Source organism: Macrosteles quadrilineatus, unplaced genomic scaffold (assembly GCF_028750875.1).
Source record: "Macrosteles quadrilineatus isolate MER2022 unplaced genomic scaffold, UCM_ALF_1.0 Scaffold_19__1_contigs__length_3004403, whole genome shotgun sequence".
Lineage (NCBI taxonomy): Eukaryota > Metazoa > Arthropoda > Insecta > Hemiptera > Cicadellidae > Macrosteles > Macrosteles quadrilineatus.
In genome coordinates this window covers 1,854,595-2,110,938 of record NW_026542612.1, presented here as the reverse complement: position 1 = coordinate 2,110,938, position 256,344 = coordinate 1,854,595, and the positions used below count along the sequence as shown (strand labels likewise).

Here is a 256,344-nt window from a genome sequence, read left to right as displayed (position 1 = left end):
TAATATTAGTAAGATTTAAGTTCTTTTAAATGTGAATACTCATACGGTTAACATGGAAACTGAAACTCCAGAACCACTGGGGTGGAGCCCGAATGGAAGTTTGAGATAGGAATAGGCATGTTTGTTAATCGGGAATGTAAGCTACAATCATGCAAAAAATCAGCCCAATCCGACCAGTAGTAAATGCGTAATTTAGCCCCAAACAAACAAACTTACAAATATACAAACATTCACATTCATAATACTATATATTAGTATGATGCGTAGTATGACAATCAATTGTCTCTATCTATATTAACAAAACAGAATTGAAAGTTAAGTTATTCCCATTTCCTTGACTCAAATCATTTCAGAAGTATTGGCGGAAACCATTCCACGTTGGGCTGTACCCGAAGACATCAATGGTTGTTTAGATTTGTTTAGATCATTTTGTTTAGACATCAAATTTGTTTAGATGTAAAAACTGTGAACAGAGATCCAGCCACAAAACAACCTATACTGTAATCAAAGAGTATCTTTTGAATTATTGGCTTTAAAAAAACAATACACTTTTAAGTCGGTATATACAAACTTCAATTGTGTCTTCTGGTTTTGTCTGACAATGTGCCAGTGCCCAAGTTGACTATGACAGGTGCGTGGGAGTAGACGTGACTCACGACTAAGTCACATCATCCTAGAATATATAAACGCCGCCTCGGTCCTAAACAATCACTTGCTCAACACGTATTCTTTCCCATTATTTGATGACAGACTCCTTCTAAGACAGACAACACAACTAAGAATCAACGATCATAATAAAACAACTCGTACAAAAAAGTATTTAAAAACGTGTAAAACATAAAAGGCTACTCTATGTTGGTCAAACTTATACAATCTAAAGAGATTGAGGGTTGGAAAGGCAATGATTTCTTCTTCTTATTATTATTATTTCTTATGATTTCGTCTTGGAGGGAAATGATTTCTTAGATATGTAAAGATACAAACAGTTCGTAACACATATTCAGCTACCTTTGTTTCAGGATTTTGAATACACATAGAAACAAACTTACATTACATAATGCATAGCGTTGAGCTTAACAGTTTAATTGAAGTTTACTAAAAATAAAAAAATACCACCTCTTGGAATAAATTGGTGGATTTACCTTTCCCCACTAGCCAAAACGTATAAAAAATGCTACTCAATAAACACCTATAGGGCCTAAGATTATATATCACAATAAATAATACAGAAATAACATTTGGTACAGTATATGATACATAAGACCCTTTGAGGTCGAATGGCGAGTATAGGTCGCCGCCCGCCATTTTCCCGACTGCTAAAAATGGCTACCTATACTCAACTAAAAAAACCGCAGTTTCAGTGTTTAGTATTCTGCAAATATACGGGGTGAACAACTTAAATGTGCCACCATTGCTATCTCAGAAACTATTCAATTTAGAGAAAACATTATATGGGGAACTTCAATTATTATCTTATGACAAACAAAACTATTAATTCCACTTTTATTTTATGTAAAATCATTACAAAATACAAGTTGTCTAATCTATATATTTAATACACAGTTGTAACAGTGTTTTCTCAGTAATTACTGGACCGATCCACAAGATCTATGTGTCAAATTAAAGGGGATAATGCATAGATTTGCCGAACTTCATTAGAATTCACGTTTTTTCTAAGGGTTAAGACCTACAGCCCTTCAAAGGTCGAGTCAATACAATTATTATTGAAGAATATCATACACAGTTAATAAATTATTCGTCAGCTGTTTAATGTTTGTCAGACATATATTTGTTATTATTTTCATAACCTCACTTTCAGTATGTCATTATTAATCTAGGAGTTCCTGTTTATAAACACACGATTTTGATCAAGGAAAAGTGTATGTGTTAACTTTTAATACCACAATGTATTATTTATAAATGTATTTGAACATTATTTGTATGTTTTGGTGTAAATTTTGTATTTTTTCAATGTTTTAGTTTTCCTGCGAAGTGATCTGAAGGAAAGTGGTAATTGAGTTAAAGTTTGAGTATGGAATGTGAAACCCATAGTAGGGGACGGAAACTTATTGTTTTGATCAATATAATTTATTCTCTATAGCCACCAGAACAATCATAGGGAAATCCGCTTGCAATTTGTACAGATATAATTGCTAATGAGTGGGAAACATACAAACATTTTATCTTAAGTGATTGATCTTACTCAAGATCAATGTTTGACGTTCAGCAGTACCAAACTTTACCTTTTTGAGATGGGGAGTACGCTGGGATACGTGGAACTACAATTTATCAGTGAACTATAGCCTAAATATTTTTTTTCGAGTACACAGGGAAGTTGCTTGAGAAACTGTGACACTTACGATTTCGGTTCTGGCGAAGAAGTATGTGACTTGATGTTAATGGCAATGTTGACTCGGGTCATTACAGCGTTATAAAACTTTATCATTAACCCCAGGGTGTGAAATGTACAAAAAGAAAAAGAAAAGGTTATGGACATATAGAACGAAAAAAACACGTAGAGAACCATCGAACTAAAAAAGTAAAGAGCAGTGATGTTGTTTGTTATTTAATAAGTCCCTAAAAAAAACACCAACTCTTTTGAATTGGGGTCGTTAAATTGGATTTGTCACTACTGCAAATCTATGAATTTTGAGTCAGAACAGACTAACATGGACACAAATATATTCTCCTTATGTTGTCACAAGGGGAAGGTAAAATGAGCTCCTTATCAACATTTTGAGTTTATGGAAAATCTTATCAACGGGGCTACAGTGACTTTAAATAAAGTATTAGGGATCAAAAGAAACAAAAAAACCTCATACAACTCTGCATTTGAAATGGCGAGTTCTAAGTCTCACTTGCATCAACATCTTTCTGGTAGAGGTAGTCTATATAATCTTAAGATCCGGGACTCCTTTTACCATCGGATTGGAACGTCAATACCCTCTAATATTGAACCAAAGTATGTCCAACTTTAAATATACGACGTAAAAACAGATCTTTTACTCACAGAATGAATCAAAGATTCGTGAAATGCGACCAACTGCTGATGCGTGATTTACATGTAGCCTAAGTGACTATCTTTATTCCATACAACAAATGTAATGAACAAAAAAACAACGAATATAGGAATCTACATGAATAAATTATCTCCATAGTATAAGTTGCTGCTTATTAAGGTTCCGGTCCAAGTTCTTGCAGTGGCTAATACTTCAAAGGAAGGAAGGTGAGAAGATTTTCTTACTGCTGATAGCCTTTTTCGAATTCAGCGTGAAAAATACTGTATTTTCTATAGTTTTGGCCGTTTATGAGGAACCAAACAAATTGTTAAAAACTCTACTAGGCTATCTCATCATTTCAGTAAACTATGATATCATTATTTTAATAGAAGTTAAATTGATGTAATGAAACAATTGACCGCAAATTAATATTTTTGGGATAGATTTACATTGACCAAAGAATACTCTCAAAGTATAGTGTAGTGATAAGGTTTCCCGAGCAAAGCTCGGTCCCCAGGTACTAAAACATTTATTTGGTTAAACTAATATATCGTCGGTTTGATTAACATAAAATAGTTTATACAGGCCAACTACCAGTTCTGTTTCATGTAAAAATTTAAGCAGCCCCTAAATAAAATACAAAAATAAACAGTATTTGTTAATTATTTTGTCTTTTATTGCTGACAATATTCCCGTGGCGGAGCACGGGCGGTTAACTAGTAAGAAATAAAGTTAACCTCCATATTGGAAAATAGTGGCTATCTTTGAAAAAGAGGAATTCATATTTTTGTATGTCACAAGAAAATAGAAGTTCCCCATTTAATGTTTTCACTAAATCTAATAGTGTCTGAGATAGCAATGGTGGCACAATTATGTTGTTCACCCTGTTATTCACCTAATATTTATTTACTTAGCTACACCATTTATCGCGTGAAAAAATGCAATCGTTAAAGAACGAAAATGTAAAGCTTCCACAATAAAGAGGAAAAAGGGGGTTTTTACCTCAATAAATGTGTGACAATTTACTTGTGCTGTTAAACGGTTAATCGTTAATTAATGTCAGTAGCGTCGGCGTCAAATTAGTTGAGCGGAGTAGGCGAAGATGGATGTTTTATGGGCAATCAAAAATTTGGAACAATTGGTCTCCAATTGAGGACGAATTGGGGTCCCTTAAGGTGATCTCAAGTAATCATTTTTTCGATAACTTACAATAATTTTGAATCCTATAAATGCAGTTACATTGGTAACATAATTAGTGTTTTGGTATTATCAATAGGACAGTATTATCAAACGTATCAATTATTGTGAAAGTATAGGTAGCCTACTTCTTTTAAATGCACAAACGACAATCATAACACTAAAAATAAATTTATTGGTATTAATATAAAGGTTGATTTTTACTAATTACTTTTAAAAATCTTGATCAGCAGGCACCTAATTTAACATAATTATTCAAAAGCATTATATTAGTAAAATAGAGAAAATTAGTAAAAATTAAAATGAATTTTTCAATTGATAGGCCTACCACAAGTTTGGGTCCAACGAAACACTAAATTTATCCTGTATTGAGAGTAAAGTCTTAATATGTTTGACCACCCAGGGCACAACAAAAAAGTCATATTTATCGATGCTCAGAAGTTTGAGCACAAACCTCACATGATGAAATATGAATCTGTATCAACTCCCTTGATATGGTGTCCAAATTTTAAAATGTAGTGACCTTTTCAAATCTTGACTTTCGACCCAGTAGGCCTACTCTGTCAACGAGTGTATGGCGGAAAATTAAATTCTTGGCAGATCGTGATTTAAATTTAGGCAATGGGTGTAGTGGAATAACAGTTTATTGAATAAGTCTGATTTTATTTGTTGATTAAATGAGAAACGAACATTTTTTGTACTTTTGATAGTTTTATTTTACGTTTTTATTGCAAAGGAGTTTACCAATAAATGTATTACTATTATATCAAAAGGTTCCATAAAATCACATTACGTCCGATTGTATGATTGTAATTTAAGAAAAACTTTGTAAATCTATTTAAGGGTTATTGAATGCACTTTAACAAAGTTTCCAACAGATTCCATTAACAATGCCATCATATTGATTGGATTTTTAAAATTATTTGACCGTTTACAACAATGATGTAGAAGCGGGCACCAACGAGAAAGCAAAGCAATAGGTGTAGAGTATAGACAATCAAATTGGACAGATAATAAGGCGTAGTCGAGACTTGATATTCAGAAGGCATTATCTGGGTGGGTCTGGGTGGTACTTCCTGGATATCGTCATCTTTCCTTCCCCGAAACATCTTATGTCTCGCTCTCAAGGACTTATGTTTCTCTCAAACTAAAATTCAACACTTTGGTTGACAAAAAAATGTATAAGCCTACTTTCCAACATATTTTTGCTACATGATCAGGAAAAATTATTCATACTGTTTCAAAATGATGGTTCTATGAATAGCTCAACCAGGTTTAGATACCTATTTTAGTACGAAATTTTAAAAGATCCGCGATTTTGATACATAGCCTACCGTATATTCTTTACAATACTTATTTCCGGCCATTATAAGTTTGAAATTTATAACTTGAATGGAGCTTTAGTTTTTTGTTATTCAATACTAATCCATTACCATTATACTAAAAACAGACTTAATTACATTCCCTGTAGCAGTAACCTTATTACTCAATAAACCTAATTTTATTTAAAACACCACCTTCTCAGCAAAACTGCAGAAAATGTTCATTTGCCTCATTAGATTTTCACTAAAAGATTTCCTTAAACATGTCAGATGTATTCCCCATTTAAATAACATCTATATATTTAATACACAGTTGTAACAGTGTTTTCTCAGTAATTACTGGACCGATCCACAAGATCTATGTGTCAAATTAAAGGGGATAATGCATAGATTTGCCGAACTTCATTAGAATTCACGTTTTTTCTAAGGGTTAAGACCTACAGCCCTTCAAAGGTCGAGTCAATACAATTATTATTGAAGAATATCATACACAGTTAATAAATTATTCGTCAGCTGTTTAATGTTTGTCAGACATATATTTGTTATTATTTTCATAACCTCACTTTCAGTATGTCATTATTAATCTAGGAGTTCCTGTTTATAAACACACGATTTTGATCAAGGAAAAGTGTATGTGTTAACTTTTAATACCACAATGTATTATTTATAAATGTATTTGAACATTATTTGTATGTTTTGGTGTAAATTTTGTATTTTTTCAATGTTTTAGTTTTCCTGCGAAGTGATCTGAAGGAAAGTGGTAATTGAGTTAAAGTTTGAGTATGGAATGTGAAACCCATAGTAGGGGACGGAAACTTATTGTTTTGATCAATATAATTTATTCTCTATAGCCACCAGAACAATCATAGGGAAATCCGCTTGCAATTTGTACAGATATAATTGCTAATGAGTGGGAAACATACAAACATTTTATCTTAAGTGATTGATCTTACTCAAGATCAATGTTTGACGTTCAGCAGTACCAAACTTTACCTTTTTGAGATGGGGAGTACGCTGGGATACGTGGAACTACAATTTATCAGTGAACTATAGCCTAAATATTTTTTTTCGAGTACACAGGGAAGTTGCTTGAGAAACTGTGACACTTACGATTTCGGTTCTGGCGAAGAAGTATGTGACTTGATGTTAATGGCAATGTTGACTCGGGTCATTACAGCGTTATAAAACTTTATCATTAACCCCAGGGTGTGAAATGTACAAAAAGAAAAAGAAAAGGTTATGGACATATAGAACGAAAAAAACACGTAGAGAACCATCGAACTAAAAAAGTAAAGAGCAGTGATGTTGTTTGTTATTTAATAAGTCCCTAAAAAAAACACCAACTCTTTTGAATTGGGGTCGTTAAATTGGATTTGTCACTACTGCAAATCTATGAATTTTGAGTCAGAACAGACTAACATGGACACAAATATATTCTCCTTATGTTGTCACAAGGGGAAGGTAAAATGAGCTCCTTATCAACATTTTGAGTTTATGGAAAATCTTATCAACGGGGCTACAGTGACTTTAAATAAAGTATTAGGGATCAAAAGAAACAAAAAAACCTCATACAACTCTGCATTTGAAATGGCGAGTTCTAAGTCTCACTTGCATCAACATCTTTCTGGTAGAGGTAGTCTATATAATCTTAAGATCCGGGACTCCTTTTACCATCGGATTGGAACGTCAATACCCTCTAATATTGAACCAAAGTATGTCCAACTTTAAATATACGACGTAAAAACAGATCTTTTACTCACAGAATGAATCAAAGATTCGTGAAATGCGACCAACTGCTGATGCGTGATTTACATGTAGCCTAAGTGACTATCTTTATTCCATACAACAAATGTAATGAACAAAAAAACAACGAATATAGGAATCTACGTGAATAAATTATCTCCATAGTATAAGTTGCTGCTTATTAAGGTTCCGGTCCAAGTTCTTGCAGTGGCTAATACTTCAAAGGAAGGAAGGTGAGAAGATTTTCTTACTGCTGATAGCCTTTTTCGAATTCAGCGTGAAAAATACTGTATTTTCTATAGTTTTGGCCGTTTATGAGGAACCAAACAAATTGTTAAAAACTCTACTAGGCTATCTCATCATTTCAGTAAACTATGATATCATTATTTTAATAGAAGTTAAATTGATGTAATGAAACAATTGACCGCAAATTAATATTTTTGGGATAGATTTACATTGACCAAAGAATACTCTCAAAGTATAGTGTAGTGATAAGGTTTCCCGAGCAAAGCTCGGTCCCCAGGTACTAAAACATTTATTTGGTTAAACTAATATATCGTCGGTTTGATTAACATAAAATAGTTTATACAGGCCAACTACCAGTTCTGTTTCATGTAAAAATTTAAGCAGCCCCTAAATAAAATACAAAAATAAACAGTATTTGTTAATTATTTTGTCTTTTATTGCTGACAATATTCCCGTGGCGGAGCACGGGCGGTTAACTAGTTAGATTTAATGAGTACTTATCAAACTTTACAGGATAAAATAAATTAATTTTCCTTATTTGATCAAAATATATCCATAAACAAGCAAACCATAACTGGTTTCTTTTTCCGCAAGAATAACATGGGAAATTGTAACATACCAGTTTTGGAATTTCTCCATAACCTTCAGTTTCAATAGGAAAAATATTTTGTTTTTAAGCTCTACACTATGGTTGTAGTGAAAATTGGGCATTATAGTGAATTTCCCATATAGGGATCAAGCTATTACCGAAGGCCAGGTCCAAATTCACCAACATTTTTGGGGTCGTTTCTAATGTCCAAATTCACCAACTTTCTACCTTTAGCAGGTACGATATTTCTCCCGGCGGGCGGGGAAGGAGTTCCCTCCAAATAGTTTGCCATCGCCTGCTCCGTCTCGTCTCGGCGAGAGTGTACTGTAACCTAACCTAACCTAACCTAAAGCTGCCTGAAACAATCACAGTACTATTAGGGCTAAGCAGTACACTCTCGCCGAGACGAGACGGAGCAGGCGAGGGCAAACAATTCGGAATTCCTTCCCCGCCCGCCGGGAGAAATATCGTACCTGCTCCAGGTAGAAAGTTGGTGAATTTGGACATTAGAAACGACCCCAAAAATGTTGGTGAATTTGGACGTAGCCTTACCGAAGGTCTCATGGCAAGACCCCGTGACCAATTTACTGATTTTGTTGAAATTTCAAACGTGTAAACCAAAATTTATTCGAACGAGTTCGTGAACCAGTATGATCGGACTATGGGAACTATCGGTTTATGAGGGGTTTTATGGGGATAAAAGTTGGAATTTCCCATTCATGACCTTGAAACCATAAAATTTTAAAATATTTTCCAAACCACTTTTTAGAGCCTAAAAAAATAATATTTGTTGTATGCCTAACGGTTAAGGAGGAAATTAAAAAAAAGTATAAATTTTAAATTCCCATGTTATTATTATGGAGTATAAATAAACTGTTGTAATTTGCTTGTTAATGGATTTATTTGGCAAACTTGTTTATTTCATACAATGCAATCTATGTTTCAATAAACACACATTTTTTCCTTTAGCAGCCAACATAAGTATACTCATTCATAATTCATCACTACTCAAACATTAATGTTATTTAAATAGGAAATAAATCTGACAAGTTTAAGGGAATATTTTAGTGGAAATCTAGCAAAATTTCCTAAAAGGGACTACGGACTACTAGTACATCTGATATGTTTAAGGAAATAAATTCCAATCAGGCAAATAGAAATTCAAGTAGTCTGCAGGTTTCAGGTAGGTTGCAGGTGGTATTTATGTTTAAAAGGTAAACCTATAGAAAATCCAAATTTTGAATACTTTAAAACCCTAGATCACCCTGTCTCCATGAACTTATCTTGCGGGTTCGCGAACTTATTTAAGTTTATGCAAAAATTGGCCCACAACTACTCGAGTTATCGTGATCACGGTGTTGACATCTAGGGACATCAAAATAAAACAAATTAAACGGTCCCGGGTCTAGGTCTTACCACGAGACCTACGGTAATGGCTCTACTACCCGATTGCAAAATTCGCTAAAAGGAATAGGCCTACATCTGAATACATTTTTAAGGAAATATTTTGGTTAAAATACAATCAGTCAAAAATGAGGTTTGCATGAATAATGAGATGCCAGCTACTGTGTGAAACAGTAATGGTGATAAATGTGGTTACACATGACACATAGCCTAATCAACAAAAACAGATGTTCTTGGCAGAGATTCATTGGTCTTGACTTAAACAGTGTGATGAGGTAGTTAAGACCTTTGGATTTTACATTAATCATTTTCACTCTTGTAAATGTTATGACATACGAAGCACGAATCGATACATATTTTCGATACATGCAATCGTTTACAATAGAAATTTACAACTGAGTTGCCAACAGCTGACTTTTACTCCATAGAGTCTAAAAACGATTTTTTCACCACACTATGATGTTTTTGGCTGTATTACATACGTTAATTGGTGGCTGAAAGTTACGTTTTGCTGGCCATGCCAGCTGTCATCGTAATTTGGGGACCGAGCAGGTTTTTACAGGCCGGGGCCGCAAGATCAGCTGTCCACTTACTTACTTAAAACATGAATGCATTTTAAATACACAATCAAGATCCATAGCATTGCATTAGAATTGTGTTGTTGTCACCGTTGCCTAGCAACTATTTATTTTTATTTTTGCTGATTCCTCAAATTATTTGTTCACATAACCTTATAGTTATAGTTGTGTTGACCATCAGTGTGCATTATTATAGTGGTGAATAGTGGTAATAAGGTATAGTGTGGTGAAAAATAGCGTTCGTACCACGGACCGAAATGGTTTTGCAGCTCTCGATCGATTTAAGTTCTCGACTTCGTCTCGAACTTAAAAACTATCTCGAGCCGGCAAAACCTCATTTTCGGCCCTAGGTACGAAATATACTATTACTCCCTAAAGAGTAAAAATGCTACTTTAGACCAGCAACGCATGCATTAAAAACGACTGTTTTTACTGCAGTATGAAAAAAAGCAATATAAAATTAACCCTTGATGACTCCGCTCAATTTTGTGGATGCCTCTGCGAACGCCATCTAGTTTAAGTAACCTAAAAACCCCTTAAAATACGTAGAGAAATTATAAAAAAAGTTTGTTTAAAAAGTGGGGTTTTGTTTTGAGTAAGCTGAGAACAAAGTAATTTTTGCTTTGTCAAAAGAATAAATTGAAAGAGTTTACTTGTTTTGGTTTCCCTATGGTACGAAACATGAAAGTAATACAGTACTGCATTTAGATTATTTTTGAAATGATGAAGCTGTTTGAGAAAATTTATGTACAACAAATTACCACCGTAGGCCTTTTAATTATTTCATGTTGACCATTTGTTCAAAAGTATCATCAGTCTATAGCCAAATGACAATTTGTTAAATGAGTCCAGAAAAGCATCCAGAGTTTTTCCCAGGATCTAACTAGCACTTCTGTGTCTAGAGCCAATCATTTTAAACACATGGATTGGCAGACGTTATTATTGGAAGGTAACTTTGAGACTGTTTTTTCATCCTACTAATAACTTTGCTACAAATTATAACCTTGCTACTGATTAAATACATGAACAAATAATAACAATATAGTGTATATACAATATATGTATATAGTGTAAAGTTTTGTTTTGTGTTTCCTGTGCCAGTTTGGACTCTTTCCCATTCAGGTAAGCCTGCTATCCTCTAAAAAAATCCTAAAAAATCTAGGCCCTTTTGCTCTATGCTACACCCTTAAATAATAACAATGTTTTACCAGCAATGGTAATGTGACGACTGAATGTTTTAACTCCAAGATGACAGGTAAAAAAAACACAGATAGGTATAGTCTAGTTGCCAAAAGGCATTTTTCACCCAAACCTGAAAGTAAGGTCCACCCGAAATTTTATGGTGTTTTCTGTTTCTTCAAGACCTACATAACTAAAATCTGCAAGGTGCCACTTTGTCACCCTTGAGCAAATTGAAATATTCAAGATGGCGGCCAAGATGGCTTAAAAACTGTATATTTGCTGTATCTTTTCCTATAGAAGAGACAGGATAATAATTTTTGTGTCTAATTTTATGTTTTAAGGGTCAGAGAATACCAATAATTGATTATCTTAGTAATAAAAAGACCCCCGCCACAGCAAACCTGCCGACTAAGCGAATTTCCAGTTGCCTGAATTGATTTTCAATTAAATGTATTTAATTAACATTAATTTTTATGAGTACTTAGGCTTGCTGCTACAGGGAGGGTAAAAAGTGTTTTTTTTTGTGTGAAATATTAATAACTTAGTATAAAATAAATAAATTTACCAAGTTTGATCAAAATATATCCATAAACAAGCAGACTACAACATTTTACAATATTCCCCATAAGAATAACATAGGAATTTTAAAATAACAATCTTTTTATACATTGCCCTATATGTATGAATGTATGATTCCAAAATATGTTTTAAATGTTCTCAAAGCAATTTTTCCCACCTCAAAGTGTATTTTAATCGAACTAGATGTAGTGGTGCAGCCCGCGTCACGACTAGCGTTCCAAGTTGAAGACTAATAACAATATATCCCATAATATATCTTCAAAGCAATATACAAACTGATATGAGGTTGATAATTGTTGAAAATTGTATTCAGATTCTTTTAAGAGCCACAAAATATGAATGTTCTTATCACCTGAGTTTATATTTGCAAACATTTAAAGGTTTTACAAAAAAAATCTTCGAAATTTGCTATTGTTTCAATTTAAAGCTGTCTATTTTAAATAAATCAATAATGAAATGGTATAAGGTTATTATTATCTTAAAGTAAACTTGAAGAGGAATCTATTAAGACGAACCGCAAATCGTTAAGACGATTAGTTGTCGAATAATTGATGTTTTACTAAAAGCTTACATAAATCCAATATGGCGGAAGTTTTTTCAAAAATGGCGGCTTTCCACCACTTGGATTTTCTTGATTTTTAGTATAATATTCTTGACACCTTTTTTGACAAAATCCCATATATTTTGGAATATATGGGGAAGAAATATATTTTATTTCTTTTACCTTAAGTTTGATGTTGGACCGTATTTTGACTAGCCTAAAGAACAGTGTTTTTTTCTTAATTCAAGAAAACTATAATTTAAAAAGCAGTTGATAAAGTCATTCACTGTTCCTGAAGAAGGATAATGCACTGTCCCCAGTACAGCACAAGCATCAATTAGGAGAACTGCTTGTAAGTTAACTGATTTGATGACTGTGTTCTGTTTGAATGTAGCACTTATCCTCAGAAACCATAGATATAATGTTTTAAGTCAAGTAAATACTTGAAAACATTGTTGATAAGGTAACTTGGCAACAAATTAATGTGGAAATTTATTAAATATTGATTTATTATTTTGGGTAATTTTCTAATTAAAACATCAAACTAGGCACAAAATGATTATCCTGTCTCTTCTATAGGGAAAGATACAGCAGATATACAGGATTAGTAAACCGAACCAGCATGATCGGACCATGGGAACGGGGTTTTACGTGGGGTTTTATGGGGTAAAAATTTGTTTTTCTAATTTTTGACCCTCTAAACGCAAAATTTTCCAATTTCTCTTCAAACCTTCTTAAAGAGCTTAAAAGAACAAATAATTTAGTATATCAAAGTGTTTTTGTACCATTATTAGTTACGGAGAAAATACAAATAATTGTTATTTTAAAATTCACATGTTATTCTTGATTATATTTTATATATTTTTTATATTAGGATATATTTTGATCAAAATTGGTAAATTTATTTATTTTATACTAAGTTATTAATATTTCACAAGAAAAAAACACTTTTTTACCCTCCCTGTAGCAGCAAGCCTAAGTACTCATAAAAATTAATGTTAATTAAATACATTTAATTGAAAATCAATTCAGGCAACTGAAAATTCGCTTAGTCGGCAGGTTTGCTGTGGCGGGGGTATTTTAATTACTAAGATAATCAATTATTGGTATTCTCTGACCCTTAAAACATAAAATTAGACACAAAAATTATTATCCTGTCTCTTCTATAGGGAAAGATACAGCAAATATACAGTTTTTAAGCCATCTTGGCCGCCATCTTGAATATTTCAATTTGCTCAAGGGTGACAAAGTGGCACCTTGCAGATTTTAGTTATGTAGGTCTTGAAGAAACAGAAAACACCATAAAACTTCGGGTGGACCTTACTTCCAGGTTTTTTGACCGGCAACCAGACTAGTAGACTATGTATAACATTTTAATGTATTTAATATTTATTCTGAAAATAATCATGAAATAATATACAGAAAGAACACATAAACTCCATAAACATATAAATAGAAGTGAGATCAAATACAATCAATAATTCATCCTATAATAAAGAATGGAGCAGTATGACAAAAAATACAGTTTATCACATGTACTGGAACGGTATTTTTGAACCTCTCTCAATTTTCGACGACCTCGGTATCGCCTCAGTTGTTGAAATAGAGCTATGTTGGAATTCCAAAGTAATCACTATTTTTAGGCCCTTTTAATTAAATATACTAATAAATAACAACAAAGCTAGGAAACTGTGAACAAATCAAGGCTAATAAAACAGATAAATTATTTTTGGCACACCCTGATAGTATTGATTATTGAAGACAAAAATAACTTTACACGTTAGCAGGGTTCAGGTGAACTGTCAATTTTCACAGGCATGGAAGAAAGAAAACACAATAGATCATTTTCACTAGTAATCGAAATTCTCTTTATCTTCCTCCTTTACAGTGACAAGCGATGTGTTGGTGTTGGTCTCCTTCAGAGACCTGTCTTGTTCAATGAGCGAAGTGTCTGGATCACTGGAGGAGGAGTTGTGTTTGGAAGTATTCACTTGCTTGGATAACGCCTCCTTGAATCTCACCACCTTCTGCTTCTGGTACTCAAGTGCCACTTCAGTAGCAGGAGGTGATATACCATCTTGATCTTCATCTTTTTTAACTGTAAAATGGAAATAAATATTCAAGATAGTTTAACAGTAGCGGTACAGTAGAACCTCGCTGATCCGTCACCTACAGGACCGGGAGTATGGTCGGAACAGCAAAAAGGTCGGGTTATCAGAGGGACGCGTTTATTGACATAAAAACACAGTAAAACTGTATTTTGAACAGACTTAGATAACTGACAACCACGGTACTGGTTAACAAACCTGACAAAAAACAGTAATTTTTTAACTCATAAACAACGCCTAATATTGTATAAATGGGCGTTAATGTGATAATTTGCATATTATATCATCAAAATACAATTACTGTAGTAGGCTATTGCGCAATTGTGATAATTCTGTTGAATAATTAACCTTAGTTCAGTAATAAAAACTGCAACGTTTAAAATCACAACATTCTTAAAATTTTACTGAAACAAATTGCCAAACATTGTACTCGTACAGCAAAATAAAGAACAGAATGGCAGAAAGTCCAGTAAGCTACTGTACCGTTTTTAAGTCATAGGCTACTGCTCAAGGCAACATTGTAATGCTACACCGTTTTGGGACAGAAGAATATCAATAAAATAAAAACGCATAAAGAAGTATAAAATAATAGTATCCCACTTATAGATGATAACAAAAGTCGTAAAATCATGTAAAATACACGGACAAAGATAAAATAACATCAAATATTGCTTATTTTTTCTCTTTGTTCTTCTAGTATTCTTTCTTTAATTTCTCTTCATCCACCCATTCAACAAATTGCCATGGTTACTAATCACCCAATCAAAGGCTAAAGTTGCCATCGTTACCAACTACCCAATCACAAAATGTTGTGACGTAGCAAGGGCACAGCAGACAGATGTGTAGGTTTAAAAGGAGCAGACGATTGTCACTGTCAGTGCAACAGATAGCTATTGAAATTGAAACTGAAGCTATCATACAACATTTCTTTATTTTGTTTGTTTTTACTTCATTTTACCTACACTCATCCTTCACTCATATGAAACAGCTGATCAGTAACAAAGCTACACGGATCATCACACTTCATTCTACATACACTCATCCTTCACTCATATGAAACAGCTGATCAGTAACAAAGCTACACGGATCATCACACTTCATTCTACATACACTCATCCGTCACTCATATGAAACAGCTGATCTAAGTCAGTAACAAAGCTAGACGGATCATCACACTTCATTCCACCTACACTCATCCTTCACTCTTATTTTAAAAATAAGATTTTAAAATAAGGTTAAAATAAGCACCTAGGTGGTGTCCCCATTTTAATTGGTAATGATGAAATGTTCGATTGGCCCAAAATAATCTCAATAACTAGCAGACTAACACAACAGAACTAGCCAAATAAACAAAGAAGATGGATTTTCGTCTCTGCAAGAATAAAAAAACAACTGACTTCAACAGTATGGCATAAAACTTTGAACAATTTAGATACATCGAGAACTTTGACTTATAAAAATGAACTTAAGAGTCATTGAGTCATGTGAAGTAGGATCTTCGAGTAATAGAGGTTTAGTATTACAGATCACAAAATGTCAAAATTTGACTCATCAGTTATCAAGTTATCAGTTAATATTTAAAACCTTAATTATAAAGGTACTTTAACATTGTGATTCAGGGTCCATCATAAGAATATAGAAATCGGTGGATAGTTGAGGCGAATAGGGATCTGGAGTAGGCTTGAGATGCTAGATGGTACAGGAGAAGATTGAGAAGCCCAGACTTTGAAATGACCGTAGCGGATGAGGATATATGAGTATGTATAGTTGTAATGTTACCTGATTTGATTGTGTCCAGTTGTAGTCTCATCTCGTCGATGTCTGATTGTAGTTTGGCTATGGTTGCCTTCAGTTTCCTGTTCTCTTTCTGAGAGGCCAGCAGCTGATGTCCTTGGGTCACGTAGTTTGAACCCCTTCTATCCAGCTCTTCTTGTAGGGACCGAGTTTCTTTTCTAGGGAACAGTTTTTAAAATTAAAGATTTAGCCTACTTTATAGAACAACTAGCTGTACCAACGGGCTTTGCCCCGTTTTACTTCATAAGTTACTTACTCATAAGTTACTTCGTTCGCATGGCTCAATTACGTCCTAGTTGAAGTTCGTTCGCTACGCTCACTCACCTTTAGGTTGGAGTTCGTTCGCTGCGCTCACTTGCCTTCAGGATAGCTCGTTCGCTACGCTAACTCGCCTCCAGGTTGAAGTTCGTTCGCTACGCTCACTCACCTTTTAGTTGCAAATTAGCTGTTGTCATAAATAAAAAAAAATGATAGTGCTGCACTCTGTTGGTAATCCTTGTAACTTTAATGGTATTGAACATCATAGAACAGAACCAACTTGTTTAATTGAAACAGCTGTTAAGATTCATAAATTCCATTTAAATATGAGTACTCATAAGGTTAACATGGGAAACTCCAGAGCCACTGGGGCGGAGCCCGAGAGTCCGATCAGAATAAAAACAACTTAGTTTACCTATTTAATGCCTAAAGAATCAGTGTACCAAATTTCAGCCTCCTAGTTAAATGGGAAGTGGGAGAATTAGTGATGAGTGAGTGAGTGAGTGAGTCAGTCAGTGAGGGCTTTGCCTTTTATATATAGTATAGATTTTAAAACAATTTAACTGGGCATATTTTTTACAAGTGCATTTCTTGGTAGAAGTTTGATTTTTCGGAGCGAAAACAGGCGTTTTTTGTCCTTGGTCGGTTACTGGTATTGTTAAGTAAAACAATGCTGTTTAGTGAATCTTTTAAATTCTAAGAACTGAAGTGAAAAGGTTAGTTTAAAAAATTGTTATAGGTACAACACTTTTTCAGGACAGGACGGGGCAGGAAATTTTCTAGGCAAAAAAGGTTTGTTCTAAAAATGTTAAGTAAACATTATTGCACATATCGATGTAAAAACAAAACCAATTTTCAGTCTTTGTGGCACTGATCTGTAAAAACCAATAATGCGTAAAAATATCCAAGTATAACATAACTTTAAAATAAAAAAAATTCATATTTGGTGCAATTTAATTGTGAAACATCAGTCTCATTATCAAATAAAATACCCCTAGCTAACCACTAACGGGTATTCGAACGGTTTATCATGCATTTTAAAAACTGTGGAAAGTTTTAAGGCCTGAAATGGTATTCACTAGAAAAGCAGTTTAGCTTTTAAAATCATAAAAATTTGTAATGTATACTTACACAATATCATCATGATTATAATTTGAGAAACGTCTACTGCTCAACTGGTTTTACTGTCTATTGCACAACCGACTGAACATTACTGACTGTTGGCCTATTAGCATGTTTTTATACTAATAAATGTTTCTTTTTAGAAGTATTTTTTTAGTTTGAATTGGTATTAAACAATTGTAATTTTTGAAAATATGAATTAATATATTTTTAATGTAAAGTTGGCGAATTGAAAAAAAGGGATGTTTCCTCAAATAAAGCGACCGATGGGTATTATCTGCATCTTCCAAATCCTATTTTTATCATGGTTTTTTGGTCAAGATTTAAATGATTCATAATACTTTTATAACAGCCATCCCATGCTATGGTACCGAAAGACAACAATGATCTTAGTGCAAATAATTGATTCCTCAACTACAATTTAAATTTTTACTGCGGATTATTGCAGGTTGAAATAGTTGGAAAATTGCCAGGAGGCAAGTCTGGTTAAAATTTCCTGCTACTAAATGCAGTGTGTGTTTTTCTTCACCATCAATGGATCAAAGTATAATAAATGGATCCATTTTGTTTTGAAATCCCTATGATTTCACAATTAAATACAGTTTGTAGTTACATCCATCCTTACCTTGCGTTCTCTACCATAGAGTTCACCCACATCCATTGGGAATTGTCAGACTCTGACATCATAATTGGTTGTGTTTCACTTTTCTTTTCTAGTTCCTTTACTCGTTCTTCCAATTCCTAGAATAAAAGACAGGGCTCAAAACAGATTCAATTAATTGCATAGAGAACATTTAATTTCTGTATTACTTTAGACTAGATAGCCTGTTGCTCGAAATCGAGCAAAACTGCAACTTTTAATAAAATAATGAAGAAAAAAATATTAACAGCAAAACCTCAATCGTAATTTCTATAACTGATTATAGAAATGTAAATAATATTATGTTTTAAAATATTATAAAAGTAATCTAGGGTACAATATTTAAATATAGATCCGTTATCATACTGCTTTGGTTATCTCGTATGTACTGTGGGCAGGTGCCCTCTATGAGAACGTAGATGTCAACCACACACTGTAAAGTGAGCTTTTCAGACCTAATGTACCAAGCTAAATCCCTCTCTTGACGCCAACCAGTACGACACTATAGCATAAAATTATTTCTACTATATGTTCTGCTTAGGTATGTTTAAATTAGGTGCCCCAACCAAAGTCTCCGGTTGGGAACATAAGAATGGATTTAACAACGTATCTAGAACGGATTCACATTTAACACTATTCGTTAAAAAAAAAATTTATTTTGCCTGGTGGGTGGTGCTCTGTTTTCAGATTTAAAATAGCTGCGACATCTACAGGTAGCATCATTGTAGCGAGGGAAGTAACTTCATTTGTCTCTTACTATGCACATAAGAATCTAACTTGATTCCTCGGAGCTCTTGTCCCTACAAATTTCTGCCACAGTTTAAAAGATTAGGCAAATGGGTTGGCATTGTGACCCTATTTCCCGCATATTTTTCCATTGATTTTTTTTTAATTGTTTTACATGCGCTGTTGGGTTCCAATGCCAAATTCCTACTTAAAGATCTGTGCGTATTCAGGATCCTGACCTTCTTGAGGGATTAGATTACCTACTCGGTGGTAAAACGGGTCATGGATCTTAAAATTGTATTTCCCCGGTGTGATCCTCTCGTAAAAATGAGCTTCAGAGCTGACGATGGCAAAGGCAGAATTGAATTGACGAATTTTATCCAGATAATTTCTGGATCCAAGCCTCACAGCCCTGTTTTCAGATTGGGAGTTTCCAATAAGTTCGTTAAAGTATGGTAAATTCCGCAAATGATGTAAACGAACCTTTCATTTATGGCAACAAAGAGTAACAATTGAACTATCTCGGCCAGTCTTTTCTTGCTTAAAATGTAAGCCACCACAATGTAAAAATTGAACGTTTATTTGTCCGAGATTGTGTATCACCACGGTGGTACGTACTGCCACTTTGTATCCGTCAAATTGGAAGGTTGATGCAAGTGGTCACGTTTGAGTTCCCTCCAGCTACTCAAAGTTCTTCGCCTTACTGGTGGCATTTAATTTTAAATTTAGGTAAAATAGGAAAGTTAAACAATCAACAGAAAACACTAAAAAAGGAATTTTGATACACATTGTAAATTACATGATAATATGGTAATGTAACGGGTAACTGCTCTGTGAATAATCACTTTCAAACATTCACTTAACCACACAAAACTGTATTCAAAACTACATGATAATTCGATAAAATACGAGGTAAGGTAAATAAATTCAACTATTACAAACAATTTGTTGTCAGGTCTTGCAAGGAAGCTTACTTTTTATTTATGAACCAGACTTAGTTAACAGATGTTTAAATAAAATATGTAAAATTCCGGTTTTGCTCTGGAAGTAATAAGTCCTGCCGTCTGTCGTTAAACTTAAAAACTATTTCAAACTACGTCCATATGTTTAATTGTAAACAAAGGGAATTGAGTTTGATGGTTTGATCTAATGTCAACAGATAGCGCCGCCGTTCCCAAACTTTAGCCCTTAACTGTACTTAAGCGATGCCCTTTCTAAATATTCTGAGACGTATTTGCACATCTACGTGAAAATACCTTTAATTTTACACCTCAAACGTTAAAATCCGATAAGCCATTATCGAGTTATGACTGTGAAAAGAAAACTGCTTGCGTTATTAATATATAGATTATGGATTTGTAGTAGTAAATTTATAGTCAAATTAACAAAAAAACTTGCAAGCTTTGAACTTTTTCAAGTCAAGTTTTTTTATAGTGAATTGACATGCGTGATTGCTTCAAAATATTTAAATATAGTTTCCTAAAAAAATTAAATACACAGGTACTTTATTTTATGTAAATTCCCTGTCGCAGCAAACCTGCAGATTAGGCTTATTTACCTGGTTTGATTTTCCCTAAAATATTCCCTTAAAACTTACAGATTTTTTAAATCAAGAACATTAACTGTAATGTGTATTTTGTTTTGCTGCTGAAGCGAAGTACAGTTGAACCTCTATACGACGAATTTTAAGGGGTACGGGAAAAATTCGTACTATAGAGGTATTCTTAATAAAGAGGGTCATTTTATCGAGGTTTAATGCTGCTGTTATTCTTCTTATAGAGGTTTCTCCTCGCTCCCCAAGGTTTCTCCAAACAATGACTGAGGAAGGAGGAGGGATGGGTGGGGGTTTCATGTTGAGACAAGCTTCTGTTTGTTTTGAAAACTACGTACGATGGAGGTTAAGATTATGATAAATTCGTCTTATAGAGGTCACGTTCGTCTTGTAGAGGTTTTGTGCTAAGAATATTCGTTGTATAGAGGTAAATCAGTCCTAGCCCATGTCACAAACAAATTTGTCTTATGGAGGTTTTTAACTTAATTACTACGTTGTATAGAGGTGTTTTTAGCATTGACCTATATGAAAGTGTCAAGGGGATTTAAAAAAATTCGTCTTATCGAGGTTCGTACAAACGAGGTTCAACTGTACTAAATTATGTTTTCATTGAAATGTTAATAGCTTAACCATACCCAAGCGGCGGCTGCAGGGCGAAGTCTTACTCACTACGCGATCAATAATTTGGTTGTGGTTAAAAAAAAAAGATTTTAAATTTTGATGTTTTTCCACTTCTATCTGAAGGTTTAAGTTGATTATAGACATATTTTTATCAAAATTTTTTTACAAGTTTTAAGACCATAGTTGTTGCGACGTATATATACGTCCAACGCTTGCTAATGAATGCATTGATCCATATAAATATAACGCTTGTAAATTTTGTTTAGGCATAACATTAATTTTTAATAATCTGTTAAAAGGGTTAACCCTTTCAGTGCTATAAAACGATATATCGTTGTTTTAAAAAATCTCTAAGGGATATAGAGAGGAAGGTTATTTTGACAAAAAATAGCAAAACGGCCATTGTTGACCTGCATGTTCATAGGATACACTATCAACCACTTAGCTAAAAGATTCGCCCAATCCGATGATTTCGAGGTGTATGTCTAAACCAAGGATTATGAACACCTCACTATGCCCCAGTGGTTGTAGTATATCGCTACAAACACACAGGTCACCAATTATTTGCCACACAGGACGGGATTCGAACCCGAGCAGACGAATGCCACTGGCCAAGTGACACACGCCCTAGCCTTCTCGGCTATCTGTGCTTGAAGACTGGGGAGTCAAAACCCGGTATTTAAGCTGTCGCCACAGATTGCGAACAGATGGCGCTGCAGATGGTTGTTCAATGCGTTACTAGGTAGCAGCACCAGTTAGTCACGGACTATTTAGATGCAATCTTTTAGTTTAAACACAACAGTGATCATAAATGTGTTCCTGAGACTTTGCTGCAAAACATTAGTTTCCCTAAAATGGCTATATTACGATAACCTCGTCCAACTAAATCAAGGTTAAATTCAATATTACATTGTAAACTATATGTCTTTTAATTTTATGAGATTTTGGTTTCAAATAATGCTATCAGAACATAAAAATGTATAGGAAAACCAGGAAAATTACAATAAAAACTACGTTTTATTTAATGTTTACTACAAATAGCGGGATTTATCTTTCTTATATATTTTCTTATTGTGTTATTATTCAAAATTAGCCTAATTAATAAAATAGTGACAACATGACAGTTAAAATTCAACAACAGGTAATGGAATTAAAAGGCAAACAAAAAAGTCTTACAAAATATGAATTATTGGCCTAGCACTGAAAGGGTTAATGAAATAAAAAATCATGATAAGAACAATATGACTTCTTTATTATTACCAAAAGACAAAACAGACTTATGTAATCATATTATAATTAAACATATTGATTCGGGAGTTCAATCTAAACGTCATTTTCAATAAAAAAAAAAAACAACACATTCTAATGCACTAAATATGTTATATTAAACTTATCTCACTAGATTTACTTCACTCAAGAACACGTAAAAAAGAAGACAAGACAAGAAAACATTTGACTGCAAGCGTGAAACAATAACATGAGAATGACTCAGCCGGCTGGTTTTTAAAACACCAGAGGTTATGAGATCAGTGATGCCAACCCACCAATCAGAAATTTACCACAAAAAATCAAAAACGTTATCGCAACAATAATATTGGTTAATGGCCTAAGGTAAATTTTCAATTGACTGCCAAGAAACAACTTTAAAATGCCTAAATGGGATTTACATGTTTTGATGTATATATGCATTGTATGCTTGTGCCGTGCCCTTCAGATTGAGTTGCGTATATACGGTAACGCTCGGGAAGGGTTAAAACAGGGGTCCCCAAACTTTTATGCTCCACGCCCCCCTTAGTCTCCTTAACTTTTCTCACGCTCCCCATCCCTCCACCCACCATATTATTAAGTTTACATTATCATAATTAACTACAGCATTCTAATACCTCAGGGCAGTTAATTTATTCATACTCTATTTTTGATAAGGTGATGTGATTAAATTTAAAGTTTTTATATGGCTACGATTCCAAAATAAATTTATACTAGTGTGATTTTGCACAAAAAAAGTTTGAGCTGTCTTCTTATGAAGCTGTTCTTATTGAGCAGTTTCTGTACTCGAATGAATCCATTCAGTTAGTAAAGTAATCAATAGGAGGTATTATGTAGGACTAATAAAAGTTAAGCTAATGACAATTTGCTAGTGGTTAACCCATTGGTGCCAACTTACAAGCGTTACTTGTCTGACCCCCTTCTTTATTTTAAATTTTTTTCTATTTTTATTTTTTTACTTTTCTTTTATGATGTTAATAAATATCTTGCTTCTTGTTTTGCATATTTAATCATTTATTTTTGGGAATAACAAATGTTGTGTTGTAATAGAACCAGATATCACCCAAAACGAGCTGTGGTAAGATAAAACAAACAATGTTTTTCTATGTTATTACTTATAAAAGTAAACAAATTGTGATTTTTCTACTTAGGGAATAAATTGAACTTTATGATAATAGTGTCATTTGGTGTCTGGATTAATCTTGGAATTTGTTAAGGTTTTCTTTCTATACCAATTAAAGAACTAACAAAATAAAGAACCATCCGGTGTCAAAGGAGATCAAGATGTATAAAAGAAGGTGTGTGCATGCGGCGTAAACTCGTCCAGTTCGCGCATCTACGTCACGTGTAAGTCTTCCTACCGTACAAACTGCTTGCTGAACTTATTTTATTTTACCAAATAATATGTTTTCTTGTAATTCTTGTATTCTAAATGCAGTGAAGGGAAAAAATAATTTGGGTACGGCATCATCTACCAAATAACGGCAATTTCTTGGTGAGTTGCCTAGCAAGTTTGCTGCTACGATTTATATTTATATTCATCTTAAAAATGGACTGAGCAAATGGTGGCTGTAAAATAGAACCAATATTTAGCCTACATAATAATGTCAGCCCTTATAACTATGGTTTTTTAATATGCTTAGAATACATGGAATACTAGTACTTGACGTAAACACAAGACCCTAAAAGCTTAATAAACATAAGAATTTTCATGATATGCCTAGTCAGTCATAGTTTAAAACTCCAATATGTATTTTAATCTTTTACTAATGGACTGTCTTTTATTTATTTATAAAAGCATACCGCTCAGCTGTAGAGCACACTACGTCACACTAAGGCAGCTTGGAGTGGGGGGATGTAAGTGCACACACCTTCTTTTTGATATTTCTTAATAGGAGACTATCTCCTTTAAGGCTCTTAGGAAACTCTTCAGGGAATTACAATTGCTGATAACAATTGTCACTAGGCTAATAACTGAAACTATAAATCAGTAAACCCCATCTAAACATGGTACTTTTTCAAGAACCTTATTGGTTATTTCGAAACAGAATTAATTTAGTGGACTCAGAATAGCCCTTTTGCAGATGTCAGTGTTATTATTGTTTAAAGTTCCCCCCCAAGTTTACCCACAACATAAACACAGAAACAGATTATTTGCAGCTGGTTGGCAGTAGGTCATTGCCAAAATTTAACGGAAAAGTAGCAAATTTCTCTTTTATACATAATATCGAAAAATTCTGTCCTGTCACCACACCGTCATGGTCATTTCCTGCAATCATGGCAACATCGTAGTTATCTCAAACGATCAGAGCAACGTCGTGGTCATGTCCCGCGATTACAGCAAAATCGTTATCATCTCTCATGATCACGGATACATCGTGGTCATTTACCGCAAAAAAACACAAATTACACGACGAGGACCTGAAAATTTACAAACGGCGATTTATAACAGATTACATTACATTTGTCATTTTTGTACAATTCCCAGCTTTTTCCCTTGTCATCGTACAAATATTGTTTGGAATAAATGAGTTTTTTTTTATTTCCTTTTGCATTTATCACGTCATACCGGCTAGTGACATTCCTTAGGTTTGAAAAGAAAACGTAAAAGGTACAGTATAATGGTATACTGATTCTCATCTTTCAAAACCAAATCCTACTTTAACAAAGTCTTCACGAATATTTACACAAGCAGCATCCATTCTACAAGCGTACGCCATTCATAGCTTAATACCCTATATGTTATGCTTAGCAAATTACTGGATTTTAATTGAAATGTAAAGAGGGTTAAACAAAACACAACTAAAAGATATTTACGATTGGCCATCGACATAATCTGTTTACTTGATGTTTTACTCGACAATTGTTACGACTTTCGTCTGGTCTCAGCTAACGATTGGTATTTATAATAAATGCCAAACCTACTACAGAGAATAAGAGGTTATTTAGTCAGCCATTGCTTATAGTTGTTAATGATTGGATAATCGACATTGACTAGTGATACAGCGATTTTAATTAGTTTTGTATTCTCCACACACTCGAGTAGCCGTCGATAGCTAATATCATTATTATTATCAAATATTATTTAATCTAGTGATTGTGCTTAAATGTTGGGATAGCTGTTTTATTGCTTGAATAGTTAGCCTGTTGATTAATTGGGATCAGCAGATCACAACATAGGCCTACACATCGTCAACATTTTCTTCCTCGTCTGATAAGAGTAACGACATTGACAATTGGATACTGAAGTAGACTTCCCATCTATATGGACCAGCTGTAGCCAATTTTTTATTAAAAAAGAATGTAGTTGTGTGAGCCAGTCACAGAATGTCCTAGTGTCTAAAATTCTATTTTATACCTTGGTAACGATGATGAGTGAATAACGGCATTTGGTTCGAATGTTTCACTGAGTTGCCCTATCATTTTTAAAAAGGTATGTGACTGTTCACGAAAAATTGAAACTAGATAGATTATTTTAAACTAACCCTTTGCGGTTGAATGGCGAGTATAGGTCGCCGCCTGCCATTTTCCCAACTGCTTGATATTGGCGACCTACACTCACAAAAATAAAGTTGACCTTTGCAGTTGAATGTATAATGTATTTGTGTATGGCCACCGCTACTGGATGTCACTATTGTCCTTGTGTACAACGGCCTTTAAACCCAGCACTGCTGAACTATCTTTGGCAATTAGATAACAAAATCGACACATACACGGAAATTCACTCCCAATGTGACATTTAATTTAATTAGATACGAAACTAAAAAAATAGGCACATAGACCCCCAAAACCGTAAAATATTACTCAACGTGGCTGGTTAGACTTTACCATCAATTCTTTCTTAAATCATATGTTTCTAATTATTAAAATGTTTTTGTTTTTACTTAAAAATGTAAATACAATATGAGTTGAGTGAGTAAATCAATGTGAAAACCAAGTCCACTTTTTCTGAGTTAATATCTATAATTTCTTTAGTGGCGAATAAAACTGTTAATTTTGTACAGTAACTATACAGTTTTACGTATAAACCAGGAGTCTCCAAACCTCCTTTTTTCAGAGAGCCATATGTCAGAGTAAAAATTGTATCCCCCCCCCCTTATAATCTTATGAGGTTGTTAACTAATTAAGAGTTTGGTGTTGGTCTTCTAAATTTTGTTATGATCAGAGCATGGGAACGGGGTTTTATGGGGTAAAAATTGGGTTTTCTTATTTTTGACTCTCAAAACACAAAATTTCCCAATTTCTCTCTAGACCTTTTTAAAGAGCTTAAAAAAACAAATAATTTAGTAGATCAAAGTGTTGTAGGGTTATTGGTAATGGAGAAAATTCCCAAAAATATACATTTAAAATTCCCATGTTTTTCTTATAGGCTAGATCATATTGTAAAATTTTGTAGTTTGCTTGTTTATTTATATATTTTGATTAAACTTGGCAAATTTATTTACTTTATACTAAGCTATTAGTACTTAACTAAAAAACCCACTTTATTAGTTTCCTTGCACCGTAGCAGCAAACCTAGGTCCTCGTTAAACCTAATGTTATTTAAATAGATAGAATAGAAAATTCAAATAAATGGAAAATCGCTTAGTCAGCAGGTTTACTGCGGCGGGGGTATTTTATTTTATAATTTGCTATATTTCTTTGTATAACTTGTTGGCTAGCTCTAGATGACATTAATCTGTTCTATGTACACTATTTTAGTCTTGACCTTGCGGTATCAAAAGTAGCAATTTGTTTGAATAAATTGCAAGAGTAAAGATTGTTCTTTGATTCTGCTACACTGTACAAATATAAAATGAATAAAATGTGTCCAGCAAACACATAAAAGTTTCACTCTTCCAAGTTTTCTTGAAAAGCTTGAGTCAAGCCGAGTACAGAAATACTCGATGAAAAAAAAACTCCATTACCGGTACTTGAGTATCGCACATCCCTACTTTAGATTATAGTAGATTTAATTTCAAATAGTACATACCCAAACTCTTTGCTTGTATGTTTCAATTAGAGTATTGTAGTCATGGTGTACACTTTTTTCATCTTCTTTTTCTTCTCTACGAATTTTAACTATTTCCATCTGAAAATAATTGATGAAAGAAATAATTATTAAAGGAAACATATTATAGTTAGTAAGTTAGTACAGTACTCCAGTGACCACGTGTCCTCCTTCCGAGATGCTGCAAAGCTCATCCCAATGGATGACATATGCAGGAGGCTCACCTGCTGCCTGGTTCACAAAGTGCTCACGCTGGGAGAGCCTCAGTACCTCAGCGAGAGGCTTAAGTACAGGGGGGAGATCTGTCTGCGTGGTACTCGTTCCGACCGCAGGCTTCACTTTCCTAAAGTGAGGCTTGAGGTTGGAAGAAAGTCATTTTGTTATTTTCGCCCGCAGTTGTATAATGGCCTCCCTCAGGACATAAAGAGCTCCAAATCATATGGCTCATTCAGGGCCGCAATGCAGAAAAACAAATGTAAATTGTAAATTGTAATTGTTTTTTCTTTGTAGTTATTTTGTATATCATATTTCTGTATATATTAGGTTAGTTTAGTTTTAGTTTGGCTTGAGTAAGTTTGAAAAACATTTATATGAAACTCGCTTGCAAATAAAGGCCTTTTTATTTATTTATTTACTCCAAATGCAGTGGCTCCTGAGCTTAAGACTAAGAAGATGTCGCAAGATCGTTACATCTTTTTTATGTCCAAAAATCATAGGCATGCGAATCGAGGCTGGACTACAGGCTCCAGAGATCAAGCACAAAGTCTGAAAATCAAGTTCGAGTCAGGCTTTTACGACTGTTTTATTTATTGTTGAAATAGTTATTATTATTTTAATATTCACTTGTATTTTTCCTCTATAACTGTTAGATAGTTTTATATTATAGTGTGTTATAGTGGGCTGAATGCAGATTTATAATGCATTGGAACAATTATTTGGTATAATTTAATAATTATATTGATCAGCTGGATTATTGGTTTAAAAATAAATGTAATGAAAAGAATATGAGTTTTATTAGTTAAATAATTTAAACTATTCATTTTGAACATTGGTGCCGAAAACCCTTAGGAATCAACTAAATGTCAAATAAAGGAATTGTTACAAGGTCCAAAGCCAAAATGTCACTTGTAAGACAACAAGATGGTGAAGATAAATTAAGTGGTAAGTCAGTTCCTAACACAGCAAAATCTCACAAAACTAGTTCGAGTCAAAGTAGAAATAGAAGTGTTACAGAAGTTGTTGATGAGCTTATAAAGATACAGGAAGAGGAGACAGCTGTAATAATCTCTTATGCACAAGCAAATGCTTTAGCTGAAAAGGCTATGGCTGAGGCTGAGGCTGAAAAGGCTATGGCTGAGGCTGAGGCTGAAAAGGCTATGGCTGAGGCTGAGGCTGACAAAAGACTGGCTCAAGTGCAAGAAGAAGCCAAGCTGAAAGAAATAGAAGTCAAGAAGAGGTTACTTGAAGGTCGTCTTTCACTTCTCAGTAAGGGATCGTCTAGAGGTAGCAGTAAGTCATCACGGCGGACGCTCGATTCACTTCTACAAGAGCCAACATCGACTAAGGAAGCTGTCGAACAGTGGATGCAGGTGAAGGAAACTGACAAATCTGATCAGAAATTTGGTTTGGAGCCTTGTGGCATGAATGAGATGAAGACTTTGAAGAAGAAAGATTTCATACAGCGACAGGACTTTCAGTCTAGTTTTTGGCCTCGAGAAGAACATTGTGCTGGTCCTCGAGATGCAAAGACTGAAACACTGGAGCTCCAAGGAAAAGATAGGAAGCATATTCTTCGAGATGTTTTGTGTTCCCCTCAAGATAAGCAACCTAAATCTCAAAGTTATCAAACTGACAATAAGTTTGAATCAAATAGAAATGCAGGAGTAAATAAAGGATATTTAACTAACAAAGAAAAGTCGGTTAGAGAGAAGATGCCTGCAAGAGTTTTGTCTACTCTTCCAAGCTTCAGCGGAGATCTTGACCAATGACCCGCTTGGATAGCTGAGTACAATCGTTCGACTGAATTGAATGATTACACGGACCTAGAGAATCTTCAAAGACTACAGAAGTCCTTGTCCGGAAAAGCAAAGGAAATGATTTCAGCCCTATTGATATATCCCGAAAACGTCAAAGAAATTATAAATTTGTTGGAAAAACGTTTCGGAAGACCAGAAATCATAATTAAGAACTTAATTGCAAGTGTGAGAAGTCGCCCATCTACAAAAGATTACAAGCCTGACACTGGTGACTTTCAGCGACATGGTGCGAAACTTAGTGGTGACAGTGAAGTCCTTGAAGCAAGATCACTATCTGTTCAACCCCCAACTGATGGAAGAATTGACTGATAAACTACCCACCAACATGAAACTTAATTGGGGAATGCACGTCACATCACCACAGTCTCAAATAAATCATCCTATCGGCCTGGACACCTTTTCAACGTGGCTTTCTTCTATGGCAGATGCAGCAACTATATGTGCTCCAAGTACATCATCTTTACCTGGGAACTACAAAAGTGCAACAAGTGGGAATTCAAACCAAAGAAACTACGTGCTTATCCAAGAAGAAAGTGACAAAAGACCTGGAAAGCGGATGTGTCTTTGCTGTAAGAAAAAAGAACATTGTTTGGAAGACTGCAAGCAGTTCTTAGAATATGATGTGAACAAGAGATGGGACACAGTCAAGAGTTGTGGTGTGTGTTTCAATTGCCTGAAAACGAAGCACCGAGCAGCAAAGTGCCGTAAAAGGGTTGCCTGTGGAGTGAACGGTTGTACCTACTCTCACCACAAACTGTTGCACTGTCTCACAAAGAAAGAAGATGAGAACACAAAAATCTGGAACCAACTGAAGTACAAACAGAGCACGTGGAAAAAAGTATGTCAGTCCCGGGTCTAGGTCTTAAACTGCTTAGAGTGCTTAGACCAATGATAATTTAATCAACAGTTAACACTAGGGGTCTGCGGTACAGAAAATTTAAGGTCGGTACGGTACAATATTTTGTACCTCGGTTCTCGGTACAAAATCGGTACGGTACGCGCGGCTACCGTTATTTTTGCGGTTTTCTTCTCAGAACTGTATTTAAACCATTATTTTTAACTTTTAATACATTGGCAATGCTATGAAAATGGATAGTATCCTACATTCATTGTTTTCTAACAACAATTACTGTACCACACATTATTAAAACAAAACCTTTTACTACTACGAGGATTGTGTCAAGAAAAATCACAGTTAAGATAAAGGCTTTACCTATTTTACTTTGAGATACTTTGAGTAGCCATGATAAAGTGGTTTAAAAATAGGATGAGAGTTTTTATGAATAAACATGTTTGAAACATTTATTGGCAAGATAATTTCACAAAACTGGTATATTATTTCCAACAAACACAATGTCTAGTTGTTTTTTAAATTTTTAAAAACATATAAAAGCATTCAGTACGAAGACAATGTAGTTTTGCCTGCTGTTCACAGCAAACGACAATGGAAAAACTGAAGGTTATGATGAAGTAATGGCAAAGAGCATCTTTTTTATCAGCTTCAAAACTAGTTATAAGATGGATACAACTTTTGCAATGTTTTTTTGTGAAACTAAAATTTGGATTATCACAGAGTGAGATTATTGTCTTTTCATTTACAAAGTTAACATCCACAATATCAATCATATCAATCATTAGTTTATCTCAGGCTCAATTCAATTTTCTTAGTATATTTTAAAGCTCTTCCAAAGAATCAAAAGACCCAGGCCTAGACCTAATTATTTAGAAGGGCCTATATATAAATTGATTAGGTTACAATGAGGGTAGCAAAATCACTATCTAGTTCATAAGATTTAGATTGCATAAAGTACCTTCAACACAATAAAAAATACAGGAAACTAAAAAAACATTTAAGCCTTAAACAGCCACATCTAACAATATAAGACAAGATACTGAACATGCAATGACATAATTTGAGACCGAGTAGGCTTGCATAACGAAAAAAAAATGCAAACAACAACAACTATGCTTGTGGTTTCGTCAATAGAAAGATAAAATATCTATAACACATATTTTTACTTATAAAATAAGATAGTAGATTAGTTACAAGTTTAATATGCAGCCATAAACAGTTGTATGGCAGTAGGCAATGGCCAGCGGCAAATTCACGAAAATACTAACTCAGTTAGAGATAACATTTAAAAGTCATCATAAATCTATTATTTTTATGATAAAACAGAATTGGGGAAAGTCGTAAAGAAATAAAAGTGATAAAACTCAACAGTTCTTGGAAGTACTGGAATACAACAATTATTGTCGTGATAAAATGTTAATGGATTGGGACTGCTAATGGGTTTTTTATTGCATCTGTTAGAGCCAGACTTAATTTAATTTAATTTAATTTCTGAAATCCCAGAGACATTTTAATTTATCCTTTTTCATTCCTGTTGCAACATCACAAACCATAACCCCCCTCATTCAGGTTTCATTTAAACATTTAAATTTCCCGCCTATCCCTACTACAAGAAGAAGAAGTAGTGAAGGAAAAATCAGCAGCAAGATGGCCATCTACAGAGAAGTCAACCCAAACATGTGAGGTATCTTAATTTTACTCATTTTCCTATTTTTCCACCTTACAATTTCTATTTCCTAGTTTACATCCACTGCTTTCATTGGTCCTTCGAACCTGATCAATTAATTTTCAAAAATCCTATCATATTTTTCTAATAATTATCAATTTTCAACATGCTCCTATTCTTTCAACATGTTCCTATCCTTTCATGTTAAGTCTGGCTAGTGTTCTAGGTTATTATTGCAAATAAAGCTTCTGAACATTTATTTAACATCAAGATCAAGTTCAATAAACTTTTTAAAGCATTTTATGGACTTTTATCAAGATTTAAAGAAGTGTTAATTTGTATTTATCAAATCAAACCGATTTTTCAAGCAAACATTTCCCTGCTACAGGCTGGAGGGATAAATCCCTCATTTATGGGATAGGAATCATCAACATTTCCCTACGGCGGGATAAATCCCTCGTTCCGGGATAAATCCCTCATTCTGGGATAAAAACTATCTTTTTATCCCTGCACCAGGTTTTTATGCCTTTTTCATTCCTCTTGTGAATAAAATAATTAAAAATGAAGCTTTCACTTAACAATAAGTGAACACCATTGATTTATTGCTATTTGTGACTTATTAGGCCTATCTATTCCAACAAGTGATCAAACAAAAATAAGGTCTAGGCCTGCTGTTCACCTAATAAACTCAATAACTTAGCCTATTACAATCAATTTGCTCTTTGGCTAAACAATATAAAGCCAAAACTGTCATTGTGGAAATATTATTGATTTTATTGGAATAATTATATATTTCATTGATATATTTTGTACCTACACACTTAGCCTAGGTTCACTATAACCATGGCTGATGCCAAAGTAAAGAAGGATATCGAAGTGCTTAAATATAAAAGGGACAATATTGTCCAAAAGATTGAATACCTTTATTCTAAAGCTAATGCTCTTACAATCAATGCAGAACCAGATGACGTGTCAGAATTTAAAGTTCGCTGTGAAAGGCTACAGGCTCATCATGACAGCTTCGAACGTTACCAAACTGACATAGCTAAATCTTATGTCCAACTGAAAGAAACTAGTGAGTTGCCAACCTTGATGGAACTTAATAAGGCCACAGATCATAAATATTTCTACATTTTATCGGTGAAAGAAAAATTGTTTTCCACCTCAGCAACCAATGAAAATCCAGCAAATGAAGCCAAACCTCTTGGTTCTGCAACAGCTAAGCTCCCAAAAATTAACCTGCCTAGCTTCGATGGCACTTTAAAAGAATGGCCACATTTTAAAGACATATATCTAGCTCTAGTCCATAACAACAGTAGCCTATCAGACATAGAAAAATTCCACTTTCTTCTAAATAGTACCAAAGGAGAGCCTAATACGTTGGTGAAAAGTTTGCCGTTGTGTTCAACCAACTATGCTCTAGTTTGGGGTCAGCTTAATGAAAGGTATGACAACAAAAGGTTACTAGCCTCACATTACATTGAGGAAATTCTAAGCATAAGCCCAATTCATGTTGAGTCTCTGAAACCTTTGCGCAACTTACTTGACACACTCAATGAAAATACTTTAGCCTTAAAAAACATGCAAATACCTGGGAATATGGGAGAGTTTATCATATTGCACATTGCTTTAAAAAGCCTTGACAAACATACTAGACAACTGTTTGAACGAAAACATTCCAACAAAGAGTACCCTTCATTCACTGATTTTATTGAGTTTCTGAAAGATCATTGCAAATCCTTAGAAGCCGCTGGGGATTCCCGCTCTAATTCCAAGTTTGGCCTACCTAAATCAACTTCAAAACCGTACGCTGTCAAATCACCAACTACTGTTGTTTCAGGCAAACGATCGTTTCATGTCAGTACGAACAATCAAGACAAGCTTCCTCCAAGCTGCCTATATTGTAATAAAGAACACAAAGTATATTCTTGTCCATCTTATTTGCAGTTGTCTCCGACCAAACGATGGGAGTTTATTAAATCTAAAGAAGCTTGCTTTAACTGTCTTACTGATTCTCATATGTTAAGTAAATGCAGATCCAATCGTACATGCTTTAAGTGTAAACGGCATCACCACACTACACTTCATGTTAATCCAGGTGAAAACAATCCTTCAGCTGCAAAGCCTGACAACACTCCATCATCTGATCGTAATGAAGATATTAAGGAAATGTCATCTCTGCCACAGCCTACTTCCGTGCTAACATGTACTAGGCCTAATATCGCTTCTAATTCCAAAAAGGATTGCTTTGATTCTACAACAGTTCTTTTAGGCACTGCAGTTATTCGCCTTCAGGATTCCACAGGCAATTTTCAATCGGCCAGAGCTCTTGTTGACGCAGGAAGCCAAAGTTCATTCATCACTGAGGCATGTGCACAGCGACTTGGACTGCCGCGACGCCGGCACATTCAACCTATTTTAGGCCTATCTGAAACTTCAGTATTGAGTAACAAAGGCATAGTTTTATGTGTTCTGAAGCCTTCACATCAAGACACCCCCATTCTTGAAGCTAATGCTATAGTATTAAATCGTATTACTTCTCAACTTCCTTCAACCACACTTCATGAGAAAGTAAGATTGTTTTACCAGGGCTGGGACTTGGCTGATCCTGAATTTTATCTACCAAGCAAGATTGACTTCCTTATAGGTGCAGATCTATTCCCACAACTCTTTGATGGTGGGCGGCTTGATTCTCCTCACGGAATCCCAACTGCATTCCATACCATTTTCGGATGGTTACTTATTGGAGAAACTTCTGTCCCAGTTTCCCAGTTTCAAACTGTCTCTGCTAACTTAGCACTCTTAGATCATGAATCACTGGAATTCAATTTAAAAAGGTTCTGGGAAGTAGAAGAACCCCCAATGACTAAGTGTCTGGTTAGTCCTGAGGATGATCAATGTGAATCGATATTTACTTCAACAACTGAACGAGACTCATCTGGTCGTTTCATTGTCAATCTGCCATTCAAAAATGATTCACCAGACCTTGGCAACTCTTATAACCGAGCAAAAAACTGCTTGTTGTCCTTAGAAGGGAAATTCAAGCGAAACCCTGAATTTCAGTCAGCCTATTCTGCATTTATAACAGAGTATGAAACTCTAGGCCATATGACTAAAGTTACAAATCCTATGAAAGAGGCCTACTACATCCCGCACCATGGCATCTTCAAGAAAAATGCATCTGCCTCCAAGTTGCGTGTTGTATTTAACGCATCAGCTCCGACTACATCGGGCAAGTCACTAAATGATGAATTACTAATAGGCCCCAAGCTACAAACTGATATTTGTAAAATCTTGTCTTTATTCCGTCTTCATTCTTATGTCTTCACTACAGACATCGAAAAAATGTATCGTCAGATCCTTGTAAATCCAGAGCACAGAACTTATCAAGCAATCTTATGGCGAGATAATCCTGAAAACGAAATCTCGACCTATCTTCTCAACACTGTAAGTTATGGAGTCTGTAGTAGTCCTTTTTTAGCGCTACGCACGCTACGTCAGCTTGCCTCTGAACGTTCTGAACAATACCCATTGGCAAGTGATGTCGTCCTGAACTCCACGTTCGTAGATGATATTCTCACTGGAGGGGACTCCCTAGAGAAAACAAAAAAGGTTAAAACTGAACTTATTAGCCTTTTAGAATCAGGCGGGTTCCAATTGCGGAAATGGTCCAGTAACTCTCAGGAACTTTTGCAGGATGTTCCATCCCATCACCAGGAACTGATTTTTCGTGATGACAAGTTGGAAAACCCCTTTATAAAGGTGTTAGGCCTAAAATGGAATCCTATTTCTGATGTGTTTTCCTACGAGGTACATGTAGAACAGTTACCCACAACGAAGCGAAGTCTGCTATCTCAAGTATCAAAAGTTTATGATCCTCTTGGTCTAATCACTCCTGTGGTATTATGGGCTAAATGTTTAATTCAGAAGATTTGGACATTAGGCCTAGATTGGGACCAGATCCTTCCAACTGATATTATTAATCAATCTGTCAAGTACTTTGAAAACCTCCCACAGCTCAGCCGACTCAATATTCCCCGACCAGTTCTGTCGCCAGGAAATAACGAAGCTCAACTCCACGGATTCTGTGATGCCTCAGAAGTAGGCTACGGCTGTGCCGTCTACCTTCGCATCGTTGACAGTAATGGCCAAGTTCATTCAAACTTGATAATGGCTAAATCTAAGGTTGCGCCTTTAAAGAAATTATCAATTCCCCGCTTAGAACTGTGCGGTGCAGCTTTATTAAGCAAAACTATGATATACTGTCACGACATATTCAACTCTAAACTTGGAATAATTCCTTCATTTGCCTGGACTGATTCAGTTGTAGTTCTTCATTGGATTCGCTCTCCTCCACATCAGTTAAAGACATTTGTAGCTAATCGTGTAGCAGAAATCCAGTCTCTCATCGTACCTGCAAAGTGGCGACATACTCCAACATCTTCAAATCCTGCGGACTACGCTTCAAGAGGACTGCTTCCTAATGAGATTTTGGACACTTCCTTATGGTGGCAAGGACCGGACTGGCTACAAGAAGACCAATCTTCATGGCCTACTCAACCGTTACCTGCATTATCTTCAGAAGAGTCTTTACTCGAGTTTCGACCTAATACGTCATCTGTATGTGTCTCTGCTAAACAACCTACAAATCATATTATTGAATTGATTGAAAATAGCTCTGATTTTAGAAAGCTACAGTCATGCTTTGGATGGGTTTTACAATTTATAAATAATTGTCAGAAGAGTAAAGAAAAAACTTTCCTAACCTATCTTTCAGCAGCAGAACGCACAGCCTCTCTTAATTCACTAGTGAAAACCACGCAGTCTCATCACTTTCAAGATCAAATCAAGAAGATTTATTCACAACAAACTAGTCCTATGTTTCAGCGGCTAGATCCATTTCTTGATTCTAATGGAATTCTAAGAGTAGGTGGTCGTTTAAAGAATGCTCAGCTAGGCTATGATGCTAAACATCCCATGCTGCTTCCGAAAAACTCACCTTTGACGCATCTCCTCATTGATTACTTTCATGTAAAGTATCTGCATATTGGTCCAAGGACTCTCCAATCCCTTCTCTCCAGACAGTTTTGGATAATTTCTGCCCGACATGTAATCAGGCATCGCATATCTAAGTGCCTTGTTTGTACTAAGTTTAAGGCTAATTCACCTCATCCGTACATAGGCAATTTGCCGGAATCACGACTCAAACCAATACGGCCTTTTCTTGATGTAGGCGTGGACTTTGGTGGGCCATTCATGACAAAAACAGATAGGCTACGCAAACCTCAAATATTGAAGAGTTACGTCTGTTTATTCGTCTGCTTCAGCACGAAAGCTATTCACCTTGAGCTGGTATCATCACTCTCCACTGAAGCCTTTTTGGCATGTCTAGATAGATTTGTGTCACGTAGAGGTCTCTGTGCAAACATCTACTCGGACCAAGGAACAAACTTCGTTGGAGCCGACAGGGAACTTCAAGATCTTTGTAACTTACTCTACAAGCCTCCCTCATCTGACGTGATTCAGTCAAAGGTTGCTAACCTTGGCATTAGTTGGCACTTTAATCCACCCGCAGCCCCTCACTTTGGTGGCTTATGGGAAAGCGGAATCAAATCCACCAAGTACCATCTTAAGAGGGTTATTGGAAATCAAATTTATACTTTCGAAGAGTTCTCAACACTTCTAACCAAAATCGAAGCGATTCTCAACTCAAGGCCACTATGCAGTCTCTCACCAGATCCAAATGAATTTCAAATCCTCACTCCAGGCCACTTTCTTATAGGCGAGCCGCTAGTTGCTCTACCACAGGCAGACTTCTCCACCACTCCTTCTAATCGGCTATCCAGATGGCAATTGATCCAACAAGCTCAAAAATCATTTTGGAATACCTGGAGTCGAGAATACTTGCACCAACTCCAGCAGAGGTACAAGTGGAATCTAAAACAACCTAACCTGAAGATTGACGATCTCGTCTTAATTAAAGACAAAAATTTGCCTCCTTTGAAATGGACCGCTGCTCGAGTCATTGCAACGCATCCTGGCAAAGACGGCATCGTCCGGGTCGTCTCCCTCAAAACTCCAACCGGACAGCTTCAGAGGCCAGTAGTTCAACTGTGTCCTCTACCGCTAGAATAACTTACGTTGTTCAAGAAGATTGAGAAGATATTTTATTTTGTGTTTTTAGAAGAAACAAACATCTTTAATTTTCAATTTTGAACTATTACTTAACTGTGTTTTTCTATTTTGAACAATTTTACGTTTTAATTTGTGAAAAAGGACTAAGGACTAGCCCTTTTTGGTGGGCGGAAATGTTAGAGCCAGACTTAATTTAATTTAATTTAATTTCTGAAATCCCAGAGACATTTTAATTTATCCTTTTTCATTCCTGTTGCAACATCACAAACCATAACCCCCCTCATTCAGGTTTCATTTAAACATTTAAATTTCCCGCCTATCCCTACTACAAGAAGAAGAAGTAGTGAAGGAAAAATCAGCAGCAAGATGGCCATCTACAGAGAAGTCAACCCAAACATGTGAGGTATCTTAATTTTACTCATTTTCCTATTTTTCCACCTTACAATTTCTATTTCCTAGTTTACATCCACTGCTTTCATTGGTCCTTCGAACCTGATCAATTAATTTTCAAAAATCCTATCATATTTTTCTAATAATAATCAATTTTCAACTTGCTCCTATTCTTTCAACATGTTCCTATCCTTTCATGTTAAGTCTGGCTAGTGTTCTAGGTTATTATTGCAAATAAAGCTTCTGAACATTTATTTAACATCAAGATCAAGTTCAATCAACTTTTTAAAGCATTTTATGGACTTTTATCAAGATTTAAAGAAGTGTTAATTTGTATTTATCAAATCAAACAGATTTTTCAAGCAAACATTTTCCTGCTACAGGCTGGAGGGATAAATCCCTCATTTATGGGATAGGAATCACCAACATTTCCCTACGGCGGGATAAATCCCTTGTTCCGGGATAAATCCCTCATTCTGGGATAAAAACAATGAGGTATCTTAATTTTACTCATTTTCCTATTTTTCCACCTTACAATTTCTATTTCCTAGTTTACATCCACTGCTTTCAGCATCTTCACCCTAGTAATAAATTATGAAGATCGTAAACAAACATCTGATAAGACTTTTATGATTACCTGATTACCTTCCTCTTCACCAAGACCAGCTTTGCCGATAGGTTGTGTCATAATAAAATACAAATAAAATACTATTTGATAAATTCTATTTACAATATATACAGAGGTGCCCATCCCCCCTAAACCCAGAGGCACAATCCCCCCCCCCAACCAAAGGAGTAGTCCCCCCAATTTATGTTGTCATCTATTTAAACCTACCCTCCCCCCACCAATTTATCTGACAATTTTCCCTTTACCTCATAAAACGAGTATTTAAAGTATTAAGTAAACTTGAGGTACAAAAAACAAACTTGCTGATTGAGAATCAAAATTAAATGTTTATTAGGAAACGTCATTTAACAATACATATCTAACTAATGGTTGAATTAGAAGTTTTTCAATTTACAAAAATCCGAATTTGTAGGCTATTGTCAGCCAACATATGTGCTCAGTATTGCTATAGACAACGTCTTTAACACGTTCAACAATATACTCGGTGAATTACTCTACTCCAACACAGTACTGTAACTGTACAATATATTAGGTGGCGTTAATGTTTAGAGGGCTTAAGAATTCAAACAGCTTTAAGTGTATTAATAATACTTTGGCAAAAAGTATCTTAATTGTTTCAAAATAATAGGCAGAGTCACGAAATAAGTCAGACTTGTTGCTCGCCACTTCCAGGCTGCCTTCTACAAAAATCGCCGGGCAAAATACCATGCCACCAGAACAAAAGGTTTTTGTGACAAAGTAATCTTATAATTCATTTTTATAGCCCCAGGATTGCCTTTTATGACTAAAATGGTAGGAACGCATCTTGTCAGACAATCCTTTGTACACAAAACACGAAACGATAACAGATAGGCCTTTCAATTCACGTGTGTATATTGCCGCGGGCAGGACTGGAAGTAAACTGAATCAGGTTATGACGGAAAGACGTGGTCTCTGGATTGTCGTCTGCTTTATCAAAAGCTGATATTGGACTAATTGTAGTGACGGAGGAAAGTATGTTGAAAATATAATGGGATTCATAATTGAGTTTTCCATTCAAAACTATTGACAATAATAACCAATTTATATGCTGGATATAAATGATGGTCTCGAAATTCTACAGTACTGCACAAAAGGAAATTTATTAAATACTTTGAGGAGTTTGAAATACATGAATACATAAAATTGGGGACAGCACAAAATGTTTGAGTGAAAACACTCAAAATTAATTATGAAACCCATTATATTTTCAATACTCTTCTCAGTCACTACAATAGTCCAATATCAGCTGTTGAAAACGTAGACGACAATCTAGAGACCACGTCAGTCCGTCTCCGTCATAACCTGAACCCGATTCAGTTTACTTCCAGTCTTGCCGACGGCAATGTACACGCGTGAATTGATAGGCCTATCTGTAATCGTTTCGTGTTTTGTGTTAAATGTTTGTAACGTATTCTGACAACACCTCCAGAAGGGGATCTTTTGTAAATCCTGACTATGGTGGAGTTAAAGAACCAACAAAACATAACATGTAAAATTCGACACTGGCATGTTAAGGATTGTCTGACAAGGTGCTTTACCATTCTTAGAAGCAAATCTTAATTACGAACGGCAAAATGTTGTTGGTGTTGATAGTGAGCTACTTGAATGATGGCTAAAAGCGGACACGGAATATTGGGGACACATCATTAAAGCGGACACTAGAGATTACCGCTACCTGACAAGGGGTTGACAGGTCTCTGCAAATTTTTCAAGGGCGGAACATTGCGGACACATGTGTCTACGATGGGGAAAAAAGTTGCGAGGGAGGGAGGCCACACTATTTGGCAGTTTAAAATCTTTACTCTGTTCTATTTATGGCTATTATGACTGGAAGTAGGCTAATATGAGTTTAAAAGAGTTTCAAATTATCAATTTTTATTTTAACTTGGATGCTGTTTAAACTCTTAACTCTTAACAAAAACCATGCCGTTGAGTATCCAGAGTGGTTATGTATAGTTTTTAATAACTTTTTTGTTTGTCTTACGTTTATACTACATTTCAATGTATTACATGAGTAGATTTATCATTGGGGATCAATGGTTTCGGATAAGAACAACTTTTACATCATACTACACAGAAACAAGTACTTTTCCATCCGTATTGATAGGCTGGAAAGTTGCCCTTTGCCGTGCCTAAACACGGGAAATCGTATAATTTTTCATCATATCATAAAACTATCATTTTGACAGTCCACAGCCTGTGTAAAGTGTGGTGGAAATCGGTCTTTATAATCTGTTAAATCAAATTGTTTAAATAGGGAATAATCTATTACCATGATGCGGCACAACAATATAGAGAGGACATAATATATCCAATATCACAAATGAAAGTTAGCTAAATATAGGCATAGGTCTCATGGCAAGACCTACTAACCGGAACAGATATTATTTTTTGTTTTAAGCTCCCCAGAGGCCAAAAACAGTTCGTTCAAATATGTATATGGAATATAGAGATATTTATACATGCGTCCATTAGCACTATAACTCAAGTAAATTTATACGATATGGGCATCATTTGGAACAAACGTGTAAATCTAAGTTTTTTTTTCAAAGGAGTTCGCGAACCAGTATGGCTGGACTAATAAAGTAAGAAAACCAATATCTCTTAGTGATGCCCCGTCTTTATTCTTTATTTAATTAACAAACATTGTCAATATGGCAAGCGATCTCTAATGAAAATATAATTATCAACAGTAAAGCTCTACAAAATATTCATAATAAATTAAATAACAACATTTGTTGAAGGTTATATTAGTTCCAGTTTTGGAAAACCTTGGAGATATTTTTAAATAGGGATGGTCAAGTCTCGAAATTTCGGGAAATTTTAAATCTCGTTACACGAGACGAGATTTCTTTTTGGCCGAGATTTTTATCGAGACGAGAATACAAAAAAAAAAAAAAAAAAATTATAAACGCCTGCAGAAAGTCAATGCAATACCCGCAATACAGGAGCGTGTTGTAGTTGCGTTTCCTTTGCGAAGGCGTTCTTATTGAATTAATTCTTCAAATGTAAATATTACTTTCATTATTTTAATAACATTTGAGAAGTTTTGTTAAGTGTTTGTTAGCAGTGTAAGGAATGTTTTATTACTATAAAAAAAGTCAAAACCAGTAACTATTTTATAAAAATTATTATTTTATTTTATGATTTATTTTATTTTATGATTTATTTTATTTTAGGATGAGTTGAACTCTATCCTAACTGATATCACCATGTTTCCTAATCGTAGGCATTTTTAATAAGTTAGGCGTGATTAATAAAAAAATGTTATGCTGATGTTTTTTAATAAAAGATTGTAAATATTCTTGCCTATTATCATTATTTTTGTATTTAAACAGTCATCTAACAATGTTACAAAATCTGGTAAAAATTCCGCACGTGCATTTCCCGTTGTGTATGAGAAGGGAAATCCCGTCTCGATCTCGTCTCAAAATTTTATGAGAAATAAAAAATCTCGTCTCGTCTCGTCTCAAACTAAAAATCCAATCTCGTCCATCCCTATTTTTAAAAACAGTGTAAGCACAAACGTAACACGTATAATAGTATAGGGATAGTCTAGCTATAAATACAAAGATAAAGATTTAAACTGCAAAATCAAAATACCCTTGGCCTCCCTCCCCCTCACCTTTTTCCCCATCGTAGACACATGTGTCCGCAATGTTCCGCCCTTGAAAAATTTGCAGAGACCTGTCAACCCCTTGTCAGGTAGCGGTAATCTCTAGTGTCCGCTTATGCCCTCTTTAATGATGTGTCCCCAATATTCCGTGTCCACTTTTGGCCGGACACCGAGCTACTTTTAGTGAGAAACACTTTTTCGGACTGCTTGTACAAAATTATACAGCCATTATGACAGCTAGCAAAAAAATAAATATCCCCCCCAAAATCCCTTAAAAAAAGTCCCCCCCCAAAAATTCCTGTGGCGCAAACGCGCCACAGTACCCCCCCTCTGGGCACCCCTGAATATTTACATACAATCACTTAATGGCAGTGGATCAACCCTATTTATTCACTGTTTCAAAGTATTCGTCAAGGCTATAAAAAGGTTTGGTTACTAGCCAGGACCTAAGGGCAGTGCTAAATTTCTTTATTTCAAGGTTTTTTATATCTTGGGGCAAGTTGTTGTAGATCCTAATTGCTATGGTCGGGAAGGCATTCTTCGTCTTAGCAAGTCTACAGAAGGGAATGTCAATTTCATGGTTTCGTCTTGTCTGGTGTTTGTGAACGGTATCTCTGGTTGGAAACTTATGGATGTTGCTTTTAACATATGTTGCACTTAGTACAATAAAGTGGCTAAAGACCGTTAATATGTTTGTTTCTACAAAAAGAAGCTGGCAGTGCATGTGCATGTGCTGCTGAGGCTGTATGTGGCATGTGTGGCAGTGGATGTGCTCGGAACCAATTGCCGTTGACTACGATAGTAAACTGAAAGTAATTTATTATTATAATAGGCTGTACCGAACCGAATTTGTACCGTGTAAAATGCTGTACCGAACCGATGACGGTAATTAAGCTTGTACCGTACCGTACCGACTTTTTCGGTGCACCGCAGACCCCTAGTTAACACTGACATCATTATAGCAATATAGACATACCTTTAGTTTGTTGTTTTCGACCTGCTTTTGGCCAACAATCTTTTTCAGATTAATATATTTCATCTTCAAAAATTCTCTTTGGGCAGCAACTTTCTGACGATTATCTTCAACTTCTGCAAAAAGAGAGTTGCCTCTAGGAGCATTGCTGTCTGAAACTTTTAAGAGTTGAATCTCACCTTGCATCAAAAACTTTTCTTCTCGCAAACTCTGGAAAAGTAGACATAGCGTACTGTTATTGTAAAGTCAATGTCAATATGTTTAAAATGCTACAGTAAAATATTATCAGGTTTTATGAAATTGAAAGAATATTTTCTAGTCTCTTACCTCAAGAGTAACATTAAGATTCCGCAGATCAGTAGTTTTTTGGTCAAGATATTCCTTTGTTTCGGAGAGTTCACTTTGCAAAGCTTGTTTTTCAGTATTAAGGAGAGTTAACTTCTGTAAAAGTGTCTCTTTCTCCTCAACAAGTTCATTCATTAAATGCTGATCACTTTCCCGTTGAGTCTAAGAACATGAAAAAAATTCAAAACATTAAATACCAAGAGTACTTCTTGCATTCATTTAGGAGCAAGGTCAATTTTTGTAACATTATACTCATTCACATTTAAGCGATTTAACTTAAATAACCATTTGAGACACAAATCATCTCAATCAATATATATCTAATCTAGCACGGATTCTTGGAGAGGGCCATTGCCAGGAATTTTGGGTTGTAGGCTACTAACCTCCCCCCACCTTTCCCAAAAGTGCTGTATTTAAGGGTACTTGCAGACAAATCAAGTCAAATCAAATAAAAAATTCTTTATTTATTTCATGCACATAGGTACATATAAATAGTGTCAAAAAATTATATTAAAAATACATCAGTCTTTGAACCTTATCTATTTTTACACAATTTGTCCTGAAATATACTTTTTAGTTCTTTTGTGAACAAAGGTGGAAAAACTCATCTAATGAATATATTGGTTTGTTTACTATGAACTCTTTGAGTTTCTTCTTAAATTTTTCAATCTTCTTTTCAGACTTTATATTTTTTTGTAAATGCATAAAGAATTTCTTTCCCAAATATGTTGGTTTTTTCTCGTAAAATTTTAATCTGTGATGATTTGGGATGATTTTATTTTTATGCCTTGTATTGTACTTGTGGCATATGGAAGATTTATAACTTACTGCCTCATTTTTAGAAATTAGTATGCAGTCATAGATGTATTGTCCATAAACTGTGGGAATTTTAATATTTACAAAGTGTTCCTCTTTGGCTGATTGATCATAATTTAGATTAGGAATTATTTGTATGGCTCTTTTTTGTTCTTTCAAGATACTGTCCAAATTTATTTTCCCTGTTGCTCCAAAAAGACATAATCCAAAACTTATGTGAGTGAATGAATGAAAAATAGATATGATGATGATGTAATGTCTCCGATCCACAGTATAATGACATTTTCCTAAGAGCATATATACCAGAGTTAACTTTTGATAACACCTTACCTACATGATCATTCCAATTTAAATTTGCATCCACTGTTAAACCAAGGAAGCATGTACTTGTCTTCTCCTCAATCATCTGTGAATCTGACATAATAATTAAATTCTCATTTTTTTTATTTTGGGCAGTTTTAAATTGCATGAAGTTAGTTTTTAGTGTATTTAGTAACAAATTATGATTTTTTAAGTAATCGTTTAAATTTTCTAGCTCTACAAAAGATTGTATTTCCATTTGTTCTATTGAGTTTGATGTTATTTTTAAATTGGAATCATCAGCATACAGATAAAGCTGACTGTTGTTCTTATAAGACAGAACCTTATTTATATCCTTGAGATATATTATGAAAAGCAAAGGTCATAATATTGATCCCTGTGGGAAACCATGTTTTACTAGTTCCAGGTCTGAAACTATATTTGTTGATTTGTTGAAATGCCAAACTAACCTAAGTTGCCCCGTCCTTTAGATGGAACTTTCCCTTTTTTAGGTGGGAAATTTTCAGAGTAATCCTGAGAATCTCCCGCGATCAAGGGGACATCATCGTTGTCACCCGCGATCGCGGGGAAATCGTGAACATCTCCCTCAATCAAGGGAACATCATCATCGTCACAAGTGATTGCGGCATTTTGTACAATCCTTATTATGATTACACTTAAATAGGCCTAAATAACATGATAACCCCTTTCCTGTAAAAAATATTGCAGAAGTCATAGTCAATTAGTTGTTTATGAAATGTACCTACATGGACTTACCAAAATATGTCACAAACAATCAATATGAATCAAAATATTTATTTGGTTGCATAAAATTAAATGAAACGAGTATTCAACATCAGTTTCCTTGATCTATTTATTAGTTTACAACAAATCATACCAAAGTCTTATACCTATACCAACCTCCAATTGTTCAATGTGCATTTCTAATCTATTGAGCAGCTCCTGGTCTGGCATTGCCATCACGTTGGAGTTGGGTTTTACAGCTTCCACTTCTCTACTCTCTTGTAAAAGCCTCTGAGATTGGAGTCGCTCCTCATCCAGTGACGATTCTAGACGTTTTATCTGAAAGGTTTGGATATTTTGTAAATGTGTGCCATGCAATAGAATACAAGTGTAGTAATCAACACTGCTACCGAACTATTCCACCAATAATATGGGGTTTAATAACTTTCATTATTCTAAATGCCTTGCATTTTTCTGAACAATAAGATTATTTGGTTGTAATATTAAAGTATGTATTGTAACATGTCTCCTCGTGTGTAGTATTCTTGTAAATATTGTATATTGTATTCATTAACTGACTATGCTAGTTTTAGCAGTTTTTCAGACATTGTCAATAATTTGTATAAATTCACAAGACAATAAACACATTTCATTTCATTTCATTTAATTTCACCTCAAGTAAGTCAGGAAGTCAGGACAGTTTGGTTGATTTTTAATATTGCTTTCATTGTGTTGTAAAATGTAATTTTTGTTCATGAAATTTGTTTGTTTGGTCGTATTTTTATTGTTTTATAATACAATTTGAATACTAAATGATTAAAAAGTTCTCAGAGGCGCACTGCACTACCGACCGACTACCGCGACCCAAGCATCAGCGCATTTCGCATTTTTCGCATTTCGTTTTGTCATAAGAGCAAGCTCCCTGACTGCAAGCCCGGTACCTGTAATTAAACATACCCAGGGCCCCATGATGTAGGCTGAAGCTAATGCACCAACCTTTGGCACATCATGGGAGGATGACTTAAGGTCATCAGGCTCACCGGCTGCCGAAGCAACCCATCGGAGAGAGGGTTTCCCCTCAATCCTAACCAGGGATACCGGCTACTTGTTTAAGCGTCACTCCCCCTGGGCTCCCCCAGGTACAAAACCCAGAAGGACCATAATGGAATGCCCTGACGCATTTAGTGCAAGCAACACTCGGGACCTATCTAATCCCTGACAGGCAGAGCCCGCCATCAAAGCCAGGAAGAAGGGGACCACCAGCAAGCTGATGGGGGGAACCCCAACCACCTATTTACACCACTACCCGATCGAGGCCTTACCCAGTTGCTGGGAAACCAGAGGTGACCAAGGCGATAGATCCCTGAACACCTCTACACTGCGGAAAGTTACGCTCCCCTAGAGTGTTCCCGTGAGCTTACGGGTACTTGCCCGATTTCACCCCCAGGAAAGGCTACTTCCAAAGTCGAGGATATGCCACACAGAATGCTGGTCGCACAGAACAAGCAGGCCGAAGCCCAAAGAACCATAGTCACAGGTAGATGGGAGATTGATGGCGCACTTCCACCTCTCCGAGAGCTAAACACCCAACCAACCTGGATGGAAGAATGTCACTGGAGGCTCCCCCTAAGGGGCTGGCGCTTACCTGACGTCCATGACTATGGCCTAGACTTGAAAAGCTGATACCAACACCGAGCAGTTACCTCCCCTTTGGGGGCTAGGTTTTTCACCTCCCAGGACGAGGCTACTTCCAGAGCCGAGGATATGCCTCGCAAAATGTCAGTCGTACACAACAGGTAGGACGAGCCTGAAGAACTCAAGTCACAACCACAGTTACAGGTAGGTGAGGAGAGGCGGAATTAAAGGCGTCACTGAGAGCTAAACACCCCACCACCCTGAATGGAGGGAATGTCACTGGAGGCTCCCCCTAAGGGGCTGGCGCTTACCAGTCGTCCATAACTGTGGCCTACCTGAAGTGCCGGTTCAAACACCGGGCAATTACCTCCCCTCTGGGAGACCAAGCATCAGCGGCCCGAACTACGTACATGGTGTCTACTAAACCTGGTTTGAAAACTTCAAGGAGTTTTCCAGGAGAATTCAAGACAAATTCCTGAATTTTAAGAGCTACTATCGGAACCCGTTCAACTAATCGCAACCCGCTAATAATAATTTATTATTACTATTAATGATTATTATTATTGAAAACAAAACTTTTCCAAAGAAAAATATTTTATACAACATAATTAAACAGTATAACCAGTAGGTAAGGCGACACCAGCTATCATCTCCTGCGATTGTGAGAATACCGGTGAGCATATCTTGCAGTCTCGTCAACACAGGCGACCGATCGCGGCAAAACAGGTTCGCATATTTTATGATTTCAACGACACCGATAATCGTCTCCCACGATCACAGCAATACCCGTGAGCATAACCTGCGGTTTCGGCGACACCGATAATCGTCTCCCGCGATCGCGGCAATACCCGTGAGCATATCCTGCGGTTTCGGCGACACCGATAATCGTCTCCCGCGATCGCGGCAATACCCGTGAGAATATCTTGCGGTTTCGGCAACACCGATAATCGTCTCCCACGATCACAGCAATACCCGTGAGCATAATCTGCGGTTTTGGCGACACCGATAATCGTCTCCCGCGATCGCGGCAATACCCGTGAGCATATCCTGCGGTTTTCGGCGACACCGATAATCGTCTCCCACGATCGTGGCAATAACCGTGAGCATATCCTGCGGTTTCGGCGACACCGATAATCGTCTCCCACGATCGCGGCAATACCCGTGAGCATATCCTGCGGTTTCGGCGACACCGATAATCGTCTCCCGCGATTTTGGCAACAAATCGGTAGTGTTTGGTTAGCCGACGATTCCGATGACCGGGCTGTGGATTCCCGGAGGTTTGGGTGGATTCCTGGAGTTTTCCAGGACATTTCAAGGTAAGATAAAATTCCCGGAGTTTTCCCGGTTTTCCCGAATTTCCCGGAGAGTAGACACCATGACGTATCAGTAACAACTATTAGAATTATATGTCCCCTCTTATATGTGTCTATTCAACAATGATTTTACTGGCCTGGCCACGGCAAGTAGTGGGTCACGTAGGTGTTGACATGACCACTGGTGGCCAGAACTTTCCTGTCAAAACGTGTACTTGCCGCCAGTAGAGCAGAGTGGCAAAGTAGAAGTGACAGTGTATTTGTTTAAAACGTCAGACAGTGACCCTGCTGAGAAGAAAAAAATCATCTAGTGGAGCTGTGATGACATCACTAAGATTTTAGAGATTTTTCATTATTACAAACTATTGTAGAACATACGTCATACTAACTATGTTGACAAACCAAAACGTGAAAGTGCAATGCGTAGATTATTTCGATGATCTTCAAAAGCAAAGGTTTGTAGTAACTGACATTCCTTTTTTCCTTTTTGCGATCTAAAACTAGTAGTACGCATATTCTGCGCGTAACGGGCTGAGTGAACATGAGTGCAACAATGCGCGAGTCCACCCGCACTTATCAGTGTCACTGGTGAACACAATGTTATTTGTATAGGCAAATCCACCAAATCTCAGTTAACAACAATTATAACTTTTCATCCATTAATTAATCAAAGTCATTGGTAAAATTTGTTGTGGACTTCCAACAATTATCGATACATGGTAAATCCATCGTTCCTGTACAAAAATTCTTTAGTAAATTAATCTCTTTAAAATTAAAGACAATAAGTTTAACCGATCAACGTTTGTTTTTAAAAATGTTTTCTTATTTGTTAGTAGGCCTATCATAAACAAAACTAAATTATTTACTTCTTAAGCCCCCCATACACGGGCGAGCATGTTCGCGAGCATGTTGGCCAACATGCTCGGCGTTGTCAACAGACGAACGAGCATGCTCGCGGACATGTTCTTGTTCGGGCTCGCCAGGTCCGACGAGCCGAGCGCCGAGCCCAACATGCTCGCCGCGACGGATCCCACACGGGCGAGCATGTTCGTCGCCAACACCGTCACGAGCATGCTCGCGAACATGCTCGCCCGTGTATGGGGGGCTTTAGCGGTATGACAAAATCTGTTGTTTATAGATATAGATTGTCATGGTAACAGTAACTCAATTTCAAAAAAAATTTGATAAAGGACGATTTGTAAATGAGCGACTCAAATATTTGTTTTTCAAGACTTTTTCAATTTCAGTAAAATTGCTTCAAAAGAAAGTGTAAAACTGCTTAGAAAGAGTAATATTATACTTTCAACTTTACACTGGGCTTAACTACACAAAGGTTATTAGGCTACTTGTTAATCCTTTTTAAAACAATAATTATGATAAAAATTATCTAGTCAAGAGGTATGCCTATATGAGACTGTGGTCGTTAAAATGTACAACACTTCAACAATTTTCTTCTGAAATGCCTGGATATACAAACTATGATTAAAAGTTACAGAATAAATCATTATAATTACCAACCTTTGTGTTAGCATTATCAAGTTCCTCTTTGATATTCAAAAACCTAGTGGTTTCTTTGGCTTGATTCTGAGTAAGATAATTCAATTCACCTTCCAATTCCATATTTACTTTTTCCAGAAGTTCAACTTTTTTCTTCAGCTCATAATTTTCCTGGTAAGTAGCCTAAAATAACATAGATCCATTATACTATCACTTTTGTTGGCAAAACAAATTCTTGATTTTACATAGACTATATTAATAAAATTAGGAACTAATGTAATTGCAAAATTAGATGTACCTCCATGGAAAACAATTCAGTAGCCTCTGTATTATAAATTTTAAATGAAAACGAGATATCCTAATCCAGCACCACACAAAACATATGTCAAAAAATTAAATTACAACATAATTTAGCTTTTTAACAGACACTAATATTGTTATAAAGATCTTATGTAGTATGATATTACATGACAAAAATATTGTGTCAGAACAATTAAAGTAAAGTAATGGAATTTCTTGTTTTTATCCTTCAAGTTTTTTCTCATGAGGCTGTAGCTCCCCACTTGTGGTTGCCTATGGTTGGGTAAACTTTGCACCAATTTTGATTTCATATTCAAATTGATAAGGCTATCTATAAATTTTACAATACTAGGCTAAATTGAAGTCTTACCTTTGCCGAGGAGATATCAAGAGCTACTGACATATCTAATTCAGATTTCCCACAGTATTTCATATTCAGATTTAAGAGTTCATTTTCTAGCTCTTTGTTAGTTCTTGCAAGCACTTCAACATTGTTTTTCAGCTCATAGTTTTCTTGAAGTAATAGCTTTAAAAAATTTGCAAGTATAAACATTTTTAATTAATTGTTATAAATTTTGAACTACAGTTCTTATCCCATCTTTAAATAAACGGTGAGCAATCTGTCACATACTTTCTCCCATCATTAATGGGTAAGCTGTGGGAGTCACTATGATATGTTATGGGGTAATCACAAAAGCTGCAATAACTTTTAAGCCGTACTTTTCACAGCAATGGGAGTTACACCATCATGTTTATAATCATAAGGACTACAATATAGTACAATACAGGGTGTCCCGGAACTCTCTACCAATATTTTAGGGCATTGTTCCTGGGTAAGAAACATATCTAAATATCATATTTAAATTGTCCGGAAGTCCTTAGTTACTCAGATAGCCGCCATTTTGTTTTTTTCACTTATTAATTTTTTTCTGAAAATTGGTTAAACATACGAAGTTGAAACTTTGCACAAACATTTATGACAACTAGACAAAGCTACAAAAGAATTATGACGATTTTTCAAATTCATTAAACGAAATGGCGGCTGTTTAAAATTTTGTTTCTTAAATTACTCGAAAACCGTTGATTTTACAAAAATCTTACAAGAATAACTTTTTTAAGGCAATTTTATAACAAATCGATCGACACCTTAATCTTTAAGATCGGACGAGTATTAACTGAGATATAGCAGTTTTAGTGATACGTGACCGGTGGATATTAGTTGCAGCGCATGCTGAAAGCGGTCACGTATCACTAAAACTGCCATATCTCAGTTAATACTCGTCCGATCTTAAAGATTAAGGTGACGATCGATTTGTTATAAAATTGCCTTAAAAAAGTTATTCTTGTAAAATTTTTGTAAAATCAACGGTTTTCGAGTAATTTAAGAAACAAAATTTTAAACAGCCGCCATTTTGTTTTATGAATTTGAAAAATCGTCATAATTTTTTTGTAGCTTTGTCTAGTTGTCATAAATGTTTGTGCAAAGTTTCAACTTCGTATGTTTAACCAATTTTCATTAAAAAAATAATAAGTAAAAAAAACAAAATGACGGCTATCTGAGTAACTAAGGACTTCCGGACAATTTAAATATGATATTTAGATATGTTTCTTACCCAGGAACAATGCCCTAAAATATTGGTAGAGAGTTCCGGGACACCCTGTATAGTAATTAAAAGAATTTTAATTAAAATCAGGGGCTGTTCAATTTAATTGTCCATTATTTTATAGGAAAATCAAAGAGTTTACAATAGCTTTGGAACCGTAATTTTGACAGGTTATGCAGTTTTTTTTGTTTTTTTTTTTTTAGAAGACTATAACCCAGTCCCGGGCGGGTAAAAAAAAGACCTGCGCCCACAGGGCACAGGTACATATTTTCCAATGAGCTTTTCAACAGATTCAAAACCCAACAATATAGTTCAAAAATGTCTGAGTAAACAGCTTAACTAGTAATTATCTCATATAAATTGTTAGTAGTTTATACAGGTTGTTCAAAAAAGGTGGGGACATATTTTACCTAGTGATTCCTAGGGTCAAAATAAAGAGAAAATCAAGAATAATTTTTTTTCCAAAATCGCTTCGTTAACCATATATCTGCCATTTGTATTTTTTACATAAACATTTTTATTTTTGAATTTTTCAACCGATCTTTATAAAACTTGGTATGTAGGTTAAGGTAGAAAAGACCAATGTTAGAAAAAAAATTCATCTTGATTCAACTTAAAATTTCAAAATGGCGGCCATTTTAATTTTTTTAGCTTAAATTACTCAAAATGGCTAATGTTATGAAAAAATGTCAAGGACACTTTTATTTAGCATTTTTAATTCCCTACTAAACGATACCAAGTTCAAAAATGAAGATAAGAAATAGCTGAAATATTAAGATTTTTAGTTGTAAAATGGGGTAGAATAAGGCAGAAGCTAATCAGGTTTGCCCCATTTTACAACTAAAAATTGTAATATTTCAGCTATTCCTTATTTGATCTTTTTGAACTTAGTATCGTTTCATAGGTAATTAAAAATGCTAAATAAAAGTGTTCTTGGCATTTTTTCATAAAACCAGTCATTTTCGAGTAATTTGAGTTTAAAAGTTTTAAATGGCCGCCATTTTGAAATTTTAAGTTGAATCAAGATTTTTATGACACTGGTCTTGTCTACCATAACATACATACAAAGTTTCATAAAGATCGGTTGAAAATATTAAAAGATAAAAATGTTTATTTAAAAAATACAAAATGGCGGATATCTGGTTAACGAAGCGATTTTGGAAAAAATGTTTTACTTAATTTTCTCTTTATTTAGACCCAAGGAATCACTAGGTAAAATATGTCCCCACCTTTTTTTAACACCCTGTATAACACTGTCGTGGACACATGACGTTTCTCAGCGCCACCGCTCAAGGTCAAATCACTGAATACCGTATCCCCTCCTTCTCCTCGGGTGCCGAATTTATAGGGCTGTCACGGGGGTTAATAAAGTGACCACCCTAGGTGCCCGAAAGCGGTGGCTTTGAGGGCGCCACAGCAAAAGTAGTGCAACAATTTAAAAAAATGTATATGTTAAATGTACATAGCAAAGACAATATTTCCGTTACCGATGGATATATTCAGGATTTTGCCGAGATTGTAAAGGAAAATAATGTCTCAGACAGCGAGACAACCCGCCTGACAACATCCCTCCCCGGGCACCAACAAACCACGCGACGGCCCTGTTTATGTAATAATGAATTTATGTAACATTTTAAAATTATATTAGAAACAAAAATGTTTTAAAGATAAATTTTTGTCTCGTTATTAACTGCAAGTAATATAAAAATCATTATTTTTAACCATAGTTTTTACAATTTAGTACAACATTATTGATGTTGAGAATTCAATGCAATAAAAATTAAAGGAAAGCATTCAGAAAAGAATGATGAAATCAAATCCTCTTTTTTGATTTGAACAACTTCTAGTGCAAGTATCAAAAACTATGAAAATTCAGCATTGAATTAACAAGAAAATCATACAATTTCCTGGTGAAAAAATGGCTCAAAGACACATTTTTCAGGCTAAATTTTTCCAAATTTTCTGGAAGAGAGCACCCAGACCCCCCTCTAATCTGGGGGGTATTCTTTACCCCCCAGATTCCCCGGAGAGCTGACACCACCTGATTTTCCCTCTCTTGAGTAAAGGGCAGCGCCCTTTTAGGGGCTATAACCTACTAAATTTTAATCAAAACCATGTGTGCTGTTTTTGTAAAAATTTGATTTTTCACTTTTTATGGGGTTTTATGGAAAAATACCCATAGAAATTAAATAATTTTAATGAACCTGGAGACCACTAATTAGTACCCTACCCATACCAAGTTTCATCAAAATCGGACAATAGGTGTGGGTTTGTAGCTCTGTACACATCCACAGACACATACAGACATCACTTTGAAACCACTTTTTTGGGTTCAGGGGGGCCCAAAACGGATATGTCCACCCAAAACTCAAACTGACAAATTTTGACGAAAAAACAGTACTTTCCCCATAAAACATATATATATGACAAAATGGTATATACAAAGCCAATATGTAGGAGGGAAGTAAAAAACAAATAACTTAGAAAGAAGGCTCACCACATGCACCATTCGCCAAACACCGAGCAGCGACTCACCGAATCAAGAGTAGTGTGGTTAGGTGTTTGTCTATTTGGGAAGCAGCAAACATTCGTGCTCGTGATTTCCCATTCATTGTCGATATTTTTGCACACATCAAAGTGAACGAATATTTACTATTCCAGAATTGAACAGTTGCTTGGAAAACAACACGTGTGTAGACGTGTACTCGTTAATCGGCAAATAGACATACAATTAGATCACCGAACGTCAAATATCAGCACGAACTTGGCGATTGGCGCATGTCTGGAGCCGCCTTTAGTGATAGGTTAGGCTGAATACAGATTCCCAGCTGTTTAAATACTACCAATTAAACATTGCTCGACTGATTTTGAGTTCGAGTTCGCTTGAAAAAGTAGTTTTTTAGAACCTACGAGTAGCCGTCAAGGTGCCACCCCAACATCCTGCCACCTAGGACTATAATTAAAAGCCCAATACTCAAGGACAGCTGGGTCCAGCTTCGAAACATCAAAAAGCTACTCACTTTTACGATAAGCACGATAACCACTCACCTACCTAGCTTATATAGGTTAATAAATATTGTTAAATACTTTATTCAAAGTTTTATCTTACCTCATGCTTGTCTCTGGGAGAGTTGAGCTCAGGTTTTGTTCTATTCACTGAAGAGCATACATTAGTCATGTCCATAGCTGATTCATCCATTATCAATGCTAACCTAAAAGCCAATTTTTCCTTTAACTTAATTTTTGAATTGTTTATAAATTAAGGAACTAGTCCCATATTTTAATACCATAAGTTAAGAAAGAAAATATACTGATAAGTTGCTGAATCAAATTTTGGTAGACGGGTCATCATGTTTACAGTTTTACTGATTCGTCTAGAAATCTAGGCTAGGCCTAGTTAGCTAAGGGTGATGGTTTACAAAACCGATGACAATTTAAAAATTATTGTAGCTAGCCAATTAAAAAAAAAATCCTAACTTAGCTAAGGGTGATGGTTTACAAAAACGATGACAATTTAAAAATTATTGTAGCTAGCCAATTAAAAAAAAATCCTAACTTAAAGTGCACTCAATTGTGGTTTCTTGATTTGTGGGCTGTTATGGATTCATTACTATGCAGCTACATGTTACTCCATTTCAAGCAATTGCAAAGTATTACAGGAGTTTTAAATTAAAATAATTTATTTTTGTAAAAAAATACAACCGACTTCAAATGCTCTAAAAAGAATGAAATAATTTCAATAAAGTAAACTTTTGTATTAGTAAAGCTCACCTATTTTAAGTCGGCGCGGCTCTATGATGATTTTTGATACAAAATTTAAAGAGGATGTCCACATTGCAGGTGACTATCTATAACTTAAGGTGATTATAATCTTATAGTGATATTAACGAGTATCTTTAAAAAGATTATAATGTATTTACATATTTCTAACTTGGAAAAGTAACGTTTTAATTTCAAACTAGCTTCTTTTCCCTATCATAATATCAAAATAAATAATTTTCCTAATCATATAGAACATTTGTGTGTGTTATTTTCACTATGTAATCATCAAAAGTAATCATAGAAAGTGCAATCATTCCAAAGTAAACATAAAATACAAGAAAATACTTCCTTTGATATATATACTAGCTGTACCCGCGGGCTTTGCCCCGTTTAACTTCATACGTGAGCTCGTTCGCATGGCTCAATCACGTCCTGGTTGAAGTTCGTTCGCTACGCTCACCCACCTTTAGGTTGGAGCTCGTTCGCTGCGCTCACACGTCCTGGTTGAAGTTCGTTCGCTACGCTCACTCACCTTTAGGTTGGAGCTCGTTCGCTACGCTACCTCGCCTCCGGGTTGAAGTTCGTTCGCTACGCTCACTCACCTTTTGGTTTCAAATTAGCTGTTGTCAAGTATTAAAAAAAATAATACTGCTGCACTCTGTTGGTAATTCTTGTAACTTTAATGCTATTGAACATCATTGAACAGAACCAACTTGTTTTATTGAAACAGCTGTTATGATTCATTAATTCCATTTAAATATGAGTACTCATTAGGTTAACATGGCAAACTCCAGAGCCACTGGGGTGGAGCCCGAGAGTCCGATCAGAATAAAAACCACTTAGTTTTCCTATTTAATGCCTAAAGAATCAGTTTACCAAATTTCAGCCTCCTAGGTAAGTGGGAAGTGGGAGAATTAGTGATGAGTGAGTGAGTCAGTCAGTCAGTCAGTCAGTCAGTGAGGGCTTTGCCTTTTATATATATAGATAAACAAAACAGTTCAGTATGTTTTTTTATATATTTATGTTTTCCAGTGATAATTTATTGATTTTAAAAATACACTCTCAATATCTTTTATTTTATTCATTGTGAGGTACCAAATTTTAAGGGGGGTAAAAAAACGTATTGTTAGTCAACAAACACCATAACTTACCGGATTTTTATCCACAACATCCTACTCCTAGGCCTATGTGTTGGCCATAGCTTGGGCTATGGGCCAAAGAACGTAGGCCTACTTTTAATAACAGTGAAGTACACAAACACACCCACAACGATATATTTATTCATAATAGCACTCCGTTTCACATAAGAAAGTTAAAACGACCGATTTTACGAATATTTAACGCCGATGACAACATCACTTAACCTCGAAATGGTGTTTGATGACCAACGACAGACGACAACTAGACCGGCTCAACAGGCGAATCCCCGATCAGCTGTTGGCTAGTTTCCGAAATCGCCACCGCAGCGCTTGAGCCGCGGCCGAGGAAATCGGGATTTGAGCCGGACAAGAATTATTCGCTGTTTGACCACCGACTAGCTCGCACGAGTCACGAATACGACAACGACATTATTACGAAGGTTAGCTACCATACTAGTTAGGCCCCTTTCGACGTTTTACGTTATTTCTGTTTCATCTTACGCATAATTAACTTATTATACCTTTTCGTTTTCTTAATATTCCGTTTCGAATTATTAATATCTTAATATCTTAACTTGAGTCTTGACCCGCCAGTTCCTGCCTGCCAGTGGACTAGCGGTGGCTATCGTTTATTTAATTTTAATTCATTAGTTTCGAAATTACGATTTCTACGTTCGCTCAACAAATAATTATCACGTCCAAATTATATCTCGTTTTCACCGTTTTAATACCCCGAGACTTGTCGTCTAAGTTCTAAACCCCGTCTTTGGCGGGTGAAAGAATCAAGTCTTGGGAGCAGGCTGATTTGAACAATCAGCTACGTAAATTAATATTAAATCTATTTTAAACAACACCACGCTAAATTCTCCGTCCAATTATATTAATTAGGCGCCGACGACTCTGTAGGAATTTTTTTTGCCTTTTATTCGATATTAGATCAATTACCAACGTCTTCAACTAATTAGTTTAAAGTTCATTACGAGTATTTAAATCACATTGGCTTAAGATTGGATACTTGTCAGCCCTACAGAGTCATACTAAAAGTTAGGCAAAATTTACCAAAACACGTTAACGAAGGCTGGGATGATATAACTCCAACTGAGCGTCTGCAGGATTTCCTGAGCGCTTCTAGAGCTCTGAGCCTTCGATTAAATTTTAAATAAATTGATCAGTCAAAGCCGTGACAACTTCGTATCGACCCCTGGATTTTTCTCGGCTCCTTCTGAGCACTCCGGGGAAGAAATTTGAGTGTGGCTGGTTCTAGGGGTAGGCCTAGCCTGACTTAGGTGAATTATTCCCCCCCTAGAATTTTGCGTCATATCTCTGGCGCCCGAACATTTGGACTCGAAAACACGGTTTTGACTTCGAAATTTAGACGAAATGACTGGAGAAACAAAATCAACGACTTCGAGTACCCCGACGACCATTGCCCGACCCGATACGCTACCGATCGGCCACGTGACGATATCCACGGTGGGAATTCAAACGTCAACGACGACCACGACCACGACGACGATCTCCCAAATACCTTCGACGATGGAGAGCATCCCGAAATCACCGTTGGACGACTCACGCGTCGGCTGGATTCATACTCTGAACAAACAGCAACTGATAGCCGAGATGAGTAAATATCATCTAGAAACTGAGGGTAGCGTTGCCGAACTTCACAAACGGTTTTGTGATTATTGGAAGAACCCGTTGGGAAACATCGGTCAGCCGATGAACCCGACGGCGATAGCGGTATCGGGGCCTACTGCCTCTACAGCCTACGATACACGATCTCAACCACAGTGGTTGGCACCTCCTTCAACGCACCAGATGGCCAGCGTTCGAGAAATACTGAGACTCCCACCAAACGCCGATTCGGAGTCCGTTCGACGAACTCTCGCGACGTTGGTGAAGCTGCCGGCTAACGTCCCGTCACCTGGTCAAGATATTACGTCACGTCACGCGCTTTTCGGACCACTGGCGGAACACGACTATCGTGCTACGTTTAATAGACCCGACGAACGGCCAACAGCTTACCCGTCGACCTACGTAACGACCCTGCCTCAACCGTACGACTTCCAGTCGCAAGCCCAGACGTCTCGTTACGATTTCGGCGACCGGACAAACCAGTGGTCACAACCCAATCAAGACCCATGGACGTCGCGATTCCAACCAGGCTTCTCAACCTCACGTCCAGGCAACCCCAACCCGTGCGGTGGGACGAGAGTGGGAGACGACACACCGTCGCTGTGCAATCGGATTCGTAAGTGGAATCTGCGATTTGACGGCAAGAAAGATCCGGTCTCGTTTCTGGAGCGGCTGGAGGAGTTGGCGGAGGCCTACTCAATCGATATCAACGAAGTGACGAAGGCTTTGCCGGAACTTCTTCACGGCCCGGCATTGCTTTGGTATCGGAACTGTCGCGGCAGCTGGCAGACGTATCAAGATTTCAAACGTCAGTTCGAAGATTAATACCTCCCTCCGTTATATCGACAAGATCTAGACGACGAGGTAAGGCGACGGACACAAGGCGAGCGCGAATCCATTCGTGACTACGTCGTAGCGCTCTCAACGCTGATCCGGAGGAGCGGTACGTTCTCGCAGCAGGGTAAACTCGACCTCATATACCGCAACATGCGCCCGGAGTACAAACTCGTCTTACGTCGTACCGATTTTTGTACTCTGGTGGAGTTGCTGGAAGGAGCTGAGGGGTACGAGGCGTATGTACGTTGCCGACAGACCTTCCGTCCGCCGCCACCACCTTCGATGTTGCTGATCCCGGAAACCGCCTACGTTCGAGATCGGAAAGTCGACCGGGTCTACAACAGCGCGGCGATTGATCGCTGGTCAGACGACCGTGCCGAGGAATCCGAGGTGACGGCCAGGTCACGACCTGGTAAACCCTTGGAGGACGGCCGCAAGAGAACGACGTTTGCGCGGTCAAACCCCCGTGACCCTTCGCCACGAGACGACTACAGGCGAAGGCGGACACCGGACTCTACGAGAACCAGATCGCCCGGTACGACGAACGAACGAGCGGCAGGCTCTCGGCAATTCGTGTGCTGGAACTGCGACGAAACCGGACATCTGTTTCGCGAGTGTTCGAAGCCCAAGGTCCTGCGTTGCTACCACTGCAAGAGGGTAGGCATCTCGACGCGTCGCTGCAACTGCGGCTCGGGAAACGGACATCGGGTTCAGTCTGCGGGAGGTCGCCTGAGCCCCGTAGAACAAAACGTCGCACGACCTCCGAGGAGTGGAATCGCTGGCTCGTCTTCATAACGGAATTCACGGGAACCGTCAGCCGCAAATGCGCCCCCAGAGATGACCGACCCTTCGTCGACGTGGTCATCTCAGGTGATACGTTCAGCGCCCTCGTCGATACCGGCTCGTCGGTCAGTCTGATTGGAGATCGCGCCGTACGTCACCTTCGGACGTGCGGCATCGTACCCGACCAGGCTGACGTCAACCTACGTATGGCCAACGGAGCGAGTTGCCGTGTCTCGGATCGGTACAGAGTGGACGGTGAAATCGTGGGCCAGACGTACTCGTGGGATGCCCTGTATGTCCCGAACCTGAGTGTGGAGGTGGTACTCGGCATTCGGTGTATTACTGACCTCGCTCTTGTCAGTGTACACACCGCTGTACAGAACCTCCGCAACGACAACGTTCCCCCGTCCTGTCCGGTCAACGCTATTCAGACATTGACCTCCGACGAAGACACGCGACTCGCGGACTTCCTGGAACGCGAACTACCACTGTTTGACGACGTTTCGGGGAAGACGGCGTTGGCTGAGCACACGATACGGCTCAAAGAAAACGCCGCTCCCGTCAAGCAACGGTATTATCCCAGGAATCCCGCGATGCAAGCTATCATCGACGAAGAGGTGGCGACGATGCTCCGCGATGGTGTGATCGAACCATCGGATAGCCCTTGGAGTTCGCCAGTCGTGCTGACGAGGAAGAGCAACGGCAAATTTCGTTTTTGCATCGATATGCGCAAAGTTAACGAGTGCTCTGTCCCCGACGCGTATCCGCTGCCCAGAATCAACGCGATTCTGGAGAAACTACGGCCGGCGAGATACATCAGTACACTGGACTTGAAGCAAGGCTATTGGCAGGTGCCGTTAGCGAAGGAAAGCCGACCGATCACCGCTTTCACCGTTCCCGGGTTAGCCCTATTCCAGTTTACGGTAATGCCCTTCGGACTCCATTCCGCCGGAGCGACCTTTCAACGCTTCCTGGACAAGGTCATCTGTCCGGAGCTTGAGCCGAAGGTGTTCGCCTACCTCGACGACCTCGTTGTGGTGTCCGCCACGTTTACTGAGCACTTGCAGATCCTCCGGGTGGTCTTCGAACGCCTTAGAAAGGCTGGCCTACGTTTAAACCCAGAGAAGTGCAACTTCTGCAAAAAGGAGCTCAGATATCTCGGACACGTCGTCAACAACGAGGGGATATCGACCGACCCAGAGAAGGTCCGCGCTATCGCCGAGTTCCCGCGACCTACGAACGGCAAAACCCTTCGGAGCTTTCTAGGTCTCGCATCTTGGTACCGTCGTTTCGTGGACAGGTTTGCCCAAGTAACCGCCCCGATGCGACAACTGTTGAAGAAGAACGCTCGGTGGCTGTGGGGCCCTGAACAGGAGGAATCGTTCGAGGAACTGAAACGACGCCTCACCTCCGCTCCTGTCCTGGCCTGTCCCGACTTCTCGGTTCCGTTTGTCCTCCAGACCGACGCGTCGACCATCGGTCTTGGAGCCGCTCTCACGCAGAACCAAGAATCCGGCGAGGTCGTAATCGCGTACGCCAGCCGCCTGCTTACGGACCAAGAGAAGAACTATACAACGACGGAGTTAGAGTGTCTTGCTTTGGTTTGGGCGACCCGGAAATTCAAGCCGTACCTCGAGGGTTACAAGTTCGTCGCCATAACCGACCACGTCGCGCTGAAATGGCTAATGAGGCTACACGAGCCTAGCGGACGTCTGGCGCGGTGGGTGATGGAACTTCAGCAGTACACCTTCGAGATCAAGTACCGGAAGGGAACCCTGAACCGCGTCGCCGACGCTTTGTCGAGGCAACCCGTGACCAACGAGGGCCAATCGGGCCTGGTCGCGGTGAGTCATCTCACATCGGAGGTGACAGACGCGCCTCGCCAGCGACGCACGACCAGACGCAGGGAATCGACGAGACCGGAAGACCAACCGAGTGACGCGACGCAATCCGACGCACGCCCCGACGAAGCCAACGACATCCCTCCGACTGATTGGTACGACCGGTTGTACGCGGCTGTGACCGCCAACCCACGACGCTATCCGCGATATCAAATCGTGGAGAACCGCCTTTACCGAACCTCCCAACGCCATGGGAGTGGTGGTAAGCTGTCCTGGAGAATGTGCGTTCCTCCAGGGCAAGTAGAGGCGATACTACGACAGAACCACGATGACGCTATGGCAGGACACCTTGGTGTCAAGAAAACACTTTGCCGTGTTGGGCCCGAATATTTTTGGCCTGGATGGCGTCGGGAGACGAAAGCCTACGTGAGATCCTGTGATGCCTGCCAAAAGTACAAGGTGGCGCAGACGAAACCGGCAGGGAAGATGTACTTCCGGGCTCCAAAAGGTCCGTGGTACACGGTGTCCGCCGACCTAGTGGGTCCGCTACCCAGATCGGGCAAGGGCCACCGATTCCTGCTGGTGATCCAGGACACGTACAGCAAGTGGGTTGAGTTATGTCCTATCGGGTCAGCAACGGCCAAGAACGTTGTCAGCAAAACTAAAGAGATGCTCCTTCGATACGGAGCACCTGAGTCCATAATCACCGACAACGGGACTCAGTTCGTTTCGAACCTCTTTAGGGACCTGGCGACGGATTGGGACATAACTTTTACGAACACAGCTCCCTACAGTCCGCAATCCAACCCGGTAGAACGAGTCAACCGCGTTGTGAAGACCATGATCTCTCAGTTCGTGAAGGAGAATCATAGGTCATGGGACGCCCATATCGCCGAGCTCCAGTTCGCCATAAACACCGCCGTCCACGATTCGACGGGTTACACGCCGGCAATGTTAACGTTAGGCCGCGAACTCAGAGTCCCGAAAGCTGTCCGAGGGAAAACGTTGGAGGCGACACCCGACGTTGACGGACAGCCGACGCTCGCCGAAGTTCACGATAGACGAACGCAAGAATTCGGACGCATCTACAAGAAGGTCCACGCCAACCTCAAGACCGCCTACGAACAGCAGGCAAGGTACTACAACCTCCGCCGGCGGGAGGTGAGGTACCGCAACGGCGAGCGCGTGCTGCGGCGGATTCACACGCTGTCTTCCGCGGCCGACGCCGTAGTCGGGAAGCTCGCGCCCAAGTTCGACGGGCCCTGCGAGGTTGAGGTGCGGCGTGGGGCCAACATGTACGTGGTGAGAGACGTGCGCACGGGGGTGTCACACGTGGTTCACGTGAAGGACCTGAAGCCCTACCACCAACGTTGAGGGCCGAAGAATCGTTCCCCTACGGATGATTCAGAAGTTTTTTTTAGTTTTATCATTCTTTTATTCGTTTTTCGATTTCACGAGAGGTGTTTTTATACCAGTTGGTTTTTATTTTCGTTCAAGAAGTCCTTTTTATTTTGTTATCAAGAAGATTTTGTTTTTTTTCGTTTCCTTTTCCCTCTTGTACACGACCTCTTCCGATTTAACGCCGTTTCTTCAGCTACCCCTTCTACGAGACCTTTGGATCATCCCCCCCTACGTTTGAAATCTTTTTTTCTCTTTTTTTTGTGAAGTTGGTAAGGGGTGTGAGGTACCAAATTTTAAGGGTGGTAAAAAAACGTATTGTTAGTCAACAAACACCATAACTTACCGGATTTTTATCCACAACATCCTACTCCTAGGCCTATGTGTTGGCCATAGCTTGGGCTATGGGCCAAAGAACGTAGGCCTACTTTTAATAACAGTGAAGTACACAAACACACCCACAACGATATATTTATTCATAATAGCACTCCGTTTCACATAAGAAAGTTAAAACGACCGATTTTACGAATATTTAACGCCGATGACAACATCACTTAACCTCGAAATGGTGTTTGTTGACCAACGACAGACGACAACTAGACCGGCTCAACAGGCGAATCCCCGATCAGCTGTTGGCTAGTTTCCGAAATCGCCACCGCAGCGCTTGAGCCGCGGCCGAGGAAATCGGGATTTGAGCCGGACAAGAATTATTCGCTGTTTGACCACCGACTAGCTCGCACGAGTCACGAATACGACAACGACATTATTACGAAGGTTAGCTACCATACTAGTTAGGCCCCTTTCGACGTTTTACGTTATTTCTGTTTCATCTTACGCATAATTAACTTATTATACCTTTTCGTTTTCTTAATATTCCGTTTCGAATTATTAATATCTTAATATCTTAACTTGAGTCTTGACCCGCCAGTTCCTGCCTGCCAGTGGACTAGCGGTGGCTATCGTTTATTTAATTTTAATTCATTAGTTTCGAAATTACGATTTCTACGTTCGCTCAACAAATAATTATCACGTCCAAATTATATCTCGTTTTCACCGTTTTAATACCCCGAGACTTGTCGTCTAAGTTCTAAACCCCGTCTTTGGCGGGTGAAAGAATCAAGTCTTGGGAGCAGGCTGATTTGAACAATCAGGCTACGTAAATTAATATTAAATCTATTTTAAACAACACCACGCTAAATTCTCCGTCCAATTATATTAATTAGGCCCCGACGACTCTGTAGGAATTTTTTTTGCCTTTTATTCGATATTAGATCAATTACCAACGTCTTCAACTAATTAGTTTAAAGTTCATTACGAGTATTTAAATCACATTGGCTTAAGATTGGATACTTGTCAGCCCTACAGAGTCATACTAAAAGTTAGGCAAAATTTACCAAAACACGTTAACGAAGGCTGGGATGATATAACTCCAACTGAGCGTCTGCAGGATTTCCTGAGCGCTTCTAGAGCTCTGAGCCTTCGATTAAATTTTAAATAAATTGATCAGTCAAAGCCGTGACAACTTCGTATCGACCCCTGGATTTTTCTCGGCTCCTTCTGAGCACTCCGGGGAAGAAATTTGAGTGTGGCTGGTTCTAGGGGTAGGCCTAGCCTGACTTAGGTGAATATTAGTTTATTCCCCCCCTAGAATTTTGCGCCATATCATATTTTTGCAGTTAGAGCCGCGACTTGAAATATGTGAGCTTGACTAATACAAAAGTTTACTTTATTGAAATTATTTCATTCTTTTTAGAGCATTTGAAGTCGGTTGTATTTTTTTTACAAAAATAAATTTTTTCATGATTTTTAGTGACTGTATAATTTGTTATATCTATATATTAATTTGAAACTGTTTTTCTTTGTCACAGCTAATTTGAGAGAACGGCTGGGCGTAGAAACTCGGTAGAGGTGTATAAAGAAAGGGCTTGGTCTGTAGATGAGCCATCAAAAGAGAAACGTGGTAAATTCCCTTGGGGCTCTGCCCCAGTGGCCTTTGAATTCCCATCCCATGTTAATCTCATGGAGGAAAAACGTGTTTTGTCACAGCTAATTTCAGAGAACGGCTGGGAGTAGACACTTGGTAGGGGTCTCTAAAGAAAGGTCTTGGTATGTAGATGAGCCATCAAAAGAGAAACGAGGTAAATTCCCTTAGGGCTCTGCCCCAGAGGCCTTTAAAGTCCCCTCAGTAGATTTGTTTACATTATGACCATATGTATAATTTTACACTACTTTTAATGAACCAGCTGTTCATTTTAAAATTGTATTTCAAAGGTCAAGTGTTATGAGTTTTAAAAGTGTATGTTATGACTGAAACTGTCAAAATTAAATGTTTACTTATTTATGACTAGCTGTGTAACCGTTCTACGCACAGGGATCTTTTAGTACTGTATTCAGTTGAAACCTTCATATATAAAAACAGCAGTTGGTTTGCATATTTTCAGATATGCTGGCCAATACATAACTTCATTTTATGTTGTTTGTTGTTGTTCCGGATCGGTATGACAATCAATAAAAGGTTAAATTACCTGTGTCCGCCGGTCGATCCTGTGATGATGATGTAAATAGTTTTAATGTATGTTTAAATAACAATGACGAGCTCACTACCAACCCTGGCAGTGTAGCAAATATATTTAACTATTACTTTGTGTCGGAAATTGTAAAATTAACAGGACCTGTTACACCGGTAGATATAGATCTTTAAAGTCAACTCGATGATGAAAATGGATGAATGAATGATGGGTTAGGGCCTACAAATGAGAAGGAGGTATTGGAAATAATGAACAAAATAAGTCTTAAGAAGAATAGTGCTGGTGTCGATGAAGTACCCTGTAGTATTTTAAAAGTTTGTTTAAAGAAGAAATAGCTTTACCCCTAACAATGATCATCAACAAATCACTTAAAGATGGCATATTTCCCAGTAAGATAAAACCATCAAAAGTAGTTCCTATACATAAAAATAATGAAAAGGACTTGTTTAAAAACTACCGACCAATTGCTGTACAGAGTGTCTTTTCAAAGATTTTTGAAATTATTTTCCTAAAGACTTATTTTGTACCTGGACAGTAAAAATCTGCTGAACAACCATCAGTATGGGTTTCATAAAAATAAATCTATTGTTGATGCAATATTCGACCTGTTGATGAATTTGTATGATAATCTGGATGAGATGGGCGAACAGTTGTGTGTATTCTACGACATGACAAAGGCATTCGATTTGCTTTCACATTCAACGCTACTCCAGAAACTTAGGTCAATGGGTATAAGTGGCAAGCCTCTTTGCTGAATAGCCACATACTTGAAAAATAGGAAACAGATAGTAAGCATACGACACTCAAGTCAGGATGGGCTAATCCGAAATTTTCGTTCTGCAACTTCGCCTCCCATCAACACAGGCGTGCCTCAGGGCTCGAACCTAGGCCCGGTCTTGTTCCTCCTTTATGTGAACGACATGCCTGAGTAATTAACCGCTGGTAATGTATGGATGTTTGCTGACGACATCAGCCACCTGTTTCACTGTGAGAATGAGGAACTACTCAAGACCAAAGCCCAAGAAGGTTTAAACCTGATGAGTGAATGGTGCGATGCAAATAAATTATTGCTAAATAAAGGGGAAACAAAAGCCGTACAACTTTACAACAGGAAAAACCAGATAGTTCCCCACTGCTTCGACTTGAAGGCGCAAGCGTCTGCATTTACAGCCATATAAAATATCTAGGCATTACCATCAGTAAAGACCTCAGATGGCAGAAACACATTGAAAGTTTGATACCAAGACTCACAGCTACATGTTATATGGCGCGACGCTTGCAAAACCTAGTTGAAAAAGACATACTCATGAAGGTCTATTTTGGTTGTTTTCATAGCATCATCAAATATGGAATAGTCTTTTGGCGCAGCAGCCCACTTGCTCAACGTATTCTCCTGCTACATAAACGAATCATTAGCCTAGAATAATATGCAACAAAAATTATAAGTAGCACACTGCCAAGAACTATTTTTAGAATCTAAAATCCTGACCCTACCAGCCCTTTTTATTCAGGAGTCAGCACTGATGGTCAACAGGAAGCCTGAAAACTTCAGCAAGAATGTAGATATACACAACTACAACACTCGCCAGAGGAATAATCTACACGTACCTCAATGTCATCTAGCCTAGCAAAAAATGGACTAAGATTCATGTGTATTAAAGTTTTCAATAAAGTTCCAATTGAACTAAGAAGTATAGAAGATGGAAAAGTCCTTAAAACCAAATTAAAAGACTTCCTTCTCAAGAGGCCTTAAATACTATTCTGTGGAAGAATTTTTCAATGACTAGGCCATCAACAAACTGACGACCACGGCACATCAGTGCTTCCAGTGGGAGACTTTAAAGTATCAAGTAAGTATCAAGTACTTACCAAAATAACTCGAATTTTTAACATAGGCTATCCCTTTCAGATTCGAGATAGACTATTTTAGGGTCCTACTCCTACTGTAATAGCTTCTTCCTTATGGAGAAAACTCACTACAATACAAACATTTAGGCCTAGGCTGACTCATAACTTTCTAAGGTGTTAGGCTTCTATTGATTTCCCTAGGCAATATGATATCAAACCAATAATAAAGTGACTTTGTGCCATATCCTTCAGCTAGGCCTAGGTTAGTTACTATCTGTATAGCAGCCAGGTCTAGACTACAGATTTTACTACGAATTATCTTAAAATATATTGTCTAATGGTATGAAATACTGTACTTACTTACCTAGGCCTAAGTTACTTGTAATCTAACGGAAAAGTCAAATTTAATGAAACGAAACACAAGATGGGCTATAACGGTAACAAAAGTTAAGTTAGATAAATAAATCTATTATATTTTACGCAGAGGATACGCGTCCGGTAACCGGACGTGGATTAGGCGTCCGGCAGTTACTGTCATAACCTAACCTAACCAACCAAACTTGCTGATAGTGAAAAAAATCAAATGAAGGTACAATTCTCTTCATAACATAAAATTATAAATGCCAAAAATTCTAACAAAAGATGTACAGTTAAGAAGAAATTACATTCAAAGCAAAATCTGTGACAAAAAGTTTAAGTTACCGATGGGTTTCGAACCGGGGACCTCTCGCATATCAGTCGAGCACTCTATCCACTACACCACGAACACTGATGGCAGAATATCGTATCATTGTGGTAATGGCGTTCCGGGACCCCCTACCGGACGCCTAATCCACGTCTGGTTACCGGACGTCTAATCCACGTCCGGTTACCGGACGCGTATCCTCTGTGTATATCTTATTAAGCCATTCCAAACTAAAAACCGTATAGTTAATTATCATCCGGTATGCAACAACTCTACACTACTACTACAATTTATATAATTTCGAAGAAAGAAAATAGAAAAGAAATACCAAACAAAATGTTTGAAATTGAAATTGAAAGATTTATTTTTTTTTCTTTCGTTGTTTCGTTCGTAAGAAAACTAAGTGAAGAGAAGCAGAAGAATGATAAGCATCTAGACTGCCAGTGCAACTCCTAGGATCGGTAGGATCGTGGATCAGATCGAAAAACCCCCCGCCACGCACGATTTTTATTTCAGCTGCAGTTTTTTAATACGGACAAAATGAGAGTTTAAAAATTAGAAATTAAAAAAAAATATTATAGGCCTAAAACTAAAAAAAAACATATAATTATTTTGTTAATTAAACTGTCATAACCTAACTAAACCAACCAAACTTGCTGATAATGACAAAATTGAATGAAGGTTTACTAATAGAAAACCTATTTCTGTTCATAAGATAAAACTATAAATGCCTCAAATTAAATTTTATATTTTTTAATTATAAAATTAAACTGTCATAACCTAACCAAACTAACCAAACTTGCTGATGATGAAAAAATTGAATGAAGGTTTACTAATCGAAAAAAATAGTTCTGTTCATAAAATAAAACTATAAATAGCTCAAATTCAATTTTATAATGTTTTAATTATAAAATTTAACTGTTATAACCTAACAAAACTAACCAAACTTGCTGATAATGCAAAAATCTTAGACAAAAAGTTTGTGCCCCCGATGAGTTTCGAACCTGGTACCATAAGATTCATAATCCAGCACGCTAACCACTGGACCACCAAGGCCGATTGCTTCGTATCGTTTCATTGCGCTAATGGTGTTCCCTCAGCCAATAGAATGCTCTCATTTTATTGTTATTAAAATAACTGCAGCTGAAATAAAAATTGTGCCCCCGCCACCGCTCAGTGCCGATGGCGTGACGTCAACCATTACCACAACGATACGGAGCTAAGCCATGAGCCTTGGTGGAGAAGTGGATAGCGTGCTGGGCTGATAATATGAAGATGCCGGGTTCGAATCCCACCGGGAGCACTAACTTTTTGTCAACAATTTTTTTCATATCAGCAAGTTTAGTTGGTTTGGTTAGGTTATGACAGTTTAATTTTATAATTAAAAGATTGTAAAATTGAATTTGAGACATTTATAATTTTATTTTTAGAACAGAACTATTTTTCGATTAGTAAACCTTCATTCGAGTTTATCATTATCAGCAAGTTTGGTTAGGTTATGATAGTTTAATTATATTTAATTCAAATTTAATCTACAAATTATACGTTTTGACAGCGACAGTGATACAGATAACAATTTTCCGCGAACAGTTAGATAAGCTATGCTGATGCGCCGGTATGATTCGGAAGCGTACGACATGGTGCGGTGGTGGGGGGTGATCTACTGATCTGATCCGGGGCTGATCCACGATCCTCCGATCCTCGGACTTGCACTGGCAGTCTAGACGCTAGTAGAAGAATGAGGTATGGTATGGTATGGTATTGGTGTTTTTTTCTAGTGGGGCCTTGTATTGGTTGGAGTTGGAGGTGTTCAGGGAGGTCAGTATTCTTCTTTCTTTCGCAGGCTGAACATAAAGCCATGAGGATGTTAGCGAATTTCCCCTATGGGGAATAAGCTATTCTATTACCGTAGTACCACGGTAGTACCATAGATTAAACATACTCTTGAGGAGTATGTTTAATCTATGGTAGTACTCATGGCAAGACCTGGACCCGAGACCGATTTAATTTTTCATTTTGAGGTCCCTAGAGGCCAAAAACACCATCCGTTCAAATTCATATATATATTGAATAAATATATCGTTCACAATTGAGGGCTACTATTATTATTAGTAATTGAAATAAATAATTAAACATTTAGTACCCTTTAACTTAATTATTAATTGATTAGAGTTATTGGTAATTGAAATAAATAATCAAACATTTAGTACCCTTTAAGTTAAAGGGTACTAAATGTTTAATTATTTATTTCAATTACTAATATATGTGTGTGTGTGTGTGTCCGTTAGTGCGATAACTTGAGCAAAAATTATCCGATTTTGATTAAATTTGGTACAAACGTGTAAACCTACGTTTACTCGAACGAGTTCGCGATCCAGCATAATCAGAAATCAGAAACATTTATTGCGGAAAACATTACAAAAATCAAAAATGTATAGGCAATCGTCAGGTACAATTTATTAAACATGAATTGCTTGTCTTAAGAAAACAACCATTATAAGAAGCAGTCTTTAAATCGTCTTTAGATTTCTATCACAGAAGTTGTTTGAAAAAAATATAAGTATATAAACAAATGTCAACAATACAGTACATAAAAATTTTTTAACAGTTAAAAAAAAGTCACAATAACAAAATGAAACTCAACAATATAGTACAAAAAAATTTTAAAATTGTTATGGGCGGTAACAGGAGATTCAACAATAAAAACATACATTTAACATTAGACAATAAAAAACAAACAGCACATCTGACATTAACAATAAAAACTAGGCCTAATTGAATTTGTTTTCAAAGAAATCTTTAATGCTGTAAAAAGGCTTTGATGTTAAAAGAGAATTCAATTTACATTTAAAACTTTTTAAGGGTAGACAAGTTAACTTATAAGGAAGGTGATTTCTACATTTTTAAACCTACAACTACATGGTTCTTTTGAGTTTTACCTAACCTAACTCTAGGAACATGGACCTTATGTTGTGCTCTGGTGTTATTGTTGTGAACATCTCTGTTGAAAGTACATTCTATTTCTTTACTATAGACACATAACATGAAAATATATAGATTTATCACAGTCATTGTCATTATTTTAAGTTCAGCAAAAAGAGGTTTACAATGAGCGTTCAATTCTAATCCTGTCATTATTCTAATAGCCTTTTTCTGCAAAATCAGTACTTCATCAATTCTTGAGCTATTACCCCATAGAATTAAACCAAAACTGATGACACTGTGAAACAAAGCATAATAGACATTGGTAACATAGGTTGAAGGAACACGAAATCTTAACACTGATAACAAAAATATAACTCTGGACAATTTTGAACATACGTGGTCTATTTGGTTACTCCAGGTTAGATTGTGATCTATTTTTAAACCTAAAAGTTTGATACATTTCTCTTCGGACTCATCTGGGGAATATTTATTCAAACTGAAAGTAACATTTTGAGTTTTGGTTTCATTAACTGTGAATTTATTCAATTTAAAATAAGTGATTATACTTTGCAATGTATCAGACATTATATCAACAGATAGCAAATCCAAAGCCTTTAGTATTAAAGGTAGTGTCATCTGCAAACATTATTGTATCAGAATTTACAATATTATGTGGAAGGTCATTAACCATTATTAAAAACAGAATCGATCCAAAAGGACCGATAGCCTTGCGGAACCCCAGCTTGCAAAACCAATTCAAGTGACATTTTACCTCTAATTTGGACAACCTGTCTACGTTCAGTATCTGATGGTGTGCCACAGGGGTCTCACTTGGGCCCAGTACTGTTTAATCTCTTCGTGAATGAAATAAAAAGTGTAATTAGCTCCAAGTTCCTGATGTTCGTCAATTATATGAAGGTGTTTGCTCGTGTGAAGTCATTGGAGGATCAGCTGAATCTTCAATATTGCCTGAATAACATCGCAGATTGGTGCGAAGCAAATGCAATGGATCTCAACATTACCAAGTGCAGTGCTATGTCATTCAAGAGAGGTCTTACTGCCGGGCTCAGCTTTGACTATGAAATTGCAGGCAGTGTTCTAGGAAGAGTCGACAAGATTAGAGACATAGGAAGTGAGGCTTTCACGGTCACAATTACTAATACAAAGTGTCTTCTGGGTACGACCGCGTCGGAAAACTAGGAGAAACACTAGTCGCTGACGTTTCGGCTTCGTTGCAGATAGCCATCTTCAGAGCTGGTGACAGGCACTAACTGGTGCAAGCTTGCGAGGACGAAGGTTATATTGGCGAGACGACTGCGTAGCATTCCTTAGGAGGGGTGGAAGGGTTGCGATGACGTCACGCTGGGCGTAGAGATAAGCGTTTCCTGTGTTCTAGAATGTACAACTAGATGTTGGTGTCCTGATTCCTTAGCGTGTGTAGGATTCCTTTCAGTACAACGGTATTTCAAATCTCTTAAGACTGGTATCCAAAAGTGTTGCTAATTTCGAAGCCAGAGTCTTTATTAAAATTGTCTCTTGTGTTGGATAGTCTATGGTAATGTGACGTCATTTGGAGCAGACGTGCGTGGTAGCGGCGCACATCTGACGTGCGAATAGCCACTGCCCACACGTCAATAGTATAGGTTGAAATAAATAAATTTGCCAAATTCGTTCAATATATATCCATAAACAAGTCAACTACAACAGTTTTAATTTTCTCCATAAGAATAACATGGGAATTTTAAATTACACTATTTTTGAATTTTCTCCGTGACCGTTAGGCATACAACAGCGCTTTAATATACTAAATTATTTCTTTTTTTAAGCTCTACAAAACGGTTTAAAAAACCTATTTTTACCCCATAAAGCCCCCCCCATAAACCCCCGTTCCCATGGTCCGATTATGCTGGTTCGCGAACTCGTTCGAATAAACGTAGGTTTACACGTTTGTGCCAAATTTCATCAAAATCGGATCATTTTTGCTCGAGTTATCGCGTTAACGGACACATACCCACTGTAGGCTTATATGAATTTGAACGGATGGTGTTTTGGCCTCTAGGGACCTCAAAACGAAAAATCAAATCGGTCCCAGGTCCAGGTCTTACCATGAGTACTACCACGGCCGCCTTTAACTACAGGCCGCGGCCTGATAGAATTGGCAACGTCGCAAGTGGTGTTAATTGTTCAGTGACAGACGTCCCATAAGATAACATTGCAGACAGGTGACATCAGCTCATTAATTCGCACTTTATTGATTTAAATTTATGAACATAAATCTATTAAAATATTGAAAATAAAATTAAAGAATTGAAAACCGAAACAATATGAATTAAAATCTATATCTGCACATTTTTAAGCGGAGTCAATACTGTCTTAGTTCAGTAACCAATCTTTCGTAAATACACAAATACCATTAGCTGCTTCCAAACAAAAACAGCTGTTACAACACCACTTGCGACGTTGCCAGTTCGAAGGCCGCGGCCTGGTTTAAAGGCGGCCGTGGTACTACGGTAATAGCTTATGCCCTATATGGGAAATTCGCTAAAACAAACCAGCAAAAACAGTGGCACGTTTTTCATTAATGTTTAACCAGAGAGTAGTGACTCCAGTTATAATATATTTTATCCCAATGATTATAGCTCAGTGGATATTTTTATCAGGAACGGTTCCATCCAAACTGTTCCACAGAGCGACACTCATGGCAAATGTAATAGTTAGTTGCAGTTGCAGATACAAAAAATATAGGATTTTCACTGCGGAGTGACGGTCGACGGTCGTCTTTTAAAAACAACTACATTTCGAACTACATTTCGAAGGGAAGGATAGTGCTGGGTTCACAACCAACAGACCAACCGTATGATTCGGTTGTGTGTCGAAGAATATCGAACATGTTGTAACTCGTATCTGTAATCGCATTGCATCGCATCTCGCATCGCATAAGCTAAGCTAACACTATTTATTGTATTTTGACACTATTTATTGTACAATGTACATAAAAATGAATAAAGATATTTGAATTGAATTGAATTGAATTGAATTAACATTGGGATTGGATTGATGGAGTGCTGTCGTCTGTCGTCGTGTCGTCTGTCGCTCAAATGGTGAAAATTGATTGAGGTTACTCAGGTTAATGTTTTTATCTATGTTGAGGAATTTCAATAAACTTAAGTTTATTTAGTTATTCCCAATTTTATAATTAAGTGAGGTTGAAAACGCTTTGCCCTATTAGAGTCAAACTATTAATAAATAGTTTAATAATAATAAATAATAACACAAGAAAATACCACCACACGCACATCTCATGTAACACTTGACCCAAATGAACTAAAGGTCCGTGAAGTTGGCGTACCCATATTAGCGTATCCACTTTTGATCATACCAATCGTTAGTTCATCGTTAGTTCTCGATAGTTCCCAAATTTTGTCGTTAGTTCTCAAAAAATAAAAAAGTTATAGCCGATAATAAGTGGGTACGCTAACTTCACACTTCCGGGTTCTAGCGCGCGCCGTTTTCTGATGAGAAATGTTTACATCTATATATCAATCGTTAGTTCTTCGTTAATCCTCGATAGTTCCCAAATTTTTTCGTTAGTTCTCAAAAAATAAAAAAGTTACGAGGCATACAAAGTGGGTACGCTAACTTCACAATTATAGAATTTCCAGCGGGCACACTTTTTTGAATAAAAATGCTTATATCTATATACCAATCGTTAGTTCTTCGTTGGTTCTCGATAGTTCTCCAATATTTACGTTAGTTCTAAAAAAATGAAAAAGATACGAGGCATAGAAAGTGGGTACGCTAACTTCACAGTTAGACAATTTCCAGCAGGCACAGTTTTCTGACTATAAATGCTTATATCTATACACCAAACGTTAGTTCTTCGTTAGTTCTCGATAGTTCTCCAATATTTACGTTAGTTCTCGAAAAATTAAAAAAGTTACGAGGCATACAAAGTGGGTACGCCAACTTCACAACTATAGAATTTCCAGCGGGCACACTTTTTTTGAATAAAAATGCTTATATCTATATACCAATCATTAGTTCTTCGTTAGTTCTCGATAGTTCTCTAATACTTACGTTCGTTCTCAAAAAGTAAAAAAAGTTACGACGCATACAAAGTGGGGAGTTTGCGTACCCACTTTGTATGACTCGTAACGTTTTTATTTTTTGAGAACTAACGTAACTATTGGAGAACTATCGAGAACTAACGAAGAAATAACGATTGGTATATAGATATAAGCATTTATAGTCAGAAAACTGTGCCTGCTGGAAATTGTATAATTGTTAAGTTTGCGTACCCACTTTGTATGACTCGTAACTTTTTTACTTTTTGAGAACTAACGTAAATATTAGAGAAATATCGAGAACTAACGAAGAACTAACGATTGGTATATAGATGTAAGCATTTTTATTCAAAAATGTGTGCCCACTGGAAATTTTATAGTTGTGAAGTTGGCGTACCCACTTTGTATGCCTCGTAACTTTTTTATTTTTTGAGAACTAACGTAAATGTTGGAGAACTATCGAGAACTAACGAAGAACTAACGATTGGTATATAGATATAAGCATTTATAGTCAGTAACGGTGCCCGCTGGAAATTCTATAATTGTGAATCTAGCGTGCCCACATTGTATGCCTCGTAACTTTTTTACTTTTTGAGACCTAACGTAAATATTAGAGAACTATCGAGAACTAACGATTGGTATATAGATGTAAGCATTTTTATTCAAAAAAGTGTGCCCGCTGGAAATTCTATAGTTGTGAAGTTGGCGTACCCACTTTGTATGCCTCATAACTTTTTCATTTTTTGAGAACTATCGTAAATATTGGAGAACTATCGAGAACTAATGAAGAACTAACGATTGGTGTATAGATATAAGCATTTATAGTCAGAAAATGGTGCCCGCTGGAAATTGTATAACTGTGAAGTTAGCGTACCCACTTTGTATGCCTCGTTACTTTTTTATTTTTTGAAAACTAACGTAAATATTGGAGAACTATCGAGAACTAACGAAGAACTAACGATTGGTATATAGATATAAGCATTTTTATTCAAAAAAGTGTGCCCGCTGGAAATTGTGTAGGCCTAACTGTGAAGTTAGCGTACCCACTTTCTATGCCTCGTAACTTTTTTATTTTTTGAGAACTAACGTAAATATTGGAGAACTATCGAGAACTAACGAAGAACTAACGATTGGTATATAGATATAAGCATTTATAGTCAGTAACGGTGCCCGCTGGAAATTCTATAATTGTGAAGTTAGCGTGCCCACATTGTATGCCTCGTAACTTTTTTACTTTTTGAGAACTAACGTAAATATTAGAGAACTATCGAGAACTAACGAAGAACTAACGATTGGTATATAGATGTAAGCATTTTTATTCAAAAAAGTGTGCCCGCTGGAAATTCTATAGTTGTGAAGTTGGCGTATCCACTTTGTATGCCTCATAACTTTTTCATTTTTTGAGAACTATCGTAAATATTGGAGAACTATCGAGAACTAACGAAGAACTAACGATTGGTGTATAGATATAAGCATTTATAGTCAGAAAATGGTGCCCGCTGGAAATTGTATAACTGTGAAGTTAGCGTACCCACTTTGTATGCCTCGTAACTTTTTTATTTTTTGAGAACTAACGTAAATATTGGAGAACTATCGAGAACTAACGAAGAACTAACGATTGGTATATAGATATAAGCATTTTTATTCAAAAAAGTGTGCCCGCTGGAAATTGTCTAACTGTGAAGTTAGCGTACCCACTCTCTATGCCTCGTAACTTTTTTATTTTTTTAGAACTAACGTAAATATTGGAGAACTATCGAGAACTAACGAAGAACTAACGATTGGTATATAGATATAAGCATTTTTATTCAAAAAAGTGTGCCCGCTGGAAATTGTCTAACTGTGAAGTTAGCGTACCCACTTTCTATGCCTCGTAACTTTTTTATTTTTTGAGAACTAACGTAAATATTGGAGAACTATCGAGAACTAACGAAGAACTAACGATTGGTATATAGATTTAAGCATTTTTATTCAAAAAAGTGTGCCCGCTGGAAATTCTATAATTGTGAAGTTGGCGTACCCACTTTGTATGCCTCGTAACATTTTTATTTTTTGATAACTAACGAAAAAATTTGGGAACTATCAAGGATTAACGAAGAACTAAGGATTGATATATAGATGTAAACATTTCTCATCAGAAAACGGCGCGCGCTAGAACCCGGAAGTGTGAAGTTAGCGTACCCACTTATTATCGGCTATAACTTTTTTATTTTTTGAGAACTAACGACAAAATTTGGGAACTATCGAGAACTAACGATGAACTAACAATTGGTATGATCAAAAGTGGATACGCTAATATGGGTACGCCAACTTCACGGACCTATGAACTAAACACATATTTTACAGATTCTGTTGAGGAACTGGTCAACCAAGTTGGCCAAACCCAAACCACACCCAGTGATCTGCTGGAATCCAATAAACAATTGGACAACATTTCCAAATTTAAATGGACATCAATCACACCAGATGAGGTAATAAAAACAGTTTCAAAATTTTCAAATTCAAAAACCATGGACCATTTTTGGCTTTCAAATTATATAATCAAGAATACTATACACTACATTTCTACACCCCTCTCTACTGTATTCAATAGTTGCCTCCGTAATGGTTATTTTCCTGATTTACTTAAAATTTCAAAAGTAACTCCTATCTATAAAAAGGGCGATAAGAACCTTTGTCAAAATTATCGTCCAATCTCAATAGTTCCAATTTTATCTAAAGTTTTTGAAGCTCTCATGTTGAAACAACTCAATATTTTTTTTTATTCCAATAAGTTGATGTCTGACTCTCAATTTGGTTTTAGAGCTGGTAAATCAACCACTATGGCAGTCTCTCACATTTCCAATTACATTATTAATGCTTTTGAAAATAAAAATACTGTGTCCATGCTTCTTTTTGACTTAACAAAAGCTTTTGATTGCATTCCGTTTGACATTTTGCTGACAAAACTCAAATTTTATGGACTTAATAAAAACTCAATAGACATAATTGAATAATATCTGACCAACAGGAGGCAATTTGTTAGTGTGGAGGGTAAAAACTCAACATTGACAGCAATTAAAGCAGGAGTTCCGCAGGGCTCGGTCCTGGGCCCTTTTCTTTTCATTGTCGCAGTTAATGATCTTCCATGTAACATCCCTATTGACAGTGTTATATATGCAGACGACACCACAATTTTTACTTCTGATAAAGATCTTATAAAGCTCTCAGAAACACTTTCTAATGCAGAAAACAGTGTTTTAAACTGGTTTTCTACAAATAAACTCATCTGTAACCAATCCAAAACCCAGAAAATAGAATTTTCACTCTCTTCAAACAAATTAGACCATTCAGTCAAACTTCTTGGCATTCACCTTGATAGTAAATTAAATTGGAAAATTCACATCACAAATTTAAGCAAAAAACTATCGAGAGTTTCATGTCTATTCTGGAAACTCAAGTCTTTTGTTGACATTGAATATCTCAAACTAGCCTACTTTGGACTGTTTCAATCCCACATTCAATATGGAATCCAACTTTGGGGCCATTCCCCCCATGTTCATGAGCTTCTACTAATACAAAAAGAAGTCATCCGCACTATGTCGGGGGCTGGCCCTGCGGAGCACTGCAAGCCACTTTTTGTCAGACTAAACATTTGCACAATCATTAACTTATACATCTACAATGTACTTATATACACTAAAGCTAATCTCAATGAGTTTTCCACCAGGCAGAATTACCATTTCCACCATACACGAAACAAGGAACAACTGGATATACCACATCACAGGCTGGCCATCACAGGTAATTCTTTTAAACTTAATTGTGTGAAATTTTATAATAAGCTGCCTGAGCCTCTTCAGGCAGACAGCCTTTCTCTTCCTCTTTTTAAGTCAAAAATTCATAACTGGCTCATAGCTAACCCATTTTACTCAGTTAAGGACTTTATGAATTATAAAATTAAAGCCGAATCTTTCATACTGTAAATCAAAACTCTCAATCGTTATTCTTAATCTTTGTTAACTTATCTATAGATATGAACATGTTTAGTGATATTTTATTTAATGTAATTTGACAATGCCTATTCCTATGTACAACTTGGTCAATGGCAATAAACTTTCTTATTCTTATTCTTATTCTTATTAATAGCTTAACTGAATCAGCAAAATAAAAATACCAAATCAATTGCGCAAATTATTATGTCTTTTAGAAAACCAATTTAGGCCTTTTACTTATGGTTTCTGAAGTTCAAATATAAAAAACCAAATATTATTACTCCAGAATTATTATCCTAGGTTCCAATTATTGTTTTGGGAGGAGGGGGATTTATTTACATACAATTCCCCCATTGATAATTATATTAGGATGAAGCCTATTTAAGTTAATACAAATAAAATTAGAAGTACCGGTATGCTGGTCATATAAAAGAATGAAACTGACACAATAAGTTAAGATAGGTAAGTCATATAGTATGTTGGAAACAGAGCATATGTTAAGGGATTTCCACTGGGCAACAGAGGCGCCGGACTTACCGGGGTGGTATGGGATACCGGGGGTCGGAGGGTTCCCCCAGAAATTTTTCATAACTTAAATTAAAGTGAAAAGAACACATATTTCTACGCATCTTCTTATGAATTTTTCGATTATACTTATTCGCTTGTAAATAGTCCATATAATTTCACTTAATTATGTACCGTTATCCTAGAATGTCATAACAGGCCAAGGCTCCCTTCACAACCTCTTGGGCCAAAATCATAGCTCAATAGCCTACTCTAAAATATTTACATACCGTACTTAATTTTTTTTTTAATTCGGATACATTTCAAATGTGAATTATTAAAAAAAATATGCTGGCACCACCCATAGTCACTGGCCTACAAAATCTCAGCACTGTGTCACCCATTTAACATGTTATTTTATATACCCTGTGTTGGAATGTAAAATAAAATAAGGCCTAGATAAAAGCTTGCTTCAGCCTGAAACTTAAGTGTGTTGGTTAGGTAATATTTTAAAATTTAACAAATTTTACCTTCAAATTAACTCATAGAACACATCTTTTTAACAGGCCTTCTGGTGAGTGGTCAAAAAACAGTAACACTTTACTCTTTGCATGCATCTTTACTAATCAAATTCATTCAATACTTACCTACGAGAAATAATTATTTCAATAACTCTGGTTAAGTTAGTTATTTTGTTTCTGTATACAAATGTTAAAGCTTTATTTGTTTTAATCTATACTTATGGATTGTAGGCTACTGTAACTTAAAATTTACTAAAATACAGCCACAATTTTAACTAGAAATGTTGGCATTCATTCTTATAATCCGATGACCAGATGATTTGGATAGGGGCCCTCCAAACAATTGACCTTTAATGAACGACAAGATATCTTGTAATTATGTTTATCTTAATTATGTGAGTGTGAGTCAATTAAGCAAATTTGGTTAAATATTATGTTGAATTTGGATGCAAAGAAACGTAGCCTAAGTACAATAAAGGAAATGGGATCCACTTTTACAAGTAAGTTTTAAATAATTACTTACTGTATCAAGAAATGTTGTCGCTAACTTAAGCCGGGTTTTCCTAGGCGCGGAAGTGGAGAGCGGAGAGAGGAACGCGGAAAGCGGACTCCACTTGTCTTAGGTAATTTAATGTTAGGCCTACTGTTTTCCTAGAAACAGAGCGGAACACCATGTTAATCTCTTTTCCACTCTCCGCGTTCCTCTCTCCGCTCTCCGCTTCCGCGCCTAGGAAAACCCAGCTTTATGCCTAGATTGGTTATTAGGGCTTCAGGTAACTTCTTACTCTTTAAAATCAGAAGTGCATTTTAATTTGAACTATTAATTAACTGAATAAAATAAATTCTTGTATTTTTATTTTGGTAATCATACCTACTAGCATGCTACTACAGTAGCCCATACTCGCACCTATACTGACAAGTATTAGCGTCAGCTCTATTTATCAATCATAGGCCCTTCATAGCTATTATGCTATTATTTACATTTCCAGGTATAGGTGATGAACTACAATGTATGTGGATTTATGGAAACTAGGCCTAAAGGTTAAGTACTGTGAATTAAGTTTAACTATTTTTTAACTATTTCAGATTTCTATTAACTCGCCCAAAGCTGTTGAAATCCTGGGAAAAGGCTGTCAAAAGAAAAAAATCTGAAAGAAACTGTTTAGTATTGATTCTTTGCAGTAAACATTTATCTGATGACACGACGATGAAGTTTAAGTTAGATAAGACTTGGAGCACTTGTCAAGCTCCTTAAAGATGACGCTGTACTCATCGATTATGTACAGCAGTTCAGAAAAAAAAAAAACCGCCGTGGACAACTTTTCTATGGATAGCCTGATATTGTTGAGGTAAGATAAGTTATGCTTTTACATCTTAATTACATATTAACCCATTGGCGACCTATCACGAGTATACTCGTGATGGCTTCAAGTGGCCCAAAACCACCATCACGAGCTATCTCGTGATGACGACATACTTTATTGTTATTCTTTTTACTTGCATTTAACATTATTTTAGTAGCTTTTTACAACTTTTAGGGCTATATAGAACATCAAATTTGATAAAAAAGCTATTTAAAGTCAATTATTATATGCCGTAATATTTATATTGATTGCGTAATATGGACCTATTTCGTTCGCAGCTGTTGGTCACTACGTCGCTAGCTTAGTGACGGTGTATTAGTCTGCTGTCACAATTGTAAACAACAAAATTGTGTTACATGTTTGTAAACATTACGTGTGTCTACATTTTCAAATAATAAGTGTGTTTTTTATATTGAATTTTATGACGAATAAAACAATGAAGTGTCAGTTTTTTCAATAGTGTTTTGTTAGTTTTTAGTTGTTGTTCTATTACAGAAGACGAATTATTTTTCGGAAATGTTTTACCGTAGTTGAAGGTTATGTGATGGCTCGTAGGGACGATTTTTATATTCCAGTGAAATAGATAGAATTTTATTTGAGGAAAGCGACAGTGACCAAGAACGTAGTAGTGATTCTAGTGATGATTGTTTTGGGGAAGTAGAAGAGTTGGATCCTCGATATCTTGTAGAATCAGATGGTGAAGATGGGATAGGCCTAGCCAATTCAGACCAAGGCGATTGTTTTGGGGAAATTGAAGAGCTGGATCCTCAGGATATTTTGGAATCAGATGGTGAAGATGGGTTAGCCAATTCAGACAGAGACCAAGGTGAGGCTGTAAGTGGTAGTGTAGCAAGATGCATGGAGTAAAAGAGGTGGGCCAGACAGAGCGCGCCCCTCTACCCCCCTCACCCATCGGACCGAGGCAGTGACGTCACTGCAGTCCTCGAGCCGCTACTCACAGCCCGTACACAACACTTCAGATGTTATATTACGTTGTTTACACCAGTTTGTACTACGCAATTGTTAAAATTGGTTTTTCTTGGTTTTCAATATATTACTATGTTATTCCTTATTATATTACTACTCAAATATTAGAGCAATTGTTGATTAAATTGATGTCCATTTCTGCAATTGTTGTTATGTCACTAAGTATCTACTCTGATCCGGTAAATAGCAACTAATTTTATGATCTATATCTATATATTTTTAGGATAGCCTACTGAACTACAGTTGTCCATGAATATATTTATTAGTAATAAATTAGATACGGTACCCTTAAGATTTTTCAAATTATTAATTAAATCAAACAAACATTTTTCACTATACAGATATGCCAAATAAAAGTAGCTTTTGGTAATGTACAATCATTATTAGATTAGTGTAATTAGGAATGGAGATTTATATTTTTATGAATGGAAAGAAAACGCATTTGAAATAAAAAGACTTTATTTACCAAGTGTATCTCTCACCATTGGACATGTAATCAGATATAAACACATTGAGTTATTAGAGTTCTTGAAATCTTTTACTTACTCTTAAATTCAGTACTGACGATGACGTTTCTTAGTTGATTGTTTTTGATTTTTTGTTGCCGCTCATTTGTTTTTGCCTGTTTAAAAACTTCAATATCATTAGACTCTAGACTCTAATATTCTTCTTTGAGCAAATAGCTCAAGACGGTCTTGAGGTAAACAATTTACTTTATGGCGTATGGCTTAATGTCTTCACTTTCTTCACAGGGCCATTTATTCATATCAAAGCATTTTAAATATTTAATTTTCAATTTTAAAAATTAAAATTCCTTTTCCAAACTCTCAATTTTTATTTAGCCTACATTGCGATGTTTTATTATTACAACACAGCTTGCACAACTTTTTTGTTTCCCCGGTAAAGTTTTCTGAATTTTCGTTTTGTCGAGCATTCCTCCGCATCACTGCGATAATACTGTGTTCAGAAGACACAAGTTTGATTTAGGGCTCACGAATGTTTAAGATTCCCCAAACCCTTTAATCATGAAATTAATTTCTTTAAACATATTCAAAATAAATATAAAAATGTTTGAAATCCAAAATTCGTTTCTTTTGCACCTTTCAATAAAGACAAAGCGTAATTTTTTGCCAATAAAATATGACTCTTATGTCGGACTGAGTTTTAGTCGGTAACTGTCATTATATATAGCTAGAGGAAAACGCATACCTAGCATTTTTTATCTCAGAAAGTAAAGTAAAAAAGTAAAGTAAAGTAAAGTAAAGTAAGCGCTGCTTTTGGGTTTGCCCAGGGCGCCACTGACCCTTAACGCGGCCCTGAATATATGTATACACATACGGTATTGATATGTTTTTTAAAAGTAGGTGTGAAACAAGCTTTCCTCGGGGAAAATCATTAGTATTCTCCGAGCGTATTCTTTGGTCAATGCCATTTATCCAAACAGATTTTTGTGGTCTATTTAATTCCTGTAAAATAGTAATGCAGTATCATAGTTGGTTTTGATTTCTAAGCAACATTTATGATTCTCATGTAAAATATTATATAATTGGCTGTTGTTTTTTTTTGTATCAACAAACCCAAATAAGTTAAACATTAAATAGAAAAAGAAGAAATTAAAAATGAAAAAGAATGGCGTTTCATTTATAACTAACACCAAAAAGCAGTTGAAGTAACTTTTAAACAGGCAACTTTTTTACCTAGTGCTAAAACATATATTTTATTAACTAACCTTAAAAAGGGGAGTGTTATATCTTAATCTAAAATTATTCTAAAGTGTAATTATTATTCCAACTGAATCGGTAGACGCCCGCATTTCATCGCTTTCTATGCAACATACAGGCCTAATTGGCTATTTACTATTGTCAAACTGTTCACAATTCATGTTAGTTAAAAATCATAAAAATCATTAATTAGTACACAAAGATATTTGTGTTATAACGGGAAATACCTCCTCCAAACCAGCTTAAATCGTGCCCGAAAAAGTAGGTTTGTGCGTTTAGCATGCATCTAGCGGCGAGGCAGCCGCGGCCGGGACTGCAGTGACGTCATCGCGCGCAGTCCGCTCTGTCTGGCCCACCTCTTTTACTCCATACATCTTGGTAGTGTAGGTTTTGATGAAGTACCTATTGATGATATGGTCATTGAAATCGAAATGGGGCAAGGTGATAGGTCCAATCTTGTACCTTTGGTTTCTGAGTCAATTGAAACTAGGCCTACATCTATGTCTGTTCCTGAGTCAATTGAATTTCCTAGGCCTGGACCAAGTAGGCCTAAACCTAATACTCTTCGAACGAATAAGCCTTCAAAAAGAAAAGTAGGAAGAAATACCAATACAAGACAACCAAAAAAAAGTAGGGCTAAGAAAAAAAAAGAAAATAAATAAAAAAAAGTCACAATGGAACTGGGAAGATAAAGACAATGTCCCTAAAACTATTCCATTTGTTGCTACCCCCGGCCTAAATCCAATTTATGCACGTCGACTGGGAAACATCCCCTCAGAACTTGACATTTTATCTCAGTTTTTAGAGAATGAGTTTTACTCTATGCTGTGTGTTGAGACAAACGATTACGCAAATAAACAATTGAATGTCCCTAATAGAAGAAAGCTTGCAGATGATAAGTTGTGGGTGCCAGTTACTGTGCCAGAAATAAAAGCATATCTGGCACTTTATATTCTAATGGGCCAGGTAAAAAAGCCAAGGATAAAGATGTACTGGTCGACTAGGAAAATTGTAGAAACTACTATTTTTTCAGAAGTCATGACATATAAGCGATTTTGTCTTATTTCACGATTTTTGCATTTCTCTGATCCTGATTTTACAGATCCGAAAGATAAGTTGAAGAAATTGAGACCGGTAATTTCCTACCTAGAAAATAAGTTTATGGACTTCTATCATAGACAAAACGAATTAAATATAGACCGTCAGCTGTGCTGCGGTTACCATAGGTTCTGGCGCACACCGCTTGGAGCACCACCGTAGTTACGGCGTACGCGCTACGTAAACTGCAGCGGTGTGCGCCGGAACCTATGGTAACCATGGCAACCGCAGCACGGCTGACAGTCTATATTTAATTCTTTTTGTCTATGCTTCTATACAATGGAACAAGATGTAGCAGTAGATGAAAGTTTAGTGAAACTTAGAGCTCGCTTGAGCTACATTCAATACAATCAAAAAAAAGAGCTCGTTTCGGTGTAAAGTTTTATAAACTCTGTGAATCATCTTCGGGATATTGTGCTGCATTTAAAATTTACACTGGTGAAGACCAAACTCCTGGTTTGCTGTGCAGCGAGGCTGTTGTACTGAACCTTACACAACCTATACAAAATCAGGGCTATAGGCTTTACATTGACAATTGGTATATGTCACCGAGACTATGTGAGATGCTACTAGCTAGAGATACCCATGTTATTGGAACAGTCGATTACAAGAGAACAAATATGCCAGATGATTTTCCAAATATGGAACTGGAAAGAGGTGAAGCTGTAAGAAGAAGCTGCAGTGGGGTATTAGCAATAAGATGGCTTGATAAAAAGTATGTACACGTTTTGTCAACAATCCATGAAGGTGTTCAGTTTGCTGTTGATAAAGAAATAATAATAAGGGGGGAAACAATACAAATAAAGAAACCTAAATCAGTGACTGAATACAACAAGGGCATGCTAGGTGTGGATGTGCAAGACCAGTTTTTGGCATCCCACACAATTATGAGGCGCTGTGTCAAATCTTATAAAAAGATTTTTTTTTATCTGATTGACATGGCGATTTTCAATTCGTTCTGCATTTGGAGGAAGATTCATCAAAAGAAAATGCATTACTCTGACTACAGACTGAATATTGTTGAACAAATGATTGAAAACGTCACACTCCCAGAAAAAAGTTCTCCGGGGCGCCGTTCTTTGCAGGACAATCCCCTGCGCCTACAAAGTAAAGCTTGGGCACATTTTCCAATGGCAATTCCTCCAACTGGAAAGAAAAACCACCCCACAAGAAACTGCAAAGTTTGTTTTAAAAATAATATACGGTCAGAGACACGATACTTATGCAAGAAATGCCAAGTCGCCCTCCATGTGGACACGTGCTTCGAAGCGTACCACACCAAAAGGGACTATTAGAAAAAGAAGAATAGTGTAAGAAGAACTGTAAATAGTGTAAATATGACTTTAAAATAATGTTTTAAACAGTTACTATAATGAACATGACAATGGAAATTACTTAGCCTACATCTTCTCTCATTGGTAAGTTAGCCTACAATAGCTTACTGGTTTTCCGCTACCGCATGCTAAGTTAGCCTAGTTTATTAGTTTTATTTTATATTACATACCAAGAAATCTAATTAAATACATAGGCCTACTGTGGGCTACATTTTGTAGAAACTTGTCTATGTTTATTCTGATAACCAAGAGATATATGCCTACAGAAATTAAAAAAAGACAAGTGGGCGCGTTTTTGCCAACATTTTACCACTTGTAGCGTTTTAGAAAATATTGTGTAAAAAAAAAACTAAATATTGTATTTAATTAAATCAAAGTTTTCTATGTAGAGAATTAAATATTCTATACAAATATATAAAAGTTAAAGCATTCTAACATTTTTATGAATGAAAAAAAATGGCTTACTTTCAAAATTTTATATATATTTTTATAAATTTGTGAGTATTACATTAATAAAAAAAAAAATTCTGAAAAAAATGTTAAAAAGCATTGTAAGGTATAGAGAATTTCATAAGGATTAAGAAAAATATAATATAAACCACATTTGGTTGAAAAACAAGAGTGTTATAGGTTTTTAATTAAAACCTTACATTTTGTTGGAATTTAATAGGATCCATAGGGGGCAGCTTGTAATGTGCTTATTAGGTCTCCAATGGGTTAAGTTAAGGTTTTATCTTAATAACATAATGATCATAATAAACCTAACCTAACTCTGCAAAGCGCTGTACAGTGACATTTCAGGGGGTTACAGAAAAACTAAGGCCTAGGTTGTTTGACAGTAACTGACTGACCATTTGAAATGTAATCGTTGCCAGTGGTCGTGCCCCCGTCTGGTATTACTCCACCAGAGAAGCAGTCCATCTTTAAAATACCGGTACCTTAAAATGAAAGAGTCTTCTGTGCCTTAGAAAAATGTTAAGGTTGTTTTCATGTATTATAAGATTGTACGAATAGGCCTACTTAATTTTAGGGAAAAATAAGCTGGCATAGCAAAATTTCACAGTCACAGAAATCGGTGCTTATCAGCTAACTTATAACTTATGATAATATTTTGGCCTTAAAATTCAAGCAGACATATAACCCTATCAGAACTACAATACTGTAATACCTACTATAATATTCAGAAATAATTAGGCTGTTGTCCTATTAAAGAATACAATTTAGCCTACAGTGTCAACATTTTCAGGTGCTAAGTGTCTTTATCGTTATTCATGCAATGTTTTAAAGTCCTCAGATTATCCTAAATTTTTCCTTCCGGATCGATATCTGCCATATGAATCTGGTGAAAACCTTACTTAACATAGGCATAGTTGGGAAAGTTAGTCAAAAATTCTAACTAGTTAGAAGTTATAAGTTAGTCCCGTAAAAAGTAACTGATAGAAGTTATAAGTTAGTTAGTTTAAAAAGTAACTGATAGAAGTTATTAGTTAGTTGAAAAACTAACTGATAGAAAATAAAGTTAGTTTTAATAGAAATTAGCTGAACGTTGGGCAGTTGTTTTAAAGTATTTTTTTATGTCACATCTTGGTTACTAATATATGCTATAATATGAGTAAAGATTGCGCACGGTATGATTTAAAAAATGGCTCCTACGATTTCCTCCAATTTCAATGCTATTGAAAATTGCTTGTATAATACATCTGCATTGTATGATGTCTTACTAACCAAAGGGATAATTACGACTGTTCAAAAACATTAAGTGTTTTACTGAAAAACAATATACACTGACATTGAACTAAAAATCTAAAGGAAAGGCCAATGAGATTTGTATTTTTCGACGATGCACCACACGAATTGATGGTTTATTACACCATCCCGTAATTATAGTTGCAACGTTCCCCGATCCCAGTAACTTAATGCAATAACGGTCGTCAGATAACAGATGTTATGTATCATGAGTTTTATATTGATTGAAGCTTATTGTGGACATTTTATAGATTGATCGTCCAGATTAAAAAGTTTTGTAGACTAAATTGAGGATAAGTGGTGTCTAACAAAAACGAATTGACTTTACTACTTAATTAATCGTAGTAAGACTGAAAATATTTGTAGGCTTATAATCTCTATTTTTTACCTCTTGAACAAATCAAACACCTCGAGCAAGATCGGTCCCCTGGTACTTGTGTTTTAATCAAACATTGTCACATTTTACATTACTACAACATAAACAAATGACATAAAACTTGTCAGATAATGAACATAAACTAAAGACAATGTTTTGACACTTGAGATGATATATCAATCACCAAACAAACATTTCCCCTTCCCACCCATCAGTGCTTGCTTGGGGTGTTGATAATGGCCGTCACTACCCTTCCACAGGCCCACTGCATTCCAAAGCAACTGGACTTTGACTTTCTCTTTCCCCACCCCCCGCGTTGTTTGTCTACAAGGGCACTGACCTCTCACGTACGCAACCCTCACTGATCACGTGAAATAAATAACCCGTATTTGAGATGCTTCCACATAATTGGGAAAGTTAGTTGAAAATTCTAACTAGTTAGAAGTTATTAGTTAGTCCCGTAAAAAGTAACTGATAGAAGTTATTAGTTAGTTAATTTAAAAATGAACGAATAAAATAGAAGTTAGCCAAAAAAACAAACTGATAGTGCTATTCGATAGAATTTCTATTAGTTATTCCCAAGTATGAACATAGGCCTAACTGCCACAGTGAGAGTAATAGTGACACTAACTTATTACTCTCACTGTGGCAGTTAATAGTGGCTGTAATTTTAATGTAATCCCTGTAAAAAAACAAAAACAATAAATTGTATTAGCTAATTTTGGTTGCACTTCCATATAAGGCCTGTGGCACAGCAACATGGAAGTATTTAGTGTAAAGTAATTTTGTTATCCAACGGAACTTTGAAACCTAACTATACCTGATTTAGTATTCTATTATTTTTACTTTTATTACTTTTACCTGGTGTCAGCGCAAGTGTAGCCGTGATTTTTTAATTTTTACAGCTCATTTCAGTAGAAGCGAATTATTATCTCACACTCACAGTTTTGTCTAGTTTGGTTTAATCTTGATTGGTTTTTGATTGAAACAGTTTACAAATCTGAATCAGTAAGGACCACATCTTACTTTTATAATCGAGTAATGTTTTTAAAAAATCTATAAGGCCTTTTTTGTTTCAGACTCCAATTGAACCCATGGAGATTAAGACGCCAAGACAAAGCACAGGGAAAATCAAACGGAAATCAGCCAAATCCACCACAGCAAACTCACTCAAATTGATAGTTCAGTTTCTCCAATGAAAAAAACTCCAAATGTAATGACCTAAGACTTGGATAAAAGAAGAATCACTTTGTTTTTGTGAAATGTTTAAATACTCTGTATTTGGACTAATCAATTTGTTTTATTTACTAAACCTCAACTTCCTCATCAATAAAATTTCTATAGTGCCTATTGGGGTTTCTAAATTAGTTAAGTTACTCTTGCAAAATATATTTTGTTTTATTTCACAGTCATTGTTTTTTAATATTTTAATTCTTGTAATTTGGAACTTTAAGTTATTCAAAATACTTAACTGTCCTTCAGCATTGGAATTGTGCAATGTCAATGTTTCACAATAATTATAATTGCCTAATGAAGATCTCAACTTATAGCGAAGACAGTCAAACGGTAACAGTGGTAAAATATAACATTTTTTAGGACTCTAACATGGATTTTTACATAGCCTAACTTGAAAGAATCTAAGTTTCAGAGGTTTACTGTTTTCATGTGTTTTGTTGTGCGTTCATGTGTTTGTAGCCTAAACTTAACAACTTAGCTACAATGGGCAAAGCAATAAAGTTGACATGGTTGTTCTCAAGTCAATGCTTAAACAGTATCCTGCAGTTGAAATGAAGACTAAACCGCAAACTAACCATATCCCACATGGGGTAAGTAGCAATTTTGTACATAACAAGTCTCCTAACACTGAAAATCTGGTGGCAGCTGGTTGTAATTCATGGTCAGTTATACAAACTAAAAAGAAACAAAGCAATACTAACTGTGAAAAAAATGTTAAGAAGGCGGGAGGAGAATCTAACATTAAACAAGTAAATAAGTTTTCAATACTGGAGAAGTTATCAGATGACAATGATGGAGAGAAATCTACGACAAACAGCACTTACCAAACTAAGACAGCCAACAACAAACATAAGAAAAATCACCTCAAGCACAAGAAAAATCACCTCAAGCACAAGAACATAAAACTAGGATCGGATAGGAAATGTGCAAAACAACAGAAAACAAAATCTAATCTAAAAGTAACCTTCTGTTCTGACAGTCAGGGTAGGGACATACCAATAAAACTAACTGCTCTCAGTGGTGGTAAAGTGGATGCTTTCGGGTATGTCAGAGCAAACACCACTTTAACACAAGTTGTTGATTCTGCTTCGATTGTCAGTGACACCTCGCCTGTTATCTTTCTTGGAGGCAGTAATGACAGTCTTAAAGACTGTTTTAATGAAATATACCATAATTTAGAATCTAAACTTCAACTTCTGAGTTCTTCTAGGCCAGTTTTTATATGCACGATACCCCTGAGACATGACAAATCCGCAAAAAGTCCTGAAAATCTTAAACTCTTAACTGCTAATAATTATATCACTGAATTAGTAGACAGAATAAATAATGTCTATTTGATCAACTTAAATATTCTTCAGAGATCACACTTCACGTCACATGGCTTACATCTGAACAACCTAGGCAAAAGTGAAGTAGCTCACATAATCCTTAACACTATTTCATCTTGGTTGACAACACAAAATCATATAAACGATCTTTTAAATAATCACAACAGCATAAACATCATTGAATCAAATATGCATCATATAATAGACAGCTTGAAATCAAACCAGGAGGTGGCTTTTTCTCACTGCATATCAGGTGATTTCATAAATCCAAGAAATATGTCTGCTGGAGTTGCAGTTCCATTCAGAAAATTTTTTGGCAGGCCCAAAAAAACAGATATCCTCAACAATTATCTGACACTGCAAACTTATAAAAATGGAGCAGCTGTCTATGGACTGGTTACCAAAGCCACGTATAATGGGAAACCGGCAATATCAGATTATGATACAGCTTTTAGTAATCTGACGGACGATTTTAAACAAAGACAGTATAAAAGATTAATTTGTTCGCCCATGGGACTTGTGAGAGACTTGGTCCCTATTGAAAATTTTGCTAGCAATATTGTAAATTTTCAACTTGCAACAGGCGTTCCGGTTTCAGTGATAGTCCAAGAAGAGAAATCATCAAGAAATCTTTACAATAAACTGAGCTTTGATGCATTTAAAAATACACTCCATCAACAAATAAGGGAATACAAGAAGAGCACTCGAGAAGAAAAACTAAATGTTGAGGAAACACGTTCCATGGCATCAAGACCTCAGGCAAATATGTCCCAGCATGCTGTTGAAGAAGATGCCATAGCTAGCAACTCCAACCCAAGACCAGTGGAGTCAACGGCAGGTGCTATTGAGAAGCAGTTAGTGTCCAGTGAGTGTAAAAGCCAGTCTGTGCTCCCCCAACAGTGTTCTCCTCCTAAGCCTTCCAACACCTCTACTCCCTATTCAACCAAAATTGTAAATTTTTGTATTTCCAATACCCAAGCAACTGAATGTTCATCCCAAAATAGTACATCCCAAAGTAATAGTAGTAGTGGTAATAGTAGTTTTAATTCACTAATGTCCAATGTTCCTGTTATAGGACAACCAGTAATTTCAAAAAACCTGCTATTGGCAATAGTCTCAGAGAAAACATGAAAACCACTTTCAAAGGTTGTCAATTAATGCACTATAATATTAGAGGCATCAAAAATAAATTTGAGGAATTGTACACTATTATTAAGGATACCTATTGACCAAATTAAGATAATCTGTTTAAATGAACACAAATTGAAAGAAAGTAACAAATCTATATTGAATAAATTACCCAATTTTACTTTAGCTGATGGGTATTTTAGGACAAAATCGGCTGGTGGTTCATGCATTCTAGTGCATGAAACAATCAATTTTATTGTGAGGCAAGATCTCAAGGAATTTAATGACGAATACTGTTTTGAATCCTCTTGTATAGAAATAATAGATTGTAAGATTATTGTTGTTTCCATATATAGAATACCAGGTAGTAGTGTTACACAGCTATTTTTATGTAAATTTAGATCTTTTCTGGAACTAATACAAAAAAAGGATTTCTCAAAGAAAATCATAGTAGCAGCTGATTTCAACATAGATATTTTAAAAAATGATAATGATACAAAAATGTTTGAGAACTTGTCTTGTAATTTTGGTCTGAAAATAAATTTTAGACAGCCAACTAGAGTATTTAAAACATCAAAAACATGCATAGATAATATTCTCACAAGTGTAAGCTATGATAAAAACGCAACCATAAATATTGATCTTGGCATGTCTGACCATAATGCATTATTTTTACAATTGCCTAAAACCTTAAACTTGCCTGAAAGTGTATACAAAAGAATTCGCTTTTTTCCTATTAAAAAATTACCACTTTTTATTAATTTCATTAAGTGACAATATCAAGTCTTTAGCTCTAGACAAATCTGTGAATGACAACTACAAATCTTTTTTATCTAGTTTTACACTTTCACTGAATGAAGTTTATCCTGTGAAATTAATTAAAGAAAAGAAAAACCAATGTAAGGAGAATTGGATTACTCAGGGTATAATGATTTCTTCAGAGACTAAAAGAAGATTACACCAATTGGCAAAAACATGTAGACAAAAATCATTTTTGAACTATGTTAAGAACTATAAAAGAATTTTCAAAAAGGTAGTTTTGCAGGCTAAGAGATTGCATAATAGTAATTTTATTATTAAATCTTGTAACAAGAGTAAAGCTATGTGGGGAGTTGTTAAAAAAGAACTGGGCATTCAAGTAAAAACGGAGACTACTACTAAAATTGATGTTGGGGATAGGGTGATAAATGAACCCAAAGAAATTGCAGAATATCTTAATTTTCAATTTTCCAACATAAAGGAAATATTAAATGTGCCAAATGTCTCTTTCATCAATAACAAGTACATCAGTCAAAACTCTTTAGAATCAGACAATACAGATAAATTACAGTTTTTGGCTTTTACCAACAAATTTGAAGTTAAAAATGCTATCTTAAGTTTAAGTAATAGTAATTCTTGTGGTTGGGATGAGATTCCCACTAAATTATTGAAATGGACTGCTGACATTATTTCTGATATTATAGCTAGACTCATCAATCAATCATTTGGTGAGGGTGAATTTCCAGACTTGCTAAAATTGTCTGAAATCAGACCAATTTTAAAAAAAGGCAAACGTAATAATAGTCAAAATTACAGACCAATTTCCTTACTCAGTAATATATCTAAAATTTTTGAAAAAATTATTCATCTTAGAATTGCAAATTACCTAGAATGTAACTCAAAACTGTGTCAAGAGCAGTTTGGTTTTAGAAGAAATCTAAGCACACATAATGCTCTTTTTACTTATATTAGTAGTGTCCTTGAAGCTCTGGATCAGTCACAGTTGACTGCAGGAGTTTTCTGTGACTTATCCAGGGCTTTTGACTGTGTGGACCACAGGTTGCTGCTGATCAAATTGAAGAATATTGGCTTGGAGGGAATGGCACTAGAATTATTACGATCATACCTATTCAATCGAAAGCAGCGCACAATAGTAATAAAAAAATCAATAAAATATTATTCTAACTGGGCCAGCGTTACATATGGTGTTCCCCAAGGTTCCATACTTGGGCCTTTATTATTTATTATATTTATTAATGACTTGCCTAATTGCCTTTCCACAAATTCCTGTGCTTTCACTTTTTATGCTGATGACACAACTGCTCTTTTAAAAAGAAAAACACTAAGTGAACTTAAATTAACTTTTGACAGCACAATTAAAAAAATCAATGAATGGTTTGAGAGCCATGGCCTGAAATTAAATGAATGTAAAACTAACATTCTTCAATTTAAACTCAGAAACAGAGTTACAGACACCACAATCAGTAATACAAAAATTGTTAAGTTTTTAGGTCTAAATTTAGACTCAAAATTAAGTTGGTCTGATCACATTCATCATCTAAATAAAAAATTAAGGTCAACAAGGTATTCACTAAGTGTACTATCCAAGGTCACGCCGCTAGAAGTCTGCTTGACAGTATATCATGCGTATGTTCATTCTTTGCTGGCTTATGGCGTCACTCTATGGGGTAACTCTGCAGAGGCCAAGAAAGTGTTCACTTGCCAAAAGTCAATTCTCAGAACTATTTTTCACCAGAAGTCTAAAAACAGCTGTAAACCTTTTTTCAAAAAACATTCCATTTTAACATTACCTTCTCTTTATATATTTGAAATAGCAAAGTATGTTCATGCAAATTCCTTCTTTTTTGAAAAATATAAAATAAATCATAATTATCAAACGAGAAATAATAACAAAACTTTTCAATATCCCAAACATTCGCACACAAAATTTGAAACTGGGCCTCTTTACATGGGATTAAAAATCTACAATCATTTACCTAATTCATACAGAACTTTATCAAAACCAAATTTTACATATAAACTGAAAGAGACTTTGAGCCAAAAAGCGTATTACAAAATTCAGACGTTTTTTAAAGATAAATTGTAATAGTTTTTACTCTTGTCAGGGTATAATTAGATTAAGGAACCTAGATATAAATTGACCATGTACCAGCTTGGGAATTACTTTTGTAATTATTGTATCAGGCGTGATGTACAATAAAGCTTTGTCTATTGTCTGTCTATTGTCTATTGACTTAATATAATATAAGCTATTTTGAAATTTATTTAATTACCCTTAAAATGGTGATTCTAATCTAGTAAGGAATAATTTCTGGTATTGTGTCTTTAAAAGTATGATATAACAAATTCAAGAATTTTATAAATGTAGCCTATTAGTGAGTGAATCAGAATCATAGCCTACAGTAATAGGCCATAAATTGCATTCATGGTTCATGGTTCACCTTAAAAGCCGTTCATGGTCATGCCTTAATAAAAATAATATATTACTTTTATTTGCTTTTACATACAGTTCTGCAGTGCTAACAGATTGTTATAATCAAAATTATTTTAACTGTATTAAAAAAAAATACATATCTTATTACTTTCAGGTCAGTTATGATTAGTTAGAAACGTTAAAGTATGATTTTTAGCCAGGATATATACTCTCTAGTTATAAAACAAAGGAATGCTTGCCATACTAGAAGCTTGATTATAAATATGTTTAGAATTTTATTTTGGGCCCCAAGAACTGAATATGCAATGAAAACATACGGTACTCACAGTTCAGATGTTCAAATGCATTTAATCATGTAGATATATTACATGTATCTCTGAATTTTCGGCTACCTATGTCAGGTAATTGTAAATAAAGACTAGTATAAGTATTAACAGAAATATTATCACCACAAAACGCATTTATTTAACTTTTTTCAAGTAAGAACTCGAAGGTTGAACATGCCTATCAGCCCATTTATTAGCGTGCAATTTTAAATTTCGCGCCAACTCCGGCCTCACGCAAACATGGCGGGCGTATGACGCGGTGGTGAGAGAAGGCCACTGGTGGGTGGTGTTAAGAGAGACAAGGGTTCGTGAAACTGAAACAAGGTAGGCAACCATATTTTTATTTCACTTCACTCTCGCTCGTAACGTAACTTACGATAACAACATCGGCTCGATTCTCTGCGATTACGATTTCGACTTTCAGTTGATAACAATCGAAACACAACCGAATCATACGGTTGGTCTGTTGTGTTGTGAACCCAGCACTATCCCATTTCGAAGAGCAGAAGAGGAAGAAAACCGAAACTAAACTAAACCTAACCTAGCGACTCTTCCACTTCTACAAACTACATAGTAACATAATCAAAATAATAAAAGTTAAAATTTTAAAATAAATCTATGGTTTTATTGGCTAGGCCTACAAAATGGTTTAGGCGATTTTTTACGTGTCGGTATAGGTAATAATAGCTTCAACCTTTTAAAAGTAAAATGGCATCCGGACAAATAGAAACAGATAAGTTGAAGAAGAATTTAGAAGAACAGTTAGAAAGATTAGTTCAACAACTTGCTGACTTAGAAGAAGTAAAGTGAGTAACTTAGCCTGTAAAAAAGGGTGTTATAATTTAAAATGGTTGCATTAATTTAGTGTGAAAACGTCAAATGGCGTTTTACTTTACCTATATTCGGCTTTGGGATAACATTTTAGAAGGGATAAACATATTAGGCCTACTCTAACCTGAAACAGTGATGATTATGACTAGTTATGTGTAGGTAGGGCCTTGCTTAAAAACTCTTGCTTTTGCAGAGATCACAAATTTCTGTTTGGTTAGGCTATTCAAAACATTAACATGTTTGCTGCGGCACGTCAAATGGCGGGCGTATCCCCAGTGTGGCGCAGCCCTCAGCATCGAACAAACCCGATTGCTGCGTATGATTGGCTTTCCAATTTAGGTCTGACGAATAGCAAATAACGTGCAGGGATGTCCTGCTTTACAACGAGAGTCGATGTAGTTCGCTAAACACCCACAGATAGCAGCACTGCTTGGAATGTAGCCGGTCCCTTTGGAATTGTATTGCCAAATGGAGGGAAAAAGACGGGACAAAAAGTAGATTTTTGAGATTGCCAGACGGGGATTTTACGGGGAAATTTACTACCAACCTACACCACAAAAAAATGCAAGTCACATACTACACGCTAACGTGGTACAGGTCAGCTTTCGGCCAACGCTAGAGCTAAAACGAAGATATACAAAAGGCATTGCCGAGCGTTTGCGATGGGGTACGGACGCCTCGTACGGGGGCCAAGCACCGCACCCGATTGGGAACGGCCGCACTCTACGTGTTAACTAGAGTTAATGAATGAATGAATGAATTCTTTATTATTTCAATACAGAACATCAGATTGAATGGTACAAAAACACGATTTATGAAATATGAATCCCCAAATGGGCTATATGCCTTTGGTTGGGGATTGAGTCAATCACCCGCACAAAAAAAAAACAATAATATAGGCTACATTCAAAAAGGAAAATATATATATATATATATTGTACACAGAATTTGTATACAAGAAAAGGATAAATAAGAAAAAACTAGTTTGCAAGATAAATATATACAAAACGATACAGTGTATGAAAAATTAATGCACGCATATATCACGCGTTCAGTTTGCACGTTAAAAATGTAGAAAATTATCCCATTAGAAATACACATAATTAGAATTGCCCGAGACTTGGCACATGCATTCCACACACAATGCCCTAACACATTCACACAGACCACTCATACCTCACAAACTCACAAAGAAACCTACACTCACCACAAACATACATTCACAGCCACTACCTTCCATAGTACCCGCCACTGGACCCACAGGCGGCTGGTAGCTCTTATTAAAAAAGCCATCACTGCACTGTCCCTGTGGTCCAGCCTAGCTGGGTACCCATGGCACACCCACCCCAACACACCCACACACGCACGCAACGGCATAGATTACCGCAGTTGTTCATGAAATGATAGTAGTATCTATATGTACATGGAGGTGAAATAGTTTCTTATTCTATGACGGCCAACTTCTAGTAGCCATTTGTCAATAATTTTTTTGTATGTACCTAGACTGCAAGGGGGGGGGATTTTACAATTAGTGGAAGTTGGGAATAAATTATGTTTGCAAGATAAAAAGACGAAGTGCTGTTTATTGATTTCGTTAATCTAGAAGTAATAATTCCATGGTTAGTTGTTGATCGAGTATGGTATTGATGTGTAATATATCGGAACAAGAAATTTTCATTTTTATGAATATAAAGAATAATATTTTTTATAAAGAGTTGGGGTATATTTTGAAGAACTTTGAATTCATTGAACAAAACATTTGAGGGATAACGGCGATTTTTTTTTAGTGCTATCTTGATAATAGATTTTTGAATTATTTCAAGTGGCGTTAAAACATTTTGATAACAACCACCCCAAGCTAAGATTCCATATTGCAATAGAGATTGTACATAGGCATAATACACAGTTCTAATCAAGTCGGGGGGAAGTATCCTGTTGATGCGTGAAAAGATAAAAGATACTTTGCGCAGCTTATTTCTTACATAATTAATATGGCAATTCTATTTTAGGCGGTTGTCAAAGATGATACCCAGATATTTGTATTCAGATACTCTCTCAATGCACTCACACGTCACGCATTCATACAGCCTCGCACTTCCGCACGTGTGCAAACGCAGATGCAGGCCGACCGGGTCGTGGTCGGCTCTCACAGACACTGGCATATTTGGTTTTGGATATGTTGACTGAGAGCCGACTCTGGTCGAACCACTGCTTGACAGCGCCAAGGCCCCGCTCAGCCACACGGTACACTTGCTCCCAGCTGTCGCCTTCAAAAAGTAAAACGGAATCGTCGGCGTAAAGGAAAAGTTTTCCACCGTCCAATAAGACCCTACCTAGATTATTTATATAAATGAGGAACAACAGAGGTCCAAGCGAACTTCCTTGGAAAACCCCAAATTCGATCAATTGAGGTACACTGGAGTGGCCCAAAATTGACACAACTTGAAAACGATTACTAAAATAACTTCTAAACCACTCCAGTGCAGCCCCACGGACGCCTATTAAGCTTAATTTGTTCAATAAAATTTCCCTGTCAACTGTATCGAAAGCTTTGGCCAAATCTATAAAGACTAAAAAAAGAGGTTTCTTATTTCTCCCAACTGCGTTATGAATATTTTTTGTGAGTAGAAAAAGGTCATCATTTAAATTTTTATCCCTCCTAAAGCCAAATTGGTTTTCAAATAAAATGTCGTTAGCCATGAAATAATTTTTAGCTGCTCCCTAACGCACTTTTCTAATAATTTAGACAACACACTCGTTAATGTAATTGGTCTGAAACTCACACACTGGTTTTTCTGTCCACTCTCGTAGATTGGAATTACTTTCCCTAATTTGAAAAAATCTGGGAAAACCCCAGATGTCAAACTCATATTTATAATATGAAGAAGTGGCGATTTATTTATGTTTTGCTTGATTAATTTAGTTGGAATTCCATCTACACCTGGGGCAGAGCCACCTTTCATATTATTGACCAATTTTACTAAATCTACCTCTAAAATAGGCGTCAGCAGTAGCCTAGCGTAAGGTAGCAGGGGGAATGGGGTTCGGGTGAGCTCACCACGCTGAGGGCCATACAAGAAATTCTTGAAGTTCAGTTCAGATACACTGCACACACTTCGAAAGGGAGAATTTATTACTGTTAATTACAGATACAAGACACAGAGGTTTTAATGTGGGGAACTTCCACCACGAGGTGGTCAAAAGACAGAGATTGCTAGAAAAACGGCGCGGCACGGCACATACGTCCGATTGAGGAAGGTTTTAGACGCTAACTGACTAAAATCGAGGTGGGGAAATTTGAGTTATCCATGAGAGGGAAAGAGACAGAGATATATCACGCCATATGACATAGGCATCGTATGATTTTTAGGAGAATATGAGGGAGGGGAATTGCCGTCGTGTGTGTGTGTGTATGAGAAGAGTGGAATACATTTTACAGACTTAAAATAAATAATTAACATACAAATAATTGTTAAAAACCTATGCACACCGTTAATTAAATGTTAATAAAATAAATGATTAATGATTAAATGACTACTTACCATATTTACAAAACCATACTCATCAGACACTGTATTTTATATTTTGATCTGGATTGCAATGACAGTCTCATCCAGTACGGTCTCGGTCTCAGTTATTTAGATAAGATTACACATGCCACAGTGGCCAGTATAACGTCTTCTTCTGTAGTCATCTCAAATAAACGGTAAATTGTTTAGAACAAAATCAAAGAAAAGTTACTAACTTACCTGATGAAAACTTTTGTTATAAAGGAATTAGAAACAAGAAACAAGTGTTAGAAACAAAAAGTTCCAAACTGTGGTGGAAACACAGCTTAAATAAACAAATTTATTCAAAGTTATTCAAGCCAAGTAGTTTACCAGATTAAGTAATGTCTGTGTAGAACAGTATTATGACTGTAACTCATTTTTTATTTTTTTATTTTTGCATTGTTACATTGCCTACAAGGAGGTAAAAAAAATCTTTTGCAAAGTTAACGACTTATAAATGAATAAGTTGGTACTTATGTAGTTTAAAACAGTAACTTAGGATCATGGATTTTTATTTCCAAGAATAACTATTTACTGTTAACTGTATAAAGAAATTCTTGGGTTTAATTTTATAACTGTATGTTTGAATAGGCTGTATATTTGTAGGCTATATGTTTGTATGTGAGTATGTATGTACAGTATAGCTTAGGTATAGGGTAAGCGTCTAGGCAATAGCTTAAACAATTCTTTGAAGTAGTAAAAGAAGAAAATAGTAATAAAAGTAAATCTGTTTGAAATTTATTTTAGCTTTTAAGTGAGTTTGAACTTTTATGTTCTCTTACCTTTGATACAAGTGCAGTGTTGTTTGTGATTATGTAGTGGAAGTGAACTTTGCCAACCAGACAGACTGTCAAATGACCAAATTGTCTTTTGGGTGTAAAAATACAATTTGTAAGTTTGTAAAATATGTTGTAAAATAAAACACTGTTATCCATCTATCTATTGCCTGTGCATAGATAGATTTTAGTTGCCATATAACTTAGCTTTGGAAATCTCAAACATGCTTTATTTTATTTATCACAGAGGTGACCTAGACAATGCTGAATATGAAGAATCTAAAGCTGATACACTAGAACAACTAGAAGAGCTAAATGTAACTTTGAAGAAACATTTAGCGGGAGATATGACATTGGTTGACCATTTAAGCTCAATGCAGCTGGTAAGATTAATTCATCAAATTCTTTGTTAACTTAATCGTTTTGTGTTACGTATACAAGCGCTATCTAGATATTTCCAGACGTTTCAAACAATAACCTTTGACCTGTCACGTGATGTCTGGAAGCCCCAATATCTCCCTCCAGTTCTCTTGCACTCATGCAACTATCAAAATGTCCCCGGCACAATTAATTTTCAATTGCTGCTCTCAACTCTCAACCCTAAAGTATATTTTAAAGTATTATTAGGGACACATAATAAAAAGTGAACAATTGAACATTTGTAACTTTAGTGAAACAACTGTCGGTCCGCGTACGAGAAATACACGATAGCAGGCCTGCAAAAGAAAACTTGTAGTCTACCGGTTTTGCGTACTCAACGCTTCAGTTAAGAGGAAGGTCCAATATTAATCTCATTTTTATCTGTTAATAATTAGAGACAAGTTTATAATATTATTGTTCTTTTGCCATACAGTCCATTTGAACATTTTTGAAAGTAAGAATACACAAGTTTACCCCTCAGTTAAGTAAACTTCTAGATGCAAGGTATATAAACTATTTATAAAATAATTAAATCTAAGGCTTACCTTACGATCCAATTTAATATATAGTGGAGACCTAGGTTTCTACGTCGAAACGTTATCGTCAGTCCTTTGTCTCATAGGTTAGCTAAACATTTTGTTTGCCATCTCTTGCTTGAGATATTGTCGATTTGGTGTAATTTGTACATACATTGGTCACATTTAAATATTTACAAAGACATATATAGAAACAACACAGATACATGGCCATGATCTTCGTCTTCATCAAACCTAACCTCCGAAATTGGGATGTGATGACTTTCGCTTCTAGCAGCATGGTCTTATCACTCCATAGAGTTATGTATTTTGCAAACAGGTGTTTGATAATACTGTATTGTATTATTTATTTTTAATTTCAATTAAAAATCTAATAGAATCTCTAATAGAATCTAATTTCTCGCGAATCTAATAGAAACAGTCCTGGAACAAAACTACTTTGAATATAATAACGAATTCTTTTCCCAAAACACAGGTCTAGCCATGGGTTCCCCCCTATCAGCAGTAATGTCCGAAATTTTCCTAAACCACATTGAAAATTCCGAAATCCTGAATGATGAGAAGAACAGACATACCTCTAAAATACTAGAATACCACAGATATGCTGACGACATCATAGTCGCATTCCAAGGCAATAAAAGACAACTCGATGTCCTTCTGAAATACATGAACAACGTCCATCCAAAACTAAAGTTCACCCTAGAAATAGAATCTAAAAAATCCCTCAACTACCTAGACCTAACCATTACCAGAACAAAAAACAACTTCAGCTTTAATATTTATAGAAAACCAACGGCCACAGACCACGTAATACATGCCCATTCAAACCATCCAACCCAACACAAACTCGCAGCATTCCATAGTATGATTTATAGGCTTACAAATGTCCCACTTAATGAAGAGAACTATAATAAAGAGATGAACATCATTAAACAAATAGCGGTTAACAATGGTTATCACCCAACCCTTATCTCAAAGATTTTAATGAAACAAAAACGAAACCAAAGAAAACAAGAGCCCAAAGCTAACAAGGAATTTGTGACTACTACCTACCACGGAAAAATAAACAATTCATTCCATAAAATCTTAGAAGAACAGGGACTCAAAGTTGCCTACAGATCGACTAACAACCTCGGGAGCTTGCTAAATAAAAAGCAAATGACAACTGTAGACAACTACGAAGGTACAGGGGTCTACAAATTAACTTGTGGCTCTTGCCCCAAATTTTATATCGGGCAAACGGGCAGAAGTTTCCGCCAGCGTTTCAAAGAACATCTCCCCAGAAAGAATTCAGCCAGCTCATCAACCTATTCCGAACATCTTATTTCAGAAAACCATTCCTACACCTCAATAGATGCCAACTTAGAGATCTTACATAAAGCCCCCAAAAGCAACAAGTTAAATACAATAGAACATTTTCATATATATAACGCTACCAAAACAGACCCATCCCTCATACTAAATGACCAAAGAAACTTCGCCGCTAACATCATGTTTGATACATTAATTGAAATTAAAAATAAATAATACAATACAGTATTATCAAACACCTGTTTGCAAAATACATAACTCTATGGAGTGATAAGACCATGCTGCTAGAAGCGAAAGTCATCACATCCCAATTTCGGAGGTTAGGTTTGATGAAGACGAAGATCATGGCCATGTATCTGTGTTGTTTCTATATATGTCTTTGTAAATATTTAAATGTGACCAATGTATGTACAAATTACACCAAATCGACAATATCTCAAGCAAGAGATGGCAAACAAAATGTTTAGCTAACCTATGAGACAAAGGACTGACGATAACGTTTCGACGTAGAAACCTAGGTCTCCACTATATATTAAATTGGATCGTAAGGTAAGCCTTAGATTTAATTATGTTCAATAACGATCCAGAGGCTATATCTCCAAAAAAAAAAAAAATATTTATAAAACCTCTAGGTACAGGCATATAAAACAATGAATAAATACATCTAGCCTACTAATCTATATAAATAAAAAATGAACCCCTTTTCATCATGGTATTCCATAACTCGAGAAGGTGAGTGAGCGTAGCGAACAAACTTCAACTGTTAATACTGTTGCTAACCAGGACTTGATTGAGCGATGCGAACGAGCTCATCTTGAAAATGAACGAGCATTTTACATAAAGCCACATTAGGACAGGACGACGTCTGTCGGGCCAGCTAGTTAACAATAATAATCCACGTCCCATTTAAAAACTACGGTACTAAAATTAGCTGTAATTAAGTAGGCTAAATAATAACTTTACTGTTTGATCATTCATTTACACAATGATTATTATTTAAGTTAGTACAGTAGAACCCCAGTTAACCGAAATAAAGGGGAGGAGAGCCGTTTCGGATAACAAACTTTTCGGTTAACCTGTCTGTGGTGTTATTAATTTAACATTAATCATATCGTTTTGGTTTTCTTAGGATTCTCTGACTTCTTCGAGAAGGGTCGTGGTTGATCAGGAAGGAATGAGGGATTGTATTAGGCTGTTCAATATTTACTCTTTCTTCTAATGGCAAATGTGTTAGATGCCATTGATTTATTCTAAGCCGTCTTCGCACTTTTCTAATAATTTAGACAACACACTCGTTAATGTAATTGGTCTGAAACTCACACACTGGTTTTTCTGTCCACTCTCGTAGATTGGAATTACTTTCCCTAATTTGAAAAAATCTGGGAAAACCCCAGATGTCAAACTCATATTTATAATATGAAGAAGTGGCGATTTATTTATGTTTTGCTTGATTAATTTAGTTGGAATTCCATCTACACCTGGGGCAGAGCCACCTTTCATATTATTGACCAATTTTACTAGCCTAAATCTACCTCTAAAATAGGCGTCAGCAGTAGCCTAGCGTAAGGTAGCAGGGGGAATGGGGTTCGGGTGAGCTCACCACGCTGAGGGCCATACAAGAAATTCTTGAAGTTCAGTTCAGATACACTGCACACACTTCGAAAGGGAGAATTTATTACTGTTAATTACAGATACAAGACACAGAGGTTTTAATGTGGGGAACTTCCACCACGAGGTGGTCAAAAGACAGAGATTGCTAGAAAAACGGCGCGGCACGGCACATACGTCCGATTGAGGAAGGTTTTAGACGCTAACTGACTAAAATCGAGGTGGGGAAATTTGAGTTATCCATGAGAGGGAAAGAGACAGAGATATATCACGCCATATGACATAGGCATCGTATGATTTTTAGGAGAATATGAGGGAGGGGAATTGCCGTCGTGTGTGTGTGTGTATGAGAAGAGTGGAATACATTTTACAGACTTAAAATAAATAATTAACATACAAATAATTGTTAAAAACCTATGCACACCGTTAATTAAATGTTAATAAAATAAATGATTAATGATTAAATGACTACTTACCATATTTACAAAACCATACTCATCAGACACTGTATTTTATATTTTGATCTGGATTGCAATGACAGTCTCATCCAGTACGGTCTCGGTCTCAGTTATTTAGATAAGATTACACATGCCACAGTGGCCAGTATAACGTCTTCTTCTGTAGTCATCTCAAATAAACGGTAAATTGTTTAGAACAAAATCAAAGAAAAGTTACTAACTTACCTGATGAAAACTTTTGTTATAAAGGAATTAGAAACAAGAAACAAGTGTTAGAAACAAAAAGTTCCAAACTGTGGTGGAAACACAGCTTAAATAAACAAATTTATTCAAAGTTATTCAAGCCAAGTAGTTTACCAGATTAAGTAATGTCTGTGTAGAACAGTATTATGACTGTAACTCATTTTTTATTTTTTTATTTTTGCATTGTTACATTGCCTACAAGGAGGTAAAAAAAATCTTTTGCAAAGTTAACGACTTATAAATGAATAAGTTGGTACTTATGTAGTTTAAAACAGTAACTTAGGATCATGGATTTTTATTTCCAAGAATAACTATTTACTGTTAACTGTATAAAGAAATTCTTGGGTTTAATTTTATAACTGTATGTTTGAATAGGCTGTATATTTGTAGGCTATATGTTTGTATGTGAGTATGTATGTACAGTATAGCTTAGGTATAGGGTAAGCGTCTAGGCAATAGCTTAAACAATTCTTTGAAGTAGTAAAAGAAGAAAATAGTAATAAAAGTAAATCTGTTTGAAATTTATTTTAGCTTTTAAGTGAGTTTGAACTTTTATGTTCTCTTACCTTTGATACAAGTGCAGTGTTGTTTGTGATTATGTAGTGGAAGTGAACTTTGCCAACCAGACAGACTGTCAAATGACCAAATTGTCTTTTGGGTGTAAAAATACAATTTGTAAGTTTGTAAAATATGTTGTAAAATAAAACACTGTTATCCATCTATCTATTGCCTGTGCATAGATAGATTTTAGTTGCCATATAACTTAGCTTTGGAAATCTCAAACATGCTTTATTTTATTTATCACAGAGGTGACCTAGACAATGCTGAATATGAAGAATCTAAAGCTGATACACTAGAACAACTAGAAGAGCTAAATGTAACTTTGAAGAAACATTTAGCGGGAGATATGACATTGGTTGACCATTTAAGCTCAATGCAGCTGGTAAGATTAATTCATCAAATTCTTTGTTAACTTAATCGTTTTGTGTTACGTATACAAGCGCTATCTAGATATTTCCAGACGTTTCAAACAATAACCTTTGACCTGTCACGTGATGTCTGGAAGCCCCAATATCTCCCTCCAGTTCTCTTGCACTCATGCAACTATCAAAATGTCCCCGGCACAATTAATTTTCAATTGCTGCTCTCAACTCTCAACCCTAAAGTATATTTTAAAGTATTATTAGGGACACATAATAAAAAGTGAACAATTGAACATTTGTAACTTTAGTGAAACAACTGTCGGTCCGCGTACGAGAAATACACGATAGCAGGCCTGCAAAAGAAAACTTGTAGTCTACCGGTTTTGCGTACTCAACGCTTCAGTTAAGAGGAAGGTCCAATATTAATCTCATTTTTATCTGTTAATAATTAGAGACAAGTTTATAATATTATTGTTCTTTTGCCATACAGTCCATTTGAACATTTTTGAAAGTAAGAATACACAAGTTTACCCCTCAGTTAAGTAAACTTCTAGATGCAAGGTATATAAACTATTTATAAAATAATTAAATCTAAGGCTTACCTTACGATCCAATTTAATATATAGTGGAGACCTAGGTTTCTACGTCGAAACGTTATCGTCAGTCCTTTGTCTCATAGGTTAGCTAAACATTTTGTTTGCCATCTCTTGCTTGAGATATTGTCGATTTGGTGTAATTTGTACATACATTGGTCACATTTAAATATTTACAAAGACATATATAGAAACAACACAGATACATGGCCATGATCTTCGTCTTCATCAAACCTAACCTCCGAAATTGGGATGTGATGACTTTCGCTTCTAGCAGCATGGTCTTATCACTCCATAGAGTTATGTATTTTGCAAACAGGTGTTTGATAATACTGTATTGTATTATTTATTTTTAATTTCAATTAAAAATCTAATAGAATCTCTAATAGAATCTAATTTCTCGCGAATCTAATAGAAACAGTCCTGGAACAAAACTACTTTGAATATAATAACGAATTCTTTTCCCAAAACACAGGTCTAGCCATGGGTTCCCCCCTATCAGCAGTAATGTCCGAAATTTTCCTAAACCACATTGAAAATTCCGAAATCCTGAATGATGAGAAGAACAGACATACCTCTAAAATACTAGAATACCACAGATATGCTGACGACATCATAGTCGCATTCCAAGGCAATAAAAGACAACTCGATGTCCTTCTGAAATACATGAACAACGTCCATCCAAAACTAAAGTTCACCCTAGAAATAGAATCTAAAAAATCCCTCAACTACCTAGACCTAACCATTACCAGAACAAAAAACAACTTCAGCTTTAATATTTATAGAAAACCAACGGCCACAGACCACGTAATACATGCCCATTCAAACCATCCAACCCAACACAAACTCGCAGCATTCCATAGTATGATTTATAGGCTTACAAATGTCCCACTTAATGAAGAGAACTATAATAAAGAGATGAACATCATTAAACAAATAGCGGTTAACAATGGTTATCACCCAACCCTTATCTCAAAGATTTTAATGAAACAAAAACGAAACCAAAGAAAACAAGAGCCCAAAGCTAACAAGGAATTTGTGACTACTACCTACCACGGAAAAATAAACAATTCATTCCATAAAATCTTAGAAGAACAGGGACTCAAAGTTGCCTACAGATCGACTAACAACCTCGGGAGCTTGCTAAATAAAAAGCAAATGACAACTGTAGACAACTACGAAGGTACAGGGGTCTACAAATTAACTTGTGGCTCTTGCCCCAAATTTTATATCGGGCAAACGGGCAGAAGTTTCCGCCAGCGTTTCAAAGAACATCTCCCCAGAAAGAATTCAGCCAGCTCATCAACCTATTCCGAACATCTTATTTCAGAAAACCATTCCTACACCTCAATAGATGCCAACTTAGAGATCTTACATAAAGCCCCCAAAAGCAACAAGTTAAATACAATAGAACATTTTCATATATATAACGCTACCAAAACAGACCCATCCCTCATACTAAATGACCAAAGAAACTTCGCCGCTAACATCATGTTTGATACATTAATTGAAATTAAAAATAAATAATACAATACAGTATTATCAAACACCTGTTTGCAAAATACATAACTCTATGGAGTGATAAGACCATGCTGCTAGAAGCGAAAGTCATCACATCCCAATTTCGGAGGTTAGGTTTGATGAAGACGAAGATCATGGCCATGTATCTGTGTTGTTTCTATATATGTCTTTGTAAATATTTAAATGTGACCAATGTATGTACAAATTACACCAAATCGACAATATCTCAAGCAAGAGATGGCAAACAAAATGTTTAGCTAACCTATGAGACAAAGGACTGACGATAACGTTTCGACGTAGAAACCTAGGTCTCCACTATATATTAAATTGGATCGTAAGGTAAGCCTTAGATTTAATTATGTTCAATAACGATCCAGAGGCTATATCTCCAAAAAAAAAAAAAATATTTATAAAACCTCTAGGTACAGGCATATAAAACAATGAATAAATACATCTAGCCTACTAATCTATATAAATAAAAAATGAACCCCTTTTCATCATGGTATTCCATAACTCGAGAAGGTGAGTGAGCGTAGCGAACAAACTTCAACTGTTAATACTGTTGCTAACCAGGACTTGATTGAGCGATGCGAACGAGCTCATCTTGAAAATGAACGAGCATTTTACATAAAGCCACATTAGGACAGGACGACGTCTGTCGGGCCAGCTAGTTAACAATAATAATCCACGTCCCATTTAAAAACTACGGTACTAAAATTAGCTGTAATTAAGTAGGCTAAATAATAACTTTACTGTTTGATCATTCATTTACACAATGATTATTATTTAAGTTAGTACAGTAGAACCCCAGTTAACCGAAATAAAGGGGAGGAGAGCCGTTTCGGATAACAAACTTTTCGGTTAACCTGTCTGTGGTGTTATTAATTTAACATTAATCATATCGTTTTGGTTTTCTTAGGATTCTCTGACTTCTTCGAGAAGGGTCGTGGTTGATCAGGAAGGAATGAGGGATTGTATTAGGCTGTTCAATATTTACTCTTTCTTCTAATGGCAAATGTGTTAGATGCCATTGATTTATTCTAAGCCGTCTTCCATTATTTAGTGTTACTGTGTTACCCAATATGATCAGGGATAAATGTCTGATTTTGATAAGATCTCTCTGTTACATTTCAGGTCTCTTATCCAGACCTTAACCCCTTCTTCCAGAGGTTTTAGTTCACTAAACCTTCCACAAAGATTCATGGCGGCTGAGGGATTAGGACGGTCGGGTGGTGTCCCAGCCCCTAAATTAGCCCTCACTTGGCTGCTCTGGGTTTTGACCATGAGTCACCCACTGGGCTCAATGCATAGTTGGTAAAATTTTTGTATATCACCATAATGTGTATTAAATAACGCCATTTTTGTAACCTGCGTCAAATAACAAGCACATTGAGCCCAAACACGAAATAACTGCGATCGTATTAAGCATACCACGACATGAAAACTTTCTATTATTTTAAAACCAAATGTATACTTAATATCGTCTTATTTATTTCGTGTTTGGGCTCAATGTTCTTGTTATTTGACGCAGGTTACAAAAAATGCAATATTTAATACATTTTATGGTGATATACAAAGATTCTACCACCTATGCATTGAGCCTAGTGGGTGACTCATGGCACAGAAAATAAACTACTATTACCCAGAATACCACGCTTACGGAGGTAGCATTAAGTGAAATTTAATTTGGAGCGCTGCCTATTGGTAGCGCTAGTGTCTTCAACTCAGCGCGCACGGGAGAAGTTTATCCAGTTTGAGTCAACTGTAACTAGACGGGCGCATCATATTTCCCGCTCTCTCCCCGTCCCGCCATTCCACAGTCGCGGCATATGTGACCTTGAACGAGGCAGCCGCAGCCGCTGTCACTCACTGGCGTTTCAATGAATGCCCACTATTATAGTACTACTGTATTACTTCAACGTTTTGCGTTACCTCGTTATCTGTTGTCTTTATTCCACTTCCAGATAAAATGTTATTCCAGTAGTGTTGTTAAGTTAACATATGACGTATTTGTTTTTATAATCTTTAACACCCTCAGTCGCAATAATTCATAGTTTGCTATTTTGCAATAAATTATTATATATTAATAGCCTTTATTTAATTGCACTATCGTGATGGTTCTAAAGATTATTCTAATAAAACGATTGAATTAACTCACTTCTCTTCATTATGTTCTGTAAAACTTTTGCAACTACAGTAATTTACAATTAACTCCCAGATGAGCAAGATTAGAAATTTTAAACATAAAAAATAACTGGATGACAACGCAATATAAAATATATTTCAGTAATTTATTTAAGTTTTGTAGCAAACATGTAGGTCTTTGATGGTTTGTATAAATATTTATAGTGCCATTGACAAAATATGTGTACAACTTATTTATTTGGTTACCAAAGGTAAACACAATTTTTAATAATCTTCCACCTTCTACCTTGTTATCCAACACAACTAACGATTTAGATTAATAAACAAAAATAATGTAAATGAAATTTGCCAAATAAACATAATTTATTCGAATGAGAACACTTACATTTATATCACAAAACAGTACAAAAAAGCATGTAGGCTAGGCTAAATACCAACAATAAAATAGTAAAGTACAATAACCAAATAGCTATTACAAACAAAGAACACGATGCAATTGCAATATATAAGAGCAAATAGCGTTAAATGCGCTCGGAAAAACAAGTGCCCAGTATCGACAATGAAACAATAGTATATTACAGGTAAAAAATTACATATGACAAATAAAGATATTTATAAACAGAATTATGTACACGTAGAAAGGTAGCCTACAAAAGCCAAATAGCTAATAGAAAAGAAATACAGATGCAATTGCGACATATATGTAATAGCAAATAAGGTTAAATATACCCGAAAAAAACAAGTGCCCAGTATCGATAATGAAACAATAGTATATGACAGGTAAAAAATTACAAATACCATATTAGGCTAATGCAAAACAAATAATTATATACACGTAGTAATGTACAAAAGCCAAATAGCTAATACAAACAAAATACACGATGCAATTACGACATATAATAGCAAATAACGTTAAATACACGCGGAAAAAACAAGTGCCCAGTATCGACAATGAAACAATAGTATATTACAGGTAAAAAATTACATATGACAAATAAAGATATTTATAAACAGAATTATGTACACGTAGAAAGGTAGCCTACAAAAGCCAAATAGGTAGCTAATACAAATGAAATACAGATGCAATTGCGACATATATGTAATAGCAAATAAGGTTAAATATACCCGAAAAAAAATCAAGTGCCCAGTATCGATAATGAAACAATAGTATATGACAGGTAAAAAATTACAAATACCATATTAGGCTAATGCAAAACAAATAATTATATACACGTAGTAATGTACAAAAGCCAAATAGCTAATACAAACAAAATACACGATGCAATTGCGACATATAAGAGCAACAATGTTACAGTTAAATTGAACACAAAGGAGCAAAAAAGAGGGTTAAAAACTCAATAACTGTGGACTCAATAATGGACTGGTTTGTCTTGTATCAAACCTTAGACATGCTTTAACACTTTTAACTTGTCTAAGGCACTGGTTTTCATGCTGGTACTTATCCATTTGCATTGTTTCTGTAGGCCTATTAAAATACGGAATAAAGTTCTTACAACGAAATCTTCATTCCTAAAACAATTGGCATTGGCACAAGTCAGTGACCTGAATGAAACTATCTTACTGGTACTGTTTAGCAACCTACGTACAATATGGCGTTTGTGGGCAATTGATTTGTACCTTATTTTGAAAATTGTTAACGCTAACGCTACATCGACAACGTACAGGAGGCTCTCCGAAGGGGCCAAAAGTCCACTTGTTTCATCCACTTTAAAAGTTGTAAACGATCTGTTAAGGAGTAGCAGTTTCTTTCGACTTGAAAGCTTTGAACGTAAGTCACACATCTTACCTAAGCACTGTATGCATTTGTACTTGTTGTAGTACCTGTGGGCAATATACCCAGCAAAATACACTTGGGAGCACGTTTCCAACATGACTACACTGTCTGGCATCACATCTATTCTCTGATTGTTGGTTTCAGCTGCCCCCTCACTTGACGTGGAGCATTGGCTGGAAGATTGGCTGATGTTGTCCTCGGTATTGGCCATTGGATCTGATAAATACATAATTATAAAACCAACTGATCATAATTATGCAAACATAAAATAACAAATGAGAACCAAAACACATGCGTATAGGCGCATTGACTTTACCAGGATAGATTAAATATACAGTATTTCATTGATCAAGTTGTTATGTGTATCCAACAGATCCTTCTATTGTTATGTATATACATTTACACAATCGTTATCCTTGTCACTTTTTATTTTGACTTTGGAATGCAAGACAACTTGAATGTCCTTGAACAATGGGTCTTTACAAACAGCAATTTTATCCTACATAACAAAACTAATTTTATATCTTGGTAAATCATTGTAATCTCTCAAACAACAGCTCAATAATTAACAGCATGCAATATAACAAAGCTTTATTCAATTTTGACGTCAAACTAAAAATATATGACAAACAGCAATTCTTCAGAACAAAAATATAATTGCTATCATGAGTAATCCTGGTTATCTTTTAAACAACAGCTTTATAAACATAATGCAATATAAAAATCGCTTTTTTACTAAAACTATCTCAAACAAAATTGTTAATGGGTTTATTATTGGGGTTTTCTGAAATATTTTACTACACCAATTCCTGACTAGGGGTTTCCTAAAAAACTAGAAATTGTTCTACCAAAGTTGTATGAGGATTTTTATTGCTTACCTTGAAGGTCTTCACTTTGATTACAAGTAGATATTTCCAGTAGCTTGTCTTCGTCTGGGTCGTAGGAAGTGGTTTTGGGCGGCTCTATCATGAGTTTTAGTGTCATCACTCGAAGAGTTCCTCTAAAAACTCGTACTGAAGGATTTCTGTTGAATCCACCTCTTTGTCTTATCGCAGAAAACAAGTTTTCTAATGGATCATGGTTCAGCCTGGAGGTTAGTAGAAACTTGCATTTTTCACTTTCCAGCAGCTGTAGCATGGCATTAATGGTAAAAATAAAACCATCAAAACACGGTGGCCTAGGAAATTTGCAATTAATTTTTTTCAAGTTAGTGAACATTTCGATTGCATTTTTCAAAATGTCTAACACATGTTTGTCACTTTGACTCAACGCACAGTTGTCAGGATTTCGAGACCTTAACCTCCTACTATTCATAGCATCAAACAATGAATTAATTGTTGCCAGGAACCTCGCCGTTGGTTGGGCAGTAGGGCTTCTTATCTGCCCTGTCGCTACTGCAGTGTGCAAAGCGACTGATGTTGTGTGGCTGAACACCTGAGCAGCGAGCGACACTTTCATCTTCTGGAAGTTGTTCGGGTATATATGAGCTGGGGTCAATTGATTTGCAGCTCTTGTTGTCTTGCTACTGGATTCGATTTCAAATAACCGCCTGATGTCTTTGAAAGATATCCTTTCGTCATAGAGGGCAAAGTCATGTGTCAAGAGATTATTTCTGACAGATTTGAGAAGATGTGGTGGGTCGTACAGAGTGAAAATCTTCATATCACCAGTTTAAAAAAATGGCTTCTCAACTGTTTGCTCCTAATCTTCTGTAGGCATTGGTATTCGTGGAACATTGGTCTGTGACAACAGCTTTGACCATTATTCCTGTTTCTGATAGGTGTTCTATGGCGTCTTTGATCAGTGTAGCAAGGACTGAGCCTGATAGACCATCCTGTGAAACAAAATAACCAATGGGTAATTTCCATAATTTTAATAATAAGCCTCTTATCATGAAAACGGTTGCTTCAGAAGCTAATTTCCTCGTTCTGCCTAAATAGCCACAATCCTCAAACCCTTCAATCAGGTCATACTGTGGCGAATATTCCAGTTGTTTTTTAATAGCCATCTCATCCACCAGCAATACACAACACTTTTCCTTCTCATTCATGCTTGCAGCTTTATGTTTGATTTTTTCAAATAACTTGCTGTTAAATCCAGGAATGAATAACTTTTTGGAAGATAACCAATTTCTAACCGTAGATATTCCCGGTAAGGTAATTTTTTTTGCCAAGAATCTATAGGCAGCAGGAGACCTTAAATACAATTCAATGGCAAACTTCATTTCGTCTTTCTTCCAAGCTTGTCTTTTTTTTGTGGAGCTGCATTCCAAAAAGAGTTGCTGCAGCTTTGGATTTTAATCCCGCTGTGATATTTTGCAGTGTTGGTTTAAAATGCTTTAATTTTCGGATTTGCCGCTTCAATGCTGATATTGTCGCCATTTTAGATGCTAATTGCTTCTTTTTTCTTGTGAGATTTTCCTGGATCCGTTTTTTTTTATGGTGATTCAAAAAGGGTCTTCCTTACGGTGTGTAGATTTGATCTCCCTACAAATCTGCTTGCTTGCGGTGACGCATTCACAATCCATTGTCGCACTGATGGAGACTGCTCAATTTCAAAAGTTGCAGATGACGTGCTTACAGCAGGAGAGGCCATGATGTCTGTTTGTGGTCTTCCTGGATATCTTCTTGATGAACATATACTTCGGCTAAGATGGACATCAGGAGACTGTACAACAGATGGATCTTCAACTTCTGAATCCGCAGCAAAAGGGTAGGGCACTGAACCACGGATCAGTCTTCCACTTGGAAGAATTGCTTCCTTCGGAAAGTGCTTCTCACAAACAACTTTGATCCTGTTCAGCTTCTTTGGTGAAAATCCAATCAGCAAAGGATTCCCTGTAAAAAAAGAATAATAATTTATAGTATTTATGTTTTTTTTTTTAAACAACTAACATTAAAATAAATGCAACTCGTGACATTGAAATAAACATAAATATTACATGAATTAGAACATTTAGTGGTCAATATTTCTTTGTGTTTAATAAATTTTGAATATTGATATGAAACTGAATTCTATGCTGTTCCAATATTTAAGATGCCTTTTGCAGTTCAGAATACAATTTATCCAATTTGGAGATGTGTTTGCTCGATTGCTACTGGCTTGGGTGTAAACAATGTTAATAATAATGACACAAAAATGTAATAATTTTCAAAAATATAAGTGCCAAAACTTCCTATTTCGAAACTTTTGAATCTCGAAACTCGGTGATCGAATCTCGAAACCGAAACTTTTCCAAAGTTTTCATGGTTTTGAGATTTGAGATTTGGTTTTGACACATCACTAATTCAGTAATGTAATGGATAACTGCCCAGTGAATAATCACTTTTAAACATTCACTTCATCACATCGAACTGTAACTACATAATCAGTAAAATACGATGTAAGGTAAATCTATTTAACCGTAGACAAAAAGAATTAAATACTTATTAAATATTTACTAGTTGCTCTGCCCGTGCTTCGCTACGGGGCGAGAATGCAGAAAAGAATAATTCGGTTTTACTTTAAGATACTATAATATTATATACTATGAGAAACAGTTACAACACACTTACCAGGAAACATATAGGCAAAAGCTCAATCCTGCGTATTGATTATTTAAATTAAGATCTCTTAATTACAGTACTATCATTTCATATAGTGTATAGCATTTAAAATATATGCAAAAGTATAATTCATTGACCAAATGGTACCAAGAAACAATTCTCCTTGTAAACAAATTAAATTAAATAGCAGAACAGCATTTCTGACAACAGCTGTAGTTTCATAACAATATTTGTTTCCCATGTTAATCTTATGGAGAAATACGAAACTTCAAAGGGCCCCCAGGCCTCACTCTCTAATTATTTCCTCAAAAAGAAAGTTTCCTGCACAACTTCACGTTACGCTCTTTCCAATGACACCAAAAACATGTCAATCAGTTCAGTAGTTTCGGAGGAGTAATTGTCACAAAAAACCTGCTTGCGTATTAAATAAGTATATAGATAGATTCTTAAACACTTTGTTGTCTAGTATTGATTAACCTTAAAAACTATTTCAAACTACGTCCATATGTTATTTGTAAACAAAGGGAAATGAGTTTGATCAAATGTCAACAGATAGCGCCCGCCTTCCAAACTTTAGCCCTTAAGTGTACTTAAGTGGTACCCTTTCTAAATATTCTGAGATGTATTTGCACATCTACGCGAAAATACCTTTAATTTGACACCTCAAACTTTAAAATCCGTCAAACTGTTATCGAGTTATGACTTTGAAAAGAAAACTGCTTGCGTATTAATATATAGATACCGTGAAAACTAGCCATTAAAACAAAATTTTAAATTGCCGTCATTTTGAAATTTGATTAGCCTTATGATCAAAGATATTTTCGGAGAATGTTTGTACCTGTAAACTTAAAGTTTCTACAAAGTTTCATAAAAATATCTCCAAGGGGTTTTGAGTTATTAATTATTTTCAAAAAAATAAAAATTGCGGATTACGGCTAAAGTAACACGAAATTGAAAAAAAGTTATTCGACATTTTCGATTTATTTTTGCATGTAGAATCTGAAGCCCGTTATGCTTCACTAAAAAACCCTGTATATGCCAATGCTTGAATGCAAATCTGTGCGTGCATACCTTCAATTTCAGACCTCAATCATGAAAAGCGGTCGGGTAGGAACGGTGAGTAGGAACTATTGACTATATATAATCAATGGTAGGAACAGAAAGTGACACATTGGAAAATCGAGCTTAGCATCATCCGTAAACCTCTGTTACAACCACCCACTGCAGTTGTGAATTTTTACTTTACACTGTACACAACCGCCATTGAAGCGCCGTCAATGAGTGGAACCTTGTTTCTAAGCTATTGGCGACGATCATTAATAAATTGAAGTTTCCCAGCCATATACAACACTGATTCTATGTCCTCTTTCTGGTTATCAAAACTTCAGAACAATTTTATACACAAAGAATCTCTGGTTCCTGACCTGGATGATGTCTAGTTAGTTAATTTCATTTACGTTTACACTATATTAAATATTCCACTTGCGATTAATTAAATCCTTTATGTAAAAAAAAACCTTGTAAATCTCACTTGGATGGGATTTTCCTTTAAAACTTGATCGGAAATGGTTGCGGTATTTGTAAACATATCTAGAAAAAATAATCTTGATCCAAACAGCTGTTCGTTATTTCATAGATGATTATGTGATAAAAATTGAACAAAAACTTGACAAAAATCGCACAAATCTGCTTTTTTAAACGTCCGTAATTTTATTTACAAAGTATTGAGGGCATTGAGGCCATATTGTAATGGCTACAGACACTCTCGCCAATCCAGTGAATACATTAAAATTACTTGAATCTTTATAGGTACTCTCGTTTTCCTGGAGAAGATTGCGTAAAATACCACCTTGAGTGTTACAGACAGACAGACAGACAGACAGAAATTTAGATGAGATTTGTTTCGGCTTCTTTAATGTATAAAACGTAAAAATAATCTAAAAATTTATGATTCTGAGCAATGTACAGACAAAACTCAAATTTTATTTATATAGATAGATAGATAGATGAATATTAAAACAGAACCGGTATGGATCATAAACATAAATAAATGATGTCAATAACCCAAAGTTGTTTAGGATAATTAGTTTTCACATTTAGTTTAGTATTTCAAAATTTAGAGTCTAACGTTCTTTCAGCTAGGGCCACTTGTCGGCTTTTAGCAGCGGTACAGAGTAATAAATCACCGTCCTTCTACGAAAGGACGGACCCTTCCTCGCCAGTTCTTAGAATGTTGTAACTCAAACCTTGGGTAAGGGAGTTGTCTTTTGTCTCTGTTTCGACGAGCATCACATTGTTAAGTTCGCATAGCTTCATATAGAACGCGAGAGGCAGATCCCTCCACGCATTTCATTCGTCTTATTCACATTATGTTAAAATCACATTAGTTTTTTCACAACGGTTTCATTTATACAGCCCACTAATATTATTTGTTAGTTTCTACATCAATACAATTATAGTTGATTTCAAAGTGTTAGTTTTTATTATTACCAAAGCAATGGCGCATAACGCGCTGCAACACTTTAAGACAAATTATTTTTTTGTTCCAGATTATTACCTCTAATTCTACTGATAATTCCAGTTTTATACGCCATAATACATTTGAAGTTTTGAGCAATCAAATAATTTCTAATCGTAATGCTGCGATCTTATTTGAAATGTAAACTTATTAGTACTAACTTTATAGAACAACACAATACACAATACAAATTAATATTTAAGTTTTGTATTCTTAAAAGGTGTCGTGAAAACATTAATATATAAATATATATATATATATATATATATGTATATATGATATTCAGTACTTACCGCAATTAATCGTCCAAATATCTGCTAATGGTGAATTGGGGAACCGGAACATACGGACACCTTCCTCCCGGCTTGAAGAACAAGACTTATAGCTCCACTTTGTCCTTGTCATGATAACAATTAACTTAAAACAACTTAAAAAAAAACACTATTTCAAAACACAAAAAATATACATTGACAATTGAGAATACAATTCCGTTTTGAAATTAACGCGCGCGCGCGCTGGCTACACTAGACAGTGCAGTGCAGACGAGCCATGACAGCTTAGCTAGGAGAGAGAGGGAAATAAGGGTGCGTGCAGTTGGCAGCACTGACAGCGCTTGCCTGTCAATGCTGGTGGCGCTGCCTATGGAGCGACAGGCAAAGCTCTCTCCGAGTACTTAACGCTGTATAACCAGCAGTCAGCATTCTGGGTAATAGTAGTTTATTTTCTGTGCTCATGGTCAAAACCCAGAGCAGCCGAGCGAGGGCTAATTTAGGGACTCGGACACCACCCGAACGTCCTAATCCCTCAGCCGCCACGAATCTTTGCGGAAGGTATAGCTCGTCTCCTGCTGTCAAAATTCCTCTTCATTCTCTCTTTTATGTGTTTGTCGTTTTGTTGGAAACCAGTGAAATCTTTATTAAAAATTGCCTTTTCAAAATCTTTTAATGATGGAAGATTTGACCTCAATTTTCTCCCAAAAACCAACACTGCTGGAGACAGTCCCGATTCTAACTTTGTTGTGCGGTAAACTAAAAATCCAAGATTTGGATCTTTATTTTCAACAATATTCTTTTGGCTATTGACACTGCATTCTCAGCACCACCGTTTGCCTGAGGAAAGTATGGACTGGTGGTCGTTGCTTCAAACCCATACTCTTTTACAAAATCCTTGAACGCTTGTGATGTGAATTGAGTTCCACCATCAGTCCGAATCTTATATGGAATTCCATGTCTTGCAAAAATGTTCTTTAACTTTCCTACAACAAAATTGGAGGACAGAACACGCCAATTAGACATTTAGACGGATTTACCACTACTCCATAGTCAGAAAGTCTTTCAAACAACATTCTTAGATGTTATTTATGCATTTCTTCAGACTGGGAAAACACTAAAATGTCGTCAATATATGCATAATAAAAATCAAGAACCTGAATAACTTCATCTATGAATTTTTGAAATGTTTGAAATGTTTCTGCTTTAGGGTTGCCATATCCCCGGATTTCCCCAGAGATTATCGGATTTTGACATTCAAATTTAGCTCCGGGGGATTTCTGCAAAAAGTGAAAAATCTCTTCTTTTTTACTTTCTACTAAAATGCATTTATACAATGGCACTTTTAAAATAAAATAAATGTTTGCGTCCGCAAATATCGTTATGCAAAAACTGAAAAATGCAACTCTTGTACTCTCTACTAACGTTTTTTTATTCCTTGGTTTCACTTTGGCCAGCTACGTCCTTGTTTATCTTTCGTTCGTTTCATTGCTCCCAGTCCTTCAATTTGCCTCTGCTGGCCAGTCCGAAGTCCGAAGGTATCCTTGTTCACTTCCAAAGCCTAGCATACAGAGTGACAGAGTGTTTTGTTGACTTTATTCGGTTATTCGTTATTTTTGGTGAAATGTGACAAGTGATGCAACATTTTATATTTTCGCGTACCATTTGAATATTGACAATGTAGCACAGAATATAATATTGAACAAAAACGGTATGGACTAATAAATATAAACAAATTACGTCACTGAACCGAATATTAGGCTAAAAGCGGTAACAACTGGTTTGGATGTTTTTAACAGTTCCATTTAAATAATAATAAATACCCCCGCCGCAGCTAAGCGAATTTCAACTTGTCTGATTACATCTTTACTAAATAAAATATTTCCATAACTAAGACATATTTATTCCCAATTTAAATAACATTAAATTAAATTTAACGAGTGCTTAGGTTTGCTGCTACGGGGAAGGTAAAAAGTGTTTTTTGACCATACGTCAATAGTATGGGATGAAATAAATAAATTTGCCAAATGTTATCAATATATATCCATAAACAAGTAAACTACAACAGTTTTCACTTTCTCCATAAGAATAACATGGGAATTTTAAATTACACTTTTTTTGAATTTTCTCCGTGACCGTTAGGCATACAACAGCGCTTCAATATACTAAATTATTTCTTTTTTAAAAATCTACAAATCAGGTTAAAAAGAAACTGCTAAATTTTTTGATTTTAGGGCCCATAAAACCCCTGTTCCCATGGTCCGATTATGCTGATTCGCGAACTCGTTCGAATAAACGTAGGTTTACACGTTTTTACCAAATTGCATCAAAATCGGATTATTTTATATATATATATATATAGTATGAATTTGAACGGATGGTATTTTTGGCCTCTAGGGACCTCAAAACAAAAAATCAAATCGGTCCCGGGTCCAGGTCTTAGGCTATTTGCACACACACCGATATTGGACGGTCGGTAATAAGTCGGTCGATATTTGATCGGTTCATGGTGCTCGCACACATACCGGAGTTTTATCGGCGAAACGATCAGTCTTTGTTGTTGTGTCGAGGACGAGATGAGATTATTGAATACTTAATCCTAAAAGTGTTGTTGCTATGTGGTTATTGTATCGACGTATTAATCACCGTAAGATTAAACGTATGTTCTGGATTCCTCCAATTAATCAAAGCAGAGAAAAAACATGAACATTCCACACACTTTTTGAAAAACTAAGGCTTGATAGCAGTGAAATTTTTAGAATGTCAATAGCATCCTTATCTATAAAGTCACCCATTTAAAACGTTATAAACACGCATACCAAAACTAATTAACAATGTCAGAAGAACAGTCCCCTGAAATGGAGGATGGTGTAGCGAGAACTGCTGATACGATCGGTAAACAATCGGTGTGTGTACAAGCTTGTATTTAGCTACTTTTTTTTTTGTACGCTACTGCGTCGCCGGCACATAAAAGTATGCAGTGGCAGTGGTCGGCTGCTCATCGGCATTTTACCGCTGCTGATCAGTGGTTGGCGTGTGTGCAAAGTCCTGTTTTCGCCTGTGGTTAACTATTGGAATTTGGACGGCCGGTAAAAAATTGGTCGTCGCAAATCGGTGTGTGTGCAACGAACCTTACCATGAGTACTACGGTAATAGCTTATTCCCTATATGGGGAATTCGCTAAAACGTGTTAACTTTCGGGCCAAAATGACATCATTTTGTTCATGTTTAAGTTTATGATCCATACAGTTTCTGTTATAATAATTTGTATGTACTAGGTATACAATTTTGCTAGCCAGTTAATTTTTATCAACTGTTATAGTGAGGGCCGCCAGCCAAAATCTCCTCTTTTTTACACATTACCATATGGCAACTCTAAGAATGACTCAAATGTTTGGTTGGAATAGGCTTAGAGTTTGAACTACCTAGATTTTCAGAATCTTTTAACACTACAGCAGGCCTAACATGTGAAGAGGTTAACCTAACATTTTGATTGTAAGAAGCCTGTAGAAACAGTGGCTTAATGTGAATTCTATTTCTTACATACAATCTGTCAGAACATTTGAGAACATACGATCGATTAATTCCAGGTTTATAGCCCACAACTGTACACTTAATCCACTTATCATCCTTCAATTTCATTATTTTCATCTTGTGTATTGCCTTCCGGATTACTTCATGAATTGTATACAAGAGGTTAAGTTACCTTGATTCTGTCCAAGTAATCCTTAAGTCGTCATTAGTGCGACCGGTTTCGATGTCTATGGCATCCTGACAATGATGCCATAGACATCGAAACCGGTCGCACTAATGACGACTTAAGGATTACTTGGACAGAATCAAGGTAACTTAACCTCTTGTATACAATTTCATTATGATAGCTCCACCTAATACTAACCTACTTAAAGGCCTAGCCTTTTTGTCAAAATAACGCTTCTGGATACATTGTCTATCTAGAAGTTGATTCCTAACATCCTTGCACACTTTAGGCCTTAAAAGATCTTGAGTACAGGGTAAAATACCTCTTAGTTTACAGTTATACAAAAGTTCACCAGGTGAAGGAATCTTATCTGAAATCGGAGTATTCCTGTACTCTAGCATAGTTAAAAACAAATCTTTTTTGTCATGAACAGCTTTAATTAACATTTTCTTTTAAGTCTGTACTGCTCGCTCTACCATTCCATTTGCTTGTGAATGCAATGGAGAAGAAGTTGTGTGAGTAAAAGTTTTAGAAAAATCCTGAAATACGCTAGCTGTGAATGACGTGCTGCCATCTGAAAAGACAATTTTTGGAATCCCATGTCTTCTAAAGGTTAATTTTATCTTGATAATCACTGTGAGTGATTTCATGTTTAATAGGGAGAACACTTCAGTGTACTTAGAATAATAGTCTATGACAATCATGTAGGTCTGACCCAATGTCTAAAAAATCAATACAAATTTTTTCCCAAGGGAGGAAAGGGACTGAGTGTGGTTTCAAAGGTTCCTTACGATTGTTGTTAGAATGCAAAATACAAGTTTCACAGGAAAGAGCCATGTACTCAATTTGAGTGTACATACCTGTCCAAAAAATCATTCCTTTAGCCCTCAAAATAGTTTTGATTATGATTACACCTCAGTGTGTATAGGGTTGTAGCCTAGCTAACATTTATTGTCTCATACATTTTGGAATGACAATAGCTGTACTTCTTAAGATTAAATTCTTACAGAGATTAAACTCATCTTTCAAACACCAACTCAGACTCAGACTCCGCCCCAGTAGTAGCTCTGCAGTTCCCCATGATAACCTTATGAGTATTCAAATTTAAAAGGAATTAAAGAATTTAGTCAGCTGTTTTAACTTTACAAGTTGGTTCTATAATATGCAATAGCATTAAATAGTATATTTCATTACTAGGACCGAAAGTGGCATTTTCCGGCGCGCGCTCAATTTTTTGTGTGAGGCGAAGCCGAACACAGGGAACCCCAATTTCACGTGCGAGGCGAAGCCGAGTACGTGAGAGCTATTTTCACGTACGAGGCGAAGCCGAGGACGGGAATAATGGAGCAAGTACCGGATAATAACTTTCGGTACGAGTTATGAACGATACTTTTCATCGCGACGCAAAAATACACAAACACAGAATAGCAGACCTTAGTAATATTACAATAATTATCTATCAAACAATTTGTTTAAACATAAAAATAAAATAAAATCTTCTAAAAGTAAACCTTTTTTCATTTTTGTTTATTAGCGAATTTCCCTATAGGGAAGTAGCTATTACCGTAGGTGGCACGGTAAGACCTAGACCCGGGACAAATTTACTTTTTCATTTTGATGTCCCCAGAGGCCAAAAACACCATTCGTTCAAATTTTTATATATGTATATATATATATATATATATAACGATGTACGGAGGGATAATGCTACTTGATATTTAGATTCAGTGATATCACTACCGGCCGTCCCCCCTCCGCGCCACTTCCGGCGTTCGAGGCCGGGTAGCAGTATCCCTCACTCCGTATTTACTCGAGCCTTACGTCGATTCTACTCCAGTTGATACGGAATACAGGATAGTACTACCTAAAATACGTGTTGCCAACTGTTGAATTAAACCCCACTGTCATCTCACATCTTCTTTATTTACTGTTATTTTATTCTTTAAATTTTCGTATTACCTAAATTATAGACTTACGTTTTGTGAAGTTTTATGTTCATTTATACAATTTCCATTATGTACGGACTTTGTCTCGTTATTATATCTCGCATATGACCTTTGACTATTAATACAATAGTTCTTCTGTATCCCATAGTGAATGATATAACATACGATTTCCCAAAACTTATTATTATTAACCAATCGTTTCAATTGTTATAATTTAAAATTCTCATAATGCAACTGGTTAAATGAAATATCAAAACCCAAAGTGCAAATGATAAAAGCCACGTAATTTACCAAATAAAACTAATCTTAGTTTTACATTGCCGTTATTAACTCCGTTTAGTGATTAATTTCAAATGAATGTAGGATAAGTAAATACCCCCGCCGCAGCTAACCTGCTGTCTAAGCGAATTTCCATTTGGCTGAATTGCTTTTCAATTGATCTATTTAAATAAAATTAGGTTTAACGAGTACCTAGGTTTGCTGCTACAAGGAAACTAATAAAGTGTGTGTTTTAAGTAAAATAATTATTGCTTAGTATAAAATGAATATATTTGCCAAGTTTGATCAAAAGATATCCATAAACAAGCAAACTACAACATTTTACAATATTCTCCATAAGAATAACATGGTGATTTAAAATTTAAATTTTTTTAGTTTTCTCCGTAACCAATAACCGTACAAAAACACTTTGATATACTGAATTGTTTGTTTTTTAAGCTCTTAAGGAAAGTTTAGAGAAAAATTGGGAAATTTTGTGTTATGAGGGTCAAAAGTGAGAAAAACCAATTTTTACCCGTTTCATCGTAGGTGAACGCATTGCTTAGAATCTGTTTTAAATTACACAAGAAGTGACAATATGTATACATGTACTAGTGGATGATCTGCTAACATTTCGACTGGTTACGTAACACTAAACATTAACGTCAAGTTATTTATAGGCCTACTGTGAATATATATTTATTCTGTGATTTAACTTTCGGTTTTTGGACGACTTTTAACTCGATGTACAAAAGGTATATGTAACATAGTTACTACTCGGTGTAACATATTATGTTTTCTGAGGTAAATATATTCTTCAATAATTACTAACGATTACAAATGATAAAATTGGAAGTAGAAACTTTGTTTTAGTAGGGTGATCCTTAATCCGCGTAGTTTTTGCGTGGAGTAAATAAGGATCGATATACGGTTTACTGTTAGTTTTTTATATGTCAAAGAGTCGTTTTCACCAAAACTGTTACTGTTAACACGCATAGATTGTTTACTAAACTCTGTACTACATTAAAATTTCACTTCATGACGGTTACCCCTATTGTAATAAAAATACTGAACGGCCCAATCCACTGTCACCTTTCGTATGTTGTATAATACCTATTATAATACACGTATAAATTGTTGTTTAGCAAAATTTTACAAACAAAATTCTTAAATAAATTTCATACTTTACCACAGTGGTGTAGGTACAACACCATCTTGAACATATAGGAGGTGAAAAATCCTTCCTGAAATTTTTTTTAAAAGTATGTCACTTTTTTATTATTTTTTAAGTGTTGACGGCCTCTTTTAACCTTGCATTTGCACACATAGACTAACCACCCGTTCGTGGATTGTATACAGCAAAGCAAGGAGTGAGCCGGTAAAGTACAAACCACCCGGCTTATATACTGTACCACCACCATTATACACATGTTTTGAAAGAAAATATTTTATCTTTTTTTACTTCTATTATAATTAAGCTTGTTTATTGTAAGTATACTATTTTGTTTATCGATAACTGGTACCACAAAAAATGCTATACCAGTGGCAGTAGCCAAAGTTCCTATGCGCGACTAAATCTGGTTGGGTTATAGGTGAAGGGGTTGACCAGGGCACTTTTGTGAAACCATTTGTGTATTGCTCCTCATAATTAAGTTAATTTGTGTTTTTACCAGGAAAGTTTTGGGGTAGTTTTGATTTTTTCCATTTCTTATGTATTTTGGGGTGCTGAATCCGAATCTGAGGTTTGCCAACAAATATTCTTGACGCAACATTGACAAAAATTAGAAAAATATGGAAAAAATGATATTTTTTGTAATATTTAGCTTATAACTCACAAACTATCAACTTTTTGTTATTAGTCTATATTATAAAAATTAAAGTACACAGAATTAGCTACAAAATGTACCCCTATGTGGAAATCTCCGATGAACCGTTTAGGCTCCAGAGCTATTTGAAAATTGGAACATTTTGTGTTAGTTTTTAAATTTCTCCAATTATTCTGTCAATGACATATATTCATTGTATATGCCCAGGCAAAAGTCTTATATAAATACAAAGTGTTAAAATTGATTAATTTTGTGGTACTGAACCGTTGACATTTTATTTAGTGTACAGAAAATATACACGAAGTGTTGCCGTTTAAATTATCCTCGCCCAGAGGGTTGTAATGAGGCAGGTTCTGGCAAACGTTTCGATGCATTATTTGTGAGCATTCTAGCTTGTTCATCTGGACAATTAAAAAAAAGGTTAAAAGTAAAAAAATGACACATAATAATAAGTGATACCAAAATCAAAATTATCAAAATTAAAATAACACCTATCTATTAATCATGTAATATCTTATGCACCTGATGACGTGATAATAAGATAGGGTATACGTAAATAATAAAATGTTATGTAGGCATATACTGTTGCTAAACATTTACATTGTGTGTAGATTTGATAGATTGTAGGTCCTAGGGCATAGGGCATAGGCCTACATGAGAGTGGTAAGGGTTAATTGACTTAAGATAGTCAATACAAATTTTGGATAGAAAAATAAATCCAACGTTGCCTCACTGCCCCCAACTCAAGCAGCTGTGTGGACATAACTCGCTTAGAGTTAACATTCGGGTGAATGAATGGGGGTGAAAAAAATTAGTACTGGCCTATGGTAACAGTGCCAATCACTCTAAGCCATGCATCAGTCTTGAAATTTTACACAGACAATTTTATAATGGGTGCCAATACGATTGAGGATGTACAATGGGCTGTGATGCTAAAGTCTAAGTAAGTAAGAAAGTAAGTATAGTACCTACCAAACGCACATTCCTTTATTTATTAACTTGTTAAATCTACACACAATATAAATGCTTAACAACAGTATATGCCTACATAAAATTTTATTATTTACGTATATCTAAATATCACGTCATCAGGTGCATACGATATTACATGATTAACAGATTGCTGTTTTTTTAATTTTAATCATTTTGATTTTGGTATTACTTATTACTATGTGTATTTTTTTTACTTTTAACCTTTTTTTAATTGTCCAGATGAACAAGCTAGAATGCTCACAAATAATGCATCAAAACGTTTGCCAGAACCTGCCTCACTACAACCCTCTGAGCGAAGATAATTTAAACGGCAACAGTTCGTGTAACTTTTCTGTACACTAAATAAAATGTCAACGGTTCAGTAACACAAAATTAATCAATTTTAACACTTTGTATTTATATAAGACCTTTGCCTGGGCATATGCAATGAATATATGTCATTGACAGAATAATTTTAAAAATTTAAAAACTAACACAAAATGTTCCAATTTTCAAATAGCCCTGGAGCCTAAACGGTTCATCGGAGATTACCACATTAGGGGTACATTTTGTAGCAAATTTTGTGTACTTTAATTTTTATCATATAGACTAATAACAAAAAGTTGATAGTTTGTGAGTTATAAGCTAAATATTACAAAAAATATCATTTTTTCCATATTTTTCTAATTTTTGTCAATGTTGCGTCAAGAATTTTTGTTGGCAAACCTCAGATTCGGATTCAGCACCCCAAAATACATAAGAAATGGAAATAATCAATACTAACCCAAAACTTTCTCGCTATGAGTAAATTTAAATACAAATTTACTGGATTATCACCCTCACTCACATATATCCCCAGCACTGCCAATAACCGGTACCCGTAAGCTATTTGCGCGCCAAACGCACTCGAGTCACCGAACAGTCAACAGCTTATAAACCACTCCTTCTACTCCCCTCACTCGCACTACGCTTGGTCCGGTCTTCAAGTAGTGTCAGTCGTCTGGTGTTAGTAGTGCGTTCGTGTTTGTTACTTTGCTACAAATAAACTTTCATTAAATGTAATAATTTAGCCTAGGGTTTTACGGTTTCATTCAACTTTTTATACTGCTATGACATTTTTTAAAGAATCGCTAAGATAATACGGAGTTAGCTCTTTTTTTATATTCAACAGAAATAGTTTCAAAAATAACACACAAAACATAAAATACACAAACAAATAAAAAGCATAAAAATGCATTTTAGATAAATATTTTAGGGGATTAGGTTGAAGCAGCGACTACAAAACTTTAAGAATGTTCCGATATTTGGACTGTTTATAATTTTTCACCACACTATGATGTTTTTGGCTTTATTACATACGTTAATTGGTGGCTGAAAGTTACGTTTTGCTGGCCATGCCAGCTGTCATCGTAATTTGGGGACCAACCAGGGTTTTACAGCCTGGGGCCGCAAAATCACCTGTCCGCTTCCTTACTTAAAATATGAATCTATATCTATCTATACTTATTTAATACGCAAGCAGGTTTTTTGTGACAATTACTCCTCCGAAACTACTGAACCGATTGACATGTTTTTGGTGTCATTGGAAAGAGGGTAACGTGAAGTTGTGCAGGAAACTTTCTTTTTAGGAAAATAATGAGAGATTGAGGCCCTGGAGCCCTTTAAAGTTTCGTATTTCTTCATAAGGATAACACGGGAGATAATTTTTATTTACAGAAACATATGTTTGTTACTTGAAAATAGTCAAAGTCTACTACATAATAATTGCTGTGTATTATGACTCTTAATGTATACCTACTACATTTCAATCAAGGATTGTGTACCTTAAAGTTTACCCATAATGGATATACTACTTTATTTCAATGCTGGGAATAGTAAAATTTAGTGTAGAACAAGTTACCATGATTTAGAAAACTTTACTGTAATAATTTATGTATTTAAATCACACATCTTTGACATTATTAATTCATTTTAAACTAAACAGCTGATCGACAAATCAAACAAATCATCTACTTCATGTGAATAATGTTATTACACAAACATAGTTTTTTTTTTTTACCGATATCTTGATTCTTTTTTACTTGTGGGTGTATTTTGAGTTTGCAGTTATGAAAGCACCAAGCCAAGTAACTTTTATCTAATTTTCTTTATAAACTAACAGTATTATTGAATTACTACATGAACTTGACAAGTCATGTAATTAATTGTCAGTATACCAAGGGGAAGAAGAGTGGGTCCTTGAAAACAGACGAAGGCGGAGACACCCATCTAGAAAATCCAACTGAGTTTTTAAATATAGAGGTCAGTGGATTGCCAAGACACAGATTAGACTAATACAAGGGGGCAGTGGTTTTATTGATGAGGAATATTAGGCTGATATATCAAAAAGGGCCTTATTAATGGCACAAGGCTTCATGTGATCAGAATGGTTAACAACTTAATAGAATGTAAAGTCTTAACTGGAACAAGTGAGTGGGGACATATTTTGATTTCGAGGATAAAAATTTACCCGTCTAAAACAAACTTACCTTTCAAAATGGAAAGATACTAATTTCCGTTCCCTTTGGTATTTGCAGCGCTGTTCTTACCCAGACCGATTTCAGTCATGAGCAACTATATTATATGTTGTTTTAAGTAAGGCTACATATTTTAAAAGGATACGCATATTCGTTACGGAAAACTCTGACCAGGGTAATCTTCCTGAAGGTAACTTTAAGACTAAAATCGTAGTATTCATGGAAGTGCTTTTGTGATAAAAATACTGTGTTTTTAGTGTTTATTTTTAAAAGTGTTTTCCTCAAGCAGCATTTTTATGACCCTCAAAATATGCTACATAGGCCTATTGGTTTGATATGATAAAATGTTTAGTTAAATGTGTTTTACAAATCTTTAAAAAATAACTACCCTATAACCTTGCTCGCTGCCTATAGCCTAACATACTTGAACTTGAACACATATTAATTTACTAAATATAATACACATACAGCTAGAAAATGGCTGAACTGCTTCCCTTCCAAGGCTTCATTATTACTGTATTTAATTTTCGACGTCGAGTCAATATATAATACAATGAATTTGTTTTTAAATTCATATGTTATTTTGCGGGGCATTGAGCCGCACAAGTTCACTAGTACTTATTTAATACGCAAGCAGGTTTTTTGTGACAATTACTCCTCCGAAACTACTGAACCGATTGACATGTTTTTGGTGTCATTGGAAAGAGCGTAACGTGAAGTTGTGCAGGAAACTTTCTTTTTAATGAAATAATTAGAGAGTGAGGCCCTGGGAATCCGATTTTGACAATTTCAAACTTTCGAAAATGTACCGTTTAGGCTGTAGAGTTGAAAACTCGGAGAAACTTAATTATTAATTTTAAAAATCTTTTTGTGGTGAAATATAAATATAATAGTCTCAAACCCTAAACCAAATAATGCTGATTCATAATGGTTATTACAACTATGATCGATAATGTAGCCATAAGGTCAATACAAATTATTAATATGAGCGCGACTATTATGACAATATACAGTTTGTTATTATGTCGAACCCTATTGATCTGTATGTCAAAATGTATGTTTTAGTATGTGAGGAATCCGATTTTGACAATTTCAAACTTTCGAAAATGTACCGTTTAGGCTGTAGAGTTGAAAACTCGGAGAAACTTAATTATTAATTTTAAAAATCTTTTTGTGGTGAAATATAAATATAATAGTCTCAAACCCTAAACCAAATAATGCTGATTCATAATGGTTATTACAACTATGGTCGATAATGTAGCCATAAGGTCAATAAAAATTATTATGTTGAGCGCGACTATTATGACAATATACAGTTTGTTATTATGTCGAACCCTATTGATCTGTATGTCAAAATGTATGTTTTATTATGTGAGGAATCCCATTTTGACAATTTCAAACTTTCGAAAATGTACCGTTTAGGCTGTAGAGTTGAAAACTCGGAGAAACTTAATTATTAATTTTAAAAATCTTTTTGTGGTGAAATATAAATATAATAGTCTCAAACCCTAAACCAAATAATGCTGATTCATAATGGTTATTACAACTATGATCGATAATGTAGCCATAAGGTCAATACAAATTATTAATATGAGCGCGACTATTATGACAATATACAGTTTGTTATTATGTCGAACCCTATTGATCTGTATGTCAAAATGTATGTTTTAGTATGTGAGGAATCCGATTTTGACAATTTCAAACTTTCGAAAATGTACCGTTTAGGCTGTAGAGTTGAAAACTCGGAGAAACTTAATTATTAATTTTAAAAATCTTTTTGTGGTGAAATATAAATATAAAATTCTCAACCCCTAAACCAAATAATGCTGATTCATAATGGTTATTACAACTATGATCGATAATGTAGCCATAAGGTCAATAACAATTATTATGTTGAGCGCGACTATTATGACAATATACAGTTTGTTATTATGTCGAACCCTATTGATCTGTATGTCAAAATGTATGTTTTAGTATGTGAGGAATCCGATTTTGACATTTTCAAACTTTCGAAAATGTTCCGTTTAGGCTGTAGATAGAACAAAACGAAGAAAATCAAATCTATATTATATTAATAGGCAAGAATTTTTCTTTAAACCCTTTTTTCAGCTCGAGTGCATCGCAGGGAAAATCTACGCATACTGTTGGAAAGATATTTTCCTTTAGATGTGCAGAATGCCTTTATAAATTAAAATAGGCTCAAAAATAGGCACAGAAAATGAATTTAAAATGTTGAAAAACTTACATGTTTCTTATGGGTTGACATGTGGGGTGACGATATAACAACGAAATATAAACAGAAAATGAAAACAAATGGAAGAAACTCCAATCACATGTTTTATTCACAGTGTGGTGTGAAAATAGAGATGTCTGTACATTGCATATTTTTGGTCGAGTTTCGACCACTGGACGACCTCTAGTAATGATTAAAAAGATTTTTAAAAAATCTGCTGATTCAGGACGGTTATTAGTAAAATACAATGCCGCAAATTTGAGCTTACAATAAAAATGGTAGCCGTTCAAAGATTCAAAAAGGCAGATTAAGGACGTTTTTGAATGGCTGCCATTTTTTACTTGGTTGTCCGTTTGAGTTCGGGCTTGCGGCATGGCGCTTTAATAAATAAGACCTATAATTTTATACCAAACTTGATCCATGCTTCAATTTGAGGATTTTGACTTACTCCTAATGGGCCGCCCTCCTTAAGATGGAAAAATGAAATAATAGCTCGAAAAAGGTAGACATTTATAGTTATAATTGATTTACAAAGTGTCATTCCTTTATTTATAAAGGTCAACAAAATATATTACCTCGTCCTGGGACTTTTCAATCACACTGTGTACATAGATTTACCCTAGGATGTTAAGTGGACAGCATTAAAATACAGTGCTGATAAGAGAACCATTGCCGTTCTTTTATTAATAAGAGGGAAGTTTTCTTAACACCCTTGTATATAGGTAAAACTTTTAGTTGTCCCTTTAAGAGTCTTCTGTTTTACAAAATAGGCATTCTAACACACTTGGAGAATGAATTTCCAAAATAAATCCAATACATTCAAGGGGACTGTCCCCTCAACAGACTTGTGTGATTCTGTGTCCTTACAACATCTTTGTGCAATAGGGTTTCTCCTCTGTAGTTCTTATTCCGTTGCTTATTTAGTACAATCAGCTCGTCATTGGCCCTATCACAACCGGAGCCATCTAGCCTTGATTATAGTATAGCCTCCGTCTTTAGTATAATATCTATACATGTTAATAAGCATATCAATGCACTAGCATAAAGCTTTTCTCCCTTAATTACACATATTTTAATTTATTATTGACATTTTAAATTTCAATTTTGAAGTTTCAAAAATACTAATTATTAAATTTAAATATCTTTATATTAAACTCTTCTTTATAATCACAAATCCTTTCATCTTCAGTTTTTTTACTCACAATAAATCATTAGCAAAACTAAGTCAGCTGTTATAAGCTTTAGAAATATTGCTGTGCCTTATCAATACAGTCTTTTGAAATATTAAAGAAACTATATCTATAGGTTCTATAAAAAAATTCAAACAAATAATTTAGCACTAAAGACAGCAGACAAAACTAATATCGTTATCAAAGCATCAAGGACTAAAAAATGTAATAGCAAATAAATACAGTATATGTTTCATTGCATCTCTGATTCTACTATACAAAAATATCAACAAACAACTTAATATACAAACCATTTCTTTTAATCAGTTCCAGCGGCCATTGCCTTTACATTTTCACACTTACCATTAAGAAAACATAGTACCCTAACAGATATTTAATTGATTTTAGAAATAAAAGAACACTGTACTGCTTAGTTTTATGATATTTTCCTTGATTTAATTTAATCAGTAGTGTGGCAAAACACAAATAATAAATGTATCGACAATTTAGTTATTGATGATATTCTTTAGTTTAATTTAAGCATAGGTTTAGCAAAACACAATAACTTAATTTACCTAAATATGCATATAAAAAACAATGTGATGTGCAAGTTATGTTAAGTTAATCTAACGCATGTGAAGCAGTTAGAATTTATTTAAAGTAGCCTCCAAATTCATACAAAACATTTATACATTGTAACTTTCATACTGTTTCCATGAAAACATATCAATAACATTATTTTCACTTAGGATTATTAACTTAAGACGCTTTAAAAAATCCAAAGCAGAGCCGGAGTTAATACAGAGAATAAATAATCCATGATAAAAGGTTAGATTAAAATAAACCTACCTCATATTTATGGAAAATATTATATTTAATTTCTTTGTATCAGCTGTCTGAAATTGATAAATGCAGTTTAGCAGTTCTTCTTGTTTATATTTAAATGGCAAAGCAAATGTAAACAAACATTGTTAGTGTTCTCATCACAGCCATGGAGACCAATCAATATTTACTTTTAAAATGTTCACCTCAGAAATTTTAAAGCCACAGGGGCAAAGCCTACAGTCAGTATCGAAATGTGAATAGCCCTATAATGGTCCTTGGTATGGTAGCTATATTTTTTTTAAATTTAAGCCCAGTTGGTTCAGTAGTTTTTGCATCTATTAGTAATACACATACAGACAGACACCATTAGATTTTTATATAATAGTATAGATATAGATAGTCCCGCAAACATGCCCCTAATTTATCGCCTGTCACTCAGGTCATATGAGTCCTGCAGTTTTCCACTAAATGCATTTATTAACTTCTATTACCTTTTAGCGAATTCCCCATATAGGGAATAAGCAATTACCGTAGGTCTCATGGTAACAACTAAACCAGGGACCGATTTGCTTTTTCATTTTGATGCCCCCAGAGGGCAAAAACAACATCCCTTCAAATTCATATAGCGCGATAACTCGAGTAAAAATTATCCAATTATAACTCAATTTGTACAAACGTTTAAAACTACGTTTATTCAAACAAGATCACGAAGCAGCATAATCAGACCATGGAAATGGGGGGTTAGGGGGCGTTTTTTGGGGGTAAAAATGAGTTTTCCCCATTGTTGACAGTAAAAACAAATCTTTTAGCAATTTATTTCCAAACCATTTGGTAGAGATTAAAAATAAATAGTTTAGTATATTGAACCGCTTTTGTATGCCTAGAGGTCACGAGGAAAATAAAAAAAAGTGTAATTTAAAATTCTCATGTTATTTTTAAGGTGAAAATAAAAACTGTTGTAGTTTACTTGTTTTTGGATATATATTTAAAAAAATTACAAATTTATTTATTTCATCTTATACTATTAACATAAGGCCAAAAAAAGTTTTACTTTCCCCGTAGCAGCAAACCTAAGCACTCGTTAAATCTAATGATATTTAAATTGGGAATACATATGTCTTATTTATGGAAATATTTTTGTAAAAATGTAATCAGACAAGTTTAAATTCACTTAGTCTGCAGGTTTGCTGCGCCGGGTTGTTTTTTATTGGGTGAAAGATTCACTTTGTTCCACAGTTGCCTTTGGCAGTTACCCATCCTTTTTCATTTGTGAGGTGTTATAAAAATTCAGCTTTCTCCACTCCGTCTGATATCCATACACTAGCACAAATCTCAGGTGACAAGTGTTCTGCGAACTTCAGATTCCCCTCTTCCCAAAGCTTATATTGCTATCCAACTGTAGTTAGTTTCGTGCACTTTCAAAAAATGTCTCGAGGCGTAGTCGACGTTGTCAGTCCTCCTTATTCGTCTTTGCGCCTAGCCATGTATAAGTCACGCCAGGTTGGTAAACGAGTTTCTTAATTTCTTGCACACCATCACGCACAATCTAGTTGGAAACTGTATCACAGTGTACTGGAACAATGTTAACTTAATGTACTGGACCGATTTGGGTTATTGGAAGTTGCCGTAAAAAATCATAATTATGACGTTTTTGCGTACCAGCATTTGTCCCTCATATTCGTTCTCAGGTAGTAAGAGTCATGCAGTTTTCCAATATATGTTTGTTAATAGCTCGAATTACCTTTTGTATTCTGTGAAGTGTGTTTCACAGTTGTCTCGAGGCGTAGTCGACGTCGTAAGTCCTCCTTCGTTTGAAGAAAGAGTATTTATAAGAATATTATTTATTTAAAAGAAGTATTTGCAATGTTATTTTATGATTTTAAAATTGACTAGGTGAACCAGTGCGAATTCGCACGAATAATAAATTAGGATATTATAGCAACGACGTTAGAAGTTGCGTCGTTGTATCGTTGGTCTTGAGCTCGATCGTTGGCTGTATGCATTCTAAGTTCTTTTTGCTGTTCAGTAGGATTATTTTACAGGATGGAGCTCAAAATATGCATGAGTTCAGTGCTGCAAGAGCTTTGTTTAGCATTCTTTCTTGACGTCCGTGGATACAAACTTTGGCATATGTGGGATGCTCCCCTTCTGACGGTTGAAAGGTGCCAATTGAGTGATAAATTGTGTCGTCCACCTTATACATGAAAGTCCCTCCATCGTTATGTTCTTCAATTTTAGCTCGAGTGCTGACCATTGCGAGCGAAGAGTTGTACGATCTAATGTTCTCTTTGTAGTTTCTCCTCAAATTATTTGCTTCATTAAGTAGGCTCTGGATATAATAGATTTCTTGGAATGGCGGTATCTTCACTTTTCCTTTATGGCAGCAGAATGAAAAAGCTTCGCCTCGTCCTCTTTGTTCTTCTTGAAAATGTAGCGCACCACATTTCTGACATTTTAATACCATCTTGCCAAGTGAATGCTGCTGAATTGTTGTATTTGTCAGTGTAATTTTGTAAGTACACGTTGCCACTAACTGTTCCAGCTCCTCGTCTGGGCCCTTTACGTTTTGCATTGCTTGCCGTATGTTGACTCGCCGTGTGCGACCGGCAATATTTCTTTGTCGTCGGGTCCTTGGCATGTTTAAACGAAAATATAATGTTTAAATATAACTTAAATATAAAATATAACTTTTCTCCCGTCGTGACCTAAAGGTAACATTTCTTTTCCGGGTTTCTAATTTATTTTTAAAAACATGCAAACTGTTTACATTTCAAAACCAAACAAAACAGCTGGGATTTAATTTTTTTTTAAATAACGTATTGACATCTGTTTCAGAATATAAAAACATTCAAATCAATCACAATGTTATCCTTATGGAAGGAACTTTGAGGGCAGCCCACGCCCTTAAACAGATGTATTTCGAAAATCTAAAGCCAGTTTGCACATCTACACACCTAGACGAACATTTTGGTATATAATATGGGGGGTTAAATCTTAAAACAAAAAAGCCTTATTGTTCACAAAGTTTCATGTCGCGTATTAAATATATAGATTTCCTACTGTATCATGTTATGTTTTGCAATATAACGTTCCATTACAAAATCAGTGAAAAATCCTTTTATCACAGAAACGATTGCAATTATTTCTTACAGAACGATCTTATATCTATTTTACGGGTTGGTGTCTGCCTTTTCTGCCACTTTAGCCTATATGTTATCATATTATTCTAGACATATCATCATAGGTTCATGAAATTATTGTCATACATGTTTTCAAATCATTGGAAAAATATTCGAAAGTTAATAAGGCTGAGACAACTAACTGACATCCTCCATGTCAAGGAATTCCAGCTTTATCAGTAATCCCACAAACAATTTGCCAAACCTATGATAGAGGGTTATTCATTGGCACAGAAGTACGATATGAACTGACAAACTTACACTGTAACGGATATACCCCCCTTTGAAGTTAGAACGTGTCTTCCCAACAATGCTAAATGCTCAAAATATGTATAATTTCACTCAATGTATAACAGTTAACTGAATTAGTGTAAGCCTTGAAAGTAGATTTAATGTCAACATTTGAAAGATTCTAACACTATTACGAGGCTATAACAGTTTCCCATGTTATTCATAATAAGCTTGGAAGTGATTTACATATGTGTTTGTTTCATAACCATTATTTAGAAACTTGATAGAGACTTAAAACTTAAACCCCTGGTAACTACGACCTGGGTTTTTACACTCACCTAGGCCCCCAATAATAAAATAAAAAGTCAATTTAAATTAACCTTTTACTTACATTCAATATCAAGGGAGTTAAAAGCGCTTTACCGATTTACGTTTTTCGCAACTTTGCGCCACCACCCTTAACTTGTCGACCACCCCTGGAGGTGACGACATGGGTTTTTACACTCATCTAAGCCCCCATTACCAAAATCAAAAGTAAAAATCTCTGACTCTTTTCATGTATACTCAACTGCACCTAGCACCTCGCCTAAACCATTCCCGATCAACTTTTGTAAGCACATCCAAGTGTGATTAAAAACGTTGTGCCTTACTTAACCGGTTTAATTAATCACAAGTGCAACGATTGTTCTTGAGTTTTTATAACGGGGGAAAAGACCACGAATCATTGTTGTATAGTAGTGCTGGGAAACTTATATTTTTTTAATACTCGTCACCAATAGCTTCCAAAAAAGGTTTCCACTCATTGACGGCGCTTCAAGGACAGTGGGTGATCGTGGATGATGCTGCGATCTTGGAAGATCTTTCTGATTTCGCTGTGATTGTAACAGAGGGTTAACTTACAGAAGTAGCTAAACTTGCTTTTCCAATGTGTCCCTTTTGGTTTCTACTTACTTCTTTGTGCTGTAATTGCTGGACCATACCGCAAATCTTGGCCCATAGCCCATCTCCTGGGTAGGCCCTACGTAGGCCTAATTATTCACAACTACATTTCCATTTCGACAACGATATCGGTACTTTTCCCTAGAATACATGGCCTTCCCACGTAGGAAGTAAAACTACAAACGTACAAAACCCTAGATTTGTTTTTTGTCACATTTCCTCCGAATGTTTTCTAGAAATACCGATCATAGTTTAGAGATTACGTAACATTTTAAATAAGAAACCTTTGTTTGGATAAAGGTGGTTTCTTCAAACTGTCATTAATATGTGAACATCAAAAGTTGCTTACAAATAATACTATTATTGGAAAATAGCTTTGATTTTCGAAAACTTAAAAAATCCAAAACCAAGAGAGATTAATAACTTCGGTACTGATACCACATCAAGTGAAAGATTTTTGAGCAAACCATCACGAATTTTGAAAGCTTTAGGTTGTTAACGTTTCATTGGTTTTGGCCTGTGTATTTAGGCCTATATATTTGCCAATGGATTAACACCTATTAACACCATTAACACGGATTAACACCAGTTTGATTACAAGGACAGTTTGAATTGGTCGTAAGTACTATAGTTATTTTCTTAACTGTACACGTTGGTTTTTGGTACTGATACTTTTCCTTAGAACCGGTGGTAGAAGCAAGGATCATTTTTACGTACACACACATCACTAAAGCGTAGTTATCGTTAGTGCTGCAACTTATTTCTTATTAAATTTAATTGATGTCTTACAGTATGATATTTGCGTTTTCTGTCTGGTATCCAAAATATTAGTTAATGCTGTAAAAATGATAAAACATCAGTGAACGATTTTTTTTAGCAAACCATCATGAATTTTTAAAGCTTTGCGTTGTTAACGTATCAATGTTTTGTGGACTGAGTATTTATTTACTTATTTATATATTTGCTAACGGATTTATACAAATTTTACTGATTGATCAGGCCTTAATAAGATTATCATAAAATTTGATGACTCTATCAAAACTTTCAAATAATTATTTTGTTTGTAGTTTGCTTTGGTTAAATCGTAGCAAATCCCCAAATTCAATTATGTATTTGTGTGTGTATGTATATTGCATTAATTTCCTTATTTCTAAGTGTCTCGTGGAAAAGACAAGAGCAACTTTGTTAATGAAAATTTCAACCCGAATAAAGTGTGCAGTAGTGAGGTTGAGGTAGTTTTTTAACTACGTTTAACCAGTGTTGTTGGGCTATGCCTCATATGAAATATGGACTAACACGATTGGGTGACATTTAATTTCGAAACATTCATTTTGGCTCGAAACTGTCAGATATTGTATTTGCGAAGGTTTATATGTCTTCCCATACAGTAATAGTTTTGCCAGCATATCTGAAAAAATGCACTCGGCCTGGCGCACACGGTCGATTTTTGATCGGCCGATAAAAAAATCGGCGAAAAATAAATCGCCATTGATTTATGTCTAGGCACACACGTGGCGATTTTTTAGTCCAGAAATGGATTTTTTGAGTGCGTTGTTTAAGCTATCCTAAAATGGACTTTGTTGAATTAACCTGTGTTTGTACTCTTCTAATTAGAAAAAAAAGACAACTTAAATATTGGGTTCATCCGATAGTAAGTCAGAGACTTTTAAATCGACAGTTTTATAAACTATACACTTCACGTGATGACAGTAAAATAGTATATTTCAACTTAAATCGATCGAGAGCTGCAAAACCATTTCGGTCCGTGGTACGAACGCTATTTTTCACCACACTATACCATATTACCACTATTAATTCACCACTATAATAATGCACACTGATAGTCAACACAACTACAACTTTAAGGTTATGTGAAGAAATAATTTGAGGAATCAGCAAAAATAAAAATAAATAGTTGCTAGGCAACGGTGACAATAACACAATTATATTGCAATGCTATGGATTTTGATTGTGTATTTAAAATGCATTCATGTTTAAGCAGGTAAGCGGACAGCTGATTTTGCGGCCCGGCCTGTAAAAACCTGCTCGGTCCCCAATTTACGATGACAGCTTGCATGGCCAGCAAAACGTAACTTTCAGCCACCAATTAACGTATGTAATACAGCCAAAAACATCATAGTGTGGTGAAAACTTCTTTACTATAAAATGTCGGTACTTTCCTGTTAAAGGGAACATTCATTATTATCGATGATTTTTTTCTCGATGTATCGATATTAACAAATTGAAACATATCAGCTGACAACTACGAAAAATATTGTTCAGTATCAACGTGGTATCAACAAACATTAATGAAATGAAACTGTTATAAAAAAATAAACCTAACATAACTAACCAAACTTGCTGTAACATTTAAAAACTCCGTGTTTATAACTTGCCTTTTATATTCAAACCCAAACGAATTTTTTTAAATGGTACAGCAAGTTTGGTTGGTTATGTTAGGTTAGCTTAGAACAGTTTCATTTCTTAATCCATATAATAGACTATTTTAGCCTAAACAAGATCAGTTGTTGTCAATTTGTAATGGATCGGAAAACAAAAACATCGATACATCGAGAAAAAAATCATCGATAATAATGAATGTTCCCTTTAACAGGAAATTACCAAAATGTCTATTTAATGTTTCAGTTTGTTAACAGCTGTGGCTTTTATAGCAAAGAAAACAACACAACTCACACTGAAGTTCACTGACTCCCGTGGAGAACAACAAGCGACTGGCCGAGTTTTTAGTCGACCGTGAGCGCGGACTGATAACAAGAACCTGTACGTTACAGATTTTCGGGCGACAATCGCCTTGCCTACGAATCTGTGGCAAAACCCAGATTTTAAAATTGGCGTATTTCATTTCTCGATCGCCTGTGTGCGCGCTTCCATTCAAATACGAGTACATAATGCACAGATCGGCCGATGAAATAGTCGCCTCAAAATAATCGCTAGTGTGCGCCTAGCCTTATGCAAACAAACTCCTGTTCTGAATATAAGAAGGTTCAAACCTACTACAAGATTCCCGTACGTAGGACGGGCACACAGCTAGTTGAAAATAATATCAACAAAAGCAAACAAAGACAAACAACAAACTGTTTTTTTACACAAAAGATATGTTCTACTGTACTGAGATATCTACCCTGTCACATAGATAATTTAAATTTGATTCCGAGTTTGTTTAAATATTACAATTATTTGTTTTACTTTTGAGCGTTTTAGGGGCTTATGTCGAAGCCATATGTCATTTCATATTAGTTCCACTACATTACGTCATAATTTACGACCTGCTTATGAAGTACACACATCCTTTAATTTTAAGAGAATGTCGTATTGAGGCTTTTGACAAGGTAAAAGGCCCTGAACACTCCTACTTAGGCTCTTTAAGACAACAGTTTACCTTTCTAATTGTCCGTAGACGCTAGCTCAGTAGGCCTGGGACCCGTGTTGTCTTACCAGATGTGTAGAGAACCTGATAGCGTATCAGTCACGCACATTCTCAACAGCTGAGCGAAGCTATTCACAAATTATAGAAAAGGAAGCTTACTCATTGTTGTGGCTTGCCCCTGAACTGGTAAGACAAATATAGTACGAAGGTAAAGGTAACTAAACCACTATTATTTTATAAAAGGAAGCTCTTGCTTTAGCATTTGCAGTTTAAAAAAATTCAATAACGTTTTTGTAGGGGAAAGCTTATTTTGGCTCTGATTGCAAACTACTTCGTAGTATTTTTGACTAAAAAGGCAATACCTATTTTTGACAGGGCCCGAGTGCAAAGATATGCGTTGTTCTAAAGGTTAAGAATTTAAAATCTATGTTTTTGCCCCTGAGCTGTGATGATAATTAAAAATAAATATTTACTTTTGTCTACAGCTCAAACTGTTGTAACTTGGGTTACGGCCGTTTCGGCATTATAACTCGGATTGAAACGACGTAAATTCAAGTTATGGCCGTAACTCAAGTTACAACAGTTTGAGCTGTAGACAAAGGTAAAAAATACCTATTTTTATTAAGAATTTAACATCGAAATAATTTCTTGTACCTTATTGAACATAACAGACCAGGCCGTATCAAAGATAAGGCGGGTTCCAACAGAAAAATCTAAAAAAGTTTTCTCTATTTTGGCTTGTAAATCTGAAGTAGCTTTTGAGAAATCTTTCGGACCTTGTATTTGTGCAACCATGAAAAAATGATCTGTTAGAGCACGTTTTATAATAGCAGATTTAATGAAGTTATTATTTTTACAGTCGGTGAAAAAATGTTCCAGATAGCCTTCTGTTTCTTCTGTAACTCTGGTTGGCACATCGATACAACTAATAAAACCTGAACCATATAAAACATTCACGTAGTGGTGTGAGATATTGTTAGCTTTTTTTGACAAAATGCAGCAATTAATGTCGCCGACCAGACGTTCGACCAGCCAGTGTTTCCTATACCCTATTAACCTAAGTAGGCTTCAAGGTCGTCGATAAATGGAAATACTGTAGATCACTAGACGGACTCCTGTACACCGATAACAGGGAAAGCCGCGCACCGCCAAATGTTACCTCTACTTTAACCATATACAAAAATAATTAAATATAGACTGTCAGCCTTGCTGTGATTACCATGGTTACCATAGGTTCTGGCGCACACCGCTTGGAGCGCCGCGTAGTTACGTAGCGCGTACATACATGGTGCTCCCAGTGTTGTGTCTATGGTAACCGCAGCACAGCTGACGGTCTTTATTTAGTCCTTTTTGTCTATGCTTTAACACATGTTGCTCAAAACATTTACCAACCTTAATACCAAACAAAACATAATACCAACCTCCTCCATGCACGCAGAAAAATACTTTTTCACAAACAATCACACCATCATTACGATTTCTACTTTCTTTGTACATAAACACGTTATAACCATCCATACTCACATTCCCACTTGATTCATCCACCCAAGACTCAGTTCAAGCAATTATATCAAATTGATATACATAACTATCTAAAATAATAATCAGCTCGTCTATATTTTAGTGTAACTTCAAATAATTGGACTAAGAACCGTTTAACTATTTTTAAAATCTTCATTAAACTCGACTGAAAAAATTAAATGTTGATATGTCTTCAAATTATTTGTAAATAGCCTGGCAAATAGTCGAAAAAAATAATAAAAACTGTGGGTAACAAAAGGTCATATATTTAATGGACATAATTCAAATTATTGATTGATTAATTCAAAATATGTTACGTTGACCATATAATACTTAGGCGAAAGACGCGCCGACCTTATGTCACACAAGTTTTGTCGTACCTGTCACGTAATACACCGATTTCTATATAACTGTGATTAGAATTGAACAAATATGTCTAAAATTAAACTCAATATTAGAGAACTAAATAATTTTATGTTTTGTAATTCAGTACCGGTAATTCAACATCTTGAACTGTTTAGGATAAATTTGTCTCTTAAAAATTGCCGTTTTATCATAATCAATAAGTTAGACAAAACAAACAAAGCATATTAGCGTCTAAAAGATTTTAGGAGTTGGTATCACTGGGTAGTATTAAGCCTGCAAGTAGTGATATGGTGAAAAACAATAAAATTGGAGTGAGGTAGTGATATACTGCAATCTGAGTGTTAGGTAGTGTTATCCCGGCTTCCAAGTGTTTGAAATGCAGGCATAACGCTACCAAACTTTGCTACCTCGCGGGGAGTAATATCCTGCAATCCAATGCGGTAGGTAGTGTTATCCTGCAGTCTATAAAGATATATATACTTATATATATATATATACTTATATATATATATATACGTCCGTGAACGCGATAACCTGAGTAATTTTTGTCCGATGTTGATGAAACTTGGTTTAAAGGTGTAAAGCGGGATAAACTTGAATGAGTTCGCGAACCAGCACGATCGGACCATGGGAACGGGGCTTTACGGGGGGTTTTATGGGGTAAAAATTGGTTTTTCTCACTTTTGACCCTCAAAACACAAAATTTCCCGATTTCTCTTTAGACCTTTTTAAAGAGCTTAAAAAAACAAATGATTTAGTATATAAAAGCATTTTTGTTCGATTGTTAGTAACGGAGAAAATTAAAAAAATTGTAAATTTAAAATTCCCATGTTATTCTTATGGAGAATATTGTCAAATGTTGTAGTTTGCTTGTTTATGGATATATTTTGATCAAACTTGGCAAATTTATTTATTATGTATTAAGCTATCAATATTTTACTCAAAAACACACTTTATTAGTTTCCTTGTAGCAGCAAACCTAGGTACTCGTTAAACCTAATGTTATTAAAATATATTTAACTGAAAATCAATTCAGACAAATGGAAATTCGCTTAGTCGGCAGGTTTGCTGCGGCGGGGGTATTTAATTTTTAAAACATAAAAATAAAATAAAATATTCTAAAGGAAACCTTCGTACATTTCTCAATGCTTCAAACATCAAAATAAAAGAATAAAACGATTTTGAACAATACATACAGCTGATTTAAATCATTAAGTTTAACCTTAACAAAACACTAGCGCGCGTAGTGAATAAATGGAAAACTAATTGAGAGCGAGGGAAAGTAAATTTAGAGCGAGGGAAAATCAGCTGATCGATTTTCCCTCGCCCTAAATTAGAGCTTGGGAAACGACTACTTTCATTGATGTCAGCTGTTATCGAAAATAGTTACTTTCGGTGAAGAGTGATAAAAAAGTTATAAGGTTTCCCAACAGGGTGCACTATTAGTATTTTGTTTTTGCATGTATAACAACAGCTAATTTGAACCAAGCAGCAACAAAAAACTGTGATACACAATGAGAACTGTCAAAGTAGGATTGTTTACAGTTATGTTTATGTTTTTAATTTAATGAATAATTTGTGATATTGTGTGACTGTTTGATCATTTATATTTTCTATTGCTTAGGTGCAGTGGTAGAACATTATGGCTATGGTAGATAATGTTACACTATATCATACCATAAATTTAAAGAACAAAATTTTATCAAACTTTGTCCTCCCCCATTGCAAACGCAAATCTTGACTGCAATAAGCATTTTATACTTATATGCCAACCCCGTACGAAGGATGGGTGCTCTGTTAGTAGAAAATAATTGAATGTCGCTATGAATACCATTGGAACTGTAGAAAATATTTAAATTTCCTATTTTTGGCCTAAGTAATGAATCCTACCCAATTTAAACCTTAAGCTAGCCTGGAAGATGGAGAATTAGTGATGAATTAGTCACTCAGTGAGGGATTTCACTTTTATGTACAACAGCTCAGGAGCAAAAAGGAAATGAATTTTATTTATTAGGCTACCACTTTGATCCCCATAACTCCCACATTATTTTTCAGAATGATTTGCCAACCATACAATACATGTATACTTGTAGATTTATCCTCCTCCTGGATCGGATGAATATAATTTTAAAGTATTTTATATCCGATTATCCGGTAACTTTTAACCGAGTGTTTATTGTCCAATGATAATATTGAAGTTCCTGTCTATTGTTGTTTGACTTGAAATCTATATATCAACATAATATTTCAACATTAGATAGGTATGGCATCTGTAAACTAATGCTTAACCTTTTAGCATCATAACTACATAGTAAAGCGAACATTGTAAATTGTACTATCTAATCACTATGTTTAGACAGTAGAGTAGGATTTATTTATAACATATAAATATATGACATAACATTTATAATTTAGTACCTAATCCAATAAAAAAAATTTAGAAATTTGTTAACTTAACACCTTTAGGTCAGACGATTTATGAGCAATGAGAAACAATTGTGAAAGTTCTATGTTATTATCCTGTTTAACTAAATCTTCTTCATTGTAGGCTACTCAAGCTGCCATAAGTAAAGCATTCCAAACGCCGGCTGTTATACGAATGTTTGCCCGTAGAGAGCCATTACAGCTGCGTGAGCGTCTGCATGTGATAGAACGTGACCTAAAACTTGGGAAAATGTCAGCTAAAGCAGCAAACTCAGAAAAGGTATAGTTCATCAGTCATTACTGCACAACACAAGAGAAGTGACGTACAGAGGAAACATTCAAGTGGTGTCTAGCAATAGTCGCTGGTGTCTAGGGCAAAGCCCAACCACACCCCCTTGCCTTCATTTACTACAACGCTCAAGGTAGAGTAAGACTCTGAGTCCTGTGCAATAAGAATTTCTGCACAGCGCTCGCTGCTCAGGCTCTTCCTTGCTTGTGACGAGTATATTTCCGGCACAACATACACTAGAGCTCAAAGCACACGGTCGTCCCATAAGGAAGTTTCCTCTGTACCTTACTTCTCTGTGTGCACAACCATAGACCTATCACTGTAACAATAATTAATATACAGGGTGACCCAGAACTCTCAACCAATATTTTAGGGCATTGTTTCTAAATAAGAAATATCTAAATATCATATTTAAATTCTCCGGAATTCCTTAGTTACTCTCTCAGCCGCCATTTTTTTTTTTTTTTTCACTTATTTATTTGTTCTAAATAGTAGTTGTTAGGGAGCACTTGGCTAAAAATATGAAAAAAATTAAATTTTTTTATTTATTTTTTATTTAAAAGAATGGACTTTTCTTAATAAAATGGCGTTTATTTTATTACGATATCTCAATTAAAAGTGCTAAAAATATTTTTTTTTACAAATTTATGCAGGGTCGATTTTTGTGCTCAAGGGTCGTTGCAGTGGCTCTTTTATTGTTCGTTTTCCGAAAATCAATATTTTCAAACTTGATGTACCTTTTTCTCAAAAACCACTTATGCCATTTCCTTGAAATTTTTTCCCCAAGTACATCTATATGAAATGTATAAATGTAAGTAAAATTAATGTCATAAGTCATATAATAATAAATTTAAAAATTAAAGAAATATAAAAAAATAATACTTTTTTTGGACGTTTCTATGGATACAAAAAAAAAAATACTTCTAATATTTAATGGGTAACTAGTTTACTTCTATTTGTGTAACAAAGTATAAGGTTTAAAGATTTTAAAAAATCATAATGATATCTCATATAGTTTTTGAGAAAAAGCAGGGTGTCCACATTCTGGAAAGTCAGTGATAGTCATGGAAAGTCATGGAAAAAAATTCTGGTCATTGAAAGTCATGGAAATAGGCAAAAGGTCATGGAAAGTCATGGAAATCCCCAATGATGGATGGATTTCAGAGGTCCTTTCAATGATCTAGTGGGCCGTAACCCCGACTATTGTAGCATTTTTCTGAATTTTTCACAAATGTACGACAATTCAATTTATACAGTTGTCTTAGTTTATGGGTTTTGAGTTTGTATTTAGTTCGTTGTTGTACCTGTTGTACGACATTGTTATCTGTTAATACATATTTTAGTATTTTCTATCTAGGCAGTATTATTTGTGTGTTTACGATATATTATAATTTTTTAGTAAAGTTCGTGAGTCATGGAAATCAATGGTTAATGGTCATGGATAGTCATGGAAAGTCAGGGAAATTAATGACAAAATTTCTGTGGACACCCTGAAAAGGTACTTTTGTTAACATGGTTGGGCATAGGGCCAAGTGCTCCCCTTAAAGATTTATTGAAACTTTGCACAAACATTTATGACAACTAGGAAAAGCTACAAAAAAAATTTAAAAATGAAGGTCCTGGGCTTAGGTCTTACCCCACCTACGGTAATAGCTACTTCCCTATAGGGAAATTCGCCAAAGTTATGACAATTTTTTAAATTCATAAAACATTCATGGCGGCTATTAAAATTTTTGTTATCTTAAATAATTCAATAACCGTTGATTTTACACAAGTTTTAAATAGGCGCCATTTTGTTTTATGAGTTTTGAAAAATTGTCATAATTTTAGCGAATTTCCCTATAGGAAAGTAGCTATTACCGTAGGTGGGGTAAGACCTAAGCCCAGGACCTTCATTTTGATGTCCCCAGAGGCCAAAAACACCATTCGTTATAGGCGGGAAAAAACTTGGATGAGTTTTCGAACCAGCGTAATCAGACCATAGGAACGGGGTTATACGTCTTATGAGGTAAAATAGGTTTTTCTCATTTTTGAACCTTAAAGCACAAAATTTCCCAATTTATCACTAGACCTTTTTAAAGAGCTCAAAAACAAATAATTTAATATATCGAAGTGTTTTTGTACAGTTATTGGTAACAGAGAAATTTCTCATGTTATTCCAATGGAGAGTATTGTAAAATGTTGTAGTTTGTTAATTTATTGATATATTTTGATCAAACTTGGCAAATTTATTTATTTTATACTAAGCTAATATATTACTAAAAACACACTTTATTAGTTTCCTTGTAGCCGCAAACCTAGGTACTCGTATAGGGGAGACCCTGTATACTCAAATTTGATTAAAATTATACTGTCTTGATATTTACTGTGACATCAAATCATTGTAGTATTCCGTTTAAATAAATCTAATTATAAAAATCACATTTTAACTTGGATTTGCAATTAATTATTTGTCTCTACCAACAGTGTGTCATTAGTGAACAATGTAAGTTTAGAAGATAACAGGTTATCAATGTTCCTTTAGACTGGACAATTGTAAAATTTGTTTATGAATGTCCTTTACTCCTTTCGTGAGTTATGTTGATTTATGTATTTTATGGCATATAGGTACATGTTGTCTCACCTAAAGTGAACCAATATAACTTTTTTACTATGCAGAGGGCAGTTAACTTTTTATGGAGAACTCTCCTTTATTAGACAATTTCCAATATAGGGAATACGCTTTTACCGTAGGTCTCGTAGTAAGACCTGGATCCGGGACCGATTTGCTTTTTCATTTTGATGCATCCAGAGGCCAAAAACACTATCCGTTCAAAATGTTTTGTGTGTGTGGTTGTATATATATCAGTGAACGTGATAACTTTTGTCCTAGTAATTTTTGTCCGATTTTGATGAAATTTGGCTTGAAGGTGTAGGACAGGATAAACTTGGAATGAGTTTGTCGGACCATGGGAACGGGATATTATGGGGTGAAAATTGATTTGTCCCATTTTAGACCCTTAAAACATAGAATTTTGCAATATTTTATAAAAAAAACACACCCTTAAACCTAATGTTAATGTTATGTAATTAGATTTAAGTTACGATCAAGTCAGGCAGATGGAAATTTGTTGTTTGGTCTGCTGGTTGTCTGTGGCGGAGGTACTTTCTACTAGGCCTATGTTGTTTTGGGATGGTTTCAAATTTTAAAAAGATGAGTGCCATTTTCCTATAATATGGCTGCCAACTTTTTATGGAACACCCTGTATTTTATGATTGTTTTAGAATATAAATGTGATGTTAAAATGTTTTTATTATTTACATTTTTTCTATAAAGCTACTTGGTTAACAGTTACCAGTGTGTTACACCGAATAAAAAATAGCTTGCAGTGTAGGCCTACATTCTGCATCCTGTAGCTCATATACGAGTAAGTTTGGGGAGTGAACACAAAGTATATAAAAATATCCCCGCGCAGCAAACCTTTAGACTAAGCGAATTTCCATTTGCCTGATTGGATCTACACTAAAATGTCTCCTTAAAAAAATATATCTCATTTATTCCCTATTTAAATAGAATTAGTTTAAGGAGTACTTAAGTTTGCTGCAACAGCAAGGGTAAAAAAGTTTTTTTTTTCTTTTGTAAAATGTTAATAGTAAGAAACAAATGTATTTTCCAAATTTGATCAAAATATGTTCATAAACAAGCAAGCAAACTACAACACTTTACTTATTCTCCTTTAAATTAACATGAGAATTTTAAATTTACAATAATTTGGAATTTTCTCCGTAACCATTAGGCGCATAGTAACGCTTTAATATACTTAATTATTTGTTTTTTTTTAACTCTACAATATGGTTTGAAAAGAATTTGCTAAATGTTTTGTTTTTAGGGTCAAAAATGGTAAAAACCAATTTTCACCCCATAAACACCCATCCCCATATTCCGATCATGCTGTTTTGCGTACTCGTTTGAATAAATAAAGGTTTATTCGTTTTAGCCAAATTTCATCAAAATCGAGGATAATTTTTGCTTCAGTTATCGCGCTATTGGACACATATATGAATTTGAACGAATGGTGTTTTTGGCCTCTAGGGACCTCAAAACGGAAAATTAAATCGGTACTGGGTCCAGGTCTTACCATGAGTACTACGGTAATAGCTTACTCCCTATATGGTTAATTTGCTAAAAAAAGATCATAAAATAGGCCTACATTAATATTGATTCTATTGTTTCATAAATGGGCGGAATTTTTTAAATCACCACCTAACTTTAAAATTGGAACACTGTATTTTAGAATGTGTCTTAGAATATAGATGCCATTTTAAGACTTATTTACACGTTGAATTTTCTCTTTAAACCTAATTGTTTAGGAGCTACAGGATGTAGAAAGTACACCATTGGCAAATTTTTCTTAGGTGTAATACCATGTAACTCCTACTAAACACTCAAGATTCAGAGAAATAAGATGAGGAGTATTAAAACGTTTTTAAATCCCATCTTATATACTAAAAAACTTTTGCAAAACTTGCGACAGCTAGCCTGTCCATACTACTGGACCAAATTACACGTGGTTGGTACCAAATGAAAGATATTTTCCTGTAGATGTGCAGAATCCCTTTATAAATTAAAATAGGCTAAAAAAATAAGCATGAAATATGAATTTGAAATTAAAAAAAAAATTAACATGAGCCTTATGGGTTGCTATGCTGGTGACAAAATAACAACAGAATATAAACAGAAAAACCAAACAAAAATCCAATCACATGTTTTATTTACAGTGTGGGGTGAAAAAAGAGAAGTCTGTACATTACATATTTTTGGTCGAGTTTTCAACCACTGGACAATTTATATTTTACTATATAAACTATTTTTCGTTCAAAAAAGGAATCGTATGTGGCAATAAGATTGATGTATCTGATATAGGAAAATGATTTGGGAAAGGAGAGAAATGGTCCATGATGTAGGAAGTGGTAAAGGAAGTACTGTAGTAAAGGCGAGCAGTGCGGAGTGTGGGAACCGTTTGTGGCAGTTAGGTTAATATGTGCAATACTTAATTGCTATGGGAATGGAGGGAAACAGGTCCTTGACTTTTTGGAAGTGGTGAAGGAAGTAGTAAAGGGAAGGAGTGCGGAGTGTGGGAACCGTTTGTAGCAGTTGGATTAATGTATATGCAATACTTAAATGTTATAGAAAGGGAGGGAAACAGGTCTACGACGTAGGAAGTGGTGATGGAAGTAGTAAAGGCGAGCAGTTTAAAATGTGGGAACCATTTGTGGCAGTTAGCATGCATCTGCAATACTAAGACTGGTGTCAGAGTAAACTAATGATTTCCCCCGAGCAAAGCTTGGTCCCCAGGTATTTAGTAGAATACAATACCGTAAATGTGAGCTCAAAATAACAGCTGGGTAAAAAATGTTAGATTTAACCCTCCGAGTGTTAAGCGTCGCGTAAGCGACGCACAACACACCCGCCGTGGTGTTATGCGTCGCTTTTGCGACACCCAAACATCGTTTACGGCAAGGCTCTGGGACTGACTGAATCAGATTGAACTGGATCGAGATTGGTATCGTTGTTTTCAGCAGATTCTAAGCTTTCTCCCGATGTCTGTTTCTAGACGTTTTTCATTTTAGTTCCGAATATATTGTAGCAGACAGATTACGTGCGTATTTGTAAACAACTTGGTTAACCTCGCACCGATGACTGATGTGTTTTATTACGTTTATCATTATTTTAGTGTTAAAAATAAAATGTTGTGATATACGTGGTGCATTATAAGAAGATTTAAGTGATTTTGAAGGGCTGGTTGATGATCCTGAAGAAGTTGGTAGTGATATTGATGTAAATTATCCGCCAGATTCCTAGCTATGGTTAGGCTATGCATTCTTAGTAGGGATGGACGAGATTGGATTTTTAGTTCGAGACGAGACGAGACGAGATTTTTTATTTCTCATAAAATTTCGAGACGAGATCGAGACGAGATTTCTCTTCTCATACACAACGGGAAATGCACGTTCGAAATTTTTACCTGATTTTGTAACATTGTTAGATGACTGTTTAAATACTAAAATAATGATAATAGGCAAGAATATTTACAATCTTTCATTAAATAACATCAGCATAACATTTTTTTATTAATCACGCCTAACTTATTAAAAATGCCTACGATTAGGAAACATGGTGATATCAGTTAGGATAGAGTTCAACTTATCCTAAAATAAAATAAATCATAAAATAAAAGCAGTATTAATTTTTATAAAATAGTTACTTGTTTTGACTTTTTTTATAGTAATAAAACATTCCTCACACTGCTTACACTTAACAAAACTTCTCAAATGTTATTAAAGTAATATTATTAAAATAATGAAAGTAATATTTACATTAAAAGAATTAATTAAATAAGAACGCCTTCGAAAAGGAAACGCAACTACAACACGCTCCTGTATTGCGGGTATTGCATTGACTTTCTGCAGGCGTTTTTAATTTTTTTTTTTTTTTTTTTTTCTTATTTTCGTCTTGATAAAAATCTCGGCCAAAAAGTAATCTCGTCTCGTGTAACGAGATTGAAAATTTCCCGAAATTTCGAGACTTGACCATCCCTAATTCTTAGCTAACGCTAAATGTATGAAATCTGTTTTTCACCCATAACTTATTTATTTTCAAACCTACTTCCTTATATTATTATATTTTTGGAATCCTCATAAAATTAAAAACAAAGTGGCTATTAAAAAAAAAAATTGTAGACCTATAAATTATAAAGCAGCACGTTATTTATATGTATCTCTTAATGGACTTACAGTATTTTAAGCTAAGCCTGCTTTCCTGTCAATTCCCTTAACAATTCCTGGCAAATGCCCTATCTTTTAATCAGATAACCTTAATGAAGTATTAAATGCCTGTCACAACTCCCACCGAACATTAGGGTACTTGGTCATCCATAACAACAAATAATAATCATAACATGTGTTAACAAATTAAATACAATTAATAAGTCAGCTGTCACTACAGAAACCGTGCTGCCTGTACTAGGCTTTTCAAACATTTCTTAGGAGTTAATTTGACCTTTTAAGGATCCTAATTTGTGATTGAAAGATATTAGGTCAAAACCAAAAAGGAGTCTAGGGCTTAAAACAAATTCAGAATTGTTCTATCTACACTAATTACGTTAATTTCTATAATTATTCAGAAATAAATTATTTTATAAATGCAGGGGCACTCAAAACCACTTGTGAATTTGGTCTTAAAATTATTTTGATAAAACTTTGTGGTGTTTTTTAACTTCTTTAGATGGAGATTTTAACTGCTTTACGACAACTTGGAGAAAAACTGTCTTCTTCCGAGTTACAGTTTCTGACAGACCAAACTGATAGCCCACATTCCAAGGGAAAGAACTTCAGGTTTGAACAAGTCACTGAAGATTCAGGTGAGCTAATGTTATTGTAAACTGCAGAGTAATGAACTTATAAGTGGGTTGTGGGTCTAAAGAAGCTCTCCCTAGGGAGTAAAAATCAGCTGTTGTAAACTTTGATTGTATGCAATCATATGCAACAAAATAATGTATCGGTTGATTTAATCAGCTGTAGCTGTGTTGAATTCTTGTCAACAGTTTGACACATCAATAGTATAATGTACACTAATACAGTTATACTAAACAAAATTATTAAATCAATTACCCAATAGCTGCTTGTTTTTATTAGCAAAATTAGAATCAAGTTGGAAGTCGTTTTGAGAGGTTATCTTTACATTAAAAGTATTTTCGTTTTCCACCTTAGTTTTGTTAAACAATAAAGCAAAATTTCCAAAATTACAAAAAAATGTACACAAAAAGTGTCTTTTAACCCTTGCTCATTTTCCGACCTCAGCTTCGCCTCGGTCGTGAAACTTGAGCTCTGGTTGAATTGAGTCACTATACGCCCTAGTGATGAAATATACTATTTATTACAAAATAAGTTCAGTTTAAAGTACCTAATTAGTCTGGATACAGAAGTTTGGACTTAAACATATGCCTTTGCTGTTTGGAGTTAATGTAGAAGTTTTGGTTGGTTGGAATGGTATAGTTTATTAGTTTTAGCTAGAGAGGAAAGACTTTGTGGTAGGGCTACTTGTTCCAATATTTATGATTGTAACATTTTCTATAATATTTTTGAACACAATGAGGCTTACATCTGAACATGGATGGTTAAAAAACCTAGAGACCAGCAAATAATTTAAATCGTCCAACAATTTGAATTAGATTTTATATATATCAATAAAGGGATTGGAAATAGAAAGGACCTATTTCATTTATACAAATGCAATAAAATCACAAGTATTTACAGCTGGTGACATGCAAGCTGGCACTTGACCGGTCGCTACCAGCCTAGTTGAAAAACATTATGTGCTGTCATGGGGGTTGCGTCAACTGTCCTCCCGACCCACGTGAAGGCGCTCAATTACACGAAAGACGGGGAGTCAACCCGACGAGTCGGTGAAAATGTTTGCAGTCCGGTCTTTTCATTACCTCCACCCTCCCAAAGCCTACACTGGCAGCGCCAGGCCCAAGTGTCAGCTTACGTGTCACAAGCTGTAATTCGTTCATTGATATTTTTTGGCTAGAGGCTTTGATAGCTATATTGTTGATTAATTTTGCAAAGTAAACATTATTTGAAACTTAATCAAAGTCCTGAAAATATGACAACATTTATAAAACATTTGGAGGTTTACTGAGACCAACCAACTGATAAAATTTCGTGACTAATTCATGTTGGTGACTCTGTTGACTCATGTTGGGTGCTAGTGCTGACGAAATTTTGTTTCTATTAGGCCTATTTTAAAGTTAATTTCATGATTTGAGCTTAACTGTTTGGTTACTAGGGGACGAGTTGTTGTTTATGATTCGATCATTTTATTTGGGGTTTTAAAAGACGAGGTTTTAAATGACTGAAATAACAAGAAACCAATTTTAAAAAAAAATACGACCACTACAGTGCACCAAACGGAACTAACAATAAAATTGTCTTCAGCTGATCTACAGGGTGAGTTTTAATTGTCCCCCCAACTTTTTTCTACATTTTTTCAAATATCAATCTCAGACCACTTCCAAAAATTGTTGGGTAGTAAGTACTTCATTTTGACAAGGTGCTGTTAGACATTCTATCGTAGCTCGGAGTTTGCTCGACATACAAGAAGGTCGTCAATTTCGAGACTTTGATAGCTGATAATGTCTCACCTTCAATAGATGCGCTTACGTTCAGTATGTTTTCGACAACGCGGATTACAACGTTAAAACACTTGATGGACATGGAACTTTTCACGCCATGGGTGGCATTGAGTGCATAAAACCAGCAAAATGTGTCAATGCAAGAGCTCCTGTTCCACGATCTACAATCCCAAAAGCAGAAAGTGTCCTTCCATCAAATGGCTTTCAGCCCATGACCTTGTCAACGTCCACCTAAGCCTGGGACATCTTTAATAGTGTTGGAAGATGTTAGTACAGTCCTTCCTGAACCACAAATAGTTGTAGATTCTTGTCTTACTGACACCCTTTAGCTGTCAATTTAATCACTGCTCTTTACCTTTTTAGTTCGATGGTTCTCTATGTGTTTTTTCGTTCTGTATGTCTCTTTACGCCCGGTTAATGATTACCTTTTCTTCTTCTTTTTGTACTTTTTACACCCTAGGGTTAATGATAAAGTTTTATAACGCTATAATGACCCGAGTCAACATGCCACTTAAACATCAAGTCACATACTTCTTCGCCAGAACCAAAATCGTAAGTCACAGTTTCTCAAGCAACTTCCCTGTGTACTCCAAAAAAATAGTTAGGGTATAGTTCACTGATAAATTGTAGTTCCACATATCCCAGCGTACTCGCCATCTCGAGAAGGTAAAATTTGGTACTGCTGAACGTCAAAAACTGATCTTGAGTAAGATTAATCACTTACGATAAAATGTTTGTATGTTTCCCACTCATTAGCATATCTGTACAACTTGCAAGTGGATTTCCCTATGATTGTTCATTGTTCTGGTGGCTATAGAGAATAAATTATATTGATCAAAACAATAAGTTTCCGTCCCAACTTAAACTCAATTACCACTTTCCTTCAGATCACTTCGCAGGAAAACTAAAAAATTTCAAAAATACAAAATTTACATCAAAACATACAAATAATGTTCAAATACATTTATAAATAATACATTTAAGTATAAAAAGTTAAAAAATACACTTTACCTACGACCGTTTTTTAAAGTAGCCATTTCAGTCCAGTTCTTAGAATTGAAAAGTTTCACTTTACAGCTGTTTACTTTCATATCCGCTGCGACGATTTTTACCCGCTAACTCAGTGATGGGAGTGGTCCTGCAATTTTTAATAGTCAATCTAGGCCTACTATTCCTCTTGGTCAAAGTTTGAGGGCGCCACCTCGCTAAAGGAGAAGTCCTGGAGTCGAAGCGAGGGTCAAACTCCACTCTTGAGTTGTTGAACCCGTAGCTGATATTCAGGGAATATTTGATAATTTAAATTGAACCTCGACCATTCAAAATAGAAGACAAAAATTTGCATACATCTAACACCAACTAATAACTATTGCAGTATAGTCAAATTTCTAATCTTAATAAACTCTGTATTGATTTGTGAAAATTGATAAAAAGTTGAATTATATTTTCTAAGAATGTAAATGAACCAACTGTCTAGATCATAGGTAACTAAATAAATAACACTGAATGAATAAGCAAGGAATGTATTATCAGAGATAAGTATTTCAGTTGATATAGCAAGATAACAAAGGGACTGTCCAACAACAGTAGTTATTCCACAAGACAATATTTGTTATCTAACCCAAGAATTATTTAAGTTTAATGATTGATTCAGTTTCAGATCTAAATGTAAAAATGATTAACCCAAACTAACGATTAATTATTTTTGGAATAATCAACTGATAAATCAAGAACAAGTATAAATATATATAAATCAATAAATTCGGTGGCCACCAGCTAAGAATCAAAATCACATAAGAACATTTACATACACTATGACATATAAAACAATATAATACCCAACAAATATAACAATACTTAAGCTAAACAAAATTACAGCTAGATATTCTGGCAAAATCAGTTGGAGTCCTGTCCAGGTGTAGGTAGATCTCACACTCACTGTCTGTGTTATTGATGCTATCAAAATTCACTAGTACTAGTGCAAATTCACTGCAAAAATAATCGTTCAACCAAGAACTAAGTGTCCGAAATCCTCAATGATGTAGGTTTGCAGCAGTTATGTTGGTCTCAGAGTAAGATAAATATCGTACAAATTGGAAAATTCTTACTTTTGGTACGAATGGGTCGACCCACGATAGTCCATAGGCTAAGGCACACACGAGGTCCTTCAACAATGTAGATCCTCGGTAGGTTGAGACGACAGTCGATACAGCGATAGTAGGTAGGACGATACACCAGGAAGTCCAGGTCCAGGTCCAGAATCCAGCGATAGCGGTAGCGGTAAAACCCTAGGATATTCCATAAGAATGTAACATATTCTTAAATTTATATTAACACAAATATATTTATTTAATAATCTTTGATTCCAAATTTCATACTTTAAATATTTGTTTCAAGTTAAAATATGTTTTCAGATATGCAATCACTAAATACAAAAAGGACAAACATATTTTTGAACATTAATTACAGAGAGAAAAATATTTGTTTTAGTTACAGCAATAATAATGAACAATTTGAACAACACAGTGAACATTAAACAATAAAGGCAACAGATAATACTTTGAGATAGTAGACAATAATTAAAATAGTAATTCTTAGCAATAAACAATTAATAGTCTACTTTAAATTGGAGTATTTTAATTAAGGACAAATTTTAACATTTGGCTGTCTTTACAAATTTGAGAAATACTACTTTACCAGACATTAATTTACTCTGAACAGCTTGACACTATAGAACACAAAATATTTAATAATTACAAACACATGGGAATCTACATTTTCCTAAATCTAGTTATCCTGAAATTTCCTGAACTTTTGCAGGTTAAAACAACTTTTAGCACTTGCTTTGCAATCATCAAAAGTAATATTGCCACACAAATATTTACCATGATTATTTTGATGAAATTAGTACACTTGAATTACAACAAACAAATTGTTTTATATATACAGCAACTTTAAAATGTACAATGATAAATAAATAAAATTTAGTTAAGCTCTGAAAACATGTGACTACTAGGCTTGAAAACTTCCATTTCCTTTAATTTAACTAAATAAACTAGAAAATATTAATCTAACAACTTATTACACATTTTTAGCCATAATCTGTTTTGATTGGTTGAGGTTTTTAATATTTCATTTATTTAAATTTGTTTGCAATGAAAATGATTTAAACTCTTACCTTAATTAATCCAGAAACCTGAAGGGTGAATAATTTGCTTAAGCTTCCATGACTGCCAGAACAAGACAAACCTAAACCCCAGTCCACCTGATATCAGCTAACAGGATGATACAGGCACTGATGAGTCATCCAAACAGCTGATGGTCGCTTTCACTTGAACTTGCTAAGCTGGGCTGGTATTGGGATTTTGTGGTTCCTTCAATTTCAGTAGGCAAAAGGTGAACACTAATGCACTGTATTGGGTTTCAAGCAGACTGTAGGCTAGCACTACAGCTGAATAAATTCTTGGGATACATGAGGGGGCCAACCTCTGTATTATTTGAAAGTAGCAATAAAATTGCGAATGTTACACCACCCCCCTTTGTTGAAGGAAATTTCCCAAATTTTCAAAGATGTTCATTGGATGTAGGGTTTCAGGTCTTGAACGTGCCAGGTACCGATGTCTTTGCCTTCCAGATTCTGAAGTTGGTAAGTGACGGTAGATGTCTTCTTGGCTATGCGGTATGGTCCGACAAACCGTGGAGCCAACTTTGAAGTAAAGTGAGCAGCAGCGTTGGATTGCACAAAATTTTTCTTCAATACCAAATCACCTTCTTGAAAAGAAACGTTTCGTCTTCGTAGGTTGTACCTTTCGGTGCTCTTGTTGTGGGCTTTTTCAAGCCTAGACTTCACTACAGGAATCAACTGTTTAAGTTTTGAGAGTTTGGTTGCATGGTTGGCACAACTTTCTTCCACAACCGGCAATTGATCTTGTTCATTCAGCAGAGCATATCCCTCAGAGGTAGCACTAAGCTCTCTACCAAATGTCAAGTAAGCAGGAGAAAATCCAGTAGTCTCGTGGACAGCCGATCTCAGAGCAAATCCAATTTGTGGGAGATCCTTGTCCCAATGACGATGGTTGTCCTTGATATAAGCACGAATCATAGAGATGATAGTTTTGTTGGTCCTCTCTACCGGATTCGCTTGAGGGTGGCGACTAGCATTCAAATACAGTTTCACCTTGTATTCCTGCATCAATTTCTTCAGGGCATTGCCTACAAATTCTGATCCATTATCACACAAGACATACTTTGGGACCCCAAAGATCATGAAAACATCGTCCTCAAGATGTCTTGCAACACTAAATGCTGTAGCTGCTCTGAGGGGGAACATCAAGGTAAATTTGGTGAATGTGTCAATAACAACAAGCAAATACTTAAATCATTTAGTAGAGCGGGGAAATGGCCCTATCAGATCAGTGCTCAACATCTCCCATGGTCGATCTATGCTTCTTCTCTGTCCCAGAAATCCTGCTGGCTTGTTCTGATCATACTTTGTGGTTTGGCATATTTCACATCCTTTGATGTATTTAGCTATGTCTTGGCGCATTTTTGGCCAATAGTGATTTTCCTTGATCCGATGGTAGGTTTTGAAAACTCCCAGGTGTCCAGCTGTGGTTTTATTGTGCATTTCTTCTAATAATTTTGTTCTTTTATCCTTGGCAACAACTAACTTCCATCCATTGGTGTCATCTTCTGGTTTATTCTTCTCAATAACTAACTTGAATAATCTTCCATCTTCTACTCGCCATGTAGGATAATCTTCACCATTCTCAGTAACTAGGCGTTTCATCTTGCAGTACCATTTGTCCGTAGAGTCTTCTTGATGATCGATCTTATTTTCCAATTCAATTTCATGGACCATATCAACCTTGTCTATGAGGGGTGCTCGAGAAAGCAGGTCTGGCACTACATGATCTTTGCCTTTCCGATGTATCAAAGTGTAGTCATAGGGTTGTAGCCGAAGGGCCCATCTGGCTAATCTTCCTTGCGGATCTTTCAAGTTGTGGAGCCACAGTAGGCTATAGTGGTCAGTTATGATGGTAAAATGGGTTCCTTCTATATAAGGACGGAATTTTTCCACGGCCCAAATAGTTGCTAGACATTCCTTTTCTGTTGCTGAGTAGTGAATTTGCACTAGGACTTCCTGGTGTATCGTCCTACCTACTATCGCTGTATCGACTGTCGTCTCAACCTACCGAGGATCTACATTGTTGAAGGACCTCGTGTGTGCCTTAGCCTATGGACTATCGTGGGTCGACCCATTCGTACCAAAAGTAAGAATTTTCCAATTTGTACGATATTTATCTTACTCTGAGACCAACATAACTGCTGCAAACCTACATCATTGAGGATTTCGGACACTTAGTTCTTGGTTGAACGATTATTTTTGCAGTGAATTTGCACTAGTACTAGTGAATTTTGATAGCATCAATAACACAGACAGTGAGTGTGAGATCTACCTACACCTGGACAGGACTCCAACTGATTTTGCCAGAATATCTAGCTGTAATTTTGTTTAGCTTAAGTATTGTTATATTTGTTGGGTATTATATTGTTTTATATGTCATAGTGTATGTAAATGTTCTTATGTGATTTTGATTCTTAGCTGGTGGCCACCGAATTTATTGATTTATATATATTTATACTTGTTCTTGATTTATCAGTTGATTATTCCAAAAATAATTAATCGTTAGTTTGGGTTAATCATTTTTACATTTAGATCTGAAACTGAATCAATCATTAAACTTAAATAATTCTTGGGTTAGATAACAAATATTGTCTTGTGGAATAACTACTGTTGTTGGACAGTCCCTTTGTTATCTTGCTATATCAACTGAAATACTTATCTCTGATAATACATTCCTTGCTTATTCATTCAGTGTTATTTATTTAGTTACCTATGATCTAGACAGTTGGTTCATTTACATTCTTAGAAAATATAATTCAACTTTTTATCAATTTTCACAAATCAATACAGAGTTTATTAAGATTAGAAATTTGACTATACTGCAATAGTTATTAGTTGGTGTTAGATGTATGCAAATTTTTGTCTTCTATTTTGAATGGTCGAGGTTCAATTTAAATTATCAAATATTCCCTGAATATCAGCTACGGGTTCAACAACTCAAGAGTGGAGTTTGACCCTCGCTTCGACTCCAGGACTTCTCCTTTAGCGAGGTGGCGCCCTCAAACTTTGACCAAGAGGAATAGTAGGCCTAGATTGACTATTAAAAATTGCAGGACCACTCCCATCACTGAGTTAGCGGGTAAAAATCGTCGCAGCGGATATGAAAGTAAACAGCTGTAAAGTGAAACTTTTCAATTCTAAGAACTGGACTGAAATGGCTACTTTAAAAAACGGTCGTAGGTAAAGTGTATTTTTTAACTTTTTATACTTAAATGTATTATTTATAAATGTATTTGAACATTATTTGTATGTTTTGATGTAAATTTTGTATTTTTGAAATTTTTTAGTTTTCCTGCGAAGTGATCTGAAGGAAAGTGGTAATTGAGTTTAAGTTGGGACGGAAACTTATTGTTTTGATCAATATAATTTATTCTCTATAGCCACCAGAACAATGAACAATCATAGGGAAATCCACTTGCAAGTTGTACAGATATGCTAATGAGTGGGAAACATACAAACATTTTATCGTAAGTGATTAATCTTACTCAAGATCAGTTTTTGACGTTCAGCAGTACCAAATTTTACCTTCTCGAGATGGCGAGTACGCTGGGATATGTGGAACTACAATTTATCAGTGAACTATACCCTAACTATTTTTTTGGAGTACACAGGGAAGTTGCTTGAGAAACTGTGACTTACGATTTTGGTTCTGGCGAAGAAGTATGTGACTTGATGTTTAAGTGGCATGTTGACTCGGGTCATTATAGCGTTATAAAACTTTATCATTAACCCTAGGGTGTAAAAAGTACAAAAAGAAGAAGAAAAGGTAATCATTAACCGGGCGTAAAGAGACATACAGAACGAAAAAACACATAGAGAACCATCGAACTAAAAAGGTAAAGAGCAGTGATTAAATTGACAGCTAAAGGGTGTCAGTAAGACAAGCATCTACAACTATTTGTGGTTCAGGAAGGACTGTACTAACATCTTCCAACACTATTAAAGATGTCCCAGGCTTAGGTGGACGTTGACAAGGTCATGGGCTGAAAGCCATTTGATGGAAGGACACTTTCTGCTTTTGGGATTGTAGATCGTGGAACAGGAGCTCTTGCATTGACACATTTTGCTGGTTTTATGCACTCAATGCCACCCATGGCGTGAAAAGTTCCATGTCCATCAAGTGTTTTAACGTTGTAATCCGCGTTGTCGAAAACATACTGAACGTAAGCGCATCTATTGAAGGTGAGACATTATCAGCTATCAAAGTCTCGAAATTGACGACCTTCTTGTATGTCGAGCAAACTCCGAGCTACGATAGAATGTCTAACAGCAACTTTGAGCCATACCGTCTGTGAAGGTGAACTCCTAGGCCGAGCAGCAGGGGCGATGAAAGATCGTGATCGAGCTGCAGCAATAATTGCATGAGCGGTATTAGTTGCCTTTCTCTTTAAAGGTTTATCATCGTTAAATGGATATTATATTTATATTTAACCAATTCCAAAGACTATATGCATTGTGGGCTGCAAGAAATTTCAATAGGGTTAATTAGTGGCAGTGGCGTACCGACGGGGGGGGGGGGGGGGGCGACGGGGGCGGTCCGCCCCAGGCCCCCAAATCAGGGCCATATTCCCCTAACTTCGAACACGGCCATTTTCGAGGGCCTCTTGGCCTAGGAAGGGGCCCTTAAATGGGTCTCAAAAATTGGAAAATAAATTTTGCTGTTGAATATAATCACCTGTTCTCACAATCACCGGAAGCGTCTGCAAAGATTGCGCAATCGAAAATCACGACTCCCAGCAATCGCGGGTGATGATAATAAGGTCTCGCAACCGCAAAAGATGTTCCGTGTCCACGATTTCGCCGCGATTGCGGGGGACGATAATGTTGTCGGAGATTACGACCCCACAAACACGGACGCTCACGATTTTGTCTTCACCGAGGACAATATCGTTCTTTTTTGCTCCGATCACAGAAGTTGTTTGGACCAAATTATAGTAAAATATAATGTATAATGTAAAGATAGGCTAATATAATTATATAATGTATTTTTTATACAAAAATAGTGGGCCTATCTCCTAAATAAAAAAAATAATTGAAAAAAGTGTCAGAAAAAACCTATTTTGTGTTACTTCTTGGAGTGCTTGTGCTTATTTCGAATCTCCAACTCATAACAACTTAAAATGTTAAAAACTGAAAGGAAAATTTAATTTAGCATCATTAAATTTTTCTCAAATACAAAAATAGATTACATTTAAAATAGTTGAAGTAAGCTCATTTAATCAGTGATCTATATATATATAAAAGAGGAAGTTTGTAAATATATATATATATATATATATATAGGTTTGAACGTTATGGACTCCGAAACCGCTCGACAGATTTTAATCAAACTTTCAGGCATTATTAAGCATTATTCAAGGATGGTTTGTGTGAAGTTTGGTGCAGATCCGTCAAAAGGGCTCCGCCCCAGTGGCTCTGGAGTTTCCCATGTTAACCTTATGAGTACTCATATTTAAATGGAATTAAAGAATCTTAACAGCTGTTTCAACTAAACAATTTGCTTCTGTGATTATCAATAGCATTAAAAGGTTACAAAATGTACCAACAGGGTGCAGCACTATTGATTGTCTAAATTTTTAGCATCATTACCTATATTTATATTTATAAAAGAGGCAGTTTGTTTAATAAATAATTTTTGATAGTGTGTGAATAAAGAGTTTTAATTTTTAAGTGCGTAATGCAGTAACTTATTGACTTTCTTTTTTCTAAAATGTTTATAAAAACCTATTGTATTTGTATGGTTTATTTGCCAAAAAATAATATCTGGAAAACGAAAGTAGAAAGTTAATATTTTAACTTAATACTTTTAGTGATCAGAGGAGATGAAGCGTGTTTATTTACTTCACTCTCATTTATCATCACCTTACACATATACACACACTAATAACTGTGTACGAAGCAATTGTTGAAAATGTGAGGAACTGGGACTACTTCTCAATCTTATTCTATACGACAGTGACAGGAATAAATACCTCAATTCCAGGGAATACTTCTATTAAATGTATAAGCTGTTTACCTTTGGTAGGTTGTAGCTTGACAACTATTCAAATTTGTTTTCAAGGTTTATCGGAATAGTGTGAATTACATGTCAAGTTTGATGATGAACATAATCCCGTGAAAAGACTCAAATTGACACAATCCCTGCCTAGCCCTGCATTTCGACGTTTAAGAGCCACAAAAAGAGCCCGTTTCTCCTAATCATCGGCCGATTCCGGAATCTCAACAAAATACATTGAGGCGTAAATGGCGTAGCAGGTGCACAGACAAACAAAGAAAAAAGCAGGCGAAGAACGCAAACAAAAGGTAAACAAACTCATCCTGAAATACATTTTCCAAAGATTCAATGGATGGTGAAACATCTATCAACAATGACATATAATCCGAAAATAGACTATGAAGAAGATAGCTCGGTGGCGATTGGTACCATAACGTTCAAATAATGTGAGTACTGCAAAGCCTTAAAATGGAAAGAATAAATACCGGGCCTGTACTGCAATGGTGGTAAATGGCAGCACCTTTGCATCACCTACCTAAACCTTTATGCAGTCTGGTCATGGGCAACCACCCTGAGCATACACACTTTATGGACCCGGTGAGACATTATAATAGCTGCTTTTAATATGACATCGAATGGAGCAAAACAGGTTGTAGCTGAATTTTTGACTGAAGCCTGTTGGAATTAACACTAATTTATTAAAAATGTCAACCAATCTGAAAGTTTCCGTAGCGAAGCACGGGTATTCCCCTAGTACAAAATAAATTATAAGCGTAGGCCTATAGGCTATTTCTTTTTAGTTCTAATCACTGTTTAGGGTTACTTTTTTTAATAAACACCATGGTACCCTGTTTAAAACAATTTTAAACAGGGTAGGCCTACTATAGTATTTATTATTTAACTTGTGTGTAATATGTATGTAAAAAAGGCCCTCTCATCTAAGCCGCCCCAGGCCCCCAACTATGATAGTACGCCACCGGTTAATGGCTTTAACAAGACCATTAAAAAAATACCCCCACCACAGGAAAACCTGCAGACTTAGGGAATTTCCATTTGCCTGATTGGATTTCCATTTAAATGTCTCCTTAAAAATATTACATTTATACCTTTTTTAAATAGCATAAGTTTAACAAGTTACCTACTTAGGTTTGCTGCAACGGGGAGTGTAAAAAGGTGTCTTTTGTTAAATGTTATTAGTTTAGTTTGAAATAAATTCATTTCATAAATTTGATCAAAATATGTTCATAAACAAGCAAAATGCAACAGTTTACTTATTCTCTATAAGTAAGAACAACATGGAAATTTTAAATTTACAATTTTTTGGAATGTTCTCCGTAACCACGGAGTGGCACATTGTAACACTTAAAAATACTAAATTATATTTTGTTAGCTCTAGAAGTGGTTTGGATAGAAATTGCTAAATTTTATGGTGTTAGGGTCAAAAATGAGAAAACCCAATTTTTACCCCAAAAAAGACCCATAAACCCCCGTTCCCGTAGCTCGATCATATGCTGGTTCGCGAACTCGTTTGAATAAATGTATATTTAGGTTTAAACTTTTATACCAAATTTCATCAAAATCGGATAATTTTTGCTCGAGTTATCTGATGGACAAGTATATGTATATGAATTTGAAAGGATGGTGTTTTTGGCCTCTAGGGACGTCAAAACAAAAAAGAAAATCTGTCCCGTGACCAGGTCTTACCAAGAGTACTACGGTAATAGCTTATTCCCTATATAAAATGATCTTAGTTTTGTAAATATTTTGTAAATTTATATCATTATTATAGATATTATTTTAAATATAAATAAAATGTATGCTTAGAACATGTTAAACTCTTTAATTATATATTACCCTCATACATGAGCCCAAAACATTTAATTTGAGACATAAATAAGGCATTTCGGACAATTAATTCAACAGATCCAGTAAAAAATCTATATTTCCAAGATGGCGGCAGTTTTTTCAAGATGGCGGCCGTTCCTCAACTGGGTTTTCTTGGGACTTTGTGTGGGCCACTTAGGACATTGTTTTGAACATATACACCAATTTTCAGCCTGTTATAATTTTTTTCTGGGTCATAACCTAATTGCACTGGACTAATAACATACTTGAAAGCTTATTAATTTACAAAATATAAGAAACATACAGCTAGGAAATTGCTGGAGTGCTTCCCTTCGGCTTTATTACTGTGTTTTATTTTTGACATAGAGTCAACAAGATGAATTTGTTTTCTAAATTCTTTTGTTATTTTGCTGCACGTTGAGCCGCACGGGTTCACTAGTTTGTGTGATTACATGACTTGGTTAGTTTTTACTTTCTCCCCCTATACCATAGTATATGGAGAAAGTATTGTTTTCGTCAAAATTTTCGAGTTTGAGTTTTGAGTGGATATATTTGTTTTGGGTCCCCCTGTACCCAAAAAAGTGGTTTTCGAAGTGATGTCTGTGTGTGTGTGTGTGTGTGTGTGTGTGTGTGTTTGTATTCACCGAATAGTGGCATCCTTCACAGGCACACGGCCGTACTGTGGCACCTTCAAAAATTGTGGCACCTTTTTCAGGGTGCCACAGCTAATTCGATCATTTTTGAGGTTTTCCAGCATTATTACGTCGTTTAAACATCACATGCCACAATTGAGTATTTTTGAACTCGTTGATGTGAGTTTAAGTAGCGCAGGTACACACCGAATTGTGGAACACGAAACCATACAGGTAGCTAGCGCGCCTCGCGCCGTCCGCCGGAACTATAACTTTCCAAATGCTACGTTGCCAATTCTCGCGCCAGCCTACACTCGAAATAGTGGCACCATGCCACAATTCAGTATATATCAACAGTGTGTGGACAGGATGCCACTTAATGAGTTGTAGAGCTTGAGCAGTGTGTAGAACAGTGCAACAAGCAACTAATAAACTAATAATACTATACTGCCACGTACTATAAAACAATTTAAGTACCATAAATAATATACTTTTGCTCCGAGTGCTGAACAATGTTTTAGGCCTACATTACAAATAATTTGTGTAGTAAATAATAATTTAAATTGATTTTACCTAACCCGCAATGTTAAACTTCCCTATCCCAAGCGTGATGTATACAACTTCCTTACTTCTCGAGTGATGTAAAGTATCAAAAACTCACTCGGTGATGTAAAGAAACCCATTTAAATAACATTGAGTGCTTAACTTAAAAAATATAACTCTATGGAGCCAACGATGTTCAACGCTAGAAATCAGCTGTGCGCTTGAGTGTTATTATCATGCTTTAAAGTATTTTCCTACCTAACCTAGCTTTTGTTAGTAAAAGAACGTTACTGATAGAAGATGAGTGAAATGGATAATGAAAAATATTGTACGTAAACCCATGTTTATTGTCGGGTCAGGTAAAATCTTGTACGTTACACGTTACGCAAGAGCGTGCTGTTTACATCACTTAGGTGAATTATGCAACTCGCTTCCGCTCGTTGCACAACATTCACCTGCGTGAAGTAAAAACGCTCTTACTACACTTGTAATGTAAATAGCTATTACGCAACCATTAAAAAAATTGATTTTTGTTTACAAACATAAATTGGTAACGTAGTTATTTTGTATCAATTGAATTTGTACACTGAAACAATAACAATGTTTGAGGTTAGAACGCTATATAAGTTGTCCTAGACTGTTTTTTTAATCTTACAAACTATTTCGTGCTGATACATCTATTTTTTTTAACATTTTAGTCATGTTGACAAAATATTTTGCAATTACATTTCTGAATCAGTCAGTAAAGGTAGATTTCGATGCATCATTGCTGAAAGTTATGTTTTGCTTCTCACTCTCAGAGTATTCCAAAGACATCTAATGTTTCAATCAATGTTCAAATGTTATATGAGGTAAACATATAACCGAATCAATTAAAGTACTTAAATTAAAATACATATTATTATCAACACGCATAATATAGTTCAGATTATAATATCATCTCACAATCATATTTGTAAAACCTACTGTGGTGTTTTAACCAGTCCCCACTAACAAAAGCATAAAATGAAAGGTCCTAAAGAGGTTAACATTGAGTCATAACAAAAGTAGTTTAAAAGTTGTAACCATGATACTGTAAATAATTTGATATTGTTAGATATTATACGATCGTTTTACAATTTTGTCAATCTATCTGTTACTTTCATACAAATGTATTTTTATTATTCAATGTTTTGTTTTGTAGAACCTTTAGTATTCTCAACTTTATTAATAACTAGTAGAATACCCGTCCTTCGTACGGGGTTGGCATATAAGTAGAACATGATCATTGCAGTGATGGGAGAGGAAACGGTTTAAGAAAATATGGTCTTTTAATTTATACGGTATCCTATAGTGTAGCACACATATACCTATAATAAAAGAATGTGTTTAATGGTTTGCACTGTAAACAAAAACCTATCACAATAGTTCCAAACATGTTATTAGGGCAATTTTCTAACATATTTTAGTGAAATTATAATCAGGCAAACGGGAATTCGCTCAGTCTATAGGTTTGCTGGGGCAGGGGGATTATATTACTGTTTACAAACAAATAAATCAAAAGAATATACCTCATAACTCAGGATAAGGGCCTAGGTTGATAAGGCAATATAGAATGTTGATTATTTCCTATATCCATCGAATGATTTATTTTACAATGAATTATTATAAAAATAAATAAATATTATTACAACATTTCACAAAATTAAGTATATTTAAGTATAATTAACAAACAGACTCAGTATAGTTAGATCATAAACAAATGAAGTACAGTTACCGAAACATTCCCATAATAATGAAATTACATTTACATATGGTTTGGCAGCTTCTTTAGGTAATGTTAAATAATGTTTACATTCAGGCTAGTGACATCATTATTTTAAATTTATAATCCTTACCCCCTCTGTTCTAATATTCGTGCAGTATTTAATAAGGTTTGAACCAGCTGTGTTGAATTGTGAAATCAAAATCAATTTGACAGTTAGTTAGTTCTGCTTGTTTACATTTTTAAACTTACTAGGTTTGTTCTTTGTTACCATGGATACCATCAATCAATATTTACTTTTAAATCTCTTATCTCAGATTTTTGAAAGCCCACGGGGCAAAGCCCTAGGTGAATATCGAAGCGGCAATAGTTCCATATGTATCCTCGGAGCTGTAGCTTCATTTGTGTGCAATTTGAGCATAGTCGGATCAGTATTTTTTGAGATTAGCTCATACAAACACACACACAGACACCCCCTCTTCTTTATAATAGTGTAGAATATAGAATAGAATAGATTGATAGATAAACCTATTTCAACGTACAATATCAGTTTTAGGAAATTCCTAGTAAGGTTGTTAGAAGTATATTGGCATCCGTGAAGTTTGTGTACAGTAATGTTTTTTAAAATCACTGTGGGATATATTTAACTTCACTTATTATTTATTTAATATGTTTTTACTTCTTGAAATTCTCAGTTAACTGGGAGGCGGAGCAAACAGTTTGTTCTAAAATGAACTTGAAAATTTTAAACAATCTTTTTCTGTTGGTTTACTTAAAGTATATAATGTTCTACTATGAATGCAAATCTTTAATATAGTCTAAATTTCCAGTCCCACCCTAAAAAAAACTATGATATTTAACAGTTGAATCTTTATAACGTATAAACACATTATTTTTAATCGGTCATCAAACTGATTCTTGAATTAGTAGTTGCAAGAGTACGCAAAACTGCAGAGAGTCCTTGAAAATGTTTGTGCAATGATATAGTTTTAAATTATAAAAGAAACCCTTCAAAAAATTGTATTAACAGGACCAGAGGACCAATATGCACATGGTATTTCATTTGTATAAGGCAAAAAGTTCAAATCATATTAACTTATGATTGCCAATAGATTTTGGGTTTCCTTAAAACAATTATATAAAACTGTCTGCAAACGTCAATAAAACTGATTTTATAAGAAATTGTAGATTCTTCTGTTGCTCTGTAGGCGACCATTTTGGTCACACAAGGAAGTCCAAACTTATATCTTAGTTTGAACAACGTCATCTTGATTTTACATTGCTCAAGATACATAATCGACACATAGGCTTTCAAAAAAAAAAGTAAAGAAAGTAACTAGTGATGGACCACGCAGACATAGGAACAGTCTAGACTTGCCTCTTACTGACGTTTTCCAAACGAATATAGAAGTTAGATCTACATTCTTCATTTTAGGCTTGAAATAAATTTGTTTGTGGGTAAGAGCGAATGAGTAAGCATGAACAATAATTTTACCCTTCTCCCCGACACGCTACCATACCACAGCATCTTACTAGCACAGCTCAAGGTCATTCCATTGACGTAATTGTAATGAACTAAATTTAGACTTCCACCCCCCAATGTCACCAATGGGCCCTAAAGGTTGGTATGTAACAATTCATGACGGTTGAAAAATGGCCTTTAAAATACGCTTTTAATTTGTTTCCTAGCGTTTACCGTATTTTAGAAAAAGTTAGTTTACAATAATTACAAAAACTTGTTGGGCGAAAGAAAAATTCTAAAAAGCTACAAATTAATTTATAATATACTAGCTGTAACCCGCGGGCTTTGCCCCGTTTAACTTCTTAATTTTCAAGATTATCTCGTTCGCATGGCTCAATCACGTCCTGGTTGAAGTTTGTTCGCTACGCTCACTCACCTTTGGGTTGAAGTTTGTTCGCTACGCTCACTCACCTTTGGGTTGGAGCTCGTTCGCTACGCTCACTCACCGTTAGGTTGGAGCTCGTTCGCTGCGCTCACTTGCCTTCAGGTTAGCTCGTTCGCTACGCTAACTCGCCTCCAGGTTGAAGTTCGTTCGCTACGCTCACTCACCTTTTGGTTGCAAATTAGCTATTGTCATAAATGTAAAAGAAATAATAGTGCTGCACCCTGTTGGTAATCCTTGTAACTTTAATGCTATTGAACATCACAGAACAGAACCAACTTGTTTAATTGAAACAGCTGTTAAGATTCAATAATTCCATTTCTCATAAGGTTAACATGGGAAACTCCAGAGCCACTGGGGCGGAGCCCGAAAGGATTTTTGAAATAAGAATATGCCTATATGTTAATCGGGAATGTGAGCTATCATCATGCCAAATTTCAGCCCAATCCGACCAGTATTTTTCGCGTTCACTTGTCACAAACATACATCCATACATCCATACATCCATACATCTAAACTTTCTCATTTATAATATTAGTAGGATGTATCTATATAGTATTAAAGTGTGTTAAAGGTTTAGCGTTTGGTTTACAATGTAAACATTTTCAAAGTCACAAGATGGTTTCTGAAACTCTTTAAACAACTCTCCTTTATAAAAATTAAAAAATAAAATATTATCCAAGAAATTGAGCTCTTTAGCCACAAAATCCACCGTTTTTTTACTTACCTGACGAAGAAATAAAAACAGTAGCAGCCGACGAACTTTGTTATGTCATATTTAAAAACTCATTTAAAAGTACCGACTTTATTTCAAGATTTAAAATAGAAAATATAAACTTTTGAGCTTTTAATTAGAACCAATAGTGTCCTAGACTAATTGACATCTTTCACACGAAGTGTCAACGATTTACCTTTAGTCTAAATGTCAAGTTATTTTGAAGCTGGACATTGAGTTTTGGTGCCGTTTTCATTGGCATCTACCACTTCTAACCTGCACTAAGATGGCGGACCTGGCTTCAACTGCTTGTATGTGAGTTATATATATGTGCTCCATCTATTGGTCTTATGTGATCGTTGATTTAAACTATCGGAATTCTGATGAAAATTTGATCATGAATTATTAGCAGTTTTGCAGGGATGATTAACAATAGTTTTTTTTTATTTGAATTGCATGTTAGTTGGCAACAAATCTTAGAGATGTGTATACATTTTTTAGGACAAAATTGAATTGGCAGATGCCATGGTAAAGAAGCGTACTAGAAAAAGTTACTGTCGCCTCATCCAATTTTTACAGCAGTCAGCTGTTGACATGCTAGGCGAGCAACCGCGACAGTGAGGACGGGGAACAGCTGATTTCAAGTTCCTAGTTGGCAAATTGTCTGCTAGCTACTAACGTACACATGCATAAGCCATCAGCGGTAGCACCAGTAGCCTCAATGAATATATAAACACTTGTGTTAAGGTTTAAATACAGTAGTCAATGTTATTACTGAATTCGATACTATACATATTGTTACTAATATATGAAATGGAGAAAAACGTTACCTTAAAAATACAAAATTTCCCAATTTATATCCAGACCTTTTTAAATAGCTTATAAAACAAATAATTTAGTATATCAAAGTGTTTTTGGACGGTTATTGGTAACAGGACAAATTCAAAAATTGTAAATTTAAAATTCCCTTGTTATTCATATAAAGAATATTGTAAAATGTTGTAGTTTGCTTGTTTATGGATATATTTTGATCAAACTTAGTAAATTTATTCAAACAATTACAAAACTATTTGGATCATGAACGGTACTCTAGTTTTCCCAAGGTAGGACACGTGAATTGGAATTTTTGCGTTACAGGCACAATGACAGTAAGAATCAAACAAACGTACAGATATATATACAAGACTCGTTTCGGCTATCTTATTATATACAACGTAGAAATAACCAAACACTTCATGAGTCTACGCAATGTTCAGACAAAACAGTAAAGACTTTATAATCTTATAACTAACTATCTGCCCATGCTTCGCAACGGGGTGAGAATCTTTGGGTCTCTAAATCCACCGTAAAAAAATTGTATATTTCGTACCTAGGGCCTACAGTGAGGTTTTGCCGACTCGATATCGGGTTTTAAGTTCGAGACGAAGTCGAGAACGTGAAACGATCGAGAGCTGCAAACCCATTTTGGCTCGTGGTACGAGCGCTATTTTTAACCCAAGTATGTTTTGCAATGTAACGTCCCTCTTATTTATGTGAAATATTTTGAGGAATCAGCAAAATCAAAAATAACAATAAATAGTTGTCTAGGCAGCTGTGACAAAAAACAAGTCTATTGCAATGCCATGGTTACAGCTTGTGCATTTAATATACATTAATGTTTTAAGTAAATAGGCGAACAAGTGATTTTGCGGCCCTAGGGATGTAAACCCCTGCTCGGTCCCCATATGACGATGACAGCTGGCATGGCCAGCAAAACGTAACTTTCAGCCACCAATATAAACCAGCTAAATGTATGTAAAACAGCTAAAAACATCATAGTGAGGTGAAAAATTCGTTACGCATACTTTTACATTACCACGAATTAATTATATGCATACATAAAAAACGGAATCATACTCTTTGCGTATTTTAACGTAAACTAGTGGCTTGTAGGGACATAGTCCCTAAAAAGCTACGGAAAAGGAATTATTGTTGGAATATTTAAACAAAATCAGAATCAAATTATCTATATGTCAGGATGGGCCTAGATATCCCACTACAACATACCTTTTGTGCAAAAAAAAACAAAACAGTTTGTTGTTTGTCTTTGTTTGCTTTTGTTGATAACGTTTGTTCAATAAAGAATTTGAATGATTCCAGAGGTTTAACTGCTAAAGGCAGCAAACATGTTTATGAATAAATATTGGTTTATTAAGGTAGCTTTGGTTTTTTGGTTAATGCTGATAACAAGGCTTCCCCGATTGAAATACAGTATTGGAAATTGTCTTCGTCAAATAAGAAAAGGCAAAAAATGGTGTGTTGAGATACCCTACCCAGTTATTATTTCTAAGTCTATGCTCATTTTGTAAAGGTTTAACAAAATTATTCTTAAGTAAAGGCATCCCATTGACAGAACTTGGACCTAAATTTGTTTGTGATCAACATTAAAAAACCACTATTAGCCTAGTGTAAGTATGTGGTGTTAATCCTCCTAAAGGTGCGATTGATTTACATATTCTACCAAAAAAGGGCCTAGTCAACGTCTAATTACTAACTATTTTGCGGCTAGTTAGGGTACCATTACCCAGTTATCGAAACTAATCACGACATAAATATTTTTGGTTCGTTTAAATACCTGTACGAACCTACTTCATCTCTATTCCCAAATTGTTTTCTAAGAGTAACCGTTGAGGTTATTCCACTTCATACAAAATATTGATTAAACACTACAATAAATCTCAAATATAAATGTTAGTAAATTAAAAAAAAAAATTGGAATAAATCTTTCACATATGTTTTGAAATAAAAACAAAGAAGATCTTCTTTTAATCTTGAATCGTTTCTTAAATCTTGAAAACAATTTATTTCAACTTTGACATAACTAAAAAGTCTTGATTATTAAAGGTAACGTTATCCCTTTATATAGTTGGTTTTATATTGTATACATTACATTGCAGAATTGACTGGCAAATGAGTAATCCAAATGTAAGCTTACTTGCTAATGATAAAATCACGATCAGCTGGATTGAAGTAAACAAAAATCAGCAGTAAATGCCTTCTAATGCTATTATTATGGAGAACATTGTACGTTATATCTAATTTTGTGTTAAGATTTTGGGAATTTCACTATTTTTCCCGCCGTCACGGGATAAAGACCTTTAATTTGAGCCCTCTCACGTCGTTCTACGACTTCCCAGTCGCCCACAATTTTGACGCAAAGAATCGGCTTACGTAATTAATATATAGAAGAAGATAGAATAGATTTCTTGTATATTCCCATGAAACTGATAATTTACCCAGCACATTAAGGCCTTTATTCCAAGTATCTCAGTTCGTAAACCATACATACAATGTGACGATAAAATATCAACAAAATAGCATGTAGTTTTATGTAATCCTCACGACATTTCATTTGGTCCATTGACTTTAAATCCAATAATTGTAAAAATTATTGGAGCTTTGAAAAAAACTTCATATAAAATCCTTACACTAATAAAAGACGACGTCATGATTGCGGGAAATGAGCTACAGCGGCTAGGGCATAGCCACATGAATACAGAACGGAATGAAGGAACTAGAACGGAGAACTGGCAACAGCGCACGCGAGAAGTAGGGGGGGCGCACACACCGCTCAAGCACTACGACGCATTAGTGGCATCCTGTCCACACACTGTTGATATATACCGATTTGTGGCATGGTGCCACAATTTAAAAACTGGAATGTTAGATGTTAAAATGGAGTGTTCATTAAAAATATCGATGCAGACATGTTTCTACCACCTTCCTTCATCCACTGGTGGCCGCAGGTTGAAAGATGCCACAATTAGGTGTTTGCGAGTATTCGGTAAAACCCCGTATGTGTGTGTGTGTCTGTGTGTGTGTCTGTGTGTCTGGATGTGTACAGAGCTAGGGACTACACCTGTGGTCCGATTTCGATGAAATTTGGTATGTAGGTTCTAATCCATGGTATCTCCAGGCGTTTTTTTCATTTTTTTGAAATTTTGATTTTTAATGGGGGTTTTCCCATAAAAACCCATAAAAAACCGGAAAAATCGGATTTTCTCGAAAATGGCCCGAACGATTTTGATAAAGATTTACCAGTATGTTGTAGCCCTTTAAATTCTTAACAAAATGGTACAAATCCCATTTCTGTAAAAATTACGGTTCAAAAGTTATGGTAAATTATGTTATTTTCTCATAAAAGCCCCATAAAATAACAAAAATCGGATTTTAGAAAAAAATCCGGTTTTATTTTAACATAGTATGTTATGGTCCTTAAAGTTTTGATAGTTTTTTCATATTAAAAAAAAAATATTTTTAATGGGGATTTCCCCATAAAATAACGGAAAAATAGGATTTTCCCAAAAACGGCCCGGACGATTTTGGTAAAAATTTTGTATGTCATAGTCCTTTATATTCTGAACAAAATGGTACAAATCCCATTCCTGTAAAAATTATGGTTCAAAAGTTATTGTAAATTATGTTATTTTCCCATAAAACCCCATAAAATAACGGAAAAATCCGATTTTCACTAAAATGGCCCGAACGATTTTTATAAAAATTTAGTATGTAGTCCTTTAAACTCTGAACAAAATTGTACAAATCCCATTTCCGTATATTTACTCTTACCGCTTACACATGATAAAGGTTGTTGACAAACTTATGGGAGAAAGTACGTGTCAGGATGCTGATACCGTTTATTTATTTTATTTCACTATTGCCTAATTTTTGAATCCGCACTTCTTCAGTACTCTTCTCTGCTTTTTTAAAGACATGCCACAGCGTTGCCGGACGTTTACTACTGGTAGTTGTAGCAGTATTTAGCTGGAGTTTCATCTGGACCCCGTGTACTGATTCTAAGAATTAACTTGCCCCTTTTGCGTTGGAACGGACGTAGTTCCCTGTTATCCTGTCATCAATGACCATCAACAAGGTGCAAGGACAGTCAATTGGCAAAGTTGGCAGAATCTTCCGAAACCTGTGATTGGACACGGCCAGCTCTACGTTGCTGCGAGTAGAGCAAGAGGTCTTTGCCTGGGCTACGGTTCTTCGTAGAGGACACTTCCGAGCAGGGTCACTTAAGAAACAATCATTGTGTTTACACTAAAAACGTTTGTCGTGAACAAATTTTAAATAAAAAAATTACCGTTCAAGCAAGAATATAAAATGTGTATTTATTACAGCATGAGTTCCATCCACATCTGTTGTAAATTAAAAAGTTTTGACGTTCACTGTGAATTTGAGGAAATGGATCCTAATATTAATAACGTGCTTAGGCATATCGGTCTTTAGGCAATACCAACCTTCAGTATGTTGAAACAGCTACATTTGGAAAGTGTTCTTCATAGTTAATAAACTGGCACAATTGTGCAACCCTGGGACGTCCTAGTTTCATTAAAAATACACAACAAGCTAATACATGTAATTCCAAAATATTCTGAAAATACTTCTGCCACATTTTAACAATTTATTGCTAATACATGTTGACTTTGTCTGTCTCTGACTGTACTGTATGACTTTGTCAGTGCTATTTGTTTTGCGACAGTAAAATATTATTATTGCTATGGGAGTAGCATTACAAAGTTGGAGTGTATCTTCCGGAACCTGTGATTGGACACGGCCAGCTCTACGTTGCTGTGAGTAGAGCAAGAGGTCTTTGCCTAGGCTACGGTACTATAGTATTACAATAGTGCTTTGATATCAAACATTACTATTCTGGAATGTTACCACCAAAAATAAGGATTGAATAATCACATTATTTTATCACTGATCAAATAGGGTAGTTTTAAGGACCGAAAGAAATATTTTCAAATCCCAAAAGTTTTAATCAGCTACTCCCCAGTTTAAATAATAAATGAAAACCCAAAGAGGAATAAACATTTGATCATTGTGTTTTCCAGGTTTTCCTATATGTTCATAAATTATAACGTGTTACCTTATGTTGAAGGTGTTGGAGAAAGTGCTGCCCTAGACCTAGCGTCTGAAGATGTCCTTGCAACTCACAGGGTGTGATATGTATGTGTGTGGTTTTCATTATGAGTGAAACTAATGTTTTGTACCAGTGTCTTGATTTGTAAATTAACATACAGTATATAAATTATTTATCTTATCTTACGTGTTTTTTGTAAACCTTGAAATATGAAGGAGTATAGACATCAGATATTGACTAAGTTGTGTATTGAATATGATTCAATGTACACATTTAATAATTTATAAATAAAAATACTTTTTAAAAATAACACGTTTTTAAACGCACTAAAAAGTATAAAATAATTTATAAAATGTTGAGAGAATAAATAAAAGAGGAAGTTTGTAAATATATATACTATAAATATATATATATGGACTCCGAAACCGCTCGACAGATTTTAATCAAACTTTCAGGCATTATTAAGCATTATTCAAGGATGGTTTGTGTGAAGTTTGGTGCAGATCCGTCAAAAGGGCTCCGCCCCAGTGGCTCTGGAGTTTCCCATGTTAACCTTATGAGTACTCATATTTAAATGGAATTAAAGAATCTTAACAGCTGTTTCAACTAAACAATTTGCTTCTGTGATTATCAATAGCATTAAAAGGTTACAAAATGTACCAACAGGGTGCAGCACTATTGATTGTCTAAATTTTTAGCATCATTACCTATATTTATATTTATAAAAGAGGCAGTTTGTTTAATAAATAATTTTTGATAGTGTGTGAATAAAGAGTTTTAATTTTTAAGTGCGTAATGCAGTAACTTATTGACTTTCTTTTTTCTAAAATGTTTATAAAAACCTATTGTATTTGTATGGTTTATTTGCCAAAAAATAATATCTGGAAAACGAAAGTAGAAAGTTAATATTTTAACTTAATACTTTTAGTGATCAGAGGAGATGAAGCGTGTTTATTTACTTCACTCTCATTTATCATCACCTTACACATATACACACACTAATAACTGTGTACGAAGCAATTGTTGAAAATGTGAGGAACTGGGACTACTTCTCAATCTTATTCTATACGACAGTGACAGGAATAAATACCTCAATTCCAGGGAATACTTCTATTAAATGTATAAGCTGTTTACCTTTGGTAGGTTGTAGCTTGACAACTATTCAAATTTGTTTTCAAGGTTTATCGGAATAGTGTGAATTACATGTCAAGTTTGATGATGAACATAATCCCGTGAAAAGACTCAAATTGACACAATCCCTGCCTTTTTAAACGCACTAAAAAGTATAAAATAATTTATGAAATGTTGAGAGAATAAATACTTGTATTTAAAACGAAAAACGTGGGGCGCATGCAATAGATCATAATAGTTCAATAGGTGAAGTTAATTGTAAATCAGCATGCGCCCCACGTTTTTCATTTTAAATCTTACAAGTATTTATTCTCTCAACATTTTATAAATTATTTTATACTTTTTAGTGCGTTTAAAAACGTGTTATTTTTAAAAAGTATTTTTATTTATAAATTATTATCTAGTTTTTAGTCTTTAATGTGTAAATATGTTAAATCTATTTTATATAGCCTCTTAATGCATAACCAAAACCCAAAACCTTATTATCTGTAATCAGATGTTTTATCTTTACTTTGAAATGATTGTTTTATATTTTTAGAATATATCGGAAGCAGAACCTGTACCTCTTAACCTCTGCTCTTCTAACTGTCAAATTAGGGTATTTACAGCTGACTTAAATTAATTTATATGTTTACATTCTTTTAAAATGTAAACATGGAAAATTTGGAAGCCAAAGGGGCGTAGTCCAAGGGAAATATGAAAATTAAATTATATAATATTGCATTGTCATCCATTTGTGAGCTATGTTTCAAGTTTCAAGTCTCTAGCTCATCGGAAACTTTGTTTAAAATTGATATAAAAATTTGTAGGAAAGCGAGCTAATAAAAACAAGCCCTTGGGGCGTAGTCCAAGGGAAATATAAAAATTAAATGATATAATATTGCATTGTCATCCATTTATGAGCAATGTTTCAAATTTCAAGTCTCTAGCTCATCGGGAAGTATCAAAATTTGCAAGAAAGCGATTTAATAAAAACAAGCCCATGGGGCGTAGCTCAAAGGAAATATGAAAATTAAATGATATAATATTGCATTGTCTTCCATTTGTGAGCTATGTTTCAAGTTTCAAGTCTCTAGCTCGTCGGGAAGTTAATATAAAATTGATTTCAAAGTTTGTACCGGACAAGAAAGCGAGCTAATAAAAACGTTTTAAAATGGGAAATTTAAATAAGTTTGAAACAAGACAAACTATTCTCCCACAATCGGAATAAAACTTGGAGAATTCACATTGATGATTACATGATAATGTCAGTTTTTGTCAGACAATAATGAAAAAATTGCATGATAAGAGAAGAGGTTACAGGTAAGTGGCACTGTAATCTAACTGCTGATCTGTTGCTAATTTAAGAGTGAAATGTATTGGATGTCCTAGAATAATAACAACTACGGTTACTCTTAACCCTTCGCGGACGAGTGACGGATACATACGCCTATGCCTTTGGCAATAAAGGACGGGTGACGGATATATCCGCTTATGGTTTTTGATGTCCCGGACGGGAAGCGGTTATATCCGCCTTCTCTTCAGACAGACTGTCAGGTGCTTGAGCAGTAACCTGATGTTATGCGGTAACAAGGCACCACTTTCCTGCTCTTTCCATGACTGCGCTCTCCCCCGCACTCCCCCCTCTCTCCCGCGCCAACCCCTCTCCAGCGCCTCCCCCGCTCCCGCGCACCTACCACCACTCCTACCTGCCGGGTGTTGAGTCCCCTCAACGTTTTGCGCTCAACATTACGTTGTCTTTATTTATTGTTTATATATTGTTCTTTATTTATTGCCTAACGTTGTCGTGTTCATATCTTTAAAGACGGGTGGCAGATTTCTACTCATCCGCGGACGGGTAGCGGATATATCTGCATAGTTAAAAACGAGTAAAAAATTACTTTCACAGAATGAAGTGTTCCACTGTGTTTATTTTATGTATACTTGTATAAAAATAAGAAAAATTAATTTTTATTTTTTCCTCTAATATATTCTCCTCCTATGTCACGATTTCGCCCGTCCAGGAAGGGTTAAGGTTTCACGCAAATTTAGCTAATACAGAAGATAAAGTGAAGTTATTAAGATCTTGAATATTTAACTTAGTGTAATTTAATCAGTAAATACCCCCGCCGCAGCAAACCTGCCGACTAAGCGAATTTCCATCTGTCTGAAATGTTTTTCAATGTATTTAAATAATATTAGGTTTAACGAGTACCTAGGTTTGCTGCCACAAGGAAACTAATAATTACTAAAATATAAGTTAGATCAAAATATGTCCATAAACAAGTTAACTTCAACATTTTACAATATTCTCCATAAAAATAACATGGGAGTTTTAAATTAAAGTTTTTTTGAATTTTCTCCATTACCAATAACCTTAAAAATACCCCCGCCGCAGCAAACCTGCAGACTAAGCGAATTTCCATTTGCCTGATTGGATTTACACTAAAATGTCTACTTAAAAATATAACATTTATTCCCTATTTAAATAGAATTAGTTTAACAAGTACTTAGGTTTGCTGCATCAGGACCTGTTTTTTTTTCTTTTTATGTTAATAGTTAGTAAGAAATAAAAACATTTTCTAAATTTGATCAAAATATGTTCATAAACAAGCACACTACAACAGTTTACTTATTCTCCATAAGATTAACATGGGTATTTAAATTTTTTTGGAATTTTCACCGTAACCATTAGGCGCATACATTTATTTTTTTTGTCCTAGGACGCAAGGCACAAGCCTGGGATTGTTTTTCACATTACTTCAGGCTAGACCTAGGGGTTGCGGCATTATCACTTAGATAAAATCCATTGGTGACTTGGCGGGGATCGGACCCGGGACCTCAGGGACTGAACTACTACGCCAGCTCGCTCCCCATTAGGCGCATAATAGCACTTCAATATACTAAATTATTTGTTTTTTAAGCTCTGCAAAATGGTTTGGAAAGAAATTGCTAAATTTTATGTTTTTTGGGTCAAAAATTGGAAAAACCTATTTTTACCCCCATAAAACCCCTGTTCCCATAGTCCGTTCATGCTGATTCGCGAACTCGTTCGAATAAATGTAGGTTTGCACGTTTATACCAAATTTCATCAAAATCAGATAATTTTTCCTCGAGTTATCGTGCTAACGGACACATATATATATGAATTTGAATGGATGGTGTTTTTGGCCTCTAGGGACCTCAAAACAAAAAAAAATCTGTCCCACGTCCAGGTCTTACCATGAGTACTGTACTACAGTAGGCCTAATAGCTTATTCCCTACAAGGGAAATTCGCTAAAACACTTTGATATACTAAATTATTTGTTTTTTTAAGCTCTTTAAAAAGGTCTAGAGAGAAATTGGGAAATTTTGTGTTTTGAGGGTTAAAAATGAGAAAAACCATTTTTTACCCCATATAACCCCCCGTAAAACCCCGTTTTCATGGTCCGATCATGCTGATTCGCGAACTCTTCAAGTTTATCCTGCCTTACACCTTTAAACCAAATTTCATCAAAATCGGACAAAAATTACTCAAGTTATTGCGTTCACGAACGTATATATATATACAATATACAAATTTGAACGAATGGTGTTTTTAGCCTCTGGGACATCAAAATGAAAAATTAAATTGGTCCCGAGCCTAGGTCTTACTGTGCCACCTACGGTAATAGAGCTACTTCCCTATAGGGAGATTCGCTAAAAGAGAGGGTAAATATGATGAAGATGATCACCACTTACGCCTTAGATCAGAATCACCTTAAAAAATGTGGTTGATGAATTAGTCTAATATGATATTTATTATGATTGTTAGTTTAATTGGCAACAGGTGACCCGAAAGGTGTTGTGGAATCTTCTGTCTTTTTCTTGTTCATGAGTTGTATGTTAAAGCCTCTTTCACCAAAAAAAGAGAATGAGAGGATATAAAAATGGGTCTGTCATCTGATGGAGAAAGTTAAAATTACTGATAACCTGTACCATCTTTTTTGGAAAAAAAACCTTTCAGATCATATACCTGTCAGATCGTATTAGTAGACGACTATCTGTTATGGTGAAAAATAAATAAATTTCAGTGTGTCGTGAATCCATCAATGTATATAATCTAACTGGATTGTGCCCTACCACGAGAATACGGCGCCGAAAACGAGCGGGGGCTCAGTGATAATTAATTAAAGTCGGGACCACGTAAGTTTGCAGTTGGTGGCAGCCAATCACAAGACAAAGCTAGTGCGACGTTGCCACATCGCCCGTTGACAACACTAATTAAAATATAATAAGCAATATTTTCAAATCAGCTGGTATTATTAGATTTGGCAACACCGCACGGTTCTCATTGGTTTATTCAAAACCATATGGTAAATAGGCTCCTCCCTCAACTGCAAACTTACGTGGTCCCGACTGTACACCAATTCGTTAGTTACAATGCAAAAACGTGGTTCGAATTTCACTACAAACTGTAGGTCCCTTAGCTGCCATTGGCTGTATGGGCTATTAATTAACAGCTGTGTCTAAGGAATATGTCAGCCTTAGTCACTAACAAGACTACAAGATCGCACCACTCATTCTACACTTTAATTATGGTCGCCATTTAAAAGTAAAGAATTAAAGTAGTCTCCCCCCATCACGAGTGGTTGACAGAGTGGCCCTCAGCATAGTGATGAAATACTATCAATAGTTGGACTATCGATAGTTTTCGATATTTTTTTTTAAACTATCGATATTATCAATAGTAATTTTATGGTGATCAATTTGCGATTTTTTAGTTTAAGGTGATTTAAAAAACTGCAATCTTAAATTCGAATAATACCTAATATATTTTAATAACATATAAATATTATGTATTTTGGATAAAAATAAAACCTTCAGCCTGAAAATGTAAGATGAAAGTTTTAAATACCTAGGCTATGTATTACAAACAAGAATAATCATAAACTGTTAAATCAGTTAGGCATAAAATGAGAAACCCCTAAAACTAAAAGACATGTTAGCTAAATATAAAAACATATTAAACAGTGGTTGGAGTTAATTAAAACACATTGATGTCACCTAAACTTTTAACAACCACATGTTGGCTTTTCCAAAAATCTATGCGTCCACTAACTTGGGCTTGAGTCTGTTTCTCTGGTCAGTGATTATCAGCTCCGCCTTTGAAAAAAACCCTCTCTGCAGGCACTGATGTGGCTGGCACGCACAGATATTTTCTGGCAATGTCTGCTAAAATGTTGCTGTAATGATCCTTCCAAAACTGCAAAACCTCACCTTTGGGTTCAATAACTTTGTTTTCTGTGTATTGCCGGACGATTATTATGGCGTCAGTTGTGGCTGATGCCTGTGGCGTTGATGGGCGGCAATTTTATGGACAAAACCCAGAAGATTTATCTTTTTTTTCTATGGTGGGGTTTCCTCCTCAGGTGTAGCTTCTGCAACATTCTGGGTCGAGGAAGAAGCTTTTTGTAGCTGTGGCTGTTGAGACTTTTCTTTATTCACAGCTGATGGCACCTCCGAAGTTAACCATTTTTTAATAATGTTTGCCGGGACTCTGAAGCCAAATCCTTTGTACCTCGGGTCTAGTAGCGTGGCAGTTGACGGGACTGTTCTCGTTTCATAAGGGAAGAGTCTTTGATTTACAGCGCTTATCAATGCATGGATTAAGATTCTTCCTCCTTCAGTTGCCATAGTCGTCTCCAATTCTCTAAGGTGGTTGATTAGCCCAATAACCAAGGGGTTAATCAGACTTGCCGTGATGTACTGATCCCCTGAAATCTGTTCAGTCGCCTCTTCAAATGGTGTTAAGGCTTCCACCATATCCCTCATAAGAGAATTGTCTTCGACTGATAATTGTGGTGGGGAGTTCTTAAGAGAGCTCATTGCCAAGACAAGGCTATCCCTAACCCCAACCTCTAAAATTTGCCTAATCATCATTAAGGTGCTATTCCAGCGTGTCGGAGTGTCATTTACTAGTTTCAATGTCTTCTTAGATAAGCTACACTGTGTCTCCTTGTCTGAAGCTAAAGAGCTGCTTCTGAAATACGTTACAATGGCCTTTATCTTCTTTATGACAGCTGCCACTTCTTCATTGGCAGTTAAGGCATCATGCACTACAAGATTGAGTGTATGAGCAAAACTAGGCAAGTGCTTGATTTTCAGGAGGTTTGCAGCCGCAACCATATTCGAGCTGTTGTCTGTTACCATACAAACTACCTTGTCAACAATACCCCATTCTTCTATGATTGAACGGGCAGCACCTGCAATGGCTTCCCTTCAAACAAGAGGTACTCAAGACCGCTGAACAAAGGGAAGTGTCATGAATAAAATGACAAGTTAGAGTTAGGTAACCCTCTGTAGAGGGGGATGTCCACATATCACTTGTGACTGCTACATGTTTCACTTCCGTTAGAAGCGTTTTTAACTTATCTTTCAATTTATCATGAAGTTGTGGATAGAGGACATTTTTTACAGTAGTTTTGCTCGGATGCTCGTATTTTGGGTCGATCACAGAAATAAAATTTCTAAATCCTTCTCTTTCCACAATGGTAAATGGTTCAAGATCTGTAATAACTTTTTTAACCAATGCATTATCTAGTTTTTGTTTTGTTTCACTTTTTTTGTCATATTATTTGTTTCCACGGTCTAAATATTGTTTGATTGGACGTTTAATTCCTTTAGACGGCTTAATAACATTTTTGTGACTAGTACTTTTTGATGAGCTGGAACTTGTACTAGTGCTTGGCGCTGGTTCATCTAGACCATCTTCATCGTCTGCCTCAACTTCAGTAGAACCATAACTTTTTAAAAAGGGGTGAAACCTCTTCAGGTGATCTTTAAAGTTAGTGGTGTTTCCACTTGTTTTATATTGTTTATTGCACACTAAACAAGTAGCAAAAGAAGGGTTTTTTGCGTCTTTTTTAAAATGCTGCCATACAGACGATTTTGTTCTTCCCGACATACTATCTAAAAATACACATTTCTGGCTTAGAACATCTAATATTATAAAAGAATATCTACAAAAATAAAGCAATAATTATAATACAACAGTTGTTGTTGTTGATGAACAGCATAAGAACTATCAAAAGTACAAGAAACTTATGGATATGTCAACGTCAAAATTAGAATGCGCTGAGAATCATATAACACAGAAAATATATACATATTCTCTCAATCCTCAGCGAGACAGAAATAATCCGTAGGAGAGTTTGCTATCTATAGGCCTACTAATAAATGTAACGTAAGACTCTCCGGGCAAAACTTGAGTCACCATGTACTAAAATTGAAATAATTAATAGTAAATTGCTTGCCAAGGTGTAGGCTAACAGAGTAATAGGCGTTATTGTAACTGTATTATAAATACAGTAGACATAAATGCTCTCTTACCTTTTTAAAACAAATACAAATCATATATCAGAAACTATAAACATAGAAGCACTCGCAAACCTAACCTCTGCAGTCAGTTGATAACAGAGATAAACACTAACTACCACCCCTAACCCCTGGTAGTGTGGTTTCGTCTGCAGTGTTGAGTGTTCCTGTTCCAACGTGACTAGTAAAATCTAAGGTAGATTGGTAGTATTCAAACTGAGATAACATATAAATTATCACTTCAAAGAAACTATATAATCATCGTAGAGCTGTACTATGATCATATTCTTTGAAATGGCATTAATTAATGTCATTGTTATGGATAAAATTTTATTGTTATGAACATTAATTCAGCTTGATAAACTATCGATAGTTAAGGTCGATAGTTAGGTTAGTCTCACTATCGGAAAACTATCGATGGTAACAAACTATCAATACTATCGATAGTATTTCATCACTACCTCAGCATTGAAGTAGCATTGCTGCTTTAGTTAGGCTGAATAACCTCCTCCATAATGGGTTAATAATGAACATTGTTCACAGAGGATCAATCAGGAATTGTCGCGGGTAATTTCATAATCTTCCTAACTCAGTATCCACCGAGAAATTGCCATTTCTTCAGAAGAAGTAATAGACGATATGGCAAAAAAACCAAGAAAACTTGAATTCATTTCATTGTAATAATTTATGGGTTCTGGTGCCTGGGGAGGGTCACTCTTTCCACCGCCATAATTTTACCTACAGTCATTACCTACAGTCAGGGGCGTCACACAAAAAAATATTGGGGGGAGACACTTTCAATTTCCCAACTATTTTACGCGGATTTCCCAACTATATTTCTCGAATTAACCCAACTATATTACAAGAATTTCTCAACTATATTAATATCAATTTTTAACAGTAGCCTAAGGATATTTTACCTTTAAATCCTCTTTACAGCTGACATACACAAACAACAAGAAATTGAGGGGTTTCTCACATTATTGATTTTGACTGTCAATCTTCATTGTTGATTGTGTCTTAAGTGTCTCAACAAATGTCTACACTGTAGGTCTACTGATCAATAATACATTTAGTTTCCAGCCTGTTAAAATCAATTTATAATAAAAACTCAGTACATGCCGCTCTTTACGCGCAGCTCAGAAGGCTACAGTACAACAACGAATTAATGATAATTTATTCGTTTGTTGTATTGTGATTTTGATTTAGTTACTTGCTATTTCCTGATTCTGACCGGCCAGAGACAGCCTCAATTGGGTTGATTTTTGGAGTTTTTTTTAACGTGATGCCTGGAATGGAAAACTCTGGAATGCCTTGAAACGCGAGTTTGAAGTTCTAATTTTGCAAAATTTTATTCCATACCACCCAGGCCCCCCGGTGTTGGGGTTCCTCCATCCCCCCCCCCCCCCCCCCAAGGCCATGTTCTAGATACGCCACTGCTATGGTCGACTTACAGATGGCCGGCAGTGGGCCCTCCCCCCTACTAGTATTAGGCAGTTCAAATCCGACCATCCTTTTTGCACCACGCTATATAATATTCAATAATTAACCAAGGTTTTTTACATACAGGCGTAAAATTCACTCTAAGTTAACTGACATGTTAATGGTAAACACTGAGTAAACATACATGTTTTGCTGATAAAACCTCTTATCAGTTTCTTCAAACTTTCGACTAATAGCTCTTGTGAGTAGTTTTCTACATGGGAATAGGTTACTACTGGATTACAATTATTAACATCTTGCTGTACTTATGAGCACTAAGTCTTCAATTGGCCATGTCAACAAATTTTACACAATTTACCTTTTAAAAATATTATTCATGTACTAGTGACCCCGTGAGGCTCAACGTGCCGCAAAATAACATATAAATTTAGAAAAAAAATTGTGTTATATATTGACTCTATTTAAAAAATACCCCCACCGCAGCAAACCTGCAGACTAAGCGAATTTCAACTTGTCTGATTACATTTTTACTAAAATATTTCCATAAATAAGACGTATTTATTCCCAATTTAAATAACATTAGATTTAACAAGTGCTTAGGTTTGCTGCTACGGGGAAGGTAAAAAGTGTTTTTGGACCATACGTCAATAGTATAGAATGAGATAAATAAATTTGTATGAGACAAAGAAAATGCCTCTCAGAATCAATTGAATAGAAGTTTCATGTGTTTTTGGCAGGTTGAGTCAAAAGAATAAAGTGACCGCAAAACTTGTTTTACTACATGTCTATAAAAGCATTTTGTTTGATACTATTACATACAATCTGTACGACATAAGAAACTTCACAAATACATACATTAAAAATACACTAAGAAAGCTGTCAGAATTATTTTTTTTAGAAGGCTGAAAACTAAAATTCTGAATGTACAATTTAAGGCAGTTTTACATTAATTTGTTTGTAAAACTCATAATGTTCATTATAAAAACAATCAATTTTGGAGAACAGGAATAAATTCAGCAGCAGAAATCCATGGTCTTACTCTGGCGATTACTTTTTGCTCATCTTTTGGTTTTTTCAAAATATTATCTAAAGTAAAGCCAATACGAGGAAACACCACATCATCTTTACTTAGTCGCAGCGCAGGACACAAGTCATTCTGTCCATCCCCAACATAGGCAACCATGTCAAATAAAACTTCCTCCTCTTGTCTCTCTTTTATGTATGCCTCCAGAATGGCTCCCTTGCACAGATTCCTTGTACTCAGTTTGCATGAGTCCTGTTCATGATAGGGTTTTATTAAGAGAAGGCCGTCTTCATTAAAACTAGCTGGGTTGGTGAAAACACGAGCTATGTATTCATCGAGCTTTCGGTGTCGAAGCCAAACATCAATAAAAACTGAATTTGAGTCTGAAATAATAATGGCCTCATGGTTTTCTTTGTTCAACCATTTCAGAAATTCTGGCATTTTTTGTGTCGGTGTCATGTTATGCATGGCTTCAACAATTGTTTCTTTGCTAATTTTATGTTTGTGGAGGATCTTAAAAATTTCTGACATGTATTCCGTCCATCCCTTTGTCTGGTAAAGTCTCCGTACTCCATCAGGTATTAAATCTGAATGGATTAACTTGCGAGCTACAATATCACTGTTCTCCTCCACTATTGTATGGTCAAAATCAAGAGCCACGAGGATTCTTCTGGTCATCTGAAATCAGCAAATACAACAACATGTAGCCATACATTATGTACACGTTTTCATAAAAATCTGTCATGAATCTAAACATACAATATTGTAGTATCTTAATAGGTGCATATTGAAAAAGGTAGGAGACTAGTTCTTTAACAAGGTGAGGGTTTTTTAGGCAATTTTAGGTTAAGTTAAAAATACTAAGTATTCTGTATACTTAAAATTGATGTGCAAAACCCTTAAATTTGTGTTCCCAAAGATAAAATTTCATGTTTGAAAAGAGTCTGTAGTATGATGGGTGCGGTTGCAAAGCGAGTGACACAAAAATGTGGTATTTGGTATTAATTAAATTGAATTGTATAGGAAATAGTTAAAGTAAACTACCACAATCCTCTCAATATTATGGTTCTCAAAGGTATACGATAAATAAATATGAAGTTATAAATGTTTTCAGGTAACCAAATCATCTATCCAGTTAGGTGGACGGGCGTCAACTATTATTATCAGTGTTATATCAATTGAGATGGGGATGCCACCTAAGATTGTATTTTAACCCAAATATGAGTGAAAATGAAGTGAGATGCCTTGTGTAGCTCTGTTACTGAGTAAGGGTAAAAGCACAGTGAAACACAGGGCAGGTAGCTAAAAGTTGCTTACTCCCTAACTACGGTGAAGAATTGAAGTACGCATTGTTATGGGTATGTACGTACATAGTCGTGCCTAGCAAGTAGCCGATGTGGTAACAGTAAGCTTTTTGTTTGTTAGCTGTAAGCGGGGATGGCTCGGCTGGGGTATGTGCAATATCACTTGACAACCATTTGTTCCCAACATGCATGTTCCACAAGGGACATTTTACATCACATTTTCTGTTTGCGGAATGTTGTTTGAGTTATTTGATTTGTTTGGTTATTGTTTTGAGTACATAAATTAAAATAATGGACATAAAAAATTAGGATATAGAAAAAACTGGGTAGGCCTATTTTATTTTAATGTTTATAACTGGTATTTATTTTATCTACATAAATGCTTGCCAATTATTGAATCATTTCTCACTCATTATGACCTGCGCAATGTCTTCAGGAACGTTTGTTAGCAAAATGTCATGATTTCCTTCCAACAATTGCTTGCTGCTTAGTTCATTTGAATATTGGAGAAACCTCATAACCAACATTTTTTTTTGTGTGATTTCTGCACTAAACAATGTATTTAAATTTGTAGATCATTAATACTGGTATGATAAAAGTAAAAATCAAAAAAATGTTGGTTATGGGGTTTCTACAATAAACGATTCAAATTAAATGTTGTCATGCATTCAAACAAAAAATTAATAGCGCTGCAACCTGTTGGTAAACCTTGTAACTTTATTGTAACTATTGAACATCATAGAACCAACTTTTTTAACTGAAACCGCTCTTAAGATTCATTAATTCCTTTTAGAACTAGTGTTTGTCCAGTAGTCAAAAACTCGACCAAAAATATGTAATGTATCCGCATTGAATATTGGATACTGAAGGAGACATTCCATCTATATGGACCAGTTGTCACAATTTTTTTTAAATTAAAAACATTTAGTTGTGTGAACCAGTCACAGTCTGTACGCGTGTCTAAAATTATATTTTCTATCTTAGTTTTTGATGCTGACAAAGTGGATGGGTCATAACAGTTAGTTGCTATACGGTAGCTCTTAATATGTCATTCCATAAGTTTGACTTGGTAAAAATCATCGTGTATTCGAGAGAAGTTAGTCATTTAGATCAGCGCAATCTGTTGGTGGCCTACCTCAACTACGACAAATTTAATTGAAACTGGCGTCAACTTTAACATAGGGATGGAATTATTGTGATTGTTCTCCAGCCGGCTCCCGCGACGGTACAGTTAAATAAACACATGCCTGTATTCCGTCCCCGAGAACCTTTTGTTAAATGTTAATATGTCCGTATGTGTTCGTGTTTGTGTTCATGTGATTTTGACGACGTCCAAGCGACCGACTGTGACAACAATGCTTTGATTCTCGACATGTCCTATGTGACCATGACGCAATCGGCGTCGAAACCATGATTGTAGCTTCTATACAATTTTTTTGACGAAAATACAAGGTAAATAAACCATTACTAATATAGGGATGGAATGTATAGTTGTAAGTCAAAGGTTCTCCATTTTCATCCCACGCTGTAAATAAAACATGTTATTATAATTTCTTCCATTTGTTTTGATTTTCTGTTTATATTTCGTTGTTATTTCGTCACCAGCATGGCAACACATAAAGCCCATGTTAATTTTGTTGTTTCTTTTCGGATGTGAGCTGGTATAGACTGGAGAAATTTTAACCCTATGTAAGATGTCTTTTTAGTGTAAAATTCTAGATTATGCCGAGGTAGGTTAATTTTTAATCATGTGTTATATACTAATTGTTCTGTTGAGATGGATGATAGTTGGATCTGTTTTGCATAAATTATTATTTCATAAATGTAAAGAAAGACTATAAACTGTTAATATTTGTAATTCATGAAAGATGCTCTTGACTGGCTCTTATTTCTTTTTAAGATTTTTCATCACCCTGATAGCTTTTTTCTGCTTAATTAGTACTTTATCTAAATTAGTTTTTGTTGTTGCCCAAATAACACAAATTAATGAGCTGGTGTCACCTATCTGCCATGTTATCTTATGGGACGTCTGGCGCTAAACAACACTAACTTACTTGCGACTTTGCCAATCCTACCAGACCGCGGCCTGGAGATAAAGGGGGCCGTGGCTTAACATGGTTTCACTTTAATAGCCTAATTAATTGATTTTACAAAAAGCCCCTCCAATTAACCCTCTATCTGGCGCTGGTCGATTTTCGACCACTAAAACGTGAGTTCTTAGTGGCGCTGGTCGATTATCAACCAAGACGAGTCGGGCTTTCTATTAAAATACAAAAACCGTTTTAAAACGCAAAAAAACTTATACCATTAGAATTATGAGATTCTGAGGATTCATTTTCATGCATCAAACCAGTGGCGTAACAGAAGGCCCCTTCTTATTTAAATGTATTATCAATCATTCAATAATTGTATCGAACAAGTAATAACATTGATGTTATTAATAATATGTTGTTATCAGTTATCGTTTAATTTCGTTAGGCCTCTTCAGTGATAAAGAACTAGGGTAATAAATTTAACTGTTATAACGTGGGTCTTTGATTATTATGCAATCTTACTTTCGTCAACTAGAAATATTTTACTTCTCAGTGATTTCGTACACTGCTTATGTCGTCTGCAAACATTTTGTTACTTTGGAGCCTGGAGTCTTGAACGTTGGCTGGGGCTTTTAATATTGTATTATTTTACATTTTAGTTTTGTCCTAATATTGATTGTATTTTGTTAAATACAATATACTGCTACTCTACTGACTGTGTTTGTTAGCCCATATATTATTTTACCTCACAATTAACCAATACTAAAGACATTTTTGTTTTAAGATAAACGCTTGAAATCCATACAAAGATAAAATAAAATGCTATAGGCTATTTTAGCCTTTGATAAAAGTATGTCAATCTATTAAATTAACCAGCTTTTAGTGTATGAGTTAATTGTAACCAAAGATTAAACTAACCTAATAAATTAATACTTTAATACTTTACTTTGAAATGGGGACCATACCAATGTAGGTATTTCCAGCCAAGAATTAATGTAGATGAGTGTAGGATGAGGGGCGCAACATTTTAGTTTTGAAAGGGACTAAGGCCGACATATTCCCATCGATCTCTATTATAATAGAGATCGCTGCATATTACTACAGCTGTAAATAGCCAATACAGCCAAAGGCAACTAAGGGGGTTAATAGGGGAATTCGTACCACATTTTTGCCTTGTAATTAACAAATTAGTCTAATTATCAGGGTAATAAAAATGGATAACATGTGTGATAAATTAAATGTAAAATGTTTAACCTCCTTGATAAAAACATTCTGATACATGGATGGAAAATAAGGTTTTTTAATTTTATTTCAAAACTATTTACAAACACTGATATTGATATAATGATGTAACATTTTCATCAAACCACGACTGAAATACTTAACACACTCTTTTATGGAACATAACCCATAATTTAATATCTTAAATTAATATTTAATATTTTAATTTAATATTTTTTTCATAATTTATTTACCACTCTTTTTATGATTAATCTGTTTGATCGTATCGGTGGTCCAAAAATAACTCAGGGGGTAGGGGGAGGGCGTTTGATTATGTTGTATCGGTGGTGTAAAAAAAAACTCATGAGGGGGGGGCCCAAAATATAAGTTTGCAGGGGGGCCCGTAAAAATTTGTTACGCCACTGCATCAAACATTATTGAGTGAGTATTATGTAGTGAGAAACATAGTTTAGTTCAAAATAGATTCTGTCGGTGGAAAGTTTTGGCCACCTGACTACAAAAACAGCTGTTTTTGGCGATTGACAATTAAATTGTATACAATATTAGTACATATTCTGAAACCACAATAAATTCCCTACAATTCCCTCTGAATCTATGAGGTTGGTTGTAAAAATTGTATTTATTTATAAAAATGTCATAAAAATTATGTTTTTGTAAAAAAATCTTGAAAATTTTACATTCCGACGTAAATTTCCCCGAAATTAACTATATATTTTCAGAAAGATCTTTTATTTCCAATTGTACAGTAGGTACCATTTTATTTTTTGTTGATGCATTCTAATAACTTATTTCCTACGTGACAAAAATAATTTGGTAGTTTTAAAAAAAAATAAAAATATGTATGTAGGCCTAGAATTAGATTTTATAATTTTATTTTTACGAGTATTTAAAAAACATTGATATTTCTACATAGGGAATCATATTCACCTTTACATTTAGATAAAACATGTAAAAAAATTATTTTGTGATTTTCTTGTGGGTTGCTTTTGAAATTTTTAATTTGCATGTTCTTAATCCAAAAATATGCAAACCTTTTGCTACTACGCCTAAACGCATTGGTAGGAAAAAATTATTTTTTTATTACTATTCTACATTTATCACTGAAACAGAAAATATATGTATGTTTGTATACTTATATTCACAAATAAATGTTCTGTGGCAAAATATATGGTACAACTACAAAAGCGCCAAAATATACCCGCCACTGGTGAATAAAATGACCGCCAGATCTAGGGTTTAAAAATATAAGCCCAGATGAGGGTCCTACTTTGAAAACATAATTAGGCCTATTGCCATCAAAGCTAAACTTGCCATCACATTTTGTTAACTTTTGTTTAACCCTCGAGCTTGCAGAGTTTTCCTCCGCACTTGTAGTTTTTGTTAATATAAATATGCATAATGGGTGTCCGCAGTCGTGTCCGGCTCTACACTTCACGTACCTCATCCTGGGAATGCCCCTAAGCTATTTTTACCACCGAATTCCTCCTCATTTTGTTGTCAGTTGCAATTCAGTGACGCAGTGTCAGTTTGCGGAGGTTACTCCGCGTGCGCCCTATCGCCTAAGTCCTTAGCACAGAGCTTATTTCCTGAATGCGCTATTGTCAAACTGCGTGTATATTTTATGCATACAAAATTATAAACATGTTTAAATGTATTTTTTCATTTATAATTATTATCAAATATATTTTGTTTGTATGCATAATATGTAAATTGCATTATTGCGGAACATAACTCTGCATGCGCCCTCTCTCGTAACATACCGTACCTTTAACTTATACTAGAAAATTGCTCAATATGATTATTTGAAATATTAATCATGTTTAACAAATATACATGTTATTAACAAAGAAATTAGGTTTCTGATTAGATTATTCAACATTTAAATAAATAAAACATATCTACTAATGTTTTGTACCTAAATATTAGTAAACTATAATAATCTTAAATAGGCTAAAGAAGCTACTTACTTAGCCTACTTACCCGCGAAACCATACTTTAATTCACATGAAAGCTGTTTTTGACCCACAAGCAAACAAAATTTAAACATTTTTTAGACGGAACTGTCTAGACTTAACCATTAAAATTTTTTGCAATGTTGATGGGAAATATTAAATTTAAAAATAGCCCTGCAAGGGCCACCTGCAGACTAGAACCCTTTTATAGGCTAAGTACCTAATAAATTACCTACTTATATAAAAAACTTAACTTAGGCCTAGGCCTGGTACAATTAAATTAATTAAGAGGATGAAAGAATAGGCCTAGCTCTGATTTTAAATAAATTTTAATTTTGCATGCCTGTTTCGAACCAAGTGAATTGATTAGCATAAACCAAACATTAAGTTATTTTGCTACACTAGGTAAATAGGACACCATCAAAATAATAGGTGCAAAAATAGGCAACAATTCCAAAGGTGTTAACGTTAATAATTCTACTGTGCCTACACCTAACTTACCTAGTTCTAGTCCACTATTCCAGTAATGAACAAAAGATAATACAGTACCTAATAATAATTGTTGTAGGCAACTGGCACTACTACTACAACTCTAGACTGACAGCTCACTCAACACTCAACCAACACTAGCTGTTCGCTGTTCGTTGCATTTAATTATTGGCGCTCGCCGCTCGCGTGACGTACCGTAAACAAAACAAGTACTAAAACATTTAAAACAATCACAATGACGATCACTGATAAGGTGATCAAATGGTAGTGACTTGGACTTGACTAGTGTAGTAGTTAGTACTAGTAGTGAGTTTTTGTTCTTGTTTTAATTAATAAATTGTGGTTGTGTTGTTTAAATTCTACTACTGTATCTCTTCTCCTTCTAGTCCAGCTGACAATGCTCCTATCTGACAGTGACAGCGAGTAGTGTCACGGCCGCCTTTAACTACAGGCCGCGGCCTGTAGTTAAGGCCTCTTTTATGCACGGCGTTTTCCGTCGGGCGGAATCTATCAGAATCTATCGGGCTTTCCGTCGGTGAGTGTTTTAACATGGGATCAAATGGGACCCTTTTATGCACGACGGAATCTCCGTCGCGTTTCAGAATTCCGTCGGAGGCCGACGGAGGACTTAGACTCCGCCGAGTTTCGGCGTTTCGTGGAGCGTGTTTTTACATAGGTTCAAATGGAACCCTTTTATGCAACTGCGTTTTCCGTCGGGCGGAATGTAGTGCTGCCAACCTACCCCACGCTCTGCCATCCACAGTATTGAAATTACCTACGGTAATCATTGGAAATAGAATATCATTATTCATTGTAATTGATTGAAGAGTACAAATAAAGTGATGTAATTAGGGGAAAAATTACTGCATGAGAATTAATTACATTTTTGTTTAAATCCGCGGAATAATACAAACTTACTGTTTCGTAGGAACTTCTCAAACTTTTCCCATCATTTCGCAGCAACCCATATAGGTTTGTGAAAGCCCCATCCACCCTACGACTTTCATTAACCGGGTGTACAGCCACGTACAGCCCATCTCCTTCGCCGTCGTCTATTTCTATTCATGTACAATTAAGTATACACCAATACACAAGGATCATTCTTGGGTCACTGACGATGGCAAAATGAACGAAGTTGGTAGCACTGACCACCCCCACCACGGGCATCAGCGGATTCCGCTCGGCGGAGAAACTGCATAAAAGGGACATCGATTCCGCCCGACGATTTCGCCCGACCGAAAACGCCGTGCATAAAAGAGGCCTAAAGGCAGCCGTGGTAGTGTGAACTGTGACTGGGAGGGAATGGGCATACGGGCGGTGGGGCACACGGAAGATTTCGCAGGTACCGTTTGACGTCACTAACTGCTGACGTCACTAACTGCTGCGTCTGAAGAAACCGACAATTTTATCATTTTTCTATTATTAAATTAAACTGTCATAACCTAACCAAACTAACCAAAAACTAGCCAAAAATCGAATGAAGGTTTACTAATCTGAAATTTATTCATCAAATAAAATTATAAATGCCTCAAATTCAATTTTATAATTGTTTAATTATAAAATTAAACCGTCATAACCTAACCAAACCAACCAAACTTGCTGATATGAAACAAATTGTTGACAAAATGTTAGTGCTACCAGCGGGATTCGTACCCGGTACATTCGGATTATCAGCCCGACACGCTGACGCTATCCAATACACCACCGAGGCCGATGCCTCAAAACCATGTCGTTGCGGTAATGTAATGGTGTTCCCTCAAAGTGACGTCAGCAGTTAGTGACGTCAAATGGCACCTGAGAAATCTTCCGTGTGCCGTTTTGGGCATACGCCGGGAGGGACGATGGCCAAAGGTGTGGTGACGTCATATCTATAGTGGAAAATGTCTTCTCTTGAGGCAACACGATTACCGTAACGAGACATATTGTGATTCCAGTGGCGTTCGTGGTATAGTTGGTAGCGCATCGGACTAATGTGTGGGAGGTCTCGTGTTCGGAACCCGTTGGCGACATTAACTTTTTGTCAAAGATTTTGCTTTATTTGATTTTTATCTTATATCTTTTGTATATTATCAGCAAGTTTGGTTGGTTAGGTTTAGTTATGACAGTTTAATTTTATAATACAAAATTTTAAAATTGATTTTATAATTAAAAATTATAAGTAAACATTCATTTCATATTTATCTTATATACCTATTTTTTTATATTATCAGCAAGTTTGGTTGGTTAGGTTAGGTTATGACAGTTTAATTTTATAATTAAAAAGTTAATTTCATAACTAAAAATTATAAAATTAACTTAATTTAAATTTTTTAACTTAGCGGTTCTAGCGGCGAACGCTGACACTATGTTAGCCATCGTCCCTCCCGTGTGTCCCACCGGTGTGATGTGACTTTATTGGACGGTTAAAGTCACGGCCTTCGAAGGGGCAACACTGTAAAGTGCTGTTACAGCTGTTTTGTTCGGTGGCAGCGGCAGCTGTGAGCTATTGTAAATATTGTAATGTTTTCTAAGAATGCGAAAGCTTGGTTGGTATAATGGTTACGGGCTATGAAAATATTGACTCTGTTTTTAATGTACCGAAATAAATTTTCAATTTATACTGTATATTTTTTGGTTTAGAACACTATATGTTTTATATTAAATATTTTATTAAGTTTATATTCATAAATTTAAATAATTAATAATACGCGCAATTAATTTACCTATCTGCCATGTTAGCTTATAGGATGGGGATCAGGCCTGGCTCTAAAGTCTAAACCAAAACCATCAATGTATACATGTATATTGTAATTGTAGTCTAAACAGCACTTACTGCTTGCAAGTGCGACGTAGCTAATTATTATTCTATCTAGGCCCAGGTCGCAGCCTGCCTAGAATTAAATGTGGCTGTGTGAAAGCTCACAGATTTCTGTTTCAGTTACGGCAATAATATGAATTATATAATACAATTAATGGCTTATATTTTTAGACACTCAACTCAATGGTAAGTGTATTATTTTTACCATTCTCAACTAATGCTGTAATCTGTCCAAAAAGTGTTGCCAAGAAATAGTTTTAACATTAGTCATATTTGTTAATAGAGAGTGACAATAACTAAAAGTTAAAAGTAAATTAAACAGAAATCTAGGCGTCTAATTGGCTTGAAAGACTGCCAAATCGTTCTTTAAATAGAAATGTTCTTTAAGAAGACGCCAAATGTTTATTTTCTTCCACGTGAAGTATTTTTTTGTAATGAGCCATGTTACTGCAACCTAAGTGGCATAATTGTCTATGCTATATATGTATGTGTGGGTGTTCGCGAAAACGACAACTCTCTGGTAGTTTTGGTCTGATTTTGATTAAATTTGGCATGAATGAGCTGGATCTTGACCATATTTGTTGTACTATATGAAGGTTAGAGAAAATTCCAAGAAACTGTATATTTAAAATTCCCATGTTATTCTTGAGGAGAAAAAAGAGAGTTTGTAGTTTAATTATTAATGGATGTATTATGTATTTTGATCAAATTTATATACCATCATAGATTAGAGTAGGTCTAATCTTTAATCTATGACACTAGGTAGCCTATATTAAGATTTTATAAAAAAAAACCTTTCCCTTCCTGGAGCAGCTAAACTTAAGTGCTCGTCAACTCTAATGTTATTTGAATTTGGACTGGATGTTTATTACTGTTATGGAAATATTTGAGTTAAAATCCAATCGTAAAATGAAATCTGCTTAGTCTGCAGGTTTGTGCGACGGAGGTAATTTTTCTTTGAATAGGTCTTAATCTGTACCAAATTTCTATTCCCAACAAAATGCTGTTATTAAATAAAAAATACCCTTACCGCAGCAAACCTGCCGACTAAGCGAATATCATTTCTCTGAATTATTTTCAATTAAATCTATTTAAATAACATTAGGTTTAACGAGTACCTATAGGTTTGCTGCTACAAGGAAACTGAAACTAATATAGTGTGTTTTAGTAAAATATTAGCTTAAAATAAATAAATTTACCAAGTTTGATCAAAATTATATCCATAAACAAGCAAACTACAACATTTTCAATATTCTGTATAAGAATAACATGGGAATTTAAATTTACAATTTTTTGAATTTTCTCCGTTACCAATGACCGTACAAAAACCGTTTTTTTTTCAAGCTCTTTAATAAGGTCTAGAGATAAATTGGAAAATTTTGTGTTTTGAGGGTCAAATATGAGAAAAATCAATTTTTACCCTCTAAAACCCCCGTAAAATTCTGTGTTTTTGGCCTCTGAGGACATCAAAATGAAAAAGTAAATCGGTCCCGGGCCAGGCTCTTACCGTGCCACCTACGGTAATACTAGTAATAGCTACTATAGGGAAATTCGCTAATAGAAAATCACCCACGGCTGTCTTAGAAACATCACCATCAACTTTTGTGGTCATGGAAACGTCATCTCGTCATCTTGGGCGATTGCGGCAAAATCATTCTTAGCATTCAAGCCAGCACGACACAACCCTGAGATATAGCACATCTAAATTATTTGAACCCTTATTTCAAACTTATCTTCTATTTTATTTTAATTTCAACCCCACACTCGAATTGTCAGTCTTTTCATTATAACGTTAAGCGTTTTAAATTTCATTGCATGTTTGTTCATTTGTTTCAATAAAACATCTTTTGTAATTCGTATATCTTTGTTAACTTATTAACTTTAAACATTTATAGAATAGGCCTAGCCTAAAATGAATATTGTGAGGTGAGTTTACACTCCCGCTGCCATGTAGGCATCATCATTGTCTCCCGCGGTGACGAAAACACGATCGTCGTCTAGCGCGATCGCGGCAAATCATGAATATTTCATTGGACTTTACATTATCTAAAAATTCCCGACTGTGACAAAAAAAAAAGACTATGTGATATGCAGGAAACCCCCTCACGCTCCATAGGTTACCCTGCATATGCACATGGGAGCGTACCGTAGCTTTTTAGCGAACCCGAATCTTTAATCTTATACTTCTGTTATGAGCTGGGTAGCTGTTAAGAGGACCAGATTGTATTCACAGAACTGAATTTTATTGTTTTTAAGTAATAACACAGTGACAGTTATTTCTAAATAGCCTACTAATAAATGCCTGGTAGGAACCGCTCTGAAGGCAGCTAGAACCTTAAATTTATAATCCCTAAGAAAACGAATCTATTTCCCTCGTGATCTAATTAAATAAAATTTCTGACCCCAAAAGAACTCTTCTTATTCAAACTCACCAAACCCAATTATCTCACAATCCCTTTAAAACAAAACTTCCCCCTACAAAAAAACTCGCGACTAAAGGGCCTAACCCCAAGACAGAGAAACCAGTACTCACCCAACTCTCCTGGGCACCTTGCCCCGGGCAACTGACCTCTTTCTCTACCTCAGGTGGCCTATTGACCCGACAGCTACTGAGCTACTGAGTGCAAAGCACCCATAGTGCTTACCAAAACACCTCCAGCACGCTTCCTAGTTGGCAAGGTCCCTTCCTATCTATAATTAAACTTCTACAACCTCTAATTTACATATGTATACAAATATAAAACCCATATTTCCCCTTACAACTACATCCCGACTTTTCAAGGCCATTTTAAAATTCAATACTGATTCTCGTCTCTCCCGACTACTAGACACCATGTGTCAAACATTTCATCACCGGTCATGTGACCTTGTCAGTTGTCGGCCGCTAAAAGTGAAAATGTGTACGTAGTGTTCATCTTGTTTGCTGCAAAATTTATCCCAAAGAACTTGACTGATGAACAAAAGGAAGTAGGCTTAAAGTTCTTCAAGACATGCTGGAATGCATTCAGAGTGACCCAACTTTCTCAAAACAGTTAATAACTTGTGATGAGTCATGGGTGTACGGTGTCTATATGATTCTAAGGAATATGTCGGCCTTAGTCACTAACAAAGACTACAAGATCGAGCCACTCATCTCCATTCATACTTGGCTTAAAATACCAAATAGTACCGTACCTACATTCGTATGGTCGCCATTTCAAAGTAAAGTATTAAAAGTATGATACCAAAACCAAGGTGCAGTCTTTTCGGTGAAACACTCAACATCACCGTGGCCAAAAAGCACGTCAAGTTTGAAGCAAAATAAAAATCGTGCTGACTGCTTTTTTAACTGTAATGGAGTAGTTTATAATAAGTATGCACGTGAAGGACAAGACATTACTAAAGAGTTCTACTTAGAAGTTCTACACCACACGCATGCTTCGCAAGTGTCCCGATTTGTGTGCTACCGGCAAGGAACTCTGGTTTCATAAGGACGATGCTTCAGCACATTCTTCCAATCTTGTTCAAGGCTTCTTGGCAAAACATGGCATTCCTGTGCTATGCCATGACTCCTACTCCTACCCACCGGATATGGCACTGTGTGACTTCTGGCTGTTCCCTACCTTGAAGATATTGCTTAAAGGGACCAATTTCAGAGCAGAAATGAGATATGCAATGTTACATGTCATTTTTAGACCATTCACTTAATTCATTCTTTAGTTATATAATTCTACTTCTTTTATTGTACCAAAATTCACCATATAGCCTATTTAAATAAATTGTCAGAAAATTAATAGTAAATTTAAATTATATTATCCTTTAATCACCCCTCAGAAACCATCATCACATTTTAAAATATATTGTTTAAATTCAACAAATTATTATTGTTGATAAAAACCTGTAACCTGTAATTAATTCCATAGTTGCAATAACATGTTAATCCAAAATTATTAATATAGTACTGTATAAATTATTTCTAAAACCCCAACATTGAATTAATATCCAAAAGCCTGATTATTAGTGTATGTGCAGGTGATGAAGAAAGAAGACAGCTGGCTTCAACAATGAACAATGAACTGATCAACATCCTGTGTGAAATTAAAAATTTTCCTCCTTCTCTATTGAGACATGGCAGCTTAAACACCTTGAATTCAGTGAGGGTATAATCCCTAACATTTAAAAAGTCAAAGTGATTAAAATTATTTAACTTAACACTAACTTAACAACAGAAGAACAGTTTAGCCTTTTCTATATATTTTATTTTCCTAAATTTGTACTGCCACCTGAGATTTATATTAATTGGACACTGTTACTGAAGATCTGGTGAGAACTCTCCATTTTGTATAAGGCTTATCTTAACTTCAAGAAATTCAACTTAATACAGACCTATTTTATTTACTTTCTGATCAAACCTAATTATTTGAATTCAAAAACTACTTTATTTTCATTAAGAATAATCCCAGAAAAACAATTTGAACAAGAGAACTAAATTCAACTTTGATAAATTTTTCACATTCTAGGCCTATTCATTGTTGGACTATTTAACTTACCTACCCAAGCCTAAGGGCAATATCAAAATTCCATTTTTCATAATAATTGACATGTTTTATTTTTCATAAAAATATTTGAAGATCTTTTTAGCCAGCCGAGTTCCCCTCCCTGAGAAGATTTATGTAATTAAACTTATATCTTATTGTAAACTCATTGTTCTGTTTTACTGAGCTAGGCTAAACCAATGATGGCGACCCTGTATCTGTTCATTTAAATATCAAACCCATTCATCATTGTAACATCCTAACTTATTCTTTGTTCATTAAATTGGTGTTGTAAAGAAATCCTTCAGCTTAATCATTTGTCTTTCTGTATATTTAATCAGAGGCTTAACCTTAATAAATAGTAAGTAAAGGTACAAACCTGAACCAAGTTTTATTAGTCTAAATTACAAGCACTACCAATAACAAATTTTGTAAAACATATTCAACCAATTGGGTAGTGATAAATCATTTTAAACGCTTTTCTGAAGTCCAAGGAAGGAAGAGCTCAAGACTTATTTCCACAAGTGAACGGTTACAGAGTTTCAAAAGGTAAAAAAATTTACATTTTTAAAACTTTGAAATCTTGACTTCATACTATGGAAACTAGTTTTTGCATACAGAATAATATTTGTATAAAGGCATTTTTTTTATATTGGTGAATCCTTGAAAGAACATCAACATTGACCTCTTCTCAATGGGTGCTTCTTTTTAATGAAAAGGAAGATAATCATTCTCATTATGTTGTGCTTCTTTATTGTAGGCAAAAGCAGAACTGTGGCATATGTCAATACCCCCGCCGCAGCAAACCTGCAGACTTAGCGAATTTCCATTTGCCTGATTGGATTTAAACTAAAATGTCTCCTTAAAAATATCACATTTATTCCCTATCTAAACAGAATTAGTAGTTTAATGAGTACTTAGGTTTGCTGCAACAGGGAGGGTAAAAAAGTTTTTTTTCATGTAAAATGTTAAAAGGTACTGTGGTTTGGTAAGAAATTAATGTATTTTCCAAATTTGATCAAAATATGTTCATAAACAAGCAAACTACAACAGTTGACTTATCCTCCATAAGAATAACATGGGAATTTTAAAATTACAATTTTTTAAAATTTTCTCCATAACAGTTAGGCGCATAATAACGCTTCAATATACTAAATTACCATATATTTTTTTTAAGCTCTACAAAATGGTTTAAAAATAAATTGTGAAATTTTGTGTTTTTAGGGTCAAAAATGGGAAAAACCTATTTTTACCCCATAAAACCCCCCATAAACCCCCGTTTCCCATAGTCCGATCATGCTGGTTCGCGAACTCATTCCAGTTTATCCCGCCTTACACCTTCAAACCAAATTTCAACAAAATCGGACAATTATTCAAGTTATCGTGCGGATGGACACATATATATATATATATCTATATATAGATATATAAAAATTTGAACGAATGGTGTTTTTGGCCTCTGGGGACATCAAAATGAAAAAGTAAATCGGTCCCGGGCCTAGGTCTTACCATGAGACCTACGGTAATAGCTACTTCCCTATAGGGAAATTCGCTAATACTTCCCTATAGGGAAATTCGCTAAAAGAAATATTTATAAAGTTCTGTGCTTAAATTTTTGTCTTCTTATTTTACCAGATTCAAAACAAGTTTATTCCCAGATCAGACCAATTTTTCAGTTTACTGTTAGATGAGAACAATCCTAATAAATATACCTGAAGCCCAACAATAACGGTGAAAGGAATTAGGAAAACATCAATTTAATAAAATATAGACATGATTTATTCAAATACTAATCATTTAAACATACATTATTGGTCACTTTCAAGATAAAAACAACTCCATGTTACTTGGACATTGTCTTACGTAAAAATATTACAATATTTATTTACACAGATATAACACGATTAATTAAATGCACCGAGAGAAAAATTCTGGTATAATCAAAGCACTAAAATACTAATCTGAGTGAGAGTAATAAATAATTATACCATAGACAAAAAGAATTAAATATAGACCGACAGCAGTGCTTCAGTTAGCATAGCCTATGTTCTGGCGTCCACTGGTAGGAAGGAATGCCGTGCTGTTACCGCGCACACTGCTGCAGCGCAAGTGTGGTAGATCTGGTAGCAGACGGTAGCGAATTGAACACCAAGCACGCTCTAGCGGCACATCGCGGAACTTTCCTTTGACAGTCTATATATATTCCATTTTGTCTATGATTATTGATTATACTATGCATATGTTTAAATGAGAGGCATAAATAAATAATATAGAAAATAAAATATATATATATATAAGGTGGGTGATTACCATTTTGGCCATTAGGGATTAACAATTTCTGGCCAATTACAAATCTGTTACAATAATAAAATTAACATACCTTTATTAAATTGTCATTTAAAAAAATAAAACAATACCACATTTTAATATTTATTAATAATAATAATTTCTTGGGGGCATCCAACAACTTAAAACCAATCTTGTAATAATTAAAGAAAAGTTACATCTCCTGTGAAAGTGACTATTAATATAACTTTATTTGCTTCATGTTTATATTGCTTTTTACATTTATTTGTATTTTTTTATAATTAATACTTCCTCATAATGATGAAAATTGTTTGGACAAAATTAAATGTTGGTAATATCTGTTACAAAACTGAATGGTAATTAAATTATTTATGACTATTCATATCTTAAATGCAAAATGTGATTGTTTGACTAAATGCACTTTAACAAATGAGTATCACTTGAGTACAGTTGGAATGAAACATATAGCAAATGGTCATTTAAAAATCTGTTACCCGTAACAAAGGTATTTACCTTAAACTTACCTAACAGCTGCTTGTTTCCTTTACCAAATTAAATTGAAAACAAGTAAAAAATAGTTTTGAAAGGTTATTTTTAAAGAAAACTATTTTAGTTTTGTAACATAGTTTGTTCCAATAACGGTGCAATATGACAAAAAATATAGTTTATCACACAGGAAAAAAGTGTGTTTTCAACACTCGCTCATTTTCTGACCTCGGGTTCATCTTGATCTTAAAACTTTTGGGTTGAAAAGAGTCAATTTAGGCCCTAGTAATAAAATATACTATTAAACATAAAAACTAGGCTAGTGGTAAATGTTAAGTCTTAATTCATAGTATTACAATGTATCTAAATAAAAACTATCATTAAAAAATACAAACACCTTTAAGTGAAAACTCAATAAATGTTTTTTGGCTTTAATCATTAAGACAAATTCTAATTGCTATGATAACAATAATTATTTTAGTACCTACAAAGAAAAATGATAACATTTATACATAACCAGAATCTAATATGTAAACAGTACTCCAAACCCAATCAAGGTCCATTATATTTGTTGTCATACCAAATATTGCAATAATTAATTGATTTAATATTTCTTACACAATCCTCTTATCAACTCTGTTTATGGTTTGAGATTTTGATAAAAATAAAAATGAATGCATCAACATTATGCAACAAAATTATAATTATAATACTTTCCAAAATTTACTATCATTGTGGGAGGGTTTCCACCTCCAACAATCAAAGGTCATGCTTATAGAAAGGGGAATACAAAATATGAGTAGTAAACATAATCATTCTATCGAAAATTCACTAGAGCCCCGATAATCCGGAGCAATTGGGGAGAGGGAGATCACGGATACCTGAAAACCGTGGTTATAATCCAATATGGTTTAAAAAGATGACAGACCCATAAAAATCACCATAATACCATTGAGATAGACTTTATTGTCACAATTTGATTTTTTCCATAAAAGAAGTACAGTATTGCTCAATCATGATATTTTCAAGTCATAAATCCTTAGTTCAGTAATAAAAATGGTTTAGTTTAAAATTACAGCTTCCTCAAACCAAAAAATGTGCTTATAAATGCACTGCAATAAATCCCGTAAAGAACAAAACAAAAAATGTAATACTGCTAGTGATAGGCTACTGGTAAATGCTGTTTAATAACAGAGGAATGTCGATAATAATGAACCAACATTGATGATGCTAGTTTAAAACAAATCATGTTGGAGACAATATGACATTAGATAACTCATTAAAAGTATAAATTAGAAGTAATTAAAAATAAAAACAACACTCATAAAAATAAGATAAAGATAACAATGACAAAAACAAATTGTTATTTCTCTCTTTGTTCTACTGTTGTTTCTTGGCTTTCTCTTCATCCACACAATCAACAAGTTGCCATGGTTACTTATAACCCAATCACAGTCTACTATAGTTGCCAAGGATCACCCAATCACAGACATCCTAGTGTTGTGTCATCACCAGTCCCCAGCATAATGAAATTTGTTGTGACATAGCACATAGTACAGACAGATATGTAAGGAGCGGACGATTGTCAGCACAAGCATGACGTTACCTTGGAACTTGATTGATATTTCTGTGTCCTAATTCTTATTTATTTGATTTCTTAAATGAACTGTGATATTTTGAAAACAATAATTAAGAAGCCAACTACATGTCAATAATGGACCAAAATCTATATAGGCTATATCTATACTTATTTAATACGCAAGCAGGATTTTTGTGACAATTACTCCTCCGAAACTACTGAACCGATTTACATGTTCTTAGTGTCATTGGAAAGAGCGTACCGTGAAGTTGTGCAGGAAACTTTCTTTTTAGGGAAATAATTAGAGGGTGAGGCCCTGGGGCCCTTTACAGTTTTGTATTTCTCCATAAGATTAACATGGGAAACAAATATTGTTATGAAACTCCAGCTGTTGTCAGAAATTAAAAGTGAGAAGAAGGACATATGTTAATTGTAAACACAGTCAATAAGTTTGCTAATTTAACGGTTAGTTTGCTACAATCATTTACTTACTTGGTTGAAATGAAATAGTTACTATTTGAATTTGGGTTGGCGTAAATATTACAATGGAAAAAACGAGAGAGCCTGGATAAATGGTTATACTAAAAATAAAAATGAATTAACACTGTGCTGCATTTCTTAGTAATCATTGAAAGAGCCGATTTGCAAACTATGGAAACATAAAAAAGTCATAAAACACCACCAAGGAGAAGAAATAGAAATAATGTGTGTTTTTTTTTATATATAATCGTTATTATGGACAACCTAATGCGGCTATGAGTAAGGCTATATGTAGAAAACACTAAAAAAAACTGCTTTTGAAAAATGATAAGATATTTTTACAAAAAATGTTGATTATATTGATCTGTTATGTACATCTTGAGTATTGCATAATCTTTTAGACAAGTCCTTTAATGTCATCAAAAAATATGACGGTTATTAGTTTAAAATAACGCCTGTAATACTTGGCAATTGCTCGATTTCGAGCAACAGGGACACTAGTACTTATTTAATACGCAAGCAGGTTTTTTGTGACAATTACTCCTCCGAAACTACTGAACCGATTGACATGTTTTTGGTGTCATTGGAAAGAGCGTAACGTGTTTTCTTTTAAGGAAAATAGTTAGAGAGTGAGGCCTAGGGGCCCTTTTAAGTTTTGTATTTCTCCATAAGATTAACATGGGAAACAAACATTGTTATGAAACTCCAGCTGTTGTCAGAAATGCTGTTCTGCTATTTAATTTAATTTGTTTACAAGGAGAATTGTTTCTTGGTGCCATGTGGTCAATGAATTATACTTTTGCATATATTTTAAAATATACACTATATAAAATGATAGTACTGTAATACATTAAGATATCTTAATTTAAATAATCAATAAGCAGGATCGAGCCTTTGCCTATATGTTTCATAAGTGTGGTGTAACTGTTTCTCTTAGTATATTATAGTATCTTAAAGTAACACCGAATTATTCTGTTCTGCATTCTCACCCCGTAGCGAAGCACGGGCAGAGCAACTAGTAGAGTTTAATATACTGTAAAATGCATTTTAATACACTAGAATTAAGAAAAAAAAATTTTTTGGGCTATTTAGGTTATGTAACAGATAGCTAAATTATTAAGTCTTTGTCCATGTAGTCCTATAATTTAAGAGAGCAGAATGTGAATTCAAAAATATTTTTTTATTATGACAAAAAGCTAATGTATACCTAACGTCCTTTAGAAGATATGTAATAGAAAATTATGAGATACTAAAAATTTACTAATATCATATTCTTGTATGCATATAAATGTGTACTCTATACTTTTCCAATAACAATACCAATTTTTAAACTGTAATACAGTAAATATCCTATTAACAAATATAAAGTGGGTGAGGTCGTTTAAGATAACCTGTTTTTTCTTCAGTAAATGAATGAATGGTGTTAAAAGGCTATTTCTATTCAAAGAGATCTACAAAAGTAGATGTTTATTTTAATTACTTATTACTGTACATCTTAAATCTATAGCTGTATAAACATAAAATACCGTACATAAAAAAATAGTATAGTCTATTTAGTTATTTTATTTTATGTTTCTATGTCATTGGCATTTTTAATAATATTTAACAATTATTAATTGTTTTTCTGAACTTGATATTCACAGGGGTTGCTACAACCATGACTGGAGACTGCAAAAAGCCGCATTTACACTAGGGCAGTAAAGCAGGCAGGTTACTTGCCCCTAGTGCATTTTAGAGGTGGGCGTTATTTAACGTAATCGGATAAATAATACTATCACTGAAGAATCACCTACCTTCTTAATTGATTACTGAAAATACCCTATTATTTTGTAACGTTTTCTGAATTGTTAGAACGAGTAAGTGAAATATTGCTGACCGTTTTATCATATTAATTAATAGTGAGCGCTAGGTAATAGTTTACTGAGAACCATTTTATTTTTGTAACAGGATCAGTTGCTGAGGGTCCAAATCCCGAAAAGTCTAATTAGTCCTTCGGCATACAGTGGATAAGTTTTCTTCACTGACTATACTTTTAGACCATCCGCTACTGTCCGTTTAGACCTTCAGAAACAAGTCCAAAATGCAAATTGTATGCCGAAGCAGCAACACTCCCTTTGTAACGTCATATCAACTGTTACATGCATAATGACAATAAAGGATTTGATTTGATTTGTTGGGACAAGGGAGTGAAATAACGCTAACCATGTCATCCTATTAATTAATAGTGATCCTAATATATTACTTAACACGTTGAGTTCGGCCGTTCCCAATTGGGTACGGTGCTCGGCGCCCGTAGGGTGCGTCCGTACCCGATCGGAATTTGTTTTTGCTCTAGCGTCGGTTGAAGGCAGACCTATACCAGCGTGTAGTGTGCGACTTGCTTTTTATTGTGGTGAAGGTTGGTAGTAAATTTCTCCGTAAAATCCCCGTCCGGCAAGCTTAAAAATCAGCTTGTTGTCCCATCTTTCTCCCACCAATTGGCAATACAATCACAATAGGACATCCCTGCACATTATTTGCTATTCGCCAGACCGAAATTTGAAAGCCAATCGCACATGGCAATTGGGTTTCTTTCCGACACTGCGGGCAGCGCCACACTGGGGATACGCCTGCCATTTGATGTGCTGCAGCGAACGTGTTAATCTAAATATATAAAAGGCAAAGCCCTCACTGACTCACTGACTGGCTGACTCACTCACTCATCACTAATTCTCCCACTTCCCATTTACCTAGGAGGCTGAAATTCGGTACACCGATTCTTTGGGCATTAAATAGGAAAACTAAGTAGTTTTTATTCTGATCGGGCTTTCGGGCTCCGCCCCAGTGGCTCTGGAGTTTCCCATGTTAACCTTATGACTTTTCATATTTAAAAGGAATTAATGAATCTTAACAGCTGTTTCAATTAAACAAGTTGGTTCTGTTCTATGATGTTCAATAGCATTAACGTTACAAGGATTACAAACAGGGTGCAGCACTATTATTTTTTTAAATTTATGACAACAGCTAATTTGCAAATAAAAGGTGAGTGAGCGTAGCGAACGAACTTCAACTTGACGTGATTGAGCTATGCGAATACTTATGAAGTTAAACGGGGCAAAGCCCGCGGGTACAACTAGTGTATTAATATAATAGACGAACCTTTTTTTATAAGGCTTTCTGTTTAGTAATTATAAATCATTGCAGTTACGATTTAATTAAACCTCCTAAGGGTTTGAAAAATTAATGTTCCTAATTTATTAAGGATCAGTTTCGGTTTAGAGTAAATAGCAATATGTTTAAAAGATAACTTGATGCTGAAACCTTAAAAGTCTCACAGATAATAATTTAATTCTTTTTTCGTTCTCATGACGAATAGATAATGTAACAATAATCAAGGTGTAATATAATTGCAAATGGAAGTAAAATAATAAAAGATATCCCCCTGTGATGGCAAGAGAACTGTGATGGCTGAAACGTACTGGGAGGGGAAGTAATAGGTGAAAAAATTTAATAGTATTATTTCACCTATTAACAAACAGAAACAGCTAAGGAACGTTCCTGACTATAACTGCAAAGTAACGATATTTCCCATCTCTAGTTACATGAGGCAAATAACCTGCCCGCCAGCTGGCTTCAAGTAAACATGGCTTATGGGGAAGTGGCACATTAACTTTGGTTGGGATTTTAAAGGTAAAATTTAGGGGAAAAGTTTTTTAGACTTATATGAATTCTTCAAGCTTATTTGAGAAAATAAAAGAATTCAGGTATTAGAGGAAGATAGTAAAGTTTTTTATTTACCTCTATTGTGCCTCAACTTTTCTCAGGAGAGCGAGTAAACTAAATCTTATTCCTAATCTTCTTTAACAACCATATGCCTTCCTAAAAATCCTATTACTCTGCTGAGTATTCAGGAAAATTCACTTTACCCTTACAACATTTGCAATAGAATATATGTACCAAATCAGACACTTATACAAAACTATTTTTGGATGAAAAATTAAATTAAACAATAAAATCAATACACACGATCATTGTTAGAGACGCAAATTAAAAAATATAGTCTCAAGCGATTTAAATGTTAGTATTACTAAGATACGTGTATTAATATAGTAGCTACAGGATGATGATATTGAGTATCACAAATGCAACTGGCGTTTGAAGCACAGTCTTTATATGTACATGTCTCTAAAAAGACACACTTGCAGCAGGCACAATTTAAAGTTTCATTCACAAACAACACTAGGATCATGTCAGCTCCTCTCTGGTGGTGGGAGGAGGGAGGAAGACAGGGAAGTTTTGCTGATGACAGTTGGCACTACTGCTTGTGTCTCGGTGTCGGATCACACAGGAGCCTACCCCCTTGGCATGGCCTAGCCCAGGCGGTAGGCTACGATATTTCAGGAGTTCCAGCGAGACTTCTGCAGCTCTATCTGTCCTTCCAGTGTCTTACCCAGGTATATCACAAACAGCTGCAATTGAAAAACAAACGTGTTGTTACTATGGTTAGTCACTATCCTCCATTTTAATTATTTCATTATATTATTAATAAAATATTATTGACAATACCCCCGCCGCAGCAAACCTGCAGACTAAGTGAATTTCTATTTACCTGGCTAGATTTCCACTCCACTATAATATTCCCTTAAATTTGACGATTTATTTCCTATTTAGATAACATTAATTTTAATGAGTGTAACATTTACTGTAAAGAATCTGGTGACTGGGTGATACTACTTGAAATTGGTTCAGGATGACTGTGGACTAAGATAATGGAAGAGAGGTATGGATGCATGAGGATTGTGACAAGGAAATATATAAACTTATTAACAATACTATGAGGTTGAGAAATTAAGAAGGACTGTTAACTGTATTTTAAAGGATTTTACCCTGAGGTTGATCGTGCCCATTGCCGTTAACACCTTAAGCCAGCTTTTGATGAGCTGTGACTTTAGTAATTTATGACAAGTAAACCTTATAACTAACCCACTACCTGACTATGAAAGAATTACATTTACAACATTAATAATTAATGAACTAACACTGTAAAATGGAAACTGATAGAAGTAAGGCAATCTAGCAATGAATTAACCGAATTGACAGGACATAAGTTTAATTATTGAACAATTAGAACCATGTGAATTTAGATTTTGTTTCGACAAGCTGATGTCGGCTTCCTTAAGGAGAAGACCGACATTTTAAGTTAGAAAACCTACATCCTAAACCCCCCTGATTTCTCCCCGGCAAACCCTAACTGAACTTAAACTATCTCACGATTGAATTGGGATTCCCTGATAATTTATGCAATACTTAGATACTAATACTTATTGGACAATATCACAAAACATAATTTAACAAGTTTTAAACGAACCTGAACACAGTGCAAACTTTTTCCTGACAATATCACAAAACATAATTTAACAAGTTTTAAACGAACCTGAACACAGTGCAAACTTTTTCCTGACTTATTCTTATCCCTGTCCTCTCATTGGTCAATTTTAATGTTAGTGGAGAGGGAAAGACGCCACTTGGTCAGTTCCGCTTGTATCGTCGTACCGGCAACTCCCGTGTTTCACGGTCACAAACTATCAAACCGCAATTACCGCAAAAATATATAATTTTACCATTCAAATGCAGTAATACTTCGTAAAAGTTGTTTTTTAGTTCTTTTATAAACTTTTTAGACAGTGATTTTATTTGATTTTACCTTTCACTCGAACACGTGCTCGAGATCGTGCACAGACTTGTGACTTTTGTCGAAAAAGCGTGGTTTCTTTTAGTTTTTTACGTACAATCTGGTTTGGTTTACAAGTGCAAGTTTATTTTGATATTTTGGAGAAAAGTGTATATGTGTCATCTTGTGCCATTTTTTACTGTACCATCGTCATCGCCCCCCCCCCCCCCAGAACGTCACTTCAGTTCCCAAAGAAGGCGCCTTCTCCCCCCTGCTGAGTCGACTCTCCTCGCTGATCCCTGGACCACGTTGCTGAGAGGCCCTGTACCAGCAGCCACAACCTCCCAAGGACCAAAAGTGCAGTAGTATTATCAGGTACTGTGCTCCAATCAGAATATTACCTGCACTAATTCATTTATTAAGCAAAAGTTATTGTGAACTTTCACGGTGTTGTTTCTTGACAAACTCATTGACATTTTTAAATTCTGAGAAAAACCGGCGCATTGCTGTAACCGAGTATTTCGTTGCAGTTAACATTTACTTTCTAGTTGTCCGAGAATTTACTCAATAATTATAATTAACGAGCGACTAAACTCACGTTCGGGAGTATATTACGGGCACATTAATCACTTATGTTTAGTTTTGAGTTTTCATCGAGGTTTCTGGGTCGGCGACGTCAAGTCCGAGAAGAGGGGAAAAGGCGAACGAGAGAGATTTTACGTATCCTCGTCGTTTTTACCTCTATTGCCGTTGACAGCTGATACGCTTCGGCCAATAAGTTATTGCTCGCGCGCTGAGTATGTATGTATAAAAGTGACGCGCACGGCACATGAGTACTTAGGGTTGCTGCTACAGGGAAGGTAATGAGGTGTTCTAGCGAATTTCCTTATAGGGAAGTAGCTATTACCGTAAGTGGCATGTTAAGACCTAGGCCAGGGACCGATTTACTTTTTAATTTGGATGTCCCCAGAGGCCAAAAACACTATTTGTACAAAATGTCATATCTATATCTATAAAAGAGGAACTATGTATGTATATATATATGTATATACGTTATGGACTCCGAAACCGCTCGACAGATTGTAATGAAACTTTCAGGCATTATTAAGCATCTTTCAAGGATGGTTCGAGTGAAGTTTGGTGCAGATCCGTCCAAAGGGCTCTGCCCCAGAGGGTTTTAAGTGGGCCAATGTCAGACTTTTTGATCTAGAATGTTTACAAATAAATATAATTTAAAAGCAGATGTTTACTTTCACCAACTGTTTTGTAAGTTTGAATAACTACAACATTCTGTATTAGCATTAGTCATGATTTGAAATAGTGCCACAGCGTTTCTACAGATTGCAGCACAGAAAACTATTTTACTTTTGAATAAGTTTAAATGTATTAAACCCCAATCGCAGCACACCTGTGCACTTAACAACGTTTAAATTCTCCAATGTTAAATATTAAAACATAAAAACCTTTATAAAAGTACTGTATTATAACCAATTTTTTTTTTTTTTTTTTTTTTTTTTTGTCCTAGGACGCTAGGCACGAGCCTGGGATTGTTTTTCACATTACTTCAGGCTAGACCTAGGGGTTGCGGCATTATCACTTAGATCAAATCCATTGGTGACTTGGCGGGGATCGAACCCGGGACCTCACGGACCGAAGTCCCGCGCTCTAGCCACTACGCCAGCTCAAAGGGATGACGTTTTTAAATGTATGACAACAGCTAATTTGCAACCAAAAGGTGAGTGAGCGTAGCGAACGAACATCAACCTGGAGGCGAGTAAGCGTAGCGAACGAGCTAACCTGAAAACAAGTGAGCGCAGCGAACGATTTCCAACCTGAAGGTGAGTGAGCGTAGCGAACGAACTTCAACCAGGACGTGATTGAGCCATGCGAATACTTATGAAGTCAAGCGGGGCAAAGCCCGCGGGTACAGCTAGTATGTATATATTATGTGTGTGAGTTCTTGAAGGTGATAACTCAAACCAGCATGATAGCACAGAGGTTTATGGGGGTAAAGTAAAAATTTGTTTTCCCCATTTTTGACCCTCAAAACATAAAATGTCCCAATTTCTCTCCAAGCCATTTTAAGTAGCTTAAAAAACAAATAATTAAGTATATCAAAGTGTTTTTGTAAAGTTATTGAATATAGAGAAAATGTTTAAAAATTGTAAATTCAAAATTCTCATGTTATTCTTACACTCAAACTCAAACATCTTTATTTTTGACAGTCGTTACAAACTGCATAATAGCGTCAACAAAATTTCTCTTACAAATAAAAACAATATTTCTTATGGATAAAATCTAAAAACTAAAAATCATTGATTTCTTCAAAAGTCTTCTACACTGTAACAACAGCGTGACAAAAGAAGACTCTTAACCCCTTTGCCAAATTTGTCCACACTATTTTCCATCTTCAGGGGAGCGGGCAGTGCACTGAACAGTTGAATGCCATTGTAAAATAAATGATTTTCAAAAACGCAGTTTTGTGCTTTGGAATATCCGAATCGGTGGCTTCTCAAACCATAGGAGATAGGGCGAGACTGATTTCGAAAAAGGTTGATATTTTTCTTAACAAATACGAGACAGTTTAAGATATAGATTGACGGAAAAATAAGAATTTTATAGTTAGCAAAAAGTGTTTTACAGGAAAATCTACGTTGCTTCTTAAAAACTGTTCTGATGGCTTTCTTTTGTAGTTTGAAAACTCTTTTAGAATTTACACACTCATGTCCCCAAACTGCAACTGCATATGAAAGACAAGGAAAAACCAGTCCGTAGTAAGCTACCACTAGAACTGTAGAGTCCAAGAATGTTGCCAAATTTCTTAATAAGAATATATTAGAACTCAATTTATTACAGACATAATCTAAGTGGGGTGTGAATTTCAACTGGCTGTCGATGTGAACGTCCAGGAACTTAGTTTCAGAACAGGACGGAATGAAATGATTGTTGTCTATGGCAATTGACAGGGGTGCTGTGTTTTCTTTGTTTCTGATATGAAATTCGATCATTTGAGTTTTGGCACTGTTTACAAACAAGTTATTGCAGCTAAACCAATGTAATATTGAGCTGATCTGACCAATTGCTTTCCTTCTGAGGTCGCGCATGCATGCTGCAGTCAACGACAATGAGGTGTCATCAGCAAACAAACATACCCTACCCTCAGACTCAGGCACACAACTTGGCGGGTCATTAATAAAAAGGATGAATAAAACCGGACCAAGCACCGAGCCCTGAGGAACCCCTGCAGTGATTGCCAGGGGAGGTGAAAATGCAGACTTTGAACAGTTGTTGTCATCAATGAAAGGAATTTGAACTACCTGAGTTCTGCCAGTCAGATAAGATTCTATCCAGGAGTGAGCCACACCTCTTATCCCGAGTGAGCAAAGTTTGTCTAATAAGAAGCCGTGATCTACCGTATCGAAGGCTTTGCTAAGATCGAAGAAGATTCCAGCTGCAGCCTTTCCTGAATCAAGGGATTGAGTCAAAGATGAGACTAGAAAGTGAATGGCATCGACTGTACTTCTATTTTTCGTGATGCCAAATTGATTTGGGGAAAGAATATTGTGTTTATCAATAAAAGATATCAGTCTAGAAATAAAAATCTCTTCAAATTAAAATTTGCTTAGTTTGTTGCGACAGAGATATTTTTATTAAAATGTAGTAGGGGTCTGCGGTGCACCGAAAAAGTCGGTACGGTACGGTACAAGCTTAATTACCGTCATCGGTTCGGTACAGCATTTTACACGGTACAAATTCGGTTCGGTACAGCCTATTATAATAATAAATTACTTTCAGTTTACTATCGTAGTCAACGGCAGTTGGTTCCGAGCACATAAAAGTCTTATCAGATGTTTGTTTACGATCTTCATAAATTATTACTAGCGTGATGTACAATAAAAAACCCATTAGCAGTCCCAAACCATTAACATTTTATCACGACAATAATTGTTGTATTGAAGTACTTCCAAGAACTGTTGAGTTTTATCACTTTTATTTCTTTACGACTTTCCCCAATTCTGTTTTATCATAAAAATAATAGTTTTATGATGACTGTTAAATGTTATCTCTAACTTAATCAGTATTTTCGTGAATATTGAATTTGCCGCTGGCCATTGCCTACTGCCATAAAACTGTTTATGGCTACATATTAAACTTGTAACTAATCTACAATCTTATTTTATAAATTAAAATATTTGTTATGGATATTTTATCTTTCTATTGACGACCATGGATATATACAAACTTTTGTCGTGATTTTAATTTTTAACATCAAAATACAATATTGCACAATCGTGATATTTTAGGCCATTGACCTTTATTATGCATCCGGTATTGCTGTTTCAGAAGAGAAGCACGTTGATAAATTATAAATTGATATTCCCCTAGTTAAAAAGAATTATTTTATAAACCTATAAAACAAAATCATAAAATCTTACATAAAGATAACAATAACGGAAATTGTAAAAAGGGTATAAAGATAACAACGTCTATTCTTTCTCTTTGTTCTTCTATTTCTTGGGTTTCCCTTCATCACGCATTCAACAAGTTGCCATGGTTACTAATCACCCATGTCGTTATCAGCTTTTGTGACATAGCGCACAGCAGGGGGTAAAACTTGACGAAAATCGGTAAATTTTTACCTATTATTTAATTACCAATGAATGTACTACTTTATTGGTATTTGGTATTGTATTAATAATCGGTTCAAATGGCAGATTTTTATCAAATTTTACACCAAATTTATTGAAATTTCAAGGTGAATATTAATAAAACAATTATTACCAAATATTTGTATTCATTATAAGATTGATTTGTGGTATTGGGTTCCCCACTGACGGACCTTCTTGGGGGTGAACAATAGACGGCTTATCAGACCCTCCCCTCCCCCGTGGTCTGGAGAAAGCATGTAAACAAACTATTGCACAAGCGTGCCTTGACATTGAGCTGCTTCAACTATAATTTTGTCAAATGAACTGTGATGTTTCAAAATCAAAAACAATAATTTGGGACCATACTGCTTAACAATAATGGACTGCAATTATTGTTGAACATACAATCCATTTTTAACAAACTAAGATTATACGATTCAAATACAATTATAAAAATTATCTTGGTATTTTACTTGGGGTAATGAAGTTATGTAGGCTAGTGTAATTCTCGGTTCATCAAGGTTCTACTGAATTATGTTTGGCAGTGAATAAGTGTAGAATGCAATTTATAAATTCAGGGATACACACCTTTTACACAGTTATAAAGTCTAATTGCCCAACATCAAATCTTACTCTGTGATAATCCAAATTTTAGTTTCAGAAAAAAACTTTGCAAGAATTGTATCCATCTTATAACTTAACTAGTTTTGAAGCTGATAAAAAAAAAATGGTCTTTGCCATTACTTCATCATAACCTCCAGTTTTTCATTGTCATCTGCTGTGAACAGCTGGCAAAACTACACTGTCTTCTACTGAATGCTTTTATATGTTTTTAAAATAAAAAAAAAGCAACTAGACATTGTGTTGGTTGGAAATAATTTACCAGTTTTGTGAAATTATCTTGTCAATAAATGTTTCAAACATGTTTATTCATAAAACTCTTATCCTATTTTTAAACTACTTTATCATGGCTATTCAAAGTATCTCAGAGTAAAATAGGTAAAGCCTTTATCTCAACTGTGATTTTTCTTGACACAATCTTCGTAGTAGTAAAAGGTTTTGTTTTAATAATGTGTGGTACAGTAATTGTTGTTAGAAAACCATGAATGTAGGATACTATCCATTTTCATAGTAATGTCTATGTATTAAAGTTAAAAATAATGGTTTAGATACAGTTCTGAGAAGAAAACCGCAAAAATACGGGTAGCCGCGTACCGTACCGATTTTGTACCGAGAACCGAGGTACAAAATATTGTACCGTACCGAACCGTACCGACCTTAAATTTTCTGTACCGCAGACCCCTAAAATGTAGGGATGGACGGGATCGAATATTTAGTTCGGGACGGGATTTTTATTTCCTTCCCAATTTTTTGGACGGGACGGGATTTTCTCCAGTGCTTAAAAAGAAAGTATTGAGTATTGCAGTTACCAAACAAGACAAACAAAATCAATGTTTACCATTTGTGGCACTGATATATAAAAACAAAAGAATGGGTAAAATGACTCACAGTCACGGTGCTATCGTCAAAATGACTCTCGGTCACGGTGTGATCGTCGGTATAACTCCGCGGTAACTTCGTGATCGTAGGTATGACTCCGCGGTCACGGGATGGTCGTCGGTATGACTCTGTGGTCACGGCATGATCGTCGGTATTACTCGCGGTCACGGCATGACTTGGCGGTCACGGCATGATCGTCGGTATTACTCGTGGTCACGGCATGATCGTCGGTATAACTCCGCGGTAACTTCGCGATCGTAGGTATGACTTGGCGGTCATGGCATGATCGTCGGTATGACTTGTGGTCACGGCATGATCGTCGGTAAAACTCCGTGGTAACTTCGCGATCGTAGGTATGACTTGGTGGTCACGGCATGATCGTCGGTATAACTCCGCGGTAACTTCGCGATCGTCGGTATGACACGTGGTCACGGCGTGATTGTCGGTATGACTCGGCGGTCACGGCGTGATCGTCGGTATGACTCCGCGGTTACTTCACGATCGTCGGTATGACTCCGCGGTCACGGCGTGATGACTCGCCGTTTCGGCGGGATCGTCGGTATGATGCCGCGGTCATGGCACGATCGTAGAAATAACTTCGCCTCCTGCGTTTGCGGAACTATCGTGAACATCTCTCGCGATAGCGGCGTCATCGTCACTCGCTAAGCGGTAAAATCGCCGACGATCGGATCAAATCCCGTCCTGAATCAAATGTAATCCCGTCCCGAAAATCGGGAATATTTTTTTCCGAAAATTTCCCAAAATTTCGGGACCCGTCCATCCCTATTAAAATGTTGATAGCTTAATATAAAATAAACAAAATTACCTAATTTCATAAAAATTTAAAATATATCCATAAACAAGCAAACTACAACAGTTTATTTATTCTCTATAAAAACATGAGAATTTTCAATTTTAACTTTTTTTTTGTTTTATCCGTAACCGTTAGGTAGGTACGGTTTGTAGGTGATACAATAATGCTTCAATATACTAAATAATTCCCTTTATTAAGCTCTATAAAATGGTTTAGGAAGAAATGTATAAAATTTTATGTTTTAGGGTAAAAAATGGGAAAACCAGTTTTCACCTCATAATTCCCCGTTCCCACAGTTAACAGTTAACACTATTGTAATTCTTAAAGAATTGTATAATAAAGTTAATTTTTACTTTGACATTGAGGTAAGACCGGTCTGTTTTCAGTAACTTTTAGATATCCTTATTCCATTGCTTTGCAAGTTGTTCAGGGCAAGCTTAGCCTTGGGCCAAACCTTCCCCTCAGGAGGGAGCTATTCTCAGTCCTAAAACAGGCAGGGACAGATATATCTTGCCATGAAATATGGTTCTCTTGTATCAAACAATCAAGAGCTGCTCCAGGACAACTGTTTATTGTCCCTGTAAAGACCAGCAAGTCTCTGCACTCCTGCAATAACTTTAACCGCACCAGCAGATTGCACCATAGGCCACCACACAAGCTAACCATATGTCCTGGCAAGTCATAGATAGGCAAAGAATTCAACTAACAGTAAAACTGATTACCGGACACAGGCGGTTCGTAACAGGTCTAATAAATAATTAAATAAATAATAATAATTAGTAATAATCAAATATAAACAAATGATTAATTATCGGAACAGTACGGTAATTAAATAAATTGTCAATATTTAATTCAATAATGGACGCTTTAGTTAGGATGTTACCTGGTGGATAAATTAGGGTCAAATGGTTTTAAAAAGGATTATTTGTAATATGTTCCAAGATGGTGAGATGAAAGGGTTGTTTGTTGTTGACGAAGATGAAGGGCGGGACTAGACACAAATCGGTATTCTGCGCATCCAGTTGGAGTGCTTTAAGAGGGTTGAGAACTAATGTAACGTTTTTAAGCTTAAAAACGGAAGTTTTCCGTTTTCATGGTGTTGGAAGTTCCAAATTGAGCAGCCGACGCGCATGCTCCTTCTTCGCCAGCTTTTGTTGAATTAACACCGTTGCCAATCGAATCATCGTGCGTCATGTAATCCACAAGTCTTGCTTGATTAACTGAGTGTTGATCAACTGAGGTTTTGTGTTAAACGGGCATGAACAGTTCATTACATTGGTCCACAATACCTCGGTGAACACACTGTATATTGTGTCTTAGTATTGACTTTTGGCTCTTCTTCCTAATAAATCTGTACTTACCAAATTTGTCACCTTCTGGTTGGTCCACATCAGTCTGAGTTTGTCGGACTATCCTGTATAGGTGGTGATGGGAAATTTTGGATTTGTTTGATTTCTTGATTTTTAAAGAGTATTTAAGCTAGTATTTTTAGAATGACATACAACTATTCGCCTACCTGTGATAGCGCTACTCCCAGAGCGATGCCTGCTATAGTGTACAGGTTCCGTTCTCCCCAGGACCGCACTACCTCTATACACCCACTGGTCCACACCTTCTTGCTGGCCTCCGCTACCTGTAGATGGAAATAATTATAATTTATATTAAGTGACAAAAATTTACACATGCAAAAGTTCACTATCCTGTTTTAATTTTAATTTCTCAGTTAGACTAATGCCACACGAGGCAATTTTCTCAGCTCAGAAATTATTGCAACTGAAATAATCATTGCAGGATGTCACAAGTAAAGCGTTTAAAACAGCAGTAGGCCTACTCAGGTTGTTGCGACTGAACACCACCTGTGTGGCAGGTTAGCCAACGGTAATGTCAGCTGTAAAAGTGGACCCAGGCCCATCCTCGCCCGACAGTCACCATCTGAAATTTCCGCTTGGCGGTTTTTATCGTTTAATGTGGCAAACACCTTTCACGTCTGTTGTTTTTATTTTTTCAGCTACAAAAACAGTTGTCGTCAGCTGTAAAAACCGCCTCGTTTGGCATTAGCCTTAAAAGTTGGGTAGACAAGTGGTTAGAGATCTTACTTGTTACACAAGAGGTTTCTTCTCAGAACCTACAAAAATTCATAGCAGATGATTCACCAATCAACTTTTGTAAATATTTTGTCCATCATCTGTAAAAATAACATTCAACACAAATGTGCAAGTGCCCAACAGTATAGCAAATATCTATGAGGTAAAAATTGTTGACCATTTAAGCTTGGTAGGAACTGGTCCCAAGAGTTACAAAAATGTTAGATTGTGTAGTTTATTTTTTTTTTCTATTTTTTATTTCAATATATGTTTTTGCGTTTAATTTTTATGAGGACAAGGATGAAAACAGACTGCTTAGTATGAGTGATATGAACAGTAAAAAACATTATTTGAACCTAACAAGCCTTTAACGGCTTTTGTAGCTGATTCAGTGTTTAAAATCAGGGTGTCTACTAACCGGGAAATCCGGGAAAACCGGGAATTGTACTTAAATTTTTACTGGCCATGAAATGTACGGGAATTGTCCTTAAATGCCAGACTATGTCCTTAAATTTTTAATGGGCCATAATTTTATTGATCGCTAGTTGGTTAGGAGCACATAAAAGGTTTATCAGATGTTTGTTTACATTTTCATAATTTATTACTAGAGTAATTATGCAATAAAAATCCCATAAGCAATCTCAAACCCATTAATATTTTATCACGACAATCATGTGTCAAGTCAAGTACTTCCAAGAACTGTTAACTCAGCAGCTAGCTCATAAAAGTTATATCACTTTTATTCCTTTACAACTTCTTTTTTTATTACTAGGGTAATTATTATTAGATCCCAAACCTACTTTATCGTGAAAATAATAGCTTTATAATGGCTGTTAAATTTCACTTACTGTTTATGCTTTCATATTAAACATGTAAATAATCTACAGTCTTATTTTGTAAGTTAACCCCTTTTTTATGGACATTTTATCTATCAAATCAAATTATCTTTATTCACTTTATACATTTTATATACATGAATAGTGTCAAAGCATACAACATTAGTTATAAAACTTAATCTAAATGGCTTAACCATAAATTTGACAATTATTTTAGAATGGACAGCTAATTCATTTTTGATTTATAAACTCATCTATACTATAGGGAGCCAGATTAATTAAGAATGATTTTAGCTTTTTCAAAAAATTGGCTTTGTTTTGATCTTTTTTTATTAAGGCAGGCAAACTTCTTATGAATAAATTGCCAATATACGAAGGCTTCATTTTTGAAAGTTTCAGACGATGATGACTTTTTACAGTAAGATTTTTCCACCTTGTATTGTATTTATGGGGTACTTCAGTGTTTTTTTCTTTATAAACATGCCGAATAGTTTTAAAAATATACAAACCGTACACTGTAAACATTTTCATTTCTTTAAAGTACTTTTTCACCGACTTCTTGTTCTTAAATTTTTCAATAACTCTAATGGCCTGTTTTTGTAGTTTTAAAACCTTTTTCAAATTTTTTTGTGCTGTCCCACCATAAATTTCGATTCCGTAGCCAATATGACATTCTATAAGCGAGTGGTATATCAATTTTAACACAGCTTTATCACAGAGATAAGCCATTGATCTCAAAACAAACAAGCCTGAATTAATTTTACCAACCAAATATGTAATATGTTCATTCCAATTTAGATGTTCATCAATTATCAAGCCTAAAAATTTAGTTGATTTCACTTGATTGATCGGCTTATTATTTAGATTAATTTTAGGGGTTTGATCTTTTTTTATCTTATTTGTATGAAAGAGAACAAAATTTGTCTTGTTTGTATTAAGTGTTAAATTGTTGTTTGTTAAAAATTGTTCAATATTTTTGAGCTCCAATTCAGTAGAATTTTTAATATCAGTAATTGAACTACCCGAAGTTTTAAGATTTATATCATCAGCATATATACTTAATATACTGGCTGACTCAGTCAATGCATTTGGGAGGTTTTTAATGTAGCATATAAATAAAATAGGGCCCAAAATAGAACCCTGAGGGACCCCTAGATACGTCTGTAGTAAATCTGATTTTGTCTTCTGTATCCAATTGTTTTTTGATAAATAAGAGAGTTCTACAAATTGATAGCGATCCTCCAAATATGAAGTGAACCATTTATGTGCAACACCCTTAATGCCCATTATCTTAAGCTTGTTTAGCAATACCATATGATCTACATTGTCAAAGGCCTGCGACATGTCCATAAATGTTCCAGCAGTATTTAAGCCTTTATCAACAGAATCTATTATGGCTTCAATGAGACTAATTGCTGCAGTAACTGTTGATCTTCCAGCCCAGAAACCATAAGTTTTTTTTTTCTTTTTTCAAGGGCGGATTTTTTTTTTAAATTAATTCATATGGCTAGGCAATGTCAAAGACTAACTGTGTCCATATAAAAACTCTTAATATGTGTCTTTATTGAAAACAAAGTTATCACAATTCTACGTTGCGCAATGATTATCTGATTATCGATCGTAATTTTGAGGAGATACGAAAGAGAAAAACTACCACCTAACGCGTTGTCTTTCTAACACAGCTATTCGTATCGTAATCTACAACGCAGTGCGAGTGCGTGATTGGCTCGTCGCTACGACGACACACGGTTGCCGTGACAACCTACAGTACGCACTGAGCACTGCGCCTTGTGTGGGAGGGGAGATTATACCAACAAACTATTTCAGTAATTCCATTTCGGGACGGATGAAAGATAAGGAAGAAACAAAAAGTGGTCACGTGTGCAAATGTAGTGGGCGAGACAATAAGGCTATAAATGAGTATTGTCGCATCGTTGTTTCTTGTTTGTTTACTTTTTCAGATTCTCTATTAAACGCCCCTATCTGCTATCTCTCTCTCTCCCCCCTCTCTCTCTAACGATGTACTGATTAAACAGATTGTGTTTGACGACTTTTTTACTTATAAGTTTCCCTGCGGTTATTTTAGTTAAATCAATCCCATAACCTTTCTATCGTTTATCAAAATAATTAATTAATCTGTTTTGTATTTTATTTCCTTTAAACCAACCCCTATTTACCATCTGTATTTTATAGAATAAAATGTTTGTTTATAAAGTTTGACTGGCCACACAATTTTGTACCTATTTTATTTTGTATAAATAAAATAGGTTATTTATCACAGTTACTTTGATGATTATATATATAATGAATGCTTTTTATTATCAAAATAAGTAATGAATTATTAATTTTTGATAATACAAGGGTCATTGAATACCATAATGTCATGTAGTTTCCTATTTGTAACTTGCAAATAGTAATAATTGATAGTTAATTCTGGAAAATGAAAAATAGTGAACGCACACATAAACCTGTTATCAAAACAGTAACGCGGGTGTAAGGGTTTATTGTTTCAGAGGCTAGGGTGTTTCAAGGACAAAGTGTTGGGCCTCCCGGCCTAGGGGGGAGGGGTGGTGGTGAGACTGCAAGAGGGGGAGGTAACTGGTTTTGGCTATTTATTGATTAGTTCACCGACCCTTCTAGCTAGACAACAAAATTGAGTGACAGTGTTAAATCATCGTGTTCTGCATTTCATTTCTTGTTTACTTTTTGTGTTATCCTATTAACTTTAGTGATTTGGTCTATTCCCTCCTGGTCCCTTGCAAATTGTATTATCAATGCTAAATAATCGTGGGCAATTCAAATTATATTTTTGATTATTCAAATCTCCTACACAAAAAGACAAAAGTCAAACCAGGCAAGGAAAAAACCTGCTATTGTAATCCCCATACCCAGCTATATGGGAAGTGGTGAAAGTCTAGTCTATATATAGCTCAAAGGTCTCACCCTTCCCTTCCCCCCCAACCCCCTACTCAATGTTGCTATTCCGCTCATTTCGAGGTCATTGAACAACCCCTCCCTCCCTTCTATTGTTTTGCCTCTATAGTGTTTCTATTCTGACTTTTATAAACATAAATTTATTGCTTACGTAACAGTTCAGTAGTGGAATTTTCTATTGTGAAACAGTAGGCCTACTTTAAAACAAAATCACTACCGATCATGTCATTATATTCTGTGTCAAGTAAGTACTGTATACCATTGCCAGTCAGTCACCGGCGACTGCTTTGAGTTGACCTATTCTGTCGTGACAGCTATAAAAATAGGTTAGGACAACTATCTCTTGCTTTTAGCGAATTTCCCTAAAGGGAATAAGCTATTACCGTAGGTCTCATGGTAAGACTTAGTCCCGGGACCGATTTACTTTTTCATTTTGATGTTCCTAGAAGCCAAAAACACCATCCGTTCAAATTCATATATATATATATTTATATATTTATATATATATATATGTGTCCGTCAGCACGATAACTCGAGCAAAAATGATCCGATTTCGATGAAATTTGGTACAAACGTGTAAACTTACGTTTATTCGAACGAGTTCGCGAGCCAGCATGATCGGACCATGGGAACGGGGTTTTATGGGGGGATTTATGGGGTAAAAATTGGTTTTTCTCATTTTTGACTCTCAAAACATAAAATTTTTCCAAATTTCTTCTAGACCATTTTGAAGAGCTTAAAAAAACAAATAATTCAGTATATTGAAGTGTTTTTGTATGGTTATTGGTTACGGAGAAAATTATAAATTAAAAATTCCCATGTCATTCTTATGGAGAATAAGTAAACTTTTGTAGTTTGCTTGTTTATGCATATATTTGGATCAAACTTGGCCAATCGATTTATTTTATACTAAGCTGTTAATATTTTACTGAAAAACACACTTTATTACCCTGTAGGCAGCAAACCTAGGTACTCGTTAAACCTAATGTTATTTGATTAGATTTAATTGAAAATCAAATCAGGCAAATGGAAATTCGCTTAGTCTGCAGGTTTGCTGCGGCGGGGGTAGTTTTCTATATTTGTATTACTGTAGAATCTACAGTAATACAAATTATCCATCATTTTATGTAAACACAAGTTACATTTTAACAAATGTTGATTTTTTACAATTTTTAACCAAACTGGTGGAGTTCAAAGATAAGCTCGAGTTTCAAGGCCGTACTCTACTCGAACTCGAAATCTCGAATACTCGCCCGTTTTGTGTTAATAGTATAAAAAAAATCGGATCCATTAAAACCGGATCCAGCCCAAGATTTTTTGTGGATCCGATCGGGCATCGGTTCTAGCTCAGATCCGGCAGTCCGATATCCGGATCCGACCATCACTAAAAATAAGCAAACTATCTGCCTTCCAATATCACTATCCTCTTGTTTGCTTATTGCCTATTACTTTTTTACAGTAGAACCTGGATTAAACTAGGACGGATAAACCAGGCGGCGAATCAACAGTGGTCAATAGATATCTCAAAATTACGTTATGGTACATAACTTCATTATCCAAGAAAGTTTTTTAAATTGTATTTCTTAACTCAAGTGTAGTAAAATGCATTGTTAAACTATTTTAGTCCATTATTGGTATGTAGTAGGCTCCCACATTTTTATTTTAAAACATCACAGTTCATTTGAAAAAATAGAACAAATAGAATCAGAACAAAGAAAAATATTGATCAAGCTCCAAGGTGATATCACGCTTGCGCTGACAATCATCTGCTCCTAACACATCTAGGTGATTATTATTGTCAATGCTAGATGATTATTATTATCAATGCTACTAATGCTAGTTGCCTATCATCATCGACAGTCTTCTGCTAAAACATCACTTACCGGTAGCCTATCACTAGCAGTCATTTACTCAACTTTCTGTTTTGTTTTCAAGTGATTTATTACAGTACAGTGATTAGCAAATCTTATGTTAAGTTTGAGATAGCTGTGATATAAAACTGAACAGTCTTTATAACTTAACCAAAGTTAATACGATAGCGTAATAGTATATTTTGACTAAGGTATGAAAACTCCAAATTATGACATGTCTATTCTGCTTGACAGTATTATTATGGGCCTGTCAAAATATTTTATACGATCTTGGATTAACGGTGGTTTTCAGTTATCCGTGGTCTCCTTCCCATTAATTACCTCGGTACTACTGTATATTACTCATACGCTGTTTTATAGAAAATTATCACAGTTTCCTGAATTCTGATTAGGTACAATTCTGTTACAATTTATCTACATCTATAAACAGGCTTAATGTAATATTATTTTTAGTAGGAGTTGATTAAACACTTACTGATGACTCCTGTACTCCGTAGCCACACATTATGTTGACAAGACCACTCTGAAAAAATAAACATTCAATTATTATAACTTGTTACTGTGTTCTATGAAAATCAATTATTACTGCGGTGCATAACAATATACAGTAGACTCCCTCTTAAGGACACCTTTTAACCGGACTACACTCGACGGAAATAACATCTCTTTAACCGGACAATTTTTATCAGCACATTGGTTTGACCGGACTGGATCGGCAGGAAGTGGGCAGTACTGAAACGACTGTTCTCATGGGAATGATTTGAGACCAGTGTTCACATGTCTAAAAACAATGCTCTCCTAAATTTAAGTCGAATATCACAATAAACAGTCTGTTTTAACGACTTTTTGGGAACGTCGGTTTAACCGGAAAACCCGTTATCCGGAATGGCCTCGGTCCCGAGGAGTCCGGATAAGAGGGAGTCTACTGTAGATAGTATATCGAACATTAAGTTTATTTTTATTTTTTATTGTTAAATCGTTATTTTTTTACTAATCAAATTTAACTACCAATTTGCCAAAGAATATGAGCAAGAAAATTTGGCTAGAACAAGTTGCTTATCATTAGGCCTATTCCACATAAAAGACAAACAACAAATATAACAAACAAAACCAAATCTTGTTATGTCTAATTTATCTTGAAAGGGGTCAAAGTAATAGATAGAGACAATATACTCTAAATGGTGATGGGGAGTTAGTTTGACAAATTGATGCTTGGTGGCAGCACCGAACGGACGAATCGCCTGACTCACGTAGTCACATTTGACTTGAGTGGTGGCAAAACAGCCAACCAGAGGCCAGTTCCGGGGCTCACATGATTTTGGAACTTTCACCATCCCTTCTTCTTCCGGTTCAAGACGTTACACACGAGATGGACGATGTCTAGCTGTTTGGAGTCTAGAGACATTTTATCTATATACATCGCGGTAATCTTTTGTGGAAATCCCTCTTCATAGGATACATAGTTGTGCTTCTTATATTACATACAAGATATCACCAAGGAATTATCAGTGAAGTGAATGCATTGCTGACAATTAAGTGATTCATCTAGATCGTCAAGACCACGAGACCCTAGATCCAGTGGACATTGTGTGTCCCCTCCGACTTTCGACAGACATCTTACTGATATGACTACAGGATCAATGATGACGTATTATCTACTTGATAACACCAGCCGATGACCGATGGGAGAGTATAGACGACAGGAAAATGGACTTAACCAGCTACACCACAGCGACTATACAGTACTACGGACCTAACCTACTCAGCACCCTTCGCCAAGGAAACCCAACTTAAAGCTATGTATATTAATATTTAAGTTACATATCTAATCAATCTTTTAATTTACCTGATTAAATATTGTATAAGTTAGGTCTGGATGAGCTCATTCGGTAGGAGGGTAATTTTGTTGTGATAGGGTATTATTTCTAAATTCATTAAATTAAGTAATTTTTTATCTATTCCATTTTATTATTTTACCATGTTCTATAAGTTTATGTTTATTCAAAGTAATAGTAACAGAATAGGTTCAGCCCAAGTAAACTAATATCTAAAAGTAATAACAAACTAAGCCGGAACTGTTACAATCTGCTGAAGAATATATGTATTACATTATTGGTAAAACTTTATTAACAACTAGCTGTTGTACCTGTCATGTATATATGTAAATAGTGTATATAGTAAAGCAAGATGAACAAAGATTAAGCCTGCCTACAAGATAAAAAAAAAAAAAACACTATGAAGATCCTAGAAATGGAACGAGGATTTGGTCTTCTCTATCCGGCAATGAAAGTGAGTAGTTGTGTCAAAGTATCTACATACGTTTTACATAGTATATTTTAATCGGCAAACCCTTAATATCAATTTACGTGTTTAATATTTTAAAGTGGCGCAGTCGGGGAGTGATTTTTTTAGTTTAAAAGTTTTATTGAAAGTTTTAATAAGTGTGATTAATTATTTTAAGACTCAAGTCTAACCCACATTTTACACCCAGCCCATGGGGCATACATGCTCGATTTTCGTTTTTCAAGGGTTTTGCCTTTACAAATAGCTGATGAGAAGCCTAAATGTCTACAGTCAGGTAAAAAATTGCTACTAATATTGAAGAATTGCTAAAACAAAGCAATGAAATTAGAAAAATCTGACATACTTTCTAAAATTCAAGACCCAGGTCGTAAAAACGACAATACAATACAATACAATACAATTCGTTAAGAATTACAATAGTGTCAATACAATAGTGAATTGTACATGTTAATTTCCATAATTTTCATAAAATTCCTTTATTGAGTAGAAGGGTCTTGCGATTAGCCACTTCTTCAACTCCTGGTGTAGCTTGTTGCCAGTCAGGTCTCTCAGGTAGTCAGGTAGATGGTTCCTCAGCTTGCAGCCGGTGTAGGAAGGTTTTTTCTCCCAAAGAGTTGTTCGGTGAACTGGTAGTGCAAATTTGGAGCCATGACGGGTGTTGTAGTGGTGCAGGTCTTGGTTTCTTGGGGGGTTTATTTCATTCACATACTTTATGGTTTCAAGTATGTAGAGAGACACCACTGTGAGGATTCCTAGGTTTGCGAATGCTAATCTGCAAGTCTGTGGTGGGACAAGGTTGGCGAGGGCTCTTATGGCTTTCTTTTGAAGGACAAAAATTTGATTCATATTTTTTGTTGAAGTTTCTCCCCACACTGTCAAGCCATATCTAAGATGCGACTCTACCAGTGCAAAGTAAGCTGTTTTGGCCACAGAGAGTCCGCCTATGTAGTTTATTCTTCTGACGACATATATTCCAGTACTGATTTTTTTGCTTAGGTGGTTGATGTGCTCTTTCCATGTTAGTTTGTTATCAAGGATAACACCGAGAAATTTTGTGTGGTTTTCTATTGTTACATCCTCTAATTGAGGGACTATGGCTTTTTTCTTACTGAACTTCAGAGTTGTAGTTTTTGTGGGGTTTATTGCTAAGTCATTGTTCTTTGAGTAGAGGATAGCTTTATTTAAGATCGATTTTGAATTAAGGTATAGGCTTTGGGCTGTGTTGTCCTTGATCAAAATGGTCGTGTCATCTGCATACATGATTGCAACAGCATTTGCACTCTCAATTTTTTTGGTGAAGTCATTAGTCAATAGGATGAATAGAATCAGGCCTAATACAGAGCCTTGTGGAACTCCTCTTGTCAGCTTGCTTTTTGAAGATTTGAAACTTTCTGTGACTTCATTTGATGAGTTTTTCAGTTCCACGACTTGTGAACGTCCCGTTAGGTAGCTTTTGAACCATTCTAGCGCAGAGTTTCTTATACCAAGTCTTTCGAGTTTCTTGCATATCAGGTCGTGGCCCAGGCAGTCAAAAGCCTTACTGTAATCAAGGAAGATGGCGGAAATGTATTGTTCGTTTTCTATCTGGTCTAGGACGTACTCAATTAGTGCTGTTATAGCTGAGGATGTAGATTTATTCTTCCGAAAGCCATGTTGGTTGTCAGTTAAGAGTTTGTTATGATTAAGATGTGCCATTAAAATAGCCAGAGCAATTTTTGCTATGATTTTAGAGAAACTGGAGATGAGAGAGATGGGCCTGTAGTTTTGAGCATTTTCAGTTGGTCCTTTTTACTTTCTCCCCCTATACCATAGTATATGGAGAAAGTATTGTTTTCGTCAAAATTTTCGAGTTTGAGTTTTGAGTGGATATATTCGTTTTGGGTCCCCCTGGACCCAAAAAATTGGTTTTCAAAGTGATGTCTGTGTGTGTGTGTGTGTGTGTGTGTGTGTGTGTGTGTGTGTGTGTGTGTCTGTGTGTCTGGATGTGTACAGAGCTAGAGACTACACCTGTGGTCCGATTTCGATGAAATTTGGTATGTAGGTCCTAATCCATGGTATCTCCAGGCGTTTTTTTCATTTTTTTGAAATTTTGATTTTTAATGGGGATTTTCCCATAAAAACCCATAAAAAACCGGAAAAATTGGATTTTCTCAAAAATGGCCCGAACGATTTTGATAAAAATTTAGTATGTTGTAGCACTTTAAATTTTGAATAAAATGGTACAAATCCCATTTCTGTAAAAATTACGGTTCAAAAGTTATGGTCAAATATGTTATTTTCCCATAAAAACCCCATAAAATAACAAAAAATAGGATTTTAGAACAAAAATCCTGTTTTGATTTAACATAGTAGGTTATGGTCGTTACAATTTTGATAGTTTTTTAATTTTTTAGAAATTTGTATTTTTTATGGGAATTTTCCCATAAAACCCCATAAAATAACTGAAAAATAGGATTTTCCCAGAAATGCCTCGAACGATTTTGATAAAAATTTTGTATGTTATAGTCCTTTATATTCTAAACAAAATTGTACAAATCCCATTTCTGTAAAAATTACGGTTCAAAAGTTATTGTAAATTATGTCATTTTCCCATAAAACCCCCATAAAATAACAGAAAAATCGGATTTTCCCAAAAATGGCCCGAACAATTTTGATAAAAATTTTGTATGTTATAGTCCTTTATATTCTGAACAAAATTGTACAAATCCCATTTCCGTATATTTACACCACTTACACATAATAAAGGTTGTTGAACAACTTATGGGAGAAAGTATGTGTCAGAATGCTGATACCGTTTATTTATGTTTGGGGTATATTTTACTGACTTTTATGGTGGATGGGAATTTGCCTTCTTTAAATGATTTATTTATAAGATAAACCAGAGGAGAGATCCAGAGAAGTGTAAATTTACAGTATTTAAAAACTTCTCTCCTTAGCTCTTATCTCCTTTCGCCGCTACTGCAAAATCTTTGGTTCGCTCAATGGATTTTTCTACTGATTTCAATTCTTTAATTTTCTGAAAAAGTTCATGAGAAACTATTGAGTAAGAACTGCCTGTATCTACCAACGCTTTAATTGTGTATTTACCAAACTTAACTGGAATTGAACATAAATGTATTTTTGGAATTCTTGGAGCATGTTTTGATTTATGATCTGTACTACTATTCTTTATCTCGGCGTTTGATTCGGCGCCTTGGCACTTGCGAGGGTGGGTCGCGCCTATCACCGCCCTAGGCTGGAGTTTTGTTGGTTTTGATTGCTGAAAATCACCTGGTTGTGTGTGCCGATAGGCTTGGCGTTGATTGTTAAATCTACCCTGAGGCCAGAATTGGTTTTGAGGTCGTGTCGGTCGTCGCCACCATGGGAATTGTTGTTGGTACGTTTGACGTGGCCTAAACATACGATCGCCGTTCGGACGACTCGCGCAATATCGCACTGTGTTGGGTCTATAAGGAAATCGCGGTTGCCCTAATTGCATTTGGTTTGCGCCGCTATTTCGGTTTTCATGCTCTCTCCACGCGTGATTTGAATCTCCAATTCGTCCTTGGCGATGCAGCCTGTCTGGGAAAAATCTATCTGTTGGTTGGTTTTCGACGCGCGGCCTATCCGTATTACGCTCCGAATCTCTGATTACCTCCATTCGTGGTATTAAATGCAACAACTCTTCCACTGTACTAGGAGCCGGAAATCCTGCCAAGTTGGCTCGGCTCGCTGGGTTCACCCCTGTGAGAATTATATCTAACAGGTTGATGCTGGATTTCAGCAAAATTTCGGCTGAATTCTGTACATTGGTAATAAAGTCACTAAGAGGCACGTTGCGTCCTTGGGTGAGGTAAATCGAATTGGAAACCAATTGCTGCCCAGCTCTGTCTGGCAAAAACATTTTGATGATCTGTTCACGCAATGTGGCTATTGACACCCCATTAGCAATGGCCGATACCCAGATAGATCTCAGCTGACCGTCGGTTTTCGGCAAAATCGCCACTAGGGCTGTCTTTTCGTCGGTTAACCCTAACTCGAATATTTGCTGGACTCCTATCAAAAATTTTAACAAGATCTGACCATCTGCTCCTGTACATTTTCTCAACGCCGCCACCATGTCATACAATGCTCGTGGTGTGTCCCTAGACGTCGCCGGTTCCCGATTGCGTAACGCAGCTACAATGTTTTGACCCACGGCCGCAGCTGTCGCTTGTATTATCGACGTCCAGTCTCCTACTTGAGTAGCCGCTTCTGGCTTGCCTACATTTGCCGGCTGAATCATACTTTTAGCGAATTTCCCTATAGGGAAGTACTGTAGCTATTACCGTAGGTGGCACGGTAAGACCTAGACCCGGGACCGATTTACTTTTTCATTTTGATGTCCCCAGAGGCCAAAAACACTATTCGTTCATATTTTTATATACATATATATATATATATATATATAGACTTATATAAATAAAGATTAAACATTAATAAACTTAGTACCCAAGTAAAATTATTTATTAAAATATTTACTGACTATAGTTTCGGCTCTAAGGCCATTTTCAAAGTAAACAAAAATCAAAATAAGATATGTAAAATAAATAAATAACATATGATTTTATAAAACTTTTCTAACTTGTAACATAATTTTGTCTTCATTGATTAATTTATATACTATATGATGTGTTGTACTTATTTTCATTAATATTTTCTCAATTTTGCTATTGTTTCATATATTGGATTATTCAATTTTGGAATCATTGTATTTAAAATATTTGATTTGTTCTTCGATTTATATGCCTGTATATGTTCGTTGAATTTAACTTTAAAATTTCGATAGGTTTGTCCAAGAACAAAACATCAATGAAATCCAATTTTGCAGATCATTTACTAAAATCCAAACATAAGTTTACTAAGATCGAAGAAAACTTAACAATATTAGAAATTGAAAAAGACAGAGAAAAATTGAATGTAAAAGAAGAAATTAATATTTATATGAACTACAAAAATAACAAATCAAATATTTTAAATACAATGATTCCAAAATTGAATAATCCAATATATGAAACAATAGCAAAATTGAGAAAATATAAATGAAAATAAGTACAACACATCATATAGTATATAAATTAATCAATGAAGACAAAATTATGTTACAAGTTAGAAAAGTTTTATAAAATCATATGTTATTTATTTATTTACATATCTTATTTTGATTTTTGTTTACTTTGAAAATGGCCTTAGAGCCGAAACTATAGTCAGTAAATATTTTAATAAATAATTTTACTTGGGTACTAAGTTTATTAATGTTTAATCTTTATTTATATATAGTAGCCCTATTTTTCTATTTTTCATATAGACTTATATTTAAACTAGCTGTACCCGCGGGCTTTGCCCCGTTTAACTTCATAAGTGAGCTCGTTCGCATGGCTCAATCACGTCCTGGTTGAAGTTCGTTCGCTACCCTCACTCACCTTTGGGTTGGAGCTCGTTCGCTGAACTCACTTGCCTTCAGCTTAGCTCGTCTGCTATGCTAACTCGCCTCTAGGTTCAAGTTCGTTCGCTACGCTCACTCAACTTTTGGTTGCAAATTAGCTGTCGTCATGAATTAAAAAAAAATAGTGCTGCACCCTGTTGGTAATCCTTGTAACTTTAATGCTATTGGACATCATAGAACAGAACCAACTTGTTTAATTGAAACAGCTGTTAAGATTCTTTAATTCCATTTAAATATGAGTACTCATAAGGTTAACATGGGAAACTCCAGAGCCACTGGGGCGGAGCCCGAAAGCCCGATCAGAATAAAAACTACTTAGTTTTCCTATTTAATGTCCAAAGAATCGGTGTACCGAATTTCAACCTCCTAGATAAATGGGAAGTGGGAGGATTAGTGATGAGTGAGTGAATGAGTGAGTCAGTGAGGGCTTTGCCTTTTATAAGTATAGATATATATATATATATATATATACGTCCGTGAACGCGATAACTTGAGTAATTTTTGTCCGATTTTGATGAAATTTGGTTTAAAGGTGTAAAGCGGGATAAACTTGAATGAGTTCGCGAACCAGCACGATCGGACCATGGAAACGGGGCTTTACGGGGGGTTATATAAGGTAAAAATTGGTTTTTCTCACTTTTGACCCTCAAAACACAAAATTTCCCGCCACCTTCCCGCTCCCGCCGCTTTCCCGCTTCGGTTTGGACGGGCCTTGAAGCGTGTTACTATAATTTATAGTAACGGTACTGGACTCATAGGATCGTTAAGGCTCAATATAATCAATCTAGTGTTGCGAGTGACATTCTGAGTTGAATAATAATGATCTTAAATTAATTACTGAGCCAAACCACATCCATATCACAACCATTTTGATGATCTAATATTACTAATGCATCTAATTATTAATTTAATAAGTAAAAGAACAATGAAAAATCCACTCGTACCTTAAGGGTACGAGTGTGCTCAAAGGTATAACTTAAATATTAAGCTGAAATAATTTATAGTTCCCTAGCCCCTTAATCCCCCCTTTTCTGAAAAGTTAGAACATATTCGTAAATCTCTTAGACTAAGGATAACTTATCAATTCGGCGATGGAGTCCAGCCTTGACCATTGAAGTCCGTCCACACGCTCTTGAATCCGGAACAGGACTCCGACGCCCTACCTGCGTTTCATATTCCCCCTCCCCGCGCTTCATATTCCCCCCCCCAAGTTCTCCAGTGATCAGCTGATTGACTGGAGAATGTTGCACAAATATGTATTTAATAGGGTCAACTGCCTGCTGTTTCCATTAAAGAGAACAATTGAACAAAAAGAAGGTTTAGCTATGGGCTCCCCCTGTTAAGCATTTTTGCCATACTATTTTTAAACGACCTTGAAAACCGAACATTGTTCTGGAAACAGCAGGCAGTTGAGTTTAAATCTACATATAATCTTTTTTTATTTCTATAATAATTGACATAGTTTTAGAATAAAATAATCTATATGATAAAGTTTTAGGTTTAATAAACCTACCACCATTGAGATGAATAGATTATGACTGGAGTCACTACTCTCTAGTTGAACAATTGAGAAAAGCATGCCATCAAGATGACCGGTTTTGTCGGTCACACTGTCTCGGTTGGTTGGACTTGTCAAAAATAACCCCATTTGATTGGTTTTAATTTTAAAGCTATTCAACCAACCAACCATATGACCAACATAACAATACGAAAAACTGAAAAAACCAGCAAAAGCATTGGTATGCGTTTTAAACACAGAGTGGTGACTCCAGTTATAATTATAGCTCAAGCTCAGTGCCTACCACATAGTTGTGTAGTAGCTATTTACGTTACAAGTGTAGTAAGAGCGTTTTTACTCACCTAAGTGATGTAAACACGCTCTTGCGGAATGTGTAACGTACAAGATTTTACCTGACCCGACAATGTACAGGAGGTTACGTACAATATTTTTCATTATCCATTTCACTCATCTTATAACAGTAACGTTCTTTTACAAACAAAAGCTAGGTTAGGAAAATACTTTAAAGCATAACAATAACATTCAAGCGCACAGCTGATTTCTAGCATTGAACGTCGTTGGCTCCATAGAGGTATATTTTATTAAGTTGAGCACTCAATGTTATTTGAATGGGTTTCATTACTTCACAGAGTGAGTTTTTGAAACTTTACTTCACCGAGTGAAGTAAAGAAGTTGTTTACGCTTGGGATAGGGAAGTTCAACATGGCGGGTTGGGTAAAATATTATATTTAATTTCTCTGGATCAGCTGTCTGATATTGTGAAATAAGCAATTTGGCGATCTTCTTGTTTACATTTAAATGTCAAAGCAAATGTAAACATTGTGAATGTTCACATTGCAGCCATGGAGACCAATCAATATTTACTTTTAAAATCCTCAACTCAGAAAGCCAAAGGGGCAAAGCCAACAGTCAGCATCGAAGTGTGAATAGTCCTATGACCATCCTTGGTATGGTAGCTATATTTTTGCAAAGTTTAAGCTCAGTCAATTCAGTAGTTTTTAAATTAAATAGTAATAGACATACAGACAGACACCATCAAATTTTTATATAATGATATGGATTTGTATTTATTTATCACCAAATTCAAATCATGTGGAATTTAATGACAAGATACACAAATAATAAGTTATCTACTATTTTTATGTAGAGACGATTTTAAAATTTTTGTTGGTTAGACTCACAGATATATCGGTGGCGTTGATACAGCAGGAGAAAGGCACACCGCACTTCTCTACACTTGGAGAGCTGCAGTTGAAGTACTCATTTTTGGACCAGTCCATGTATCCCTCCGAGCTAAGTCCACAGCATTTGAACTGAGAAATACACCAAGTCAATTACTCTATCACAAGATGGAAACCTAACTAATGATTTAACACATATCATGTTTAGAATTACTAATCATAGTGGCATACAATATTTTTTTCCTACAGTCACCCGACAAAGTTGGCTTCCTTGTACTGTTTATAGTACAGAAAGCTGCTAATTGCTGCATATTTATACTTTGCCGTACGGTTTATACTTTGTCATACGGTTTATACTTTGCCGCACATCAGGATTCCAACGAAACAACACAAAACAGCGTGGTTCTATTATGCAAGTAATCCGTGTACGCTTGGAAATAGGTTGGCAAAACTTAAAGATAATAATACTATGAGCAGCTGATTGACTATTATAACTACGATTTAACCTGTCATTTCGTGTTTATAGTTTCGGTATTTCTGAACTTTCTAGACTTTTCTCTTAAACGTTTTTAAAACATTTCTACGATCTTAATAAACAAGAAAATACCTTTAAAGCATTTTTTTAGGCGCGGAAACCACTTCAAATTACAAAAACATACGGAACTATATTCTCAAAACGCGGAGCACATTTCTTGCGGAGGAAAAATAGCGGAGTGATACGGACCGTGGGTACTACTTTCTCTAGGGCACCATTTGTGTTGCCAGCTGAACCTAAAAACGTGTTGTATAGTGTTTGAAAGACTAATTATTTATATGCTTTATAGTGACTGTAGGAAAAATATAATGTGTAACACGAGTGAAAAAGGCCTTTGCTGCACTCGAGATCATTCGTAAACATTGCTCTCGTGTGCAGCAAAGTGCCACTTTCACCACTAGTTACACAAATAACTAATTTGTGTAACTAATGTGCGAAGTAGCACTTTGCTGCACATGGGGGAAATGTTTATTCACGAGCCGTGGGCGAGTGTGGAAAGTTTCTCGAGTGCAGCAAAGCTTATCATATTTGAAAATTGAATCGTATGGGTACATTATTTCCATAAATGCATCAGCGCCTCATATAATTCGTACTAGGTAGTCTTATAAGTTAGCCTAGCCTTAAAGAAAGATATTTGTCAAACTAAGAGTTTCAATTGAGTTATGTTCCTAACACCAAAGGGGAATGTGTAACTATTTTATACAACAGAATTCAAGATCAAATTTTTTCGCTTCAGTGTCCTTTCCGTTTTGAAGCCCGGGTACAACAGCTAGTCTAACATAATTTTTTCAATTTTGTTATATTTTTTCAATTTTAGCGAATTTCCCTATAGGGAAGTAGCTATTACCGTAGGTCTCATGGTAAGACTTAGGCCCGGGACCGATTTACTTTTTCATTTTAATGTCCCCAGAGGCCAAAAACACCATTCGTTCAAATTTTTATATATGTATATATATATATATATATATATATCTATATATAGATTTATATATATATATATATGTGTCCGTGAACACGATAACTTGAGTAATTTTTATCCGATTTTGATGAAATTTGGTTTGAAGGTGTAAGGCGGGATAAACTTGAATGAGTTTGCGATCCAGCATGATCGGACCATGGGAACAGGGTTTTATGGGGAGTTTTATGGGGTAAAAATTGGTTTTTCTCACTTTTTACCCTCAAAACACAAAATTTCCCAATTTTTCTCTAAACCTTCTTAAAGAGCTTAAAAAAACAAACAATTCAGTATATCAAAGTGTTTTTGTACGGTTATTGGTTACGGAGAAAACTAAAAAAATGGTAAATTTAAAATTCCCATGTTATTCTTATGGAGAATATTGTAAAATGTTGTAGTTTGCTTGTTTATGGATATATTTTGATCAAACTTGGCAAATTTATTTATTTTATAGTAAGCTATCAATATTTTACTAAAAACACACTACTTTATTAGTTTCCTTGTAGCAGCAAACCTAGGTACTCGTTAAACCTAATGTTATTTAAATAGATCAATTGAAAATCAATTCGGCCAAATGGAAATTCGCTTAGACGGCAGGTTTGCTGCGGCGGGGGTATTGTTGTATTACTTTTGCCTTGGCACCCCAACGCCCCAACCAGGCGACGGCCATGTTTAGCAGGTAAAATCACAAAAGTTGCATTAACTTTCAATCAAAACCGTTTTTTTTTTTTATCTGATTTCTTTTTATTTTACGGTTCTCTATGGGAAAATAACATAAGTTACAATAACTTTTTAAACATAATTTTTACAGGAAAGGGGGTTCTACCATTTGGTTAAGAATTTAAAGGGCCACAACATAATAAATTTGAATACTAGATTTTTCTGTTAATTTATGGGTTTTAATGGAAAATTGCTATTAAAAATCTAAAATAAAAAAAAAATAAAAAACGCCGGAGATACCATGGATACCATGTTATGTATCAAAATCCGACTACAGGTGTGGTCTGTAGCTTTTTACACATACAGACACATACACACACACACACGGACAGACATCCCTTTGAAAACCAATTTTTTGGGTCAGGACCCAAAACAGGATATCCACTCAAAACTTAAACTCAAAAATTTTGACGCAAACAATTCTTTCTCCATATACTATGTATAGCCCCCTAAATAAGTAAATACAAGCAAGGCATGATGAGACCAAAACTAACGCAATAATATTGTTTTCTGCAAAACATATACCAGTAGTTTCAGTAGCTCTTTAAACCAGTGAAATTGAACATCCTTTTTTGTAAATATTCTAAATAGTGGTTATGGAGTGACAAACCTCCTTCTGAGCAAAGTCAATGAGATTCTGCAGATCCACGTCGTCTCTGTACGTGTGGATGATCTTGTCTGTGAAGGACTCCTCTAGCATTGACTGCAGGGTGTGAGGGAAGACAAAGCCCATGATAGCCACAGCCATCTCCAACAGGAACAGTATCAGCAGACACAAAGAGTACTGAAACAGACAGATAGAACACATCATACTCTCCTGAGTGCTATTCCGTGATTTCGGTTCGTGGCAGATGTTCACGATTTTGCCGCAGTCTTGGGTGTCAGTGACGATAAAATCGTCTCCTTTGTTTAAGGGTAAGTTTTCAAGATTATTCCTCAATCGTGGGTGACAATGATGATTTACCCGTGATTGTGACCCGCGGGAGATGTTCACTATTTTATGCGCGATCGCTGGTGATGATGATGATGATGACTGTGGGAGATTCTTATGATTTCACCGCTATTAGAGGGAATTCCACCACAGGGTTGGGGGCCGCTCAATTAGTTTTGCCTAGGGCCAGAAGTACATTAAATCCAGCACTGATCGCTCAGCGTCTATCGCTCGGGACTATTTTTGCCAGAAGCGTCTGTTTCTTGCAATTATTTTATCAGCGAGTGGTTTTATTTGGTGGCAAAAGGAGTGCTGTATGTGAAATGAGATTTAAAAAGCAAATATAGAAGTAATTATTAGCTGAGGAATTGGATGATAAAGAGATTTTGTGGTTTGTGACATGTCACTCAACTTTCAAACTGTGTGAAAAACTGAATGAAATTAAGAACTGGAAACAACAAAACACATGGGTCTTCTTGTAATAGACGCTAGAGACTGCGTCTCTGTCTGCTCCAGGAGCAATGGTGTGCGATCGACACTAGCGGCTCAGATACAGACGCTGGCGGCTGTAGCAATAGACGCTTCTGGCAAAATAGGCTTGGTTGGCTTGTTACGGATTGTGGTGATTTTGCACCTTGACCACAAACATTTTGCAGGCATTTTTCAAAATCACAAAATTAGAACAAGATTTTGGTCTTGACAAAAATCCATATAATACTAAAAGTCCACCTGAAATTCGGGAATAATAATCAGCCAGGTATCTATTCAAATGCTGTATGTCCCTAGTTTGGAGCTAGAAAATCATGTTTATTATTTAATCCTACTGTCCCTTGCTACTCGATTCTAGAGATATTTTGCTGCTCACCCGACTTTCTGTGTACCGTTCGTAAAAATTGAAAATTCGTCCAATTTCTTGGGTAAAAAGCATATTAATCTTTGATTTCTTCTCGCAGCATACCAAAAGTCCTCCTGCGACCCACCAGTGGTTCGTTAACTAAACAATGATGTAGACCAATCAATATTTAATTCCAAAAAGCTCCAACTCAAAACTTTAGATGTCAACAAAACAAAAGAACAATCAATGTCTATATGAAATATATATATACATATATGTATGTATATATTAAAATACTTACAAATTTTAAAAGACAAGTGTTTTCTCTCAAAGCCCCGACGAATCCTGAGAAACTAACAATGAAAACCACACCACCTGCCAATATCAGGACCAGTGAGATGTTCAGGACAACGTCATAGATTGTCTGTAGCTTGATAAGTCCATTTGTGACATCCGGCCACTTGTCTAAGAAAGCGTAGGTTCCAACTCCAATCAACAATCCGCCCAGCAACTGAAAAATTTTATTTCGATTTATAACAAAGGATATATATATATACACAACAAAGGACACACAACAAACAGAGATTGAAACCTTACGTAGACTATAAACATTGTGTTATAAACTACCGTTCACAGGCCTCGCTTCTGAATAATTTCAAACCAATTACGGTACCAATAGTCCTACAAAAAAGATTCATCCAATAACTCGCCTCAAAATCAAAATCATCAAAGGAGCACATTTACACCATTGAGAGGCCCTACAGTGAAGAACACACATTCACACATGTGTGCCTCATTAAAACCCGTCATGAGTGAACCATGATGATTCCTCTATCTGGATTGATTTTTACGAAGACGTTATAAAAGGAAAAGGTAAAATAAGATAACGGATTTAAAGATTAGCAAAAGGTTCATAGCCTATTAGCAGGACTTTACTATAGCCTACTAAAATTATTATGTTTGCCTCATTATACAAGTGAGGCCTACTACCAAAACTGTACAGTAGAATTATACTTTTCCGAATCCACTAATTAGGAAATTTGCCTATTCTAAACTAATTTCAGAAATATTTTTATGTAAGTACAAAGCTACAACATACTACAACATATTTCTATGCAAATGTTGTCATAACTAGCAATGTCAGAATAGCTCACAGTATTGCCATATGAAAATGTTGGAAGAGTTCACAATGTTGCTGCAAACTTAGTTAGTAGGTAAGTTATCAATAAGTTACCGTATCACCACGAACTTCGCCAAGGCTGGCAATCAAATCAAAGCTTTGATTCCCAATAGACAATAAAATTGCATATGGAATGGTCAATGAAAGGTTGGTTAAACATTTGTCAAGGAAGAGTACAATGGATGTAGAGTACAAGGTCAAAACAATAGATACAAAGAGAATATAAAATACATGCAGATGAGGATAACTACAAGAGAAAAAAGTAAAAAAACATTACTCAATATGTAATGGTCTAGGAAGTTCTAAAAAATTGTTTAGTTTGTAGAACGGGTTCTTTACTAGCCACATATGAATTTTAGCTTTACAAATTTTGTAAGGAAGCGATAGCAATTTGTTGGGCGATTTATTTCAACATTTTAGGCCCAGAATTGTATTACTTTTATTTGTTTTCCTCAGTCTAACATGGGGTATATCAAATTGATGTCCGTTTCTAGTTTGAAAATCATGATAATCACTCCTTGTCTGAGCCGGACTTACCTATGGGCGGAGAGGGCGATCGCCCGGGGCCCCCTTGCACTGTAGTTTTTATTAATAACTTCGAAAATTTATCAGACACTTATCAAATGGCCTTCTTTTGTAACAGCTTTATTTTTATTTTCGTTATTCTATATTTAAGGTTATTGTTAGGTACTTTTAAAGGCATTACTAGGAACGAAATTCTTGACCCTAAGGGACTTTTCCTCAGAGTTGCACTGGGCTCCGCGCTTAGGCCTGGTTTACACGAGCATATGTGCTAGACTGTGATGGACAAGTTTCAGTTTCAATGAAGTCGCTCGCCCGAACGTACGGCCGTGGCGAATGAGTTGAAGGGGGCCCCGCGCTTGGGGCAAAAATACAATAAACATGAAAACTCTTGTCCCAACGTAGAACGTAACTTGTAAAATTGTGTTGTGTTAAATGGAGATTCACTGGAGTTCAAATACTTTAAAAAATAAAAATATTGCTCCATTTATGTTTTATTAAATGTTATTATTTTCTTTTACTTCTAAGTATATACCAATCAGGATTTTAAGGGGTAGAAGTATATTATCCGTTCAATTTAAAGGTTTTGTAAAATAGTAATTAATTAAGTTATGCGTCGAAATGTTGATCTCCAATTTAGTCTTTGGAGTCAAAATCATACAGCGCCAGTAAGATTTTTTAAATCTATAGATCTTTTAGATCTATATATATCTATAAATCTATAGATATATATACATATATCAACGCTTTGTTCTTTCAATGTTGTCTACACCAAAAGAATTTAGTAAGCTAGTTAAAGAAGAAAAGATCCAAATTCTCAACATCACAATACATCACACTTTAAAACAACTGGAGTCGTCTGATGTTAACAAAAAATTACATTTATTTGGAGTGGGCGAGCGTTGTCGACTGAAATCGTAAACAAGTGATAAGCAGAAGCAGCTGCAACAATCAATGATAATGAGCTGATAAGGGATCCTGTCTAGTCCTGTCTGTCTCACGCACTCGCATACACACACATAAAATGCTTTATCGCCTATCCAAAACAATTTAAATCACTTTACTCCCATAGTTTGTCCTTTGAGACTAGTGGTCACGTCAAGTTGGTTGAAATTGTCTTACTTTTTGAGTTATTTTATTGTAATTCTGCAAACTAACAGTACAAAAACAAAGCTGAAGTGAATAAAGTTGTATTCAATGCTATGTTTGTGTTGTATTAATCGAAATTGGAACCATTTAAACATATTTCAGCTACTCATATAAATAGTTAGCTTGTGAGTGTTTATTAGACATTGCAAGATTTTGCTCGTCAATAAAAAACTCAAACTTGAAAGTCCTCAATGGTACTTTTCATGCTAGGACTTTAACATATTATAAAAACGAGAATGCCATAGGTACCAAAACCATTATGAAAATAAAACAATCACACTATATTGTAGTAATATTGAAAAATCATACAAATCGACGGCAATAAACGATAATTTAAATACGTAATAAACAAAAATATATCAATGCTTCTAATCCAAATATATTATGGTAGCCTACCATGCTACCATAACCATACCAAATATGCCGTCACTGGTACTACAAAGCAATTGAAACATTTTGTCAGAGTTTGTTTAAATAGTGAATGCAAGAGATTAGGTTTCAAACATTTTTATTTTTTGTGTATAAAATTAAAAGATGCTGTATATAAAAATATGTTAAAATAGTTATATTTGAAGAACAATTTTTGATATAGAACTTATTGCTTATTTGGCCTTAAATTGCTCTATTTGAAGCCTAAATTTAGAAATTTGTCCCCGGACCCCCCTTTGGCTTGGGGGGTATTCCATACCCCTCAATCCCCCCGGAGACCCCCCCACACTGAAATCCTAGGGCCCCATTGGAAAATTTGCCCGGGGCCCCTGAAGTCCTAAGTCCGGCCCTGCTCCTTGTGGCATGGGAGTCCATACCTTTAAAACTAGTTAAGGATGATATTAAATATATATAAATTAATAACGGTTAAAATATTAAAATCAATAAAAATGGGGCGACAATGTTCCTCAGTATCAACCCTAGCCATTATGCGCAGGACCTTTTTTTGAAATATTAAGACATCGGAGACATGAAAACTATTACCCCAAAGTTCCATAGTTCCAAAGATACCAAGATATTCCAAAGGTATATTCTTTGGTATATTCCAAAGATACCATAGTTCAAGGCAGACTGAAATAAAGCAAAGTAAACTGATCTTAAATAACTAATAGGAACTAAAACTTGATAGTGATCAATATAAACAGGTGGAAAAAGCAATAAAAAACAGCTCTGGTCTGAGATTGATTTTTGATTACTCCCAACTAAAGGATGGTGGTTTATTGAAGGAAGCATTGGTGTTGGCCGAAAACAATATTCCATATTTCAAGAAAATCGCATCACCGCTGATAAAAGGAAAAGTTGCACCGATATTGAAAGATCAATTTGTACCATGATTCTTTTCCCTCCTCAGGTAGAATGGCAATTTTTGTCATCGGACGCAGAAAAGTACCTTTTGGTGTTGTGATGTCAACAACTCTTACTTGTCCATCTCGACCGGGGTATAGGGCAGATATTCTTCCAAGGGGCCAGGTGTAACTTGTATTGTCTTCGTCTACGATTATTGCCAAGTCGTCAACTTCAGGTGGAACAGTTCTTTTATGTCATTTGCACCTCCTTGTCAAGCAGGGTAAATACTCATGAATCCATCTTTGCCAAAAGTTGTCCAGTAGGGTCTTAACTCAAGTTAGTTGCCTTCTGCAAAGTTTGTCTTCAATGATATCTATTTTAAAGGCTTCTATAAGAAAATGGTTTGGAGTGAGTCGGTCTGGATCAAGTGGGTCAATTGGTACATTAGTCAGTGGTCTTGAATTGATGATAAATTCAATTTGAACAAGAAAGGTTCGAAGTTCTTCATCCTTAGGATACTGGGAACGCATGACAAATTTTAATGCGGTTTTAACTGATCTGATGAGTCTCTCCCAGCATCCACCCATATGTGGGGCTCGAGGAGGAATAAAGTTCAATTTGATACCTTGTCTGGATATGACCCTCTGAATGTGGACATTGTTTAAACACTTAGTAGCATTCCTGAGTTCTTTGTCACTCCCAACAAAGTTTGTCCCATTGTCCGAGAACATCTCCAATGGACAGGGTCTTCGGCTAATGAAACATTAGATTGCCATGATACAACTTTCTGTGTTCAAAGAATGTGCAACTTCCAAGTGGACAGCTCTGGTTGTCAAACATGTGAACAAAACTCACCAACGTTTCTCGTGTCTCCTCCCAACACTAACTTCTATCGGTCCGAAGTAATCTACTCCAGTGTAGAAGATCGGGTGGCTAGTTCTCGTTACTCTGAATTCTAGTAGAGGCGCCATTTGGGGGGGAACAGGCTTCACACAATTCAATCTGCACCTCATGCATTCTTTCTTAATTTTCTTCAGAATCGGTCTTAGATTTGTTATCCAGAATCTTTCTCTTATCTTGCACCCAACTGTCTCGAGACCTTGATGGAAACATTCATTATGATACATTTGTCCTATCAATCTCGAAGTAAAGTGTCGGCCATCTAATATTATAAGATTTTTCTGATCTTCCGTCAGTTCGGGTGAGTTTGAGGTTCTTGATGACATTCTTAAAATGTTGTTATAATCCAAATATGGAGAGAATGAATAAATGCGGCTTGACTTCGGAATAGACTTCTTTCTCATCAAAAGTTTCCTTTCTTCACCAAAGGTTTCATCCTGTACAGATTTCAAAAGAATTTCTTCGGAAGCTTTCAGTTCTTTAGGTTCTAGCTCAACGATGCTGTTGTAGTCTATTGGTCCAAATCGAAGTTGAGTTTTGTCGTTTGATTTGCACCTCGATTTTAAGTTATTGACATATCTTAAAATCCCCCATTGAATTACAGTAAGTTAGAACCCCGGTTACCCGAAATAAAGGGTGGGGAGCTGTTTCAGATAACCAATTTTTTGTTTAACCCGTTATAGGCAGAAGTTATTCTAAAAATAGCCTATGTATTACAACAGTGTGTAAAATGAATTTAAAACAATGTCTAGGCCTATTAAATATGTTGTTTTATTTCAACTAGGCTACAGAAATGCCACAATGGGTTAGAAAATACTTAAAGCTTACGTAACTTAATACTTATATTTTAGCCCTGTATTATATTATGGAACCGTTTTGGTTAACCTGAATTCAGTAAAATGGGGTAGGCCTATTTCTGTAATATGATTCGCTCAATGACAAAACTTGAATCAAACCAAAACCTGAATATTCTAACTTATGTTAGGCCTACTGTAAATCGATTGTAACAATCAATAATACAATGGAGTAGGGGGCAAAGTTCCCCAAGGGATTGATAAGTGATAATTTTTGCCAACTAAGTAAGTAGGCTCTGTTGTTTAAATGATGTTTAGGTTAACTTATAGGCTAGATCCAAACTTCTGTTTATTTTTGTGATTTTAAGAATGTTTTGAGTTGATTGCATTGATGCCGAATTCAGACACAAATATAACTTAGCTCAGGCTTTACTAACTTAATAAATACGTTTACACTAGGCCTACTGTACAGGATACTTTAGTAGTTAAGTAGTTAGGCCTAGTAGTCTAGTAAGAAGTTGAGTAAGATACTCACCCAGAAAGCGAAATTTAATAGGAAGATCATATATTTAACACACGAACTAACGTAAGTAAAATTACTTGGAGTCCTCCTTCTATTCATTTTTCAGTCAACCTAAGAATAAGAATGCGAAAATCACAAAGAAAAATGTTTATATTTCGAGATAAACCTACAGACAGATAATTGCACGATATAAACTTGCAATTTATCTGATTTTGTAGCACATTACAGAAAATAAGATGAATCTTTTAGATTGAGACTCTTCTTTCAGCTATAATTATTAAGATATACATGTTGAGGTAAATTGACTAAGTAATGTGAATAATCGCCATTGTTCATTTTGAAAGCAGGATGAATAACTCTACTACTAAGAAATCATTTTAGCAAGGGTACACAAAACGGTCAGCTAGAAACCTCAGCTACTAGCAATCAGAAAACAAAGCAGACATGGCAGAACGAGAACGCAGGGCACAGAATGGAATAATGACAGAATATTTGATACTGACTGACACTTTTGTTTTGACACTACTGACAGTGACAGTAGAGTTCAGAGTTCCAGAAACAAGGCACACATCTAACTGAACTGAACTGAAACTGCACAGAAAAACGACAACAGAATAGATTACCCTCGCCGGCGCCGCAGCAAACCTGCAGACTGAGCGAATTTCCATTTGCCTGATTGGATTTACACTAAAATGTCTCCTTTAAAATATCACATTTATTCCCTATTTAAATAGAATCAGTTTAACACATACTTTGGTTTGCTGCAACAGGGAGGGTAAAAGTGTTTTTTTATGTAACATGTTAATAGCTAGCAAGAAATAAAAACATATTCCAAATTTGGGAAAAATATGTTTATAAACAAGTAAACTACAACAGTTTACTATTATTCTGCATAAGAATAACATGGGAATTTTAAATTTAAATTTTTTTGGAATTTTCTCCGTAACCATTAGGCCCAACGCTTCGATATGGATATACTAAATTATTTGTTTTTTAAGCTCTGCAAAATAGTTTGGAAAGAAATTGCAATATTTTATGTTTTTTGGGTCAAAAATGGGAAAACACAATTTTTACCCCATAAAACCCCCCATAAACCCTCGTTCCCATGGTCCGATCATGCTGGTTCGCGAACTCGTTTTGAAAAAACGTAGGTTTACACGTTTGTACCAAATTTCATCAAAATCGGATCATTTTTGCTCGAGTTATCGCGCTAACGGACACACATATATGTATATATATATATATATATATATATATATATATATATATATATATATATATATATATACTAGCTGGCCCGACAAACGTCGTCCTGTCCTAACGTGGTTTTATGACAATTGCTCGTTCATTTTCAAAATGAGCTCGTACGCATGGCTCAATCACGTCCTGGTTGAAGTTCGTTCGCTACGCTCACTTGCCTTCAGGTTATCTCGTTCGCTACGCTCACTCACCTTTTGGTTGAAAATTAGCTGTTGTCATATATATATATATATATACTAGCAAAATACCCGTGCAATTCAAGCAATATCTGTAAAGCAACTTGGAATGTTATTGGCAATGAAACAGAAAACAAAGTATGATAATATCAAGTTAAGACAATATGATGGATTGTTATTTGATAAACCTGAATATGTTGCCTCTATTTAATGAATATATTATACCACCTTCGTGGAATCTCAAATAGTACCTTATGCAAATCTATTGTCATCTGCAAATGACTTACAACAAACCAAAAAAGTTAACAGCAAACTTGGTATTTTTGAAGCTATTACTGAAGAGGACTTTGAGAGTGTACTAAGTTCATTTGACAATAAATACTCTGCTGGATATGACGACATACCTATGCCTATCATAAAACTTGCCTCTGTTTTTCTAAAGAAACCATTAACACATGTAATCAACTCGTCTTTCATTTCTGGCATTTTTCCTATTAAACTAAAAGTCAAAAAAATCACCCCACTTTTTAAATCAGGTGATGCACAAATTGCTTCTAACTACAGGCCGCTATCTTTACTGTCATCCTTTTCCAAATTGTATGAGAGAGTCGTTGCACAGCAATTGACAAAATACTTGGAGTCTCACAAGATTATTTCCAATGAGCAACATGGCTTTAGGCTTTAGACAAAACAAATCAGTCATAAGTGCAAGCACAGATTTCATAGAATCAGTCATTGATTCTATAGATAAAGGCGAGCAAACCGTAGGAATTTTCATCGACCTCAGCAAGGCATTTGATAGCGTTTGTCATACCAAATTATTAAGTATTCTTTCAAATTTTGGAATAAAAAATAAAGCTTATGATTGGATCAAATCTTATTTATGTAATAGAACTACTTTTGTTGAACTGAAATACGTAAACAAATATAATCAACTTATATCTTGCCGTTCCAGTAACAGTCTGTTGAAATATGGTGTACCACAAGGATCTATATTGGGGCCTTTATTCTTTTTATGTTACATCAATAGCTTAGCTAATTTCAGTGATCAAAGTAAAATCACTTTATATGCATATGATGTAAATATAAAACTATCCGGATACCATGTAAATGATATAGAAATATCTTCTTTTATAAAACTTAATGCAATCCAACAACATTTAGCTGATTTAAACCTTTTATTAAATAAACAAATAACTAAATATATTAATTTTTCTGCTTCAAATAGGAAAAGTGGGTCTGTGGTAAAGAATGTTTGTCTTAATGATTCCTTTATTGATGAAGTTAAGGAAACCAAATTCCTTGGTTTAACTGTTGATAGACTTCTTAGCTGGAACACTCATGTATCTCAAGTTTGTAAAAAAATGTCAACAGGCATTTTCATCCTTAGAAAATTATCTCCATTTTGTGATATTAAAACCCTTAAAGCAGTTTATTTTGCTTTTGTGCACTCTCATGTCTCTTTTGGTTTGACGGTTTATGGTAACACCTCTAATGAAAATTTTAACATGATACTTATATTACAAAAAAAAACACACAATAAGAATAATAATGAAACTTAAGAGGTTTGAGTCAGCCAGAGAACATTTTTCAAATTGAGGAATAATGACAGTTTACAGCCAATTATTAATCTATGATCTGATTCTGTGGATAAAAAAAAATCAAAATAGTCACTGTATGCTAGGTTTTAACCACAGATATGAAACTAGAAATAAGAATAATTTTTGTTTGAATAGACATAAGCTAACGTTTTATGAGAAGAAGCCAACATATTCAGGCATCAAATTTTATAACTCATTACCAGACAACATAAAATGTATAACTGATTTTAGGTCCTTCAAAAAGAAATTGAAGTCATTTATTATTGTTAAACCGTTGTACAGTTTTAATGATTTTTTTTTAAGCATATGTCGCCTGTAACAGTTAATTTAATTTCTTACAGTGTTTATAATTTTAATTTATTATTATATTATATATACTTGTACTTACTAGTTTATAATAGTACTTGTTGACGCCATTCTGTACTCTATGTGTACATAATGAATAAGGAAAATTTTGATTTGATTTGATTTGATATTTATAATTCAGTGTCTTGTATCGATTAAATCAAATGAGCATGTTTATATTCTCAACTCAGACGTGCACAACTATTCCACTAGAACTTGTGGCAATTTGCATGTATCAAATGTAGGCTTGACAAAGTACTGAAATGTTTTCCTTTTGCAGGAGTCAGATTTTATAATAGAATACCAATTCAGGTAAGACGGCTGCCAAGTCACAAATTTGGCAAAATAAAAAAAATGGCAAAATAAAAAAATAAAAAACTGGCTTCTAGAAAACCCTTTTTATAGCCTAAGTGAGTATTTTGAAGCAGATTTCTCACCAATGACGATTGGACTTAAATAAAGAGATTTATAGCAGCCTGTTGTTTGGTATCAGATCTTTTTTACATATTTATATATATTTTAGTGTTTTCTGCATTGTGTGTGTGCATGTTTTTATTTTATTATTATGGACTGACTATTGTACATCAAGAGGACCCAAGTGGATTGTCGTTTTGTTAATTTCTGACTTAGCCTATTACTCAAAGGTTGAATGGCCCAATAAAATTTTGATTTTGATTTTGATTATTTATTATTATTTGTTATTAAGCTTTTTACAAAAGGTCTAGAGAGAAATTGGGAATTTTTGTGTTTTGAGGGTCAAAAATTAGAAAACCCAGTTTTTACCCCATAAAACCCCCCGTAAAACCCCGTTCCCATGGTCCGATCATGCTGGTTTGCGAACTCATTCAAGTTTATCCTGCTTTACACCTTTAAACCAAATTGTATCAAAATCGGACAAAAATTACTCAAGTTATCGCGTTCACGGACGTATATATATATAACAGTAGTTGGGACGTTGGGACTTTGGACAGCAAAGAAAAAGACGGATAGGCCTTTGGAGTTTCGAAAACGAAAAACGGTCCGTGGTGACAGTTGACAGAGAGTGTGTGTGTAAGTTTTAGAGATGGGAATTATCGTTCGCTTGCATGGTGGAGTCCCCTTGTTTTAACAGGGAACACGCCAAGGCGCCACCACGTCAACCAGCCACCACGTCAACCCGCCACCAAAAAGAAGAAGAAGTTTGAGGTGGTGGGTTGACATGGTGGCTCGTTGTCGTGGTGGCTCGTTGTCGTGGTGGCACGTTGACTTGTGCGCACACGACAACCCACCACCTCGGATAAATGTGCGGTGGTGGGTTGTCGGGGTGGCACGTTGTCATGGTGGTGCATAGACGTGTTCATACACGTCAACCAGCCACCTCTTTAGTGTGGTGGTGGGTTGACGTGGTGGCTGGTTGACGTATACGTGCGAGGGGTCGCTGTCAATGCGCCACCACGTCAAACCGCCACCTCGGTGTTTTGGTAAGAGGCGTCAACCCACCACCACAAAAAAACCGAGGTGGTGGGTTGACGTGCACGCACAGGTCAACCTGCCACCTCGACAACAGGCCACCACGACAACCCACCACCACACAATTTTCCGAGGTGGCGGGTTGTCGTACACACTCAACTCAATGAGCCACCACGACAACAAGCCACCACGACAACCCGCCAACACCAGTTTTTATCAGAGGTGGCGGGTTGTCGTGAAGCTCCATGTTCGATGTTGGCAACCCGCCACCTCGTACGTAGGTGACAACGTGCCACCCCGTCAACCCGCCACCACTCTTTTACGAGGTGGCGGGTTGACGTGTACGCTCAGTGTTCGGTGCCGTCAACGCACCATCTCGCTCATAGGCGACAACGTGCCACCTCGACAACCCACCACCTCGCGGTTGGATTTATCAATAAATAAATCGGTTGGATTTATATTCTGTAGCATTAAATATATTGTACTTTGATTCAGTTAATTTAGAGAAAGTTAATGTACCTAACTCTTAAATAGCATTTCTGGACATTTTAGTTTATTTTCGGAAGAAAGATTGATAGGTAATACAATTATTAACATAGTGAAAACCCGACATTTGAAAGGGTCTCACACCCTTAAGGGTAGGAACTTTTAAATTCTAAAACCTTAATGCAAAACTACGAATTGGTCCGAATCCTTTAACACCAACACCTTAAAAGTTGAAATTTGTCCACAAATAAGGGAGGAGTAGTGTTCACAAAACACAGTCCTCGCGTATTAATATGAGATGATAAAAACGTATACCAAAAACAAAAATAGAATAGTTATTAATTTTACTTAATTGCCAGTGAATAAACAATTTTTTTCATTAGGCGTATAAATATATATATATATATATATATATATAAGTTTTTATGCACACCTACCACCACGTGCGCACGCAACATACGTGTGAAAAGCATGCATTTTATATATTTAAACCGGCGATAGTCAGGGATAGTCTTGTGCCATTTTATAATGGTGATTGCGAAAGCAAGACGCAAAGAAAATTGTATTCACTTGAATTCAAAAGGTAATTCGGGTGAAATTATCGGTATTCTGTAATTAGACCACGAAGAAGAGATCCGGTATGGATTATAAACATAAACAAATGATGTTTTAAAAAAATAGTACAACACCCCATTGCTGTAACA

General features: G+C 35.5%; 5 protein-coding genes and 2 long non-coding RNA genes across 10 annotated transcripts; 3 read left to right on the top strand and 4 right to left on the bottom strand.

The window, feature by feature from the left end:
* Window positions 1-13,871: 13,871 nt before the first annotated feature.
* Window positions 13,872-197,346, bottom strand: LOC129005322 (protein Spindly-like). Of its 2 annotated transcripts, none has more exons than XM_054434180.1 (11): window positions 197,048-197,346; window positions 55,439-55,541; window positions 51,096-51,251; window positions 50,447-50,608; window positions 46,158-46,319; window positions 44,103-44,282; window positions 43,779-43,985; window positions 27,440-27,538; window positions 18,288-18,403; window positions 16,268-16,440; window positions 13,872-14,478 (listed from the first exon to the last, which is right to left on the bottom strand). In XM_054434180.1, the coding sequence occupies exons 2-11, from the start codon at window positions 55,526-55,528 to the stop codon at window positions 14,231-14,233; spliced, it is 1,593 nt and encodes a 530-aa protein (XP_054290155.1). In that variant the 5' UTR covers window positions 55,529-55,541; window positions 197,048-197,346; the 3' UTR covers window positions 13,872-14,230. The 2 variants fall into 2 exon arrangements, with proteins under 2 accessions (XP_054290155.1, XP_054290154.1); XM_054434179.1 differs by lacking the exon at window positions 197,048-197,346 and adding an exon at window positions 68,465-68,598.
* Window positions 80,285-90,704, top strand: LOC129005325 (uncharacterized). Its single transcript, XR_008491817.1, has 3 exons — window positions 80,285-80,826; window positions 81,860-82,122; window positions 90,479-90,704. It is a non-coding gene; the product is annotated as an uncharacterized LOC129005325 (long non-coding RNA).
* LOC129005324 (protein LZIC-like) lies at window positions 106,977-179,282 on the top strand. Its single transcript, XM_054434185.1, has 4 exons — window positions 106,977-107,308; window positions 147,292-147,447; window positions 154,721-154,856; window positions 179,121-179,282. The coding sequence occupies exons 1-4, from the start codon at window positions 107,150-107,152 to the stop codon at window positions 179,183-179,185; spliced, it is 516 nt and encodes a 171-aa protein (XP_054290160.1). The 5' UTR covers window positions 106,977-107,149; the 3' UTR covers window positions 179,186-179,282.
* Window positions 185,581-186,360, bottom strand: LOC129005316 (E3 SUMO-protein ligase ZBED1-like). Its single transcript, XM_054434173.1, has one exon. The coding sequence runs from the start codon at window positions 186,358-186,360 to the stop codon at window positions 185,581-185,583; it is 780 nt and encodes a 259-aa protein (XP_054290148.1).
* On the bottom strand, window positions 189,749-202,430 carry LOC129005323 (probable phosphatase phospho2). 3 transcript variants are annotated; one of them, XM_054434183.1, is made up of 2 exons: window positions 202,366-202,430; window positions 189,749-190,693 (listed from the first exon to the last, which is right to left on the bottom strand). In XM_054434183.1, the coding sequence occupies exon 2, from the start codon at window positions 190,691-190,693 to the stop codon at window positions 189,980-189,982; it is 714 nt and encodes a 237-aa protein (XP_054290158.1). In that variant the 5' UTR covers window positions 202,366-202,430; the 3' UTR covers window positions 189,749-189,979. The 3 variants fall into 3 exon arrangements, with proteins under 3 accessions (XP_054290158.1, XP_054290157.1, XP_054290156.1); XM_054434182.1 differs by lacking the exon at window positions 202,366-202,430 and adding an exon at window positions 197,096-197,160; XM_054434181.1 differs by lacking the exon at window positions 202,366-202,430 and adding an exon at window positions 196,575-196,616.
* On the top strand, window positions 199,913-204,646 carry LOC129005326 (uncharacterized). Its single transcript, XR_008491818.1, has 2 exons — window positions 199,913-200,018; window positions 203,844-204,646. It is a non-coding gene; the product is annotated as an uncharacterized LOC129005326 (long non-coding RNA).
* An 8,744-nt stretch (window positions 204,647-213,390) lies between these two features.
* LOC129005328 (tetraspanin-33-like) lies at window positions 213,391-250,831 on the bottom strand. Its single transcript, XM_054434188.1, has 7 exons — window positions 250,336-250,831; window positions 244,282-244,491; window positions 242,825-242,998; window positions 240,005-240,136; window positions 230,012-230,059; window positions 223,328-223,444; window positions 213,391-213,646 (listed from the first exon to the last, which is right to left on the bottom strand). The coding sequence occupies exons 1-7, from the start codon at window positions 250,420-250,422 to the stop codon at window positions 213,575-213,577; spliced, it is 840 nt and encodes a 279-aa protein (XP_054290163.1). The 5' UTR covers window positions 250,423-250,831; the 3' UTR covers window positions 213,391-213,574.
* Between the last annotated feature and the right edge of the window lie 5,513 nt (window positions 250,832-256,344).

Bases quoted from the DNA above. Each gene is read 5' to 3' on its own strand.
- LOC129005328 (XM_054434188.1), bottom strand. From the start codon at position 250,422: ATGAATAGAAGGAGGACTCCAAGTAATTTTACTTACGTTAGTTCGTGT. The intron at 242,999-244,281 runs GTAAGTATTTTA...TGTCTGTTTCAG, and splicing joins ACACTTGTCTTTTAAAATTT to TACTCTTTGTGTCTGCTGAT. The intron at 213,647-223,327 runs GTAGGCGAATAG...TTTCAATTGCAG, and splicing joins TGGGAGTAGCGCTATCACAG to CTGTTTGTGATATACCTGGG.
- LOC129005322 (XM_054434180.1), bottom strand. From the start codon at position 55,528: ATGGATGAATCAGCTATGGACATGACTAATGTATGCTCTTCAGTGAAT. The intron at 51,252-55,438 runs GTAAGATAAAAC...AATTTTTTAAAG, and splicing joins CTCCCAGAGACAAGCATGAG to CTATTACTTCAAGAAAACTA. The intron at 18,404-27,439 runs GTATGTACTATT...CTTTTATTCTAG, and splicing joins CATACAAGCAAAGAGTTTGG to GAATTGGAAGAACGAGTAAA.
- LOC129005324 (XM_054434185.1), top strand. From the start codon at position 107,150: ATGCTTTATTTTATTTATCACAGAGGTGACCTAGACAATGCTGAATAT. The intron at 107,309-147,291 runs GTAAGATTAATT...TCTTCATTGTAG, and splicing joins ATTTAAGCTCAATGCAGCTG to GCTACTCAAGCTGCCATAAG. The intron at 154,857-179,120 runs GTGAGCTAATGT...CTTATGTTGAAG, and splicing joins ACAAGTCACTGAAGATTCAG to GTGTTGGAGAAAGTGCTGCC.
- LOC129005316 (XM_054434173.1), bottom strand. From the start codon at position 186,360: ATGGTTGCGGCTGCAAACCTCCTGAAAATCAAGCACTTGCCTAGTTTT.